The sequence below is a fragment of the Cynocephalus volans genome, chromosome 12 (assembly GCF_027409185.1).
Source record: "Cynocephalus volans isolate mCynVol1 chromosome 12, mCynVol1.pri, whole genome shotgun sequence".
Lineage (NCBI taxonomy): Eukaryota > Metazoa > Chordata > Mammalia > Dermoptera > Cynocephalidae > Cynocephalus > Cynocephalus volans.
In genome coordinates, this window is record NC_084471.1 from 55167075 (window position 1) to 55419716 (window position 252642).

The window sequence follows — 252642 nt, forward strand, 5'->3', positions numbered from 1 at the left end:
AGGGTTAAATGAGTTGACAGAGTTCTTAGGACAGTGCTGGGCACAAAGATGAGACCCACAAGGGTTAGTGATGACTAATATTATCCTTTTGCACTACTGATGGAAGCACAAATTGCCTCAACATTTCCAGAAAACAATATGGCAATGTGTATCAAGAACCTTAAGGCTGTTCTTACCATTTGACACAATGATTCTAATTTCTAGAAATCCACCCTAAGAAAATCATTGGAGATGCAGACACACACATAGGTACAAAGAAATTCATCACAGTGTTATTTATCATACTGGTCACAGCTTAGAGTCCAACACTATGGAACTTATTAAATAAACAGAAGTATATCAATTTGATAGACTATTTGTACAGTCACTAAATATCATGTTTTTAAAGAATATTCATTTAATGTCATGGGAAATGATTGGGGTTAACTAGAAAAAGGAAAAAGCATAATAAAACATAGTTACAATGACAGACCCTGGTTATAGCTGCAAAGCAAGGGCTATTGGCCAGATCTTTTTAGACAGAGTTATGCTAATGATCAGTGGCAGAATCCTTGAAAAATTACATATGAATATTCAGTCTAATGGACAAAACCACAGTCTGCAAACTACAGAGTTATCTGGAAACATCTGGAACATCCTGAGGATACAACTGGATGCATCAAAAACTACTGGCATTTTTGTTTTGGGGGTTTTTTTGGTTGTGATTTTTGTTGTTGTTGTTTATATGAAAACACTCAAAATGATGCAACCAAAAGGGAAGCAATAAAAATCAAACCACCTTCAGAAAAACCCCCCAAAACAAAAAACTGTGTGTATGGAGCCACAAGGAAACACAGATGACCACAAGAATCATACTGACACGTTCACTAGCCCAGGAGAGGTAACAAGTAACATGGTGTAGAGAGAGGGCTGATGGATTTTTTTCTTGCATGCACTACTCTAATCAAATGAGAATGGCTGCCTGGCATGATGTGCTCAAAGTGGCTCTTAGACTCTGTCCCTGCTCATGGGAAAACATGCTGGGATCAATTAGTAATGTCTGCCATGGACTCAGGAGGGTGTGCTGGCAGCATGTGCAACATATATTTGCCATCCCTGATGCTAGTGATAATGGTGACCAAGGAATCAAAGTAAGGTGAATTTATCCAAGAACGATTTCAAGGAAGTTTCTAGATTCTTCATCAAATTGGCCTAGAACCTTTAACCTGTAAATATCTAACATGTCACACTGAACATGAGCAGCAGGCAGCAAAGGATTGATTATATTAGGAAGAAAAGATGGAGAGCCACGTAGGTTAGACTGGAGAGAGAAAATGTATGTATAGAACAAACAATTCACTTCATTTGCTGGGAGGTCATGAAAAGCCAGGGTCTGAGGAAATCTTGGTCAGGACCAAGGAGAGTGCTGGTAGCAGAAGTCAAGGCAAGGACTATCAAACATTATCTCATTTAATCCTCCCAACTCCCTCCTATGGTAGGAACTGTCTGTGATCCCTATCGTACCAAGAAGAAAACTGAGGCTCTGTGATTTTAGGGTCACACTGCTAGAAGTTTGCATCACTCTTTAATCGCAGGTCTAATGCCAGCAACTATAGTTTTTTCTTAGCAATCTCTACCCGACCCATACACACCCCTCTGACAGTAGGCAAGATCCTCTACCATCTGGATTCCAGGAGGATTTTGCCATAAGGTAAAAACCAGAAGGAAACCAGAGATCTAAATATTCCCAGCTTGACTGTTTCTTTAATTTGCTCTCATACTATGTTTTCTTATCAATGTTATCTGATTTGGCTGAATCAATTAATAATCGATGATTTTCAAATAGCCACACACTGAGCTGCATAGTTATCTCACAGAATCTTCACAGCCATCCTAGACAGAATGCCTGGAAGCGTGTTGATGGTAAAGAACACTTTGTGAGGGTTTTGTCTTTCAGGGTGGAAGGTGAGGAATGTACTGAGAATGTCAGAGAGAGCCCTACATGCCCACGTGTACTAACCCAGCCAGGGATAGACCTGAGACCTGGCCTGGCTCCAGTTTTTCTCACCTTGGACTCAGCAACAGGGTTGCCAAAGGCCAAATCCAATTCAGTAAACACAGATTTCTATAAAGCAAGTGCTCTTGCTTTCGCTCAGTGACAGCATGTGCTTAAAAAGTTCTGCAGAGAGGCCAAGTGCAGAAATTTGTGCCTGAGATTCTCTACTTTTATAAGAATGACCATGTGGGGCACTCAGCCAAAGTTAACCTGGAATTCAAAGGCTGAGCCCAGGCTCCAAGGAGCCAGAACCAAGGTGGAAAGCTCCAGGCACTGGGAGGGCAGGGACAGGGTGGCTAGAGTAAAAGGCCACGTGTGGGAATGTTTATTGAAAAGAACGTGCTGGGGAGAACCCAGCCCTCACAGTTTGGGGATTTGGGAGCTGGCCGTCTGCAGTCGAGAGCCCTGCCAGATGAGTTCAGCCATTTCCACTTCATAAAGAGCAAAAATGAATGGCAAACCCAGCTGGGAATGTGATTTGTGAAAGCAGATTATTGAAAAAAAAAAAAAAATGGTTCTGCTTTTCCAAATCTCTATTCTGGTGGTCAGGAGGAGGGAAGAAGGAAGGAAAGTCCCGGGATACTTGCAGATTTCAGAAACTACTATGCTCTAAGTTCAGGACAAGAGAGCACCATATCTTACAAGACTTCTCACCAGAAGGAGGATCTGAGCCTAAGTGGACCCAAGAATCTGGATCTGCTTGCCAGGAGAGAGTGCAAGAATGGCAGGGACAGTAAAAGGAAAGAGTCATATATTTGTGACCCTGAAATAATATGACCCCAGATTGCCCCTTGGGTGACAAAACTTCAAGGCATACATTAGACAGGCAGCCTGAGGAAGAGACACAGTGATTACATATCTAATTTGCTGTCACTATCTTCACGACATCACATATGTCACTGTGGTTTTCCAGATTACACTTGACTCTGGATACGCAAATCTATTTTCCCCGATGACTCAGTTTGGATTTTTTTCTTGGCACGGGCTTCATATCCTGATTTCCTGTCAGCGTTGCTTTTTAGGTCTCTACTGGGGTTTTTGGCGCCTCCCAAACTCCCAATCTACAGGAGCTTTCTCTAGACTGCAGAGTCTTCTGACATTTTTCTCTCTTGATCATACAAAATGATATCAAACCTCACCAAATTGTCTGACATTGCTGCTTCTGGATATATATATATATCTCCATCCAGATTTCCCCCCTGATCTCTTCCTCTGTGTTCAGGGCTAGGGTAAAGTGAAGTCATCACAATTGCTCTTTCAAGCTAAAGGAATTTGATAAATGAAGTTGTGTGGGGTCGTGGCAGGCAATACACATGAGCAAAGTACAGTGACCATCTGTGGACCAGTTTCTTTCTTCCTTTATTACAGACACATATTCAAGTTCAAATTGCTTTGTTAAACATTTTTGTGTGTCTCTCTCTTTATATTTCAGCTTTATACAATTATTCCCAAATCTTCCCAATTGACAGTGAGGGAGAGTAATTTGAAAGGACTGCGTAAGTCCTTTGAAGATTTGCATCATTGCTGCATTTTTCCAATTTCCTGGCATCTACGCTGTTCTCCTGGACTTTTCAAATACGATTGTAAGTGGATGAATAAATATAATATCTGGTTCCATCAATATTTTCAAACCATCCTTTGGCCTTTCTGCTTTTGCACATTTTACATTTTAAAATTTATTTAGCATCTATCGATGTTTCCAAAAGAAGGACACAGACTCCATGTTTTTAAAGATCTCGTGGATCTAATTAAGAACATGGAACAGGCATTCATATGTTGTTTCTAAATATAGGAGGTAATTTCTGGAGGAAAGAAGAAAGGTGGTAAATTAATTGATTATCTTTATGATTTTAATTACACAATTGATTTTTGTCTACTTCATCAGCTTTGGAAATAAAATCAGATTGTGTACTTTTTAATTTCTTTAATAAAATGTCCTCTCTTGTCATGAAGAAAGCAACTTTTTTCTTTTTTCCTCCCTATAATCCTTCCCCTCTTGTAATAAATACAAGAACTAAAGATCAGTTCTGATCCTAATTGCCTCAATGAAATTTGGTTTAATCAGCAAAGGAGATTTCAGCTCTTACATTGTTGAAGGCATCTTACTGCCTCGTGTCATCACAGGCCAGCAGGATTTGCTGCCAAGAGTGCCATAAGCAAGCACTGACATCTCTGGCGGAACTGGAGCCAGGGTGTTTTCCTTTGAAAGAGGAGTTCACTACCTCCAAAAGCTGTGGGGACACAGATGCTGCTTTTATCAGCTAAAACCATTTCCCTCTGCCACCAGAACTGCTCCTTGTTTTGACTGGAATTTCCCTGAATTAACAGGTTAATTTGGGGAGAAACTTTTCATTGTTGAGTCTTTCCATCAAAGAACCTGATATGACTCAATTTATTCAGGATTTATAGCAGGTCCTTTAGTACAGTACTATTTTCTTCATATAGGTCTTACCCATTTATTGTTAGATTTGCTCCTATGTACTTTAAAGTTTTTCTTGCTTTTATGACTAGGGTCTTTCTTTCATTTATATTTTCTAACTGAGCATCACTATGCACCCAAGATAGCATATATCTCGCTATCTTGTTGAACTATTTTGCTAGTTCTAATGATTTTTTTACTTGAACTTCTTGGATATCTAGATAGATAATATTCTCTCTATTTTCAATCATTATACATTTATTTTTCTTATCTTGTTGTAATGGCTAGGACCTTCACCACAATATTGTATGATAGCAATGATAGCAGACATCATTGTGTTATATCTGCATTTAGGGGTCTGCTTTAGTACTTCACCAGTAACATAGTGTCTATTGTAGTATTTTGAGAACTACTCTTTATGCAGTTTTTAAAAAGAGTGAGACTTTCTATTACAAGTTTGTTAAGATTTCTTACCAGGAAATTTGTTTAATTTTATCGAATGCAAAACCTCACGAAACACAGGGTTTTCATATCAACTGTTGATAATTTACAATAAAGCTCATCTTACTAGTTTTTATGCTTTTGCAATCTTTCCAAAATAATCAATCTCATGGCAAAATATCTATAAATAAATGTACTTCTTGGGCAAAGTGGGCCTTTTCTTATCATGGTGAGACCCAATTTTTAGAGTTATGGGTGGGGCATGATCTATAAAGAATATGAATTATTGTTCAAGATGAAGTCTACAATAACAGAATAATATTTTAAAAATCATCAAATTGATGAGTACTAAAACTCAAATTATAGATGTCATTTTATGCTCTGATAAAAGAAGAAAACCTCAAATCCTACCTTTACAAATCTAAACAAGTTTCCTCATTCTAAGCCTTAAAATACCTTTTCTCTTTACAATATACACTGTCTCCCTCAATCTTCTAACTCTCCAGTCCCAGTCTTAGGAAAAGGAACAATGAGAAAGAAAATTGTGGTTCTCCTCCATACCCAAGAATCATACTTCACTTAAAACAAACAGTTGGTAAAACTCCAGACCCAACAGGGATGGAACACTCAACAGCTTTGCCTTTCATGTGCAGAAGAGGGAAATAGGCTGTTGTAGAATGGGGACCAATATTAGCTGATGTCTGGAAATGTCAAAACTATTAACATGAAATACTAAACTCATGTGAAATCAGTGCTCTAATGGTGTAACTCCTGAAGGCTTTCTGTACCAGATTGCACACCAGGATTAAGAAAACAGTCCTTGAATGTTTCACAATAGTGCCCTCTTCACAGCTGACCTCTTGTGCTTTCCAAAGTCCTCAATTCTGCCACTTTCAGCATCCCTGTCTCTGTGGATTTATGATGTGTCACCAATATTATTACTTTCCCTGTTTCCACCCCTTCCAACCCCAAACATCTCAGGCATTGTAAGTAACACATTTCCACATAAGGGTGCTGAAAAGTCGAGAGGCAGAATTTCTCAGCAAGAGCAGTTGTATGTAAAGGGGCTCCCCACACTGTCTAAGCTGGCACCCAGGAGGCTTCACACAGTATCAAGAAAGATGGAGTGGAGGGAACAAGGATATGCTGAGGAAGGGAAAAGATGCTTAAGTGGGGAGGCTGGCCTTCATTTCCCAATACAGTGAGTGCCAGCCAGCTCTGGAAGCAAGAGAGCTCTTGCCTTTTCAGGGGCACGCTCTATTCCCTTAACAAGCAACCTGATGCCCTTACTTCTGGGCCCGTGGGATACTCGGTAGCATGGAAAAGTTTTGTTCACATACCATCGCTATGAGAACCTGTACATCAGAGAACCAGCCAGTCCTTCTAGCCCACCATCACCTTTGTGAGAAGTAAAAATCAACTGATCCAATGACTTTTCATGACAAAGTTCCTCTGACCCTTTTGGGGAAAAACCGCTATTGCTACTGTTATGTCTCTCTGATTATACAAATGTGGGGCTCTTTTGTACTCTTGACTGACTGATTATTCTTTCCTTGCTGATAATGCAAAGTAAAAGTAGTTCCGATGACTGCTGGGGTAATACACTGCTCTCAGCTGTTAGATAAGCTTAGCCAGAAACCATTCCAATCCCTGCATCAGGTTGTGCCCTTCGTAGTGGTTACTAAGGTACCCCAGCCAGATCGCCGCCCCACTTCATGACCAAGACTGTCAGTCCCCCGGCTTCCAAGAGTGATGGCTACTGACCTCTCACAGCTGTGTCCCTCTCTAGGAATTGCCCTTGGCTGAAGGAAGCTGCCTTGCCCAAGGTTACAATGTTTCCTTGGGGCCAGCCACATCCAAGTCTGGTCAATGGGGTGGGTACAAAGGTCTGGCTCTCTTGACTCTATGGGGACAAGTCTGAGGGGCCAGCCTAGCACCTGTGCTCCCCATGGGATCTGCTGTGGCCTCTGGTGCAAAATGCGTTGCAATTCAACTTCTGCCTTTGCCTTGTTCTGTTTCCCTCACCTGTTTACAGGTGTTGGTCCTGTGACTGCACAAAAATTTCCACCTCAGAATCTGCCTTCCAGGGAACCAAGCATAAGCCCCTTCCTCTCCACGTTATTTGGTTTCTAATTTGCTGTCTGCTACTCCTTCTTCATTAAAGCAGATATCTCTATCTAACCATACATGTATAGATTGTGTGTGTATTGCACAGGTTTCAGGGGCATATAGATCCCTCTCACATTTTGTCTATATCCAGTTCAATCAGGGCCTATTTCAAATGACAAAAATCTGACCTGAGATGGCTTAAGCAAAAGGGGCTCACAGAAGGGGAAAGTTTAAGAAGTACAGTCATCTGGCTCTGGCAACAGCTTGCTCATGGGTTCAAATGATGTCACTAGGACCTATTTATTTCTCCTTCTATTTCTTAGCCCTGTCACTGCCGTGTTTGCTTCATTCTGAAAGAGCCTGTTTTAGTTAGCTACTGTCACAATGGCATTGCCTAACCAGCAACCATGAAATATCAGAGGCATTCCACAGTGAGCATTTCTTTCCCACATATCTGCCAGTCAGTTGATATCAACTGGGCTTACTGAACCCCTCTGGGTGGCTCTGCTTCAAGTGAGGCTTTTGCTAAACTTCACTCTTTGATGTAGGTTGGAAATTTATCTCAAGGTTGGGCTGAGAGGGCAGGGGCTACCCTGGGAGACTCTTCTCATAGCCACAGTAGAAGCACAACGAGCAAGCCCAACCACACAAGCACATTTCCAGCCTCTGCTTGTGTTACACCTGCTAACATCTCATTGGGCAAAGCAAGTTACATGGCCAAGCCTAAATTCAAGGGCTGCCCACTCTAAGGCAAGAATCATGGCCAAGCCCGATGGAAGCAGGTGGGGAAAGGAAGGTGAACACTTGCACAATCATCAAGTCTAACACAGAGTCCTTCCCCCATAATAGTCCAAACATAGATGCAATATCTTCAGGATTTACTTCTTGCCAACTCCAGGTACAAGGAGAAGAATGCTTGTCTCAAGTCCAGCCAAAGTCTTATCATTTCTCTCTGGCCCTGGTGCATCCTCAGCCATCCCTGTGCCAATCTCTGTGACAAACAGGATAACACGCACCTACTAGAGCTGTGGAGGTGGATCACCGTGTTCAAACTGCATGAATTAAATTCCACAGACAAAGATCAGGACTTCATTACAAAAACAAGAGTCAAAGCATCCTGGACTACAAGAAACCACATACATCCTCTGTAGGACCCCACGCCCATCGCCCTTCTGCTCTAATGTCATGGCTGTTTCTCTTTGGCTGGAACTCCTATTCCTCTCTTGGGTTCTACACATGAGAGGCTTGTTTGGTCTCTGGATGGCTGAGCTTGGTCTCCTTATGCTACTTTTTAGGTTGCCCTCTACAATGCTCTCAAAATTACTCTTTCTCTTAGGTTTCCTTCCATGGACAACCAACCCCAGGACACCTATTTCTCTATGGGTGCTCCTGGAGTCAAAGATCTCATTGGTGTCACCTTTCTCTTCCTGGAGCCATGATGACACAGACACCCTCGCTTCTACCCTGGCCAGGGGCTGCAACCCCCCAGCCATGCACTGGCCACCCTGACATCCAGGTTGCTGGACCTGACTGATCTCCTGCAGCACCCTGGGGCCTCTCTCAAGTCTGTTCTACACGAGAGAAGTTTATTTCCTCGATATTTTAGGGCAGGAAAAGACTTGCTTCCCAGAGGTGTGCCAAGAAAGAGGTCATCCACCCAGGAAACAAACAAGAATCTTTTCTCTACAGACTTTCCTACTTCATGTCAAACCCTCCCTGCTCTCCCTGAGTGAAAGGAAAGCTGTCAGGATCAAAGGCCCCTGTTTGTGATGAACTGCTGCTGGCTGGACCCAAACAGGAAGGACTGTCAGCACTTTAACCCCTTGTTGTCCACTGTGTGTTGGCTGCATTCATAAAACTTCTGAGGACACGATTGGGTAAGTGAAATGTCTTTTTATGAGCAGAGAGCCATACCAACTGGAAGGTTTGAAAGAATGATTAAGGACTCCAAAGGCAACAAAATCTGCCTTGGAGTATTTCTTGACCTCCTGAATTGCTTCATAATAGTTGCTTTAATATATTTGTCCCAGGAGAGTGAGCAGACTAAGAAGTAGGTTCTGGAGGCAGACAGGTTGTGATATTCTCTCTTCCACCTCTCCCTAGCTGGGGGACCTCAGATGAGCTACTAGCCTCTCTGAGCCTCTGTTTCCTCATCTGTAAGAGGATTATAGGGATCTCACGGTGGTATTGGGAGAAATAAATGAGACGAGGCATATCACATACTTACCCTTCATTAGCTTTCACTGTGATCGTCATCATTACTATTTTTGTTATTCCAAAAGAGCAATACCAGGTTCACTCCCTCTTTTTACTCTCTCCCTATAAAAGCAAGTGTTACAAGACTGCTCTGCATGATCAGAAATCACACAGGCTGAGAGTTTCTGGACCCTCAGGTTGTGTTAAATTAGCATGTGAGCAAATCTTTGCTATGCCTCCCAAGACAACAAAGTGTGATCACTTTCCAAAGGAAAATAAATTATAGCCTAGGAGTACTGAGCAACATACAGCAGAATCGGGAACAAGGCTACACCATGGGTCAGCCCTTAGATCTTTCATTCTCTTAAGTATCTTCTAGGCACTCTGGCTTCATGATATCACGGTTAACAAGAGGAGTTTGCAAACTAATGGGAGAAACAAATATACACATTGCTAAATATACTTCTATGGTGAGTACTACAAAAGCATAAGTGAACACTCTGGAACAATTTTGCAACTCTGTACTTGCTTAACTCCACACTAGCTTATGGACACTTTAAATTTTTCATTGTGGAACCCAATTTAGGTTTAACTTATGACAGAGTTAGGTAGTCAAGAAAGCATCCATTGATTTTGAAATTTTTGATTGTTCAATTGAATTATAAATAAGAATAGGCTGGGACTTTGCCTTGGAAATTTCCAAGACATTTCTCATCTTGTCAAATAAATTTTATTAATTTCCTTAGGTGGGGTTACAGCCATGCAACCTTTCTGATACCAACAACCCTCACCCAATCTGGGTCTGAAACCATTGTGAACCATAATGTCTCAAATGAGGATGGCCACAACATCTGAGGAAATCACAGTAAAAAAATGTGTCACTTGTGGTTTATTTTCCTAGAGCCAAATTAAGAAATGGAAAGGTTTCAAGTAAAAAACTGTTAACTTTATGGAGTGAAAAAAAATCTTAGTTTTAATTACAGTCTAGACTGTCAATCTTAGCAACCTTCTCACCTAACACAGTAATTAGTGGGATGTGGGGTTGGTCAGTAGGACAGCAATGAATGAGAGACAGCTTGTCTTAGCACCACATAGGAAACCCACTTCCTCTCCACTTGCTGAGCAAGCTAAGGAGATAGAATATTAATGAAGGGCAAAATACTGAGAGAAGACTCTTATCTAAAACTCCATCAGCAATAGCAATAATAGTACTTCCAGATTCTTAATTTATCCCTATGAAATTTATATCAAAGTGAGAACTTCCATCATTACTAGACTTAAAATACTGTCAACTGTCTGCACCATGCTCAGCCAGTGAGCCAACCAACCATCCCTATATGGGACCCGAACCCGTGGCCTTGGTGTTATCAGTACCGCACTCTTCCGAGTGAGCCACAGGCCAGCCCTTAAAATACCGTCAACTGGAATAATATTCTTTGTTGACTGCAAGGAAAGCACTGTACTTAAGACTGTCCAATTTTCTTTTATACAAATGAATTTCAACATGTTAGAGCATAAAGGGAGTTGATTTATTTAAAGAATTCTAGCAGAAAATCAGATTCAAAGAAAACTATGACAATTCAAATTTAAGGAAAACAGGCATTGATGAAAAGGGAAGAGGGGATTGAGAAGTAACACAGCTACCAGGGGCCTCTCTAAAACGAGGCAGAGAAGGAAATGAAAAACAAGAAGAAAGAGAGAAGGGGAGGGGAAAAGGAGGAGGACGAGGAAGACAAAAAAAGTAGAGAGGGCTTCCAATAGACTAATCAGTCACAAGACACCTTTTAAAAAATATATTTATTTGTTTAATTAACAAATAATAATTGTATACATTTATGAGGGACAATGTGATGTTTCATGTAGTATACCTTGTGGAAAGCTTAAATCAAGCTAATAAACAAATCTATCACCTCATCTTCTTAACATTTTGTGTGGTGAGAACGTTTAAACCTATTCTTTTAGCAATTTTGAAATATACAATACACTATTATTAACTGTGCAATAGATCTTTAAAACTGATTCCTCCTGTGTAACTGAAAAGTTGTATGCATTGACCAACATCTCGCCTCTCCCCATCTCTGATAACCCCAGTGTCTGGTAACCGCTCTTGTACTCTCTGTTTCTATGAGATCGACTTTTTTAGATTCCACATATAAGTGGAATCATACAGTATTTGTCCTTCTGTGACTGACTTATTTCACTTACTATAATGTCCTCTGTGTTCATCTATGTTGCTGCCTATGGCAGGATTTTCCTTTATTTTATGGCTGAATAATATTCCATTGTACATCTATAGAAATAATTTCTCTATTCATTCATCCATCAGTGAATTTCAGGTTGCTTTCATTTCTTGACTACTGTGAATAATACTGCAATAAACATGGAAGTTCAGATATCTCTTTTGAAATCCTGATTTCAATTCTTTTGGATTGAAATTCTTTGATTTCAATTCTTCTGGATATATATATCCAGAAGTGGGATTTCTGGATCATATGGTAGTTCTATTTTTAACTTTTTGAGGAACATCTGTACTGTTTTCTATTGTAGCTGCACCATTTTACATTCCTGCCAACAGTGTACAAGTGTTCCAATTTCTCCACATCCTCACCAACGCTGGTTATCTTTTATTGTTGTTGTTGTTGTTATGTTTTGTTTGTTAACAGCCATGCTGGCAAGTGTGAAATAATATCTCATCCTGGTTTTGATTTGCATTTCCCTGATGATGAGTGATGTTGAGCAACTTTTTGAAAATTTTAACTAATGCTTTTCTAAAAATAAAACTATTTCCAATTCTAATCAATACAATGTCGTTAATTGTCAATGTAAAGAATTAGTATTTTGCTTTGTGCATTTCAAATATATATAATATACACATATACATATGTACTTTATATGTATGCAAATTCCACAGTGATATGAGTTGTTTAATGTCACAAAATATTCCTCAGCCACCATGTGTAACTGTTGTGAATACACAATAATTCCTAAGTACCTCTGGAACCACATTTTAAAATACAAAATGGAGCAAGTAAATAAACCTCAGACTATGAAAATGACTTTTTAATGCAAAATCTACTGCATTCATGCAGAGAAAGGATTTGACAAGTTAGTAAAAATTGCATTTTCTCTTACCTAACTGCTTCTGCTGCCTCAACTTTGTCCTCACTCAGATGCAGTGCCATCTTCAACCTCAGCAGTAGAAGGAAACACAGACCTTCACAGCATTTGAACTGTCAGCCTTCGTTCACAATAAAGGGCAAAAATATGGAGAATCAGTTTCCTGGGTCCTAAACATTGTCTAAGTCATAAGAACAGAATTAGTTTGGGATGATAGTCTGTACTGTGCAAGCACTCAGTGTCAGATTCCAAGAGACTGAAGTGCATAGTTATTTGTGATACGTGGGAGACTTCCAAAGCCCCAAGCAGGACTGTCTTGCCTGGGTGTAAGGAGGGTATTGGTTGTGGTTCAACCTCAAAATAAAACAAAAGAAGTTTATGTTAGATTGTAAAATTGTACATGCTACATCTATTCTTTTGTAGTTCTTTATGCTTTGTTCTTATTTTGTGCATTTCCCCTACACATTTCTTACAGTGAATAGTTAATACATAAAATATGGCCAACTGGGATGGGACCTTGGGCCATTTTCGCTTGCTCCTTCCTTCCTTCCTTCCTTCCTTCCTTCCTTCCTTCCTTCCTTCCTTCCTTCCTTCTTCCTTCCTTCTTTCCTTCGGTTGGCCAGTATGGAGATCTAAACCCTTGTCCTTGGTATTATAATCCCTCTGCTTTCTTATCTATAAACTAAGGGAGGTGGCTATTAATTTCTGTCTTAACATTATTAGTTTTTAAGTTGCTATCTTCTTGCTTAAGGAGAAGGAGGTATTAGTATAGGAGAAAGAGCAAGAGCTCTGGAGTCAATGAGACATGGTTAGCTCTGTGACTTGGGGCAAGTTATTTAGTTTTTTTGGACCTCAGATATTATAAAGTTGAAATAATTATGACTACCTTAGAATGTGGTGTTCAGAATTAAATGAATCAGTACATATTTGTACCAAGCAGAGTGCTTTATATACCAGTAATGTATATAAAGAGACAAAACTCACATTTGGAAGAGAAAACAAGAAGAAACGTGTGTGTGTGTGTGTGTGTGTGTATGCATGTGTGGTATGTATGCATGCAAGCACGTGTGGTATTGTATGCATGCACATGTGTAGTATGTGTGTGCATGCATGTGTGTGGTGTGTGTATGCATACACATGTGTGGTATTGTATGCATGCACGTGTGGTATTGTGTGCATGCACATGTGTGGTGTGTGTGCGTGCACATGTGTGGTATTGTATGCATGCACATGTGTGGTGTGTGTGTGTCTGCACATACACATTTATTGAAAAAATTTAGGATGTACAGCATGGATGTGGGGTGGGGTAACAGGGAATGGGCTGGAACTCATGGAGCCAGATAAGAAATTACTGATTTCCAAATTGCATTTGGTAATTGGAGAAATTTTTCAAAGAAATTATAGAAGAAGCATCTACGTTTCAGAATAAACTTTTTATTGAAGTGTAACATGTACATAGAAAAGTTGATGACTCATAAGTGTCCACTTCAAAAATTTTCACAAAGTGAGCTCACCTATCTTGGTCCATTTTGTGTTGCTATAACAGAATACCACATACCTGGTAACATAATTAAAAAGCCATTATTGGGTAACAGTTCTGGGAAGTTCAAGATCGAGGGGCTGCATCTGGAGAGGACATTCTTGCTATGTCATTCCACGGTGGAAGGGCAGAGAGAGAGAGACTGAACTCGCCCTTTTATAACGAACCCATTCCTGCAATAATAAATCCAGTCCTGCAATAACAGAATTAATCTGTTCATAAGGGCAGAGGCCTCGTGGCCAAATCACACAGGACCCCACCTCCCAATACTGTTGCACTGGGGATTAAGTTTCCAACACATGACTTTTGAGGGACACGTTCAACTCATAGCAACACCTATGCAAGCAGCATCTAATCAAGAAATAGAATATTACCAGCACACACACAAGTTCGCCTCATGTCTCCTCCTACATATTTACTAACCACTGTGCCATACACACACACACACACCCTGTCAAAAGTAACCTCTTGTCTGATTTCTAGCTCAAAGATTATTTGGCTTATATTTGAACTTTATATAAGAAAAACTGTGTAGCACGTATCCTTTTACGTCTGGCTTGTTTCTCTCAATATTGTGTTTGTGAGGTTCGTCCATGTTGTTGTGTGCAGCTGTAAATGTAGTTCGCTCATTCTCAGTGCTGTATAGTATTTCAGTGTGTGAATATGTCTTTATTCATACCCCTCTTGCTGCTAGGAACACTCTAGCATATTCTAGTCTTTTGATGAACATTTCTGTTTGGGGTACACCTAAGAATGCAATAGTTGGGTTATAGGTTATGTGTGTGTTCGATTATTGTAGATCCTGCCAAAGAATTTTCCAAAATAGCCACCAATTTGCATCTCCACCAGCAGCATAGGAAAGTTCCTGCATCTAATTTTAATATTCTGACTAACGGATCTTATATCTTTGCTTCTTGTGGTGTAGGGTTGTGGTGATGAATTATAAATGACTTCTCTTCCAGTTTTCCACTCTGGCTCTCTGTGCCGTGTGAGGACACACAAGGCCCTCCCTATAAATCTTCCCTTGCCTCTAGCGCACTGATCACCATTAGGTGTATTTGATAGGTGCCTCGCCACTTTCCTGAAATTGAAAGTCCTTTCTGGTGGTCAGTGCAAGCTGGTGGTCCAAACTGACAGTTATGATTAAAGCACACAAGTACATACACAGGGTGGAAATGACTTTTAACAAAGGAAGTATTTAAGAAATACAAGTATACTTCAAAAAGTTCAGGAAAAATAGAATCGAAAGATAGTATGAATCTTTCCATGAACTTTTTGAAGTACTCTTGTATTTGCTGAATAAATGGAGGCATTTAAATGACAACTTCATACCAAGCACAATTTACTTTGCCAATGGAGAACGAATTTTTGGCCCAAAGTCTCCATTTCCCCTTCCTCAGATACAATTTCTCTGTTAATGTACATTGTTTTGGCCCTCACTGGGCTCACGCATGACCTGCAAATCTGCTTCTTGTTGTGTGGGCAATGCTGAGACAAAGTAACCATCCCTCCCTCACCAGACTCTAGCTCCTGGGGAACTGGTGACGCCAAAGCACAAAGCTGACACTGTCTGACATTGTCTCTGAGCAGAAAGGTCTAAAAGGCCCCATTTGAATCTCTCACTTTCATGTGGGAATGGGAAAAGCAGGCCGTTTGCACATGACGGATAGAGTGCAAGACTCACTGCAAATGTTTATATTGCCTGGGGCAGATCAAATGACTTGAAGGATTAACATATCAGAATAAAAAGACTCAGATGCATGAGGAAAAGCCAGAAAACTCCACTCTCCTCAACACTGTGTCATTTTTTTGACAGGTTCAACTTGGCAAAAAAGTTATGCTGAGATGTAGTCCCTGTTCTCTTATAGGAGACTTTGTTTGGAAGCAAAATGTAAAAAGTCAACTCTTACATAAAACCATTAGACCCCAAATCCAATTTTCTTCCTTGGTCCACTCTTTCAGGAATCTCTAAGCCAGGGAAGCTCTACAGACAGAACCTGTGCCCATAAGTCTGACCTTTTCTTGGCCCATTTCTTTTCTTCTTACATTCTCCAGAAATAGACATGGAGCTAATATTAGGTCATGTTAATAATCAACAGCACATGCACTGATGAGATCATTGTTGAGCCACTTCACATTCCTGCCATTACCCCATCTACAGATAACTGCTTGGAGAACGTGAGAGCCATCTGGATGGTCGTTTCTGGAGAGCCATCCTTCCCCCAATACACCATGTTTGTCTGCCATATGCCAGCAGTCAGTCAGTCTCAGGACCAGTATTTAGGTTCACTTTCAATCCCTGTGTCAAATTACAAGTAGCACTACATTCCTACTGCTGCCTTTTGGGGTGGGGGTTATAGTATTTTTCTAGCACTGTTTATTTTAAATTTCAAGGTATTATTGTTATTTCTTCTTGGTGGTTAAAAATCCAGTTGGAAGGATTTTCCACAAGGCTGAACATTCCTGAGAAACCCTGACAATATTCAGCATTCATGATTACCTAGGCAGACATATTTTATGAAAATTGCACTGCTTTTGAATGCCTTTCTATGAATGAGCTTGAATGTTGGGATTCTATTAGATTGGATTTCAGAACATATTTAACACATTTCCATCCAGCAACCTTGAGATGTCTCCTCAATAACAGAGATTATGAAAGGATTGTTATTTGGTATGAAAACATTTACTCGGGATAGACAGGCTTCCTGAAAAATGTTATACATCTTTATGGCTGACATTTTTGTTGTTTTGAATTAAGTGGGGTTTTTTTTCACCACGAATTTGAAATATTTCACTTATAAAACTCTTCCCATTCTACTTCAAACAAAACTGGCAATTTTCCCTCAGAAATTTAGGGACTCGAATAAAGTCAAATCCATGAAAATACTTTTATTAGTAGGAAAGCCAAAGTTTCCCACACTTGTATAAATACCAAATAATGCTTGTTTAGTTTCTCATTTCTTAAGCTGGTAACCCAAAGAGCTGAAAGCAGGTATACTTTTTAAATTTTAAGTTTTTAATGGTAGACTTCATGTTTAAAGGAAACTAATATTTTTTCTTTTAAGTCCCCAAAAGATTTCTTAAATAATTCGTGAGGGTTACGGCACTTAGAGATATCCAAATAAAACAGCATTAAGGATCCAATCTTTTTCACCTAGGGAAGAAGCATTGACGTGTGGAGGTAAAGCCAAATTCGAGAGTGGGACAAGAATCGAATGATGTAATATCCTGGAGAGAGATAGGAGCTCATAGAAGGCATCAAAAATCCATTCAGGGTAAATGTGAGTCTTTACTCACAGGTTTCATTAGGAATAAGAAAACCAACAGAAGTAAAGGTTGAGAAGACAGCAATTCTTGAATAATTTCCATTAAGAACAGATATCTGTTTTGGCTTCCTTCCTGAAGGCGGTGTCTCCATGAGTGAGTTAGAGGTGTTCAGTCTTGAACACCAGTCTGAATGTCTAAAATCTCATCTCATCCGAATATCTTCTCTTATTGGAGCAGTGATCCACCTCTCACTGGAAAGAATCTTAAAGTTGAAGAGGATTCTGTTAATAATATGAACTACTTGGGGGCTGCAGTAATTCTTTCAAGCTATGTGAGCAATCAAGTTTGAAGAGCTTTTAAGTTAAAGCACAGTTTTGAAGATGGCAGAGTAATGCACTTTCTACCTTCTCCTCTCAAAAATTACCCTAAAACGAAAAGAACAAGAAACATAAAAAGCACACATTTCATCTTTGATAAAACAAGAAAACATATGCAACCACAAACTGCAATATAGGAAGATTGAAAGTAGAGGAAGAAAGGTCAAATGATGCAGCAGAGTGGAGGAAGGTCAAACCTAAGGGCCTTTGGAAGAAGACACTGATCAAAGTTAGCCTGAGAGGAAAGGCAGAGTAATTGGAAGCTCCAGGTATGCCAGGTGAAATTTTTCTAACAGAGGTGGCTGGCAGGTGGCAGAGGGGGGACAATTAGGAGATTGGTGAAAAGGCTCAGTAGGAGGAGGCTTCTTCCAGAAGTACGGCAGATTTGATACACTGACATGTCCTCCTGCCAAAACGCAATTAGAGTGTGTATAAACTACAACAAAAATAATTTTAATGCATTTGGAAATTACTAGAAAGTAAAAGAAATTTCCAGTTTCCTTCCCTGCACCCTCACCTAAGGGAGAAAAATAAGAGCTAGCTAGCTGAAAACTGAGTGCAGAACCATAACAGTAAGTAAACTCCAATAAGTAAATTCCTGGGTTAGTTGCCCTGCGGTCATGAAAATAAACGTGTCAACACCTGAACTGATGTTGGAAGACTAATCATGGATGGTCCCAAAGCAAAACAGGAGAGGTAAACATGAAGCTTCCAATTAATCCAGGTCTGTGAAAGTACACACATGGCTCTAACAAACCACATGCAAATCCTCTCTGGAGGAAAGCATCCCAGAATTCCCAAAGATTAAGTTCTATAAAATATGAGCACATAATCCCAAATTACCAAAAACAAAAGGAAAGGGGCCATTTATAAGTGAGAGTGAACTGAAACAACAAACTCAGATCTAGATCCTAAGAACCTCAGATTTTGGAATTATCAAACAGTGAATATAAAATAACTAAGTATACAAAATTTAAAAGTTTGAATTTTTTAAAAAGCAAAAGACCATCAAAAATTGCTAAGCATGTTTGCAGGAATGAACAAAAGAACTCTTAGAAGTGAAATATATAATCATTGGCATTTTCAGACTTGAAGTTACCGGTTGAAGTAGGAAAAGGGGAAAGGCCTGGGGTGAGTGTACATAGGTAAAATGCAAAGGGATTAGTATTGCTCTAATTCTTAAGTTGGGTCATGGTTATAATGTTCATCGTAATATTATACTCCAAAACTTACACTATTCATATTAAATATTACCTTATCAATTATAATTTACACATATCTGTATAACAAAAAGTTAGACTCCCAAATCCTCCTCACCTGCTGTAGTCAGGCGACTTCTCTCACCCCCAGCTCCACCAATGTGAGCAATAGGAGGTATATTCTAGAGAAATTGTACCAGAAAGATTCTATACCTGGAGAGAGTAAAAGATTGGAGGACCTTCCTCCAAAAAAACTGCATCACCACACAGAAAAAAAATGCCAAATTATTTTCCAAAGTGGTTGTACCAATTTATACTTCTGTCTAAGTAAAAACAATCAGACATGTGGAGTCCCACAAGGAAAAAAAAAAAAAAAAAGAAGGACTACCCAGTCCTTCTACCACAAAACCCATCAGGCGCCAAACTTCCCTCAGGCACAGTCAGCAGTTCAAAGTTTCACACTTACCAGGCCTGGACAGCCAAGGACCAACAGGATCTTGAGGAAAACCTCCTCATAGAAGACGGGGGCCAAGACAAACAGCAAAGGAACTCAGAAAAATACAAAGCAGACTGCAGAAGGAAAACATTTTTAGATTATCATTGATTTTCTTAGAGAAATGAAAAAATATTGCTTTCTTAACAAGGAAAAGATGCTATAAAAATGGAACTACCCAAGAATAAGAGCTCTTGTAAATGACGGGGGAAATACACACACACACACACACAAAATAGGTGTAAAAAATTTCAGTAAAATGTAAAGTAATGTGAGAAAATTTTCTACAAGTAAGAACAAAAGAATGAAGTGATGGAAAATAGGAGAAAAATTAATTAATTAAGTCAATCTGGGAAGAACCAACATCTAACAGAAATCACAAAAGGAAAGGACAGAGAAAACAAAAGAAAAGAGCAAAGGAATAAGATGAGAAAATTTCTTTGAATGGAAGACATATGTTTCTAGATCGAAAAGACCCACCAAGTGCCCAGCAATATGAATGGGAAAAACCCTCACTGGGCATATCATCTTTTCAAAACGCTAGTGGCAAAAGAAATAGCTGATAGGCAAAGGATCAAATCTCCACTGGATATCTCAGCGGCAACCCTAGAATTAGAAGTCGATGGAGCAATGCCTCAAAATTTGAAGGGAAAATGATTTTCACCCTGGAACTCTATATTCTGCTAAAATATTAATTAAGTGTGAGAGCAGAAAAGAGTTATCTTCAAACATACTAAATCACAAAAGTTTAACTTTGCATGTGCCCTTTCATAGGGAAACAGAGAAGTTGTGCTCTCTGCAAATGAGGGTGTAAATGAAGGTATCCGGTAATAAAGAAAGGAGAAAGATAAAGAGAATCTTTAGGACAATGGCCACATAAGAATCCAGGGCATCAGCTATCCAGAAGATCTAAAAACCAACCAGTCCAAATAGGAGCAGGGAATTGTGTGTGTGTGTGTGTGTGTGTGTGTGTGTGTGTGTGTGTGCACGTGTATGTATGCAATGAACTCCAATATGAATATTTCTAGGAATAATATGTAACTAATATACTATCTAACATATTTGAGAAAGTAGAAAATTGTTTTGGAAGTTATTTTACAAAGCTGTCTGCTATGGTTTGAATGTTTGTGTCCCCTCCAGATTTCATGTTGAAACTTAATCCCCAGTGTAACAGTGTTAAGAGGTGGGCCCTTTAAGAGGTGATTAGGCCATGAGGGCTCTACCTTCATGGATGAGACTGGAGCCTTTAAAAAGGGCCTTTTTTTGCCCTTCTGCCCTTCCACCATGAGGACACAACATTAATCCCTTCTGGAGGATGCAGTAACAAGGCACCATCTTTGAAGAAGAGACTGGGCCCTCACCAGATACTGAACCTGCTGAGGCCTTGATCTCAGACTTCCACCCTCCAAAACTGTGAGAAATAAATTTCTGTTCTTTATAAATTACCCAGTCTCAGGTATTTTGTTATAGCAGCATGAACTAAGACAATGTCAGAAGATGTAGGTAGGCTTAACTAGAGAGTCAATGAAAAAAGTAAATAAATAAACAAGTGAAAAAAAAAAGATAATTACTAACTCCAAGGAAGACCAAAAGTTGTACAAAAAAAGGAAATGTAATAATAGCATGCTACTTGACTCAACAGTAAACAATTGGACTTCCAGTCAAGATGGTGGAATAGTCAGTCCCCAGCATCACTCTCTCCCACAAATCAACCAATTTACAACTATCAAAAAGCAATGACAGCCAAGCTGGGACTGCTAGAGCCCAGGCGAAGAGGATGAGAGACCTACAGAGTGCATGAAGGTGGGAGAAGCCATGATGAGGGAAAGAAAAAACTCCTTCAACTATTTTGAATCATGGCCATTTCCAGGCTGGAGCTGCTGAGCACACAGAGCAGGAGCTGTCAAAAAGCCCCAACTGTGCCTTTCAGATGAAATTGCTTGGAGGTGGCAGGGGAGAATAGGGTCTTGGTGGTCCCCAGGACAGCAATAACAATAATAGTGTTCCCATGGACCCACATAGGACCAAGTAGCCACACAACTAAAAAAAAGGAGCCACTCAGAGGCCAGTGAGTCACCACAAGGGACTGGAGCACGGCCTGTCCCATGGGAAGTGTTTGGAGCAGGGGCAGTAGGGGAGATGGGCCCACTGGGGGAACACTGGGGCACAGCAAATACAGCTGATCTGTCCCCCAATCAGCAAAGGACCACTCAGAGGAGACTGGTCAGAAATATAGAATTGCATGGGGTACAGTTTGATGAAAAGACTCAGTCCCAGACCAGTGTTTCTATACAACCCAGGTGCACCAGATTCCAGTAGAACTAGAAGCACCTATAAAGTCAACCATTAAAACCTGAGCTGCACAAAAAGCCTTCCCTAGGGAATCGGCAGCAAGGCAGCAATTTAGCTCAATCACAGAGCTCAAGTACTGGTCCCCACAGGAAGTTCCCCCATTTTAGAAATAAGCAAAGGAAAACGAATTAGTTCCAGTGCAGTTTAAGTGGTGAGAACAGCAAATAATCCAACACAGAGCTGAAAGAAAAAACAAAATACCCACAACCAGAGACAAAGTTTGATATTAACTAGTAAAGGTCTCATTTCACCAAAGAACACATATAACACCTAGAAGGACCTCAAGTTCCCTTAGCTACTAAACCAGAAAGGGGGGACTCAGCCATGCCCCCTGACACCCACAACCAGTCCTGAGGGTGGGGGCCTCAGGCCTCAACCACACCCCTCCCAACAAGCATGACCACCCCAGCAATGACCACTGGGCTGCCACAGGAAGTGCCCCCAGCTCTCCCAAGCCAGGGCAGTCAGGGGCCTCGGTCCTCTGTCATGCCCCTCCAACACGAGCAACCATCCCAGCAATGACTACCGAGCCATCACAGGAAGCATCCTGGGCTCTCCCAAGCCAGGGTGGTGTGGGACCTCAGGCCTCAGCCATGACCCCTACACCTGCAGCCAGCCCAGCTACAACTACCACCAAGCCGCAGCAAGAAGGGCTCCGGGTTCCCAAGCTGGGGAGGTGGGAGGCAAGGGCTTTTGCCACAACCCCTGACATCTGCACCCAGCCCGGCAATGACCAAGACACTGCTGGAAGCCCCTGTGGGAATGTGGGGCGTGCCACAGGCCTCTATCCTGCCCCTCCTCCTTTCTCTTTCTTCCATCACATTTCCTTCCCCTTTCTCCTCTCCCCCTCCCTCCCAACTACTCTGCAACAACGTCATAGAATGTAAAAACATAATATTAATAAAATAAAATAAAATAAACTGTAAACAATTACTTTTGTTGTTATGATAATGAAGACTTAAATGTGGTTACAACCAAAAACTGTGCTATAACTATGTCGGATGGATGATAATAGGGAAAAGAGGAATGTAAGAGAGTTAAAATAGTAAATCAATAGATGATGCCTAAAATTAATGAATTAATGATAGATATACGTAATATTGTTTCAAAATATGAATAAAATGTCAGAAAAAAACAACAAGAAGGATTAAAAGTAATTGCTGCTGGGGAATAAGATAGAATGGAAAGCAGGTCCAGAGGATCTTTTTGTTACAAGCCATTTAGCACTGTTTTGCTTTTAAAATTATATGCACATATTGCTTTAATTTAAATATTTAAAAATATGTCATAGGTTAAATCACAATGAGGTAATTGAGGTTCAGGGGTAGTAAGGAACTTTCTTAAGTAAGATGGTGACCTGGAAATAGGATGGCCAGGACTTGCTGTGTCCCCCCTGGGTATGACTGATTTCATTAACGCCTCTAATTTTTCATGTCTTTTTATATCCATCCCTCTTGTAGGGCCTGCCCACCCTAGGTCTAGATATGGTCATGTAACTTGCTTTTGCTAAAGGGACAGTGACAAATGACGCAAGTGGAGGCTTGGAAAAGCATTTGCACATTTCTGATTTATCTCCTAAACTCCTGTGACAGCCATGAGAACATGCTGAGACTAGCTGGTCAGAGGGATGTGAGAGATATATGGAGGAGAGCCACATTGTCCCAGAGGGACCATGTTAGGGTAGCCAGTCCCAGCCAGCCCTCCAACTTGTCATGGACACCTGAGCCAAGCCAAGATCAGCAAAGTCTGACTCAGACCCCCAGAACCTCCCAGACAATCCACAGACTCATGGGAACAATAAATAGTTGTCATTTTAAACCCAGAGTTTAAAATGGGCCAGATAGTAAATATTTTAAGCTTTGTGAGCCATACAACCTCTGTTGCAGCTACTCATATCTGCCATTGTGGTGCAAAAGCAGTCATAGATAATGCATAAATAAATGATTATGACTGTGTTCTAACAAGACTTTTATTTAAAAAAAAAAAAAAAAAAAAAACAGGCTCCAAGCCAGAGGGTCATAATTTGCTCACCTTTGTTTTAAACCATGAAGTTTTGGGGATATTTGTTACACAGCAATAACTAACCAAGATACTCAATAACAATTACCAGCTCATCAGCCGTGGGGGTCGTAGCTTGCCCATGAAAAGGGAGTTATATGGGAGCCAAGACTCAGTAGTTGGCATAAGGATGTTATCGAAAAGGCCCTGCCTAAATTCTCACAATATTTACTTATTAACCTATTAAAATGTAAATTAAATCTGAGAGTTATCATTGCCACCTGTTGTTAAACTCAATCAGTTCACATTGAGAGCCCAGGATAGCATAATTGCACATGATAGTATACTGGGATGTAGCGACAACTTTAGAACTAATTATAACAATTCTTATCTAAAATAAGAAAAAATAAATAAAATAAGCTTTGCCAGTATAGGCAGTCATCACTTTGAATGTTTCTGTTATGCACAAATGTTAGCTATCGTGATTTCATTAAACAATACCAGTCTACTAACAATACAGCTCAAATTTCAATTACCACAGCATATTAACTGTGAACAGTTTCATAAAATAGAAACAAATATGAAAGTACAGCCAAGAACTGAAAATGACGATGGTTTCTTTTTTTAAATCTTTATAACACTTAGCAAAGACATAGATAATAGCTATGAAAATATTTTATACTGTCGACTATTTCATGGAAAAGTTATCAATTGCAAAGGTGAGTTTTTTTCTAAAGTTCCAAATTTTCCAACAGGTAGAAAATAGAAGTGAAGTAGAATCAAACATAAATGCAGTTACAGAAGAAACAGCTGACCATGGGGATGTTGACACCACTGCTGTACGAGAAACTCTAGACATGCAGCCAGAACTTAGTGAAGGCAAACTTACTGACACAAATGAGGAAAGCGGAGGTGATGGAAAGGATAAAAATGTCTCAGACAAAGTGACACTGGCAAAAGCATCCCATGGAAGCAACTCTTGGCAATACTCACAACTCTGAAGAACAAAGGCTGAAGTGCTGGAGGCAGATCCAAAGGAAGAGAGGCACGCGACCACTCACCCAGCACAGAGAAGCTGCTCTCTCTGTGACCGTTTTTCCGATCAAAGTAACCAACGCAATTTGAAAATATGGTAACAAACTAAAATGTATTTGCTGAAAGTAAATGCTGTTGGAAGACACAGAGAAAACATGCTGAAGATGTGAAGACATGAGTAGTAGAACAAATTACACAGTGTAGAGGTTTATTTTGCAGTATCATTAAAGAGAAGTTTCTATCATGTCTTGGCTTATAGTATTTGCTTGATTTGTTTCAATAATGCACTACGTTTCTTGTGAGCCAATAAAGTAAAGATGGAAATAACTGATTTAATAAATATAATGTTTTATGGCAAACCCTGTTAAGTGTGACCACCAATGAAGTGGTTGCTTTGGCTGGAGTGTTGGGGAAAAGAGTGGATTCCGTGAGAAGGTTCCCGAAAGAGTACTGCCCATGTAAGTGATATTCTGCATTATTTATCTGTAGACAAGCCCTCTCAGCTAAGGGACGGAAGCCAGAAGAGCTACAGGGTAACATTAGTGTGGTTAGTTTTATAAAAACAAGTCATGGAAACATGGTCAAATCTTTATAACACTTAGCCATGAGATAAATAATAGCTATGAAAATATTTTATACTGTCGACTACTTCATGGAAAAGTTATCAATTGTAAAGATGAGCTTTTTAAAAGTTTCAGATTTTCCAACATTTTCTGTGATGACAAGCATTTGTTAGTATGCTGTTATCTTTTAAAAATATGCTCAATCAATTCCTTTCAGGTAAAAGTGACATCTCAACAATGAATAACTGCTTCCCCCCCCTCCCCATGACATTTAGGTTCAGAAGGGAACATTTGGAAAATGGATGTTTGGAACTGTTTCCATTGTTGTGTGATCTTTTACTATGGAAAAAAAATGTATGTGTCTTATCTTAAAGAATCTTTCACATCTGAATATTTTAAAAACTTTGGATCAGAATTTTAAAATGTTTTCAACCTCGTTCAATGGATTTTGTCATTTGTTAAGTATTTTTTTAAATACCTCTGAATAATTGGCAATACTTATTGACATCTGGAAATAAGAAGATAAACTAGCCAAAATTCCACAGAAACCATTGTACACCGGTAGTTGGGATTTTAAAATGAGTATCTTGATCCATAAGTGAGCTCATGATGCACCTTTCCATGTGCGATGTCACCGTGGAATGTAGTTTGCAATTATGTCAACCATTTTAACAAATATTAAAATAAATTGAACTTAGATCCAGAACTTTGAATACTGTTTCACAAACTCTTAAGCCCATATTTTTAAAAATAATGATGTATTCAAATGACATTGCTTTTACTAAAAATATTACTTAAAATCGTCATATTTCAGTAAGGGCAAATGTTTTACTAGAATGAAAAATAACATTAAAATTATTTTTAAATTTGTATTTTAAAAATTATCTTTTAAAATTTTTCATTTTCGTATACATTTTAGAATGTGCATACTATAGTACTATAGTTGTGAACATACGAGACTTTAAAGTAAATGTACGTGGTAGGTGTGCATGGTCAAGAATTTTTTATTTATAGAGATGCAGGTTTAAATGATTTGGAGAATTCTATTTAAGAGCATGAGCTTTGGAATCAAATGGCCCTGTCTTTGCCCTGACACTTTCTAGATATATAGTCATGGAAGTTATTTAACTTCCCTGTGCCTCAGTTTCCTCATTTGTAAAATAGGAATAATAACATTACCCTCCTCAGGGATCACAAACCAAATGCCAGCAGGAGATAGGTTAGCTTTAAAAAAAGAGTCCTGTAGTCTTCATAGTGCATCTCCCATTTTCCCACTTTGGTAGAAGCAGGGGTACAAAAATATTTGTCTATTGGAAGAAGCAATGAAATAACACACACGTGAAGATAAATGGGAGCCAGAGTGTGGCTGTGGCAAACTGGAAATATCATCCTCACCTCACATATGCAGCTGCTACTCACCACAACCTGAAAGCTACCCAGCATCGCCAGACTTTCCCTCTATTCAAAAGAATCTGGAAATTTGGACTTTTATGTGAGATCTCCTAATTTTTAGGTATTTGGAGGATAGATGTTTTTTAAAAGGTGTAGACAAAGAAAACTCATCTACAACTTCCAGTCTGCGACTTATCTTGCCCAGAAGATTAGATGGGATAACGAATTTTAACACTGGGTCTAGTCTCTAAAAAATGCTGGAGGTAGGTGGTAGTTGTTATCTATCAGATTAAGCTCCTAGAAAGATCACGAAGGGGAAAGATTTGTGACTTGAGGACATGGGCATCACCCATAGGTGGGGTGTTGTGAGAAAGGATGAGGCAAGGCAAAGAAAATGAGAGAGAAGCAGAGTGAGGATGAATTTCAGCACGTGTTTTGCTTAGAACTGAGTCTAACTGCCTTTTGTTCCAGGCATTGAAACTACTAAGATGATTTATTCAAAGCCTCTGTCCTCTGATAACACCAAGTTCAAGGGTTTGGATCCCTATACTGGCCAGTCACCAAACGAAACAAAAAATAAAAATAAATAAATAAAAGCAAGAGCAAGGTGCGTGTCCTCTAGAGGATTTCCAAATCTGGGAGAAAGACAATTACGAAAAATGATGAACTCTGGAATCGAGGCATAAACAAATGATACTGGGAATACATTTATGCTGGGGAGGAAAAGAAATCGGGAATGTACTTCATAAGAGAGATGCTGTTTGAGCCTGGAATTGAAGAATGACTCAAGTCTACAAATGAGAAAAGGCAAGAAGGACATTTCAGGCAGAACACCATGAGTGAAAGTAGATGCCATGTTTGGTGTGTGGTAAGAAATCTACAGCGAGAAAGGGACCGTGAGAGATGAGGCTGCAGAGGGCAGGTTGTAGTCAGATTGTGAAGGGTCTTGTGGGCCATCCTACAGTGTTTGTACCACTTCCTAAAGTGGATGCAGCCAGATGACCATACTTATACTTTCAGAAGATCCCTGGCTGCACTGTGGAGTCTGGAAGGAAGGGAGAGAGCCTGGAGACAGGACGCCAGTGTGGCAACTGTTGCAGTAGCCCAGATAAGCCCAGGATGGCTTGCCCTTGAAGGTGTGGTGGAACAGAGGTGGGAGCAGAAAGGGAAGACCTTGCAGAGGCTGCTTTTTCCTTACATGGTGGGACACAGAAAAGGCAGAAGCGACTGCTAGAGCCTCTCTCTAAGCTCCTGCTCCTCCTCTTCCATTTGGTTCTCTCTCTCTCTCTCTCTTTCTCTACCTCATCTTTCTCTGAGGATGAGTGTTTTAAAAAATGAGAAATGAGGCAAATGAAAAAACATGCTATGAGATGATCTTGGAAAACCACTACTTGTCAAAATAACCAGGAGTATATTTGAAAAAGTTACAGATCACACATTCCCCTAACTGTTTCTCTGGACCACTTCGTTTACATGAAAGGCTACATATTTTTCAAGACCCAACTTCTGTTGCATCTCTAAGTCTTCCTTGACATCCATCCTCCCTGCTACATCCCTTTCCTAGTGGAATAATTCATTCTTCTACCAAGTGAGTTCTCATTACATTTTGTTCACACGTCTGCAAAACTATGCAATATGCCACTACTACATGTAATTGACTGCATGTCTGTTTTCCCAGCTAATTGCATGCATCAAGTCTTACTCCGTTTTGAGTTTCCTGTGCCTAGTACAGTGCCTGGCACCCCACTAAGTGCTCAATAAATGTGCATAGAATGGATAAACCCCATGCAACGGGGATAAGCAGGAAACAGTAGAGATGGTAGTTTTGTTTGCAGGGGTTTGTTTAATTGCTGTTTGGTTTTGTTAGTAAGATAAAGTTGGTGATAGTGCGTAGTGAGGAAAAGACTTGGCATTTGTAAACTTTTGATATGATCTGCAATCCATATTAGAATTTTGGGATTTTTGTACTGAGGGGAAAAAAATGGGGGAGATTCAAAGAGGTCTCTAAGTTTCTTCCCTAAAGCTTCCTTGCCTTTTCCCTAAGGGAATAAATAGAAGCCTTGGGTATGCACAGAGAACCAGGAACCCCACTGGCCGTATGTGGGGAAAGGCACCTCCTGTGTAACTGGATATAAAAAAAGAAAATCTCTTTAAGACAGACACAAGGTTTTGGCTGAATTTCAGCCACATACCTATTCTAAGCTGAATTTGGGTATTGCCCTAATAATTACAGTTACTCTTTAGAGAAAGAGCCCAAGAGGTTTACCTGGAGATTTTTTCCAGATGTAAGCAGGTATGTGAAACGCGCAGTAATGAAGATGTAAACCGGATGAGGCCATTCTGTGCCCCATGGTCTTCTCTCCAATTGCTCCAATGCTAGGAGATGTTCCCCAGCAATCGTGAGGATGATGCAACACAGCCATCTAACAAACACCAGATGCCTGACTAGACTTACAAGCTATAGTGTTAAAGAGAAGGGGGGCAAACCCCAAGTTTGAATGCCTTTGCAGTTATCAATCTGTCATGAATTGTAATCAAACAGAAACAAACCTCTTTATTTCGTCAGTTCCTGGGATAGGTCTATCATATGCCCTGCAGACACGCTCTGGGTGTGGATAGAGACCTCAGGAATCTGTCCCCCTCCTTCACTCTCCCACTACAGTCTGACTTGGTGACATCAGTAAGGACACCCCACCCCCATTCCCACTACCTGGGCTCTATATCTTTTCAGATGAGGAAAGAATAACTGGATCAGCTGTGCCAGAAACCAAATATTTGGGTCAAATGCATCTTTAGTATCTTCTCTTTTCTTCCCTTCCTCTATTCTTCCCTTTTTCCATATGAATCCAGAATATGGCTTATTTTTCTTCCTGTGGTAGTTAGAATTATTAGTAGTATTAAAGTTAGCCCTTAGGAAAAGAAATTTTTTTAAAAAACTGTCATCAAAGTGTAAAAAAATTAAGGTTTACAAATGCATAATTAGCCCTCTCCGAAATAAAGCAGTCACATTGCAGAATATATTTTGGAAGGGCAAATTGCAATTAACTAAAAATAAATAACAAATAATATAAACATTTCTTCCAGGTAAAAACTCACCCACAACTGAACACTATCCAAATAGCTTAGTATCCTACATTGGAGGCAGTTTAGTGTGGAGTAGGGAGCACAGCCTTTGAAATCACATGAACTTGGAGTTCAACTGAGTTTGACCATGTACTTGCTATGTAACTTACCTTGACTGTTTTGAGCTTTAGCACCATCATCTGTAAAATGGGGATAAGACTACCTACCAAACATTAGAGATAATGGATCCAGTGCCTGACTTATAGAGGTTATTAAATATACAATATCATTAAGGTAAAAAGAAACCCCATGCTGAGATTGAAGGCCTTGGGACTAATGCTTTAGGCAACCTCCCCTTAACTCTTAGGACTCTCTCCTGGGCTAACACACGTAACCTCTCTTACTCTGCTTTCTTGATATTTAGACTTCTACGCCTTTGTGCCGAACTAAGCACTTAATTACTAATTTACTTGCCCTTCTGCTTATTCCTGAAAATCTATCGGGTCCCTCCTGAGCATGAATTATAATAAGGGCGAGTATGTGTTTGCTGGGTGGGGTGGTGTGGACACTGCAGGGAGGGGAGTTGAAACCTTGAAATAAGAATGAGGTTCCCTGGCATCCATAATCACACTAAACATGGGGAAAATCTCATGTGGGCTGAGGTGCTGATATGGCTCCCAAATCTTGGGTCACTATGATCTCTTCTCATGATGGTTCCTTAAAAGCTCCTTACTTGCATGACAGCCTTTCAGGTGTGGTGGTGAGGTGGGGGGATGATGGGGGGAGGGGCGGTCAGAGGCAGTGTCAGAGCCTGGCTTAGAGCCTGCAGTCATCTTCAGGCCAATCCCTCTCAGGTTAGCCCAGGACAAGACCAGCCTCTGGGAGCAAGTAGATGGGAAGAGTTCTTGCCAGAGTATTCTTTCATGGCATATGGCATTGATTCAGGCTTCACATTAAAACAGTGCAATTTCAAACAGTTGTGTGAGCACAATGAACTCTGGTTAAAAGTCAGTACAGGGTGCTTGTAAGCCTGTCCCAAGGACATTTTTTTTTTTTTAATTCAACCTTTCTCATATGCCAGCACCTTCTAGAAGTCTTTTTATTGTTAAAGTGTAGGTAATAACAGCAGTCTTCTGACAAAAAAAAGAGTCAAGATTCAGGTACATGACACCTTTGTAGAGATTTCTTGAAAGATTACAAAAATATGATGATGGTGAAAGGTACAGGTACAAAGAAATGGAAGAGATGGGAAAAGCCATATGAAAATTTATACACTGAGATGTGTTCTCTAATTCTTGGAATTACTGAGATGAGGCTGCTGTAGACATCCTGTGGTTCTAGACAGGCACTGGGAAGCACTACCAGGCAGTCCAGGTTCAACTCAGAAATGCAAATGGGGGTGGTGCTCGTGGATAAGGACAAGCTAGTCCTCCAGAAGGACATAAACGGGCAGTGAAGGACAACAATAGCTGAAAGGCATGAAACTTTGGGAAAACTGTTTCACTCATCCTGGGAAAACCAGTGATGACAAAACAGGCCATATTTGAGGGTCAGGTGTAAATGCTTTTCAAGTGAATACTAATTGAAGTTTTCTCACTAAAAGTTCTAAGGCAGTGGTTCTCAAACATGAACAAGCAGAAGAATCACACGGAGGGCTTGCTAAAACACAGATTGCTAAAGTTTCATTTCTTACTTATTTTTAGTTAGTTGCAATTCGCCCTTCCAAGATCAGAATTCTCATCAGAATTTCTGATTAAGTCAGTCCAGCATGAGGCCTGAAAACCTGTATTCATGGCAAGTTCCCAGGTGATGCTGATGCTTCAGTCTGAGGCCCACACTATGAGAAACATCGTTCTAAGATACACTACATGAAATTGCCAGCCTGTGACTTTTAGAATCCCAGGTATATGCCTTAAAGAATTGGTTGAAAAAAGAAAGTCCTCATCATCCCTCTTCTCCCTAAAATAAATAAACCAACAAAACAAAACAAATAAAAAATGAAACATTTCAACAACAGATAATACTACACCCAAAGTCATATATAGACACGATTTTTAAAGGTGAATTAATTTGTGAGCAGTGGGGAATTCCTAACTCGTATTTTCCTAGAGACCAACACCTGACAATAGTGTAAGTTTCCTGGCAAATTTTTTAACAGAAGCGTAGGCATCAGCATGGTATTGTTCCTACATTTTTATTCACAGACTTACCATGATGGAACTCCCCAAAGTCCATATTCTAAGTAAAAAAATGCACAAGCTGCTGAAGATTTTGTTGAGGTGAAGCGAAGGCTGAATAATTCTACAAATGTTTCCCTTTCCTCCAACCTTTTGGATCCCTGAAGGTCTTTCCCTGGGCCTCAGGTATAGAGAGTTGGACTTGACCCTACAGTCAGAGCCCCAACTTCCAAAGGCTCCATCAGTAAAAGGCCCTCTGTACAAATTACAGACATGCCAGCGAGCAAAGATGTAAACAGAGCAGTGCACTGCAAACTCCAGTGGACAATTATGTATCTGTGCTAAAAATAAGAGGAGTCTTTAGGAATCAGAGAAGAAAACATTTTTATAAAGAAATTTTATTGCATAATTTCTGTATACAATAAACATAGGAACAGAGTTTTTAATGAAAGTTTCACGTCATTTTTCAAAAGTTTTGAACTGTCTGGAGAAAAATTATTACAAAGCTATCTAAGGTAAAAATAATATTTGACCTTCAAAACAAACAATAATCCCCTTCGTCATTTGTTGTATTTAAAGCAAGACATTTTGAACACAATTAATGTGGAGAGGTTTTCAAATTGCTACATCGTTTTCACTAAGAATTTAAATGCATCTCAGAAGTGAAAAGTTTAGACACATAGAAATGTTCCCTAATACAGCAGACACTGCTGCTTTCTTCAGGTCCATTCCACATGACTTTATGGACAGACACACTGTGTGCACGCCAGCAGAATCCTGCGTCTTCTGATTCTACAATAAGAGCTGGAGTGCAGAGAGGGAAAGTCCCGTGCATTTCCTATGTTAAATGGCGTAACTCCACAGATCACATACACCTCACCATATTGACTCAGTTCATTGCACTCCATATCCTGCAAAAATAAATCTAGTGCTCGACAGCTGACATTATTGCTCACTGACGTTTTAGTAATATATTTCTTTAACATAAGACAGAAATATACTGAAATTTGATACCACTTAAACCCAAAAGCAATTTGGAATTAAACCACATGCATATACCCCACTTTTTTTTTTTTCATGGATGTTGCACTTTTCTTAAAGTTGGTGCTGGGAAATGTGGTAGAAGAAAAAGTAGCTTTCCTTAAAACAAAGACTAAGGATTAGAAAAGGAGGATTTTCAGAGGGAAATGTTAAATCTTACAATAAAAATGAAGGAACAAGGACAATCCAGTGTGTCTGGGTAGAGAAGCGCTTCATTTATCTTCCTCATCTACCCCAACGCTGTGGCTCATATCCAATGGACCCTGGAGGAGGCCAACACACATAGCTGGAGCAGTTGTGAAGTGCTGCATGTGCCTCTGAAGGATGGACTGTCGGCTGTGACAATGCCCTGAGAGACCCATTTCTTTAGCCACCCCCAAGTGGGATCCTTGGATCACTGGGAAATGTTGGGGTTCCCTCTGTGAGGTTGGAAAAGACTTCTGGGATGGTCTGGATGCTGATGGCCTTTCTGGTTTTCAGTTTTACACCTTATTTCTGAGGGGGGTGAAGCCTGTAAATTCCAGAGTGACCCCAGGGCCTAGGATAAATCTGGATGCTCAGAGAACTTCTTATCTGAGCATCCAGATAAGAGTGTGACTATCTCAAATTGTAAAGTTGCAGCATACATGACAATGAAAAGTTGCCAGGATGTCAGGGCCTCACTGGAGGTGCCTGTAGAGACACATAAGAATGTAGACATGGCACACTGACATTTTGATTTGTCAAAGTTCCGTTCTAATTTCTCATTGTTTCTTTAAAGTTGTCAAGTGTCCTCTTATTTTTGTCTTGGTGCTTACAAGAAAAGACGTCAGTATTAATAAGTTTTCAAAGATTTAACAAAATAATATTTTTTTAAACCACATTTCAGGATTACCATTCAAAGTTACAAACACAATATACATGAGTCACACACAGTACCTTCACACCTGGCTACAGCAATATCATCTTATATCACTATTGCTCATACTTGTGAAACATTATTGCGCAAAATGACATCCACTCCACCAGACTAAATGTTATAAAGCAACTGAGCACAGCTTCTCAAAGTAAAACCAGCCACATTGCTACAAAGGAAAATTTCTGGCTCTTGGCCCAACTGTTTCCATACCAATCAGCTAAGTTGAACTCTTCTCTGCTTCTTTCCATTTCAAATACCTGGGCTTCAGCCTTTGAGGCAATAAGAACCAGATCAGTTTAGTTTTACAACACTGATCTTAATTATATAGCAATATAGTAATTTTGCCCTGAGTGTCAATACATTTTACAAATATTATGAGTCCCAGTTTATACATGAAGAAATAGGCACAGAGAGGCTAAATGGCTTGTCCCTTGTCACACAGCAGATTAGTCAGGTGTGGAACTTGAGCTCCCAGCTATTTGTATTTTTATCCCCAACATCTTTCCAGAGGTCATGTGATGCTTTGTGCACAAGGTCCCCTGCTTCAGATTCTGTTACTTGTAGTATCCCATCAGCTTTTCTGCCCAGCACTGGAGTTTTTAGTACCGGAGACTTCATCCTTGGTCTTCTTTGCGCTCTCATTTCCACTGCTTTGATGAAGTGTGGTGTCCACAATATTTTATTTTACACAACGAACTTTACCAAAATTCCCATCCAGCTGCAGATGGTGTTAGGTGTGGAGAGAAGGACTTATATCTTTTTTGTGAACTTTGGACAAAATGGGGATCAACATTTTACAGTTGTCTTACTTTCCACTGTTTTCAATGGAAAATAAAATAAAGTAAAATAAAGGCCTAATCATGAGGTAATGTTTACTTCTCTGCCACAACACTTGGTGTGCTCCCTCAGATCTGGCAACAATTTAACATAAGGAAAGATTTTAGACCTTCACACCCTTTTAGTGAGAAAAAACGACCTTAGCTCAAACTTTCCATCAAGCTGAGAAGTCTCATAAGATATCACTCCACCTTTACTGTAGGTACAGTTGCCTTAAGGCCATATGTCTACCAGGTCTCGATGCTCTGCAATTCCAAGCCCTGGTGTCTAGATTGCATAGAAATCTCTATTTTCATGTTTGAAGACCAAGCAAGTGGGTAGAAACCACAAAAGAAGTTATGTGCTCAAAGAAAATAATGCCAAAGGGTACATAAGGGCTTGTGAAGGAGTTTCACAAAGCTATCTCCATTTGCTAAAGCTATAAAGAGTTCTGGAGCAAGTCAATGGCAAAATACATTGATGGCCAGAGCCTCTGTTTAAGCAAAAGAAGAAAAACATCAATAGCACAAAACTGCTCTTATAGTTTTTGAAAAAATATATCTATTAAGATAGACAATTTTAATTTTTTTAATAAGCTGTGCACTAAGTACACTTTGTTTCCTTCACTCTCCATTACTCTACAGCTCCGCTCTGTCTGCCTGGGCTGGGTTGCCGACCCCGCTACCTTCTTCAGTGCCGCTGCTATCTGCAGGTGTGAAAGACAAGGAAGCAGAATTTATGCAGTATCTTTTACCAGTTGGACGAGGTCCGTCATCAAAAATGTGCCCAAGGTGAGCACCACACTGAAAGAGAAGAACAAAATGTAAGGGAAAGTGTGGACAAACCAGGCCTTGAGAGGAACTCACATTAAGCAGTTTAAATGGATGACCAGCCTGTAGAGAAATGAGGGAAACCATCATGGATGATTTCTAATCCGCCTGTCAATAGCTGCAAAGATGGTTTCTGGCAGGCCTTACGCCACATGCAGAGGATAAAAAACACTAGAATTATGCATATCAGAAATCATTTAGGATCCACTTTATTTTTTGATCTGTGAAGTCTCTCAGCCAGCTGAAAAATGACTGCAATAATTTTATGAATTGAGTTGACCCTTGATCTCCCCTTGTAAGAAACATGGCAGAATAAAATCTCTCCCCTCAGTATTACTTTTGGTTTTGGATGGGTGGGTTTCAGATATGCAGAAGTCCACTGTAAAAGATACTGTTTAACTGGCCATGACGGAGGTGATGTTTGCTTTCATGGGCAGTAAAACTTAACATCAGACAAGCATTGGATGTTCTTGGAACCCAGCGGAGCAATGGCAAGGCTCAATTTATGTCACGGTCACCAGGGCTGCGAGTGTAGCAAATGGAAACATCTCTAGCCCACACAATCCTTTTCTCCTGGCTTCTAATAGGTGGAGTGTCATGATGGCTTCTTTACCCACATGAGCTATCATATGTGGAGAAGGGATAAGTTGTTTAGCTAAAATCAATGCTACTGAGTATCCAAAAAGCTGGAGGAGAAGAGTCCTAAAGTTCAGAAAGAAGCAGAAGGAGGAATGGTTGGTTATGATGGTGCTTAAGAGAAATCAAGCCCAGAGAAAGTTTCTCCAAAAAGGCTGCCTGACTGAATAAAGCCCTGCACTCCCTGCTTCAATGGTGGGTGTGGCTCCAGGAGATACCCAGCATATGTCACACTTACCTATCACCCACCCTTTCTCAACAGGGACAGGGGTGAAGGAGATGGAGACAGTGTACCACATTCAAACAGGCTATGAAAACACTTCATTCATCATGTAACATGGAAACCAAAGCCTAGGGTAAATGGCTTCTATTTATTCATTTGACAGATATTTATGGAGTGCCTGCTATATGACAGGCACTATCCTAGATCTGGAGATACAGGCCACATCCCTGGCCTCATAGAGCTTACATTCTAGTGGAAGAGACAGACAATACCCAGGAAAACAAGTGAACCATAAAGCATGGTAGATAGAAATCAGTGCTAAAGAGGAAAAAAACTGGGAGGAGGTGATATGAAATGTCAGGGTTGGGAGTTGACATTTTAAGTAGGGTGGTCAGGGGAGGCTCCCCTGGGGTGACTTTGGAATAAGGACCTGAAGGAAGTAAATATCTAGGGGAGAGCATTTCAAGGAGAGGGAAAAGTCAAGATTTAGGTAAGAACATGATAGAAAAAGCATACAGATGAATTATTAATTAATTCTTCACACTGTACTGGTTCTATATATGAAACAAATTTCAGAGGGAAAGAGAGTATGAATTGACAAGGAGCTGGGGCTAAGATATCAAATAGAGATGAAGAGAGAAATGAGGGAGGGTGCTCATTACAATGGGTAGAACTAGAATCTCAGTTTCCCAGTTGAAAGTGTTAAATTCAATTCTCAAGGATTCCCTAGTTATTAATAAATAGCACAAATAGCAACTTTGACTATATGGCACTTCCGTGTTAAAAGTGCATTCTTATTTTACTGCCAACATACTGTGAGAGCTTATTAAAGAACTAAAAATGAACCCTGAACTGATTTGATCTATTGCCTGGAAAATATGAAACAGGCCTAAAAAAACAAATCTTGCATTATTTTACCACATTCTATGCAGGTTTAGGTAATATCAAGGCTGACAGCTCAGATTGCTTTTCCTTTCTATAAACAACCAAGGCCAAATTTTCAGGCATCAGCAGCTAAGATGCACCAGTAAAAACACACATGTTTACCCAATAGACACAGGAAAATGCCCATTTCTGCCTGCCAAAACAGGATGCAGGCTAACAGAAACTTGTGCCCTCGGTGACCAGGGTGTGTGCACAATTATTGATCTCACATGCTGCCCTGGCAGGTTAATCACTTGGCATCTGAGAAGTGAAGTTTGCACATAAAAGCCTTAGATAGGAGTGTGTGTGTGTGTGTGTGTGTGTGTGTGTGTGTGTGTGTGTGAGTGTGTGTGTGTGTGTGTGTGTGTGTGTGTGTATGAGAGAACTATCTGGGCAAAATAAATATTACCCTTATTAATCACTTGGGCATATTTAGAAAACTGTTCTACCAACATTACTCCAAAAATAGAGCATAATAAGGATATACCTGAAGCATTTGGGATTAAGTTATACAGTCTTCATTTCCCCAAATAATTTTTTTAAAAATCCAGATTACAGGAATTTAATCTGTTGAACTGAGTTGGTTTTCAATCTGTAGTTTCATTTGCTAATCTGGAACTAGTCTTCTGGTTAAACAGAAAGGAAAACACAGATTCTAGATGTGTCTCTAATCCAGGCAAAATAAAATGGGAGAAGAGGAAGAGAACTGTAGTTAGGAAAAGGCAACAAAAATCATTTGGAAACAAATATATGGGTTTGGGATAGTGTGGGGAAAGCCTCTGAAAAGGTGTGAGTCCCCTAAAAATGATAGTGATGGATTTCATTATGCTTGCCACAAGGTGTTCTGGAAGATGCAACATTTCAAAACAGAAAGGTATTCATTTATATCGGGGCCACCACAAGCATGCCACCTCACTGCCTGCAAAACAGCAAGGCCATTTTTGAGTGAAGACTAACCCCACAGTGCTTAGTGCTTCCTCTCAGGTATGCCTCATCTCCCATAAATGACTTTTACTCAGTTTCTCTTAAAAGTGCATAGGCCCTGAAGGCTCCTCCCTGACGGGAACACACGTGGAGCCCATTCTTTCTAGCTTCTAGGCCTGGCTGAAAGCTGGGATGATGAGTGGAAGTTGTCAGTGATGCATTGTTTCTTTAGCTGCCTGCGAGCTCTGCCTGCCTGGCCCAAGCCAACTGGCACTGTGTTGGGATCTCTCAGCACACCTGGTTATAACTGAAACAAACTGATTTCCCAAAGAAGAAATCTCTGAAATCTGCTGTTAATGATTTATTTCAGAATAGAATCTTTGGTGTGCATTTTGAAAGTTGTTTTTAATGATAATGTATTTTATAAGTAAATGCAAACTATACCTGAATATTCTAGTCCTCCTTTTGAAGAAGTATGAGGTAATTGTTTAAAAGAAAAATTTTAAATTCCCACAGGAATCCTTTATCACCTAAGCCTCCCATTCAGAAAAGTTGGCAACTAAAGAACCTGCAGAGAACCAAGAGAAAGGACCCCCCTTAAAAAAAGTAATTGAACATCAAATTTAACATAATTCCTTAAAACCATAATTCCTGAATTTAAACTCCTGACAAAGTGTTGCTTAATGGGCTGGGGTTGGAGGATTAAGGAAAAGCCGTCAAACAATTATTCACAGTAGTCAGCTAAACTGGAATAGAAGCAATATATTTTATCACTAGCTGAAATATAAATTAAATAAAATTAAGGAAAAATTCTTTATAACTGAAAATTGTTAGGGAATGGCTGCAGCCAGAGGGAAGATACATGTGCCCACCAGAGCAGGCAAATTTAAGTTAAGTCTTCTTTGGAATAGATACTTGGAATGTAATTACTCAATTCAGTAGGTAGAATAGTGAAAGAAAGCAAATAAGATTGCCACAAAAACCAGAATGCAGCAGGGTAACCTATTTCATCCACAAGCAGCAACCATAATGAGGGTACCACCCTTGCTTATTTTCTGTGTTACAACTCAAAGACCAGGCAGCATGCTGGTTTCTTATACAACAATTCTTTTAGAAGAAACTGACTACAACACTTCTCAGGAAAGTGGCAAGAAGACTGAACTGATCTTAACTCTCTCAATAAAACTTTACTAAAAACATTATTACCTGAGAAGTCACTGGACACATGGAAAAACTACAGTGTACCATGTAGAGGGAGTAGATTACAATTTCTACACAAATATGAGGCCCAATTCATTGCATTCATGGTCTGATACCCACCACAATTAAAAGGGGGGGAAAAAAAAAAAGAATCCTAATTACTAAAGCAAGAATTAGGGACCAATAGACTAGTGAAATATTGCCATATTGCCAGGCAAGCGGGTTGAGTCTATTGGTTTTGTTCATGGAAGCTCAGTTTATTTGCAGAACTGGGCAGTAAAAGGGTCTTCATATTTAGATATTCCATCTTTACCACAAGGAAAGAAGTACTCCACATAATATATCCAACTGAAAATGTCTACGAGATAATAAATGTATCTAATAGATTCTTCGTAACACAAACCACATTGATATAATTCAGTCCAGAGAAAAGAAAGACAAGCCATGTGAATTCAAAATACAAAAATTTTAGAAAGAGGAAAAGCAAACTAGAAAGGTTTCCCAGAACATCTCACCATTAAAAACAAGCAATCCTAAAAAAAAAAAAGAAGGGAGAAATTGTGAGAAGAGACTACATAAACTGAAAAAATATAAGGTAAAGAAGATAAACTGATAATGAAAAATAGTGATAAGAATGAGATATTAGGGAGTAAAGCACAAGTGATTGCTCTAGTATGGCATCCACTAAATCAGTTATTTTTGTTGAAGTCAAGGTAAAAAGGATGCCTGATAAAAAGGAAAAGAAAAAACTAAAGAAAATTATAAAACAAAAGGAAAATAAGCATATATGTAAAATACACAAATGAAATGACAAAGAAACTGAAATGAAAGATACCCAGCACACTTTAATTTAGTGTGCTAGTGTCATACTTAAGTGGCAGACATCCCCCGCTCTGGCTACATGGTAGAACAGTCCAGCATATGTATCACTGTGGAACCTGATTATCTCCTACACAGAACTTACTTTGCAAAGCATGTATTTTAATCCATGTCTTAGTGGAACAAATTTCTCTCCCTCTTCTCTTTAAATTTAAGATGTTTATTTAAGAAAGGGTCAAAGGGTTTCTAAATATGAGAAGTGAAGGTGGTGGGAAAAGAAGCCAAAATGGAACAGGTCGGTGTTAGTTCTTCACACAACTGTTAGCAAAAGACCCAAAGAGTGGTAATAGTTAGTCACCTTGTCCAAAGGGCCAAGAGCTATGCTTGGTTTAGCTTGACATCTTTTATGAATATTGTCTAATTTTGGCATCATTTATGGGTTTCATTTCTCTTTGGTCACTGTAGGGCACTTTCATAATGATCTTTACTTGAGTTCTGATGTTATCTCTCTGGCTGGCATAAAGAAAGGAGGAAGTTTATTCCAACTGTTAATTATAAGAATTAGTCACAGAGAAATCAGAGAGTTGGGCTTTAAGAAAAGTTGGTATCTAATGTCTCACTTTATGCCTCACTTTTTCTGTGCCTTTTAAATTTAGTTTTCATAGGACTCAATGTTTGAAAATGGATGATAAGTGAAAAGGAGAGTAGCAGTCATATAGTAGCCTTTAAGGCAGCTTAAAAAAGAAAAAAAAAAAATACTAGCCTTAATAGAGATAAGTACTATGTCTCTTAATTATAAATTACTGTGTACCATCCTACCAATAGTTACCTTCTTGTCAAATACTTTAGATTCTTGCGTAGATAGTCTTAATTTCTTTTTGTGATAATTATAAAATTGTCAATTTAAATTTGATTGAATTGAAAACTGAATTGCATTAAACCAACTGCTGGGGTATCATGGGATTTTTAAAAATTTTAATATGACTCCAGTCTGTCCGTCTGTCTGTCTACCTACCTACCCAAGCACCATAAGGAGCTCTGGAGCAAGATGACCCAAATTCAAGTCTCAGTTCTGCCACTAAAATCCACATAAATTTACCCAAGTTTAATTGTCCTCTTTGTGCCTCAGTTTCCTCAAATGTAAAATAAGGGAGAAGAATAGTACCTACTTCATAAGGTTATTGTGAGCATTAATCAGGACAGCTTTTAAAAATGCTGCTGTTCAAACTGCACCCAGTCCAATTAAATTAAAATCTCGAATGGTGAAACCCAGCATCAGAAAGTTCCACTATCATGCCCAGAGACTCATTTCTAAGAAACAAGAGTGAACTGAAAATGTGACTTGATAAAATATGAAGTCTGCTTGTCAAGGGAGAGAGTCATTCTCACACCTAGATGACAGTAAACTTGACAGCCTTATTTAAAAAAAAAAGAAAAGAAAAGAAAAATTCATCAGAGGCTTATGTTCAAACCAATCTTTCTCCTTACTTGGTAGTAAATATGCCACCTACTCCCTAAAAATCTTGTGCGTGATGAAGAGGGTTAAAGAAAAATGGAAAAAGGGCAGGCAGAAGAATGCTGAGGGTGGCCCATATGACAATCACTTTGCTATTACAGCTGCTTGATTGTGCCCCTTTACCTTATATGCGCAATAGACACCCCTCAACAAAATACTCTGTAGTATCAATGAATTTCGATGCCATAGTACTCAGACTCTACATTTAACTTAATTAAAGCAGATTAGAACAGGACTACCTACTACAGAATACGTAGTTGCTCTTATTCTGTGTACAAGGAGGTTCTAGCTATGTCTCTGGGTTTAAGCACAAGATACCCACAAGTTCAAGTCTCTTGATTGAGGTTGACAGATTAACTATTTTTTCCTCCTCCTCAACACATGCTCATTTTCTTCCTCAGAGCCAGCATTAATTTCGTTAGAGCAGAATGGGCAGAACTAATTAGAACATCCTTGGAAATGAGGTATACTAGGAGAAGCAGAGGAGGAACGACCTCAACTCACATTCTCACTCTGTCCTCATATAGCCCACCACCACCTACAGCCTCTCTTTAACCTCCCTCCTCATACCCACCAAAGAAAAGCCTGGAGTTTTCATTGATGGTGTTTACATCACTGCCATTAGAGTTAGAGGCATTATGACTGAATAGTGGGTGCACAGAATTGAAAGGAGAGGGGGATTATCAAAACACCAGGCTGTGTAAGATCACACAATGAAATCTTCATATGCCCCAACAATAGCGCACTCCCCACTATAAGGAGTCAATTAAAGATTTTTTTTCTATAAATGATTTTATTTAATAGTGCTGAAGCCAAAGACTTATATATCATTAAACTTACTAAACACCTGAAGACTGAGATACCATTCAGACTTTTATCTAGACTTCACTGTGCTTGTCTGTTCCTCTTCTGACCAGTCACTTGGACTTAGTGGCTATATTTAGCATAATCAGGAGTCTTGAAAGGCTTTGCAATGCAAAGTGAGCCGCATATTGGGTTTTCAGGTGGGGTTAACTGACCTGAGAGCAGCTTGTTTCCACCCTGTGCATCCCGTAGGAAAAGTCATCTGTAAATGTGATTGCCTCAGAACTGATCACATCATGGAATGAAGGCCAACCTGGGGCAGAGCAGGCACAGGAACCAGAACAGAGGAGAGATACATAGCCTTGAGTTAGAATGCAGTTTTAAAGAAATACTAAGCAAATAATGTAAATCCTTACTATATGCATAACTTTTCAACCTGAAAAAACAAAAAAGGTCAAAAGCTGAAGGATAATATATTTTGCAAGAGTACAATTTTTTAAAAGAATAACCCTTTCCTCACATCCACATTATAGTTGCATTAGGGTTTTGTGTTTCATGAGACATTCTTAGACCATCCAGTAGTTTTCTAGGGCATCCCCAAACTTAGAAAGCTCTCTCTCTCACCACTTTTTCTCTTGTCTTCAGAGTCACTGGGCATGGCCCTGAAGCACTTTAAATCTTCCATTACAATGTTTTCCAAAACACAATCAATTAGTCTGGTTGTTAACTTTTCAACATTTCCATGCCTCTTTAGAAAGCATGCTTTTTCAGAACTTAGTTTAAATGATTAAAATAAAAAATGAATATCCTGTTGTCTCCATCTTAATCTAATTTCCTGGGATGGAGGTATCTGGAAATCATAGCTTCTATCTGTTTTATGGGCAAGAGGTTTGTTCACTTCATAGGAGAAATTCATACAGCAGCATTCCTCAGGCATCTCTAGATAGCACCTTCTCTCAAAGAGTATCTCATTCCAGCTTTCAATTTATTCTAATGATTTTTAAAATATATGCACATTTTAAGACACTCAATGGTAACCTTCTAGACTATATGATTGTACAACTGTTTTGAGTGTACAGTCAAGTTTTATATTTAATACTTAGGGGTATGTTTCTACATATGAAAATATGTCTGGAGTTTCTAAACTGAAGCCTGCATCCCCCAAATGATGAAATAGATGTGATGTTGCTGAATCGCTGGTGTGATTTTTATTCTTTTTCACAAGCCAAATTTATTCCTGCAGAAAGGAGGAAGCCCTTTCAAAACACTGTGCTTTGTATTAATACACCTATTGAAAGAAAACAGAATGCAAGCTTCAACAATATGATTTCCAGTTTCAGACAAAACAAATTACTGCAGGCCGAGTTTTTATAAGAAACTTCCCCAAGCTCCTTCATCCCCCAAGTAAGAGTGTAGCTTTCATAGCCAGTGCTAGATTTAACACCAGGAGTTTAAACACTTTCCAATTCTTTGATTTAAGCTAAAGATTGCTGCAAATCATCAGGAAAACCTTAACCTTCTAGACTATAAAATTTCACAGAAATTAATTATGCTGAGACACACTAGCATTCTTAAAAAAACTCATCCCTCCATATTTTCTAAATTCTAAAGATAAATATATTCTAGGCTGTAGTATTTAGTTTACAATGATTACTTGACACATTTAGCTGTTCTTCTTTGTTAAATGACAGAAATGTCAACTGCTAGTAAAGACAGGTTTAATGGAGATATTTGAGGGCATTGAAAAATAAAGTCATTTATCCATGAAAAGAGAAAACATTCTGTATTTTATTTTTAACCTTCGATGGCATAACTCATTTGACTGCAGTTTAAGGCAACTAATATTATGAGAGGACATACTTGGTTCAGTAGTAAACAGGTAAAGAGATTTAGGAGGATTTTTGTTGTTCTTTTAAAATTTACCATAAAGCTACCTTCCTTCCAACACACACACATTTTCCTATTTCTATTTCCAAATAAGTATGGAGAAATATATATGTGTGTGTATATATTTTTTTCTATGCTACCTCTGCATCTTATATATACTTATCTTGCTCTGTTTATCACACTGCATTTGTTATTTATTTGTTTTCATGCTTTCCTCCCTGACTAGGTGGTAAGCATCTTGAAGCCACAGTCTAAAATCGCTGAGTATTCATTCTCACTGCCTATGGTATCCAGCACAAAGACACAGTTCAAATGTGTTTATTAAACTGGTTTACAGTTAGTCTTAAATAAGCAAGTGGGATGAATAATTACAACTCATCAGAGTCCTACAGGAAAGAGAAAAAATATAATCATACTCCTTTTTTTATATACTAGATAAGAAATATCAATGTTAATTTCTGACTGTAGTATCCAACTTGGCTCAATCACTATAATTCTGTAATTGAGCCTATGCAGGTGGAAAAGTAGCCTTATTACATATTTAGGATGGTAGAAACATGAAGATCATCTAGATCACTTATTTACAGGGTTTTGGGGGGAAAAAGCAGAAGGATATGTTACCTGCCAAGGTTAAACAGGCAATAAGTAGCAGAGTCAAACCTAGATTCTGGGTATTTTGACATTAGGACTCTCTTATGTTCCACTTTCTTCCTCAATAAGAGTAGAGGCCTTTCATTTGAACACTCTAGCAGGAAGGAGGTTGCAGGTTTTAGGAAACACGTTGGCTGTCCTGTCTGGGTTAGTTGAGAGTTGCATTGTTGCATTTAGGGGCCTCTGGCCGGAAGCAGACAATGAATGTATCCTGAACAATAATGATTCTCTTACCTTCTAATGACTACTGTGGGTTGATTGAATTGTGTTCTCCAAAGTCCATATATTAGAAGCTTCATTCCCACTGTAACTGTTGAGGGTGGGAAATTCTATTATGGTAATTGAAAGGTGGGGCCTTGAAGAGGTGATTAGATTGTGGAACCATGCAATAGAAAATGGATTAAAAATGGTGGTTATGGGCGTGGTTAGGAGGGCTTTAAAAGGAGAGTGAATGAGGAGGTTAGTCTCTCTCTGCTCCACCATTTTCACAATGTGATACTCTGCTGTCACTGTCACCACCACCAAGCCTCTCATCAGATGTGTTCCCTGGACTTTGGACCTCCCAGCCTCAGAAATTGTGAGCAATAAATTTTGTTTTCGTTATAAATCACCTAGTTTCAAGTATTTTGTTGTAAGCAACAGAAACGGGCTAATACAAAGACCAAACTGTTCAAAAGGAATGTCCAAGAGTAATAATGTAAATGATGTAATCTACTTTGAGACATATATAATTTTTTAAGTTCATTTATCTAAAACAATCAAAAGACTTAGAAACTTAACCTTAGGTAGTAACATTGAGAAAATTGTCAATTATATTTGAAGTTTCTTAATTCTAATTCTTTCCTGAGAATTGTGAATCATCGCCTGCTAAAGATTTGGCAGGGAGTGGAGGGCTGCTTTCAAATGAGCTGTTGAATCATACAACTATACATTTCTACCAGAATTAAATATTTACAGAATTTCCAGAAGACTATATTCAAGAATAGAGCAGGATGAGGTGAGGTAAAATGGGGTGGAGGTTCTCAAAAGATTTCAATGTTTCTGGGAAACTGTTGACACTTTCATAGTTTGTTGTTTGCCATGACATTACATAAACATTGGAAGAGACAACTAAAAAAATTAAAAATCAATAAAGACATTTCAAAACTCCCCAAAACTTAAAGTGTCCCTTTGCACTGCAGAAGAAATTCAGTTTTCAAAATTAGATATGTCACCCTATCTTGATTAATGGAGAGAAACCATGTTGAAGACTATAACCCCGTGTGACAAAACAAATTTCAAAAGAGAATCATGGCTAACTTCACCCATAAGGTTAACATAGGAGAATGCTGAATTTCTTTGTTAGATCTCTCAGAAAAACTGAACTCTTTAGAAAGAAAGTCCATCAGAAAAGGTAATGAGTCCTTAATGACAATCAAACTAAGAAGGACCTTCACCCCAGAAATAAATTGTCTTGGTAGAGAAGCCACAGCGACGACAGTGCTTTGAAAACAGAATTCCCTCATCATGTGAAAGTATTTAAAGGAGGAACTATTCACTGCTATAGAAATCCTCAAAAGAAATTCTGCCCCCCTCTCCTAATAATAAGGAAAATACTTCAAAGGGTGATAGGCAAAGACTGAAGCAATCTGCGTCTTGTTGGGAAAATTATCTTAAGCAAAAGGGTAGGGGAAGGGGAATGTGTTTATGTCAGTTTTGACATTAAAGAAAGATCATCTATCCTCCTTTCTCTAGGATTTTCCTTTTGGTCTTCTCATCTAACAAAACATTATTTGTTTTGAATGCATTCCATGCACTTTTTAAAAGAAAAGTCATGTGAAACCTGTATAACAGAGTTGGCTTACCTCACCCCCAATACATTCCTTTGTTTTTGTTTGATGAGGTTGGATTTAGGCCTATCATCATTCCATTTCAAATAATATGAATTTTGCTTTTTAGGTATTAGCCTATTATTATCAAGAATACCTTATTTTTAGTGAATAGGTTAGCCCCTCAAAGAATTCTTGACTCCAGATAGCAAATAAATACAGGTATTACAACTAAAGCAGACAAGCTGAAATATAGCAGTTCTCAATTTTATTTAACCATCAGCCCACACTAATATGCAGATATAACTTAATACTTCTCATATAATGTGAAGTAAATCCAGAATATGCTCATTTACATTTCGAATATATGAGCAAATGTCCAGATTATTACTACTAGCTCCTTGGTACTTGCTACCATCTACACTAGAAATGGATTTTTTTAGATTACAGTAAAAAGAATTATTTCCCCCCAACCCATAATGTAGCTTAATAAAGCTACCTCTACTTGCACTCATAAATGAATAGTCACACAGCTTTCCACAAGTAGTATTCTGTTGACAAACTTTAAATGTTTTACTCCAACTGCCTCCTGAGAAAAACTTTCTCAGTTCTTTATCCCAACCTCTACCTCTCTTCAGAAATCTTTGAAACAAATTGTTAAAATTAGCACCATATTACAAACAATTTGAAGCCAATTCCATCTGTATCATGTCTAGAAAGTTTGGTCCTCATTCCTCTTCTGTTTTTTTAACAAGCATTGCTATACAGCTCCCATTTCCCCTAATCCTCCCTTGACCCCCAAATACAAATTAGAAACACCTTGGTAAATTAACTACGTGACTCATCAGAAGAACATAGCATAAACTACCCATGAACAAGAATTTATTGAATTAAAAGGTAATTACAAATACTTTGTTATCTTCAAATGTAAAATAAGTTTGAGCATAATTAATCCCAGTTGGGCTTGGGTGATGGTTTAATAATGATGATATACGAGTATATTTGACCGCAGTTTTGGTGGGACACATTGGAGATGCAGATCCATATTTTTGTGTGTATACTAGTTCTCATACCTCTAGAATTCTAATGCCACATTTCAAAATCTGTTCTTTTTGGTTTTCTAGCCAGAATCTGTTAACCTCACTGACCACAATTTACCTCAAGACAAATAATAAAACTCTTTACGAAGACCTCCTGCTAACAAGAATCGTTTGAAGCTAAGAGCCCCAATTCTTGCCAAATCATTCACTTGAATTCAAACTTCAAGTATAACTTTTATCTCATTTTTAAAATAATTTTCTATTCCCTCTCAAAAACCCATTTGGTTTCCATATAGTCTTCCAAAAGTTTTAGTAATCAACCAAATATATGCATTTAGTAGAAAATCAAACAGTATAAGATGCCTCATAATGAAATACTCCCTTTCAATCTGCTCCCCACCCCAGCCAACCACAATTAATAGGTTTTCTGTTTAATTCTAAAACTATATATTTATGCTATCTCTTGATTCCTTCATTTTGAACCTGTGCTGTCCAATACAGTAATTACCAGCCTGTCACAATTTAAATTTAAATTAACTAAAACTAAATAAAATCACAGTTCCTCAGTCACACTAGCCATATTTAAAGTTTTCAACAATCACATGTAGCCTACCACACTGGTTAACACAGATGTATATACAGAACAAGTCCACCATGACTTCCACAGATACAGAACGTTTACATCATTGGACAATGCTGTTTTAAACATTATGAACTTATTTCTTCTTATGAAATATGAAGATTTAGTATTCAGGCCTACACTAATATCTCCTCCTTCCCCTTTCCAATTCATGATCATTATATTATTTTTAACTCTTTTAAAACCTCATTTGGTAATGTGTGCCTCTTGTTCTAGAATGTAAGTTCAATAAAAGCAGGAAGTTTTTGTTCACCAAGGTATTGCCAACCAACTAAAATAGTGCCTGCTACATAAAAGGTGTTCCAGAGAACTAACTGATGAATTAACAAATGAATGCATGAACATCCTTTAACTTAATGTCATTTGACTCCCCACTCTGTAAGGCGGCTTTAGCACCCTCCTCCTACCTGTACCTATCCTTTCCCCCATTCCAATGACCAACCAGAATTGTCTTTTGTGCTTTTCTATATATTCTAAGAGTTGAAAAATAATAAACAACATTTATATTATTATACTATATATATGTTGCTTACTGCAGAGCAAGTGTGCTAGGATTGTATTTCCTTAAGTCGAAAAAGTCAAATAGATTTTCCTTTTTTTTACACTGCATCACTTGGTAAAAAGCAAGCCACATCTCCTTTTATTTTTTGTTTGGATGACTTTATTACACAATTGTATAAAATTTCTCTGTAACTCAAAATTTTAATTTTTGAATTTTTAATTAGAAATATTGTAAGCATATGCAAAAGCATACAGAATAATATAATGGGCATCCATGATTTAAACTATATTAATTACCCAGACTTAACAGATAATAATGTTGTTTTCTATATCTGCTTCAAATTTCTCTCCCTCTCTTTCTCTAACAAGGTCAAATATTTCAATTACTATACAGCTAGATTTACCTCCAACCTTCTCCCCTACTCCTATACCTCCTGGTTCCCCAAAGATAATTACTTAAGTAGTATTCCCACACTTGTGTTGATTCATTTCTACATATGTCTGTAGCCATAAACAACATACAATGTTTTAAATGTTTAATATTTTATATAAATGGCATTGCATTTTAGGTATCTTTTGGCAACTTATTTTTTCACATTATTCTTGGTTTTTCATTTTTTTTTAACAACACCATCTTCTTATTTTATAAATAAAATATTTTTTCAAATATCTCCGAGAATGTGAATTAAAGGATTTTGTTTTGTTTTGGTTTGTTTGGTTTTTTTGTTTTAAAATTTATTATTATTATTATTTTTTTTTTTTTTAACATTCTATGATGTTGTGAAGCAGCTGTAGGGGAGGAGGAGAGAGGAAAGGGGAAGAAAATAGGGTAGAAGAAGGAGGAAGGAAGAGGGGCAGAGTTGAGGCCTGTGGCATCCCCCTCATTCCTGCATGGGAGACCAGGGGGCTTCCAGCAGTGGCCCAGTTTGCAGATGTCATAGGGGTGTGGCTGAAGCCCTCCACCCCCCAACACCCCGGGAACCCAGGGCGCTTCCTGCAGCAGCTCGGTGGTAATTGCTGGGCTGGTTGTGGGTGTTGGAGGGCTGTGGCTGAGGCCTGAGGCTCCCCATGAGCCTATATTTTTATTTCTTTCTTTTTTTGCTTTATTTGTCTTTATTATTTATTTATTTATTTATATTTTTTTATTAATATTTTTTCTTCTACATTCTATGATGTTGTGGAGCAGTTGGGAGGGAGGGAGAGAGGGGAAAGGGGAAGGAAATGGAATGGAAAAGCAAGGAAGGGTGAGGAGCAGGATTGAGGCCTGTGGCACCCCTCTTTGTTCCCACAGGGGAGACCTGGGGGCTTCCAGTGGTGGTTTAGTCATCAGAGGGCTGGGTACAGATGTCATGGGGGTGTGGCAAAAGCCCTTGCCCCCCACCACCCCAGCTCAGGAACCCAGGGCCCTTCTTGCTGCAGCTCAGTGGTCATTGCTGGGTTGGCTGCAGGTGCCGGGGGGGCATGGCCGAGATTCTTGGCCCCCCACCTCCCCAGCTGTGGCAGCTTGGTGGTCATCACTGGGCTGGTTGTGCATGTTGGGGGGTGTGGCCAAGACCCAAGGCCCCCACCCTCAGGACTGGTTGTGGGTGTTGGGGGGCATGGCTGAGACCCCCGACCCTCCCCCCTTTCTGGTTTGGTAGCCCAGGGGACTTCTGGTCCTTCTAAGTGTTACAGGTGTTCTTTGGTGAAATGAGACCTTTAGTAGTTAATATCAAACTTTGTCTCTGGTTGTGGGTACTCTGTTTTTTCTTTCAGTTCTGTGTTGGATTATTTGCTGTTCCCACCACTTAAACTCTGCACTGGAACTCATTTGTTGTTCTTTGCTTACTTCTAAAATGGGGAAACTTCCTGTGGGGACCAGTACTTGAGCTCTGTGGTTGAACTAAATTGCTGCTTTGCTGCTGGTTCCCTAGGGAAGGCTTATTGTGCAGCTCACGTTTTAATGGTTGACTTTATAGGTACTTCCAGCTCTTGTGAGATCTGGTATACCTGGGTTGTGTAGAAACTCTGGTCTGGGCCTGAGTCTTTTCAGCAAACTGCACCCCCTACAGTTCAATATTCCTAACCAGTCTCCTCTGAGTGGCCCTACAATGATTGGGGGGCAGATCAGCTGTCCTTGCTGTGCCCCAGTGTTTCCCCAGTGGACCCATCTCCCCCATCACCCCTGCTCCAAACACTTCCCATGGGACAGGCCATGCTCCAGTCCCTTGCGATGACTCACCAGCCTCTAAGTGGCTCTTTTTTTTCAGTTGTTGTGGCTCCTTGATCCTGTGTGGGTCCTGGGGGCCACCAAGGCCCTCTTCTCCCCTGCCACCTCCAAGCAACTTCATCCGAAGGGCACAGCTGCAGCTTTTGCCAGCTCCTGCTCCATGTGCTCAGCAGCTCCAGCCTGGAAGTAGCTGGGACTCGAAATGATTGGAGCAGTTCTTTCTTTCTCTCATTGTGGCTTCTCCCACCTTCATGCACTCCATAGGTCTCTCCTCTTCCCATGGGCTCTAGCAGCCCCAGCTTGGCTGTCGTGCTTTTTTATAGTTGTAAATTGGTTGATTTGTGGGAGAGAGTGATGCTGGGAACCGTCTATTCTGCTATCTTGACTGGAAGTCCTGGTTTTTCTATTATTTTCTAAAATATCTCTGCTTTTTCTGAGGCAGTTGTTCTTATTTTGGTTTTTTCTTTTAGCTTTTGATTTCCTTCTTATGTCTCTGGTGATCCTTGATCAACAGTTCTTATTTAAGAATGGAGGCTTGAGTCAGTTATCCTAAGATTCTGATGTAGGTTTCCTCTGCTATCAGGTATAGTATAGTTTCCTCAGTAGATCTTACCTCTGAATAGAAAAGTTGCCTGGGAGCTCTGGAAACATTGTCATCATTCACTGACAGACAAGGGTTTGTCCTGGGGTTCCCTGAATACTTGAATGAGGAATTGTAGTAGCCCCAGTTCTCCCAGACAGGCTGTTTAATGTCTTGAGAGCACTCTTCCAGGTTTTTTTTTTCCTATGTGTAACTGATGATCTGTCATTCTAAATATGAATGTGAGGAAGATGTAAAAGTGATCTAGCTGTTCTTAAACTTTCAATTAACAATTTCTTGTCAGCAACGCCCCCCCCCCGCCCCACACACACACACAATTTTGCTCTTGCCAATTCTGAGCTCTGAGCCTCTTTGTAATTCTGCAGGGAATCTGCAACAACTCTTGTAAATATTTTGGACTGCAGTTTTCTTTAATCAGTCATATCCATTAATGCATTTCCACCCATTTTTTTCCTTAAAAAAACTGTTTAAATGTCCTTGTCTGCTAAAGACCCCCTACCCCACTCCAGTTCTCTTTGCAATGGGTTTCGTCTCCTTTTACTACTTTTCTTCCAACTTCTCTTTCTTCTTTTTCTTACTCTCATTTTAAAGGATACTCTTGGGACAGAGATGAAACAAACATGAATGTTCAGTCTATCATCTTGAGCAAAAAGCCAAGATTTCTTTTTAATAAACTGCAGATTTTAGTCTCTCGATCTTATATTTTATGTGAAGAGTCAACAGATTTTAGGCATCATAATTTTCCACTAACCACATTACACTATTATTATTTTTTACCTTACTGATAAATATACCAAAGTCAATATAATGTTTAGCAGCTTAAATAGGCTCAGATTTAATTCTGTGGCTAAAAACTGATTATGGGCTAACCGTATGAGATTAACACTTAATTTTATGACATGTGCAATGCCATCTGAGTTAGAACTGGCAAGTCAGAAGTCTCCTCACTGACGGTTCAGAGGAAGAAATTTCTAAGACCACTTTTTAAGACTGTTTGATACAGTCTGAAAATTAATTGTACTTCAGCCCTCCTGCCATTGCAAATACAAGGACAAGTATCCCCCTATTTGCTGATGGCATGATTTCATTACTGCAAATAAGCAATAGTCTCAAGAGGCAAACTATTACAGTCAAGATAAAGGGGTTAACAGTAATTATGACAAAAAGGAAACCATTGGTTTTGGCAAACATTCTCTCATACTTCATTTAGCTTTAGGAAGCAGCACCTAAAATAAAAATAGTATTTAAAATACTTATCCTAAAAGCAGGAAGTTTAGAATACATATAAAATTAGAATAAATATATAGACCCTAAAATATTATGAAGATAAGAAATGCTCATAAAATTAAATGCAATGTATTATTCAGCATTAATTCTATATTGGTTACCAGTTACTTTGCTTTTTCATTTTCTTGTCAAATAAGCCAGTAGTTTTAAAAGGGGATGGCACTGCTGCCAGGGGCATTTTGGATAATATAGTGATTGGGGGCCACCTGCAGGCTTTTAAGCAGATCAGACTTGTGTTTTAGGAAGATGATTCTGGAAGCAGGCTGGAGGGTGAGAAATAAGAGGGAACATGAAAACAGGTATATCAGATGGAAGACTATATACTGGAGCAAGAACTGATGAAGCTCTAAATGAATACATGTGCAATTGGATTGGAGAGCAGGAGAGAGTATAGAGACAGTAAGAAAACAGAATTCACTGATTTTGGTGACTGTAATGCATGTGGGGAAATGAAGCAGAAGGACAGGATCAAATTATTACCAGGTTTCCAGCTTGTATGACTAGCTGGATCATGCTAGACATACATTATTGCAGGGAAAATAATAAAATCAGTTTCTTGTGGAACTTTTGTGTAAGCACAGGGATATGTGGGCTCAGAAGGAAGACCTCAGCTAAAGATACAGATGTGAAAGTCATTAGAATATAAAAGACAGTAAGGTCATGGATAAGCATATTTAGGAGGTGAACATAACAGCAGAGGAGAACCAGACAGGCATTTAAAAGTTGAGCTGAGGAATAAGAGTCAGTGAAGGAAATAAAAGAGAGCATGTCAAGAAATACGAAGAGGACAAGGGAACCAGGACAGAGTCCAATAAGGAGAAAAAACTGTTTAAGGTTGGAGGGCAGACAGCAGTGACATAATCTACAGAAAGGACAAATTAAATAAGATCTGAGAAGACACTGTTGAAGTCAACATTTAGTGTGAGGCTGAAAAGCACAGTGAAGTGGAGAGAGTGAGCAAAGACCACTCTTTTACAAAGTCTGGCAGGGAAGGAAGGTAAAATAGGTTGATGGGTACAGGGAGAACACAATGATGTTTGTGTTAAGAAATTTGGATTTTATGTTTCCCTCCCACTCATCCCACCTTTCTCTGTTTTTCAAAGTGTTTAAAATGTTACAATATTACTTTCCTAATGGAATTTTTGCAATAAAATTCTTGATATGAAAATATTTAGACATGCTAAAAAATCTTAAGCATCACTCAAATGCTCCTAAGGATATTGAACAGAAATCACTATATTTGAAGAAACACTAAAAGAATCTTTTTTATTTTTAGTTTATATTTAGGTTGTTTGTTGTTCCTAATATCTTGTGCTCCACCAAACTGAGAGTCATGGGTATAATGCCTTAAATGACCATTGTAATCTGTTTTGCTTTTTGACACAAAGTATGTGCTCAATAAACATGGTTAAAGAAATGAATCAAGAGCTTTAACTCTAGGTCAGGTTCTTATGTCAAACTTGTTCACAGCACCCACTACTTTCTCTTCAAACCATGTATCTTGGTTTGTAATTACTTATTTATATGGATATTTTAAAATTAATGTTTACTTCTTTCACTAAGCACCACGAAATCATGTTTGCTTTGTTTACTACTACATCTTCTACACCTAGCTTATGGGAATATCTCTTGAATGAATGAACGAATGAATTAAAGAAAACATCATAACATATTTCACTATTTACCAACAAAATTGGACTTAACTAAAAGAAAATAACTTTCTACTTAGAGTAGCCAAAATCAGAAACAAAAAGTAGAACAGTAGTTGCCAGGGGTTGGGGGGAGGAGGAATGGAGCATTATTATTTAGTGGATATAGAGTTTTGGTTTTACAAGATGAAAAAAGTTATGGAGTTAGAAGGTGATGATAGCTGCACAACAATGTGAATGTATTTCATACCACCAAACCGTAGATTTAAAAATGGTTAAGATGATGTTTTATGTTATATGTATTTCACCACAATAAAAAAAAAAATATGATGGTCATCTGCAAGCCAGGAAGAGAGTCCTCACCAGGAACCGTATCAGTTGGATCCTTGATCTAGAACTTAGATCAAGCCTCCAGAAATGTGAGAAATAAATTTATTTTGTTTAAGAAAAAAAAATAATAAAATAAAAATTTAGTTTGGATATGCCTATCATTGGGCCAACTGAAGAAATTTTTTTTTAAAATAGGCAAAAAATTTCCACTATTTTGCATTAGGCCAATTTTTTGCAAATATCTAATTTAACATATGTTTATTTTTCCTGCCTATCAAAAATAGTGCATTTCTTCAAAATTAATTATTAATAATTTCAAATGTAGAAACCATGTAGCCTTATCACCCATAATAACTTCAGGAATTTGAATCTATTTAAGGACAATATAACTAAAGACTGTCAAGAACACTGAGGTATCCTTTGGGCAGTGTGAACATCTGGTATCTATTCTCTTTGGAGATTAATAATGTAGTTGTAGTGAAGCATGCTTTATTAATTCCTTTGAGCCCTGCACAGCATTTTTAAATGGTTCCAAACACACAAGATCCCTAATTGGTACGGATTTCATCCACAGTTTTCTTGCAATCTCAAAATATCTCAGAAACTCCTAAGTAGGAATTGACAGAGGCCAGCTTCCCTATTTCCATTTGTAGAGGCAGCTATTAATAATATTTTTTCAGGTTCAATAAAATTACTGAACTCAAACCATTTCAACCAAAAAACTAGAGAGGGAGATTTTATTTTCCCTGGCCTGAACACTGTCTCTTGCTACTTTAAATCACAGTTAATGTTTTTAAAAATATATATCTTACACATAAGTCAATTGCAGACCTTTAGCATCAAAGGATCTGAGCAACATCACATGTAACAGCCTGACCTTTAGCCATAATTTCTAAATGCCATTAAAAAATGTCTCTCAAACTGGTTTTAAATTTAGTGTCGACCTAGTAACCTTGATCCAAAAACATTCAACTTTAGGTGATTATTTTATTTTGCTTCCAAAAGCTCTTCAGTCCAATGAGGCATCCATTAGGAAGCTTCACAAGAAGTTTGGAGATTATGTTAAAAATGTATTAGCTACATCAGGCAGGAAGACAGTGATTTGGATTGCTTGCTAAGTAACAGTTATTTACTGTGCTTAACTGACCTCAAGAATACCAGGAAAGAAGACATAGGATGGAGAAATTCAAAGAAACATACATTCTATTCTCAGCAACATGTACTCTGGACTAAAAATGAAATAATGTCTCATTCAACTGCAGTCCTAAATTAGGTGTATGCACTACAAAGCATCACTTGGAACTGTCAGACAAACTATTACTTATATTCTTTAGTTGGGTACCTATCAAAATTTTCAGAGTAATTCCTCTCCTATATATATGTACCTGATGGAAATGTAAGATTACTTCTTCTAAGAGGCAGTCAAGGAACTTCTGATCAAGATGGCAGAATAGACGATACCCATCCTCACCCTCTCCCACAATCAACCAATTTACAACTATTAAAAAGCAATGACTGCCAAGATGGTGCTGCTAGAGCTCACAGGAAGAGGAAGAGAAACCTACGGAAGTCATGAAGGCAGGAGAAGCCACGATGAGAGAAAGGAAGGACTACAACAGTTTCAAGACCTGACCACTTCAAGGCTGGCCCTGTTGAGTGCACAGAGCAAGAGCTAGCAAAAGTTGCAGCTGTGCCCTTCATATAAAGTTGTTTGGAGGTTGCAGGCAAGAAGAAGGCCTTGGTGGCCCCCAGGACAGCAAGGCCACTAACAGGATTCCAATGGACCCACAAAGGAGAGAGAGGCCACAAACAACTGAAAAAAGGAGCATCTCAAAGGCCAGTGAGTCATTGCAAGGACTGGCACATGGCCCATCCCATGGGCAGTATTTACAGTGTGGAAGGTAAGGGAGAAGGGTCCACCAGGGGAACACTGGGGCACAGCATGGACAGCTGATCTACCCTCCAATCAGCACAGGCCCACTCAGTGGAGACTGGTCAGGAATATAAAACTGCAGGCAGTACAGTTTGCTGAAAAGACTCAGACCCAAACCACCAGAGTTTCCACACAACCCAGGTGTACCAGACCTCACAAGACCCAGAAGTGCTTATAAGGTCAACAATTAAAACCTCAACTGCACAAAAAAGCCTTCCCCAGGGAATCAGCAGCAAAGCAGCAATTTAGCTCAACCACAGCACTCAAGTGCTGGCTCCCACAGGAAGCTCCCCCCATTTTAGAAGTAAGAAAAGGACAACAAATTAGTTTCAGTGCAGAGTGTAAGTGGTGGGGGTAGCTAATAATCGAACACAGAATTGAAAGACAACACAAAAAACCTACACATCAGAGACAAAGTTCTGATATTAACCAGTAAAGGTCTAACACCAAAGAAACCTAGAAATACCAGAAGTGCCCTGGGTTCCCGAGCCAGTGTGGCAGCATCCGTCCAACATCCACATCCAGCCCAGTGATGACCACTGAGCCACCACTGGAAGCACCTCAGACTCCAGAACTGGGGTGGTGGGGGCCAAAGGCCTCAGCCACACCTCCCGACATCTACATCCAGCCTAGTGATGACCACCAGACCACCACTGGAAGCACTCTGGGCTCCAAGCCAGGATGTGGGGTGCTGAGGGCCTCAGCCACGCCACCCCAACATCCACATACAGCCCAGTGACAACTACTGAGCCACCACTGGAAGTGCCCTGGACTCCCAAGCCAGGATGGTGTGGGGCTGAGGGCCTCAGTCACTCCCCCTGACATCTGCATCCAGCCCAGACACAACTGAGCCACTGCCGGAAGCCCCCTGGGCTCCCCTGCTGGAATGAGGGGGGTGCCATGGGCCTTGACCACACCCCCCCGCCCTTCTACACCTTTCACCCTATTCTCCTCCCCCTTCCCTTTCCCCCTCCCCTCAACTGCTCCACAAGAACATCTTAGAATGTTAAATAATAATAATAATAATAAATTTTTAAAAATACAAATTAGAAAAAAATAAGAGGCAGTTAAGTCTCCAAATTCTTTTACTTATCTAAATTTTCTCTTGACATTTTTCTCTAACTGAAATCTCTAAACTTCTGGATAGGCTTTAGATCTTTATTCAATTATATACTTTTAAGTACTACAATCTGAAATAAAATATTTCCTTGTTTTCATAAATCTTCTATGATCCTTCATTGGTCTACATCACCTTTTTGATGTATCAAAACTTAGTTCACCTACCACAATTTCAATTTCTGAAAACCCATCTTGAAAAAATATTTTGAAACAGAATGGATCGCTCAGAAAATCTATTAAGAAACAAATATTTCAGCACAAAATAATTGCTTAGCATTGTTTACATGACAAAAGATGTTCCGCCTTTGTAGCAGACACATGGCAAAGTTGAAGCAAAAAATCAAATACTGCACATTCCCTAACATATTAAAAATTTTAATAGATTACATCAAAAAGTCACGAACCAACCTACATCAAACCTGCATACTCTGATAACCATCCCTTCTTTTTTTAAATCCTTTAGGAAAATCTTTACCAACATCCAACCATCCACAACTCTGCTCTACTTTTTCATATATTTATCACTTTCTAATACATTACAACTGTGTATGTTTTTTGTCTCCTGTCTGCATTTTCCCAACTAGAATGTAAGCTCCACAAGGACATAGATCATTGCTTTGTTCCTAATGTATTCCAACCTCCTAGAAGGGTACCCAATATTCAATAAATTTTAGTTGAATAATTTTCTATATACACTCCTGTTACCTCACAAATCTGGAATTTAAGGATAATGCTTGCTTTGATTTTAAAATACACACATACAAGTTTTTGTAATAGAATTAGTTACAGAATCTCTGGGTCACTTATTAATATTTATTGAAGATTTTGGCACCTGATGACAGTCTTTGTCTCAGCCCCAAACTCTTGTCTACATTCTAGGGGACCTCAGTGAAGGTAACCCACTTAATACCCCTCATATCAACAGCTCTTTGAGTTGCCTCAGAAAGCTGAAACTAAGTCCATCGAGCCAAAGTCCTGCATCAAAACCCATGGGTTCATGTGGCCCTTGCAATTTGAAAGTTTCAATGACTTTGATTCTGACCACTGACAAGCATAATGCATTAAAAATTCAATGTCATCACATGAAAATATTTGAATTTCAGATGAATAAATTTGTCTGAAGTTCTACGGTAGTGCACATATATTTTAATGTGGCACTAAACCTCCATGACAAAAAAAAAAAGAAAAATTGGGTGAAATCCCATAATGGTCCAAGCACATCCATAATATATTCCATGATCTAGAGGTTAACATACCATTCTATCAGTTGCGCAGTTATATTTAAATCCTACCCCACTAAATTGTAAGTGATTAACAGCTGCAAGATGTGGTCACTTAGTACTGGGTAGGCACTAAATAAATACTTGTTGAATTAGTGAGCCAAACTGGGGCTGAAGAAAATATTAACAAAAATTGTGAAAATGATATTACCTTTGATAAAGATTACCTCTCAAGTATTTATTGTTCCTTATGTCACTAGACTAGAGTATAGCATGTCATGGATTACTATCTCTTGGTAGTTTGTTATGGGTAACTATGAAATTTCTCTGATCTATTCTGGTTTGAGTAGCAAAAAATTTTGGAAGCCTTGGTCAGCATCGATAAACATAAAGCACTTTAGCACTACTGCTGCAGTGTACGGTCTTTTGATATTTGGCTTCCTTTTAGTGTAAAAAAAATTACAAAAGTCTCAGCCATGTATTATTAAATAGTAACCAAAATTATGGTCTTAAATGTTAGGTAAAAATTAATTTTACGGGGGGCGGGGGGGAAAATTAATTTTAATTACATTTCCTATATTAGAAAACTCCTGTAGGGAAAATTTTTACCAAGGTGTAGTGACATATAAAAGATTTTTTTGAATCATCTACTTTGACTTTAGGTATAGACCAAGAGCCAGTATGATAGTCCTTTGATCTTTAACAGTTTTTATTTTTATGAATTTTCATTTGTAATGTCTCTCCCGCACAAATAATTTCCTCAATTAATCTCAAATTTTTGTTCAGTTTCTGGTATTGCCCTTGGTTTCTGGCCTCCAAGATATCCTAATGTTATTTCTTTTTAAATGCCTTCTTCCACAACTCTTGTTGCTTTTTTAAAATGTCATACATACATTCATTAACCATATATAAATACAAAAATGTGAATATATCATACATACTTTAAGTACAACCTTTTCTTTCCTTTTTTTTCTTGGTCCCTTTCCCCATCCCATAGAAAAACTGTTAACAACCTAGTAAGGGATCCACTACATTTTTGTGCATGTTCTTATAGCCATAAAGAATCATAAGTATCTACATACACATAAATGTAAATGTTCTAGTAGCTGCATAGTATTCCACTGTGCAACCCTCTGCCAAATGGCAGGAATAACTCTGTTTCCAGTTGTGTTTCCTCTATAAAATATACTGTAATAACATCCTTGCATATATGCTCTTACATCTGTTGGAGTTTTTCTTCCTATGGGATAGATTCATAGAAATAGGATTGATAGACTAAAGGATAAATGTATTTTTGCATTTAATAGATATTTCTAGATGGATTTCCAAAGCAAATACCCATACCTTCATCAACAACAGGTGTTGCAGCTTTTTTTTTTTTGTCTTTTTCGTGACCGGTACTCAGCCAGTGAGTGCACCGGCCATTCCTATATAGGATCCGAACCCGCAGCGAGAGCGTCGCTGTGCTCCCAGCGCCGCACTCTCCCGAGTGCGCCACGGGCTCGGCCCAGGTGTTGCAGCTTTTAAAAATTTCCAGTAATTTATTGCCAGTAGCTCATTTAAACAAAATTTGTATCTTATTGACTACCTGTAAGGTAGACAGCTCTGAATGTTTGTTGGCTATCTGAATTTGCTCTTCTGGAAATTGCATCTTCATATTCTTTGCCTTTTTTATTACTGGTTGTTGTAGTAGTTGTTGTTTTCCTCTCAACTGGTAACGGTTCATTGTACATTGTAGATATCAATTGTAGGTCTCTGCATTAAAATTACTTTTCTATATCTAGTCTATAAGAATATTCTACACAGAATTCTACAGCATTCTACAGAATTCTATATAAAAGAATACTCTTAAAAATTCATGGAAAAATAGAATTAAAAGAATATGAATCTTCACATGAACTTTTTGAAGTACCCTCATAGATTATTTTATATCTGTTGTTTCTATATTTGACCTTGTTTATGATTTTTCAGACAAATATGTCTATCCCTTTCCTTTGCAGTTTCTGGGTTACCAGCCTTGGGTAAGAAGAGCTCCCTGCTCTGCACTTAGATTTAATTCATCTCAGTCTTCCCTGGTTTTACTATCATAACTTTTCCTAGAATAAAATCATTTTTCATTATTCAACCTTTCTAAGTAGAATATATTAAGCAAAAAAAGCATAAAATTTAGAGTTTAATTTAAGCATGCACACATACAACTAGAATAGTTTGAAGAGAATTGGTATTAATTCCTCTTTAAAGATTTGGTAGAATTCAGCAGTAAAGCTATCTGGTCCTGGGCTTTTCTTTGTTGGAAGACTGCTAATTACTGGTCCAACCTCATTGCTTGTTATTGATCTGTTCAGGTTTTCTATGTCTTCATGGTTCAGTCTTGTTAATTTGCGTATGTCCAGAAATTTATCCATTTCCTCCAAATTTTCAAATTTATTGGCATATAGTTGTTTGTAATAGTCTCTAATGATTTTTTGTATTTCTGTGGTATCAGTTGTAATGTCTCCTCTTTCGTTTCTGATTTTTGTTATTCAGGTCTTCACTCTTCTTTTTTTAGTTAGCCTTGCTAATGGCTTGTCTATTTTGTTATTTTCTCAAAAAACCAACTTTTCATTTTGTTGATCTTTAGTATTGTTCTTTGGGTCTCTATTTCATTTAGTTCTGATCTTAATTATTTCTTTTTGTCTACTAATTTTGAGGTTGGATTGTTCTTGTTTTTCTAGTTTTTTGAGGTGTGGCATTAGGCTGTTTACTTAAAATCTTTTGAATAAGACCCCAAAAGCTCGGGCAACAAAAGAAAAAATAAACATATGAGATTATATCAAACTAAAAAGCTTCTGCACTGCGAAAGAAACAATTAACAGAGTGAAAAGACAACCTACAAAATGGGAGGAAAATATTTCCAAACTACACATCGAACAAGGGATTACTATCCAGAATATACAAAAAACTCAAACAATTCAACAGTAAGAAAACAAGTAGCCCCATTAAAAAATGGGCAAAGGAGCTGAATAGACATTTATCAAAGGGAAATACACAAATGGTCAACAGACACATGAAAAAATGCTCACCATTACTCGGTATAGGGAAATGCAAATCAAAACCACATGGAGATATCATCTCACCCCAGTTAGACTGGCTATTATCAAAAAGACAAAGAATAACAAATACTGGTGAGAATGTGGAGAAAGCAGAACCCTCCCACTGTTGGTGGGACTGTAAAGTAGTATAGCCATTATGGATAACAATATGGAGATTCCTCAAACAACTACAGATAGAACTGCCATATATGATCCAGCAATCCCATTGCTGGGTATATACCCAAAGGAATGGAAATCATCATGTCAAAGGCATACCTGCACTCCATGTTTACTGAAGCTCTATTTACAGTAGCCAAGAGTTAGAACCAACATAAATGTCCATCAACAGATGACTGGATAAGGAAAAATGTGGTAGATATACTCAATGGAATACTACTCTGCCATTAAAAAAAGAATGAAATTCTGCCATTCACAGCAACGTGGATGAACTTAGAGAAAATTATGTTAAGTGAAATAAGCCAGGCACAGAAAGAGAAATACCACATGTCCTCACTCATAAGTGGAAAGAGAGAGAGAGAGAGAGAGAGAGAGAGAGAGAGAAAGAAAGAAAGAAAGAAAGAAAGAAAGAAAGAAAGAAAGAAAGAAAGAAAGAAAGAAAGAAAGAAAGAAAGAAAGAACAGTCACAATAATACATTGAACTTTCAAAAAACAGAGAATAGACCTGTGGTTATTACGTGTGGGAAGGGGAAGGGGGACGGGGAAGGGGGTTAGTGAGAAATTAGTTAAGGGAAACAAAGATTGATTATATTTTGTAAACATGAATATACTAATTATCCTGATTTGATCACCACATTTTGTACACAAGTATTGATATTTAAATCTGTACCCGACAAATACATATAATTAATTATGTTTCAAGAAAAAAAATTCAAAGGTGTCCTTCAGGGTTAGTAAGTACAGAATGAAGAATGAGCATCACATATTATATACAGGTATTGATATTCAATGTGGCACCCCACAGATATGTACAATCAATTATGTTTCAATTTTTAAAAAAGGAAAAAAAATAAAGGAGGTCAAACTCAAACTTTAGTCACTGCAGCTAGAAAGGCCCCACCCAGCCTTGCTCTCCCCTCAGTTCTCCTAAACTGCTGAGGGGTTAATAATCCATGCTCCTCATGCTTATGTGTAAAAGGAGAGTAAAGCCCAGGTAGACAGGGAGAAGGTTCAAGGAGAAGCCACCTACCTCTATTTTTAGACAAACAAAAAACTTTAGAACTGCCTTTCAGAAATGAGTAAACTAAAAAAGAAAAAAAAAAAAAGTCTCCAATGAAAGAAGTCTAAGTTCTGTGCTCAAAAAATAAAGTTTTTTCTGAAAGTTTTATCCCAGAAAACCAAGAAAGAAATTAAACTGCCTCCCACACATGTGCGCCTAATCTCAGTTGGTCTGCCTAAGACTCCCAAGCGCCAACCTTAGTCCTCCACACGGCCCCTTTTCCACTCTAACAAGATGTAAGAAACTATCATGAACCAGGAAAAACTTGCCAAACTGCAGGCACAAGTGCACATTCGTGGGAAAGTTGCTGCTCCCAGACAGAAGGTAGATCACAGAACAGCTACAGCAGATGATAAAAAACCTCAGTTCTCCTTAAAGAAGTTAGAGGTAAACAATAGCTCTGGTATTGAAGAAGTAAATGTGTTTACAAACCAAGGAACACTGATCCACTTTACCAACCCTAAAGTTCAGGCATCTCTGGCACCAAACACTTTCACTGTTACAGTCCACACTGAGACAAAGCAGCTGACAGAAATGTTACCTAGCATCTCAAACCAGCTTGGTGCAGACAGTCTCACTAGTTTCAGGAGACTGGCTGAAGCTCTGCCCAAACAATCTGTGCACAGAAAAGCACCATTTGCTACTGGAGAAGACAATGACGATGAAGTTCCAGATCTTGCGGATAGTTTTGAGGAGTCTTCCAAGAATGAGGTAAATTGAATTGGGTGAACTTTGGAAGAAGCTAAAACTTGACGTTTCTGGGAGCTGCTATTTTATATTATAACTGCTTTTTAAAATTGTTTTGTTTAAGGATCTGATAAAATCTAGATCTCTAATATTTTTAAACCCAAGCCCTTGGACACTGCAGCTCTTTTCAGTTTTTGCTTATATGCAATTCATTCTTTGGAGCTAATTAAGCTGAAGAAGCCTGGGAATAAAGTTTGAAACAAAGGTAAATAAAGTTCTTTATCTAGTTAAAAAAAAAAAAGAAGAAGAAAAGAAACTAAACCACAAACACTTCACACTCTAAATGAAATCAGAGCGAATATGAACTCTATAATAAATTTTAACAGGAGATAAATGGACACAGAATGAAATAAAAAGTAGTTGGCAGAATCAAAGAAAAAAATAAGAAAAAAACCTATTATTTCAGAAAGATAGTAATTTCAAGTTTCAAAGAGCAGAATCAACCCAAAAGAGAACAGAATTTTTGATACACAAGAAATAGTTCAAGTAAACAATATGGAAAAAAATAAATGAAAAATTAGTTGCCACAAAAAAATAAATGATGTAATTGCAGTTCTGGTTGCTTATTTCATTCAAGGGTCATTCAAGAAGGTTTACTTTTTTATTTAGTGAAGGTAGAATTTTTGCTTCCATCTTATTATTAATTTATATTTTCCTATTTTTCACTCACAGACTGTGATCTGCACAATTTTTGTTTGGACTAATTTATTATGGTTTTATCAGTGTCTTACATTATAGGACCTATACTTTCTTAACTCTTCTTCCAATACTTTCTTCATGTATATCTTATTGTTGTTTCCTTTGCTGTTCTGTTTTTTCTGTTTTATTCCTGAGGGACACCAATGACCCAAATAGTTGAATCGTTGTTTTTACAGTCCACATCTATCATCTTTTTGCTGCTAATTTTCGAATCATTTTCCTTTTCATCTGTATTATAGAACAGTTTTTCAAGTAACCCTGAACTTGAAAAACTAATTATATATTTAGCAGGTTCAATTTGGTTCTTTACTTGCTTCTAATGAAGTTTCCAATTTGGATATAGAATTGTTAGCTTCTCTGCAGGATTTTCTTAATTCTGCCAGCTCTGTCTCTAATCACATTTCATCTTTTATCTCTTTTATAGAATTTTTGATCTTTTGAGTGCAAATATTTTTCAATAACAAATATTTTTACATGTGTTTTCGCCCACAGCTTTGTTATTTTCATTCACTTACACTGTAGAATCTTTTGTAGGTCCCATGTTTGCTCGTTTTCTTCTCCCCACATCAAGGGGAAGGAGTGTACTTAGGCCTGAGATAGGCCCCATTAAAATGAGCATATTCTTCTCATATATTTCACTGTCCACCTGCATACTGTTATAAGTACTAACATTTATATACTGTTATATGTCCACCTTTGTACTGTAGTTTGAAGAGCTGGAGGTTTGACTACTTTAACTTTATATTACTAGTTCAGTGTTCCAGTACACTGAGGGAAATAGTTGGGAGCAGGTCGTCCTCATTGGGGACATTTGTCTCTGTATACCTTTCACCGTGTTCGGCAAGAAAAGATCATTTTTCCACACCCAATTTACTCGTTGGCCTGACCTCCTTTCTGGGTACATGATGGGACTGTATCTGGTGTCTATTTGGTTGCTAGCCACCGTCTGGCTCAGCAGGAAAAGGCCCAAATACTTACTTCTTCCTATGTTGTATAATGGTAATTGCCTTTAGACCTTTTCACTCAGTTGCTTCTCAATGTAGTTGTTCCACAATGCTGAAAGAATTTCCAAAATGGAAAGTTTTCCCACCTGTTCCATGAACCAACCTGGCTTCTTGCTCTCAACTCTCCAACTTCAGAAATATTATTTGGGTTCTGACAGAATCACCCTAACTTAGAACTATACCACTTTCTTATGAAGGAGAATGATAAATCCTCTCATACTACCTTCCATTAATCATATCCTAGTCTACCTTATCTAGCATAAATTCTTATTTAAAAAACATTTTTTTCCTTTGATTATTTTAATTGGGATTTGGGGGCATAGGGAACAGATTTCTTTTCATCTTGCTGTTGTACCTCAAAGTCTAACTTCCCCCTCTTTAATCTCTGGTTTTAAGAAATTCTTTTATAGGACTTTTAAACATAACTACTATTAAATACAAATGAAGATAAATAACAGTAGATAATACATATAATATATTATGTATATCATTATTGTGATAAAACATGTAACATAAAATGTACCATTTTAGCCATTTTTAGGTATTCCAGTGGCATCAGTACATTCGCATTGCTGTGCAACCACTACCACCATCCATCTCTAGAACTTTTTCATCTTTTCAAACTGAAAATTGGTACCCATTAAATAACAACTCCCCAGTCCTCCCTTCCTCCAGTCCCTGGTAACCTCCATTCTAGTTTCTGTCTGTATGAATTTGACTATTCTACATACCTCATATAAGTGTGATTATACAATATTTGTCCTTGGTGTCTGGCTTAAAACCTGACACAATGTTTTCAAGGTTCATCTGTGTGGTGTCATGAGTCAGAATTTCATTCCTTTTTTTAAAAAATTGAAATATAACTGATCATACACATTTGTGTGGTACAGAGTTAATTATTAGTATTTGTGCATAAAATGTGATGATCACATCAGGATAGTTGGCATATTCATCATTACAAAACATATTATACTGAACATAATGTATATAACCATATTTTGTTTATCCATTAATCCATCAATGGACATCTGAGTTGTTTTCACTTTTTGGCTGTTATGAATAATGCTGCTATGAACAAATATGTGTTTGAGTCCCTGCTTTCTATTTTTTTGAGTATATATCTGTAAGTGGAATTGCTAGATCATATGGTAATTCTATGTTTAATTTTTTGAGGAACTGCCTTATTGTTTCCCACACTGGCTGAACCATTTTACATTCCCACCACTAGTCTACCAAGATAGATTCCAATTTCTCCATATCTTCTCCAACACTTATTATTTTCTGTTTTCTTGTTTCTTTGGGTTTTTTTTTTAAATAATAGCCATCCTAATGGACTCAGAATATATCTTTAATGAGTCATTCTCATATTCACAAATCCCTTTATCTCAAATTTATATAGGAAAGGGTGAGGGGAGCAATATTTGTCTAGACAAAGACCTTTTCCACTGTATGAAAATACTCATTCACATTAGCAATCAAACATGTGGTCCTAGCAAATGTTACATTAGTAGCATACTGCAATTAAGCCAACAGGCTTGAACCACGGCATAACTGACTGGTGCAGCTCTGCCTTTAACTGCTCTTAAGAACTAACTGCTCTATTAGGAAAAACAACTGTTAAAGAAGGGGTAAGTAAGGGGATGGTAGGGCTTGGGGGGGAGGCTGTAATGCCAGACACATCTTCGTTCCTATCTTCACCTGCTAAGAAGGTGAGTAAATTCATTTACATTAGTCAAGATTGGAAGAGCTAGAGGAGAATACAGACAAAGAAGGGAATTAACTGCTTTAAATGTCAGCTTGGATTAACATACACATCTTTAAACACCAATTTCAACTCTCTTATTTTACTGTGGAGCCATCAAGATTTTTTTCCCTTTTTTATTTTGGAATCCATTCATCTTTCCTTACCACAAAACTGTCCTGTGCCAGAATCTGGTTCTTTTCTCAAGGTTCTAACATTTCAGCTTGTTATAAACAGCATATGGATTTAGATTATGCAATGATAATGTGTGCTACTTTCCAAGGACTTATATTTTCTCTCTATATGTGAATAGAACATAATTATTACGTTGATTTATCTCTACTCTAAAAATAAATAATACTAATCAACCAACTAAAACACTAATTTGGTACATATATTCTTTTGTGGTTTACAAACATAGCCCCTTCTGTTGATTTAAAATTTTTAAAAAGTCCTGTACTGAAAAATGAGACAGTAGTCATAAAACAAAATTGTGTATAAGTACCTAGCTTTCGGGGTAAGATTTCAGATTTGTTCTTAAAGACCCCAAACATACTGAAGTCTAGTAAAAGATTTCCTAGTAATCAACTTCTGAATAATTTATTTGTTAGTGTCAATGTTCTACTAGCCTTACATTTTTTGTTTTGTCCCATGTTAGAAGAATCTTGCCAAATAGCATATCCAGACATAGACTTCATTCTCCTCTGTGCATGCTCAGCTGCCATTTATGATCACAGTTAGGCATTATCTTTCAAAACACACAAAGACATACGCATGCAGATGAAGCTCTCCACATACGCAAAGTGTGTATTACAATAATCTCTAAGAATTTCTTAAACTCACATGTCAAAAAGTATCATCTTCACTTCCCTGGACCTTTTAAATGGGAGCACACAAGGGTTCGGGCTTTCCACTATAACCTGACTTTCACCTTCTTCAAAAAGAACTTAAAAAAAAAGGAGGAAAAAGGATATCCAAAGGAATTTCTCATTAATTGCTAAATGGTCCAACATATTTGTAACTCTATCTCCTTTTCTTTTACACCAAGTCACTGATGAAAACCCGATGGCACAGAGGAACAACACACTAACATCAAATGACTGTGGTATATTTATAGAAATAGACAAAAACAGGCCTAAGTAGGCACAAAATGATTAATGCTTGGAACTGCATAGTCAAAAAATGAAAACATCTCTGTCATGAGAGAAAAAGGTTAAAAAGTTTAAGAAAATTTCTGAATAAAATTGCTAGAGCTAAGGCAGTGAAAGGGATTAATTTTTCGATTTTCTTGAAAAACAGGAGTCAACCCGTGACCCGGCTCCCCAGGTATTACATGCAGGCTTCAAGAATACAGTCATTTAGGAAGTAACTGCTTCAAGGAGTCCAGCTAAAACTACAAAGACGTGAAATTCCAGTCAGACACAGGAAATTCTTTGGGGAATAAAAGAATTTTATGACTCATAAGATGAAAATCTCCTGAATACTTAGTAATCTAATGAAGTATTGTCATCAGGAAAGGAGTTTGATGAATTTATGTGTTATGCAGGAAAATTTTAAGCAAAACAGGAAATTAAACCAACTTGAACTTGAATTCATTTGTAATTTTTCCTTTCAGGGTAAAACTAACTTCAAGGACACCAGACTTTCCCATACACATGGCATTCTATAGAATGTCACATTTTTAACTTCTAAAATTTTAAGCAAAATTTTATATTCATTAAAAAAAAATAGAACAGGTCAGCCCAGGAGTAGGCCTAGAATTCAAATGTTAGTCATTTTTAAGGCTCTTAGTCTTCAAATTTAATACAATTTGAAAAAAGCCATAAGAAGTGAAGGTAAAGGCTTGAGACAGATGATGATGTAAAGAGAAAAAGGAGGTCAAGTTTTTCCTGGGGAAATTGACAACAATAAAACACAGAGAAGACATTTTTTTCATTACTTTTAAAAAATGCTTAAACTTAGGAGAAAATCAACACTAAGGAAGCTACCCTGACCTTAAAACTTTTTCCACTTTTTTCTAACTTAATTCTAATTCAAAATTTTGCTTGTTCTACACGAAATTTTCTTCTGGTTACAGGTTGTAAAAATAAAGCAAGCAATGAAAGCCCTCTGTTTAATCTTTCCCAGGGACAAACATGGTGTAATGTATAATTTGTAACTGAGTTAAATTGCAAATTACTTTTATTTAATTTAGTCTAGTGCTTAGCTTCACCTCTGAAATATCAGTCTGCATCCTTCTATTTTAGTTTAATTCTATAGTCCACTTAAAACAGTAAATGTTTATATTAAAAGGACAAGAGAATGTGTGATGTGTTTTAACTGTCAAAAGTGTTGTGAACAGCAGCAGCTGGAAGAAGAATGTGTAGACCACTTCACTGTTATCCTGAAGCCTTTTAGATTCTTCAAATCAGCAGTTACGTCCTTCAGTGCTTGTATTAAAAGAGAGAGAGAGACAGAGAGAGAGAGAGAGACAGAGAGACAGAGAGAGACGGGGGGAGGAAAAAGGGAAGGAAGGAGACAAAGAAGGAAGGAAGGAAGAGAGGAAGAGGAAGAGAAAATTAAATTGCCATCTCTGAGAAAAAATGTACTGAAATTTTTAGAGTTCACCTGTAGTCTTTGCATTGCATTCTACACTAACTTTCTGCTGGTGCAGGGACTGAACTGGTCACCGGACACAGGACTTTTCTTTAACTTTTTAAGTCCCTGGATCATATGGAGACAAAATGAAAGTAGTTCCATCCTGGGCATTACTTGGAGATCTGTATGAACTGTGCTTAGTTCAGTTCCTCTGCGATGATCATTCACATCATCCTGAATTCATTATGATATGGCTATTGTTAAAGGCCTACTCAAAAACCAAATACTGAAAACAAATAGCTTCCTTTAAATGTTTCTAGATCTGGTGAAATTCCACTAATAAAACTGAAGAGAGAAATGTGCAACATTCTTACTGCAGGGATTTCAGGCTCAGTAGGAACATGGCTGGTGAGAAATGGAGCCTAAGGCTATGCTGGAGGACTAAGGATAATACATGCATAATGAGACTTCAGGTTTGACACATTCAATTCAAAAAATATTTGAAAGTGGATAAAAGCTGATGTGATCCAACTCCTGCCCACCTCTCCAAACACATTTCAAACCACTCTCCCCATTTGTGCTTCAATCACACTGGTCTTCTTTCTGTTTTTCCAAGGTGTTGAGTACAGTGGTCTCCCCTTATCCATGGTTTTGCTTTGTGCAGTTTCAGTTACTCATGGTCAACTGTGGTCTGGAAATATTAAATGGAAAATTCCAAAAATAAACAATTCATAAGTTTTAAATTGCATGCCATTCTGAGTAGCATGATGAAATCTCATGCCAACCCACTCCTTGTGCAAGACATGAATCATCACTTTGTCCTGTATATCCACACTATATATGCTACCTCCTTATTCATCATTGATATCATCTGCTCCTGCATCTAACCATCAACATAGTCAGGGTTCAATGATCCAGGATCACCTGAAGCAGATGGTCATAGCATATTGTCAGATGGTCAAAAGTAGCCCAGCACTACTTCAAAATCAAGGTAAAAGATCTGTACACTGAAAACTATAAAACATTTGTGAAAGAAATTAAAGACAAAAAATAGAAAGCTATCCCATGTTCATGGATTGGAAGAGTTAGTATTGTTAAAATATCCATATTATCCAAAGCCATCTACAGATTTAATACAATGCTCATCAAAATTCCACTGGGGCTAGGACAACTGGATATCTACATGCAGAAGAATGAAATAAGATCCTCATCTCACACCATATACAAAAATCAACTCAAAATGTATTAAAAACTTAAACATAAGACCTGAAACTGTAAAACTACTAGAACGAAAGGGGAAAAGCTCCATGACACTGTTCTGGACAATGATTTTTCTGGATATTACCACAAAAGCACAGGCAACAAAAGCAAAAATAGACAAATGTGACTGCATCAAACTAAAAAGCTTCTGCACAGCAAACGAAACAATCCACAAAGTAAAGACAACCTATGGATTGGGAGAAAATATTTACAAACTATACATTTGATAAGAGGTTAATATCCAAAATATATAAGGAACTCAAACAACTCAATAGCAAGAAAGCAAATAATCCAGTGTAAAAATAGAGAAAGCACCTGAATAGACATTTTTTAAAGGAAGACATACAAATGGCAAACAGGTATATGAAAAAAATGCTCAACATCACTAATCAACAGGGAAATGCAAATTAAAACCACAACGAGATATCATCTCACACCTGTTGGAATGTCTATCATCAAAAAGACAAAAGATAAGTATTGTTGAGGATGTGGAAAAAAGGAAATGCTTGTACAGTATTGGTGAGAATGCAAATTAGTACAGTCATTATGGAAAGCAGTATGGAGGTTCTTTAAAAAATTTAAAATAGAACTATCATATGATCCAGCAATCCCACTGCTGGATATATATCCAAAGGAATTGAAATCAATATGTTGAAGACATATCTGCACTCCCATGTTCACTGCAGCATTATTCACAATAACCAAGATATGGAATCAACCTGTGTCCATAAACAGATAGTTGGATAAGAAAAATATGGTACACAATAGAATATTATTCAGCCTTTAAAAAAAAAAAGAAATCCTGTCATTTGCTACAACATGGATGAAGCAAGAGGACACTATGTTAACTGAAACAAGCCAGGTACAGAAAGACAAATACTACATGTGGAATCTAAAAAAATTGAACCCATAGAAACAGAGGGTAGAATTGTGGTTATCAGTGTCTGGGGGTTGGAAGGGCTTGGGAAGATGATGGTCAAATGCACAAAATTTCATTTAGACATGAGAAGTAAGTTCAAGAGATCTTTTTCTTACACATCATGGTGACTACAGTTAATAACAATATATTGTATACTTGAAAATTGATAAAAGAGTAGATTTTAAGTGTTCTCACCAGAAAAAAATGATAAATATGAGAGGTAATACATATGTTAGATGGCTTGATTACACAGGAATATCTTGGATTTACTGTGGGTTATGATCCAGACCACCACAATAAAATGAATATCGCAATAAAGTGAGTGACACAAATTTTTTGGTTTCCTAGTGCATATAAAAGTTATGTTTAGGGAGGGAAAAAAAAGACACAACAATCACAATAATTCCTTGAACCTGTTAAGATAATTGAACAGATATGATGTTGATGGGGGGAGGGGAGAGAATGAGGGAGGAAAAGGGGGAATTGGTAAAAGGACACGAAAATCAACTACATTGTATATTGATTGATAAATTAAAATTTTTAAAAAGTTATGTTACATTATACTTTAGTCTATTAAGTGAGCAATAGCATTATGTGTAATAAAAAATGTACATACCTTAATTTAATTTATTGTTAAAAAAATGGTAACAATCAATTGAGCCTTACCATGTCATAATCTTTTTGCTGGTGGAGGGTCCTGCCTCAGTGTTGATGGCTGCTGACTGATTAGGGAGGGTGGTGGTTATTGAAGGCCGGGGTGGCTGTAGCAATTTTTTTAAACTAAGACACCAATGAAGTTTGTCACATCTATTGACTCTTCCTCTCATGAAAGATTTCTCTGTGACATGCAATGCTATTTGGTAGCATTTTATCCACAGTAGAACTTCTTTCAAAATTGGATTCAGTCCTCTCAACCCTGCTGCTGCTCTATTAACTAAATTAGTGTAATATTCTAAATCCTTTGTTGTCATTTAAACGGTGGTCACAGCATCTTCACCAGGAATAGATTCCATCTCAAGAAACCACTTTCTTTGCTCATCCATAAGAAGCAATCTCCTAATCTGTTAGTTTTATCATGAGATTGCAGCAATTCGGTCACATCTTCAGGCTCCACTTGTAATTCTAGTTGTCCTGCTATTTATACCACATCTGCAATTACTCCCTCCACTGAAGTCTTGAACCCCTCAAAGTCATCCATGAAGGTTGGAATAAACTTCTTCCAAATTCCTGTTAATGTTGACATTTTGACCTAATCTCATGAATCATGAATGTCCTTAATGGCATCTAGAATAGTGAACCCTGTCCAGAAGGTTTTCAATTTACTTTGCCCAGATCCATCAGAGGAATCACTATCCATGGCAGTTATAGCCTTACAAAATGTATTTCTTAAAATAATAAGACCTGAAATTATGCCTTGATCCATGGGGCTGCAGAATGGATGCTGTATTAGCAGGCATGAAAACAACAATATCCTTGTACATCTCCATCAGAGTTCTTGGGTGATCAGGTGCACTGTCAGTGAGCAGTACTTTTTGAAAGGAATGTTTTTTGTTTTTTCCTGAGCAGTAAGTCTCAACAGTGGGCTTAAAATATTCAGTAAACTAAACTCTAAACAGATGTGCTGTCATACAGGCTTTGTTGTTCCATTTTTATTGAGCACAGGCAGAGTATTAGCATAAGTACTTAGCATAATTCTTAAGGGCCCTAGGATTTTCAAAATGGTAAATGAGCACTGGCATCAACTTAAAGTCACCAGCTGCATTAGCCCCCACAAGGAGAGTCAGCCTGTCACTTGAAGCTTTGAAGCCAGGCATTGACTTGTCTCCAGCTATGAAAGTTCTAGACAGCATCTTCTTTCAGTATAAGGCTGTTTCACCTACATTGAAAATCTGTTGTTTAAAGTAGACACCTTCATCTATGATCTTAGCTAGATTACCTGGATAACTTGCTGCAGCTTCTACATCAGCACTCTCTGCTTCACCTTGCACTTTGATGTTATGGAGATGGCTTCTTTCCTTAAACCTCATGAAACAACCTCTGTTACCTTTAAACTTTTTTCCTGAAGCTTCCTCACTTCTCTCAGCCTTCACAGAATCGAAGAGAATTAGGGCCTTGATCTGCATTAGACTTTGGCTTAAGGAAATGTTGTGGCTGGTTTGATATTCTATCCAGACCACTAAAACTCTCTCCACATCAGTTTCATTCTCCTACATATGAATATCCAGTTTTCCCAGCACCATTTGCTGAAGAGGCAGTCTCTTCCCCAGTGTGTAGACTTGGTGCCTTTGTCAAAGATCAGATGGCTATAGGTGTATGGGTTCATTTCTGGGTTCCATATTCTATTCCATTGATCTGTGTGTCTGTTTTTATGCCAGTACCATGCTGTTTTGTTTATTATAGTTTTGTAGTATAGCTCATACCAAAGGGATACGTGTTCTCCCATGTTTATTGCAACACCATTTACAATATGCAAGAGTCCATCATCAGATAAGTGGATAAAGAAACTGTGGTATATCTACACAATGGAATATTACTCTGCTATAAAAAAAAGAATGAAATACTACCATTCACAACAACATAGATGGACTTAGAGAAAATTACATTAAGTGAAACAAGTCAGGCTCAGTAAGAGAAATACCACATGTTCTCACTTATTTGTGGGAGCTAAAAATAAATAAATATACAAACAAATAAAGTGTGGAGGTGGAAGAAGACACAACAATCACAACAATTCCTTGAACTTGTTAAGACAAGTGAACAGATATGATGTAATGTGGGTGGAGAAGAGAGTGAGTAGGGAAAGAGGAACAGGTAAAGGGACACAAAAATCAACTACAATGTATATTGAGAAGTTAAAATAAAAATAAATAAGTAAATAAGTAAGAAAGTAAATAAATAGATAAATAAATAAAAACTCTCCCCACATCAGCAATAAGACTATTTCACTTTCTAATCATTCATGTGTTCACTGGAGTAGCACTTTTAATTTAGTTCAAGAACTTTCCCTTTGCATTCACAACTTGGCTAATTGGTGCAAGAGGCCTCGCTTTCAGCCTATCTCAGCTTTCAACATGCCTTCCTCACTAAGCTTAATCATTTCTAGCTTTTGTTTTAAAGTGAGAGATGTGGGACTCTTCCCCTCACTTGAACATTTAGAGGCCATTGCAGGGTTATTAAATCACGTAATTTCAATATTGTTGTTTCTTGGAGAATAGGGGGAAAAGAGAAAGACGGGGGAACGGCCAGTCAGTGGAGCAGTCAGAACACAAATAACATTTATCAATCAAATTTGCCATCTTACATAGGCTTGGTTTGTGATGCCCCAGAACAATTACAATAGTAACATCAAAGATCACTGATCACAGATCACCATAACAGATATAATAATAAGAAGAAATACTGAAATATTACAAGAATTACCAAGGTGTGAAACCGAGACACAAAGTGAGCACATTTTGTTGGAAAAATGGCACCAACAGACTTGCTTGATGTAGGGTTGTCACAAACCTTCAATTTGTAAAAAACACAATATCTGTGAAGCACAATAAAGCAAAGCACAGTAAAACAAGGTATGCCTATATCAAAACATCATGTTGTATACCACAAATGTATACAACTTTTACTTGTCAATTAAAAAAGAAATTAAAAAAGAAAGAAAACAATTATAATCCATCATCTTTTATTTACACAGTTAAGGTTAAGAGGTAGAGTCCTCAAGGACTCTTTCTCATCTATGTGCCTTCTAATGCCATCAATTCCCTTAATAGGAGACAGACACCAATCAGGCTAAATATTAAAAGGCAAATATCTGAGGCAGAAGTAAAATACAGATTAGAATTTCAATTAAAAAAAGAGTGAATGAATAGATAAAGGGTGATCTGATATTTGAAGAAATGCACCTTGATTTGGAAGATAGTAAAGATGGTCTTCCAGAAACAGAAGATAAACTAGAATCTATAAGAGGATATAGTACTTTACATAGAGAAAGAGGTACATTGTGTCTACCTATTTTCCTGTCTGAGCAGAGGATGAAATGGATCATATCTGTGAGTTTACCAATATAAATCAAGATCTATTAAAACCCAAGTAGGGTCAGAATATAAAGAAAATCCAAGGCTAAACAATATCAAGCTGGCAAGGAGAGGGCTACTAGGCTTTCAGGTTTCCCAGCCAGTACATGCTCCTCTCATAAGTATCACAGAGGATAAAATAGTGGTACATTTGGGGCTACAGAGAGTTCTGCAACTCCTAAAGACAGATGTTTCTCAAATCCCAGGACTTTGCTTAGGATGAGGGATAGAATCACAACCAGGGTATGTCTTCCTGAGTCCCAACCGAATGGTAGAGAGAAGAGTACAGGCAAGAATGATATGGAGCTAGCAATTAACAAGAAAGGTTTCCCCAGGCGCTGGTTCAGAAAGCGGCAAGAAATAAATTCAAAGTTCTACCAAAGAATTGGATTCTTTTAAGATGTAAATGGGTTGAATGAGACAACAAGCAAACCATTTGTAAGATACTCCTAGTTGCCTTATTCTCTGTACTTGTTGACCCCTTTTGTAAACAAGGTGAACTTCGTCTATACCTACCCATCTTCCCTGGAGGCCCCACTTTCCCCAAACACACACAGTGCTAGATTTGATTTGGCACTGTTCTATGGACTTTGGGCTGGTGGCCAGGGATGCAGTCCTTAGGCATCAAGCTCAGAGTCTGCAAACCACAATCCAGCACTATAAGCCTGCTCTCCAGGGGCAGAAGTGAGAGTTAAATCTGTGAGACAATCTTCTTCAAAGGTCATGCAGAGTGGCTAACCGAGGATTGGGCTAGTAAGCCCCACCAGGGACTGCTCAGACTACATTTGTTTCAGTACAATTCTTGGGCCAGAAAACAGAAGAGAATCCCACCTTTGACACAATAGTAGATGCATATTGAGATATACAGCCTTCTCATATTTCACTAGTTCAACAAATACTTATTCCAGTTCCCTTAAATTCTCTTGTAAGACCAGCAGAAGTAGCAGAAGTATCAATCTTGTGCCTGAGGGCCTACACAGCCTGAAATGATGTTGATCATGATCGTGACCCCTCTTGAAAAACAAGCAACATTTCAGCAAAATCGTAATGACTTCACTTGGAAGCAGAGGGTTTTGGTCAAATTATAAAGCATCCCACACAAGGGAGTGGGCAGACAGTTTCTTTTACTTTTAGGCTACCACTCTCTTCTTGAGTTTTCTCCTATCTCATAGCTACTCCTTGCCCAGTTCCTCCACCTTTCCCAACTTCTAAATGTTGCAATGCCCCCAGGCTCAGCCCCTGATCTAGATCACAAGCTAAATACACTCCCTAATGATGAATAATGATGATCTTAGTCACTCTCATGACTTTTACTTTCTTTTATATCTAGTCTAACTTTCCCTTCTAAACTCCAACTAGCTTATTCAGCATTTCCACCTGGATGTCTCATAGACATCTCAAACTTAACATGTCCAAAACTGAACTAGGGATTTCCCCCATGTATTATTAGTCTGTTTCTGTTGCTTATAACAAAATATACAGAACTGGGTAATTTGCAAGAAAAAATTTATTGCTTACAGTTTCTGAGGCTGGTATGTCCAAAGACCAGGGAACATAGCTGGTGAAGGCCTTGGTGATGGCTACAGTGATGGTGGCATATCGCATTGTAGAAAATGGTGGAGCAGAGAGAGCAGAGAAGATAGCTCCTCATGCACTTTCCTTTTAAAGCCCTCAGAACCACACCCATGACCACCATTATTAATCCACTCACTACAGCACGGTCTTATAATCCAATCACCTCTTGAAGGCCTCACCTTTCAATAACCGTAATAGGATTTCCCATCTTCAACAGTTAACAGTGGGGATTAGGCCTCAATGAAGTTGGTGGGGGCATCTAGTCTACAACACCCCCAACTCTCCCACTCCCTTCAGAAATTTATTCTACCTGCAGTCTCCCTCATTTTAATTGATGTAACTTCATCCTTCTGGTTTCTCAGGCGAAAAACCTCGGAGTTTCCTTGACTCCTTTCTTACACAACTCATACCCTATCAGGAAATACTATTGGCTTCATGTTTAAATTACATCCAGAAACTGACCATATCACATCCCTACCACTGCTTACCTGATGTTAGCTACCATTCTTCTTAGCCTGTATTATTCTAAAAGTCTTCTAATTGTTCTCTCTGCTTTCACCCTTGGCTCCCTACAACTTATTCTCTATATAGCCGCCAAAGTGATCCTTTTAAAACAGAAGTCGTATCATGTCACCCCTCTGCTCCAAACCCTTCAGTGGCTTCCCATTTCACTCGGTAAAATCTAGTGTGTTTACAGTGGCCTAAAATGCCCTACATGATCTGGCCCCCATTACCTCTCTGACCTCCTGCTAAGCTCCCCCTCACTCACTCCACTAGACCCATATTGGCCTGCTTTTCTGTTCTTCTTAAAAGCCAGAGACACATTTATCTTAAGGCCTTTGTGCTGTTTTCCCCATGATATATACACTGTCAGCTCCCTTTTCTTCTGCAAATGTTTGCTTAGATGCCCCCCTCTCCCTGAGGCCTACCCTGACCTATTGAAACTATGACTGTTTCCCCCAGTACTCCCAATTCCCCTCACTGTATTTTTTATAGCAATTACTTTCTATTATAAAAATGTAGATACTTACTATGTATATTTTTTATTGTCTGTCTGTCCCCACTAGAATGTAAGATCCATGAGGGCAGAGACTTTTTTGTCTGTTTTGTTTACTAATGCATCCCAAGCAAGAGTGACTGGCACACAGTAAGTATTGAATAAATATTTAGGATTACTGAATGAGACATGGCATTAATCTATGAAGAGGGGCGAGAGTTCACAGAGCAAAAGAAGTCGTCATCAGAGAAATAAGCTAAAACAGAAACTACAACATTTCAAAGCTGAGGAACAGTAGAAAAAAATTATCCCAAGTTTGCTATTTTTTTACTGGGAGCTGTCGGGCAACAACTAATCAGTCATCTGCTTTTACCATAGAAGGTTAGGCAACCAGACAAAGAAGGATGCTGACCACAGGAGTACTTATGATAAAGCACCTACTATCTGCTAGATGTGCATGGAGTTGGTATAAATGAAGAAAGAAAATATATTGGCATTCCCACCTAAAAAACATATGCCACAAAACATTGGTAAGCTTAAGCCTGCCTTTCATCTCTCAGTCAGGAAGAATTCATCCTAACGCATTGTATGCATTTTGGCATTTTCCAATTTAGAGACATTGTAGAAACAGGGCAAGCACTATTTACTGAAGAGATCAGCATAGAATCTTTTAAGTGTTACTTACCACAGAGATTGCCAAACCGAATACTTCATAAGGAGGGGGGAAAGGAAATTAGTATGATTCAGGGCTACCATGATCAATGCAATTAGACAGAGCTAGCTGTACTTTTATTATATCATTTAATGAATAGACACAGACCTTGAAACATCATTTTCAGTCCTAAACTATTAAGCCCATCCAGTTAATTATGACAGTCTTGAGCTACTTAGAAACCTTGGAATACAGCACACAATTTCAAAGCGCACAACAAGCACAGTGTGTCATGACAACTCTTGTAGGGCACAGGTGAAGGCAAAATAAAATAACTACTTATTCTTTGACTAGGGCCTGAAGATGGGAATAAACGTAACTTATTGTAGGTACTGGGGAGGCTGTTTTTGAACATTTTCAGTGAAAGTAACCTTACTATTTTTTTCAGTAGCTTTTAGTGTGTCTCATGAGTCTATCGCCTAATAAGATGGCTCTGTTTAAAGGAAATCTGCCAAATTATTGAATAGGAAAATCTTGAATAGGCCTAGCCATGTAAAAAAATAACTGTGATATTAAAAACAAAGTTAAATTTTAGAAAAGGGTTTGGAATTGAGTGAAGATATGACTATAGTCATAGGTAGCCTGGTATCATGAACACAACCCTATCTATCTATATATATATATATATAAATAATACATAAATATATAACTATAAATTTATATTTAACATATATTAAATATAAAGATATATAAATATATAAACATATTATAAATCATCTAACTTACTTCTATATTAATAGATTATAGAGTAGCAATAAAACAATGATTCTTTCTTCCCTTTCATCAATAGCCCAATTTTTTTTTTTTTTTTTGCCTTTCTATAAAGCATATGTGATTGAATACCTGAAAACTGAAAACAACTTATAAAGGGAATTTCATAAGAATTTAAGGATTTGTTAATCTACTTATCAAAAAGATATGCTGATCACTACAAATTCTTCATAGTAAAGGAGTACAAATTTTACATTTATTTGTACATGTGGGGTTTTAATAAAGAGATCCAAGTACAATGGGTAGCATATGTACAAAAGTTGTCTACTGGTGGCCATAGAGAGGACATACGTTTTTTAACCACAGAAAAGACAGATACATAAAACTTATTTAAAAAGAAACAATGCAAGTAAGACTTCATGTTCCCAGTTCTTCAAGCTTTTGAGAGAAAAAAGTCACTAATCAAAAACAAAGTAAAGTCTCCACTGGCATATTCAGAGCTAGGAACATCCTTTTGCTCACTTGATACATCTTCTATTTGTAAAATTGTCATTATTATATAAGTAGGAAAAACAGACTTAATAAAGTATACACTGTATCTGAAAATAGTCCTCTATTTACTGAGCTTTATTTATTTGAAAGGTATACTTAATTGAAAACCTACACAGAGTAACCAACAAATTCCCAAATTGTTGAAACAATGAGAACCAGATTACATATCAAATATACTATCCCATAAAAGGGCAGAAGGTAGGGAGGTCCCTGGCAATACTTCTGATAGACAGGATCCAAATGCCATAGAGTAAAAACGTCTCCAGCAAAAGTTTCACCTTGAGGAAAGGCTAATTGGAAGAAGCCAGAGAGGGCAGCCAATGTAACTCATATACTCATTAATTCCACATCATTCCCTTTATCTCTACTTAGCTCATCTGTTAAAAAAGAACACAAATAGTAACAGCCAGAAATGACTGTTTACTAAATTATGACACAATATGGTAAGTCCTTTAAGTCATTTAATCTTCTCAACAACCACATGAAGTTGGCACCATTGTTTGATATCATTTTCAGCAGGAGCTAAAAGAGATCAAGCAATTTCCCAAGATTATACAATGAGCAAGTGGCTGAGCTGGGATTTGAATACAGAGTCCGTGCTCTTAACCATCTCCCTAGTGAAATCTCAACAGTTGTTGATCTGATGCCAAATAGAAAACAACATTGATAAATCTTTTCTAAAAATCAACTTGGTAAAATAAGATGATCTAATATGCTTAATATATAAAGAGATCTTTTACAAAGCAATTGACATAAACTGGCAATACATAAAAGAAAAAATGTTGAATAATTATATTTAAAAAGTTAAACTCATTAATCACCAAAGAATGCAATCAACACATTAATGACATACTAGGTTTCAGCTATGACACACCAGGTATTAAAAAGAATAAAAATACTCAGTATTGAAGAAAGAGAGCCTGGAGAAATGGAAACACCCATAAAATCCAGATGGAAGTTAAATCAGCACAAATTTTCTGGGAAGTAATTTGGCAATAACTACCAAAAGTGTTTATAACAAAACATGGAAACACTCAGAAAGTATGCCACTCCTGTTCTGATTCTAACCATTCCGTCTCTTAAAAATCAGAAAATATAAAGCTCAAGGTAGGGGAAACTTACTAAGAAGTAGCTATGATAAATAAAATCTATAAAAGTTATTTTAATTCTAAATCTACATAACTGCTGATAACATGGTTTTGAAGTATAACATAACATTTAGAAAGGATTTTATAAATGGATGAGGCATTTTGTTAAGAAAAAAATCACTAATAATCTGAAACCAAATTCCCAATTATTTTAAAGAACCTGAAAAGGTGAAAAAGAGGAAAAGGGAAAATTATATAAATATAACTGTACTCATTAGCAGTCACTCAGTCACTTCCTATTTTCTACCAAATCCCCAAGCCCTAGGCAACCACTAACCTATTCTCTCTCTATAGATTTGTCTGTTCTGGACATTTCATTTCAACTGAATCATGTAATATGTCCACTTTTATTACTCACTATTTATTACATAACAATGTTTCCAGGATTTATCTATGTTCTAGCATGAATTTGTACATCATTTGTTTTTATGGTTGAGTAATATTCCATTGAATGGATATACAACATTTTATTTATCCACTCATCATTTGACAGACATTTGGATTGTTTCCCTCTTCTGGCTATTATGAACGATGCTAATATTACTATTCATGTATATGTTTTAATGTGGACACGTTATCAGTTCTGTTGGTTACACACCTAGGAGGGGAATTGCTGGGCCGTGTAGTAACTTTATATTTACCATTTGAAGAACTACCAAACTTTTTTCCAAAGAGGCTACAACATTGTATACTCCCATCAGCAATGTATGAGGGTTTCAATTTCACATTTTCCCCAACATTTGTTATTATCTGTCTTTTTTATGATAGCCATTCTATTTGGTGAGAAATAGTATCTAACTGCTTTCGATGTGAGTTTTCCAAATGGCTAACATTGGTTTGCATTTTTTCAAAAGTGCATATTGGTCATTTGTATATCTTCTTTGGGGAAATATCTATCCAGATGCTCTGCCTATTGTTTAATTATGTTATTTGTCTTTTTATTATTGAGTTGTGAGAGTTCTTTATATAGAGAGAGAGAGTCTAGTCTCTTATCAAATATATGACTGCAAATATTTTCTCCCATTCTGTGGACTGCCTTTTCACTATTGTGATGGTATCCCCTTAAAGATAAAAGTGTTTAATTTTTAAGAGGTTCGATTTCTTTGTTTTTTCTCTTATTTGTGCATTTAGTGTCACATGTAAGAAGGCTTTGCCTAACCAATGATGACAAAGATTTACTCATATCTTCTTTTAACAGTTTTATAGTGTTGCTCTCGCATTTAGGTTTATGATCTGTTTCAAGTTAACTTTTGTATAGTGTGAGACATAGGGGTCCAACTTCATTCTTTTGTACATGGACATCCATTTGGGGTATCATTCCATATCCCATAGAATATCCTAGCACCATTTTTAAAAGACTATTCTTCTCTCATTGAATTATCTTGGTACCCTTTTTGAAAATCACTTGACCATAAATGTGAGAGTATATTTCTGGATTCTTGATTTCATTCCATTGATCTATATGCCCATAGTTTTGCCAGTACTACACTATTATTGTAGCTTTGTAGTAAGTTTTGAAATCAGGAAGTTTGAGTCCTTTGTTATTTCCAAGACTGTTTTGGCTACTCATGGGTCCATTTTTCTTTCTATGTGTGTGGCAGAATCAGCTTGTCAACTTCTGCAAAAAAGCCAGCATAAGGGCTTGCGTTGAATCTGTAAATAAATTTGGGAAGTACTGCCATGTTAACAACATTTAGTCTTCCAATCCATGAATATGGAATATCTTTCCATTTAGTTAGGTCTTCTTTAATTTCTTTCAACAGTGTTTTGTAGTTTTCAAAGTAGAAGTTTAGAACTTCTTTTTTTTTTTTTTTTTTTTTTTACTGGTAAGGGAATCGCAACCCTTGTCACAGTGTTGTCTGCACCACGCTCAGCCAGTGAGCACACCAGACATCCCTATATAGTATCCAAACCCGTGGCCTCGGTTTGGAGCACCGCACTCTCCCGGGTGAGCCACGGGGCAGCCCAGAACTTCTTTTGTTAAATTTATTCCTGAATATTTTATTCCTTTTGAAGCTATTATAAATTGAATTATTTTCTTAATTTTATTTTCATATTGTTCATTGCTAGTGTCTTGGTCCATTCAGGCTGCTGTGACAAAATACCATAAGCTAGGTAACTTTGCTTATAAACAACAGAAATTTGTTTTCCACTATTCTGGAGGCTGGGAGTATAAGATCAAGATGCTGGCAGATTTGGTGTCTGGTGAGTGTTTGTATCCTGGTTCACAAGTGGCACCTTCTTTGTGTCCTCACATGGTAGAAGGGGAAAACAAGCTTTTGAGCCTCTTTTACAAGGGCACTAATCCCATTCATGAGGGCTCCACACTCATGATCTAATCACTTCCCAAAGGCCCCAGCTCCTAATATCATTACCTTGGGGGTTAGGATTTCAACATATAAATTGGGGGGGGGGGGTGTGCAGAGACACACAAACATTCAGACCATAGCAAATAGTGTACAGAAATACAATCAAGGGGCATCCAGTTTTTGGTCCAGTGTAAGGAGCTTGGAAGTCATCACTCCCATCTTCACAACAAGAAAAAAGCTGAAAAAACTGGAAATCAATAGCTCTTTTTAGATCCAACAGAGAATTGAGGTCACAGGTTAAACTGCTATCCCCCAAACTGGAGAAACAGACAAGTGAATGCAGAGAATGACAGTTTATCTGAGCAGAAACCCAGGATCAGAAACCAATGCTGGAGCCATTAGAAGGGTAGGGAATGTAAACTGTAATTGACAAATTGCTGGAGGTTCAGTGTAGACAAGTTTAATAGTTAAAAACTCCAGGGAGGACCAGTTATGGGGAGGAGGGAACACTTTCATACGTTTTTCTAGGGGCCCTACCAGGTTGTCACAGTGAAGATCAGAGAAAAGTCCCCTTATATTTCCTGCAGGGGCAAGCGGAAAGCAGCCATTTTCGAATACATCCAGAACATTCTGTTCTATTTAGCAAGGCCTTCCCTGAAAGAAAATTATTTTACCAGAGCCTAACCAACTAGACATTTACCAGAGCCTAATCAACCTGGGAGAAAGGAAATATCCAACTCCAACCCACTCTAGCCTTCCATATTGGGGAAGGAAAATACTCAACTCCAGCTCCCTCTAGCCTTGTTGTCTCACCCAAGGGGGAAGGGAAAACTGAGAGGCACCTGTGAAATCACAGCTCAAGGACTCAGGTTCACTAAAAGACTGAGACCTAATTATAGGTTCATAAAATGTACCCCCAATCCCCACATCTTACCACCACATTAATAAGGCTCCTGTATAACAACAAGAGATTACAACTGAAAAAACTATTAAGTACCAAACTATGTTTAATAAGTCTCTGGCCACAGAAAATAGTAAACATAGTCTAATTCCTACCCAGATAAACATAAAACCTCACATTAAATGCCTATCTACCTCAGTTCCTTTCACCCAGTATATCATATCCAGCTTTTATTTAAAATAAATAAATAAATAAAGCATACTAAAAGACAAAAACACATTTTGAAGAGATAGAGCAAGCACCAAAACCAGACTAAGATATGGCAGAAATTTCAGAATTATCAGAATGGTAATTTAAGACAATTATGATGAAGATGCTAAGGGCTCTAATGGAAAAAAATGGGCAATGTGCAAGAACAGATGGATAATATAAGCAGAGCAATGCAAACTCTAAGAATGAATGAGAAATGCTAGAAATCAAAAGCACTACAACAGAAATGAAGAATTACCTTGATGGGCACATCCATGTACTGGACACATCTGAGAACAGAATCAATGAGATTAAAAGCAATGTTCCAAAGCAGAAATGCAAAAGGAAAAAAGAATAAAAGAGACAGAAAAGAATATCTAAGAATTGTGGGATAAGTTTAAAAGGGCATAACATTTGTTTAACGGGAATATCAGAAGGAGAAGAAAGAATGAAACAGATGAAATGCTTAAAGTAATAATGGCTGAAAATTTTCCAAGATTAATGACAGACACCAAACCATATATCTAGGAAGCTCAGAGAACACCTAGCAGGATAGGTATGAAAAATTTACACCTAGCCATATCATGTTCAAATTGCAGAAAATCAAAGAGAATTTTTTTTAAAAAAAAGCTGGAGGGAGGGAAAAAAACTTTACCTGCAAAAGAACAGGTATAAGGATTGTATCAAACTTCTCAGCATTCATACAAGAAAGAAGAGAGTAGAGTCATTTTAAAGCATTAGAGAAAGAAAACCCACCAGCCTACAATTCTGTAGGCTGCAAAATTGCAAATTAAGAAGGAAAAAAAAAAGTGTAGAAGTACTTTCTCAGACTAAAAAATATTGAGGTTTTATCAAAACCATTTATTGAAGAGATTGTCCTTTCCCCATTGTATGTTCTTGGCATTTTTGTCGAAAATGAATTGACTGTAAACACATGGATTTATTTATTAGACGAGTAATACACAAATATGTTCTCAATTCTAAAAGTTCAAGCACAAAATTTTTAAAAATAAAATAAAAATAAAAATTCAAGCATACGGAAGTATTTAATCTATATAAGAATATATATGCAAGCATATAGAGGCATCTAATATATGTCCATGCATATATGCAAACATATATGTTTTACATAAATGGTATCATATTCCAAGTAATTCTGCAATGATAGTCTTTCCACAAGTCTACATAATTCTTCTTAAAGTATAGGATAATTTATTTTATTTATTTATAAACACCTTGTATTAAAATGTATCTAAAAACCATAAAAAGATATTATAAACAAATATTTAGTGGCATGCAAAATGTTCATGATATCTCTCTGTTCAGTGGACAAAGTAGATTACAAAGCAGTATATTTATGATAATCTCATTTCTATTTAAAAATAAATAAAAAGAAGACACTGAAAGTATATATACCAACACACATCATAACTTAAGACTAAGTAATAGAATTTTGGGAGATTTATACTATCTTGTGATTTCTGTGATCTATGATATCTGTTTACATGTATATGTGTGTGTGTGTATGTATGTCTTTTATAAGCAGGTAAATACATCCATATATACAAAACAAGAATATCAAACAGAAACAATAAAATAAGATGGTATTTTTAAAAGTGTCTCCCTTATAATAAAAGTGAAAGATTTAAATTATCCCATTTAAAAATAAATATTCTCATATTGGGTAAAAAATAAAAAGCAAAAAGAACATTAAATATATGGAAATAGCAAAGATATACCAGGTAAATATAACATAAAGAAAGCAGGGATGACACAATTACTATCAGACAAAAAAAAAAAAAATCAATTCTAAAAACATTAACCAGGATAAAAGGGGATACTTTTAATAAAAAGTAATAATTCACAAAGATATAACATTGATGAACTTTTATGTACTATACAGCAATGAACTATATAAAACAAAAACTTTTCGAAATACAAAGAAACTTAGTAATCCTAAATTATTGTGAGAGCTGTTAATGCACATCTTTCAAAAAAAAAGATAAACAAAAAACAGGGAAGAAGAAATTATGTGAATAATATAATTAATCTGCTTTACGAATAAAAGAATTCTTTCTGTGCATTTACAAACTACAATTAGTCTCAGAGCCATAGGTCAACAAGAGTGAGTTTGAAATGGAAGAAACAGAGCACACTGATGAGGAAACTGTGAGAAAGTGGTACTAAGGAAGTCAAAATGTCAGCCAAAATTACAGGTCCTTTACCACAAATTATGATTATGGACATGCTGCCAGTATAGATCTGGCCATCACATCTTAGGCATGAGTGCTGACAATTTGCTTTGTACCCCATGAATATTCACAACCAATAAAAACAAAACAAAACATTTTTAAAAAAGATTCAAAAAAGCTCAACAAAGTAGATCTGATGTGTATATATTAAACTTTATATTTTGATAATAAAAAATGTACCTTTACAAAAAAATTACAGGCCCTCAGCTATTTGGCTGAGATTCAGGGGTAACATTCTGGGTCTTAGAAAGTGAGTCTGACTTGAGAGGATCACAGTTCTGGACAGGTTCCTGACAACAAGGACTAAGAAACAAACCAAGGGAGAAGACCTGAATTGGGGTACCAAGAGGGATTTTTTAGGAATCAGATGGAACACAAGTTGTCTGAATAAGACAAGATTAGAAAGAGACTAGCCACAAATATGCCCTGATTCTGAACTTTACTATGTGGGATTAGAGCTAATTAAATCCATTCCTCATTCCTTGATTCATTCTGTCATTCAAGCAAATATTCATTGAATTCCTTTTAATAGTCATGCACTATGTTGGATGCAGAGGTAAAATAGTGAATAAAACAGACACCCACTATTTCTACCTTCATTTAATTTACTTCTGACTAACCAACAGCTCACCCCTTCTTTTGCACATTAGAATCCCCTAGGGAGCTTTTAAAACCATGCCAATACCTGGGTTCCAACTCCAGAGATTTTGAGTTAATTGGTCTCGGATGGGCCCAGGTACCTATATTTTTTGAAAGTTCCTCGGGTAATTATTACATGTAGCTAGAATTGAGAAAAACTGCTCTAAATGAAATTGGACCTGGTAACGAGAGTTAGGGTTGGGCTTAAAGTGAGTATAAATAACCCCAGGTGCAGGTAACAGGACTACTGAAGCTGGAAAATCAGGCAGGCTCTACAGAGCTTCATCACTCAAGAAACTCTACTGCTGAGGTCTTCAGTTATCCTCTTCTCCCCTCCATCTGTAGACTCCTGGAATATTCTCCCATTTTCTTTTAGCACTTGGCTTATATTTGCTCTTTCTAATCCAACTTTTCATGATCCTCTGTAATAGTTTCAACAATCATGCTGATAACTCTTCCAGCACCCTGGCTTCATGGTTCCTCAATCTCCTCAACTCCAAAAACATTCATTTTTAAAAGTGTCTCCCTTATAATAAAAGTGAAAGATTTAAATTATCCCATTTAAAAATAAATATTCTCATATTGGGTAAAAAATAATAAGCTTAGAGCTGGGGGAATCCTTTACTTTTCTTTCTTTCTTTCTTTCTTTCTTTTCTTTTTTTTTTTTTTTTTTTTTTTTTTGACATAAAATAGGGGAATGAGAAGTTGATTATTGGTATTTCAACCTAAAATTCTGAATAAATTATTTACTGGAAACTATTATGTACTATCAAATACATTATAAGTTAAATATGTTTGATGAATTGGCCTTGAAATCTAACTTTTCTATTATGTTGTTTCTACTGTAAAATTCATTCTAAGTTCAGAACAATCATCCTACAAATGAATTTTTGAAAAACAACCTATTAACCTCTTTGAGAATGTTCTGTATATCACATACTGGCAGTGTCAGATATCACAGTATCACTTGTATGAATATGAATTACAAGCAAATCACATAGCCAGCGAACCCACGAAATAAGTTTTGGTCTACACTTACAAAGTCACAAATAAAACAACTACAGCTAGAACCATATATCCTGGATATCTCTATTTAAGCAACAGCTGCATCTTCCCTCTGAAGAGAAATACATTACTGCCACTAATCACTTTCTCTCATTTTCTGGGGAAGGAGTCAACCCATACTTACTTTCAACTAAATGATTTTTGGGATGTTAGTCTTAGTATTCAGTGAAATAATTATGAGACAATCCATCCAATGTTTTTGTTTTGTTTTGTTTTAACATTTACTTGTACATATCTGTGGGGTACAGTGTGTTGTTTCAATACATGCATATACTGCACAGTGATTCACTTAGTGTAGACAGCATAGTTTTGTACCAGTTAGTCTACCCCTATTACTTCCCCTCACCCCTCTCCCCTCCTGGCCTCTGGAAACCATTGTTCTACTCTATATTTCTATGAGAATCACTTCTTTTTTTAGATTCCACATATGAGTGAGAGCATGTGATATTTCTCTTTCTGTGCCTGACTTACTTCATTTAACATGATGGTTTCCAGTCCATCCATGCTGCTGCAAATGATAGCATATCATTTATTTTTATAGCTGAATAGTATTCCATCATGTATATATACCACAATTTTTTTATCTATTCATCCACTGCTGGGCATTTATGTTGATTCCATCTCATGGCTACTGTGAACAGTGTTGTGATGAACATGGGAGTGCAGGTGTCTTTTTGATATGTTGATTTCATTTCCTTTGGGTATATACCCCGTAGTGGGATAGCTGGGTCATAAGGTAGATCAATGTTGATCTCCCTCTTAGCTTGAGATGATCTGGATCCCTTATTTCCAGTCGGTTCTCTTTCTTCTTCTATAATTCTTCCACACATCATTCATTGGTGAGCTTTTCTCCTCCCTCCTCTAATATTCTGTACAGTTCAACAGGTTCCTATCATTGTCAAACACTTGATGGGAAACCTGAGCAAATCATATTCCCCCTCCTTTTCATCATGTACTCCAATGTTTCATAAAAGTAAACTAGGGAACAACTGAAACATACTGATAGCTTATGGACATATAAACATCTTTTTACAAAAATTCCTACTCTATTATTTACTCAGAGGCAGAGGTGGTGGGGGCAGGGGCGATTAGGAATTAATATTTATAACTTTTCCTTTTCTTTGTTTACAAATGCAATACATGTTCTTGTAAATTGAACTATAAAATTATAGGAGCTATAAGAAAGATAATAAAATTACCTGTAATCTTACTATACTGAAGTAATTACCATTAACATTTTGGACTTTTTTCTGTGTGGAGAGAGTATGGTAACCTGTCTGTATTATTGGTCATTTAGGCTGTTTAGGCTTTTTTTCCCCCCACTTGGATAAATATTGTTTTATGAACATTCTTTCATATTTATCTCTGAACATTTTCTTTATAAAACCTCCCAAAGTGAAATAGTTTAAGTAATTACCATATTGCTGTTCAGTAAGATTGCATTAATTCATATTCCCATGAGTAATATCTGAGAGTAAACATCTCCCCATACTACTGAAGCCCTAATTTTCTGGGTAAATGTTTTTATAGTTGACATAATTTGCATTTTTATGGTTAATAATAAGGTTGAACTTTTGCGAATGCTTTCTGGCCCTTTAGTAATTCTTCAATTCTCCTCTGTCCTTTTTTTATTAGGGTGTTCCTATGAATAAGAGAAAGTAGGAACAGTGTTGTGTACTGTTCCAATGGAAAGAAGAGATACAAGTGTTAGAAGACAACAAAGTCGAAGAAGTTGTGTTTTGGTTTTTGTTCGTGTTTTTTTTTTTTTTTTAAGAGCTTCAAAATTCAGAAATTAGAAAAAACTGATTTGGATCCCCATACTGGCACGCAGAAAGGAAGGAAGGAAGAAAGGAAGAAAGAAAGAAAGAACCGATGGAGTAACATCCTATAGGAGGGAATTGATGGGATTACTTTGGACTAGAAAAAAGATTTCTTCCTCCAAGCATGTAGGAAGCAGGTGGTAAGTGTAGGCATAGATGTTTGTAGTTTCAGGAGAGAAAAGCTCAAGCTTCAGAGCCTCAAATTTCTCTATGAAACAGGAGGCAAGATTATTGCTCAGAAAGAAAAAGGTGGTAGAAAAGGAGATGTGAGAAAAGTGATAAAGACATAAAAGGACTGCAAAATACTATCAACAGGCAATCTGAAATTGAAAACCGTAAGTCTTCAGTGGCAACTATCCAATAATTGTACTCTTCCTTCTAGCAGGGCCATGAAGCCTGGGTGAAGAAGCTACAACTGAAAGCAGATCGTTGGGCATTTTTCTGGGGAATTAAACATAAAACAAGTCAAGGACCCAGAGGGCACTGGCAAAAATGACAAGATGGTCACCATAGAATCTAGTATGAATAGGAAGGAAAGTAAAATGATGAGGTACATAATAGACTGGGAGAAAAGAAAGGGCCAGGACATGGAAGTTGAAGAAACATGGTTGTTGGTTGGACTATCCACATGGTCACTGAAACCATACATGAGGATGACAAGAGTTAGAGTAGAAGACTAAAATTCTCAATAAGTGAAGAGCATTATCAGGAAAGTGAGAAAGCACAGCAGTGATGAAAGGCAATAAGTGGTTGTACAAGATGGTAAACCTCAAAAGAGGAGTTCTTACATGAGAAAGGAAAAGTAAAGCCCTGAAGGAGATAATGCATAGTTATTACTGACACTGCCTATATGTGTGGGGAAAAACTGCAGTTGCAGGAGGGACATTGGGAAAGAGACAAGTCTCAATTAAAGCAAAAAATAAAGGAAATACTTTGTGAAGAGATTTGAGGATTAAAAATAATGTATGTACCATGGAAACAGAGCTCCAAGGAACACAGTAGAAATGGCTATAGAGTAATATAAGGGTAAGAGAGAACCACAGGATAGTTAAGTACAGTTGGAGGGTGAGACTTCTGCAGAGCACATTTACCAGAGACTCAACATAATACCAATCAATTTTCGTATAACAAGAAAAACATTCAACAAGACATGGTCCCAGATGTGTCATTAACATTCTTATTCACTAGGAGAAAGAAGGAAACCCTTAAGAGCATATGAATTAATACCCAAGGTAGAAGAATAGAGGACTGTATGATTGGTGCCAGGGCTCTCTTATTTTTTGCTCATAATACCCAAATAAAAAAACCTTTTCTTTTCTTTCATAAAAGTGCCTGCATCAAAGGCTGCTCAACTCATTAGAAATATGCAGTGGATTTAGATAATCTAATCATTAACTTCTCAAGTTATTTCAAGAGCCATTTTTGACAACACTGAAACACAGGACAATCTCATAAAGTGGTGCAACCTGGGCAGTACAAAAGGAACCTGGTAGAAGAGATAAGTGGGAGCTGAACTTCAGCTCCTGTTTCCCTCACTCTCAGACCTGTGTACTTGCCTCAACCCAAAGGATTCACTTAGCTGCAATGTGAATAATGGTGGTGGTGAGGACCCTTTTTCTAATTCATTGGCTCAAGGACATCATTTTCTAGTGGACACTAAGGCACTAAATTGAATAGCAGAGACCCTTCCTAAATATACAAATAATCCAGAGAGATGTAGTCTCAATGTCTTTAAAAAATGTTTTTTAAACTTGTTAATATGTAAACTAATATTTCTGAATTTTTTTAATAAGAGTAATTGCTAGTATTTTCCTAAAGAAACAAAAAGATCAAAGAATTATTAATTTACTTCCTTAGTCTGAGTCACTAAAATTAATGATTCCATTTACAACTCAGTTACATTAAAAATACTTCCCCTCATATTTTTATACTCTTGGGTGTGAAGAACAATTTTCTTACCATAAGAAAGTAATTACCATAAAAGAAAAAAAAAAAAGACTGACATACACTACTAACAAAAATCTTTTAATTCTTGTAGGGAAAAAAATCTTTAAGTTAAACATCAAGCAAACAACTGGGAAAAATATTTCAAGTTTTACCATTATTTTTTATGAGCAGCAGCAAAAGTATCACTAATGTGTACCAAGCACTTTGCTAAGTACTTTAATTATACATTATTTTATTTAATCCTTACAATATTGAAGTGGATATTATAAGTATTGTTTTACAAATGAGGAAACTAAAGATCAGAGAGATTATATTACCCAAATTACATAGTGCTTAAAAGATAGAGCCAGATCCAAGTGATGATCTGTCTGACTCAAGCCCTGCTCTTATTCCTAGCCTCACCAATAGTAATAATAATAATAATAATAATAAGCAACTCATAAAAGAATTATAAATAATATATGTAAGAAGAAAAACGTTCAACCTTCCTAGTCACTAAAAATGAAAATTAAAATAATGAGATTCTACTTTCCACCTATCAGATTGGCAAAGAAAATAAAAATAGAAATATTCAGAGTTGGAAAGAAAAAAGAGGATACTATACTCAGAGTTGGTCAGTATAGCCAGAAAAAAATACTATACACAGATGGTGAGAGTATAAATAGGCACAATTTTTCTGGAAGGCTATTTCACAGTAAAACTTAAAAGTCTTAAAAACATGCAGACCCTTTAACCTTATTTTAATTGACTTTATTTTTTATTTATTCATGTTGCTGAATTTTTCCCTTATTTCCCTTTGTTCATTGCTCTTCATTCTCAAAGTATATTCTTTGTTGTGTCAAACTTACTCCCTGAATGCTTTTAATATGAGATATTGCTGTTACACTGTAATCCTGTCATTCATTAGCTCTACAATAGCCTTACATAAATAAACTCAGAAGCTGAAACGAGATAACACCAAAAAAATCAAGAAATATAGTCTATGTTAAAGGTACATATATCTGTAAAACAGATAATTTTATTCCTTCACTTATGACAAAACTGACATGAAAGGTCTTTGCTACATTAATCTTTGTGAACTGGAAAAACAAAGCAGAATCCTGTCATCCCTTGAATTGCTCTAACATGCAATATTAATCTAACACATTAATTTAACTAAGTATCAAAAAATGGATGACATTTAAAAATTGGTACAACTACTCCAATTTGATCAGATAATATTTCTCAAATATTTAAGTTTCATGTATTTAATTTTGAAATACTCTTAAAGCAAAACTCAAGGATTATCAAGGTCAAACTTAAGTTGTAACATGAAAAATGAATATCATAATATATTGAACAAGATAGTGTATTTAATATGCTCCTTTTCAATACTGTTTATTTGTTGCACAGAAAGAATGCTTATTTAGTATTTGTTGAAGTACATATTTTTAACTGTATGATACCTAACAAATTCCTTTTTCTCTCTCTATTATTCAAAAGAAAAATAAAAAGTCTACCCTTAAAGGAAGCACATCAAAGATCCTAGAATCATGTAAGTTCTCTTCAACAACTACTCTTGAAGAATAAATGTGCAATAGTGTGTCTTCTGCCTTGAATCCTTTTTGATATTATGAGAGATGTGAATGAACAATCTATATATAAATAACTCAGTTTGCTATCTAGAACCATTTCTAAAAGAATATCCAAAGAAGTACTACAGTAAAATGGAAAACAAATGTAAGAAAGATAAAGACACAGGACACAAGAAACAGTAATAAATAAATGAAGAGGTAAAATTAAATAGTGAAGTCTAAATAGTTAACAATGTGGCTGTAATGCTTAACAGAGTTCTTATGAAATTGTTTTTAAGAAAGGAGAGTCAGCAAACAGAATACAGCAACACATACGAAAAATTATTCATCACGATCAAGTGGGATTCATCCCAGGGATGCAAGGTTGGTTCAACATACGCAAATCAATAAATGTGATACACCATATTAATAAACTCAAACACAAGGACCATATGATCATCTCTATAGATGCTGAAAAAGCATTTGATAAAGTTCAGCACTCATTCATGACAAAGACCCTCTATAAGTTAGGTATAGAGGGAAAGTATCTCAACATAATTAAAGCCATATATGCCAAACCCACAGCCAATATCATCCTGAATGCGGAAAAGCTGAAAGCTTTTCCTTTAAGAACAGGAACTAGACAAGGATGCCCACTCTCACCACTCCTATTCAACATAGTGTTGGAAGTACTAGCCAGAGCAATCAGAGAAGAGAAGGAAATAAAGGGCATCCAGATTGGAAAAGATGAAGTCAAACTGTCCCTGTTTGCAGATGACATGATCCTATATATCGAACAGCCTAAAACCTCTACAAAAAAACTCTTGGAATTGATAAATGATTTCAGCACAGTAGCAGGATACAAAATCAACACTCAAAAATCAGTAGCATTTCTTTTCTCCAATAGTGAACATGCAGAAAGAGAAATCAAGAAAGCCTGCCCATTTACAATAGCCACCAAAAAAATAAAATACTTAGGAATTGAGTTAACCAAGGATGTGAAAAATCTCTATAATGAGAACTACAAAACACTGCTGAGAGAAATTAGAGAGGATACAAGAAGATGGAAAGATATCCCATGCTCTTGGATTGGAAGAATCAACATAGTGAAAATGTCCATACTACCCAAAGTGATATACAAATTCAATGCAATCCCCATCAAAATTCCAAAGACATTTTTCTCAGAAATGGAAAAAACTATCCAGACATTTATATGGAACAATAAAAGACCACGCATAGCCAAAGCAATGCTGAGCAAAAAAAATAAAACTGGAGGCATAACACTACCTGACTTTAAGCTATACTACAAAGCTATAATAACCAAAACAGTATGGTACTGGCATAATAACAGACACACTGACCAATGGAATAGAATAGAGAATCCAGAAATCAACCCACACACTTACTGTCAGCTGATCTTTGACAAAGGCATCAAGCCTATTCAGTGGCGAAGGGACTGCCTCTTCAGCAAATGGTGCTGGGACAACTGGATATCCATATGCAGGAGAATGAAACTTGATCCATACCTCTCGCCGTATACTAAAATCAACTCAAAATGGATTAAGGATTTAAATATACACCCTGAAACAATAAAACTTCTTAAAGAAAACATAGGAGAAACACTTCAGGAAATAGGACTGGGCACAGACTTCATGAATACGTCCCCAAAAGCACGGGCAACCAAAGGAAAAATAAACAAATGGGATTATATCAAACTAAAAAGCTTCTGCACAGCAAAAGAAACAATTAAAAGAGTTAAAAGACAACCAACAGAGTGGGAGAAAATATTTGCAAAATATACATCTGACAAAGGATTAATATCCAGAATATATAAGGAACTCAAACAACTGTACAAGAAGAGAACAAGCAACCCAATTAAAAAATGGGCAAAAGAGCTAAGTAGGCATTTCTCTAAGGAAGATATACAAATGGCCAACAGACATATGAAAAAATGCTCAACATCACTCAGCATCCGGGAAATGCAAATCAAAACCACATTGAGATACCATCTAACCCCAGTTAGGATGGCTAAAATCCAAAAGACTCTGAACGATAAATGCTGGCGAGGCTGCGGAGAAAAAGGAACTCTCATACATTGTTGGTGGGACTGCAAAATGGTGCAGCCTCTATGGAAAATGGTATGGAGGTTCCTCAAACAATTGCAGATAGATCTACCATACGACCCAGCTATCCCACTGTTGGGAATATACCCAGAAGAATGGAAATCATCAAGTCGAAGGTATACCTGTTTCCCAATGTTCATCGCAGCCCTCTTTACAATAGCCAAGAGTTGGAACCAGCCCAAATGCCCATCATCAGATGAGTGGATACGGAAAATGTGGTACATCTACACAATGGAATACTACTCAGCTATAAAAACGAATGAAATACTGCCATTTGCAACAACATGGATGGACCTTGAGAGAATTATATTAAGTGAAACAAGTCAGGCACAGAAAGAGAAATACCACATGTTCTCACTTATTGGTGGGAGCTAAAAATTAATATATAAATTCACACACACACACACACACACACACACAGACACACACACACGCACACAAACCGGGGGGGGGGGGGGAAGAAGATATAACAACCACAATTATTTGAAGTTGATATGACAAGCAAACAGAAAGGACATTGTTGGGGGGGAGGGGGGAGGGAGAAGGGAGGGAGGTTTTGGTGATGGGGAGCAATAATCAGCTACAATGTATATCGACAAAATAAAATTTAAAAAAATTAAAAAAATAAAAAATAAAAAATAAAAAAATAAAAAAATAAAAATAATAAAAAAAGAAAGGAGAGTCATAATGGGAAACACTGCTGAAGTTCTTATATTGGGAGTAGAGGAAAAAGGTTATAGATACTAATTCCCAACATTAACAGAAAAATGCAAGGTCAAATATGTCTGTTAAAATTAAATGATAGAATAAATAGAAATAGTAAGCTTAATTTACAACTAGAAGTGTTTTTAAAAGGGCAAAACTTTAATTAATCCAACTAAAGGAAAGAAAAGGACCACAAGGAAGTACAGTAAACAGAACACAAGATGGCAGAAATGATACCAAATATATCAGTTTTCACAATAAATGTAAGTAATTAACAATTTATTGGACATTGACTTAAAAAATCATACTTATTGCTGGGAATAAATATAATAAATGAATTAAACAAGGCCTCTGTCCCCAAAGAGTTCACAGTATAGAAAGTTAAAGAAAGTTATTTTATTTAATTTTATGGGGTTTTAAAATTAGAAATATTTAAAAGAAAAGAAGGTAATATATTCTTTTTCTCATAGTGATTTATAAATTCATATACATGGCTTTCCAGAAAATTATACTATAAGATATGTGATTAAAGGTTAGCTTCAGATTTCTGTTAGAAATCAGTTTTCATAAAATGGTATGCCAGAAGTGGAAAGTAAGAAGTGCCAAGACCATGTAAGGGTGGGGGTAGAGTGATTTCCCTAAGAAGACACAATCAGAAAAGTGTATCCAATTTTTAAAGGGTTTAACACTAGTTCACATAATTTGCAACCCATTTTTGCTTTGATCTTACCCATCCTCCTCCTCTCACCAATAAAACCCATATCACTCTCCTTTCAAAGACAGGCTGATGTGTTTGTTTAAGATGAATGGTATCTTTAGACAAAACAGACTTCCTTCCATTTGCCATTTTATGTAGTATTTACACATAACCTCAGTGAAGGAGAAAAATGAGGGATTAAAAAGACTTCCTCTAGGTAAATATGACAGAGACTGAATACACATCATTATCTCTGGATAAAAAAAGACAGAACAACTAGAATCAATGGCAAAACTCCAACGTTAATAGTTATACTTGCCACCTATTATGTACATAAAAAGCATTTATAGTTAAACTTTCTAAAATGGCCTATTTTCCAATGATGAAGATCTTTGTAGTTGTAAAGATTTTTTTTTTTTTTTTTTTTTTTTTTGCGACCAGTAAGGTGATCGCAACCCTTGGCTCAGTGTGGTCTGCACCACGCTCAGCCAGTGAGCGCACCGGCCATCCCTACATAGGATCCGAACCCACAGCCTCGGAACTACCAGCGCTGCACTCTCCCAAGTGAGCCACGGGGCCGGCCCATAAAGATAAATTTTTAAAAATTACATACTCACTGAAGTGCTACTCTGTCTAATTGAAAACAATAATCTTAGATTTTTTATGTGAAACCTAATAAATATTAACACTTTAATGATTGTATTTAAGAATAGCACAAAAGCTATATTTTAGCTAAAATTTGTTTTTAATTCATGCTGTTTTGGCTAAAAGGCAGGCACAATTTGATAAGGTAAAACACAATTTCAAGTGGATTATGAATGATATATTTTTCCTGTATTATTTTACTAGTTATAAATTTTATAGTAGAAACTTAAGATAGTGGTCATTAAAAACAGAATGTGAAAATATTTTAATCTTCTTTAATCCTTAATCTTGTCATTTTTACCAGATTACCCTGCTAAATTATTTGAAACAGATTAAAACATTTTCTAAACTATAGCTTTCTTGTTTCTGATCATCCTATGTAAAACTATTCTATTGACTCTTAGTGACAAATGTAGATAACAGATAAATATAGAAGCTTTCACCTTTTTGTTACATAGACCCGTGACTTGTATGGTGACACATCATATATATCAACATTCACTTGAATTGGAAAAAATACCTTTAGGAAAAATCATGCCGAAAAGAAAAATTATAAAATCTAGCAGTAAGAGGAATAAAATAGAAAAGTAAGTCTCTACCAATCACTTTATAAAAAATAAGACATGATGTCCTTTGGATTTCTACAAAACAAATTAAAGTACATATTTTGAAAAATCATAAAAGAGTACATTCTTTAAAACTAGTTACAAAATAGAGATCAGAATTAACTACCTCTAAGAATATAATTAATCTGTGCTTTAAACACTTCCCCCAAATCAAAAGTCATGTATACTAAGCAATAAAGCTGGTTGTGATTGAGCTGCATATCTTTACATTTAAAATAATTTCACTAACAATTCATCATTGTTCATTTATATGATTTCCTACTTTAGGTAAAAATATTTTTATCCTTACTTTACTGTCACCCATACCACCAGTAAGTTTACAAATACTAAAATACTGTGAATAATATTGAATCAACAGTTAAATCAACTGCATAATTAAACAGACACTGGAATCTGTGATCTTTTTTCCTTAGGTATATATGCACACAAGCACAAAATAATTCAAAATCTCCCTTAGCCTTGTTAACTACAAAATAAACAGATAGGCAAGAGAGAGGTGATCTTCTTGTATGCTCATCAAAATCATGTGAAAATATCATATCAGTAGCATATTTCTACCCCGAGAGTTATTTCTACTAGATACCAAGTTATTCTAAAATAATTTACAATTAGCTTGCTCAAGGCAATGCACAAAGCTTGATCAGGGTGTGTGATCAGCAAACGTTTGTGGAACTGAACATGGGTAAATAAAACTTCCAGACTGGTAAAACAGCATTCATTTTGACATTAAAATTTCCTTTTAATTCATACGTTCATTCATTAAAATTTATATCATTTTAACAGAACATCATAATATGTAGTTCTATGAAGTTGCTTCCACATCTGACATGACTATATTTGCTAGTTTATAAAATTCTTAGGTTACATAAAATGCACACTAGTTTTACAAAGAATACTTCTGGAAAAAAATAGTTATATTTCATTATGAATAAATTTAACATAATTTTAACACTGTTTTCTGGGGGGAACTTTTTATTCTTTTACATATATAACATATATGCTGGAAACTATAGGCAATTCTTAGTTTTAGATATGTAGTATCTACAAACCTGAGAATAATATAAAATCACATAGCTAGAAAAATAAATACATTAGTATATTGCTTAGAACAACCCCCCTCCCAAATTTCCTAATAAACAAGTCAGTAAAAGTCACATATCTAGACAATATTTCAAGGAATATTTCTAACTAAAAAGCAGGTAATGATGAAAAATAAATTGAATAAATTCCTATTCATAATTGAAAAGAATAGAGCAAGCCAGAAAATACAATGAATTTAAACGAATTCCTACAAAGATAACTCCTATGTATTTATTACCTTTGAATGAATTTTAATTCCATTTCAATCATACAGTAAAAACATATTTTACTATTAGTATACAACAACACAGGGAAAAAATAGATTAATTTTAGTAGAATATTACAACATAGAAATAAATTTAAATCTAAAATGTTAGATTTTACAAATCAGATGTTGTAAATGTTAGATTTTACAAAGCCCAGACTCCATTTTTGATTGGCTAGGGAGACTGAGGCTTATTATTTTTGGTGGGAAAACTACTGATAGGCTATAAAACATGAATCTTTTCATTGTTGTTTTGTGTTGCTATGCTCTGCCACAAAATATTTCCATTGCTGTTGAATTTTTTTGTCCTTTAATCTCTCACCTTCTACATAAAGCTTTCCATCCATAATGCAAATGAGTTGGATACAAGGTAATCTATAAACACATTTTTTGAAGAAAAAATGATTTTTGTTAGTGGCAAGTATTCTACATTGTTTTGGAAATGGCAAAACACACTTCTTTGAAAAATTCAGCATCATTCCATTTGTCATTCATTCATTCATTACTTATTCAACAAACATTATCACATGCTATTGTGTGAAAATATAATGTCAATCATATATGTCTTTAATATAAATAAAAACAAAAGTACAAGTAGTATAGAAAATAACTAATTTGCAACATTTGAACATAATATAGGCCATCTGGCCACTTACATTCTTAATTAAGGAACAATATTTGAATCTTCAAAATATGTATGTTGAAAATTCACTAAGACTAGTGATCATCAAGCAAGAGCTTACTATAAATTTGTTAATCTTTGATTCCTATCTTGGGAAATTAGTGAAAAATCAAAATAACCTTTTGTAAAATGTTCTTTTTTATAACATAGTCCTATAATACAAAAGACAAAATGCAAAAATTATTGATATAAAAAGAACTAAAAAGTCATTGTCATTTTAAACTATCTTAATATTTTGATACTATAAGCAAATAATTGATAGCTTGCTACTACATTTGTACTTATTTCTTAATAGATAAAATATTTTCACACTGTAGCAAGATGTTAAAAATCTTAAGCCTGCAACCAAGTAAAGTTTATGGCAAAATTTTCTACACATTGCAGTTGAATGCAACTTGTATCTTATATCTGCCCAGGAATGAGCAAGATATACCAATTAACATAAATGGCCGAACAATTCATGTACTGTTCCCCAAAGAACATGATTGCCAATTCATTTCACTTGATGAATACCTCCCAACATAAGGAAAATACTTCCACTTCCTATTGAAACAACGGTGAACTATATTAGTTGAATTATATTAATTTTGAAGTATGTTAAAAATAAGGCACTGTTCCAAAACATAAATGATTATCAATCCTCCAGAACCAACTAATTCTTCCTCCACTGTTTCTTTACAATAAATCTTTCATGAATCTCTCTCTCAGCAAGTGATTTAATGCTAGGGGGATAATCTGCATGTAGAAATTAAAATTTTATATCATCTTCAAAATCCAATTCTCAACAGACTACTGAATCTGAGTAACTCTACTTTCTGGGGGAGAAAATGTCTACAGCCATGTGTGGACTGTGTGGGCAAGTATATCATGTGGGTGTATGGGATATGAGTAAAAATGTATAAAAAATTGTTTTCATCACATCAACTCATATTATAGATTTTTATATTTCATAATGGTTAAGACTATGGGCTCTGAAATCAGGCTACTTAGGATAAAATCCCAGTTCTGTTACATACTAGTTACAAAACCTTGAGCAAAATATTTAACCTTCCTGTGCCTTAGTCTACTCGTTTATAAAATGGGAATAATAATGTGCAGTCTGTACGAAGTAAATGAGACAGTAAATATCAAGCACTTAGTATAATGCCTGTCACATAGTAAGCATAAAATCAATGTTAGCAATTGTTTTTGTTGTTGTCGTTGTTATTATCTACAGAGTTAAGTCCAAATTCATTGGCCTGTAGTCTCTTATAGACTCCAAACTATACCAGGACCCCCTAACAAAAATCTTCCAGTTCTGACAAGTTCGTTTACTTACTGTTCCTCAAATGCATTTAGCAACTGTGACTCTGTGCCTGACCCTAAGTGGTTCTCTATTTTAAATGATCTCCCTCTTTATTTGTGTCTATCCAAATTCTACCCTTGAAGATCTCAGTTCTACCTCCAGCAAGAAACTGCCCCAATCAATCACCATACCCTAAAGTAATTCCTCTTCTTCTATTAGAACTCCAATATTGGAATCACTCATATTGCCCTGAAACTTTAAATAACATCTTTGTGTGTATATATCTCATCTCTTCAATTAGATGATAAGCTCCATGAAAGTAAGAATTATGTCATACTCATTCATATATCCTCCACCATGTCTTCAATAGAATGAGTGTTCCACATCCACATGCAAAATGAATGACTGATCAGGACTGATCATTGAGTTAAAGTAAAAATGTCTAGATACTGGTTCAATGCATTAACAACAGTATGCTGAGTCTGAGAATATTAAGAACAGAGACTTCTCAGTAAACTTAACTGCATCAATGGTAGCCAATTTGGACCAAAACATACACCCCAACTTATACTATTAAGCCATAACTACCAGTACTTACAAATAACATGAATAAACTTATACTATTAAGCCATAACTACTGATACTTACAAATAACATGCATAAATCTCAAAAACATAATACAGAACAAAACTACCACATGCAGTATATATACTGTATGATTATATTTTATACAAAGTTCAAGAATAGACAAATCTAATTTGTGGTGACTGAAGTCAGAATAGTATTTACCTCTGGAGAGTGGGTTTGACTGAAAAAAGATATGAGGGAACATTCTAGAATAAAGATGCTCTATATCTTGATCGATATATTGACCTTGTTCTATATCTTAATTTTAATATGCTGAAATGGTATGTTAAACCATTAAAATTGTAATATTTGTTTCAATAGCTAAGAAAGATTTATATTGTAAATTATCAGCTCTAAAGTTGCTACAAATGGTCTCCTGCTCTGAGAATTTGGAAACAAAGCCTTAGGTTATGGATTTGTAGTATGTTTTCCTGGCCCAATAGCAAGGCTATCTTTTATATGGATGGATAAGTGGATGGTGGAAGGGTGGATCGATGGATGTTTGGAAGGATGAATGAAGTTGTTGTCAATTAATTTTAAGTTATAAAAGATCTCACTGGCCAGGATAGACAATTCATGTTAACTCAAACTCATAAAACTAAACATTCAATTTGTTTCCCTTTGTTTTTGTTCTGTGCTCAACAGCAACCTTCTGGTTGATTTGACTTCTCATGTAGGTCTGATTTGACTTCTCATGTAGGTCTGCCTTTAGGGTGATACATTTTACAGTAAGGAAATTTCAGTCCCAACATGAATGATTTATTTCGGGAAACTGATCCAGTGAGTTCTTACTGTGAGTTTCTGTCTCATACAACTTGACTACTTACAGAAAAAGAAGACACTGATCATGCTGTAAGTATTCTGAGCCATATGAAAATTACACTTCTCATTATAAAATAACACATTGGCATTCTACCTTCATCCATCAGTCTTCTGGGTTTCACCATGTGAGTCCATCCCTAAGAGATTCTAAAACATATAGGTTTATGAGCCTGAAAGTTTAAGGCCAGATCCCAGAACACAGTAAATTCACCAAGGCAATTAATGCTACTTTTTGTGTATTGCCAGCAACCTTTTCAATGTGGCCTATTAACGACCACATTGCAACCATGTGTAAATCTGTACTACATTTTATATTTTCAAATTATATTTATAATCATATCATTATGCTTCATTTGAGAAATAAAAAATTAATTTTATAATTTATAGTGTACAGTAGTTGCTAAATATAGTAATTAGGTAAAAATAAAGAGCTAAAATACAAAAATGAAAATAAAAACAAAAGTTGTTCATTAAAATAACTGCAGTGTTATCTCATGTTCTAACAGGAAGGGCACAGTCTTTGCAACTTGGAAATCTGAAGTCCAATCCCAGACTGGCCATTTTCTAGCTATGTGGCCTTACGTAAGTCACTTAACCTTTCTGTATCTCAGTTCCTTTGCTGGTAAAAATGACCCCATGTATCTTAGAAGATTTTAGTGAGGCTCAAACTTGGTAAGATTTATGAAAGCATTTTTTTAAATGGCAAAGCATTATACAAATATTTTCATTATTATATATCCTTAGTATCACATCTAAAGTTAGGTTCCCAAATAATGAGATTATAAAAAAGGAACTGGATCCACTTCAAAAATATAATCTTTCTAATTTCATAAAAACTGATGTAATGATGTAAGTGATAACTGATAACATGATAACTGATGTAAGTATGTGATGTTCTAATGCATTAGATTAAATTATTGACTCCTATTCTTCTCCCTTCCTGTATCCATACCCTTTACCGTGTGATTTGGCTCTTCTTCCCAGTAGAGGGAAGAAAGAACACTTACACCTGCATGATCAGTGAGAAGAGCAAAGAGTTTTTTCCCACTCCTTTACTTTGAGCTTGTATGGAGGACCTGCTTAGCCAAAAGGAAGTTAGCAAATATGATACAAAAAGAGGCTTGTAATGTGCTTGTACAGTTGGGCTTACCCTCTTGTCTTCTATCATCAGGAGTAAGATGCATGAAGCAGACCTGGACCCAACCTGCAACCAGCCTATGCCAGCCAACTCCCAACCAATCCATATATATATGAGCATGAATAAATGATTGTTATTTAAGTCACTGGTCTTTGAGATGGCCTATTATGCTGCAGTATTGTGACAATTGCTGAAAGGCTTGATGAGTACATAAAACATAGTATTCTATTTTTGTGTGATCCTTACTTTAAAGGATCATCTTCAGGGTAGATAATGTAATCCCTAGCCATTCATCATTCATTCAACCATTTATCCAGCAAATATCTAATGATATTTGCCACTAGATAATAATTATAGGCAAATAATTACTTGCCAGGGAGGATTCTAGACACTGGGGTAGTCAGGGTAACTAAAACTAGCTGCTATAATAAATAATAGCAAAATCTCAGTGACATATCATAATAGAAGTTTATTTCCCACTACATCAAGTCCAGTGAATATATTCTTGGATGAATGGCTCTCCTGAGTGGATCTCCTCTAAGTATGATACAGGTATCCAGACTCTTTCCATATTGTGACATTGTCATGTTCAACATGTACCTCTGAAGTAACCTCAGAAGAGGAAGAGAAAAATGGGAAAAGCATACTGGAATCTTAACTCCCCCAGCCCAGAAATAACATTCCACTGTGAGAATTAGTCATATGTCTGTCTCCTCATAAATGCAAAAGGCCTGGAAATTGTAACTGCTGACCAAGTAGCCACTACCCAGCAACAACTCAACACTATGAAAGGGGAGAATGAATCTTTGTCATTAATTAAGCTTTTCTTAATTAATTGGAGAACAGAACAAAGATTCCCAACTTTAGAGAATTTTTATTTATTGAGTAATTATTTCATACCAGATACCAAGACTATAAAGATAATTGAGAGATGGTTCTTGCCTTCAAGAAACTCACAGACTTGGAGGGAAAAAAAAGAACCTCACAATTATAGCAGATGACAAATGCTATAAGAATTGTATGTACGAGATCCAGTTTTTGCACAGAGAAAGGGATCACTGACTGCTGGGAAGGTGTCAAGAAAGATTACATTTAACTGAAGCAGCAATCCTTGAGGTGAGCATTAAAAGATAAATAGAATTTTGCCAGACATATGAAGGAGTGGGGATCCTAAGTGGAGAAAACAAAGGTATTTATCATGTAAAGACTCAGAATACGACCCCAAAAGCACAGGCAACCAAAGGAAAAATAAACAAATGGGATTATATCAAACTAAAAAGCTTCTGCACAGCAAAAGAAACAATTAAAAGAGTTAAAAGACAACCAACAGAGTGGGAGAAAATATTTGCAAAATATACATCTGACAAAGGATTAATATCCAGAATATATAAGGAACTCAAACAACTTTACAAGAAGAAAACAAGCAACCCAATTAAAAAATGGGCAAAAGAGCTAAGTAGGCATTTCTCTAAGGAAGATATACAAATGGCCAACAGACATATGAAAAAATGCTCAACATCACTCAGCATCCGGGAAATGCAAATCAAAACCACACTGAGATACCATCTAACCCCAGTTAGGATGGCTAAAATCCAAAAGACTCTGAACGATAAATGCTGGCGAGGCTGCGGAGAAAAAGGAACTCTCATACATTGTTGGTGGGACTGCAAAATGGTGCAGCCTCTATGGAAAATGGTATGGAGGTTCCTCAAACAATTGCAGATAGATCTACCATACGACCCAGCTATCCCACTGTTGGGAATATACCCAGAGGAATGGAAATCATCAAGTCGAAGGTATACCTGTTCCCCAATGTTTATCGCAGCACTCTTTACAATAGCCAAGAGTTGGAACCAGCCCAAATGCCCATCATCGGATGAGTGGATACGGAAAATGTGGTACATCTACACAATGGAATACTACTCAGCTATAAAAACGAATGAAATACTGCCATTTGCAACAACATGGATGGACCTTGAGAGAATTATATTAAGTGCAACAAGTCAGGCACAGAAAGAGAAATACCACATGTTCTCACTTATTGGTGGGAGCTAAAAATTAATATATAAATTCACACACACACACACACAAAAAAAAAAAAACAGGGGGGGAGAAGATATAACAACCACAATTATTAGAAGTTGATATGACAAGCAAACAGAAAGGACATTGTTAGGGGGGAGGGGGGGAGGGAGAAGGGAGGGAGGTCTTGGTGATGGGGAGCAATAATCAGCTACAATGTATATCGACAAAATAAAATTAAAAAAAATAAAAATTAAAAAAAAATAAATAAAAGACTCAGAGCCTCTTTCCTTATAAGCTATGGGGTGGGGATGAGGTGTGAGAAAAGGGGGGAGCATTAGTATTTACAGATAATAAAACAACTTTTTGCTTCACATATGAATGTGGAATAACATAAGTTTCCTATTCAGAGCAGCCTTTATTTCCATAAACACTTCTTTAGAAAAATGTTTTCTATAAGGACACAAGTGCAATGCATAACCCAAGCAAGTTGGCTAGCACAGGAACATATGGACTATGTGGAACTGACAACACCGATGGTGATGTCTAAAGAGGCAGAATTCAAACAAACAAAAAAAAATCAAATGACTATCTATCCTTTCAAAGTCCTTGTCAGATAAAATAGAAGCCAAATAAATAAAGACACAAAGGATACATTATCATAAATCAGGTTGATCTAATAAATGTACATCAAGCACTTTACACTGCAGAGAATATGGTTTTCAGATCACCCACAGAAGAGTTACAACCATTAAATATATATTAGGCCAAAAAATAAAACTTGAATAAGTACCAAATAATAGACTTACTAAAAAGAAGTAAAGCCACACTATTTTTTTAAGGCCACATTCTTTGACCTTCAAGCAATGAAACTGAAAAATATTAACAAAAGTAGAAAGTAGAAAATTTGGAAATTTAAAAATACTTTCCTAAATAACACTCTTGGATTGGGAGAATTAACATTGTGAAAATGCCCATACTACCCAAAGTGATCTACAGATTCAACGCAATCCCCATCAAAATTCCAATGACATCTTTCTCAGAAATGGAAATAACTATCCTAACATTCATATGGAATAACAAAAGACCACAAATAGCCAAAGCTGTCCTGAGCAAAAAATAAATAAAGCTGGAGGCATAACACTACCTGACTTAAAACTATAGTACAAAGCCATAGTAACCAAAACAGCATGGTACTGGCATAAAAATAGACACATGGACCAATGGAACAAAGTAGAGAATCCAGAAATCAACCCACACACCTACAGTCATCTGATCTTTGACAAAGGCACCAAGACTATACACTGGGGAATAGACTGCCTCTTCAGTAAATGGTGCTGGGAAAACTGGATGTTCATATGTAGGAGAATGAAACTATACCCGTATTTCTCACCATATACCAAAATCAACTCAAAATAGATTAAAGAATTAATCATACATAAAACTCCTTAAAGAGTAGGGGAAACACTCCAGGAAATAGGAATGGGTACAGACTTCATGAATACAACCCCCAAAGCACAGGCAACCAAAGAAAAATAAACAAACAGGATTATATCAAACTAAAAATCTTCTGCACAGCAAAAGAAACAATTAACAGAGCAAAAAGACAGCCAACAGAGAAGTAGAAAATATTTGCAAAATATACATCTGACAAAGGATTTGTATCAGAATATACAAGGAACTCAAACAACTTAACAGTAAAAAGCAAGTAACCCAATTTAAAAATGGGCAAAGGAGCTGAATAGGCATTTCTCAAAGGAAGATAGACAAATGGCCAACAGACACATGAAAAAATGCTCAGCATCACTCAGCATTCAGGAAATGCAAATCAAAACCACTTTGAGATAACATCTCACTCCAGTTAGGATGGCTAATATACAAAAGACTGAAAATGATAAATGCTGACAAGGTTACAGAGAAAAAGGAACTCTCATACACTGTTGGTGGGACTATGAAATGGTGCAGCCATTATGGAAAATGGTATGGAGGTTCTTCAAACAATCACAGATAGACCTACCTACCATATGACCTAGCTATTCCACTGCTGGGTATATACACAGAGGAATGGAAATCATCATGTCATAAGGATACCTGTATTCCCTTGTTCATTGCAGTGCTATTTAAAATAGCCAGGAGTTGGAACCAGCCCAAATGTCCATCATCAGATGAGTGGACAAGGGAATTGTGGTATATCTACACAATGGAATACTACTCTGCTATAGAAAATGAAATACTACCATTTGCAGCAACATGGATGGACTTAGAGAAAATTATATTAAGTGAAACAAGTCAGGCACAGAAAGAGAAATACTACATGTTCTCACTTATTTGTGGGAGCTAAAAATAAAGAAATAAATATAAATAAACAAATAAATGGGAGGGGCAGGGAAGAAGACACAGCAATCACAATTCCTTGAACTTGTTAAGACAAGTGAACAGATGATGTTGATGGGGGCAGGGGGAAGGGGGAAAGGAGGAATTGGTAAAGGGACATGAAAATCAACTACATTGTATATTGATAAAGTAAAATAAATAAATAAATAAATAAATTTTTAGAAAAGTAGATAATTTGAAAATTTAAAAATACTTTGCTAAATAATTATTGTGCCAAAAGAAAATCAAAACTGCAACTATTCAAAATAGAATACAAAAACCTTTAGTATTCAGATAAAGCTTCAATGAAGGAATTTCATAGCTTTAAATGCTCTAATTCTAAATGAGAAAAAAAGAAAGCACAAAATTTAAGTATGTGGCATAATGGTACATATGAAATCCAAAAAAAAAGCGAAGAAGAGAATAGTATTCACAAACGTTTGGCATTGTTCTCTTCTAAGTTAATCTCTTTTAATGATAAGCAAATGTGAATGTCACTCCTCATTAAAAGCCATAGAAAAACTATAAACTAACATTAGCATTATTAAAAGTCACAAGTGAAAAACAAAGTGATATGTTTTGAATAAAGAAAGGTGAATTTGTCTCAACCTAAAATATGTATATCAGCTTATGTTTAAATATCAAGAGTTCTTTAAGTCACTATCTGGATATAAGTTTAGCCTTATTAGGCCTCCTCAGTTAAATATGGAGTGAAATCCATGTGAATTCATATAATGGACCAACTAATGTAAGATTCCTTGAGAGAAGGAATTGTATTCACTCCATTCACAGCTACAGCCTCAATATCTGGCATATAGTATGCCCAATAAATAAATATATGTTGAATGAGTGAATACATGAATAGTCAATATTTTTCTTATTTCTACTAATGAATGATAATTAAATATAGATTTCAATATTCTCATACACAGATTTATATTTTATTTCCTTATTCTCCATTGTTATGAGACCTTTGAAAATAAGAAATTTTAAATGATGGAAGTTGAATTGTATAGCCTAAAAGTACTGTCAACATATTCTCACACTTACAAGAACTGAAAATATTTCTGTATTAATATTTCTTGAGAAAAGCTTACTATGTTAAACAAATTGTCTCACTGGTTAATAATCTTTCAAAACTCTAGTTCTACTACATTCCAATTCCTCATTTTCCTTCAACTTAGTGACTACCGTGACAGCCCACTCTATTTTTCAATGCCCTTATGTTTTTGCCTCAAGCTTTATGTGATTATATTCTTTGATTTCCTTACCATGGTGTAGATTCCTTTTTAACTACAGAGCCTATAAGCGACACTAGCTGTTTTTTGTTCCCTGGAGGTTTTTTTTCCCCCCTTCAGGATAATTATATTCTGTTGTGCCTTTTATTATCGTGTCTTTCAGGATCTCCTAACATTCTACACTCTTGGGCTTTATTTAAGAGTGAGCTCCCTCCTCAACTCTCCACACTAAACCATGCTCATTAGGTTTCTTAATCCTCCATAATTTGCTTTCGTGAAATCTTATATCTTTCAGTTGCTGTGTTCTATGAGCCCATTTCCTTAGTATAGCTATTCCAAACAGCCCACAATCAACAAGCACTAAACATAAGCTTATTCACTTTCTTGGCCAACATAGACTCTACAGAAAAAAAAATCTTTGTTTTGAATGTTTATGGACCATGAAACTATACCGTCTAACTTGGTATTTCATTTTCTCACCCAAACACTGCCTAAGAAGGTTAGGACCACAGAATTAAAGTATGGGCAATCCTTAACATACAGTTATTAACTTACAAGCTTCAGGTTCTTCTTGATCAGAAAGCTATTCTATTTTAATAGAACAGAAATAATATCCTGGTGTTATACTAAATGACTAGCAAATTCCAACCATACCTTTACATTATACTCAAAATTCAAGAGAAGAGAAAAATATCTTTTTTCAGTTATTCTGTAAGAGCTCTTCTTTTCCAAATGAGTTGTTTTTGAAAGACGTGCATATTCTTGAAATTTGACTACACAGCCAACTCTGGGTCTTTTTATCAGCTCATCCTCTGCTTTTTCTTCCATTCTACTCATTACTAGCACCTTTGCTGACAGGTATGTGCAGAAGGGCAAAAACAGCATATATTTTGGATTTTTTTTTTCTAACTTTGTAGGTACCCTGGTTAAAAAAAAAAAAAATCTTGGTAGTGGACTGAAAGAGTTAATGAAGTTTCCAAAGGTGCCTAGCTTATTCAAGCAAAGTTTACACTTCAACCCTGTGCATGTTAACTTGTGATCCTCCCCATCCAGATGATAGAAAGCAAAGCCAGTCAGTTCTTTACTTAATTGGTTTGCATCCACACATTGACCTCCAGGGCTCTGTTTATATAGCCCATCATGCAATATGCTCCACAGTTCTCTGCCTCTTTCAAAAGCATGTTTCTCCTGAGATTTGATATATGGCTTTCATGTTTAATCACTACATTAAACTCAATGCTCTGCTTCCTCCAGCATCAACTAACTTCCCTTCTTGGGAGGAGGATGAAGAGCATAACTTCTTGACACTTCTGAACATAAAAGGAAGTCTGTTCTACTATATTAATAAAATTGCCAACTCCATGCTATCCTAGGCAAGCAACATTAGTTTATCAACTAGGAAATGGTGTTAAAATGGGAACCTTAAAATTCTTTTAGGTAGGCTGACTACCAATCTCAATTGGTAAAGCCAAAAACTTTAGGTGATTGAGTTATAAATCAACAGAACAGGTTTTCAATCAGATTATAACTTGGTACATAGAGACAACAGCTAAACAGAAGCAAAAGTTTAAACCAAAATAATTTTGAAGACAACATTCCTGGGGTTCTAAGATCAGACTTAATTCAGCACCTCTGTTTTCTGGTTGAAGGTTTTCTTCCACATGATTCACCATAAATAGAACTTTTAAAGTCTCTTTAACCGAATGTGAACATGGAAATGCCATAGTCTTGTTCATAATAATTTGTGTGTGGCGCAAATTTCTAAGATAAATGAAACCTGAAAAAATTGAACCCTTTCAATAAGTTAAGACAATCTATAATTTTCAAATTTTAAAAATCACAATGAAATATATGTATTTTACTTTAAACTATTTCAAGCAAAAAAGGAAGGTTAAAAAACATGGCAAATTATTAGCAATAATAAAATTTAGATGATGGGTGCTCATTATACTATACTTTAAATACAATTGAAATTTTTCGTTATAAAATTTTTTTTAACTTTAAAAAAGCACAAAGAGGTTATGGATTTGCTTTTGTAGAAAATAAAATGATACAATTCTAATAAGAAAGAAGTAAAATCACTTTCTAGGTTGACCATTTGGTATATATTCAATTACTGACATTTTTTGCCATGTACAGGCAATGATAACTTTCCTTTCTTACTGCTGAATCTCACTCTGCAGCCTGAAACTCATTTACACAAACTACAAATATTGTGCAGTAAGTTATGCATAAGTTGGGTACTTTTTTTGAAAAAAGTGTATATACACATACATACACACACACATATATGTGCACACACACGCACGCGCACACACACACACACACACACATATATAATTTGACTTTGAAATACTTTCCTTTATGGCTAGTCATTGACCATAGCATTTATTTTTCAAGGGTTTTTTTCTTAGTAAGATTGGCATCTTCTTTTATTTAAAAATCTTACTTTGTCATAGGTATATACAACATTAAACAGAGCTAGTTTACTTTCTGTATTTGATGAACAAATAGCAAATCTGAACCTATTAAAGTTATACACTTAATTGTTACAATATGTTACCTTATTTCTAACCAAAATTTGCATGATATAGAATGCCAAAGAATAAATTTCTAGCTTCCTTTGTCATGAACAAAGAAAGAAACTTATAAGAAAAAATAATTACCTGTTTCTTAATTTGAAACCTCTGAATTCTTTCCACAACATATTTAAATTCAAAATTAAAAGAATAAATAAACTTTTGATCAGTATTCCCCATAAGACTTTCAGAATACAGAACTTTGTAGTTTTCAAACACATACAGATGTTGCCCACGATAGACATTTGTTTTAAAAAAATTAGGACTTAAAAAAAAAATAAGAGTCATGGACAAAATCTTTGGTCACAAGAGTGAAAGATGTGTGCCTGTACAGATGTTATAACTATTTTCATAATAAATACTAACCTCAGTACAGGAATTTAGCAGCACACTTTAATATGGATTTTAAAATTTAACATAAATTATCTGACTCTGACAACACTTGCCTAATATTTCAGTTTTGTACACTATTTCCAGGTTTTACCTTCAAAATGAACCTAGAGAGCTTTTTTATTTTTAAAAGCTATATTCCAGATCCTGTTCCCTAAAACCAGTTTTTAACTTGATGTTGAGGGAATAAAGTCAGAACATAATAAAATGGGTTCTTAAATATTTGGTGATTTACTGGCAGAGATAAAAAAGAACATTTAATTTTTATGTAAAAATTCATTCTCCATTAATTTTATTTATTTTATCCACTTATTTTTTACTATAAAGATTTTAACTATTATAAAACAAAACTTTTCACTCTATTTTGTGCCACCTTCTATGAATCAATAAAAGAGTCAAATAATTGATACAATGCCATCCCACCTTTAATCTCCATACAGTCAATATTGTTATTTAAAAATGCTTATCTTATACTTTCACTGCTACATGTGATTCAAAACCCCAGAACATACAGAAAAGAAAGACCTCTGGAATCATTGGTTCTCAAATTAGGTTAATTTGTTAACTGAAATGTACGAACTTCATAGTTAAAGAGTCTCACCAAATTGAAGAAATTCATAAAGCTATACAATAAAAGAAAGATAAAGTTTATAAAGAAGAAAAGCATGTTGGCTCCTTGACACCACTATCAAAAAATATATATTAAAGGAACACCTGACTTGTACCACAGACCAAATGGACCTTACAGACATTTATAGAACATTCCATCCAACAACTATAGAATACATATTCTTCTCAACTGCACATGGAACATTCTCCAGGATAGAGCATATATTAGACCATAAAACAAGTCTACACAAATTTTGAAGACAGAGATCATGTCAAGCATCTTTTCTGACCATAATGGTATAAAACTGGGACAAACAAGAAAAACTTCAGAAAATTTACAAACACAGAGATTAAACACTATGCTCCTAAATAACCAATGGGTTAATGAAAAATTAAAATGGAAACCTAAAAATTCCTTGAGACAAACAAGAATGGGAACACATCACAACAAATTGTATGGGATATGGGAAAAGCAGGTCTAAGAGGAAAGTTTATAGCAATAAATGCCTATATCAATAAAGAAAAAAGATTTCTAATAAACAGCTAACAATACACCTAAAGGAACTAGAAAACAACAACAAACTAAACACAAAATTGGCAGAAGGAAAGATATAACAAAGCTCAGAGCAAAATAAATGAAAATGAAACTAAAAAAAAAAAAAATTAAAAGCCCAGTTAAATGAAAGTTGGTTTTTTTAAAAGATAAACAAAATTGACAAACCTTTAGCTAGACTAAGAAAAATATAACACTCAGATAAGTAAAATCAGAAATGAAAGAAGAGACATAACTGATACCACAAAAATACAAAGGATCGTAAGAGACTATTATAAACAACTATATGCCAATGAATTTGACAACATAGAAGAAATAGATAAATTCCTGGACACATACAATTTACCAAGATTAAATAATGAAGAAACAGAAAATCTGAACAAACCAATAATAAGTGAGGAATTTTAATCAGTAATACAAAGTCTTCTATCAAAGAAAAGCCCAGGATCTGATGGCTTCACTGCTGAATTCTACCAAACATTTAAAGAAGAACTAATACCAATTCTACTTAGATTATGTCATAAAATTGAAGAGGAGGGAATACTAATGTACTAGTCAGGGTTCTCCAGAGAGACAGAATCAATAGGATATGTTATAAATATATGAGAGGGATTTACTAGGGGAATTAGCTCATGCTATAGTGAAGAAAAGTTCCATAATAGGCCGTCTGTAAACTGAATGCTCGTAGTGTAGCTCAGTCCAAGTCCAAAGGCCTCAAAACCAGGGAAGCTGATGGTGTCCTTGGTGTAATTCCTGGAACCCGAAAGCTGAAGAGGCTCGAGCTCTGATGTCCACAGACAGAAGAGCGTATCCCAGCTCCAGCGGACAGAGAGAGAGATTCACCTTTTTCCTCTTTCTTTTGTTCTCTCTGGACCCCCAGTGGATTGGATGGTTCCCACCCACATTGAGAGTGGATCTTTCCCACCCAGTCCACTCAGACTCTCATACTAATCTCTGCTGGAAACACCCTCATGGACACAACTAAAAAGATAGCTTTACCAGGTTTCTCAGCATTCCTTCATCTAACCAAGTTGACACCTAGAATTAACCTTCACAACTCCCCAATTTGATTTATGAGGCCAGCATTAGCATTACTCATTCAAGAACTAGACAAGGACACACACACACACACAAAAGAAAATTACAGGCCAATATCCCTGATGAACACAGATGCAAAAATTCTCAATAAGATACTAACAAACTAAATCCAATAGCACATTCACTATGATCAAATGGGTTTATCCCAGGGATACACAGATGGTTTAACATACTGAAATTAATAAGTGTGACACATTAACAAAAGAAAGACAAAAACTATATGATCATTTCCATTGACATAGAAAAGGCATTTGACAAAATTCAACATTCCTTCATGATAAAAACTAACAAACTAGGTATAGACGGTGTATACCTCAACACAATAAAAGCCATACATGACAAACCCACAGTTAACATCATACTGAATGGGGAAAAGCTGAAAGCTTTTTCTCTTAGATCAGGAACAAGACAAGGATGCCCACTTTCACCACTTCTATAGTACTGGAAGTCCTAGCCAGAGAAATTAGACAAGAGAAAGAAATAAAAGGCATCCAAATTGGAAAAGAGGAAGTCAATCTATCCCTGTTTGTAGATGGCATGATCTTTATATATAGAAAACCCTAAAGACTCCATCAAAACACTGTTAGAACTAATAATTGAATTTAATCAAGTTACAGGTACAAATCAACATACAACAGTCAGTAACATTTCTATATAATAATAGCAAACTATCTGAAAAAGAAATCAAGAAAACAATTCCTTTAAAAATAACCACAAAAAGATATGATACGTAGGAATAAACTTAACCAAGGAGGTGAAAGACCTTTATACTGAAAACTATAAAACCTTCAAGAAAGAAATTGAAGAGGGCACACATAAATGGAAAGATATCCTGGGTTCATGGATTGGAAGAATTAATATTTTCATAATGGCCCGTCTTCCCAAAGTAATCTACAGGTTTAATGTAATCCCTATCAAAATACCAATGACATTCTTCACAGAAATAGAAATAACAATCCTAAAATTCATACGGAACAAAACAAGACCCCAAATAACCAAAGGAATCCTGAGAAAAACAAGGCTGGAGGCATCACACTACCTGACTTCAAATTATACTACAAAGCTATAGTAACCAAAACAACATGGTACTAGCATAAAAACAGACACATAGATGAATGGAATAGAATAAAGAGCCCAGGAATAAATTCATGCACCTACAGCCAACAACTCTTTGACAAAAGTGCCAAGAATATATATTGGGGAAAAGACAGTCTCTTCAGTAAATGGTGCTGGGAAAACTGGATATCCACATGCAGAATGAGATTAGACCCATATGTCACACCATATACAAAAATCAAATACAAATGGATTAAAGATTTAAATATAATAACAAAACTATGAAACTACTAGAAGAAAACATAGTGGAAATAATCCACAACATGGGACTGGGCAAGGATTTTTAAAATAAGATTTCAAAAGCACAAGCAATAAAAGCAAAAATAGATAAGTGGGATTATATCAAACTGAAAACCTTTTGCACATCAAAGGAAACTGTTAATGGAGTAAAGATATAACCTACAGAATGGGAGAAAATATTTGCAAGCTACACATCTGACAAGAGGTTAATATCAAGAATATATAAAGAACTTAAACAACTGAACAGCATAAAACCAAATAATCCAAGTAAAAATGGGCAAAGGATCTTAATAGACATTTCTCAAAAGAAGACATACAAACGGCCAACAGCTACATTAAAAAATGTTCAACATCACTAATCATCAGGGAAATCAAAACAACAATGAGATACCACCTCATTCCAGTTACAATGGCTGTTATCTAAAAGACAAAAGAAAACAAGTGCTGGCAAGGATGTAGAGAAAAGAGAACACTTGCACATCTTTAGTGGGAGTGTTAACTAATACAGCCATATGGAAAAAAATATGGAAGTTTCACAAAAATTAAAAATAGAACTATCATATGATCCAGCAATCCCACTACTGGATATATAACCAAACAAAATGAAATCAGTTTGTCAAAGAGATATCTGCGCTCCCATATTTACTGCAGTACTATTTAAAATAGCCAAGATATGACTGCCATTTGCAACAACATGGATGGACCTTGAGAGAATTATATTAAGTGAAACAAGTCAGGCACAGAAAGAGAAATACCACATGTTCTCACTTATTGGTGGGAGCTAAAAATTAATATATAAATTCACACACACACACACACACACACACACACACACACCAGGGGGGGGGAAGAAGATATAACAACCACAATTATTTGAAGTTGATACAACAACCAAACAGAAAGGACATTGTTGGGGGGGAGGGGGGGAGGGAGAAGGGAGGGAGGTTTTGGTGATGGGGAGCAATAATCAGCCACAATGTATATCGACAAAATAAAATTTAAAAAAATAAATAAATAAATAAATTAAATTAAATAAAATAGCCAAGATATGGAATCAACCTACGTGTTCAACAATGTATAAATGGGTTAAAAATCATGTGGTGTGTGTGTGTGTGTGTGTGTGTGTGTATGTACACACACACACATATATATATAAAAGTTTGTACTACTCAGCGATAAAAAAAGAGAATGCAATCCTGTCAATGTGGCAAAAGAGATGGACCTGGTGGTCATTAAGTGAAGCGGCCATGTACAGAAAGACGAATACCACATGATCTCACTCATTTGTGGAATCTAAAAAAAAAGTTAATATTATAAGAGTAGAGTAGAATATTGCTTACCAGACACTGGAGTTAGGGGGGGCAGGGATAGCAGGGAACAGGGAGACGTTGGCCAACAGGTACAAAATTATAATTAGATAGGAGTAAGTTCCTGTATTCTATTGCACAGTAGGGTGACTATGGTTAACAGTTTAAGTTTTGTATATCACATAATAGCTAGAGAAGAGGTTTTTGAATATTTTCGTCACAAAGAAATGATACCTGCATGAGGTGATTACTTTAACTATCCTGACTGGATCATTATAAAACATATGTGATGTATCAAAACATCAGATTGTACCCCATAAGCATGTATAATTATGTGTCAATTAAAATATATTTTTTTAAAAAAAGAATATATCGCACTTGGTTCCTTTGTAAACATAGGCAAAAACATTTTTCAACTTAAAATACAGTAGAACTCAAACCAGAGTTCAAATTCTGCAAATTATTCTCTCCTAGAATTAAAAACTAATGTTTATTTATCTATTAGTCCACTAAAGGGCATAATTCCTTTGTAGTAAACATGAGGCAATTTTTGTTCTTCAATTGTAAACTCCATCAAAAATTCTGAAGCACGTAAGTCTCAGCAAGTGACACAAAGACATAATCAAACTTGAGGATTATATGGCTACATTCATGCTTAATGAAAAGAAAACATCTAATGAGGCTGTTATGTCGCTGTTTGTGAGGATGTAAATTCTATCTTAATAGATACAAAATAATGGCTTAAGATGACCTAAATTTTCCATCACCCCCATAGAACATTTTTTTAAAAACAAACTAATAAGTCATAGACAAATTTCTATTTTTATTGGTTGAAACTCTTTATAGTCTACTGGATTAAATGACTCCTTCACCCACATTTCATGACAAATCACTTGCAGAGAATCTTCAAATTATTCAAGATGCTTTATCCACTGAGAAAATAACATTCCGTTTTTGAGCAATGAGTATGTACAACACTCACCTCTGCTTTAAAAATGAAATTCTGCAGATATAGAGCATTTAATGCTTATTGCAGAACTATGAAAAATCCCAAAGTGAACATCTCAAGTAATGATTTGAAGCAGCCAATAGCCCTGCTTTGAGGTGGGGCTCATGTTTTGAAAAGAGACTGCCCAGTCTGTTTAAAATCAAAATGGTTCTTGATCTTATGAATTACTCCTAAGAGAATAATGTAAATAAAATATATTCAGAATAGCATTATTAATGTATACATACCTGAACCAGAGTCAAATTTGGTTTCTGACCTGCAAAGCAAAAGAAATTTTTACAATATAAAAATTGTTTGTAAAGGAATAACAGTTATCTTATTGGGGGGTGGAAATGTAACAGTTATAGACTTCAGTTATTGGTCAAGAAGTAAAATGGCTTTCTAAAATGTAAATATATATTTATCTTAACTGTTTTAAATGCATGCATTACCCTAGGTCCCCTAAACATGCACATGTCAATACAGATAGCACAATATGAAAAAGATATTAACTTTTTAGCTTGTTTCTGAGAAAAAGAGGATAAATCATGTTTTAAGTAAAGCACCCAATCTTACAGATTAATTTGTTTTGGCAATATAATACAGCAATTAAAAAACAAATTTATAATTATTCTCTTTACTATATTGTTAAAGATTTTCAGTTATTCAACACCAAGTAATTTTTCACTAAGTTCTTAGCATACAGCAAATAAACTTAGTAGCCCCATACATTTAACAAGAAGGAGAAAAAAATCTGAGCCCTTGTGGGAACATTGTGTTTCCAGATATAGGTTAATACTGGCTGTAAATTCAGAAACCTTTGAAGCTCTCAGTTCGGCTGTGGGAAAACTTCTGTTGGGTAATTACTCTCAAGATGCTGCTGATGTGCTGTCAAGCAGAATTAACCCTATGACTAGGCCTATCTACACAAGCTACTATAAGACAGCATTGTCTATATCTAGCTCTCAACCCAATTAGTGGGCATGCTCCAGTCAGATTTATATAACACATTAACAATCAATAGTATATATGTTCACAGCTGCCACAGCAAGATACAAGAACTGGCCAGCAGGAGTCCTGTTAAAGGATGTTACATTGACAGAGAAGAATTTTTTTTTCCTTGGGGAAATGTAGTTAACTAAGTGGGAAAGGAGATTTCTTTGAAATTATGCCAGGGTATACCAAAGCACTTTTGGAAGCGGTGGCTTTCTTTACCTAAATTAGCTTCAAGAAAAGTCATCAAAAGAGGCGGTGCGGGGGAAGATAAGCAATAAGAAGCTTCCTTGGTCATAAAAATTCATTTGCAAATACTTCCAAATAAAGATTTACCTGATACTTAAACAAAGTTAATAATTGCTTTTAAATATATATATAAATATATTTATATATATATATAAATATATATATATATATATTTATATATATATATAAATATATATATATATATTTAAATGATTGCAACCATGGATATAAATAGCCACCAGTGTAATCTAGGTCTACATTTTCCCCAACCCCTGCTCAATCTTTCTCTTACATGTCCCTGCCTTCTGTTCAGGTATGAACCCATTTTCACTTTTTGTCTTCTCTCTGATTCTGGAAAGTTTTGCCTCATGCCCTCCTCTGTGTTACCACCATCCTTGAGCATAACTCTAACAACACAAGTTTTCCTACTGGTTTCCCTATCCATCTCCCCACTAGACCACAGCCATGCCTTATTATTAACCTCTGTAGTCACAGCACCTAAATAGTGCCTGGTGCTTGTGTTCAAATGTCTGTTAAGGGAAACTTCAGCATCTACACACATCCTTTCTACTTCTTACTTATATGAATACCAGAGGTGTTCTTCCTTCTATCTAAGGTTCCCTCCATCTGTGTCCTAAAATGTATTTGCTCATCTACCCTGAAACCAGGCTGCATCAGTTACTCCTTCTCTCTGCCATATCATCAATATCTGGCTGTCCACAGGTTTCCCTTCCCTTCAGTATGTAAGTGCTCCAGACTTTTTTCCTTCAAATCTGTGCCTGACTTTGCTATCCCTCTTTCTTCCAGCTTTACTATCAAGTTTACTGAAGGAACAGACTATATCCTATATTGTCTATCTTCCCCTCCTGATCTCCCATCATATTCATTTTCTGAGCCACTGTACAATCTGCCCTTGCTAAGGTTTATAGGTAGCTTCCTAATGTTAAACACAAACGCCCTGTTACAGTCCTTACTTTACTGAACCTTTCTCCTTCATTGGGCATGATGGCCATTTCTTTCCAGTGTCCATTTGTCACTTCCCTTAAGTGTTGGTAAGCCCCAGAATTCAATCCACAGGTCACTTAGCCACTCTTCCCACTCTCTAGGGTCTAAATGTGGCTCACAATCACCTCAGGAGCTTGCTAACATGCAGATTCCTACTACTCATCCCAGTGATTCTTTATCAGTGGGGTCCAGAAATTTGCATTTTAACAAATCATCCAAATGATTAGAATTTAAATGGTTCTCTTAGCAACCGCACATGAAAAATATTTCTTTAGCCATCTGTTGGCCTGTATGTCCAACTAACAAACAATATTACCTCAATGTCACAGTGCTACCTCAAATGCCACACATACTAAGCTGAATTCATTCTCTTTTCCCCAAAATATAATGGCATTATTCTAGATTTCTTCTGCACCCTCAATATCTAATTAGTCATCCAGACCTATTGATTCTACTTCTTTCACTTCCTTTCTATCCTCACTATTGTCTTTAGGCCTATTTTGGGCTAAATAACCTCATAACCAGTATCCTCCCTCTCTTGGGGTCTACTAATGGGTCAACAAGAAGTCTCTGCTCTGGTCTTCTGTGTGCTGCACTCTCTTCTCCACCAGGCAAGGAGTCTCCTCTTCCATCTGGAGCTTTGAGTATCAGGATCCCCAGCATTCTCTACCCAAATGTCCCTGAGCTGCTTCTCTGGACTATGCGGACCCCTTCTTCAGGCCTGTTGGTGCTACTAGTGTGTATGTACCTCCAGCCCAAGGGGTGGCTAGGTTAAATCCCGTTAGTTTCACAGCATCAATCACTCCTTCCTTGTACTCATCAGGGTTGCAATTCTACATTTGTTCGTATGGTTATTGATCATATGTATTAAAATAGTTCATAATAGTTACAGACATTATTAATTCCCTATCTAACAGCCAATCTCCCTTTTCCTCTATAACAGAATTCCAGTTTTTGGAGGTACTAAAAATATGCCTACCCCAATGCTGAATCATGACTAATCAAGTCGGCAATCCAATTCTCTGTCAGAGATTGGTTCAAGGATAAGCACTTAACCCTGTTATAAGCAGTGAGAGGTAAGGTGAAGTCTGCTGGTGATACATCTTGGAAAGCATTTTCTTCATGAAAAGGAGAGAGATGATTTAGGGAGAAGGCTCTTCTATCACTCTCCCCCTCTTTTCTGCCTTTGATATTCCCATGTAAGAATATGCCACTTAGAACTGCTGTAGCAATCTTCTAACTCAGAGGGGAAGGCCAAATTCAGAAATGCCACCCCAGAACCTTGATATCATTCCAATTCCAGACCAGGCTTTCTCTAGAGTTCTTGCTGAGTTAGGTAGTCAGATCTGGCACTGTCAAGCCACTTCTACTTGGGTATTTCTGTTCTTTTAACCCAGCATATTCTAAATGATGTTGTTATAGCACTAGGAGGTTATGAACTATCTACTTACTGTGTTTAAAACTTAGGCCTCGAGACACTGCCATGACCCTTGTTAGAAAAGCATAATTGTTGGGGGATCCTAAGATGGCGGTGGCTGCGGCGGTTGGCACTGAGTAGCTGAGGTGGAAAAGGCGGCCACTGGGCCTTAGGCAGCCGGGAAACTTGTGGACCTTCCTCTTGCCGTCTCTTAAGGGAGGACCGCTGCGGGTGGCCGGTCATGGGGGCTGACCGCCACTTTGCCCTTGGCAGGAGAGGCTGCCTCGTTTACAGGCAACAGCTTTGAAGTGTGGAGCAGGAAAAGAACTGTTTCTTAGCTGCAGCGGACAGCTGCCCTATTCAGGATTCGAGGTTTCAGGCCAGCATAAAAGAAGATTCCTGGGAGCACCCGAGCTGTGTCGCAGGACCGAGTGAGCAGCCTGAGGCAGTGGCAGATGAGGACGGGACAGCAACGACGCGGAGGCAGAGAGAGAGCCGCCCGGCCTGGCCCAGCCCCGTGAGTGACCCCCGGCCCGGCCCTGCTCGGGGGGGACGGACACCCATCCAGCTTCTGCCAGCCCCACCAGGCCACTCACTGGCCCCAGGGCTGCCTCCATTTTCTCAGGTGGTGGTCATTCCGGCCCGGCTTGGCCAGGCCTGTCCTCCTTGCCCGGCTTGGCTCCTCATTGAGCCTTCCCACTTACTTGCCCCGGTGCGGGGCTTCCCAGGGCCTGCGGGCCAGCCTCCTCTCCCACTCCCTCTGTGGTTCTCTGGTGGGGCTGGTGGTATGGGGCGTCCCCGGCCAGTGTCGGGAGGGCAAGGAAGTACGGACCGGGCCGACTGTCACTCCACCGCACCCTGGGCTCCGGCCCCCGGTAAACTTCCTGTTACCGGGAGGCAGATACCATCTCTGTGGCCACCAGTTCAGAAAAGCGCCTAACCAATTTCTGGTTAGGAATAGTGTAGGCAGAGCATTCCCGAGTGCGCTTGAACCTGCCAGAGAGCTGACTGTGGGCGGGCGCCGGAGTCGGTCCACGCTGGGGGGATTCAAAGGGGAACCGTGTGCTGCGGGCTCCTCCCACTAGGAGCTCACGCTCTGGTGTGGGAGATAAGACAAGTACACAAATAACCGCAATACCAGGAGTAAGGTGATAAGTCCCGAGAAAGATCTACACAGTGCTACAAAGGCACCCAGAGCGACTGGTCGTCTGCGCCTAGCAGAAACCGGGTAGACTTCCTGGGCGAGGTGGTGCCGAGCAGGGTCTTGAAGGCCTGGCTTATAGACGAGGGCTGCAGAAGACACGTCCCAGCCCAGCCCACTGTGCACATAGGGGGGAAACGTCCAGCTAGGGAGGCGGAGACTCAGCAGAAACCACACACCCAGTGGGGCCGCCACTGCGTGATCCAGCAGCCTGGGCCAAAGCGCACAGAACAGGGAGAAGTCCTGCACGGGAACTGGAACTCAGCAGAGACCACACACACTGAGGTACCGCCCAGTGATCCAGCAGCCCAGCAGAGTCCAAGCTGACCAGAGAGGTGGCCCCATGGAGAGGCCCAAGACCTGAGGCATCCACACACACAAGGCACTAGAGGCCACCTGAGCAGTCACGGAGATAACCATACCAAATTGGCAACCACAGAAACATCTTAGTTATTAGTCAATAGTCTCAAACTGGTGGACTGTGAAACCCCCTGCCACAATGAATAAACACCAAAAAAAAGATACCAGAAATACAAAAAATCAAGAAAGTACACCACCAAAAGTTAATAAATCTCAAACTCTAGATCCTATAGAACAAGAAGCCCTTGAAATGACTGACAAGGAATTGAGGGATAACTCTAAGGAAACTGAATGAGATACAAGAAAACTCAGCTAGACATCATGATGAAATGAGGAAAAGTATACAGGATCTGAAAGAGGAAATGTACAAGGAAATCAATGTCCTGAAAAAAATTGTAGCAGAACTTGCTGAACTGAAGAAGTTATTCAGCGAAATAAAAAACACAATGGAGAGTTTAACCAGCAGGCTTGTCGAAGTTGAAGAGAGAACCTCTGAACTTGAAGATAGGCTGTTTGAAATAACACAAGCAGACAAAAAAAAAACAAAGAAAAAAGAATCAAAGACATTGAAGAAAATCTAAGAGAGATATCAGAAAACCTTAAGCGGTCAAATATCCAAGTCATGGGTATTCCAGAAGAGGAGGAAAACGGAGATTGCATTGAAAACATATTCAACAAAATAGTGGCAGAAAACTTCCCACGTATAGGAAAAATCACAGATCTTCAGATCCAGGAAGCTCAATGATCTCCAAACATATTCAACCCAAAAAGGCCTTCTCCAAGACATGTTATAGTCAAATTGACAAAACTCAGAGACAAAGAGAGAATCTTAAAAGCTGCAAGAGAGAAGCATCAAATCACCTATAAGGGAGCCCCAATCAGGCTAACATCAGACTTTTCATCACAAACCCTAAAAGCTAGAAAGGAATGGGATGATATATTCAAAATACTAAAAGACAAAGATTGTAAGCCAAGAATACTCTACCCTGCAAGGCTATCCTTCCAAAATGAAGGGCAAATAGTATATTTCTCAGACAAACAAAAACTGCAGGAGTTCACTACCACACGACCACCCTTACAAGAAATCCTCAAGGGAGTACTGGGTTTGGTTCCTGAAAAATAACTACCACTGCCATAAAAACCCAAGAAAAATCTAAACCCACTAGTATAATAAAAACGGCATTCATGAAGAGAAAACAAACAAACAAAAACACTATCTACAACCTAAGGAACCAACAAACACAGAAACCAAACAGTAAATCAGAAAGCAAGGAACAAAAGACACCTAAGACAACCAAACAACCAATAAAATGCTAGGAATAAATCAACACCTTTCAATAACAACTCTTAATATAAAAGGCGTAAATTCCCTAATCAAAAGTCACAGACTGGCTGACTGGATTAAAAAGGAGGACCCAACTATATGCTGCCTACAAGAGACCCACCTCACCCATAAAGATTCACATAGACTAAGAGTGAAAGGATGGAAAAAGATTTACCATGCAAACAGAAAAGAAAAACGAGCTGGAGTAGCTATTCTTATATCTGACAAAATAGACTTTAAACTAAAACCATAAAAAGAGACAATGAGGGACACTACTTAATGATAAAAGGACTGATGCATCAAGAAGACATAACAATCATAAATATGTACGCACCCAATGTTGGAGCAGCCAGATTTATAAAACAAACTCTATTAGACCTAAAGAAGGAAATAGACACTAACACCATAATAGCAGGGGACCTGAACACCCCACTGTCAATATTAGACAGATCATCTAGGCAAAGAATCAATAGAGAAACACAAGATCTAAACAATACTCTAGACCAATTGGACTTGGCAGATATCTAAAGAACATTCCATCCAACAACCTCAGAATATTCATTCTTCTCATCAGCACATGAATCATTCTCCAGGATAGATCACATGTTAGGTCACAAATCAAGTCTCAATAAATTCAAAAAAATTGGAATTATCCCATGTATTTTCTCAGACAACAATGGATTAAAACTAGAAATTAATAACAAACAAAACTCTGGAAACTATACAAACACATAGAATTAAACAGCATTCTATTTAATGACATATGAGTCCAAGAAGAAATCAAGCAGGAAATCAAAAAACTTATTGAAACTAATGAAAACAATGATACATCATACCAAAACCTGTGGGATACTGCAAAAGCAGTATTAACGAGGAAATTTATTGCATTAAATGCTTACCTCAGAAGGATGGAAAGATGGCAAGTGAACAACCTAACACTTCACCTTAAAGAACTAGAAAAACAAGAACAATCCAAACCTAAAGTTAGCAGATGGAAAGAAATCATTAAGATCAGAGCAGAACTGAATGAAATTGAAACCCAAAAAACAATACAAAAGATCAATGAATCAAAAAGTTGGTTTTTTGAAAAGATAAATAAAATTGACAAACCATTAGCATGGCTAACAAAAAAAAGAAGAGAGAAGATTCAAATAACCAAAATTAGAAATGAAAAAGGCGATATTACAACTGATTCATCTGAAATACAAGGAGTCATTCGAGACTACTATAAACAACTATACGCCAACAAATTTGAAAATCTGGAGGAAATGGATAAATTTCTGGACACACACAAGATCCCAAAACTGAACCATGAAGATGTAGAAAATTTGAACAGACCAATAACAATAAAGGAGATTGAAGCTGTTATCAGAAGGCTCCCAACAAAGAAAAGCCCAGGACCAGATGGATTCACAGCAGAATTTTACCTTATATTCAAACAGAAATTGACACCGATTCTTTACAAACTATTCCAAAAGACTGAAACAGACGCAAATCTCCCAAACTCATTCTATGAAGCAAACATCATCCTGATACCAAAACCAGGTAAAGATATAACCAAAAAAGAAAACTACAGGCCGATATCCTTGATGAATATAGATGCAAAAATCCTCACTAAAATACTAGCTAACAGAATACAGCAACACATATGTAAAATTATTCACCACGATCAAGTGGGATTCATCTCAGGGATGCAAGCATGGTTCAACATACGCAAATCAATCAATGTGATACACCATATTAATAAACTCAAACACAAGGACCATATGATCATCTCTATAGATGCTGAAAAAGCATTTGATAAAATTCAGCACTCATTCATGACAAAGACCCTTTATAAGTTAGGTACAGACGGAAAGCATCCCAACATAATTAAAGCCATATATGCCAAACCCACTGCCAATATCATCCTGAATGGGGAAAAGCTGAAAGCTTTTCCTTTAAGAACAGGAACTAGACAAGGATGCCCACTCTCACCACTCCTATTCAACACAGTGTTGGAAGTACTAGCCAGAGCAATCAGAAAAGAGAAGGAAATAAAGGGCATCCAGATTGGAAAAGATGAAGTCCAACTGTCCCTGTTTGCAGATGACATGATCCTATATATCGAACAGCCTAAAACCTCTACAAAAAAACTGTTGGAATTGATAAATGATTTCAGCACAGTAGCAGGATACAAAATCAACACACAAAAATCAGTAGCATTTCTTTTCTCCAATAGTGAACATGCAGAACGAGAAATCAAGAAAGCCTGCCCATTTACAATAGCCACCAAAAAGATAAAATACTTAGGAATTGAGTTAACCAAGGAGGTGAAAAATCTCTATAATGAGAACTACAAACCACTGCTGAGAGAAATTAGAGAGGATACAAGATGATGGAAAGATATCCCATGCTCTTGGATTGGAAGAATCAACATAGTGAAAATGTCCATACTACCCAAAGTGATATACAAATTCAATGCAATCCCCATCAAAATTCCAAAGACATTTTTCTCAGAAATGGAAAGAACTATCCAGACATTTATATGGAACAATAAAAGACCACGCATAGCCAAAGCAATGCTGAGCAAAAAAAATAAAGCTGGAGGCATAACACTACCTGACTTTAAGCTATACTACAAAGCTATAATAACCAAAACAGTATGGTACTGGCATAAAAACAGACACACTGATCAATGGAATAGAATAGAGAATCCAGAAATCAACCCACACACTTACTTCCATCTGATCTTTGACAAAGGCACCAAACCTATTCACTGGGGAAGGGACTGCCTCTTCAGCAAATGGTGCTGGGATAACTGGATATCCATATGCAGGAGAATGAAACTAGACCCATACCTCTCACCATATACTAAAATCAACTCAAAATTGATTAAGGATTTAAATATACAACATGAAACAATAAAACTTCTTAAAGAAAACATAGGAGAAACACTTCAGGAAATAGGACTGGACACAGACTTCATGAATACGACCCCAAAAGCATGGGCAACCAAAGGAAAAATAAACAAATGGGATTATATCAAACTAAAAAGCTTCTGCACAGCAAAAGAAACAATTAACAGTTAAAAGACAACCAACAGAGTGGGAGAAAGTATTTGCAAAATATGCATCTGACAAAGGATTAATATCCAGAATATATAAGGAACTCAAACAACTTTACAAGAAGAAAACAAGCAACCCAATTAAAAAATGGGCAAAAGAGCTAAGTAGGCATTTCTCTAAGGAAGATGGCCAACAGACACATGAAAAAATGCTCAACATCACTCAGCATCCGGGAAATGCAAATCAAAACCACACTGAGATACCATCTAACCCCAGTTAGGATGGCTAAAATCCAAAAGACTCTGAATGATAAATGCTGGCGAGGTTATGGAGAATAAGGAACTCTCATACATTGTTGGTGGGACTGCAAAATGGTGCAGCCTCTATGGAAAATGGTATGGAGGTTCCTCAAACAATTGCAGATAGATCTACCATATGACCCAGCTATCCCGCTGTTGGGAATATACCCAGAGGAATGGAAATCATCAAGTCGAAGGTATACCTGTTTCCCAATGTTCATCGCAGCCCTCTTTACAATAGCCAAGAGTTGGAACCAGCCCAAATGCCCATCATCGGATGAGTGGATACGGAAAATGTGGTACATCTACACAATGGAATACTACTCAGCTATAAAAAGGAATGAAATACCGCCATTTGCAACAACATGGATGGACCTTGAGAGAATCATATTAAGTGAAACAAGTCAGGCACAGAAAGAGAAATACCACATGTTCTCACTTATTGGTGGGAGCTAAAAATTAATATATAAATTCACACACACACACACACACACAAAAAAAAAAAACTGGGAGCGGGGGGTGAAGAAGATATAACAACTACAATTACTTGAAGTTGATACGACAAGCAAACAGAAAGGACATTGTTGGGGGGGGAGGGAGGAGAGGAAGGAGGGAGGTTTTGGTAAGGGCAACAATAATTAACCACAATGTATATTGACAAAATTAAATTTAAAAAAACAAAAAACTTAGGCCTCTATGTTATATTTTTTAATGATGCTATAAATATAAAAGACAAAAAACACATAGAAAGAAAACATGATTTTAATTATTTAAAAACACATTAGCTACCACAACTAAAAACTGAGAAAAAGCTACAAATAAAAAGTGCCCATTATAGTTAATTTTTTAAAGTTGAAAAATATAAATCAAAAAACCTCAGAAATTTAAAAATCAGAATAATCATGAGCAAAAGAACAGCAAGAATTCAGCCAAGACACTTTGAAAACATGATACAATTACAACTACTATGACAAATTATGTGGTTTAACAAAATATTGTATTATATGACTTTTCACTTTCGTGTGAAAATCAGATTTATGGTTGCTTAGTTAAGAATTACTACTAAATTAAAATATGCCAAAGTCTTAAAATGTGCCAATATTAAAAGAAATAAATCATTTTCAAAGGAGAAGTCTAAATTCATTACAGAATGTTAGTAACTGGAAGAAAAAATTGAGACATAAAAAAATTATTCAAAAAAACTAAAATGCAAAAGCTCTATAAAAATATATTTAGAAGCCATGTGTCATATTCCTTTTTCTACAAATATTTACTGAGCTCTTAAGAGCTAGGTTCTATGTTAGGCAGTGGAAGTATACATGGTAAGGAAATAGATATATTCATTGTCTGTATTGAGGTAACAATCACGGAAAAGGCAGCCAATATACACAGCCCAGAGCCAAGTCCCAGCTCTTCTACTTCCTATGCCATATGACTTTAGAGAAGTTAATTACCACTCTAAGTCTCAATTTCACTATCTATAGAATGGGGTAGTACATTTACCTTTTAATGCTTTGGTGTAGATGAAATGAGATTATACTATAAAATGCCTAGGTCAGGTCCTGGCACATATTAGAAGTTGAGTAAATGGTAGGTTTTATCTAAGCAATGATACTAAAGAAAGTTTACCTATGGCTGCATGTATAAGTACAATTAGTAATATTTTAACTAAGTTAAAAAAACAGCATTATATTATAGAAAGAAAGAACCAATACTCTGGTTGAGATCTTACCTAGGGTGCAACTTTAATAGGGGTACCAAATGATGTAGAAAAAATAAGAGCAGATAGTAATAAAAATAAATGAAGAAATTGGAAATGTTTAAGATAGAAGCCTAGTGGAAAAATAACATAAATGACCTGATTACACAATATGAAAAGAGAATCTTATTTATTCTTAAAATACAAATAAAACATTCTCCAACCAAAACAGTGACACTATGCCCTCAAGAGCATATTGGAGTAAGCATCACAAAACCTGAATTCTACTTCAGAAACATAGACAAATCATTTAATTTGTGATCCCCATTACCATTAGTAAAATGAGATTATTGAAGTAAATCAATGTTCCCCCATACAAATGAGCTCATGGAGAGGTAAGGTATTTAGTTTAGTTTTGTTTTGTTTTTAGTTTCTCTGCAGATTCCAACAAAGAAGAAAAGGAGAAACAGAGGAAAAAGTGAGTGTGAGGTGATAAAAATTTGCATGTGTAGAACTTGAACCTACAGATGGATAATGCTGAAAAAATAAATAATTCTTAAGGCCATTTTCGGCTTCCAGGTTCTAAAGTTCTTCTCTAGACCATGTTGATATCTGCCTCCTCTGAATTTCAATATCATTTCCTGTTTCTTTTAAAACAATTTAATTGTTTCTTGTGCACATTTATAACTCCAGAGAGAAAAAGGCTTTTAAAGTCAAGACCCTTTATTTATTGAGAATAAATTTTAAAATGCTAAAGAAAACAATATTAAAGAGAATATTCCCTTCATGTTATGGGCTAAATTGTGTTCCCGCAAAATTCATATGTGGACGTTCTAACCCCTAGTATCTCAGAATGTAACTGTATTTGTGACTGTATTTGGAAATAGGGTTTTTAAAATGTAGTCTAGTTAAAATGAGGTCATTCAGGTGGGCCCTAATCCAATATGACTGGTGTCCTTATATGAACAGAAATTTAGGACAAAGACAACACATATAGGAAAGATCATGTGAAGACACAGGGAGAAGACAGCCATCTACAAGCCGAGGAGAGAGACCTCAGAAGATATCAGACCAGCTGACATCTTGATTTTGGACTTCTAGCCTCCAAAACTATGAGAGAATAAAATTCTAAGTCTCCCAGTCTGTGGTACTTTACTATGACTGTCTTAGCAAACTAACACATTTCATTTCTTCTATAGTCAGACATTTAGCAACTTCAAGCCTCCAATAAAAGTTAAAAACCTAGAAATTAACTAGAAATAAAAACATCCACAGCTCTTACACAGTTTAACCTATTTTAGGTAAAAAAACATGTTTGACTTCCCTATTCTTTGTCACTATTTTCAACCATATTCTGCCAAAGTGCTTTACCTACATTTTGGCCATTGGGCAGCTGCTTCTGTGAATTCCTAGAGACTACCAGTAGACATGCCATAAGATTCTGATCAATGGGCTCTTTGTCTCTTCATATCACTTTTTCTTTTTGGCCTGGTCCTTCAAAACTGGTGCTGTGTACACACTTGTCATGTGCTGCTCTCTGAGGGATATAGTAGACTTGGGAGGTGGTAAAATTTACATTATTTTCACACATAATATTTGTTTTCTTATTTTCCATGGAAATTTTCATTTCTACCCTGGATTGTAATCAGAAATAGAACAACAGAAGTTGTGGCTAGCAGGTTAATTCTAGACACAATTATTGCCATGTTCTACAAGTCTTGAGAGACAACAAAAGGAACTCAAACAAGAGCAATACAGAACAATACTAGTGCACTGGACACCTTGATAGCCTCTGAGGACTTCAAAGTGGATGAGAAGATAAAGAAGGGTCACCCTATATACTTTACAGAACACTGTAGAAATTATTTAGAGGGCAAGGAGAGTTCTATGCAGTTCATTAGGACCTAATTATACCACTGTTTTAAAATACAGTTTAATAACATATTCATAATAATATCTATGTCATAAAATTAATCACTAAATTATGCTTTTTAGTAAGACAGGTAATATTGTTTAGACCAAACTACATAGAAAAATCATTAGTCAATACTTTTAGGGTTAAAACAGATGTTTTGTTTTGTCTAGAGAACGCGTTTATCCAAAGCCCTTCATTTCCTGGATATCACCATATATAAACTGAAGACGTGACACAAAATTAAGAAGAGAAAAAAATAAAGAGGGCATGGAAAAAAATATCAGATTTCCAGTCTTAAGTCTACTCCCTGTTTCTACAAAGCCCTGAAAAAGTCATTTATGCCTTAAAAGTAAATTGTGTTTTTTATTTGCAAAGTAAGTTAATAATACCTGCTATTTCATATGGCTATTTTGAGAACAAAGCGAATAATGGTTGAAGCACAGGAAAATATTATAAATTGTCCTTCAGAATCTTGGGATTACACAATTCAATAATTAAATTGAATACAGGAACTAATTTTCATGAGAATCTTAAATCCATTAATTATTTTACTTAAAATTGTAGCATTTCCAGTTGGAACAATTAAAACCCAGCCTAAGGCAAACTTTCAAAGGCAAAATGGATGAAAGAATCATTGATTCTTTTCCCATTCATCCATTCAACATATATATTGAGCATGGACCCTGTACAGGTACTAAGCTCCGGAACACAACAGAGACTAAGATAGATGAGGTTTCTGTTCTTAAAGAGCTCCCATAACAGTAAGGAGAATCAAAAAGTAAACAATCGCATAAATTAGATAGAAACTGAAATAGAGTATCTGCTGTGAATAAAATCTAGAGGAGTAATGGGATAGAGTTCTGGGGGTGGGGGAAAAGAAGCTATTTTAAATAAAATGATCAAGGATATGCTTTTGGAGGAGATGAGATATCAGGTGATAGCCAAGGAAATCTGAATAAAGCATGAATTTTAGTTAATACTAATATATCAATATTAGTTCATAAATTGTGACATATATTTCACACGTAAGATGTTAATAATAGGGGAAACTGTTTGCTTTATATACTTAAATGCTCCAGTGTTAGTTGCATATATATTTACAATTGTTGTATACTCTTGATGAACTGTCTCCTTTATCATTATGTAATAACCTTTGTCTTTTTTAGCGTCAGACCTAAGTCTATTTTATCTGAAATAAGTATAACTACCCTTGCTCTCCTTTGCATGGAATACATTTTTTCCATCTCTTCACCATCAGTCTAAGAGTTTCTTTTAAGGTGAAGTGAATTTCTTGCAAGCAGCATATAGTTGAGTCTTTTTTAATCCATTCAGCCACTGTATGCTGTATGGTTGGAGAATTTAATTTGCTTACATTTAAAGTAAATTATTGATAGGTGAGGAAGGAATGATCTGTGCACTGAAAACTATAAAACATAGATATAAGAAATTAAATATGACACAAGTTGAAAGACATCCCATGTTCATAGATTGAAAGAATATTGTTAATATGTCCATACTGCCCAAAGTGTCTACAGATTCAATGTAATCCCCACTGAAATTCTACTGTCACTCTTCACAGAAATGGAAAAAAAATCCTAAGATTAGTACAGAACCTCAAAAGATCTCAAATAGCCAAAACAATCTTGACTGAAAAGAACAAAGCTGGAAGCATCATGCTACTGAATTTCAAAATATATTACAAAGCTACAGTAATCAAAACAGCATGGTACTGGGATAAAAACAGACACATCAACAAATAGTATAAGATAGAGAGCCCAGAAGTAAATCTCCACATCTAGGATCAACTGATTTTTGACAGAGTTGCCAAGAACACACATTGGGTAACGAACGTTCTCTTCAATAAATTGTGCTGGAAAAACTGGATATACACATACAGTACAATGAAAATGGATTCATCTCACCCTTTATAAAAGAATCGACCCAAAATTTATTAAAGACATAAACATAAGGCCTGAAACTATAAAACTACTAGAAGAAAACAGACAAGAAAAGCTCCATGACATTGGTCTGGGCAGAGAGATTTCTTGGATATGACTCCCAAAGTATAAGCAACAAAAGCAAAAACAGACAAATGGGATTGCATCAACCAAAAAAGCTTCTGCAGAGCAAAAATAAAACAAAACAAAACAAAAAACAATTAATAGATGAAGAGACAACCCAGGGATTTGGAGAAAATATTTGCAAAACAGACATAAGGGGCTATCACAAGGAACTCAAACTATCCAATAGCAAAAAAACAAATAACCCTATTAAAAAACGGGCATTGTGATATTGTGAAATATATACTTGGTCTGTGTCCCCATTTCCTGGCATATAACTCCTAAAATCTTCTGAATCTCCAAAGTGATGTCTTTTTTATGCTAATGAGTTGACTGATAGCTGGCAGCCTCTAGGTCACTTCAGGATGGAAGCTAGTCATCAGACAAATTAAGGCAGGACTAGAGGGTAGGGACTTTCAGCCTCACCCCCCCAACCTTGGGGAGGGGAGAGGGGCTGAAGGTTAAGCTGATCACCAATGACCAGTGATCTAGTCAATCATACCTATATAATGAAGCCTCCATAAAAACCCAAAAGGAATGAGTTCAGAGAGCTTCTAGATAGCTGAACATCTGGAAGTTCCTGAAGGGTGGTGCACCAAGAAAGGGCATAGAAGCTCCATGCCTCTTGCCCCATAACCCACTGTATGCATCTCTTCATCTATATCCTTTGTAATATCCTTTATAATAAATAGGTGAATGTAAGTAAGTGTTTCCCTGAGTTCAGTGAGCCACTCTAACAAATTAACTGATTCCAAAGAGAGAGTTGTGGGGATCCCAACTAGAAGCTGGTCAGTCAGAAGTTCTGGAGACCCAGACTTGAGACTGGGATCTGAAGTGGGACCAGTCTTGTGGCACTGAGCCCTCAACCCGTAGGATCTAACAGACAGTAGAGAGTGTCAGAATTTAACTGAATTAGAGAATACCCAGCTGTTGTCCACTGCAGATTTGCTTGGTGTCTAGGGAAAATCCCCATACATTTGGTCACAGAAATCTGTGTTGATTTTTGCCAAGTAAGAGCACAGGAAAAACAATTTGTATTTTTTTCTACTGATTTGAATAGACATTTCTCAAAAGAATACATACAAATGGCCAACAGATATATGAAAAAATGCTCAACATCACTAATCATCAGGGAAACGCAAATTAAAACTACAGTGAGATATCACTTCACATCTGTTAGATTGGCATTGTCAAAAAGATGAAAGATGCTGACAAGAATGTGAAGAAAAGGGAACCTTTCTACACTGCTATTGGTATTATAAATTAGTACAGCCATTTTATAAAACAGCATGGAGGCTCCTCAAAAAACTAAAATTAGAACCACCATATGATTCAGCAATCCCACTACTGGGTATATAACCAAAGGAAATGAAATCACTATGTTGGAAAGATATATGCACTCTCATGCTTGTTTCAGCACTATTCACAATAGGCAAGATACGGAAACAACCTAAGTGTCCATCAAAAAATAAATGGATTTTGAAGATTCCTGGGAGCGCCCGAGCGGCGCAGCGACTGAACAGCCCGAGGCGGCAGCAGCTGAGAATGGGAAAGGTGACAAACCAGAAGCAGAGAGTGAGCACCCGACCTGGCACAGCCCTGTGAGTGACCCCTGGCCCAGCTCTGTGCGGGGGGCTGACGCCCTCCTGGCTCCCGCCTGCACCACCAGGCCACTCACCGCCCGGGGGCTGCCTCCATTTTCCCAGGTGCTGGCAGCTCCGCCCAGCTCAGCCGTCACTGAGCCTTCCCACTTGCATGGCCCGGCGCGGGGCTTTCCGGAGCCTGCGGGCTGGCCTCCGCTCCCACTCCCTCCACAGTTCTCTGGCAGGGCTGGTGGCGTGGGGTGTCCCCGGCCAGTGTCAGGAGGGCAAGGAAGTACGGGCGGGCCGACTGTCACTCCACCACACCCTGGACTCCGGCCCCCGGTAAACTTCCTGTTACTGGGAGGCAGATACCATCTCTGCGGCCACCAGTTCGGAAAAAAGCCTAACCAATTTCTGGTTGGGAATAGTGTGGTAGGAGAGTTCCCACGTCCACTTGAACCTGACGGAGAGCAGACTGCAGGCGGGCACTAGATTCGGTCTATGCCGGGGGGATACAAAGGTGAACAAGACCCAAGAAAGATCTACACAGTGCTACAAAGGCACCCAGAGCGACCGGTTGTCTGTGCCTAGCAGAAACCTGGTAGACTTCCTGGGCGAGGCGGTGCCGAGCAGGGTCTTGAAGGTCCAGCTGATAGACGAGGGGTGCAGAAGACACGCCCCAACCCAGCCCAGTGCGCACAGAGTGGGGAGACGTGCGGCCAGGGAGGCGGAGACTCAACAGAAACAACACACCCGGTAGGGTCGCCACTGCACGATCCAACAGCCTGGGCCAGAGCACATGGAACAGGGAGAAGTCCTGCACAGGAAGTGAAAGCTCAACAGAGATCACACACCCTGTGGTACGTGATCCACCAGCCCAGCAGAGTCCAAGCTGACCAGAAAAGTGGCTCCCCGGAGAAGCCCAAGACCCGAGGCAACCACACACAGAAGGCACTAGAGGCCAACTGAGCAGTCACGGAGGGAGCCATACGAAATTGGCAACCACAGCAACATACTAGTTAGTCATTAGTCTCAAACCGGTGGACTGTGAAACCCCCTGCCACAATGAATAAACACCAAAAAAAAGACACCAGAAATACAAAAAATCAAGAAAGTACACCACCAAAAGTTAATAAATCTCAAACTCTAGATCCTATAGAACAAGAAGCCCTTGAAATAACTGACATGGAATTTCGAGTGATAATTCTAAGGAAACTGAATGAGATACAAGAAAACTCAGCTAGACATCATGATGAAATGAGGAAAAGTATACAGGATCTGAAAGAGGAAATGTACAAGAAAATCAATGTCCTGAAAAAAAATGTAGCAGAACTTGCTGAACTGAAGAAGTTATTCAGCGAAATAAAAAACACAACGGAGAGTTTAACCAGCAGGCTTGTCGAAGTTGAAGAGAGAACCTCTGAACTTCAAGATGGGCTGTTTGAAATAACACAAGCAGACAAAAACAAAGAAAAAAGAATCAAGGACATTGAAGAAAATCTGAGACAGATATCAGACAACCTTAAGTGCTCAAATATCCGAGTCATGGGTATTCCAGAAGAGGAGGAAAATGGAGATTCCATAGGAAACATATTCAACAAAATAGTGGCAGAAAACTTCCCAGGTACAGGAAAAATCACAGATCGTCAGATCCAGGAAGCTCAATGATCTCCAAACGTATTCAACCCAAAAAGGCCTTCTCCAAAACATGTCATAGTCAAATTGGCAAAACTCAGAGACAAAGAGAGAATCTTAAAAGCTGCATGAGAGAAGCGTCAAATCACCTATGAGGGAGCCCCAATCAGGTTAACATCAGACTTTTCATCACAAACCCTAAAAGCCAGAAAGGAATGGGATGATATTTTCAAAATACTAAAAGACAAAGATTGACAGCCAAGAATACTCTACCCTGCAACGCTATCCTTCCGAAATGAAGGGCAAATAGTATATTTCTCAGACAAACAAAAACTGCGGGAGTTCACTACCACACGACCACCCTTACAAGAAATCCTCAAGGGAGTACTCGGTTTGGTTCCTGAAAAATAACTTGCACTGCCATAAAAACCCAAGAAAAATCTAAACCCACTAGTATAATAAAAATGGCATTTATGAAGAGAAAACAAGCAAAAAAAAACGCTATCTACAACCTAAGGAACCAACAAACACAGAAACCAAACAGTAAATCAGAAAGCAAGGAACAAAAGACACCTAAGACAACCAAACAACCAATAAAATGCTAGGAATAAATCAACACCTTTCAATAACAACTCTTATTGTAAAAGGCTTAAATTCCCCAATCAAAAGACACAGACTGGCTGACTGGATTAAAAAAGGAGGACCCAACTATATGCTGCCTACAAGAGACCCCCCTCACCCATAAAGATTTACACAGACTAAGAGTGAAAGGATTGAAAAAGATTTACCATGCAAACAGAAATGAAAAACGAGCTGGAGTAGCTAATCTTATAACGGACAAAATAGACTTTAAACTAAAACCATAAAAAGAGACAATGAGGGACACTACTTAATGATAAAAGGACTGATGCATCAAGAAGACATAACAATCATAAATATGTACGCACCCAATGTTGGAGCAGCCAGATTTGTAAAACAAACTCTATTAGACCTAAAGAAGGAAATAGACACTAATACCATAATAGCAGGGGACCTGAACACCCCACTGTCAATATTAGACAGATCATCTAGGCAAAGAATCAGTAGAGAAACACAAGATCTAAACAATACTCTAGACCAATTGGACTTGGCAGATATCTACAGAACATTCCACCCAACAACCTCAGAATATTCATTCTTCTCAGCAGCACATGGATCATTCTCCAGGATAGATCACATATTAGGTCACAAATCAGGTCTCAATAAATTCAAAAAAATTGGAATTATCCCATGTATCTTCTCAGACCACAATGGATTAAAACTAGAAATTAATAACAAACGAAACTCTGGAAACTATACAAACACATGGAAATTAAACAGTATTCTACTTAATGACATATGGGTCCAAGAAGAAATCAAGCAGGAAATCAAAAAATTTATTGAAACTAATGAAAACAATGATACATCATACCAAAACCTGTGGGATACTGCAAAAGCAGTATTGAGGGGAAAATTTATTGCATTAAATGCTCACTTCAGAAGAATAGAAAGATGGCAAGTGAACAACCTAACACTTCACCTTAAAGAACTAGAAAAACAAGAACAATCCAAACCTTAAGTTAGCAGACGGAAAGAAATCATTAAGATCAGAGCAGAACTGAATGAAATTGAAAACCAAAAAACAATTCAAAAGATCAATGAATCAAAAAGTTGGATTTTTGAAAAGATAAATAAAATCGACAAACCATTAGCATGGCTAACAAAAAAAAGAAGAGAGAAGACTCAAATAACCAAAATTAGAAATGAAAACGGTGATATTACAACTGATTCATCTGAAATACAAGGAATCAATCGAGACTACTATAAACAACTATACACCAACAAATTTGAAAATCTGGAGGAAATGGATAAATTTCTGGACACACACAAGCTCCCAAAACTGAACCATGAAGACGTAGAAAATTTGAACAGACCAATAACAATAAAGGAGATTGAAGCTGTTATCAGAAGGCTCCCAACAAAGAAAAGCCCAGGACCAGATGGATTCACAGCAGAATTTTACCAAACATTCAAAGAGGAATTGACACCGATTCTTTACAAACTATTCCAAAAGATTGAAATGGACGCAAATCTCCCAAACTCATTCTATGAAGCAAACATCATCCTTATACCAAAACCAGGTAAAGATATAACCAAAAAAGAAAACTACAGGCCGATATCCTTGATGAATATAGATGCAAAAATCCTCACTAGAATACTAGCAAACAGAATACAGCAACACATATGTAAAATTATTCATCACGATCAAGTGGGATTCATCCCAGGGATGCAAGGTTGGTTCAACATACGCAAATCAATAAATGTGACACACCATATTAATGAACTCAAACACAAGGGCCATATGATCATCTCTATAGATGCTGAAAAAGCATTTGATAAAGTTCAGCACTCATTGATGACAAAGAACCTCTATAAGTTAGGTATAGAGGGAAAGTATCTAAAAAATAATTAAAGCCATATATGCCAAACCCACTGCCAATATCATCCTGAATGGGGAAAAGCTGAAAGCTTTTCCTTTAAGAACAGGAACTGGACAAGGATGCCCACTCTCACCACTCCAATTCAACATAGTGTTGAAAGTACTAGCCAGAGCAATCAGAGAAGAGAAGGAAATAAAGGGCATCCAGATTGGAAAAAATGACGTCAAACTGTCCCTGTTTGCATATGACATGATCCTATATATCGAACAGCCTAAAACCTCTACAAAAAAACTCTTGGAATTGATAAATGATTTCAGCACAGTAGCAGGATACAAAATCAACACACAAAAATCAGTAGCATTTCTTTTCTCCAATAGTGAACATGCAGAAGGAGAAATCAAGAAAGCCTGCCCATTTACAATAGCCACCAAAAAAATAAAATACTTAGGAATTGAGTTAACCAAGGATGTGAAAAATCTCTATAATGAGAACTACAAACCACTGCTGAGAGAAATTAGAGAGGATACAAGAAGATGGAAAGATATCCCATGCTCTTGGATTGGAAAAATCAACATAGTGAAAATGTCCATACTACCCAAAGTGATATACAAATTCAATGCAATCCCCATCAAAATTCCAAAGACATTTTTCTCAGAAATGGAAAGAACTATCCAGACATTTATATGGAACAATAAAAGACCACGCATAGCCAAAGCAATGCTGAGCAAAAAAAATAAAGCTGGAGGCATAACACTACCTGACTTTAAGCTATACTACAAAGCTATAATAACCAAAACAGTATGGTACTGGCATAAAAACAGACACACTGATCAATGGAATAGAATAGAGAATCCAGAAATCAACCCACACACTTACTTCCATCTGATCTTTGACAAAGGCACCAAACCTATTCACTGGGGAAGGGACTGCCTCTTCAGCAAATGGTGCTGGGATAACTGGATATCCATATGCAGGAGAATGAAACTAGACCCATACCTCTCACCATATACTAAAATCAACTCAAAATTGATTAAGGATTTAAATATACAACATGAAACAATAAAACTTCTTAAAGAAAACATAGGAGAAACACTTCAGGAAATAGGACTGGACACAGACTTCATGAATACGACCCCAAAAGCATGGGCAACCAAAGGAAAAATAAACAAATGGGATTATATCAAACTAAAAAGCTTCTGCACAGCAAAAAAAACAATTAACAGTTAAAAGACAACCAACAGAGTGGGAGAAAATATTTGCAAAATATACATCTGACAAAGGATTAATATCCAGAATATATAAGGAACTCAAACAACTTTACAAGAAGAAAACAAGCAACCCAATTAAAAAATGGGCAAAAGAGCTAAGTAGGCATTTCTCTAAGGAAGATATACAAATGGCCAACAGACATAAGAAAAAATGCTCAACACCACTCAGCATCCGGGAAATGCAAGTCAAAACCACATTGAGATACCATCTAACCCCAGTTAGGATGGCTAAAATCCAAAAGACTCTGAATGATAAATGCTGGCGAGGTTGCGGAGAAAAAGGAACTCTCATACATTGTTGGTGGGACTGCAAAATGGTGCAGCCTCTATGGAAAATGGTATGGAAGTTCCTCAAACAATTGCAGATAGATCTACCTTATGACCCAGCTATCCCACTGTTGGGAATATACCCAGAGGAATGGAAATCATCAAGTCGAAGGTATACCTGTTCCCCAATGTTTATCGCAGCACTCTTTACAATAGCCAAGAGTTAGAACCAGCCCAAATGCCCATCATCAGATGAGTGGATACGGAAAATGTGGTACATCTACACAATGGAATACTACTCAGCTATAAAAACGAATGAAATACTGCAATTTGCAACAACATGGATGGACCTTGAGAGAATTATATTAAGTGCAACAAGTCAGGCACAGAAAGAGAAATACCACATGTTCTCACTTATTGGTGGGAGCTAAATATTAATATATAAATTCACACACACACACACACACACACACAAAAAAAACGGGGGGGAAGAAGATATAACAACCACAATTACTTGAATTTGATACGACAAGCAAACAGAAAGGACATTGTTGGGGGGGAGGGGGGAAGGGAGAAGGGAGGGTGGTTTTGGTGATGGGGAGCAATAATCAGCCACAATGTATATCGACAAAATAAAATTAAAAAATAAATAAATAAATGGATTTTTTAAATTTGTGATATACACAATAGAATGATATACGGCCAGAACAAAACCCAGGAAATTCTGTCATTTGCAACAACTTGAATGAAACTAGAAGGCATTGTGTTAAGTACAATAAGCCAGGCACAGAAAGATAACTACTGTATATTCTCACTTATACACAGAACCTAAAAAAGACAAACTCATAAAAGTAGAGAGAATGGTGGTTACCAGAGGCTGGGTGTGTGCATGGAGTGGGTAAGGAAAGAAGAGTATTTTAAATATTCTCCCCATGAAGAAATGATAAATATTTGAGGTCATGGACATGCTAATTACTTTGCTTTGATCATTCCACAATGCATACATGTACTGAAATATCACTCTGTACCCCGTAAATATAATTATTATTTGTATGTATTTAAATAAAATAATTAAAAATAACATAGGGCTGGCTGGTTAGCTCAGTTGGTTAGAGTGTAGTGTTGTAACACCAAGGTCAAGAGTTCAGACCTCCAAACCAGCCAACTGTCAAAAATAAATAAAATAAAACAGAACTTAAAAAAATAATAAAGGGGAAATTCGGTGAGGGAGTATATGTGAATTCTCTGACTTATGTCATCAATTTTCTGTAAATCTAAAACTGTTCTAAAAAATAAAGTCTATGAAAAAAAAAAAAAAAAGCCAAAGCAGACAGACTGTCACAGCAGTTCAGGTCAAAGACGATAAAAATAACGGTGGATTAGACTAGAGCAGTAGAAATGGACATGGTCAAATTCAGAATATATTTTGAAGGTACACAGAGCAAAATGTACTGGTAGATTAGATATAGAAGTTGAGGAAAAGAATAATTAAGGATTGAGTCTTGGTTTTTTGCTTAAGTAACTGGGTGGGTAACAAATAGTATCTTTATTTAGTATATGGGGGGGTGAGGGAAGAGTAGATTTTGTTACTTCAGAGTCATTTGTCATCTGTATTTGCTGCTAAATCCTGATTTTTTCTTGCAAGTTGGTTGATCAATAAGAAAACTTCAAACTGTATGGTCCCACAGAGTCTCAAATTAGTATAATTTTCTTATTTTGTTTTGTTTTTTTAAAAATAAAGATACTAAAAGTCTATTTTATAATAGAAAAGTATATAATTGCCTTGAAAAGAGGTGGTGTGATATATTTCTAGACCTAATTTTGAGACAAAAAATTAGTAGTAAATCACTGATTCCCTAGGCCCAAATCAATGATTCTAGAAGATGGATAATTATCTGAATTACATCAAGCTTTTAAAAAGCACAGATTAAAGAGTTTGGAGATCTATATTTTTAAATTCTCCCAATAATCCTGAGACCCACTGACCTGCATGGCATTCCTTTAAGGGAAAGAAAACCTTTCGTATTTAAAATAACAAAGCATCCCATCTTTCTAATTATTCCAATTAATTTATATTAGTAATTTCCAAATAACTTTTTGCCCAATGCAGAAGTAAAAAATTTCCTCTCACATTGTATAAGTTTACGCACTGAAAAGTTTTTAAGCATTACTGTTATAAAGTTATCTTTGTGGGAAGCACCAAGCTAAGCACCAAACAAGTGAAAATCCGTGAGGAAACACCCAGGCCCAGGGCAAAAAATAATACATTTACCACTTTCTTGGTGAACTTATTAAAACTATTGTTTTATTTTACAGCTATTGTGCCTCAGCACATGAATCAAATCATAAAACCATGAATTACTCAGACTGGGCCAGCAAACCATCTAAAAAGATTTATCACCAAAAAGATGAATTTCATGTGGTCAGTAAAATTACACTTCATTAAACCCCCAAACAAAACTAATATGATAGAGAAAGATTCAATATCAAGAAGCCTTCCCTCAAATCTGGAAACCATGAAAAGAAGTTGACTGGAATCTCTAAACATTCATTCAGTCATAACACTTATGTCAAGTGCATTCAAGAGCATTTATGGAGTGCTCACTATGTGCAAAGCACTCTATTTGAAGGAAGAAGTCTTGTTTAAAGTAGCCATAATTCAGCCCATAAAGCCCTTTATAGTTTAAGATCAATAGTTTGAACCTCAATCAAGAGCAAATGGGTAGCTGGTCCATACTGAAGGATGCAGGTGTAATTGGTCAGTCATTATTGCTCGGTTTCTTAAGTTGAATAAATTCCACCTGTCTGTGTAAATGCCACCTTCTGGGTGGTCTTCCAAAGTAATCTCAAAGAGGGCACACCACAGAGGTACTAGAGTTAATTTATGCTTATGTCGACTATGAGTCATGCGACTGCCCGTTAACACTGTATACTTAAGTGAGTACATAGAAATAAAATGTGCAAATCTCCAGGAGCATAAAGCTAACTTTTCTTAGGGCAGAAAAACTGCAACTAGAATGACCACTGAAAAACAAAATCAAGACATGAATTAACAAAAGTGTAGTTTGTTCCAGGTACAATGCAAGATAATAAAGATAATAAAAATAAATAGCAGAAGGAATCATGGACTACGCTAGCTAATTCATGAACGTGAAACATAGAATTGATAAAGCAAATAGAGTTACCTGGTTTGACATTCATTGACTCTCATTTCCTCTGTCTACCCACTAGTGCTAGTGCAAAATAGTAAAATGTTCAAACAATGGAAACAACAGCAACACTAACAAGAGCTGCCACGTAGTGAACGCCTACTCCACAGCAAGCATTTGAGGGGACTTAAGAAAGCTCGTGGAAAAATAGAATTAAAAGATAATATGAATCTTCCCATGAACGTTTTGAAGACCCCTCATACATGACACAAGAGGAAAGAAACTAGTTAGTCCAAAAAATTGAATATTAAAAACTCATCTCATAGATGAACATTAATCCAAAAATTTGTCTATTACCTATCTCCCAGAAGCAGAAAAATCAATCCACTTTTCTAAAGCATATTCTACCTGCTCTTTAAATCTCTTTCCCTCATTTCTAGCACCTGAAATGCATCCATCTTTATGTCTTTATTCTGATAATCGAAAAAAGTAAAATTTTTCCTTGGGTCTGCTTTCTCTCCCATTATAAGGGGTTATCCTCACCACTCCTACCTTAACTATAATAACTTAATTATGATGACTGTATTTTCTGTGATAATTCCAATTTTAAATATTTTACAACATTATCTCCACTTCAGCTGGTGGTTTGAGATTGTATCCTAACATCTTCACGATCTTACTTTCACTACTGCTTCTACTGAAATTGTTTTCCAATATTGCCAAATGACAATGGTTTGTTATTCAAATGACTGGTTGTTATTCCTTTGAGTCACTGCAGCATTTCATAGCCTTCCTTGTTTGTCCCTTCCATGATATCTAACTTCGGCCTTTGCACTAAATTTAAATATCTTCTGTATCTACTTTAGCGTATTCCTGTATGTGTTATAAGAAACATTATCCTGTATTATAAGGAACATTATCCTTACAATATGCTCTTCAATTAAAAAAACATTCTGTGGGGTGGGGGGGGAAATATTTTGTGGACAAAAATTTTTGAAAACGCTACATACGAGCATTGTATTCTACTCCTGGAGCTCTACAATGAATGTTAGTGTCTTGTAGCCTCCATGAATGTTATGATAAGGCAACCATTTGATTTATTTTAACTCAGTGTTTCCCAATAAGCAATCCATTCTTTTTCTAGTCCATGGCACTTTTTTTTTTTCACAGAACACATTTTAATATGTAATGGAACTAGCATTATGTAGGAGTAATGTTCTGATAAAATAAATATACAGTAGAACACACTTTAGAGAACAGTGATATGCCAAAAATTTTAGGTTAAAACCTCAAGTATATCAGGCTTCCAAAACTGAATTCATCATCTTTCCACCCAAGCGAGGTTTTAAACATCAAATTAATCTTTAGTAACAGCTTTTTCACCATCTCACATTCAGACAGTTGATAAATCTTTTCAACTCTGCCTGTTGGTTGTGGTGTTTGTTACATGGCTATTGACAGCACCCTTACACAGATCTTCCATAAGCTTCATCTAGACTCATAGTAACCAAGCATAAAGAATTGTGAGGAAGCTTAAAAAGAAAGATTCTGGGCTCCACAACAATCTTGCTAATCGGAACTTTGGGAGAAGGGGCTCAGAATTTATGGTTCTAATGAATAGCTACATGTACAGACTACTGAAGTACAACATGCTGGCTCCACGACTTTTCCCCTTGAGTTAGGCATTTTCTGTTCTTTTCCAACATCTTTTCAAGGTGACATGATTTGGATTTCTAACCATCAGTTGCTCTTCTCTGAATGTGGTCCATTGTGTCTACAAATCTTTCAAATGGAGGGTCTCATACTGAACCACAGAGTATTCTGGACATAGGCTGGTCAATTTGTGATAGATTAGGGATATCAATTATCTATTGTCTCCTAGGTGTCTCTAGGTCTCTTTTTATGCTGGACAAGCAAAATCACTCACTTCCTCATCCCATCCCCTGTAGCAAATTACTACTAGTTATCATCAACACCAATCTGCAAAACCACCAGAAAATGAACCACCTAGCAAATGGACAAAACTTCCAAGAATTTCAAAGCAGTACTTAATTCATTGATCTCTGGTCTATATTCTAAATAAGCAGCATGCCTCTCTTTTGCTGATGAACTTTAGTTCTGAAAGCTATTTATTCCAATCCTTACACTGTTTTATTATCAACGCTTCACATTTACAGTGTTTTTTCCCACTTACAAAATATTTCAACATTATTTACTTAATCCTCTTAAAAGTTGTTGTGGCACAGGTATTATCCTCATCTTACAAATGAGGAAATTAAGACTCATAGAGGTTAAGTAGCTTATTCAAAGTCACACACAGTAAAGTGGGGAAAGTTGTGACTTCAACCTCACATGTATTGCACCTTAATCACAGCTTTCTCCACTTTAAAATCCAAATGTAGTCACTTGGTCATCATCCGAAAATTAGCACCAATTAACACCAGAGAGTGTGATAGCTACCAGATGGTGAATTACTTAGCAGAAAGAATAATCAGCCAGAATACAGGGAGGCATTATAACATAATAAAGGAGCTGGAGAAGGGGTGCCTTAGGGGCCAGACAGATCTGAATTTGTGTCCTAGCTCCATCTCTTTCCAACCAGTGTTACATTAAGTAAATTACATGCCCTTTGTGAGACTTGATTTTCTATTTAAATTATGAAGAATAAAGGAGATAATTTTCTTTAAAGTGCTTAGCATAATGCCTGGTACATGGTAAGCCTTCAATCAACGGTTGCTTCAAAATATCTCCAATTCAATCATGATAAACAGTTTATAAAATAAGTCTGTTTGGAAATAAGTGCAAATCTCTGATCTTGATTTCCCATCCTTCATCAATTACCTCCAGGTTTCTGAGAACAGGACCATGTGAGTACTATAGGAAGACAGAAGACCGTCGTGAGGAGGGAGAAAATTTGAAATGGTGCTTGAAATGGAGGGCAAGAGAAGGTAAGTAAATAGAAAGTTTGAGCAGTCTAGGCTCCCAGGATAGATTTTGGCCCTCAAAAATAAATTTGAAATTACATTCCATTTCATTCTTCCAAATTATCACTGGGAAAAGATAAATTTGGGGGTAGAAAGATGATGTTCTCAAAGTAAGTTTTTAAAATGAATGTTCAATGTAACACACTGAGTAATATTAAAATAATATTAATACCATTCTTATTACCTAAAAAATACATGCTCGTTTTAGAAAAATTTAAAAGTATAGATTAAAGAAAAATCACCTACAATTCTACCATCCAGAGATAACTACTGTTAATATTTGGTTCATAACCTTCTAAACTGTTTTCTATGCATATATTTATAGATATGGATATTTTAAAAACATGGGATCATACATTAATACTGTTTTTTAAACTTTAAAATTTAAATTTTTTTATTTTTTATTATTGTTTTTGGCTTTACATTTATTTTATCTTATTTTTTAATTTTATTTTATTTTGTCAGTATACAATGTAGCTGACTATTGTGGCCCATTTCCAAAACCTCCCTCCGTCCTCCCTTCCCCTCTCCCTCCCAACAACCTCATATCTGTTCGCTTGTATCAACTTAAAGGAATTGTAATTGTTGAGTCTTCTTCCCTCCCCCTCCAGTTTATTTGTGTATTCATTTATTTATTTTTAGCTCCCACAAATAAGTGAGAACATGTGATATTTCTCTTTCTGTGCCTGACTCGTTTCACTTAATGTAATTCTCTCTAGGCCCATCCATGTCGTTGCAAATGGCAGTATTTCATTCTTTTTTATAGCACATTCTTTTTTATAGCAGAGTAGTATTCCATTGTGTAGATATACAACAGTTTCCTTATGCACTCATCTGATGATGGACATTTGGGCTGGTTCCAACTCTCAGCTATTGTAAATAGTATTTTTTAGTTTAGTTTACACTGTTTTACTATGATTTATGTTTTTTTCTCCCCCCAAAAAGAACAAAATTATATGTATAAAAATTCAGGTATCAGAAAGGCTCAAAAGGCTGTTTTTCACTTTGTTCAAGTTTTGTTTCCAGGCATTAAGTGTGTCAGACGGTTGTTGCCACTGCGGTTTCCCAATGTCCAATGCGAGCTATGACTGACAACTACTTTTCTCTGGGTCTGATCAATTTTGCAGTAGACCATTTTAGTTCTTACTGCATCAATAACAAATGCTTCAACATCATCAGCTCCAACCTGAAGTTCTTGCTGCATTGTATCAAAAGAAATTTCTTACTTTCCACTGCCATTCCCATAAAAGTAAGTAGTCTCATTTTTGCCATATTCTGTTCATGTAATAGGTCAAGTGAATCAAGGAAGTCTTTATTATTCTGATAAAACTTGACATGATGCCTGTTTAGCACTCACAAAAATGGTTAAAAGATCATGAATAAACTCGCCTTCCAAAAACTTGACTGTTTTTAAAGTAAGAAGATGGTCAAAAAGAAATGCATTTGGATCTTTCAATGCTCATACAATACACCTGTGGGCATCAACTCGAATCTAGAAAGCATTGTTCTCTGTAATTTCCGAGCAATTCCACCACGACTTTTGAAGCAGCATCATTTTTCTTACAACGCACAAGTGCTTTATAAAGTAGTCTTAAAAGAGTGTGGTTTTTTTTCTCAGCGGTGAGCCTCCAGTCAGAAATCCATTTTCTAACTTGATCCAGCTCAGAGGGAATGTACTGGATGGCCCCACAAGATGCTGCCACTTTAATGAGGCTGCAATACACTGTGTATCTTACTGGTGTACTCTTATCCATCCCATGTAAAAGCTGCTTAGCAACTGCAGTCTCAGAGATGGTCATTCATCTTCCCGAAATTTGACCAACTTTTCACGTAGGTTTTCTATCAAAGTTTCTTGTTTGGTTCCAGGATCAGGAGGAGGGATACCAAACTGTGTATCACACTCTCAACATCTTTATCAACTTCCTTCAGACACACATCACAGGCTTCAATAATTTGAGCTAAGTCCACATGAAGTCCAACTTCTGAGTTCTCTTCTGAGATCTCAGCTCCTTTAGATTTCAAGTAAGCAGGAAGCTCAGCAGCCCGGTCTTCCTCACTGATGTCGAGGAAGGCTGGGACACTCACAGCGAAGGCCCGGGAAAAGCGGATGCTCCCCTCACAAACCATGCGACCGGAAAAGAGTATTTTAAATTTCTTATCTGATAAGTACATATTCTTTTGCATTCTTATTTAAAATGCCAAATATATTTTCACAACATAGTTCATTTAGCTAGGCCTTTACTTTGGACATTTAAATTATTTTTTGCCATCATAAAAAGAGTGATTAAGAACATTCTTATAGCTATATCTTTATGCATAAAAGTGATTTTTAGCATAAATCCCTAGAATTGTAATTTCTAGATCAATGGCATGAAGAATGCTAAGACTTTCATATAGCTTATTAAATTGCTCTCTACCCAGCAGTATTTGAAAGTGTTAATTTCCCATACTCTGATCAACAATGGATTTGATGATATTGGAAATCTTCCCTAATTTGGTAGATAAAAAATTATTCCTCCTTTTACCTCATTTTTTTATTACTAATAAGTGAAAGATTTTTTCCTATGTTTATTGATCATACATATTTATTTCTTACTTTGAAAACTACCTATTTAAATCTTCTGCCCATTTTTCTGATGTTTGTCTTTCTTAATTGGTTTGAATATTAATCTTTTGTCTGTCACCTGGTTTGTAAATATTTCTCCCAGTTTGTTTGACTCTGAGGTTTTACACACACATGCACACACAGTGTTTTTGAGCCATAGAAATGTAAAATAATTAGGTAGTCCAATCCAATATTTTTCCTTTTGATTTCTGCTTCAGGAATCTTGTTTAGGAAGGCGTACTTCGCCCCACTGTTATACAAATTTCCCACTTATATTTTCCTCTAGCATTTGCATGGTTTTACGGTTAATATTTTAAATTTTTATTTAACTTAGACTTTATTGGGATATAGGATACTGGGGAATAAAATATTAAGGGTGGGATATAAATTTACTTTTTTAATATTTAGCTAGTTGTCCCAACACTATTTACAGAATTTCATTGATTCTACTGATTCTATTGAGCACTTTTTATTAACACCTTAAATCTCTGAAAACTAGATGTGTCTTATGATTAATGAGCAGCATTTCACAACTTGGAAGTTTTTTTCTTTCTTAGTATTACACACAGTAATAATAAATCTTTCAATCAATGATGTTATATTGTGAAATATATATTTGGTCTTAGTCCCTATTTCTTGACGTACAATCCCTAAAACCCTTGGAGTCTTGAGAGTGATAAGAGTATCTTTTTATACACTAGTGAGATAACCAGTAGCTGGCATACCCTGGGTAGCTTCAACAAGAGGACTGGTTACAGGAAAGACCAAGGCATGATTAGAGGTTTGGGACTTTCATCTCAGCCCCCTCAACCTCTGGGGTGGGAAGAGAGGCTGAGGGTTAAGCTGATCACCAATGGCTAATGATTTAATAGATCATGCCTACTTAAAAAAGCTTCCATAAAAACCCAAAAGGACTGGGTCCAGGAGCTACCAGATAACTGAACACATGTAGGTTCCTGCAGGGTGGTGTGCACAAAAAAGGTCTGGAAGCTCCCCACCCTTCCCCACATATCGTGCCCCTATGCATCTTTTCTATCTGGCTGTTCACCTGGATCCTTTGTAATACCTTTTATAATAAACTCGTAAACAACAGTAAAGTGTTTTCCTGAGTTCTATGAACTGATCTAGCAAATAATTTGAACCTAAGGAGGGGGTCATAGGAACCCCAATTTATAGCCAATTGGTGAAACAAGCTGGGGTTTGTGATTGGCACTAGAAGGGGGGTGTCATCTTGTGGGACTAGGTCCTCAACCTGTGGGATCTGATGCTATTTCCAGGTAGACAGTATCAGAACTGAATTAAATTAGTGGATACCCAGCTGGTGTCCACTAGAGAACTGCTTGCTTGGTGTGTGGGGAAACCTCGTCCCCCTGCTCCCACCCACACACATCAGTAACAGAAGCATTCTGTGTTGTGTGTTGTCTTGAGTGTATGAGAATAGGAAAGACCATTTTGGTTTGGTTTTTCCTATATCCTTACATTAGGTATTTTAAGTGTTGTGCTACCTTTTATTGAGTGGTGAGAAAGAATAGGAAAAACACTTTGCTTTTTTCTCTATCCTTACAAATGGCTTCTTAGATTTGATAAAACACAGTATTTACTCTTACTAATTCATTAAGAATTTTTTTAAAATCAAAGAATGCATTTTGAAATTTTATAAAATCTCTTCTGGGCATATATTAAAATGATCATATTTTTTTAAGCTGCTCCAGTTCGAACCATTTGTACATTCCTGAAATTTACCCCACCTTGACATGCCATGTTACTCATTCAACATGTTACTATATTCCTTTAACTAATATTTTATTAAGATTCTTACATCTATTTTCATAAATCAGATTGGTCTAGTTTTTCTTTGGTTGTATTATTTTTTGTCAAGTCTTGATTTTAAGAATATTTTACATTTCTCAAAGCAGTTGATAATCTATCATCTATTTTCTATAACTGACAGTTTGTAATAGCATAGTAATAATTTGTTTTTGTGATAACTCAGTTTCTTCCAGGGTTACTAGTCTATTCAGGTGTTGTAACTCTTCTTGAGTCAAATTTTGTATTTTATTTTATATTTAGAAAATTATCCATTTCACTGAGATTTTTAATTTATTACAATAGGGTTAGTATATTATTCTCTTACATTAAAATAATTTTGTCCATAATTTTGGTTTAATCCTATTTTTATTCCTAGTGTTTTGAACCTTATGTTCTTTTCTTCCTCCTTTTCTTCTTGATTAGACTTATCAGAAATGGTCAACTTTCTTGGTCTTTTCTGAAATCAACCTCTTGGATTTATTTAACAGTTCTACATTATTTATTTTTCAAGTTAATTTATCTGGGTGCTTTTCAGATTTTTCCCCTTAATCATCATGTCGAAGGGATACCTGCACTCCCATGTTTATCGCAGCTCTATTTATAATAGCCAAGAGTTGGAACCAACCTTAATGTCCATCATCGGATGACTAGAAAAAGAAAACGTGGTATATTTACACAATGGAATACTACTCTGCCATTAAAAAAAAAAAAAAAATGAAATCCTGCCATTTGCAGCAACATGGATGAACTTAGAGAAAATTATGTTAAGTGAAATAGTCTAGGCACAGAAAGAAATACTGCATGTCCTCACTCGTAAGTGGGAGCTAAAAAATAAACAAATAAATTTTAAAAGAAAGAAAGATACAAAAATCACAATAATGCATTGAACTTTTGAAAGGAGAGAACAGAACTGAGGCTACCAGAGATGGGAAAGGGGATGGGGGAGGAGGGTGATAAGAGAGGAATTAGTAAAGGACCACAAAAAACAATTACATTGTATGTTGAGTACACTAATAATCCTGATATATATATATATATATATATATATAATCCAGCTAATATATATATTAGCTCTCTTAGCTTCAGTTAGATATTTTCTACTGACCTGTTTTTCTGTTCACTAATTCCACCTTCTTCTATGTCCAATATGCTGTTAAGTTTATCTCATGTTTATAATTTGTTATTGAATTTTTTAAAAAATAAATCCCACTTCTCAAGATGAAATTCTACATCCTGTAATCTATTTTCTTGGATATATTAATCACAGTTATTTTAAAGTCTGTCTGATAACTTAAATATCTGGATATCTGAGCCATCCACAGAACTGTTTCTTTTGTCAATTTATTACACTTGATCCTTTACTTTGGTATGCCTGGTAATTTTTTATGACTGCTATATATTATGTATAAAAACTTGCACTCCAGAGGATGTAGTCATCTTTCAGGGAGGGTTCATTCTATCCTTTGACAGGCAGCTACAGTGGGGAATGGATCCAATTACGGACTGAGTTGATCTGAGGCTGGGTCCAAGTTTTGGTAAGTTTGGTCTACTCTTAGTTTGCCCCTATTACAGTAGTGTGCCAAAGCTTGAGAGAACCTATTGTTAACATTTTAGGAACTTTTTCAGATAGTTGCTAAACATAGCAGCTACTAAAAATAAATTATATAACTTACAATTAAATAAATTATATTAAAACCAAAGGAAATAAATACTCAAAACTCACCACTTCCCAATTATTTAACTAAATTTAATTGCTATATATGTTATTTACAACAGTTGTTATCTATATAATAGAAATACTACATAATGGTGTTACTACATATCTCTAACCAATTCCACAGTGATGTCACATTTGTACTTGAAATAGCACATGGTGGATGTATTTACACCACAGAAATCAGCAAACTTTACAAACCCGAGCTTCATATATTGTTCTAGATCAGTTGTTCTCAACTGAAGACGATTTTGCCCCCAGGGGCAAAATGTCTGGAAGAATTTTTGTTTGTCACGACTGAGAAGGTCGGGGGAGGATATTACTGGCATCTAGTGGAAGGTCAGAGATGCTACTAAACTTCCTACAACGTATAGGGCAGCTCCCTACAACGAGGAATTATTCAGCCCAGAATGTCAACAGTGCTGAGCTTGAGAAACCCTTGTCTGCTGTTATCTCTGCTTCTCAGTAGTTGGTTATCCCGGAATGTCTGGAATCCTTACCTTTCTTCCCATACCTAGAATTGGGAGATGCCTGGAGGGAAAAGGTGGGCATTTTATCCTAGTTTATTTGGTTTTTTGTTGCTCTTTTTCTAACATTTTGAGTTATTTAGGGGGTTTTTTTGGTTTTTGGTTTTTGGTTTTTGTCTTTTTGTTTTGTTTTGTTTTTGCTCTACCAACTGAAACAGACAGGCTAGTTCAATTATTTATAATCTTTTTAATATTTAATAATAACTGTTAGACTATAAAATTTCTTAATATAGCTTTTGTTAGCTGATTCTATTTTTTGTGACTTCTTGCTCTAGTCAATGTTTCCTTGTAAAAGGTCCTAGCCATAGACATTGTCATCTCTCCCTTAGCTGGGATAGGTACACCTTTGCAGTTGTAAGCAATGTTATTGTTGAAATAACCATCCGCTGAAAGTAAGTTCCATGAACAGTTTACAGAAAACACTTTGGAAAATGTGTTAGAGGATAATAATTAAACGTGATAGAAGATAATAATAACCAAGTATTTATTTCTACTTTTACCATTCTAGTGTCAACTTGAATCATTTAATTCTGCTATTATTCTTAACTTATAATAATTAAACTATTTAACAAATAGTTAAGTACCTAGGATATGCAAATTCCCATGCCCCTGCACAGGGTGAGGGTAGGGGACTGAGGGTTACAAAAATCCTAAGTCATGACCTATTCTTTCAAGAAGTTTGTAGTTTTGTTATTCAGAAAGATTTGCAAATGACTAGTGTTTTAAAACTCTCAATTACTCATCTAAGTCATTGTATTTGGAGAATTTAGAATCTACACTAAAATATTTTTAATTATTCAACACAAACTGAAAATATTTTGGATGAGATGGATCTCTGGGTCAAATAATATATTATAAAACATGCAGTAATGTGGGAAGCAAAAGCACACTATATTAACAGTGTTGAGAACTTTAGATTTGCATGCTGTTTATGGTTTATTACGTAAATTGATTTAAAGTTCGTTTTTATAAACCTTACTTTATACTTAAATCTCTGTATCTTTTATGGCATGTTTCTGTAATTCTTTCATTTGATACAGTAGTGCTATGAATTAGAAGGTGATGTTATTCTCACCATTTTACAAATGAGAAAAAGAAACAGAATATTTACATAACTTGCTTATGGTTATTCAGCAAATCTGTGCTGGAGCTGTACAACACTACACTTCCAATTGGTGCTCTGGGTGGCTTCTGCATCTTTCTTTGGCAATGTTATGTGATTGGGTTGTTTGTCCGTGTGTAAGACACGCTGTAGACATGTATCTGAATTAAAATTTACGCAATTCTTATTAACCACTTTCTGAAAAAAGAATTATTCATTTAAAAGAAGAGCAGCTTTGTGGGTCACCCCAGAAGTACTTGTTAAAACTTGTATATTATTCTTTATAAACTGCCTTTAAGTAATTTCAAAGTCTAAACTGGAATGATAAATATTAATTAACTTTCTGATTCATATTTACTCAAACAAGATAAATTTACATGAATTATAGTTAAAACTTTTGCGTATTCTATTTCCCAGTTTATTTTGTCTATTCTAATCCACTGGAAAAAAATCTAATCCATTTCTGTCTACATTTGGAACATTAACTAAGAACTAAGATTGTGATTTAGGTAATTCAAAGCAAGATTGCTCTTCCCCTATTTTTGTCTCCCCAAAACACACACACACACATATACAAGTATACACACACACTCATACACACACCTTCAGGTATCCAGGATTTTATGTGTAAGTATGGCTTTAATTCGTTTTTGTATGTGTATATAACTTTTTAAAAGAAAAATGCAATTATAATTATCTTTGTATATTGTTACATTTTGAATCACATCTTGCTATAGTTTTCTATTTTCTCAAACGGAGTTGTTCTTTCCTTTTCTGATGCAATGCTTTTATGCTTTTTATACTTTCTTCTCTTTTTTTATTTTTCCTGCTGCTTTAATAAGTCAGGCATTAATCATGTTTTTACTCCCTATCTTTGACAATAGCTCAAGAAAGTCTTTTTCTTACAATCCAGCTGTGGTCTTGCCCTGAGCTTTCAGATGAGATGAAAATAGAAAAGTAACTCCTTCAATAAAAATACCTTTTCCTGTAAATCACTGTATGTGGGGACAAGACAAGAAGGGTCAATGGGATGAGAGAAGCCAATTTTAAATTCTCTTCAAAATAGTATGTGACTTATTTAGGTATAACAACAGTTTAAGTAAGACACCACTGAGAAATCTAGTTCATTTCAAAGCAGTCTCACTATACTGGAAAGCTTCCTTTGTTAAAGATTTAAAATGAGGTGAAGAAAAAATAAATAAATAAATTATAAAATAAAATGAGGTGAAGAACAATTCAAATCTTTTAAAATCCAAGGTAAATGCACTTTCTTAAATATTAAGGACACTTGTTGGAATTATGAACAATTTCTAGTCAGAGTTCCATAAAAAGAAAGTTTGAAGATAAGTTCATGTTACTCTCCCTAGCAGAATTCCATAGTGACTGAAATGGTTTATTAGTAAATATTGTATGGACAGCATTTAAATGCGTTGAGAGGATAGGATTTGAGTAGAGAGGAAGAATGGAAAACTCTGTCTTCTTACCCTGATCTTTCACCCTCCCCACCACACACACACAAAATTGTATCAGAAGGGAAAAAGTTCATGTTGAAAGTCTCCTTTAGTGGTGAATGGAATGGTACATATGGAGTAGCATAGTTGAGTAAATTGTGTGGGACATTGGACTGGAAAGTGAAAAGGCTTATTTTCTTAAAGAGCTGAAAAACATCTTAAATTTTCTGGTAGCCTAGAATAAAATTGCACAGGAGGCACATGTAAAATGCAGCATGTGTGAATAGTTTCGCAGCAGAGTTATGTTTGAAATGTAACAACACAGCTGGAGCAGTGACTCATCACACTAATACCTACTGTTAACAAACAGATTCTCTCTAATAAAGGCTTTACTTTCTCACATTTTAAGGAGTTATTTTAGGTTGTTGGATGGTATGATATGTTCCCAAAACTCGGTCAGGCCACTTGTATTTAACATTTGTTGAATACCTGGCATATACTAAGCATTCTTTTGCATTTATTTATTTTTTTATTTTATTTTAATTTCTCAATATACATTGTAGTTGATTTTCGTGTCCCTTTTACCCATTCCTCTTTCCCCACTCCCTCTCCCTTCCCCCCAATACATCACATCTATTTACTTGTCTTAACGAGTTAAAGGAATTGTGATTTTTGCATCCTCTTCCCACCCCCCCATTTATTTGTTTGTATATTTATTTATTTATTTTTAGGTCCCACAAATAAGTGAGAACATGTGGTATTTCTCTTTCTGTGCCTGACTTGTTTCACTTAGTATACTTTTCTCTAAGCCCATCCATATTGTTGCGAATGGTAGTATTTCCTTCTTTTTTATAGCAGAGTAGTACTCCATTGTGTAGATATACCACAGTTTCCTTATCCAATCCTCTGAAGATGGACATTTGGGCTGGTTCCAACTCTTGGCTATTTTAAATAGCGCTGCAATAAACATGGGAGTACAGGTATCCCTTCAACATGATGATTTCCATTCCTCTGGGTATATTCCCAGCCGTGGAATAGTGGGTCATATGGTAGATCTATCTATAATTGTTTAAGGAACCTCCAAACCATTTTACATAAAGGCTGTACCATTTTGCAGTCCCAACAGTGTTTGAGGGTTCCTTTTTCTCTTCAACTTCATCAGCATTTCTTATTCTCAGTCTTTTAGGTATTAGCCATCCTAACTGAACTGAGATAGTATCTCAGTGTCATTTTCATTTGCATTTCTGAAATTCTGAGTGATGTTGAGCATTTTTTCATGTGTCTGTTAGCCATTCGTATATCTTTCTTTGAGAAATGCCTATTCAGCTCCTTTGCCCATTTTTTAATTGGGTTACTTGCTTTTTCGCTGTAGAGTTGTTTGAGTTCCTTGTACATTCTGGATATTAATCCTTTGTCAGATGTATACTTTGCAAATATTTTCTGCCACTCAGTTGTTGTCTTTTCACTCTGTAAATTGTCTTTTTGCTGTGCAGAAGCTTTTTAGTATGATATAATACCATTTGTTTATTTTTCCTTTGGTTGCCTGTGCTTTTGGGGTCATATTCATGAAGTCTGTACCCAATACTACTTCCTGGAGTGTTCCCCTATGTTTTCTTAAATAAATTTTTCTTATTTCAGGGTGTACATTTAATTCTTTAATCCATTTTGTGTTGATTTTGATATATGGTGTGAGGTAAGGGTCTAGTTTCATTCTCCTACATATGAATATCCAATTTCCCCAGCACCATTTGCTGAAGAGGTAGTTTCTTCCCCAGTGTGTAGACTTGGTGCCTTTGTCAAAGATCTGATGGCTGTAGGTATATGGGTTGATTTCTGGATTCTCTATTCTATTCCATTGATTCATGTCTGTTTTTATGCCAGTACCATGCTGTTTTGATTATTATAGCTTTGTAGTGTAGTTTAAAGTCAGGAGGTGTTATGCAGACAGACGTATCCTTTTTGCTCAGGATTGCTTTAGCTATGTGTGGTCTTTTGTTATTCCATATAAATGTCTGGATAGTTTTTTCCATTTCGCAGAAAAATGTCACTGGAATTTTAAAGGGGGTTGCATTGAATCTGTAGCTCACTTTGGGTAGTTGGGACATTTTCACAATGTTAATTCTTCCAATTCAAGAGCATGGAATATCTTTCCATTTTTCTGTGTCCTCTTTAATTTCTCTCAACAGTGGTTTGTAGTTCTCACTGTAGAGATTTTTCAAATCCTTGGTTAACTTTATTCCTAAATATTTTATTTTTTTGATGGCTACTGTAAATGGGATAGCTTTCTTGATTTCTTTTTCTGCATGTTCACTGGAGTATAGGAATTCTACTGATTTTTGTGTGTTGATTTTGTATCTTACAACTTTGCTGAAATCATTTATCAACTCTAAGAGTTTTTCTGTAGAGGCTTTAGGTTGTTCAATATATAGGATCATGTCATCTGCAAACAGGGACAGTTTGATTTCATCTTTTCTAATCTGGAGGGCCTTTATTTCCTTCTCTTCTCTGATTTCTCTGGCTTTTACATCCAAAACAATGTTGAATAGGAGTGGTGAGAGTGGGCATCCTTGTCTAATTCCTGTTCTTAAGGGAAAGGCTTTAAATTTTTCTCCATTCAGAATGATACTGGCAGTGGGTTTGTCCTATATGGCTTTAATTGTGTTGAGATACTTTCCTTCTATACCCAGTTTTTGGGTCTTTATCGTGAACAAATGTTGAATTTTGTTAAATGCTTTTTCAGCATCTGCAGAGATGATCATATGGTCTTTGTCTTTGATTTATTGATGTGGTGTATCACATTGATTGATTTGTGTATGTTGAACCAACCTTGCATCCCTGGGATGAATCCCACTTGATCATGGTGTATAATTTTATGTATGTGTTGCTGTATTCTATTAGCTAGTATTTTATTAAAGATTTTTGCATCTATATTCATCAAGGATATTGGCCTGTAGTTTTCTTTTTTTATTGTATCTTTGTCTGGTTTAGGTATCAAGGTGATGTTTGCCTCATAGAATGAATTTGGGAGAATGGTCTCTGTTTCAATCTTTTGGAATAGTTTGTAGAGAATTGTTATCAATTCCTCTTTGAAGGTTTGGTAGAATTCTGCAGTGAACCCATCTGGTCCTGGGCTTTTCTTTGTTGGGAGCCTTCTGATAACAGCTTCAATCTCTTTTATTGTTATTGGTCTGTTCAGATTTTCTACATCATCTTGGCTCAGTTTTGGTAGTTTGTGTGTGTCCAGAAATTAATCCATTTCCTCCAGATTTTCAAATTTGTTGGCATATAGTTGCTTATAGTAGTCTCTAATGATTCGTTGTATTTCAGAGGTATCCATTGTAATATCTCCTTTTTCATTTCTAATTTTTGTTATTTGGTTCTTCTCTCTTCCTTTTTTAGTTAACCTTGCTAAAGGTTTGTCATTTTATTTATCTTTTCAAAGATAAATTCATTGATCGTTTGTAATTGATTCATTGATCTTTTGTATCATTTTTTTGGTTTCTATTTCATTAAGTTCTGCTCTGATCTTAATTATTTATTTCCATCTGCTAATTTGGGTTTGGATTGTTCTTGTTTTTCTAGTTCTTTAAGGTAAAGTGTGAGGTTGTTCGCTTGCCATCTTTCCATTCTTCTGAAGTAAGCATTTAATGCGATGAATTTCCCCCTTAGTACTGCTTTTGCAGTATCCCACAGGTTTTGGTATGATGTGTCATTATTTTAATTAGTTTCAAGAAATTTTTTGATTTTCTATTTAATTTCTTCCTGGACCCACCCATCATTAAGTAGAATGCTGTTTAATTTCCATGTGTTTGTATAGTTTCCAGAGTTTCATTTGTTATTGATTTCTAATTTTAATCCATTGTAATCCGAAAAAATACATGGAAGAATTCCAATTTTTTTGAATTTGTTGAGACTTGATTTGTGACCTAACATGTGGTCTATCCTGGACAATGTTCCATGTGCTGATGAGAAGAATGAATATTCTGAGGTTCGTGGATGGAATGTTCTGTAGATATCTGCCAAATCTAATTGGTCTAAAATGTTGTCTAGATCTTGTGTTTCTCTGCTGATTCTTTGCCTAAATTATCTGTCCAATATTAAGAGTGGGGTGTTCAGGCCCCCTGCTATTATGGTATTAGTGTCTATCTCATTCTTTAGGTCTAATAGTGTTTGCTTTATAAATCTGGCTGCTCCAACATTGGGTGCATATATATTTTTGATTGTTATGTTTTCTTGATGGATTAATCCTTTTATCATTATATAGTGGCCTTATTTATCTCTTTTTATGGTTTTTGGTGTAAAGTCTATTTCATCTGATATAAGAATAGCTACTCTAGCTAGTTTTTTGTTTCTATTTCATGGTATATCTTTTTCCATCCTTTCACTCTTAGTCTATGTGTGTCTTTATAGGTGAGGTGAGTGTCTTGAAGGCAGCATAGAGTTGGGTCCACCTTTTTAAGCCAGTCAGTCTGTCTGTGTCTTTTGAGTGGGGTATTTAATCCTTTTACATTAAGAGTTGTTATTGAAAGGTGCTGACTTACTGCTAGCATTTTATTGATTTTTGTTTGGATGTCTTAAGTATCTTTTGTTCCTTTCTTTCTGATTTACTTTTCATCTTCTGTATTTGTTGGTTTCCTGGACTGGTAGATAAACTTTTTTTTCTCTTTTTTGTTAGCATTTTTATTTCACTAGTGGGTTTTGTTCTTTCTTGAGTATTTATGGCATATATACTACTTGTCCTTCACTTCAGAAGGATAGCCTTGCTGTGTAAAGCATTCTTGGCTGGCAATCTTTGTCTTTTAGTATTTTGAGTATAACATCCCATGCTCTTCTGGCTTTTAGCGTTTCTGATGAAAAGTCTGGTGTTAATCTGATTGGGGCTCCCTTAGAGGTGACTTGATGCTTCTCTCTTGCAGCTTTAAAGATTCTCTCTGTCTTTGAGTTTTGCCAATTTGACTATAACATTTCTTGGAGAGGACTTTTTTGGGTTGAATATGTTTGGGGATCTTTGAGCCTCCCAAATCTGAAGATCTGTGTCTTTTCCTGTACCTGGGAAGTTTTCTGCCATTATTTCATTGAATAAGTGTTCAATACCATTTCCTTTTTCCTCCCCTCTGGAAAACCCATGATTCGGATATTTGAGTGCTTAAGGTTGTCTGTTATCTCTCTTAGATTTTCTTCAAGTTTTTAATTCTTTTTTCTTTTTTTTTTTTTAATCCGCCTGTGTTATTTCAAACAGCCCATCTTCAAGATCAGAAATTCTTCTGTTTGTTCTAGCCTGCTGGTTAAACTTTCTGTTGTGTTTATTTTGTTGAATGAATTCTTCAGCTCCACAAGCTCTGCTACATTCTTTTTCAGGGCATTTATTTCTTTGTACATTTCTTCCTTCAGGTCCTGTATACTTTTTCTCATTTCATTGTGCGGTCTAGCTGAGTTTTCTTGTATCTCATTTAGTTTCCTTAGAATTTTTGCTCTAAATTCCTTGTCAGTCATTTGAAGGACTTCCTGTTCTATAGGATCTAGAGCTTAAGAGTTATTATTATTCTTTGGTGGTGGTTTACTTCCTTGATTTTTCGTATTTCTGGTAGCTTTCCTTTGGTGTTTAGTCATTTTGGCAGGGGATTTCACAGTCTACTCGTTAAACCCTAGTGTCTGGCTAGGATCCTGCAGGGATGGCCAATTTGGCACAGCTGCCTCGGTGCCTGTGGGCCAGAGGCTTGGGCCTCTTTGGTCATGGGGACTGGTCTGGGCTGGGAGTCACACAGCAGCATCTACCCACTCCAGTGCTGGTGGCTCAGGGCCCTGTGGGCCCAGCAGCTCTCGGGCCTGTGTGGGCGACGCACACTGGCCTGGGTTGGGAGTCCCACAGCGGTGCCTACCTGCTCTGGTGCGGGTGGCTCAGGGCACGTGGGCCTGGTGGCTCTCAGGCCTCTCTGGGTGGCACAGACAGGCCTGGGTTGGGAGTCCCACAGCGGCGCCTACCTGTTCCAGCATGGGTGGCTCAAGGCCCTGTGGGCCTGGCAGCTCTTGGGCCTCTGTCAGTGTTGAATCTGTTGTGTTTTTCTTATTATGCCAACAAAACCATAAGTAACTTGAGAAAAAAGTATTACATTAATTTATTTTATTTGTTTCACAACACCTAGCAAAGTGTCAGCCAAAGCAAATATAGTGGTCAAAAATACTTTCTGAATTAAATTATTTTACCAATGCCTTCTCTGGTTTATCTGATGTGCAATAAATTTACTTTATGAAATTTTAAAAGTTCAAATAACCAGAGGAGAGAACATTCTTGCTTCTGTCAGTTAATTTACTAACTGAAAGTCAGTAGTACTATATGAGAAATAAACTAGCTTGGTAAAATTTGTGAATGTGAAGAAAATATGAACCATGGAATAAATTACACATTTGCTTTATAAGCCTGTGAATAAGGTTCTTGTATTTGGTAAGCAGAAAGAAAGCAGAGTATTGTTCAGAGAGGGAATGTATTTAGAGCAGAGCACAAATTTGAAAATGAAATGAGAATAATCGAATACACTTTTTTGTAAGCAACTATAATACACACACATCAGTCAAATAAATGAAGAGGATTATGAACATATGTGTATGCATGTGCACAGACACTACTATAAGTGTGAATAATACAACAGAAATGAAGGTTGGGAAAACAACCTTTTCATGCCATTAATGACTAGACATTTTCAAATTCAGAGCTTCTTTCCTTATTTCTTCTTTCTTGTCTGTTTCCCTCCCACCATTACTTCTCATACTGTTCCTTTATTTAGTCTTTTCTGCCGAATTTTCCTCCCTCAATCCCTTCTAACAAACTCTACACACTTTCACACACACACCCACACACAACCCCATATCCACCAACTGTTTCCTACACTGTGTTCAAAGAATGAAACCAACTATCTAGAGGGTCCTTGATAGTCCAACTGATTCACTAATGAGTAATTTTCAAACTTTTGCTCATAAACCCCTACAAGAATTTTGAAAAAAAATAGAGACTTTGTGTCAGTTATTAATTTGCTGCCTCTCACCTCTAAGTCCATTTTCCTTGCCTGCTCTGCTAAAATGGAGCTAGGCCCTTTAAATATTTTTTTTTTCCTTGTCAGTTAGCATGATGTTAAACTTTGCCAATAGAGAGCACAGGAGAAAGACTGCAGAAGGAAAAGGTCTTTCCTTCCCGGTTTCAGTGTCCTTGCTCAACACACTCCTCCATTGCATGTGCCATCTCTCACATCCGGATCCTGCAGCACATGCAGCTTCTCTTTCCAGGCTCCTGTAGGGTAAATGGCTTCTCTTCTACCCATCTCCTTCAGAATACACAGCTTCTCCAGCACCTGGTTTCTGCAAAGCAAACAGGTTCTCCTGCATCCAGCCTTTGTAGCATACATTGTTTGTTCCCAAGTGCCCAGCAGCATGAGCAGCTTCTCTAGTGCCAGGCTCCTATAGCACCAGGTGCAGCTTTCAGTGCACAATCATCAGTAGCACCCAGCAGCCAGCAGCTTCTCCTGGCACTCCTCTCAGGTGTTTTGGTAGTACAGTGCCTCCACTGAGACACCTCTGTGCAAACAGCTTTTCCCAGCACCTCAGAAGGTAGATTTACAGCAAATTCCATAAGGCAGATTTCCAAAAAGTTCCAGAGGCCAGATTTCCAGCAAGTTGCAGCATTATGGAATCAAAATGACTTTTCTGACATTTAGTAGCTATAGCCATGCTCTCTCTAGAAAGGTGTAGGTCTCGGCCCTGAGGAAAGGAAAGTATGCAGCAGGGGAGGCTTTTCCTTGGGCTCTCTGTCTCAGCCTCAAGGGTTATCATTGCTTCTTATATCTGTTATTCCCGTATTCTTTAGAATTTCTCTTTACTTCCCACTAACCAATCCTTTACTACCACAATCTTCTATTACAGTTAATAATTCTTTATATTTTCTTGTTCACATCACTGTGTGGTTTCTGTATCCTGATTTGGTGCTGATTGGTACATACTCCCCCATATATTTTAAATTAACAGCTAAAATTACTTACAGTAATTTAAATAATTGCAGAATTTCTGGTAGTGTGTATACTATATACAAGCTTAAAATATATTTTGTCAAAACCTCAGAACTATATATTTAGATCATTTAATGAATGGAGAAGTCCACCATATAAAGTAATTTACAAAGCCAATTCTCACGGTCAAATCAATCAACTGAATCAAACTTATTCTCGGTCCAAAAAATACTTCCATCTCTTTAATTTGTTTTCATTTGAATAAACATGTTGATACATGTTCTCATGGCAACCCTCTCACTTAAGTAGGCTGGTAGAAAGTGGATGGACAGAGAGCAGATGGAGACATAAGCAAGGAGGTAGACTGAGACATGCCAGGAGCTTTGCCTAGATAAAATATTATTTCAGTTTTTTCTTACTAATGCTTTTTTGCCTTGCTTTCATGGACCATGAGAGGTAATACATTTCTGAACTGTCAGTCTGCCCTGGAGATTACACCCTGGAGCAATAAATCATAGTAAAATTTGGGCTGAGTGAAAGGTGTGACATCTTTTTTGAAGTGGGAGAAGGGCGATCATGATAGAGGAGCTGGCAAGGAAGAAGTGACAGACTACAGACTCTCAGAAGCATCAGTTTCAAGAAAATGTACATTCAGAAGTTGAAGATCAAAAGATTGATTTGCTCTAAACTGTCCGTGTCCTGTGGCCCCTACAAAGTCTTTCTGGAAACCCAGCGCACACATTGTCCAGCATGAAGACAGCTGCACTAGACCAATAAGCTACTACATTATCCAGTGAAGGATAGAGCAGGGAATTTTTCCCAAAATAGATAAGAAACTAAATAAGAGAAGCAAACCATTAAAAAAGTAAAAATTAGAGTAAAAATATTAAATCATATTCCATAAAAATATAGAAAATAAAAGCTTTCTTTAGAAGAATGCTAAAGGAAATAGAGGCAATATGATTTCAAATGTGAAACCTGACTCCTACCAGTACCTATGTTTGGATAAGGGTCTTGCTTTAGGATTTGTGACTCAAAATCTCACATGGGTTAAATCCTTCATTTACAGCAGTTCTGTTTCTTATTTAAAACAGTAAGTTTTCCTTAGATCCAGTACTTTAGCAAATCACATGACAGAGAAAGAGATGGAGAATCTTAAACTAAAAGCAAAGGGGATGTGGCCAATTTTTACCATTTGGGATATTAACAAGTTTAACATGGCTCAGCAACTATCTTAACTGTTATATCAACTATTATGACACAAGCTAAAAGTGTTGAAATATAAGGACGTATGTTTTCTGAGAGGAAATGGGTGACAATTTGAAGGGTCAGATTTTTAATATGAAGAATAAATACATAAGAATTCAGAACAGATTCTCAACCAACACTAATGTGCAATAAGGTCTGTGCAATTTAAGAAAAGTTTTAAACTGCTAAAAAAATTTTCAAGGAAACTACTGTTTCCTGTTATTTCTGGAAAATCTGTAAATGCTAGTATTTTAAGAGAAACATTTATGGGGAGATATTGTGTTTTATGTGCTACATGTATCAGATTCTTGTTTATTCATTCTCCCTAAGAAACTTTGTAATTTTGTTATAAATAAATGACATTTACTCTCAGTTAAGGTTTCTGTCTTTTTATTCCCCCAAATCAGCAACCCATGTGAAGTACAGGGTTCCTAGGATTTTCTCCACCTAGATAAATAAACTTTTGGTAAAGATTTTCTTTTCTTAAATAGAATCCATAATCTCCAAAATATACTTTCTGAATTAACTATTTTGGTCAAAAAGACTATGTGCTGCCTGTTTTACGGTAAACTGCTGGGATCTTTAATAAAGATTTTGGATCTATGTAAAAACTGTTAACCTCATATTACATAATTTGCTTACCTATGTATAAATACCTGTTATAACTCCCTTGTTACTTTCAGTACAAATATTTCCCTTCACTGCAAAAGCATGAATAGTCCACTTGGCGCATATTATTCAATCTGAAGGATATACATGAAAAACTTTTTGTTATGGTCCAATAAATACATTTAGGGCCAACACCTGAAGATAGAAAAGTCAATAAATACATAAATATTTCTACGCTTGCCAAAATCTCTTTCATACCTCTGCTAAGCACTATGGTTATTAAGATGAACAAGTTAATGTTGGGTATTTTAAAGATTCAAGTAGTACAAAATCAACAGTATCACACTGGTAATTCATGAAAACCAATAATTACTTCTTTGGAGGGGGGACGTGGAGGGGTGGGGTAAAGAGAAATAGGAAAAAAAAATACAAAATTCAGTTATAGAAAAATTCTAAGGTGAACAAGCAATAATTTGTTGCCCTTTGTGATATAACCATACTTACAGGTTTTCAACATACTTACTTGAACAATGGAGTTCCACAAACAACACATTTATATATTCCAGGATCTTTGTGATGTGTGTATTCTCCTTCAAAGGCACTGATAAAAAATAAACAGATCATTAAAAAAGTTAAATTTAGCATTATTTCTTATAGAATGTATTTGCTTAAAATATATTTCTCTAATAAATCTTTCAAGGGCATTTTGTCCTAAAATGAGAACAGACCAAACATATGGAAACCTGAACATTACTACTCTATTTCAAATCTAAATAATAAAATGTGTATATAACTACTCCAAAATAGTGCAGGTTAAATAAAAAAAAAAAATCAAGCCATCTAGTTATGTAATGCTTAGAAAACAATTTTTTCTATAAAAAAAATCTGTAGATTCATAGAAAGAACATTATTACATAAGATTTCTGCTACTCTACAGTGTCCAAGAGTGTGTACCAGAAAACGCAGAAGGATCCAAGACTTCAAGTAGAAGGAGTCTTATTTTTTGGTTTAAAAAGGAATATTGCAGCTTTAAGGGAATATTTTTCTAAGTTAACAATCTTAAAGGCTAGGAGGTCATTCAGCTAATACAAATCAGCTGTGCTAGCCCAACAAAAAGTCTATGTGCTCTGCAGCTTGTTTTTATTATCCTTTCACCCTCTTTATGAGGTCCAATTTTTTTATAAACAGAATTTTTAAGAATGACCTAATCTCTGCTTGTTTGTGTGCATTAAATCATTTTGTTAGTCATGTACACAACAGGACGGGTAGAAGTCCTAAGCTGAGACTGAAGTCAACTGCTAGCTCATTGCATGGTGAGGGTGGACTTTGTCAGAGATTCAACATTTGGTAAATTTAGTAAACAGTAGATACTGTGACAGGAAGAGAATATTGCCAATTAACAAGGATCCCATGTGTAGTTAAGCACTCTTTCAGTTCATGAATGAAAACTAGAACTTACATCATTAATAAATTTGGATCAGAGGTAAGCTACGGCCTTATGCCAAGCTCCATGGTATAAATTAGACAACAAAATCGTTGGACCTTGGCAAGTTACCTTTGAGCTGAAATCAGCTGAGAGAAACTTTATTCACTAAAAACAGTCTTGGAAGTGAACAAACTCTTTTTTTCAGGATTTAGGGCGAACTTCCAAGGACTAAAGCCATGTGAGGGCAGTTATTGAAAATTTTTGACATTCCAACCACAAATGAGCCAATAAATACTTTCTCCACATGTGCTTCAAAAAGAAATTGGAGTGGGGTAGAAAGGAACTAAATTATGCTACCTTCTTTTTGCAGCCAAAACGTCTATACTTACAATGGCCACCTTCAAAATTTCAGCATCCTGGCATAGTGCCATGTCCCTCATGGTTCTGCTTACTGTGATGTCTTCCCCAAAAATGTACCTAAATCGCTATTACTTCCACACATTTTGCAGTAAACTAAAAACAGGCCCTTCACAAAAGCTCTGTGACTTTACATAAGATAGAGTGTTCATTAAACAGAGGAAAGAACAAATAAAACTTAGTCTTAACCTAAACAATACATTTTCAACCTTTCAGGGATAATTTGTAGACTTTAGCAAATAAGTGTAGAATTCTTTAAATTAATTGGCAAAAAAGAAGATTCAAAGGGGAGAGAAGGTGAAAACTAGCTCTTGCTTAGTGACTTTCTGTTACAGCTCATCTTACCTTTCGGTCCCTTTCTCCTGAGTGACATGGTACTGCAGGGGTGTTAGCCGCTTCCTCAGTTCCTGCTGGGAAAAGACCACCTTACAGTTCTTTTTATCCCTACATGACCCTGGAAAGAGAGAGGATATGAGAGAAAGAAGCTTTTTAGCTTGAATCCTAAATAATTGTTTTGGCTGGCCGCCACAGCACAGCTTCTGCAGTCACTTATCAACGACCAGACCAGTCCCTAATGCACTAGAAAAACTTACCTAAACTAAAGCTGATTATTTCTCTAAGTTTAGAATGTTTCTTAAGATCCAGGTGATTCCACGGCAGCAGTGACAATGTGCTATAGCCAAAGCTTCTAGGATGACACTAAAAACTCACTGAACATTAAGATAGTGATACATCCTTCATGTCTGCCAATACCATGAAAGTTTTTAAGTGAATTCAAAAGCATAAATCTATTTATAAGCATTTATACTGTATATATAAGATGATGGGCATTTTAGTTAAACCATAACTCTCCATTCAATAATTATGCAACTTGGTGGAATAGCTTGAAACCATCATCACTCGATTTCCACTTTGGATGATTTAACTACCATCCCATTCATTTTTCTTTGAAACCTAAAGACGTATTCTATGACTAGGAATTGCCGTTCTCTGTGATTCCATCAGATACTTCACTAGGTTCTGTGGTGTCCTTAAAAAATAAATGTCTCTTTATTTTTTTTTTTCCCCCTCCTCTTTATTTTTTATTTTTATTTTTAAAAATGTTTTTTCTTTTATTGCTTTTCCATTTTATTTTTTATTTATTTATTTTTTTTAATTTTTTTTTAAATTTTATTTTGTCGATATACATTGTAGCTGATTATTGCTCCCCATCACCAAAACCTCCCTCCCTTCTCCCTCCCCCCTCCCCCCCAACAATGTCCTTTCTGTTTGCTTGTTGTATCAACTTCAAATAATTGTGGTTGTTATATCTTCTTCCCCCCCCCCCCCCGGTTTGTGTGTGTATGTGTGTATGTGTGTATGTGAATTTATATATTAATTTTTAGCTCCCTCCAATAAGTGAGAACATGTGGTATTTCTCTTTCTGTGCCTGACTTGTTTCACTTAATATAATTCTCTCAAGGTCCATCCATGTTGTTGCAAATGGCAGTATTTCATTCGTTTTTATAGCTGAGTAGTATTCCATTGTGTAGATGTACCACATTTTCTGTATCCACTCATCTGATGATGGGCATTTGGGCTGGTTCCAACTCTTGGCTATTGTAAAGAGTGCTGCGATGAACATCACTCAGCATCCGGGAAATGCAAATCAAAACCACATTGAGATACCATCTAACCCCAGTTAGGATGGCTAAAATCCAAAAGACTATTAACGATAAATGCTGGCGAGGCTGTGGAGAAAAAGGAACTCTCATACATTGTTGGTGGGACTGCAAAATGGTGCAGCCTCTATGGAAAATGGTATGGAGGTTCCTTAAACAATTGCAAATAGATCTACCATACGACCCAGCCATCCCACTGTTGGGAATATACCCAGAGGAATGGAAATCATCAAGTCGAAGGTAAATGTCTCTTTAAAGAACTGTATCTTTCCATGTTAAATAGGCAACAAGAAAGTTTCAACAGACTACAGAAGGCATTTACACTAATGCAGATTCAAGAAGTTCCAAAGAATGAGTGAAAAAAACAGGGAGGGAAAAAGATAAAGAAAAAAAGAGAAGTGAATGTGATTTTATTTAGAGACCTGCATTTTCTTTTTGCAAAGTATATCTAGGAAGACTTCACCAATTAAGTGTATTTGAGTGGTGAAATAATTTTAATGTGATTCGAATAACAATGGCAGCTTTTATTTCAACCTATACAGACTACAGTAAAATGTTCACACAACACCTGTTTATATGCAGTATTTTATTTTACCTGCACAAAAGATTGAAAAGAAATATAACTCCAGGACAGGGCAGCCATTACTCACTGCAGTAAAATTGCTTTTCTTTGCCATCCATCACTGTGGAAAAGAAGTTTGCAGATAGACCTTACCATGTTTTGAAGTTACTAAAAGAAAGCTTGCTTAGTTTCCCAAATATTAAACTTAACTTCTTTTGAAATATAAAGAAATATGACTGAGTAGTAGAAATGCTTTCTACTTCTTTTACTTTCAAGGTACCTAATCTTTGTGAGATCACAGAAATTAATTAGGAAAATATTAACTAATCAGTTACCCCCACTGTGGGACTGAAGAAGGACATCAGCTTCCAGAATCAGGGCCACCAGTACAGAGTGGTTGATTCTCTATAAGAAAATATGGAGGCAGGGAAAGAGCAAACCAGAGCCAAACAAAAAGGTACACCTTGGAGAGGCCTGCAGGTTGTCAACAGTCCCTCTGCTGACCTGTCACAAAGTACCTTTGCCCTTTCCTGTCCCAGAAATATCCATAGGAACAGCAGGCATGTCACTAACAGCATTTGAACTCTCATTTCACTGGAACCCATATTATAGTAGGTTTTATCTACTTATATTTTTGTCATTTTCTAAAGGGTGGATAGAAATGTTTCCCTGAGAAACGTTCATCCTGTCAAAACAAAGCCTCTCAACAGCTTAAATGTAGAACAGCTCTTTCTTAAATCAGTTGGCTGTGATAGGTAAGTTTCTGCTCAATTTACTGTAGACTTCCTAAAAGTTATCATTTTGTTTTTATTTGTTTATTTGCTGGAAGAGCTGTATCTTTGTTAATTTTGTCAAAAAAACTCAACTGCAAACTTAACATGACAAAATATCTTAGTTAAAATTATTCTTTCCAATGGCATAGATAATTAAAATCTGTACAATGAGAATTAAACAATTCTGTCAAAAATACTTTTGTTAATATATGTTCATTCATACAAAAAGACCAATTGTGTTCCCAAAGCTGAGAGAGCTAAGCTACCCATCTGTATGTCATTTAGTACAAGAGAAGCAACTGCAGGTTTAAATTACATGGTATTGGATTGCAATTTCCTAACATTGGATGCTTTTCTGCTTTTTTACCTTGAGTCATTTACTAAGGAGTGTTCATAAAAAGTAGCTTAAAGCACAGATGCTTGCAAATCATTTAGGCAAAGATGTTTCTCTCTTTTTCATTCTCCCTCTCTCAAAAATCTCTCTTTTCTGAAGAAAAAGAATAAAACTGTTGGTCAGTATTGATGAACCATGTCAAGTATTTGTACAAGGAAGAAAGGTAAAATTGAAAACATCTGATTGAAGTAAATAATACAAACATAAAAGCTTTACTGGTGAATGAAGGGTATTGAAGAGACTTTATTTCATAGATTAGAAATTACTTTTGATCTAAACATTCTTAAAAACAGATTGTTTTCCACTATGAACCATCTCATTAACTGTGCTACAGAGACCTCATTTTAATGGCAAGCTTTGAAAGAGTGCTGCTGTACTCCTTTGTTAGTCTTTGTCTTATTTGGGAGGGGAATAAAGATTTCATTCCAGCTTTCTTTGTCTTTCAAGAACCACTAAAGCAGTATTCACACAAATTTTGTAGGAATGTGCCCTATGTCATAGCCTACAAATTATTTGGTTTTGGTGCACTTAAAGGTCATCTTCCAAATTAGCAAAATTTTCCTACATCCTGGCTTTTCAACCTTAAATATAAATATTGTTTCCTAACTGTAAGTGAGGTTTGTTCTTTAGGAAATGCTAGTGATTATTTACAGTTGTCAAACTTTGTACATTTTTATTCTTTGGTCATACTATGCTCTCAAAATAATTGGGCTTTTAAAGTATACCTAATAGCAAAAGGAAGTACACGTAGACTAGAAACAACTATTGTGATTTTATATTAAACAACTCAGTGAGAAGTTAGTCAAATTTTAATAAATGTCTTGCCACATAGTTTAATAATAATATACTTCCTGGACAATTAAAAGCTATGCTATTATATTAGCTGTTCTAGCATCATAACCAAAAATTGGCATATATAAACACAGAAAAGCTTCACTTTTGTCTCTGATTTCCCTTCTCCCTATCAGACTCACTTTTCTGGAGTCATACAGTGCCATCGTTAATTTTGAAGAAATCATTTCATTTTGAAATTCTAGAGTAATTCATTGGATGGTTTCCCTTTACTATCTTCATTTAGGTACTGTAATTTTCTTATTACACGGGGTTATTTAACATGAGTATCATAGGACATCTATTCAATGACCTCTAAATTGGCTTAGAAGTATGTTAGGAAAAGATTTTTTTCCTTTATTTAAATGTTTAATAGTGTATTTTGAAGGTAGAAGTGAGTGTGTGTATATACAAATGAATACAAGTATATTTGAGAGAATAATATTGCCTCTTTTGTATCTATTTATAACATCATTCCCTACAGAGTAACTTTGGTATAGATCAGATTCATCTTGAACCTAATCCAAGGGTATTTATTTACTAAAATAAGTCCAAAGTCTCTTTTTATATTGAGGCTTGTTCCATGTTGTTGTCTCAGGCAAGAACTGTTTTGAAGCTCCAACGTGAAGCTCTTGCTGTAAGTAGAAATAAACTTACAGCAAGAGATCGCTTTCTGGCTCTGTCTGCTTCCCAGCCATGTGACTTAAGTAAGTTAACTTCTCTGACCATGTGCTGCCACCCTCGCAGATCTGCTGTAAGGATCACAACAATTAGCACTTATCAAACACTGTCTGAATAAATGCAATACAACACTATTATTCTGATACAGTGAATTTTGAAGTTAAAACTACTTTTTAAAAGGTAGCCAGGTCAGGTATTTAAGTGTGCTGCAATATTTTATTGGTAATTATTTTTCTTAATAATTTCCTCAGAACAGTATTTTCCTCACGAGTTATCTTCAAAAAATGATTAAAATAGGAAATGAAGAAATAAAATTAAAATTTGAGTCTTACTATGTGCTAGTCACTTTCACATAGCCATATTTAATCCTCTCAATAATTCTAGGAGGTAGCTGTCAGGCCAGTTTTATAGATACAGAAACTGAGGCTCACAGAGGTTATAATATAACTTACTAAGGACAAGTAGCAAATAGATGTATCAACTCAAACCCAGGTCTGTTTACTGCAAAGCTCATAGTCATTATATTTTCTGTCAGAAAAAAATTATGCTACAACTTTCTTTCATCCCCTCAAATTATGCAGTAACTTTCAGCTTAAAAACTATCACTAACAAGGATAATAAAGGGGAAAAAGTAATAATCATCACAGCACATTTAGAAGAGTAAAAACACTGTCTATTAGCCAATGTCTGTTTTCCCTGTATTCATTCCCTCAACATAGATTCAATGACAAGATTCACATGGGATTCTTACAAAGTCTATAAAATGTTGAAAGGCTTTTAAACTTCCTGTTAAGAAGTAAATCAGATTTGTTACCTAAATCTTATAGCACTTTTAAGTCATAAATTTTATATTTCAGAGTGAAAAATCAAAACAAAACAAAACCTAAAGATCCCATAACTTTAACTTTGATTCTAGGATCAGAAAAAATGAAACTATTAAACATTTTCCTAAGATAAAAAAATGAATAAGAATATCTTGTTTTGCTTTGAGATTACTAGGTTAAAACACTAAAGTTCATGTTGAAATATATTTAAAGGTGGTATACTATGATAAGCAAACAGAAAGGACATTGTTGGGTTGGAGGGAGGAGATGGAGGAGGGAGGGAGGTTTCGGTAATGGGCCACAATAATCAACCACATTGTATGTCGACAAAATAAAATTGAAAAAAAAAAAAAAGATTGTGGAAAAATAGAAATAAATAAATAAATTAAAAGGTGGTATACTTTAATTTTCACTATAAATTTTAATTTTCAGTTGGTTATTAGTCTGTCATATTGGAAAACCGAACAAATTTTTATTCAAGGCATGGTAGTGTTAGAATTTCTAAATAAGTGGGCTTTTATAAAAGCTAAATCTAGTCCATTTTTAGAATAAAATATAAAATATATACCACGAATCATTATTTCTGTGGGCTTTTCTGCATTCTATTAATTCAATAAAGGCTTTAAGAAAAAAACTGCAGAGCACAGGGGGGAGAAAAGTTCCATGCTTATTGAAGTATATCCAAGTCTTCTCATTGTCCTCTCAAAGGAGACATATACAGAAAAAAACATTTGAGATTAACATACAATCTAAAATGTAAGGATATTTTTGCTTCAGTCCTCTGGTTTCCACGAAACTAGGGCTGCAGGGCTAACTCTGAGAACCACTGATCAAGAATTTTTTCTTACTATTTTTTAAGTCATTAAAAATGTTAAGTGTTTACAGAGTGCCAGATACTATGTTAAGTAAAATATATTCATTCTTTCATTCATTCACTAATTATTTGAGTACCTACTATATGTTGACATTATTCTAAGAACTTAGTGAAAAAAATGAAGATCCTACTTTCATGAAGCTCCCATTTCAGCAGGGGCAAAAATACAATGAAAATAAGCAAGTAAATTATACAGTCTCTAAGAAGGTAGTATGTATACAGGAAGTAAAAAAGCAAAACAAGAACAGGGCAACAAGGATTGGGAGTGCTAGAAGTAAGGGTTGTAATCTTAAATAGAATGCTCAAGATAGGCCTTTCTGAGATGGTGACATTAGAGCAAAGCCCTGAATGAGGAGAGGAAGTTGGCTGTGCTGATATCTGGAGGAAAAGCTTTCCGAAGACACAGAGGAAATAGCCAGTGCAGGAGATGAAAACACTAAGAAGTTCAGTTCATACTCCAGTGGAAGAGATAGAGACAGGTAACTTCAATGCAAGAGTTAAAACTTCATTATGAATGGAATAAGCAACAATTTAAACATGCAAAGAACATGCCTCTAAAACAGGAAATTGACGAGTACATATTTTAATACATACACTGTCTAGCATTACCCTTTTTACTTTCAAAAGAAGTCTTCGTGAATATCCTTTTAACAAAGGGCTATACTCAAAATAGCTCTCAGAAAGTATTTATCTAGCTGAACTTTGAATGTGTAATCGGAGTGCAGGCTATGATAATTTGCTTTGACTACTTAATGTTATGCCCTTTAGACTATGGACCACCATCCCCAACCTAGAGACATGTGTAAGAGGATACTCAATTGACATTTTTGGTGATGAATTCTGGATATGCCTAGAGAACAAAACTCTTTGGTCAAGTAATGCTTTTACCCTTCTGAAACACTTCAATAACTCTACCCTTCAGAGTAATCCTGTAGGCAACGGCAGGAAACATTCATAATTAAAGAAAGTTTAAAATGAAAACTTCTACTGAGTTTCCATTTTTTAAAACATTCTTAATTTTTATATTCAGGTTCAGTTTCATTTCATCTGTCTTCCAAGCCCTAAATATAACACAAAGAAAATAGAACTACAAGTTTTAGGAGTCAGAAAGCAGACAATTGTTTCTTTTTAAGGTAAAAAATTTGTTCTTTCTATATGTGAGAAAAATCATATCTTTATTTGTCATAATAATAATCACATTTCATGACTTCTTGCACTTTTTCTATCCCTTCACATAAGACAATTCCACAGATCAGTTTCATTTATATTCTACTGATGCATGCACAGAGTTCTAATTAACATCAATTGACATTACAAGCATGCCAAGGCAACATACCAATTTAAATTTCTTGAATTAAACAATACCATACGTTTTAGTGATGCATAGTTCAATGATAAAATTAGTCTTTTGGTTTCCATAGTGAAGGTTTGAATAGATAAACTCAGAAGATGTTTTCAAGCAAGTTGAACCCTTATAAGTTCAACCCCACTATTATCCATAATACTAATGTATTTACTCTGCAAGGTTCTATTTACATAGGCAAATATAGTATTGTGCAATTATTCTCAAACATCTTCAGTTGTTTCTGCTTTATTTTCCCAAACACATTGTAAATTCTTTAAGACATAAACTGTTGGGACTAATATTAATTCATATTTTCTACGACTATTAAACTTCCATAGTGAATCAAGAACTGTGATGAACACTGGAAAGTTAAAAATAAATAAGTTAAGGTTCCTACCCTAGGAGAATAAATATGATAGCAAGAAAGATAAGACAATCAATACAATGTGCAGTCTTATAGTTAAAGGTATGTGCAAAATGTTGTATAAAGAGAGTTATTTTGCCCACCTAGCTTGACCACGTCCAGTTATAACTGGAGTATAGAAAATTCAAATGATTTCTAGAAATAACATCTACAGGGTCAGAGTGCCAAAGAAGATCCAAATAGGGAAGACACCTCCATCTAGATAAGCTGTTAGATGTAGTGTGATCAAATGTGTACGAGTCAAGGTGGTAAGTATCCTATCCTGGTGAAAGGTACACAAAGAGAGTTTAATGTAAGCTGTATCAGCTAATTTAACAAAGCAAAAACAACCAGAATGAAATGTAGATCCAGATTTGAAACACAAAAAATTGGGGGAGCAGAGAAATAAGGTAGTTTTAAAATTAAAGAGAAAAATGTGCAGACGTTTTCTCACTGTAAATCAGTGGGAGTAAATGCATTCCTCAGAATATCTAAAGCTTATTACTATGATCTAAAATTCTAGTCTTAACAGTAAAATTTCACTTGTGAATTTGCATGATTTTCTTTTTTTTTAAAAAGATGACTGGTAAGGGGATCTTAACCCTTGACTTGGTGTTGTCAGCATCATGCTCTCCTAAGTGAGCCACTGGCCAGCCCTTGAATCTGTATGATTTTCTTGAGAGGAGACAACAGAGTGATTTACCGCTACATTCATACTGATGAAACATTCATTAATCATTCACCTGACTGACTGTAAGATAGAAGCCACATTTTGCATTTCTATCTTTTACTCGTATGTTAAAAATTTTTAATTGTTGAATTCATAAGTAGTAATCATTTTATCAGCATTGTTTAAATACCAAAAAGAATTAAAGAGTACTTTATCAGCTCATCAAAATTCAATGCAAATACTGAGAGCAATGTTGTCCTGTAAATGTGGACCATAAAGCATAAAGTGTAGGGAAATACTTAAAACATGTTTTCAGCCAAAAAGCATTTTCTTGCTTGCAACGCATATGAATAAGAAGAGAATTTTTAAAGGGACTGCCATCATCAAGTGACAGTTGTGGAAGAGAAAGTCACTTAACTTCAATTCTATCTGATTGCATGTGAAAGTCTGACAAAGTTAGAGTTCCCTGTTTTTAATTTTTTTTTTTTTTACAATATGGGTCTTCACTAGAACATCACAGCCCATACAGAAAAAAAAAAAAATTAAAAACAGACAGGCTCATTTTCATCCTACATTTCACATGCAATCAAAAAATAGTTCACTCTCCCATTTTCCCTCTCCCCCTTAGGGAGCACAGACTGCGTAGGGAAATGAGAGGTTACCACCCAGAAAAAGGAAGGAAAGAGCCCTCCCTTAGATTATTATGCAGAATTTTATTCAAATGTAACACTGCATATACTTCATTAGAAATAAAATAAAATTTATATTGTCTAAAACCTGAGTTTTGCAAATTTCCACTCATATCAAACTTCAAATCTAAATTAATTAAGCACAATGAATAGAAAACAAGTCTGCAATTGTAGACTAAATGAACAGCTAAATCTGAGTCTATGGGTTCTAGAAAAATCTGAGAGACTCTGGGGGAAAAAAATAGTCAAAAATTTTACATTTTTCTTTTTCATCCAGATAACTCAAGAAGAGGCAAAAGCCTTCCCCTGAGTTATTCAATAACTACTTCAGGGACAGTGCTCATATATATATTTTGGTCATCTTTGCATCAGTAGCACCTCGCAATGTGCCCAGGATAGAGGAAGAACTAAATAAATATATATTGTATTTATATACTTATTCAACTCTCCATTTCAATTATTGCTATTTAAATCTCATTCCTAAAAAAATTTTTTCTAAATGATGTCTTTGGCTTTGTTTCTTAGAACTTAGTTTTAAAAATGCAACAATACCATTTGCTTGATACATAAGTGAAATTTTTTTTAAAAGAATGAATAATGATAGAATAAAACTTTTTTTTTCCTTATTACTACTCTGAAAATTTTATTACCTCTCTAGAGTTCCACATTCAAATTTTTTGTTATGACTAATATTCCATTTATTTCCTGGATGAGATTACCCCCTAACATTCCCCAAAAAGTACTGTGTAAAACACTGGGCTCTGAAGATAATGCTAACAGGCTGTTCCTCTTGGGGAGTAAGAATCAGAAGTTTCCATAGTTAGATTAGGAAAATCTAGGTTATATGGGTTTCTACATAAAGACCTTCTCAAAGACTTTCTTATGCTAATATGTTATTAAATATGTGGTATTTTTGACATGTAATTATTTTATACTCCACTAGAAAAGGAGGGGAAAAGTTGCAAAACTGTGATACATTCTTACCACAATGATTTTTAAGCTGCATCCATATTACCAAAATGTTTAAATAGTGCATCTAAGAATTTATGAAATATGGTAGTATGCACAGACTTCTCAATTTGATGATTAGCTCCACTTTACAGGGTAATTAGTAGAACTAATTCCTCAGATTATAATTTTGGAAATGAAAACCTTCTAGTCCAAAGCCCTCAATAGGAAATCAAGACCCAAAGAAGTTACTGACATGGTCACTCAACTGGTTAATGAGAGCCAGGCTCTCTTGTCTGTAGCTTTCCTCCTCTAATTTATTAATTCATTACATTTCTCTCTTGAACACATATTTTGTTGCACTTTAATATGCCCATCCATTGCTAACCTCTCTGCCCATAGTCCATTCCCAAATCCATCCTCCCATCTCCCACTCCTACCACCTCCTGCTAATTACATCTATGCATTCCTTCAATATCCTTTAGAAGAACTGTCATTGCTTGAAATTCTATTTCAAGAAACCAGTCTGCCATTCTGGGCAGAAAGAATCTCACAACGCTTCTCACTTCTGCTCCATAGTAAAACAAAAGAGGAAGTATGTATATAGAATCATAAAACCATCATGTATTTAACTCTCTTCATCCTATAGATAATAAAATTTGGATTCAAAGTGGCCACCTTTCTCACCAGAATGTACATTCCTTAAAAACAATTATTTTATTATTTGATGTGGCATTATTTTGATTCAAAAGATGATGCTACTTATTCACAACTATTAATTCAACAAATATTTATTGAACATCTACTATGTGACAGACCCAATTCTAGTTGCTGAGATGTAGTAGTGAACTAAACAGACAAAACTCTCTGCTTTTCCAGAGCTTACTTTGCAGGAACCAAGAATTTTCCATAATAGAAACAGATTTTGCCTGATCAAACCCATTACCTTTCCCAAACTTATTTAATGTCCTTCCCCCAGCACCCCCACACACACTTCTTACAGCTGTATCATTCTGAGCCAACATGCATTTCTGCAACAAAACAAAATCTTACAAAACTACAGTTATAGAATTTTGAGTTTCCTATGCTTGCTTGAAATTCAAATAATCTAATGATTTAAATTAACATTCCATTCTTTGTTTGCAATTATGTTGCTGGATATAATAAATATATCTAATGTTGAAGGATATGCTTATCATAAAAAGTTATTGAATAATTTATAAATGTACAGTTCTTATTAACATCTAAATAACTGATATCTTCACCATTTCATAGTATATTTTTTATAACATGCATTTTTATATGACTAATATAAGTGCAAAGATTCTAAATGTAAAAAAAAGAGAAAAAACTAGGGAATTAAAATAAATGAAATGGGAATTTTAAAATTTCAAATAGATAGTTGATTTCAAATATAAAGGAACAAAACAACTCAATAAAATCTATTTTGAAGAATTTAAAATTAAAATACATCTAGAAAAAGCAGTCATGAGAAATTCAATCTTTAAATAAAATGTTTAGGATAAAGCTGGAAACTAGGAAAGAATGATAATAAAAATTCATCAAGTATTTATCCTCAATTTTAGTGAGTCTTTGTGAACTGTCATTCATGGCTCTTTCCTTCACTAAACTTGTATTTGTTGAGAGCAAGAGACAGCTGATTTTAATAAATCTTTCTAAGATCTGTTAGGTAACATTATTATGAACATGTTTAGATAAACATCTAATTACCTATATGATTTCCCCTAAGTCCATATGTCTAGATAGTCTAACACTACAGAATTATCATTTTTCAGAATTTGTAATATGTTTTATATTCTTTACAGTCATTGTTAATTAACTAATGAATTTCTAAAACAAAACTAAGATTTGTTTAATTTTTTGTTCGAGCCCATTTTACCTCTGTTGCTACTAGATGTTGCTATGTATTTTATGTACAATATGAAAATTTCATTCCATATTTAACAAAATATTTTAAAAATCCATATTTAACAAACCATATTGCCCAACACCTTATTCATACAGATATTATTCTATAACTATTTAGCCTTGACTAATATGCATTGTCCACAAATAATTTTTAAAACTCATCTGGTAATTAGATGCTGCGCAACAACTTTCCAACATTAACTAAAACTTTATTATATCATAGAGCTACTAAAACGTTTTGCTTTAGAAAAAAACACAGTTGCATCACAGTACTCATTAATCAACATTTTAAATATAATTTTTCTTAGTTTCCTAAAATATTTTCATTCACGCAAAAAACTATTCATGCTTTAACAGTCAACATGTTAAACTAATAACATTTTCAAGATTCTATGAAAATTCAAAACATAGCAAAACAAAATGTGAAATTTTCTTTAATTCTTGGGTGGTCTGCTGAAGAAAATTTAGCTGCATATAAAACTATAAATTACTTTTAAATCAGCTATGTGGGTACAAGATAAGTTAATTTATGAAAACTTGTTTTAGTTTATAGAAAGTCTATACATGAAAGACAATTCTGGTGAGATGTCCAAGCATAAGGGAGTTGGAATCCTATTGAAAATGGAAAAAGGTTTTGCACTCTACAAATACTGTTTGAACATAATATAAGCAAAAAAATTTGTAGTTTGTAAATCCATATGTTCTTAGCTGGATATTCTTTACATACTTTTGTTTAAGTTTTCACAATGTACCTATGTGCTAACGATATCAGTACTCTCATGCTGTGAAAGAATGTAAAACCAGTGCCATCTACTGGAAAATGTGTATACCATTCAATCAACTAATTGCAAATTATTTTGGGAATTACGAGAGCTGAAATTTGTATGTAAATTTTTTTTTAACTATTTGGTTTTTTTAAAAATCTTTCCCAAGGCATTTTTGATAGAATCAAAGAAATTAAAATGAACATGTAAGAATAGAGAAATTGGAGAACTGAGGACATTAACCTGAACACATGGGAAAGAATTCCACTGGTGACACCAATACAGAAATCAAAAATACTGTATTCTGATCAGAGTTTTATATTGGTTTTGTGTGTATCTTTTAGATAGAGGTTCTAAACATGTGGTCAAAGAGCCCTCTCTGAAGAGTTTCAGAAGATCTAACAAAAAAACTTTTGGAAATTATATGAAAAATTGTGCGTAGGTGCATATAAGTCTTTTCTGGAGACAAAGGTCATAACTTTTATCAAAGATCTATGAAGATGATCCATATTTTCATGACCCAAACAGTTTTTTTTTAAAGTAATATAGAAAATCAATCTATACAGTCAGTGAACAACACACTGCTGACTTTGATTATCTTGTTTAAAAAGCTAAATATTACATCATTGCTATTAATGAACCACTGCCAGCTCAAACTTGAATAATGAGTACTTCTTATTTATGGAAGTTGCCTAGATGCATATCTGTAGTATTTCCTCTTACAAATGGAGAATTTAAAGCACAACAGACAATATTAATTTTCCCCAAAGAAATGATCAAAAGAGCTAGAGTTCTTAATTCTCATTGTAAGTATAATATGCACTTATTCACTTGCTCAATTTTTGGTGGTTATCTATCACCAAAACTCAAATTGTTTGAGAGAAAAAATAAAAGCAATTCTGGATAATATACACTGAATAAATGTTATATATATGTTAACATTATTTGTTTAACTTCAATGTGATTTATACTAAAGACATCCATTATATTGCACTCATACAAAAGAGAAATTGCTTTTTGAAAATAAATTCAAAAGCCAACCAAACTATGAACTTTACTTTCAATCTTCCCATATAAAGAAGTCTCAAATGAATTTAGACTCTCTGTTATAGCTATAAATTTTCTTCCATATAAATGTTTCAAATGTTTATTTATTCATTTAACAAATATTTATTAAGTGCCAGGCACTGTGCTAAACTCCAGAGCCATAAGCCCCTACTTCATAGAAAGTTCTAGTTATACTGTAGATATTCTATGATTTTCAAACATCATTTGCAAAATATCTCTTTTCTAATTTCTACATTAGAATATTATGGTAAGACATCTTTATAAGCTATATAATAACCATGTGACTCTTCAATTCACAGAGACCGTTAATACGCCATGAAGTCAAATAAGAATCACAAGCATATTATGTGCATGATGTTAAAGAAAAGTATAATTTATCACTGCAGTTAGTATTATTTAGACGAACATCCTCACTTGGCTGAAAGCTACCATGATATCTAGTGTAAGTTACAGTCACACTGAATTGTCATCTAGCATTAAAACTGTGTATAAAATTGTGCTTCCTCATCCCTCCTCACTCAGATAATGCTTCAGTCTTGATTTAGAAGCCAATGATTCTAACGTTCGAACATGGAAAATATTTCTGTCCTCCCACCACAACCTAGCAGACTTTTCTGTAAGTTCCCAGAATTAATTAGTACTGAGTTTTAAGTTTTAACCCAAAGCCAAAAGTAAAAGCAAATGATAGTTAATAAAATCATAGAATTTCATGGCTGCTGAGGCTTAGCCAAAAAAAAAAAAAAAAAAAATCATAGCATCTAATTTGAATTCGTTGTTTTAAAGATGAAAAGACTGAAGTCTGGAGGGGCTTACTGATTTGTTCAAGGTCACACAAGTTAATAACAGAGCTATGGTTAAAGTTTTCTGACTCCTATTCCAGTGCTCTTTTTAATAAATAAAAGAAACTGTGATAGGAAATTAAGAAATTCTGAAAGAGAAAAATTACCTTTAATTACAAACATGAGTGAACCATAACTCAGATGCACTTAATAAGCTCTAAGTTAAAATTATGCTTATTAAGAAATAAGAAGGAAGTCAAACCTGAAAAAATGATAGATCACTCTTCTGTGATATGGCCTTCACGCAGGATATACTAGCTATAATCAACTTTAAGAGCCTATTCCAATTATTTTTAGTTCTGGAATTATTTCATATTGAATAATATTCAAAATTAGTAGGATACTGGCTAGGGAACAGAAATCTTTTTGATTTACAGAGATTTCTTTGTAATGGGTTTTGTCTAGGAAACTAAATTAAAGCAAACTTTCATCTTAATTTCCTATATCTCTAATTTTGGCCTCTTCTCTCCTACCTGTACAAAGTAATGAGGACTAGAATTCCCATTTCAATTTCATTCTTATTTGTCAAAATTTAAATAGTTTATTTCATTATTGTTGAACTTAATGATTTCTTCAACATTACTATACATCTAAGAGTAAAATCCTGTTAGAGAAATCGATAATAGAGATTTTGCTAATATTCAAGTTATGAAATATGTAGACACTGGAAGACTAACTTTTATAACACTTTAAAAAATAAGTAGTACTTGAATGACTTAGGAATTGAAGAACTCTGTTCTAGCAAATTCATTCATCAAATTAAAATGGGTTTACAAGCCCTAGGTAAGAAAGATAGAGAGTTTTTCTGTGCTTCCACTAGTAGTGGGTAGTAAGAATAAAAGAAATGCGTAGTATGTTTATAGGTCTTGAATTGTGGTTCAGCAAGACGTACAAGTAAAATAAAGAGATCAAAACAACAGATTTAGATGGTTATTTCTCAAACATAAAGTGGATTTGTAATTCCTACTAAAAAAGTTATATGGGAAAAAGATAAAGTAAAAATATAGTTAAATGAAAGATGAAACATATTTGAATGTTTTTTTAAAGTCTATTATATTGGAAAAATATAAGTCTATACTGATATAGATACACGGATTTCTAACACACAGAGAAGGCATATGTTATGCTTATTATATGCCAGACACTGTTTTAAGCACTTTTCATATCCCAATCTATCTCATTCTCACAGCAACATTTTCAGGTGGGTACTATTATTATCCCTATTTTACGAACAAGTAAGCTAAGGCACACAGTAAATGGCAAAGCTAGATGTCAAACCCAGTCAGTCTGACCCCAGAATTTGTGTGCTTAGGCACTGTACTATAATGGTTACTTCTTCAAAATTACCACCTTTGTAGACTTTCAGTCATTTTGTTATCAAAATGTAAAGATACATTTCAATTAAACAATTTCATTATAAAACCCTTTAATTCTATGACTCAAATTTTGAAGAATACACTGTTAATTAATAAGTTGTTTCTGGAAACACTTAGCCTTCTCTGTGTATAGCAAGCTCATGTTACAAGAACTATGCTAGATGCTTTCACACACTGGGTTTTTTTTCAGTAGAAAACATGGTTATGTATAAACTAATTTTTATAGTCCTATTGTTATATGTAATACATAGTATACTGATGCAAAAAGATCTACATGGCACAGAGACTACAGTGGTTGAGGTTCTACTTCAAATTCATAGACAATTCAACAGATAAACCTTGTCATTTCTACAGCCTGAATCTCTCCCTAATCCATCCCCTTTCTTTTCAAACCTACTGACCACTGTTAAGACTCTCAGCACTTCACGACTCCCTCCAGCTCAAACTCCTCCAATATACTCTACGGTGGCAGTGCAGAGGAATGCAGGGCCAGGGGGGATGTTGAGAACAGTGGTTGGGGACTCCATGCACTAAGCTTCATTAGCCCCTCAAGTCACACAAATACACATAAAATCTACTTTTTATAAAAGTGTATTTGGTATTCAAACACAGCTTGCCTTCCCAGCCCCTCTCATAGAAATATCTGGAAAAGCAGCACTGACCCTCCATCATACTAAAACAATAATCATTATAAAATGCAAATTAAGTCATGTTATTCCTCTTCACCTCTTCCCCAAGATTTAAATTCCTTAGAACATCCATAAGTCACTTTATGAACTGGCTACCTTTCTTTCCTCACTTCTTCTTCTTGCCCTCACCTACCCAAGATAGCCATATTAAATAACTTGCATTTCTCTGAACATCCTTGCTCCTTCAGGCCTTCATGTTTTGCCCATTCTACACTCTATGTTAGAAATGTTCTTCCCCCTTCCTGACACCAGGCTAACTGCTGCTTCTGGTTTGGGATTCAGCTCAAACCCATATCCTCCACTGAGCCCTCCTTAAACTTCAGAGACCTTGCCTCCCTTCCAGAATTTCTTCCCCTAAAGAAAAGAGCTAGGAGCATCTTCCTCTCGATTTCCCTAGTCATATCATCATATGGTTCAATGGTCCTCACACAGTTTCATCTCCACCTGGTACTTACTGAAAAAAATCAACTTTACCTTGTTTATCGTTGTTTCCTCACTTCTTAACACAATGCCTGGCACTCATATTTAATATTTAATACATGTGTAATGAGTTGGAATTAAATTATCTATACAATATAGTAATAATAGAGATGTGTACATTAATTGAAAATGGAAATAATATTGATAATCATGTTCACAGAAATAAAACTTTGACCATTGTGGGTTTTATAATAAAATTAAAACATTAAACTCACAATATAGGCACATAATGAAATTTTGGACTTTCATGCCTCACTTGTTTAAATTACATTTTTTAAATTACATTTTCAAAAATTATAGAGGTTCTAATTTAAGATCCGGTTGACACATGCTATATTAGTTGTTTATTTGATCATCAAGTAAAATGGCTTTTATTTTTTAAATACAATACATAAGTAACTTAATTATGCTAAAGTTGTTCATTTTAATTTTCTTGTTTCTGAAAGAAATGGCCACGTCAAATAGAAAGCATTTTCATTATCCTTTAACAAGATGAATGTCTTATTTTGTATAATTTGGGGCAGTTTCTTACTAAGACTGCCAGCCCCTTATGAACATTATGATTTGCAGATGTGTAGTGTACATTAAAGAACAAAAAGATATCACGAAATATTAGTGACAATTATATATTGGGCAAGGAAACTGGACAGTGTTTCCTAGGGTTGTAAGGATTGTGGAAATGAATATTACTCAAAGTAGAGTGATGATTTATAACCAATTTCCGTCTTCAAATTAAGGCCCAAGTAAGAGAAAATGAAATTTAGCAAAGTATGATGGTGTATCATTTCCTGCAGCAGAAACACCCACTCGGACCAGTGCCCTCACTATGTACAGTACAACAAGCAGCAACCTGAGGGAAGCCCACAGGCTCGCAGGGCTACTGGCTGGCTCTTTGTCACCAAATGCAGCAGGTTGAAGGCAGACATCACTGTGATATCTTCACCAACAAAACGAGAGTCAAAGAACAGGGGCAAGAGCTGAGTAGGAGAAAAAAAAAAAAAAAAGCAAATTAAAACATCATAAATGTTAAACACATTCATTGCACAATTGATGATTATGGTTTTATGTGGAATTGAACATATATACAATGTTAATAAATTTAAAATTCCTATTTTTCAGACAGTAAGCTTACTTTCAACCCAGACTTATTTATATCTTATCAATAAAATACACACTATATAACAGCAGTGTATCTCGTGAACACATTTTGCAAGAGATTGAGGAAAGAGATGAAGTTTAAAACAGTTGAAAGGAATTAGCATTTACTGAGTTCATACCATGTGACAGGAACTGTCTGGGGCCTAATATACACATTTTATCATTTAATTCTTAGAGTAAACCTAGGAAATTTTATCCCCCAATACACATGTAAGGAAACCAAGGCTCAAAGGTCCAAGGGCACAAAAGCAAATAAGCAGTGGAAAAAAGATTAGAAAACACTGCTGTATCGACTGCAAAGCCATGCTCTTTCCTTAGACCATGCTGCCTTCTTCCAGCCATTATTTACAAATTTCCTTCCTGGAGAAGACTCTAAAATATTGTAAGATTCGGAGATTTCTTTTGTTAGAGTTTCTTTTTTTTTTAGTAGAGACCCAAAAGGGACAACTAAGAGACTTTACTTTAGAAAGAGTGTCAAGTTTGAATAAAGCATGGTGAATATGAATTCTCATTCATTTTTATGATTTATAATTTCTAGATCAATTCTGTGAATAATATTCACGGCCCACCATTAAAAAGAGTACAAATATTTTTTTGCAGTCTTTGGAAATGAATCACGTGGAAGAAACTCAAAAGTGTGTGAATACTAAACTTTAGAGAAAAGTTCAGTTCTTAGGTTTTTGTTAAATGTTTTGTACAATACTTCAATTGGTAAAGATTAATTTCAAATGAAAATGGAAAATACTAAATTAATATCAACTTCTTATATTTTATTGAAAATTAGCATTTTACATGGCTTTAACCAAATGTCCAAAAATGGATGTAAAATTAACGTCGTGTTCTTTTCCTGACCACCACCCTCACCTCCCCCCCACCAGAGTACTGTTCCTGTACTCTTCTGACCTCCTTAAAGACAAATATATAATAAACAATAATATATTTTACCAAATCACTCTGGAGTATATCTGACAGAAATCTGCTTGTATTAACATGCCTGAACTCTGACTTCTCCAAACTAAACTCACTACAAAACTAAAACATTTTTGTGTTACTAACTAGAGACAAAGGAGAGGAAGAGGGAAGGTAAGTATCACAATGCACAGCCTGAAAGAACCATTAAACATAAATAAACATGTCATTTTCACGAATGACTGCAGAGCAGGGAAAAGAGAGCATTCCTTTGGAGCAGACTACTGACTAATAAAAGATCAAAGGTCCATACCTCACAACACTATAAATAAAAATGTATATTTTTCCCTGTGACCTTTCTCTGTGAGGAATAAAGTGTGCACAGTGAATGTAATTACTTAGCAAAGCTGCAGCCTCATTGTGCTCCTGAAGCTGATCATAAAACGTCTTCCTATTCTGTTTCATCAACTGCTGTACCAGGCAGATTGGGCGCCTACCGATCACTGTGGCCATCTGGATTGTGTCAAAGCCAGCGCACAGGAAGAAAGGCAGTGATGTCACTCTGCAGGTCAGACAAAGAACAAAGATGCAGTCTACAATTAAAAGCTAAGGGCCGCAAATACCGGGGGCCCTCCAGCATGATATGACTGCATGATTTAATATTCTGCCTGTGTTGCCTTTATTTCTACCCAAATAGCCAGGGCTCCATCTAGTGGCAAATTAGTTTTGCCCAGTTTTTTTGTTTGTTTCAAATAGAGGACCCAGAAAGTGCTACATTAGTACCAACAAAGTGGAGCAACTAAAATGATTACTTTTAGAGCAGTCTAGTCTTTTATACTAAAGAATATAAAAAGCACAATTTTACATGTGCTCTCCATTTTTAAATTCTATAAAGAAAGCATTTCATAAGTTAGGATTTGATATAACCTAATTATATTAATGCTTGCAAGGATAGTAGAAAAAAGCAACCAAGTTTGCAAACTGCATGCAAAGTGGCATTCTCACGCAATGCCCTGAAACTATACAGCTGAGATGTAAAGTGAAAAGCAGTTCTAAAGAATGAATGCATGCACCTGGACCAGTTGGTTAAATTAAATTCATAATCTTATACTTCCACAGAACAAAAGAATCATAATCAACATGGCTCTAACATGTGACATTAGGAGTAACTCTTCACCAGAACAAAAAAAACAGTAACAAAATTATTTTTTAGCTAATGTTTTCCACCTGATTTTTGTTTGCACTAAATGAAATAAAACACTTTGAAAAACAGATCAAAAATACATAATACATTTGCATGAAAGATAGGATATCACAATGGATGTGTGAGCTATAGAACCAGATTGCCTGGTTTGAATCCTAACCATGCCGATAACCAACTGTGTGACCTTGGACAAGTTGCGTACCCTCTCAGTGCCATAGTTTCCTCAACTTTAAAATAACGATTAAATAAGTTAACTGGTAAAAAGCACATGGAACCAACTCCTGGCACGTAGTACAGGCTCAAGAAATGTTAGCTACTATTATTATCTAAATACGCCAAATATTTGCTATATTTTTTAATTGTATGAATTATAAAATACTAACAGTCCATTTATATCCAATTCTAGTTAGAGTTAGCAGGCCATTCTCCAAAAAAAAAAAAAAAAAGATCCTATTTAGGCAGAAAACTTACTAGCCTTTGATGGATTTCCACAGTGGATTATCTTAAAGAAAACAGTAAGATAAAGAAATCCTAAAGATAACAGTTGACCTAGCACTAGCATGTGCCAGGCACTATTCTAAGCACCTCACATTAATTAGCTCTTCTTAATCCTCATAACCTTATAAGGTACATACTATCATTTTCCCATTTTTAGATGTAGAGACATGAGGAGGTTAAGTAATTTGCCTAAGGTTTTACAGTTAGTAAGGGGCAGGGACCCTAAGTGGGTAATCTAATTCATACATCTGAACCCGGGCCATCTAGCTCCAAGACCAGTGATCTCAACCACTACACAACTGGCAATGAAAAGCTGTAGGTTGCACAAACCCACTCTAGACACACTGATTCTATGTTTCCCTACTAGTTAGAATGGCTGAGAATAAACATGTAATAAGGAAACTTAATTCAAGAAGATTATTTAAAAATTCTCTCCCTTAACACTAAGAAAAAGGTACAGAGTTAAGTGAAAAATCTGAGATATTCTCAGATTTCTAGCTTTGACCTTTCTATTCCACCAGATGCAACTTCAAATTCCCTTTTACCATCAAAATTGTTCTCTAAATTTCTGGGATATTCCTTTAGGATATATCCCAAAGATCCACAGAACTGACTCCACTTTAATCTACCAAAACTTGAATATGTTGAAGATATGGTACTTTTGGAGACCAAATAAACCAACAGCTACCTCCTCCCACTCCCCACAAAAATTTGTTTCAATTTGACAACTTTCTTCCTATTGTGCTTCCCTGAACTGCCTGGGTGAGGACCCTAGCCAGAAACAATCCTGGTTCAAAAATGAGCAAAAGAAGCACTTGCTTCTGAGTAGTTATAATCTATGGGGAAAGAATTAACACTAAACACCCTGTAGAAATAAGCAATGAGCAAGGACCACCAGAAAATCCATAATTCTCCAAGTTTATCCTCAACTTCCTCATTTTTGTATTGCTTTTGACTCAAATAATTGCACAAATGAATAACATTTACAGATAAGCAAAGTGTTATTTTTTTTCAAAGCCAGACTAGATGTCTCATTCATCTTTCTAATCTTCCAGAATATCTAGTACATAATTTTGAAAATAGTGGGTGCTAAAAAATACTGGTTGAACAACACCTAATAAGCAGTATCACACTCGCGTGTTGAGAACAGAATTTAGATTACATAATTATCTACAATTTCCTGCTTAAAACTTTTCCCATTACATATTGCAGAGTTTCCCAGACTGTGTTCTGGGAAACACAAGTAGCCCTTCAAACAAGTTTAGTAATCAAACAGTGATGAAAATGCTACATAATATAATATAAAGGCCTTCAGTAAATATACCTGCTTAACTTTGTCTCTATTGGTGCCTCTGAAATGTTTATGACTATACAAAACCCCTTTCTGTCCTATCACCATCCCACAGAACACATTCTGGTATATCCTTTGGGTAAAGTCCAAATTTCTAAACAAAGCACCTTAAGTTCTACATCTAGCTGCTGCTTAACTCTTCACCCTTTTCTTTCGCCACACCTCTACATCCCACTCCACCCCACCCTCCTGCCATACCAACATGCTCATAATTTCCCCTAACAGGTTCACTGTTTTCTACTTCCACCTCCATGCCTTCATTCCGTATCCTTATTCTTTTTGCTACCACTCCCAACTCACACCACTCCGAACCTCTCCAATTCTACTCGTAGTCCCCACGATAGTGTAGTGTAGCTATCACATCCTCTACAACAATTTGCAGGACACTGACCTGCTTATATCTCTCCCTCTTCTAGATTATAAACCTTTTAAGGACAAGAACAGCGTCTTTTTCATTTTTGTATGCCAGTAACCTGGCACAAAACAGCCATTCATTTATTGAGTGAAAGACTGTTGTTCAGGATCATAATTTCCAGTACTGCTATCTCTGCCTCCCAACTGCTAATAGTTTTTAAAGGGAATAATTTGAATTAAAATATGTTGGTTATATAACTATGAGAAGTTCCTATGAAGAGGTAGGAAGTTGAAAATGCAACCTGATTTGAAACCCTAAGATAATTCAAATGTCCTATTTTGATTAAAAAAAAATTCTATTTCTCTACTTTCCCCCTATAATTCTAGCATCCAAAGATTTGACTAATTTGCTAGTATTTTAGAATGGGTTTCTTTTTTTCTTTTTACTTTTTCACCTGCAGTTGAATAATAAACTGCCAAAGAGAGAGGGTATAAACAAGGAATCCAGAGAACTCACAAAGTTTACAATTAGCTCCAGAATAAATGAGCTGATTGTGCCAGTGGATTTAAAGTGTCAAACCTAAAGGTCAAATCCTTTTCCAATAAATGCCAAAAGAATGTCTACATCAGTGGTTTTCCACAAGCTGGTAAAATGTCCCCCCCCCCCAAAAACTGCAGGAGCCAACAGAGTTGACAAATTTGGATTCAGTCAAGTAAGGACAATAAAAAGAAAAACAAACGCTTAAAATCCAAATTTCACCATAATATCAGAAATATTATATCAGAAAAGATTATATTAACACCAAGAACCAAGAAATCAATCTCAACATAAAGAACATTCTTTTAAGTAGAATATATTTAGTTTTGGGGGGGGGGATGTTTCATTGTTGCTACTTTTCTCATTTCATTATGAATAGAAGAAACTTCATCATGGGCCAGCATCTGGGAATCACTAATCTGTCTGCTATAAAGCTCTATAAAAATACTGTTGTTCTTATGAGCACAGTGCCTTGTACCCAGTTTATGCTCAACTGATGTTTAAATGAATTGATCAATCAATCATTTACTGCTTAAAATCAATAGCCCACTGGCTAGAATTTGGCATCCCTTTAGTTAAACAGAGATCCCTTTGTGATTGTATTTGTTTTAAGAACCAACAGAATCCTGGCTATTCAGAGTCCTTACTGAAGTCAATCTTCCAAACTACTTACAGTTAAATGATTTTAAGATATGGAATTTTAAAGTGACTTAATTTACCTATATAAATTTCTACTACATGGAAAACAATGTATCAGGTGCTGATGAATATGCAAAGATGTAAGATAAAGTCTGTGCTGTCAAAAAACATATTAGCCTAGATGGGAACATAAGATGTGCTATAATGGCTCAACAGGGTAGAAATAAAGTGCTACGGAATTTCAGAGGAAGGAGAACTGCTTCCAGCTTTAGAAGAGAGAGTAGCAGGAATATATGGGGGTTTGGAACCAAAAAAAAGATGTATGAAGGAGAACTGTTTTTATTTTTATTCTTTCATTTTTCTATCTCTAGGATTACCCATTCTCAAAGTGTTTGATCTCAGGATCCGTTATAGTCCTAAAAATTACCAAAGATTCCAAATACCTTTTGTTTATATGGTTATACCTCTCAGTATTTACTATATTAGAAATTACAACTGAAAATTTTTTTAATATTTGCTTATTGCATTAAAAAAAACAACATAAAGTTAGTTAGATAGGAGGAATTAATTTCAGTGTTCCACTACACAGTGGGATGATTATGGTTAACAATAATGTTTTATATTTCAAAATAGCAAGAAGAGAGGATTTTGAAAGTTCTGCCACTTACATTTATTGAAATGCCACACTGCACCCCATGAATATGTACAGTTATGTATCAATTTTTAAATTCTTGTAAAAAATAATAAATAATAATTAATAAAAATAGCAAAATTTTATTTTTTAACCTGAAAGCTCAAATAAACAATACATTTACAAAAATAACATTCTTAATAAAAAAGAACTATATTATCCAAAACAAAATATATATATATATAATAGGAAGAGTTTTACAGTTTTGCAAGTATCTTTAATATCTGGCTTAACAGAAAGCAACCGGATTCTCATTTCTGCTTCTGCAATCAATCTTTTGTAATGGTATTTTGCCTGAAGTACATATGTGAATAAAATCTAGCCTCACACAGATAAGTAGTTGGAAAAGGAAGGAGTATTTTAATAACCTTTTCAGATAATGATATTCTTTCTTATCCCACCAAAGATCAACAAATGGTAGTCTGAAACCATGTCAATGAACTTTCATGCTGTTAAATTAAAACCCATTGGTCTTATCTTGCACTGTGAATGGATCTTCTAACCTTGCATGATTTTGTGACATAATACCCTGTTCACTGGAAAATATTGGTTCACTGGGTTATAGAAATCTTTCATATGGTGTCACACTTCATTACATGGTATCAAAAAATCATATTCATTAATTATCATCACTGATATCATCAGAAAAGTTTCTATGTATTGACAAACTGTCAAGCTCACAGTAGGATATACAAGTTTTCCAAATTTTTATTTTTTAACCTGAAAGTTCAAATTTTATCATTGGCAACAAATACTGTCAGTGGTTTCCTTGAAGTGAGAGAATCATTTTGTTCATTTTTGAGAAAATGTCTGCCAAATACCCAATCTAAATAACCACAGTTTGTCTGTCAGTCATTCTCTCAAGTAAAATGGTGTCTCAAACCACTGCACAAGTGTTTTTCCTGGAGACAACCACTATGCTTTGGTACGCAGAAGCACTTTATAAATGTCTACTTCCCATTTCTTCACATAGAATGTCAATCATCAAGATTTAACAAAATATAAATTTTGCTATTCCATCAATGCCATTTTTAAGTGAAACTGTCTTTTTTCTCCTATGTGTATGTTGGTGAAAAATAGAATGACTTCTAATAAAGTTTATTGCCTTGATTCACACTAAGACACCAGCTATTTTACCCACATTTGCTTTTGCAATATCAGTGCAAGTGTCAACACAGTGAAAAAGGCAAATAGTGTTAGTATGAAAATAGTTTTGATTTTGTAAATCCCTTGAAAGGGGCTCAGAGTCTCCAGGGATCCAGAGGCCACACTTTGAGAACTGCTGGTCTGGTGTATTGCTTGGCACATAGTAAGCACATTAAATATTTCACAAATATTTGTTGAATAAATGAACAATGAACAAAGGAATACATTTCTAATTTACCCTGTAATGTTTCAGAAACAACAAACGGTTAGAAGATAGTATCAGTAGTCTCTAGAAGTCTTACCACTTCTAGAAGCAATTAGTACACTTCCCATTTCATCTCGTCTGTGGACAAATGCAAAATTTTGTGTTATTTTACCAAAATGAGGGAAACTAGTTAAGACAGATTTCTGAAAATAATGATCAGAACACTCCAAACCCAATCTTCTCAGCACCACTTTTTAAAATTTACAAACGCTTATTCCTGCTAAGGAATAAGACAAATTCTGAATTAGTGGCATATCCATAAAAGAATAATGATTTCATTGATATTGATTCAATATCAGTATCAATATTTATTGAACCCATATCATGTACATGATACTATTAATTCATGTAATGCCTACCAATGAAAACCTGCAAGTAGAATAACCAGGAAATTAGAAATGCTTAAGAAGAACAGAACCACAGTTTGAGCATCCTAATCCAAAAATCCAAAATTGAAACACTCCAAAATCCAAAACTTTCTGAGAGCTGATATGACATCACAAGTGGAAAATTCTACACCTGACTTCACGTAATGGGTCGCAGTTAAAACACATTACGCTTATTGAAGGACTAGAGCAATGTGCATCCATAACAGAACGAGAAATCATGTCAGTTTATAAAATCAAAGAGAGACTTCTAAGTCAAAAAATGTTGCTAATGAGGCAGATAACTGTGGAGGAAACATTATAAAATGTTCTGCATCCAGCAGAATGCCTCCTCATTTCTAGAGGACCTTAAACTGCTTTATAAAAGCTGCCAATACACTAGACAAGGATGCCCACTCTCACCACTCCTATTCAACATAGTGTTGGAAGTACTAGCCAGAGCAATCAGAGAAGAGAAGGAAATAAAGGGCATCCAGATTGGAAAAGATGAAGTCAAACTGTCCCTGTTTGCAGATGACATGATCCTATATATCGAACAGCCTAAAACCTCTACAAAAAAACTGTTGGAATTGATAAATGATTTCAGCACAGTAGCAGGATACAAAATCAACACACAAAAATCAGTAGCATTTCTTTTCTCCAATAGTGAACATGCAGAACGAGAAATCAAGAAAGCCTGCCCATTTACAATAGCCACCAAAAAAATAAAATACTTAGGAATTGAGTTAACCAAGGAGGTGAAAAATCTCTATAATGAGAACTACAAACCACTGCTGAGAGAAATTAGAGAGGATACAAGAAGATGGAAAGATATCCCATGCTCTTGGATTGGAAGAATCAACATAGTGAAAATGTCCATACTACCCAAAGTGATATACAAATTCAATGCAATCCCCATCAAAATTCCAAAGACATTTTTCTCAGAAATGGAAAAAACTATTCAGACATTTATATGGAACAATAAAAGACCACGAATAGCCAAAGCAATGCTCAGCAAAAAAAATAAAGCTGGAGGCATAACACTACCTGACTTTAAGCTATACTACAAAGCTATAATAACCAAAACAGTATGGTACTGGCATAAAAACAGACACACTGACCAATGGAATAGAATAGAGAATCCAGAAATCAACCCTCACACTTACTGCCATCTGATCTTTGACAAAGGCACCAAGCCTATTCACTGGGGAAGGGACTGCCTCTTCAGCAAGTGGTGCTGGGATAACTGGATATCGTTATGCAGGAGAATGAAACTAGATCCATACCTCTCACCATATACTAAAATCAACTCAAAATGGATTAAGGATTTAAATATACACCCTGAGACAATAAAACTTCTTAAAGAAAACATAGGGGAAACACTTCAGGAAATAGGACTGGGCACAGACTTCATGAATACGACCCCAAAAGCACGGGCAACCAAAGGAAAAATAAACAAATGGGATTATATCAAACTAAAAAGCTTCTGCACAGCAAAAGAAACAATTAAAAGAGTTAAAAGACAACCAACAGAGTGGGAGAAAATATTTGCAAAATATACATCTGACAAAGGATTAATATCCAGAATATATAAGGAACTCAAACAACTTTACAAGAAGAAAACAAGCAACCCAATTAAAAAATGGGCAAAAGAGCTAAGTAGGCATTTCTCTAAGGAAGATATCCAAATGGCCAACAGACATATGAAAAAATGCTCAACATCACTCAGCATCCGGGAAATGCAAATCAAAACCACATTGAGATACCATCTAACCCCAGTTAGGATGGCTAAAATCCAAAAGACTATGAACGATAAATGCTGGCAAGGCTGCGGAGAAAAAGGAACTCTCATACATTGTTGGTGGGACTGCAAAATGGTGCAGCCTCTATGGAAAATGGTATGGAGGTTCCTTAAACAATTGCAAATAGATCTACCATACGACCCAGCCATCCCACTGTTGGGAATATACCCAGAGGAATGGAAATCATCAAGTCGAAGGTATACCTGTTTCCCAATGTTCATCGCAGCACTCTTTACAATAGCCAAGAGTTGGAACCAGCCCAAATGCCCATCATCAGATGAGTGGATACGGAAAATGTGGTACATCTACACAATGGAATACTACTCAGCTATAAAAACGAATGAAATACTGCCATTTGCAACAACATGGATGGACCTCGAGAGAATTATATTAAGTGAAACAAGTCAGGCACAGAAAGAGAAATACCACATGTTCTCACTTATTGGTGGGAGCTAAAAATTAATATATAAATTCACACACACACATACACACATACACACACAAACCGGGGGGGGGGGGGGAAGAAGATATAACAACCACAATTATTTGAAGTTGATACAACAAACAAACAGAAAGGACATTGTTGGGGGGAGGGGGGGAGGGAGAAGGGAGGGAGGTTTTGGTGATGGGGAGCATTAATCAGCTACAATGTATATCGACAAAATAAAATTAAAAAAAAATAAAAAATAAAAAATAAAAAAATAAAAGCTGCCAATATAAAACATAAGGACGTCCTGGTCCTTAAACTGCGTCTGATGTTTCTTCTCACCTAAAAAAAATAATGCACTGTAACCTTTTAATCAAAACACAGCATCACGGGTGGAGACTGAAAGCTTGCTGTTGTTTGTTGTTGCTGTTGTTTAACAGCTGATACAGGTATTCCGGTGTTGCTACTGTTGTGCTTAGTTACCTGAACACATGATTTTTTTCACTGTATTAATGGTATGTCATATTTTTTACTGTTAAGTACTCATGTGTGAATAAGTATAAGAAAATGATTGCTTATTGGTGGCATATAAATTCAGATTCAAGAATGCTGGTGATGCCAAACAACCACAGATTATCCAAATGGGTGTCTGAGATAGTAACACCTTTACTTTCTGATGGTTGAATGTACACAAACTTTGTTTCATGCACAAAATTATTTAAAATATTGTATAAAATTGCCTTCAGGCTATGTGTATAAGGTATATATGAAATAAAAATGAATTTCGTGTTTAGACTTGGGTCCCATCCCCAAGATATCTCATTGTGTATATGCAAATATTTCAAAATATGAAACAATCCAATATCTCAAACAGTTCTGGTCCCAAGCACTTCCGATAAGGGATACTTAACATGTACATCATTAAATAAGTTTAGAAATGGAAAAAACCTTGGAGAATACCTAGTACATCAGAAGTCACCAACTACTAGTGGAAGAATAATAGTTGTGAGGTGTCTTGTTAAAAATTGTCACTAGATGCCAAAGTTTGAAAATAAGGATTTAAAAAAACAACTAGATAACTTTAAAGTTATCTCTTTAATAATCATTTCTGGCATGTTATCTTCAGTGGAAGATAAAAGAATAGCGTTAGATCTAGCACCAGAAACTGAATATAATGTGCAGCCTATACCATTTATTCAACAGCCTATAATCATAATCTGCATATGACTATGTGAGTATGGTGCTCATGAAATGTCATCCATCAACTGTATCTCGGTGGGGAAAAAAGTGGGAGGAGCAATGAATTGGTCCAAACCTCTCATTTTAAAAATAGCAAAACAGCCAGCTGGAGAAAGTATTAGGCTAAAACCCCTACGTCTACATGTCAGCATCTACATTTTCTTTATTATTAAGTTCACATAAAAAGTAAATAAAAAGGATGTAAAGAAGTGTACCTAATATTGACAATACACAGATTACACTATGTCCATCAAGAAGGTACACCAATGAGTAATTAATATAGAATTATGGACAAAAGTTCATCTTCGTCTGATGCCATTACAACTCTATTAAATGCTATACTTTTTTCAGGATACCTATTTTGTAAAGCATTTAACCAAATACAGAGATTTAGTAATTCTCTCATTAATATTTTAAAACTTTCTAATGCCAATATAAAACATAAACATATCTTTCTTTTAAAATGTATATTGATTTCACAGTTCATACCTTCTACATTTATATACGTATTTCATCTAAAAAGTTTGTCTTAATATTTAAAAAGTGCCAACGAGAAAGCAAAACCCACACAGACAAATCATTTTGATTATTATAAAACATGACTGGGTTTTGGGGGTTTTGATTGTTTCATTTTGATGCTTTATATAGTAGAGTTTGGTTTTGCTTTTTTAGTTCTTGAGTTCAAATTCAAAGTCTTTCACTCATTAGTTAGGTTTCACTTGACAAGCTTTACTCTGAGCTTTGAGCCTCATCTGTAAAAATGGAGTTTATAATAGCTTACACACAAAATTGCTATTAGAGGAGCACCTGGCACATAGATACCTCTAAATTAATACTATTATTCCTTCCTAAGTAACATTCCCTATTGATTATTTGTTCACATCCCATAAAACTCATAGTACTGAAGTTCAATGCCTCTTAGTGACATTTTGTATGACTGATATTGCTTACTGAAAACATTCTTCCTTTGACTTTTCTATGGTACTATACTGTATCATTTTCTTCCTCCCTTCCCAGAAATCACTTCTCCGTCTCTCATGATATTTTTTTCTGACTTCCAAACTGCAATTATGCTGCAGAGCTATCCCTTCAGCAACCTCTGTATTTCTGACTGTTTAATCTTTTTCTTTCACGTTTCACGTACTCTTAGAACTTCAACCATCATTTCTTGAAAAATAACTACAAAGATCTAGCTCCAACCTTGAACCAAGATCTAATGCTATATCTTTGAATATTTATTAGATAATAATAATACCAACTTGTATTTGCACAGTACATTATTATTTATAAGGCACTTTCATATAATTATGATATAGTCTTATAACCTTATAATAGTCTTTAGTTCCACTTTACATTGTTATTTAAATATTTGCATGTGTATATCTTACTGTGATATTAATAATAATCATTTTTGAGCACCTGTACTAGGTAAGTATGTTTGTGTATATGTAACCTCACCTAATCCTCACATCAAACCTGAGATAGGTACTCCTACATGTGGTAGTCATTATTGCTATTCACCCAGTATTTCTGGCTCTCCATTTTCCAGGCACTTCCTAACCTTCCTAACCAACCCTTGTGGTTGGGTGGGACCATCTAACTAATTCTGGACAATAAATGGTGAGCAGAAATTATGATATGTGTCACTTCCAAGCCAGAGCTCTTAATTGTTGGTGAGAGACTCTCTGGAGCTTTCCTTCTCTCTGCAACAGGGAACTGCAATGTTCTATAATTAGATGGTGGCTGCTCCACTAACTGTGATCCTAGAGTAAGGAGACATGGAGCAGGTCTCCCATCTGGCCCAAAATGAACACGTAGTACGAATAAGAAATAAACCTTCAGTATTTCAAACCTTGGGATTTGGGGATCATTTGTTCTAGCAGAAACTGAGGTTCATAGAATAACCCGCTTGAGGATATATGGCCAGTAAACAATGAAGTCAGAATTTGAACTAAAGTTTAATCTCTTCTACTACATTAAAAATTCCTCAGTGGCAGGAGTCTTTATGCCCCAGATTGTTGTCCTTATTTAAGAAAACAACAGAGTCTGGAAGGATGAGAAGTCCAATGTCAAGGACAGTGAGACAATCTTGAAAAGCCCATAGTTTCTTCCCCATTATTCATCCCTTCTATTCCTAAATATCCCAAAGAGATTCTTACTTTGGTCAGAAGATATGGCTCTCCTTTCATATTCAGACATTAAAGGCTAGGAGAGAGCTACTCTACTTTACCTTGATCACCTAGAGCTCAGAAATTGGTCCCAACCCTTCAAAAACTAAAGATTTCACTCAGCTGTAAAACTGACTGATTAGCTCTTGATCACAATAAAATGAATGAATGAATGTGAAGATCTTATTTCCTAAAATGATTGCAAGCTCGCTGGGCACTATCCATATTCACTGCAGCTTTCTTACTAATCTAACAAATCAGTGCCTAGATCCAGACATTACAGATACAATGCTCTGATTTGTGTCAATCAGTAAATATAAGAAAAATCAATCCATTTGCCATGATGCTAGGAAAATGCATGTTCCTTCCAGTGGCCCAGAGACCATGATGCTGGACCTAAGGAGAAGAAACTGTAGTAATAGCTCACTTTTTTGACTCAGAAGTAATCAATATGAACACAGTCATAACAATATAAGCTTTTAGAGATAACCAATGGACAAAGATTTGGCTGTGGTTTCAGAACAGACTTTAATGCTCTTATCACAAAGAAATGATAAATTTTTATGATGATGAATATGCTAATTGGCCTGACTTGATCATCACACATTATATACATGTATTAAAAAATAACTCTGTACTCCATAAATATGTACAATTAACACATGTCAATGAATATTTTTTAAAAACATTAGCAACTTCACATTGTAAAATAAAAGCTACATGGCAACACAATGTAAAGAAGGCCAGAAAGAATGGTGGAGGAAAGGGTAAGAGTGTCATAATCCTCATTTTACAGACAGTTAGGAGATACTAACTAGACTGGAAAATGCTAATTGACCTCTGTTGTGGATTGAATCATGTTCCACAAAACTCACTGAAGCTTGAATTGCATTTCCCAAGTTTTATGTATTTATTAGAAACTTGGCCCCCACTGTGACTGTCAAGAGTGGGAAATCCTATTATGGTAATTGAAAGGTGGGACCTTGAAGAGATGATTAGATTATAGGATCATGTATAGTGAAAGGATTAAAAATGGTGGTCATGGCCATGGTTCTGAGGGCTTTAAAAGCAAAGCATGAAGAGTCTGTCTCTCTGCTTCCACCATCTTGCAATGTGAGACCACCGGGTCACTGTCATCACCACCAGATGGACTTTGGACTTCCCAGGCTCAGAAACTGTAAGGAATAAATTTCATTTTCTTTCTAAATTACCCAGTTCTGGGTATTTTATTATAAGCAACAGAAACGGATTAAAACAACCCCTAGAATCCATTCTCCCTTCTTTATGTTACTAACAGAATCCCCTGAAATTTTACCTGAACATACAGCCACATTTCTCAGCCTCCCTTGCAGCTAAATGTGAACATGGTACTAAGTTTTGGGAAATGAAATGTAAGTCATTATGACGTGTGATCTTTCAGGTCATCTCCTTTAAAGACCAAGTCACTTGCTTTGAATTTCCTCTTCCCTTCTGGGAAATGGCAACAACTGTATCAGCACACTTGGACCCTGAGATGGAAGCTACTTGATGAGGAAGACGTAACAGTCACGAAGCACAGCTATTCATTACATAGGTCACTCACTTATAATCGCTTTGTCATAGCAGTTTAGACTGTAGTCTATCAAAAGTTGATGAGCAAATATTTAATGTTATAAAAGTGAACAATAGGGTAATTAAAACATCAACAGGACAATAAACAATGGTAGACAAAATGGAGAAGAGATAGCAGATAAATCCTTATCTTTCATTACTGGATAGTATCTGACATTGACCAACAATAAATAGTGCTAAAACTATATTAACTAAAATTACGGAAGTAACTACCAGAAGAATAGTTACTAAAAAAAAAGTTACTTCAGAGGAGTGAGACAGAGATAGGGAAGGGTGAAGTTGGGGGCTATTGCTTCTCCTCTATACCAAGAACAATGTGCAGGTTTTTGACAAACATAAAGCTTTTACATGCAAAAAAAGTTGCAGTGCCTCAACAGACCATTTCATCTAAAGAAAAAACTTGCCATGGTTGGGGGGGAGGGGGGAGGGAGAAGGGAGGGAGGTTTTGGTGATGGGGAGCATTAATCAGCTACAATGTATATCGACAAAATAAAATTTAAAAAAATAAAAAAATAAAAAAATAAAAAAATAAAATAAAGAAAAAACTTGCTAATGCAGGCTGACTGAATCCTATACCTGGGACTATAAACTGCAGTACTTATATCTATCACTAAGAGACTACTTTTAATGAGTTAAATATAAACCCTAAAAATACATATTCTTAAATCATATCCCAAATATTTCAAGTCAGAATTTTGCCACATTCCATGAATAGAAAGTTTTACCACTGGAAACTGTATGTAAATATTTGCTCTTGTATCAGAATTTTAGCATCCCTCCCCTTGAGTTTACTTTCTAGTGCAGAAAATTATAAAATAAAGTTCTAATGATGGTATGCTTTGTGGCTTGCATCTGATATAATGAAGAAAAGAGAAGGTTTATGAAAATTGATTCTTATTCCACTGAAAAGTAAATCTTAGCAGCCTCCATCAACTATCCTTTGACACTGTGTTGGGTTTGGGAGGGAGAAGTTGTCCTGAATGAAGTCATAAAGTGAAAGTAATAAAATATTTTGAAAAATGTTCTACTTTGTCCTACACTGGCTTTCTTTATTAATTTTAGGTGATTAAAATATGTTTTACGCTGGCCAGTTAGGTCACTTGGTTAGAGCACAGTGCTGATAACACCAAGGTCAAGGGTTTGGATCCCTGTACCAGCCAGCTGCCAAAAAACAAAAACATGTTTTAGAAATAATTTAGGTACTTCAAACTGTTTATTATATTCAAGATTCAATTCATTTCTTTCTTTCCTTCTTCACTAATTTAACATTCTTTCTGTATTCCTGATCCTGTTAAAAAGTACTTCCATTCGGATCTCCGTTCCAGCTAACCACAAAATAAATAAATAAATAAAAGTACGTCCATCTATTCTGCCACTAAAACCACAAACCTGAGAATAACCCTCAATTCTTTTCTATTTTAACCATTCATATCCAAACAGCACTAAGTGTTGTCCATTTTATTTCCAAAATATTGCTAAAATACATCCTTTTCTTCTCATCTCATCTAGAATGATTAATGGCCTCTTACTGGTCTTCCTCTAATCTGATTCCCTTTACATCCACCTTCCACACTGCTGCAAAAGCGTTGTGTACTAGCTCTGATCATGCCATAACCCTGCTTAACATGCTTCCATGGCTCATTAGCACCTACAGGGGAAAATCCAACCCATCTATCTTGGCATTCAAGACCTACCAGGCTCTTTTCTTTTCCTACTCATATAACTTCAATCCTCAGCACCACCTGGTACACTACAAGCTCTATAAACTATCTTGTCCTTTACTTTATGTCTAGTACCTCACACAATGCCTAACTCTTAGCAGACATTCAATAAATATTTGTTGAATAAATACATAAATATCATGTTCTGATGATAGCCAACTATTTATAATTTCCCACACACCTTTCCTACCCTCACTATACCAGCCATATCCTCCATACTATATACAGATTGGGGTCTTCTTTCTTAACTTTCAAACCTAGTTTAGACATCATCTCCTCTGGGCAGAATATGATTTATATATCATTTATATACAGGATATATTTAGACATCCTTTCCTTCACAGCTGTCCCCCACTACCTTCTCCACATCTCTTTCATTAGAAAATGAATCAATTATTTTTCTGCGCTAATTCCTACTTCAGTACCTCTATTATTATACCTATCATTACAGTTAGAATTTTAGGTTTATAAATCTTCCTCTCTTATAAACTCCTTGAAAGTAGTCAGTGGTCTCTCACCTCTGTAAAATAAATGTTCAATAAATGTTTGAATATAACTGAACTCAAATGTCACTTCCTCTGTTTTCCCCCATCTTTGTGTATAATGTCCTTGTTCCCATAGGACTAGAGTCCTATATTGCAGTCTAGGCAGTATTGTATATAGCAAAGAGTCAAAACTGGGTTTAAATTTTGACTCTATCACTTAACCAGCTGATGAATCTTAAGCAAATTAGTTACTCTCTAAGATCTTCAATTTCCTGAGGATCTCTGTAGAGCCTCAATTTCCTTACCTGCATAATATAGATCATAGCATTTACTTCACTAAGTTTTGGAAGTATTAAATGAGATAATGTTATTAAAAGTATCTAGCAGAGTGCTCAGATAATTTAATTACCTTACCAAGAAGAAAAACTAAGAGGAGGCTTGAGAAAGAGAGAATGTACATATGCACGTGTGCGTGTGAGCATGTGTGCATGTGTGTGTGTTTTGGAGGGTTTAACTATTAACTAATTTAGTTTAGACGGGAAAAAAATGATGTGATTGTCTAACAGACAACTCAACTAAGATTATTTTCTTCATTTCAGCCATTATGTTTTAGTGACTGTCAGAAAAATTATTATCTTTGACAAAAAAAGAAAAATTTCAAATTTCCTATCAACTGTTTCAATCATATAGAGTAATCTAACTTTATGCATGCATGAGGCAAAGGCATTAATAAAACAGGAATTTGACAAAGTAAATTTTTGGTCAACTCCAATTTGAACAACCCAATAGGGGTTATAAAATATAGTTGCAATTAAACTAAAACTGCCAGTATCATTCACTCTCATTCAAAGAAAATAACTGTTGAAGGACTTGTAACTAATTTTGCAACATAAGAATTATCTACCACATTAAAGGTCTTGAATTCCCAGCAATAACTTTGTGACCGAATGCCAGTAAATTCTATTGTTCCTAAGTTCTTCTTCTGTATAGAATGCTAGCAACTTTTTATATTCCATAATCACAGTATTATTGCTTTCAGATTATTCTATAGGAATTTTATAGCCTTCTAATTATGCTTTCTTGGAATCCTCTTATCAATTAAACGTTGTTTTGCAAGGGAGAGTTAACATGTTATATAAAAGTCTTTAATTCCCTCAGATAACAGAAGGGCTCAGGAAATAACATGCATATATCCTTCTCTACCAAAAAAAAAAAAAAAAGACATCAACTCAAGGATGGAATTTAGTCAAATGATGTATGAATCAAAATATCCTTAAAAATCATGAAGTTAAGATATAAAGGATATGGTGGTAATCGCTTAATGCAGTTGATGTATGGTTAAGTGAAAAAAGATAAAAAATAATGCTTAAAAGGGACAATGTATAACATAAAAATAAAAATAATTCAATAATCATTATGTGGATCTGCAGGCCCCACTTTAGCTAACAATGTCAGAGCAGGAAAAAATAAAAGAATTTTAAGTCCTTCCTGTAGAGAAGGAGTCAAATGCTGTTGCATTTTTTTTTTTTTTAGTTTAATAATTAGAGTAGGTAAGGCTCAATGATTCCTTGAAACACTGTTTCAAGGTCATAGAGCCTAAAATAATTCCTATGAAAGACAAAAGCAAATAAAACATAGAAACTATAGGCAAAATATTAAAAACTAAGGAAAAAAAATCACAAAAGACCATAAAACAACAGGACAAAAACTGTCATCAAATGTGACCATGACATAAAATATAAATGATTTAAATGTGCCTATTAAAAAATAATGACTCCCATATAGAGTTACAAGATGAAGAAAAGGCACAGAGGAATTAAAAAAGAGAATCAGAGGGAAAAAGAGACTGCTCAGGCATGTGTGTGCACACATGAAGACAAAGGTGACAATACAAATAAATACCTTTCAAAGGAGAACTCACTCATGTTCCTTGTCAGTCAGATTCACATCAGTTCTTATCAAAATAGTGAATAGAATATAAAAATAGAGAAAAACCTATATCAGCACTGGAAATCCCCAAAATAAATCCACTTTGAAAAACTGATGCTAGATAAAGTGCAGAGAGGATGTATTAAAGAAAAGGCCGGCTGCCAACTCATCTCACATGTGAGCACTGTTCCTGCAAGTTAGTGAAGGAGAATCCAGCAAATTCCCACTGGGATTCTTAATCATGGGAGGAAAGGCCAGAGAGCAGGTAGGCCAAAAGGTACAGATCGCTTAATAATTGGCACTGGGCACATCTAGATGCAACAGGTAACTATGGCAAACATTTCTGACACTGGAAGCCACCCAAAACAAGGGTTCTGTGGCCATGCTCATGCCTAGCTGACAAAGGATTTGGGCAGCACCGCCTTGCTGGCTTTTGAAAAAGACAGCCAAACCTGGGGAATACGAGGGGCACTGCCCTGGAAATTCTGGACAGCACTCCAAGCAGAGGAAAGAAACTTCAACCCAAGACAACATCTCTTTGCCAGAGCCTCCTCTCTACCTGGACCTCTACCTACAGTACACCTAAAACTTTTGTCGCCCTGAAAGGTTAAGACAAATGCACACCTAGAAGGCCTCTCATCCCCAAACTGGGCAAGCACATGCTGCACTCATTCCTTACTCTATCTAACAAGCAGATAGTAGAGACAAAGTGAGAAACAAGATGCCATGGTCCCTGCCACCACCATGAAGCTTACATATTAGTGAAAACAAAAGAAATTATTAACAAGTGCAATAAGCATCACATAGAGGCAGAGAGGGAATAAAGATCCTATATAACAGAGGGAAGTAATTCTAGTTTGGAGGGCATGAGAAAGCCTTCCTACGGGGAGTAACATTTAAACTAAGAATAAAGGATAAGACTGTTGCTCAGGTTAAGAGTGTGAAAGTTTTCCAGACAAAGAAAAAGATGAACAGTGGCCCCGAGATAAGAGTGAGTGTAGCTCATTGAAGATTATGCAAAAGGAGCAGTGAGGTTGTAAGATGTAAGGGGAGGGGGGAGAGGGGTGGAGATGACAAGGTTAACAGAAGCAAATCTTGGAAGCCATTACAAGAATTTGGAACATCATTCTAAAAAGACAGGTAACTAACTGAAGGAGAGTATAATGACAAGATCTGCTATAAAAAAAAAAAAAAATTAGCATGACCAAAAGGTGCAAAATGGATGGGAATGGCATAGAACCAGAGGCAGTGAAACTAATTAAAAAGTAATTGCAGAAATTTAGGCAAAGGATTGATGTAGGGCATAAAGTAGATTTTTAAAAATTAGGAGGACTCCAGTTCCAGCTTAAGCAACTAGGCAAATGGTAGTACCATTTACTAATAAGCTAGGGAACAAGGCAGGAGGCTTAAATCCAAGTGAACAAAGAAGTTTAGTTTTAAACATGTTTAAGGTGCCTAAGACACAGCCATCCAAGTGAAGATGACATAAAGACAAGTAGATATATGGGCTGTGGCTTAGGAAAAAGAACTGGGCTGATGGGTGGATTTAGGATGAGTTAACTGTATATAAATGGAACTGAAACCATGGAGTAAATAAGATTGACTAAGAAAATGTATTAAATGAGAAAAGAAAATGTCAGATCCCTGAGGAACTTCAACACTTAGAGGTGAGCTGGAGGAGAAGTAACTAACAAAGACGACCAAGATAAAACAGTGGCCAGAGAAGGTAGAGGTCAAATAAATTATTGTCCCAGAATGACAATGACGATGACGATGACGATGATGATGATGATGATGATGCTAGTTAACATTTACTGTGAATTAACTCTGTGGAAGACAATGTGCTAAGTAATTAATATATATTCTCTCATTTAATGATTACAACAACCTATATGGTAGGTACAATATTATCTACATTCTACAAGTGAAGAAACTCAGGTACAGACAATTTAATTAATTAGCCTAAGATCACATATCTAACAATAACATTTAGAAACCAAGAGAAAAGATTATTTCTAGAAGAAGGGAGTAGTCAGTGTATCAAATATGCTGATGTCTGGAAGATAGGGACCAAATTGAGTCCACTGGGTTTAATCACATGGACGCGATTCATGGCTTCAACCAAAGCAGTTTCAGTGTAATAGTGTGAACCTTATAACCTGTCCATCAGCAAACTCTCAGTTCTCCTACCAGAATGATGGTCCAAACCATTATCAACTCCTATCTGAACCACTGAAATAGCCCTAAAGGATTTACCTGCTTCCACTCTTGGCCCCTACAATCCATTCTCCACACAGCAGCCAGAATTATTATTTTTAAACAGAATTTAGCTCTTGTCACTGCATACCAAAAACCTCCTAGTAGTTTCCATCACACAGAATATCTAACCTCCCCATAATGATCTAAAAGCCCCACATTAAAAAAAAAAAAAAAACCATGATCTGGCCTTCCTCTTTTCCCTCAATTCTTTTAAAAAATTATTTATTTAATTGACACATTGTAATTGTACATATTTATGGGATACAATCTGAAGTTGTGATACATATATATGTTGAATAATGATCAGGTCAGAGAAGTTAGTGTATCCATCACCTCATGCTTTTATTATTTCTTTGAGGCAAGAACATTCAAAAGCCTCACCTCTAGCTATTATGTAATGTACAAAACTTAACTATTAACTATAGTCACACTACTGTGCAATACAACACCAGAACTTACTCCTCCAATCTAATTGTAATTTTGTACCCATTGGCCAAACTCTCTTTGTTTTCCCTCCTTTCCCCACCACCCCAGTCTCTGGTAACTACTATTCTACTCTGCCTTTATAACAGCAACTTTTTTTTTTTTTAGATTTCACATATCAGTGAGATCATGTGGTATTTCTCTTCCTGTGCCTGGGTTACTTAACTTAACGACCTACAGGTCCACTCATGTTGTTACAAATGACAGTATTCCATTTTGTTTATATATCTCATTAATTTTAATCCTTTCATCCATTGTTGGACACTAAGGTTGATTCCATATCTTGGCTATTGTAAACAGTGCTGCAATAAACATGGTAGTGCAGATATCTCTTTGACAACTGATTTCACTTTGTTTGGGTATACACCCAGTAGTGTGATCACCAGATCATATGGTAGTTATATTTTTAATTTTTTTAAGAACCTCCCTACTGTTTTTCATATGGCTGTACTAGTTTACAACAGATGTGCAAGTGTTCCCTTTACGCCACATCTTTGCCAATATTTGTTCTCTTTTGTCTTTTTCAGCACCACACTCTCCCGACTCTTTTGTCTTTTTGATAATGTTCATTGTAACTGGAGTGAGGTAGTATCTCATTGTTGTTTTGATTTCCCTGATTAGTGATGTTCAGCATTTTTTCATGTATCTGTTGGTCATTTGTATGTCTTCTTTTGAGAAATGTCTAATAAGATCCTTTGCCCATTTCTTACTTGGATTATTTGGTTTTTTGCTATTCAGTTGTTTAAGTTCTTTGTATATTCTTGATTATTAACCCCTTGTCAGATATATAGCTTGCAAATATTTTCTCCCATTCTGTAGGTTGTCTCTTCACTCAATTAACAGTTTTCTTGGATGTATAAAAGCCTTTTTAGTTTGACGTGACCCCACTTGTCTATTTTTGCTTTTATTGTTTGTGCTTTTGAAATCTTATTTTAAAAATCCTTGCCCAGTCCCATGTTGTGGATTGTTTACACTATGTTTTCTTCTAGTAGTTTCATAGTTTTGAATTTTACATTTAAATCTTTAATCCATTTTGGGTCAATATTTGTATATGGTGTGAGGTATGGATCTACTCTCATTTTTCTGCATGTGGATATCCAGTTTTCCCAGCACCATTTATTGAAGAGATGGTCTTTTCACCAATATGTATTCTTGGCACCTTTGTCAAAGAGTAGTTGGCTGTAGGTGCATGAATTTATTCCTGGGCTCTTTATTCTATTCCATTCATCTATGTGTCTGTTTTTATGCTAGTACCATGTTGTTTTGGTTACTATAGCTTTGTAGTATAATTTGAAGTCAGGTAGTGTGATGCCTCCAGCCTTGTTTTTCACAGGATTCCTTTGGTTATTCGAGGTCTTTTTTTGTTCCATATGAATTTTAGGATTGTTATTTCTATTTCTGTGAAGAATGTCATTGGTATTTTGATAGGGATTACATTAAACCTGTAGATCGCTTTGGAAAGAATGGCCATTATAAAAATATTAATTCTTCCAATCCATGAACCCAGGATTTCTATCCATTTATGTGTGCCCTCTTCAATTTCTTTCTTGAAGGTTTTATAGTTTTCAGTATAAAGGTCTTTCTCCTCCTTGGTTAAGTTTATTCCTACGTATCATATCTTTTTGTGGTTATTTTTAAAGGAATTGTTTTCTTGATTTCTTTTTCAGATAGTTTGCTATTATTATATAGAAATGCTACTGACTGTTGTATGTTGATTTTGGACCTGTAACTTGATTAAATTCAGTTATTAGTTCTAACAGTGTTTTGATGGAGTCTTTAGGGTTTTCTATATACAAAGATCATGCCATCTGCAAACAGGGACAGACTGACTTCCTCTTTTCCAATTTGGATGCCTTTTATTTCTTTCTCTTGTCTAATTTCTCTGGCTAGGACTTCCAGTACTATAGAAGTGGTGAAAGTGGGCATCCTTGTCTTGTTCCTAATCTAAGAGAAAAAGCTTTCATCTTTTCCCCATTCAGTATGATGTTAACTGTGGGTTTGTCATGTATGGCCTTTATTCTGTTGAGGTACACACCTTCTATACCTAGTTTGTTAGTTTTTATCATGAAGGAATGTTAAATTTTGTCAAATGCCTTTTCTGTGTCAATGGAAATGATCATATAGTTTTTGTCTTTCTTTCTGTTAATGTGCCACACTTATTAATTTCAGTATGTTAAACCATCCTTGTATCTCTGGGATAAGTCCCACTTGATCATAGTGAATGATTTTATTGATGTGCTGTTGGATTTGGTTTGCTAGTATCTTGTTGAAAATTTTTGTATCTATGTTCATCAGGGATAATGGCCTGTAATTTTCTTTTTTTCTTGTGTCCTTGTCTGGTTTTCAAATCAGAGAAATGCTGGCCTCATAAAATGAGTTGAGAAGCATTCCCACCTCTTCATTTTTATGAAATAACCTGAGTAGAATTGGTATTAGTTCTTCTTTAAATGTTTGGTAGAATTCAGCTGTAAAGATACAAACTTCTGGGCTTTTCTTTGATCGAAGAGTTTGTATTGCTGATTAAATTTCCCCACTCATTATTGATCTGTTCAGATTTTCTATTTCTCCATAATTTAATCTTGGTAGATTGTATGAGTGCAGGAATTTACCCATTTCTTCTATGTTATCAAGTTTGTTGGCATATAGTTATTCATAATAGTCCCTTATGATCCTTTGTATTTCTCTGTTATCAGTTGTAATATCTCCTTTATCATCTCTGATTGCCCTCAATTCTAATCATACTCTCCTCCTACCACAAAATAGTTTTCTTGCCCTTTCTACAACAGGCTGTGGAGGTTCCAAACTGAGAAGGAAAACCCCTGAAAGAAAGACACCTGTGTCTCTCTGGTCCACACTATATCCCCAGAGATTGGACAAGTTATTACGTGACATCTAAGAGGGATCAATACATATTTTTGGGTGGATGGCAGATAAAGAGAGACAGCAAGGATATAAACAACTTGTAAAATAACTTGATCATGGGTGAGGGAAGCAGGGTAGGTGGAGCAGACTTTTGGTTTCTTTTTTAAGATGAGAGAAATTTGAGCATGTTTAAATAAGGGATATTAGGAAATTATCCAAGAGCTTGGGAAAACTTGCAGACACCTGACTTCAACAAAATCATAGAATGTAAGAGAAAAAGATAATCAATTAGCTACTTTAGAAAAAAGTTAAAGCTGTACAAGCAAGTTATGGTGCAAAGGAATTTTATCACTTTATGCCACAGTTTTTCCTTCTGTAATTTGAGGAGTTTGGGTAAAATCAGTAGTTTCCAATCACTATCAAGAACTTTCTTTTATTTTATTATTTTCCCTTGTGCTCCCCCTTGGTTATTTTACACTAAAAGGAAGTTCTGATTAGCAATTATATATGTCTGATTAATAAAATGATTACTACTTACAGATGCAACATATTTGGGAAGTCCATGGCTCAGGAAGACTAAGTGATTCATCTAAGGTCATACAAATATTTTTTAAAGTGAATATCATTGTCCAAATATGAAGAAAGTGGTCCAAACTAGCACATAAAATCAATGGAATCAATTCCATACCACAGATGAAAAGTAAAAAACTTAAAGATTTCAGAAGGATAATGAAGAAGGCATATTTTTTCCTTCTAATTAGGAAAAAGAAAAGCAATAATGAATACTAGAGAATTAAAAAAAAAAAACATGTCTAATAAAATCATGGTCTAACCAAGAAGCAAATTAAACTGTAGCATAACTTTGAGCAATTGATGTTGTACAGGAGAACCCATCTGAACATCACACTAAGGCTGTTCTCTTTTGAATGTCATAGAAATGTCTTAATACCTTAAAATTTTAGATTGGGGTAAAAGCATAATTAAAAGAAAAGACTACATATGAATCAAAATAGTGTAATGATTAAGAATGTGAACCCTGGAGCTAGACTGCTTAGATTAAATCACAGTCATGCAACTGATTAAACACTTCTATGCCTCCAGTTCCTAATCTTAATGTATGACTTATCATGACAATATTGTACCTCCTTGACAAAACTGTCATGAGCATTAAATAAGTTAATACATGTAAAGAGTAAATACTCAGAACAATGCCTGGAACATAGATACATCTATATGTGAGTATTTGCTATTATTATCACTATTACCATCACTATTATTATTATTTCATATATAAATGACAAAGCTTGAAAACAGTAGGAGAAAACAAAAAGATTTGACTCCATAGGAAAACTCCATTCTCCATAAGAATCCTAATGGGTAATTGTGCAAGAACATAAATAAATAAAAAGTAGAAAAACATATGAGTAATAAAAGAAATGCTTATTTTTAAGGAGTTACATAACACCAATATAGATAGCATAAATAATGTTGGGGGGAAAAAGCAGCTCACAAAAGATACACAGTAGATGACACCGTTTATATAAAGTTCCAACATATGCAAAGCAAAACTGAACAATATAATATGTAGAGATATGTCTACAATAAAACTATAAAGAAAGTAAGAGTGTATCAGTTATCATTAGTGTTAAATGATAAGCACAAAATGCAGGACAGTGGGTACCTTTGAGCAGAGAGAAGATGTGAATGGCAAAGGTCACACAGGCATCTTTTTGGTTTTTTTTTTTAATTCAATTTTATTTATATTTATTTTTGTGGGGTACTGAAGTGTGTTGCTTCAATACATGCATATCCTGCACAATAGCATAGGATATAAGGGTAGATAGCATAGTTTTGTCCCCAGCAGTTCACCCCTAATGTTCCTGCCTCCCCCACCTCTCCCAGCCTCTGGTAACCCTTATTCTTTTTTTTTTTAAGAAAATGTAATTTTATTAATATTATTTTTTACATTCTAGAATGTTGGTGCAGAGCAGTTGGGAGGGAGGGGAAGAGGGGAAAGGAGAAGGAAATGGGATGGAAGAAAGAGGAAGGAGGAAGGGTGGGATTGAAGCCCAAAAAGGCATCTTTATCATTCCATTTCTGAAGCTGGGTGGTGGTACCCAGATTTTTAAAAAATTATTCTTCATGCCTTATATAGACATACATTCTTTTTGCATACATTATAATAACAAAGACAAAAATTACTAATAAATTCTGAGGGCAAGAAAAGATACTATTTTTTACCTGTCAAATTAGTGAATTTTTTTCTTCCTTTAAAGCTCATGGCAGAGATTTTCTTTTAAATGACAAGACCAACAATAACTAGTTTTAAGAATTAAATATATTTCTAGGATTGTCAGAGGCAAATTCCTCCAGTAGCGTATCCTGCTAAAAGAAGACTTTTCCCATCTGAGATACATTCTCAAGCATAAATAAGCAGTTCCTAGCTGCACATTTATAAAAACAGATGTAGTTTCTAGTGGTTAATGCCATTATTTCGAACGGGATATTCAATATGATGCTTCTACACATTGTAATCTATCCTTTAAATAAATATTAAATCTTTGAAAGTGTTATATAACTTTGTTTATGGATCTAATTATCGGGCACACTAGGCTACAAAGTTCAAACATAAGATCTTAGACATATAATAACATTTATAGTTAGTTACACAAAATAGCCAACTTGGACAAAATATAAGAGAAGATATAATTTTGTATAATTGATTAAACTTTGTAATTTTCTTTAAAGATTATGGAAGCTATCTGGAGACTTTTAGACAATCCACAAATTTAAAGAATCTTAAAACAAAAGCAACATCAGGTATTACCCAGTCTACTGCATTCATTTTGCAGATATGAAAACTGAGATACAAGAAACTTAAATGACTTAGGCAAGAACAGGATTAGGAAAACTCAGTCTTCCAATTCGCCAACCAACATTCTTTTCATAGCTGATTCCCTTGCTACATGAACATATATACACAAGATTGCAAATACGCAAATGAGCCTGCAATTTTTCAACTGGCTCTGCACACAGGTAAAAATCCTCTTACTCACAACTCATCCTCTTCCTGGCCCCCTAAGATGGTCTGAATAGAAGGCATAATCACATCTCAAGAAATCGGAAAAAGGACTATGGTGTACTTTTTATTTTTCACTCTCAATTACTGTCAGACCAGAGCTTCAAGACCACTTGTGGCCTCTCACCCACTGCCCTATCTAATCTCCTGGACTGGGTACAGGGAGATACACCCTACCTTTCCTTATTTACATACCACTAATCTAAGATAAAAGGAGTATCCATTTATAACAGGCACTATTGTTCTCCCCCAAACCCAACCAAACTCAGATTCTCTGACAACCAAACACAATAAAAACAAAACAGAAATGCAAGAACAAACAATAAAGTTTAGGGCTCTCTAATTCATACAAGGGCTGTCCTGATTTTTTTCATAGACTCTACCATGTGGCACAAGCCTATTTTCAATAATGCCATAAGTTTAACAGATGTACTGAAAAATTTTTCTTGTCTTTAAATTAAATGACTTACTCAAGAAACCATAAGGATTCATTGCATAATTTATAGTAACAAGACGTTATGTCATAGCCATTACTGAGACTGCTTGTGTACTTATATGCAAATCACCTACCAAATTTCACTTAAAATAGGACCATAGCCCTAAGAATGATACTGATATACCTGAAAATGCTCTTTTTAAGAAGTATCTATATACTGCATCTGACTTCTAATCCCCGAGACTGTTTAATAGCCCAGTTTTAGCATATAGCACATTGCCTAGCATGGAACAGGCAATTGCTATTGTAAAAGTATGTTAAGAAGTTTTCCTGTCATTTCAAAATTTCAGCTATGGCTCAAATTTTCAAACAAAAGTATCCCCCACATTCTGAAGTGAGACAACAATGAGCAGCTGAAAGTTGAGATCAAAACTTTCCTGAGAGTATCTACAAAGCAAGAAATCAAAGGCTGTCTATAAGACTCTATTCTATAAGTTAGGCTGGCTGGTTAGCTCAGTTGGTTAGAGCAGAGTATTATAATGCCAAAGTCAAGGGTTCAGATCCTCATACTGGCCAGCATCAAAAAAAAAAAGGAAAGAAAGAAAAAAAGAAAGACTCTGTAAGTCATAATTTCTTCATATGTCTATTTTCCAAACATATGAGAATTATTTTATATTTTAAAAACTCATTTCCAAGTTTTATAGTGGCTTTCTTTTATTACATATTTTCCCAGTCAACAGCTCCTAAAAGCACAACTACGCACAGGTGATAGGGTCCCCATTTTTTTTAAAGGGTTAGAAATTATTCTTAATACTGTATACTGCACGGCCCGTGTGCGGACTTGGCGGAAGATGGTTGCTATGCGGTTGCCAGAGCGAGTTGGGAAGGGCTAGAACGGGACCTAAGATTGGGGGAACACATCCAGATGTGGAATTACTGGGGAAAGTCACAGTGATGCTTTGAAAAGGACTCTGTCGTCTGTGCCTAGCAGACACCTGGCAGACTTCCTGGGCGAGGCGGTGCCGAGCAGGGTCTTGAAGGCCCAGCTGATAGAGGAGGGGTGCAGAAGACACGCCCCAGCCCAGCACAGTGCGCACAAAGGGGGGAGACATGCGGCCAGGGAGGCGGAGACTCGACAGAAACCACACACCCGGTGGGGTCGCCACTGCACGATCTAACAGCCTGGGCCAGAGCACACGGAAGGGGAGAAGTCCTGCACAGGAAGTGAAAGCTCAACAGAGATCACACACCCTGTGGTACATGATCCACCAGCCCAGCAGAGTACAAGCTGACCAGAAAGGTGAATCCCCGGAGAAGCCGAAGACCCGAGGCAACCACACACACAAGACACTAGAGGCCAACTGAGCAGTCACGGAGGGAGCCATACCAAATTGGCAACCACAGCAACATCCTAGTTAGTCATTAGTCTCAAACCGGTGGGCTGTGAAACCCCCTGCCACAATGAATAAACACCAAAAAAAGATACCAGAAATACAAAAAATCAAGAAAGTACACCACCAAAAGTTAATAAATCTCATACTCTAGATCCTATAGAACAAGAAGCCCTTGAAATAACTGACAAGGAATTTCGAGTGATAATTCTAAGGAAACTGAATGAGATACAAGAAAACTCAGCTAGACATCAGGATGAAATGAGGAAAAGTATACAGGATCTGAAAGAGGAAATGTACAAGGAAATCAATGTCCTGAAAAAAAATGTAGCAGAACTTGCTGAACTGAAGAAGTTATTCAGCGAAATAAAAAACACAATGGAGAGTTTAACCAGCAGGCTTGTCGAAGTTGAAGAGAAAACCTCTGAACTTGAAGATGGGCTGTTTGAAATAACACGAGCAGACAAAAAGAAAGAAAAAATAATCAAGGACATGGAAGAAAATCTGAGAGAGATATCAGACAACCTCAAGCGCTCAAATATCCGAGTCATGGGTATTCCAGAAGGGGAGGAAAATGGAGATTCCATTGAAAACATATTCAACAAAATAGTGGCAGAAAACTTCCCAGGTATAGGAAAAATCACAGATCTTCAGATCCAGGAAGCTCAACGATCTCCAAACGTATTCAACCCAAAAAGGCCTTCTCCAAGACATGTCATAGTCAAATTGGCAAAACTCAGAGACAAAGAGAGAATCTTAAAAGCTGCAAGAGAGAAGCGTCAAATCACCTATAAGGGAGCCCCAATCAGGTTAACATCAGACTTTTCATCACAAACCCTAAAAGCTAGAAAGGAATGGGATGATATTTTCAAAATACTAAAAGACAAAGGTTGCCCGCCACGAATACTCTACCCTGCAAGGCTATCCTTCCGAAATGAGGGGCAAAGAGTATATTTCTCAGACAAACAAAAACTGCAGGAGTTCACTACCACACGACCACCCTTACAAGAAATCCTCAAGGGAGTACTGGGTTTGGTTCCTGAAAAATAACTACCACTGCCATAAAAACCCAAGAAAAATCTAAACCCGCTACTACAATAAAAATGGCATTCATGAAGAGAAAACAAGCTAACAAAAACACTATCTACAACCTAAGGAACCAACAAACACAGAAACCAAACAGTAAATCAGAAAGCAAGGAACAAAAGACACCTAAGACAACCAAACAACCAATAAAATGCTAGGAATAAATCAACACCTTTCAATAACAACTCTTAATGTAAAAGGCTTAAATTCCCCAATTAAAAGACACAGACTGGCTGACTGGATCAAAAAGCAGGACCCAACTATATGCTGCCTACAAGAGACCCACCTCACCCATAACGATTCACACAGACTAAGAGTGAAAGGATGGAAAAAGATTTACCATGCAAACAGAAAAGAAAAATGAGCTGGAGTAGCTATTCTTATATCTGACAAAATAGACTTTAAACTAAAAACCATAAAAAGAGACAATGAGGGACACTACTTAATGATAAAAGGACTGATCCATCAAGAAGACATAACAATCATAAATATGTACGCACCCAATGTTGGAGCAGCCAGATTTATAAAACAAACTCTATTAGACCTAAAGAAGGAAATAGACACTAATACCATAATAGCAGGGGACCTGAACACCCCACTGTCAATATTAGACAGATCATCTAGGCAAAGAATCAGTAGAGAAACACAAGATCTAAACAAGACTCTAGACCAATTGGACTTGGCAGATATCTACAGAACATTCCACCCAACAACCTCAGAATATTCATTCTTCTCAGCAGCACATGGATCATTCTCCAGGATAGATCACATATTAGGTCACAAATCAGGTCTCAATAAATTCAAAAAAATTGGAATTATCCCATGTATCTTCTCAGACCACAATGGATTAAAACTAGAAATTAATAACAAATGAAACTCTGGAAACTACACAAACACATGGAAATTAAACAGCATTCTACTTAATGACATATGGGTCCAAGAAGAAATCAAGCAGGAAATCAAAAAGTTTATTGAAACTAATGAAAACAATGATACATCATACCAAAACCTGTGGGATACTGCAAAAGCAGTATTGAGGGGAAAATTTATTGCATTAAATGCTCACTTCAGAAGAATAGAAAGATGGCAAGTGAACAACCTAACACTTCACCTTAAAGAACTAGAAAAACAAGAACAATTCAAACCTACAGTTAGCAGACGGAAAGAAATCATTAAGATCAGAGCAGAACTGAATGAAATTGAAAACCAAAAAACAATTCAAAAGATCAACGAATCAAAAAGTTGGTTTTTTGAAAAGATAAATAAAATAGACAAACCATTAGCATGGCTAACAAAAAAAAGAAGAGAGAAGACTCAAATAACCAAAATTAGAAATGAAAAAGGCGATATTACAACTGATTCATCTGAAATACAAGGAATCATTCGAGACTACTATAAACAACTATACGCCAACAAATTTGAAAATCTGGAGGAAATGGATGAACTTCTGGACACACACAAGCTCCCAAAACTGAACCGTGAAGACGTAGAAAATTTGAACAGACCAATAACAACAAAGGAGATTGAAGCTGTTATCAGAAGGCTCCCAACAAAGAAAAGCCCAGGACCAGATGGATTCACAGCAGAATTTTACCAAACATTCAAACAGGAATTGACACCGATTCTTTACAAACTATTCCAAAAGATTGAAACGGACGCAAATCTCCCAAACTCATTCTATGAAGCAAACATCATCCTGATACCAAAACCAGGTAAAGATATAACCAAAAAAGAAAACTACAGGCCGATATCCTTGATGAATATAGATGCAAAAATCCTCACTAAATTACTAGCAAACAGAATACAGCAACACATACGAAAAATTATTCATCACAATCAAGTGGTATTCATCCCAGGGATGCAAGGTTGGTTCAACATACGCAAATCAATAAATGTGATACACCATATTAATAAACTCAAACACAAGGACCATATGATCATCTCTATAGATGCTGAAAAAGCATTTGATAAAGTTCAGCACTCATTCATGACAAAGACCCTCTATAAGTTAGGTATAGAGGGAAAGTATCTCAACATAATTAAAGCCATATATGACAAACCCACTGCCAATATCATCCTGAATGGGGAAAAGCTGAAAGCTTTTCCTTTAAGAACAGGAACTAGACAAGGATGCCCACTCTCACCACTCCTATTCAACATAGTGTTGGAAGTACTAGCCAGAGCAATCAGAGAAGAGAAGGAAATAAAGGGCATCCAGATTGGAAAAGATGAAGTCAAACTGTCCCTGTTTGCAGATGACATGATCCTATATATCGAACAGCCTAAAACCTCTACAAAAAAACTGTTGGAATTGATAAATGATTTCAGCACAGTAGCAGGATACAAAATCAACACACAAAAATCAGTAGCATTTCTTTTCTCCAATAGTGAACATGCAGAAGGAGAAATCAAGAAAGCCTGCCCATTTACAATAGCCACCAAAAAAATAAAATACTTAGGAATTGAGTTAACCAAGGATGTGAAAAATCTCTATAATGAGAACTACAAACCACTGCTGAGAGAAATTAGAGAGGATACAAGAAGATGGAAAGATATTCCATGCTCTTGGATTGGAAGAATCAACATAGTGAAAATGTCCATACTACCCAAAGTGATATACAAATTCAATGCAATCCCCATCAAAATTCCAAAGACATTTTTCTCAGAAATGGAAAAAACTATTCAGACATTTATATGGAACAATAAAAGACCACGCATAGCCAAAGCAATGCTGAGCAAAAAAAATAAACCTGGAGGCATAACACTACCTGACTTTAAGCTATACTACAAAGCTATAATAACCAAAACAGTATGGTACTGGCATAAAAACAGACACACTGATCAATGGAATAGAATAGAGAATCCAGAAATCAACCCACACACTTACTGCCATCTGATCTTTGACAAAGGCACCAAGCCTATTCACTGGGGAAGGGACTGCCTCTTCAGCAAATGGTGCTGGGATAACTGGATATCCATATGCAGGAGAATGAAACTAGATCCATACCTCTCACCGTATACTAAAATCAACTCAAAATGGATTAAGGATTTAAATATACACCCTGAAACAATAAAACTTCTTAAAGAAAACATAGGAGAAACACTTCAGGAAATAGGACTGGGCACAGACTTCATGAATACGACCCCAAAAGCACGGGCAACCAAAGGAAAAATAAACAAATAAGATTATATCAAACTAAAAAGCTTCTGCACAGCAAAAGAAACAATTAAAAGAGTTAAAAGACAACCAACAGAGTGGGAGAAAATATTTGCAAAATATACATCTGACAAAGGATTAATATCCAGAATATATAAGGAACTCAAACAACTGTACAAGAAGAAAACAAGCAACCCAATTAAAAAATGGGCAAAAGAGCTAAGTAGGCATTTCTCTAAGGAAGATATCCAAATGGCCAACAGACATATGAAAAAATGCTCAACATCACTCAGCATCCGGGAAATGCAAATCAAAACCACATTGAGATACCATCTAACCCCTGTTAGGATGGCTAAAATCCAAAAGACTATGAACGATAAATGCTGGTGAGGCTGCGGAGAAAAAGGAACTCTCATACATTGTTGGTGGGACTGCAAAATGGTGCAGCCTCTATGGAAAATGGTATGGAGGTTCCTCAAACAATTGCAAATAGATCTACCATACGACCCAGCTATCCCACTGTTGGGAATATACCCAGAGGAATGGAAATCATCAAGTCGAAGGTATACCTGTTCCCCAATGTTTATCGCAGCACTCTTTACAATAGCCAAGAGTTGGAACCAGCCCAAATGCCCATCATCAGATGAGTGGATACGGAAAATGTGGTACATCTACACAATGGAATACTACTCAGCTATAAAAACGAATGAAATACTGCCATTTGCAACAACATGGATGGACCTTGAGAGAATTATATTAAGTGAAACAATCAGGCACAGAAAGAGAAATACCACATGTTCTCACTTATTGGAGGGAGCTAAAAATTAATATATAAATTCACACACACACACACACACACACACACACACACACACACACACACACACACACAAACCAGGGGGGGGGGAAGAAGATATAACAACCACAATTATTTGAAGTTGATACGACAAGCAAACAGAAAGGACATTGTTGGGGGGGAGCGGGGGAGGGAGAAGGGAGGGAGGTTTTGGTGATGGGGAGCAATAATCAGCTACAATGTATATCGACAAAATAAAATTTAAAAAAATAAAATAAAATAAAAAATAACAAAAAAAATGAAATGTAAATTAAATGTCATATGACTAAGAATAAAAACTACTAATTTTGAAAAAAAAAAAAAAAGATTGGTCATTTTAGACAAATGTTATGAACAAGGTTTCTATTTTTAGAAACCTAGAATCAGGATATACTGTTGTTCTAGAAGCTAGACCCTAAGAATACACTTCTTATACCAATAGTCTTTCTCTGTTTCACCTGTAGTCATCTCCATGTTTTATAAACCTCTATAATCTGTGTTCATAAAGCCCTTTCATAAAATAAATTCCCTCAGTTTTCCTTCAGGAAGCCAGATATTAATAAATTGTCCTGAAGTTTCCAATATCAGATCATACAAATTACAGGTAACAATGCTGCTCCAGGCTACCATAGCCAAGTGTCAGAGCTCAGGGTATGATGGCCAGGGTAGCCAACTCAAGTTTATAGGTGACACTTGAAGAGATAAGGCAAGCAACACATTCTGTATAAAAAAAAAAGAGGGAGGAATGTGATTTATCACTAATTTTTAAATTTCAAATTAGGAAGTTGTCAGCAATTATTTTATGGATAAGAATCTGACCATGATAATAAAGAGTGCTCAGAAAGGACCAAAAAGAAAAGGACAAAATATACAAAATGTACTCCATCTGGTGGAAATCACATCTTGTTCACATTCTGTCCATTCTTGGGGAAGACGAAGGGAGGAGCAAGGAGGAGCATGAGACAGAATGTGTGTTCAAAGCTAACTGAACAACTTGGAAGCCCAGATGATGAATAAGGAGTTAGTTCTTTATCTTAATTAAGAAAGGTGAGAAGCCACTGAAAGAGGGTTAAGCAAGGCAGTAGCAGCAACAATTTTGCAGTTTAGGAAGGTCATTCTGAATGCAGTATCCTTTATTCAATGTTTCCCATGCATTATCTGTTGAGTTGGTAAATGTGATGTCCCCTAAACAAGGAAAGCTCATGAAAAGAATGCCATATACTGATTGGGCATCTGTTAAAGCCACATCACATTCTATCTTCTTTATGATGCTCTTCCTGTACCTGTCCTTTTACTCCAGCCAACAAATTCTCTCTTCTTCCCTTTATTTTTAACCCTCCTACCTCGTACACGTTTTACTTCCAGCCCTTATCTCTACCTGCAAGCTCCAATCTCGCACTTCTGATTCTACTACACATCTACACATGAATGTCCTACCAGCACCTCAAATGTAAGAGATATAAAACAAAACTTATTTTTACCCATAAAAATGCACTGAGTTTACAGTCTCTCAATTGCCCAGGCTACACATGTTATCATCACCTTTTATTCATCTCTTTCTTTCCCAATATCCAATGAACTGTTTATTTCCGTCCAATGTACTTCAGCAACACTTCTCCAATCCTATTGCTACCATCCTAGTTCAGGTCCTCATTCTTTAACAAAAACCCTTACAACACTTCTTTATTGCTCCTATCGTTTCTTTCCCAATTCAATTCATCCTTTGAACAATTAGATAATATAACCTATAACTCTGATTATGATACTTCAAGAATCAGAACACTTTAATCTCATAGCTTATTAACCCAGTCCTAATTACTTAGTGTAGCATTAAAAGTCTTCCATATTTTATGCCAAACCACCTAATTTTCCATCTTTATACTTTATCTTCCCACTATTTCCCTTTATATTTGCTCAATTTTTTTCTACACCTGCCCTCTATATCTGATCTGTGATAAATACTGGGCACTCAACAAAAGTTGATTCCCTTCCACATGAGTTTGCTATACTCTTCTTCTCCGTGCCATCTCAGTTTATAGGAAAACATCCTATCTTCTATATATTTGATCTTCACACAGGAAATTAGAATGTTCACGGAAAAGCCTGTAAAACCTAGAAAACAGACAAAGACTAAGAAAGAAGGGCAGTGTGATGGAGATCCAATGCCAAAAGAGAAAGGTAGTGGCAAGCAGGATACTATAAAAGCATCAGAATATTTGAAAAAGTCAAAATCATTATTCTTAAAACAACGGATGCTTGAAGCCTATCAGAATTCTTCTAGGTGATGCGCTGGTCTACTGGAATTTATACTCTAGTGAAGAAAATGAATACATATGGATTTAACTGTAATGCAAGATATTAAAAGTCACATTCCAATCAAGGTTCCAAAATGCCTTAGAAGCAGAAGGAAATTACAAACTCTATGAGATGAAGAAGACTTCACAAAAAACAACGCAGGCCTTAAAGACTTCAACCTGTTATGGGAGAAGAGTTCCAGGCAGCAGGAACAGCCTAAAGGAAAAATCAAGATAGAAAATTCTAGGCATGTGTGAAAAACAGGAAAAAAAACCTGATGAATTCTTTGTCCCTAAACTATTACTACTTTGAATGTCTCTATCATTTACACAGTTTTAATGAATTTATCCTAAAGACCTATTTGAGTTTAGCATTTTATTCAATGAATTCCTGAAAAACTACAGATCATTATCTGCAGAATGGATCATCATTAGACAGGATTTTTACAACTAAGTTGGATCCCAAGCATTATAATTTTTGAATGTGTTGCTACACTTAGTTTACTCCCCAAAGGATTCAACTTCAGCATTCTTGCAGCAGTATTATCAGTGCTAAGTAACATCCTAGAAGCCCACTGAGGGTGTCACATACTTCTATATACACATTACAATCAATAGAAAATTATTCATTTTAAGGACTAATAACCCTATAATATAAAATGTAAAAACACAAAATCAAACCATATAAGTGACTGTACTACATATTACAGATAACTCTAAAATTAGAAGAGACCTTAGGGAAAATTTAGATCAAGTATGGGACCCAAACTGTTCTATCAGGTTCTTCCTCTCAGGAACTTAGGATCAAGGCTCAATAATTTAATCTCTCCTTGTGCTTGGAACCAAGGGACACATAAGTACTCAGGAGCTGCTGAGCAGTCACATTCAACCATGGAAACCAAAAAGGAAAAAGAAAAAAGTGAGCAAAGAGAGAACATCGAAGCAAAGAAAGCGAAGACTAGAGACAGGGAATGTTCCAGGTTTCCACATCCCTGGTCCCAGTCCCTCAGAAGTTCTGTCTGCATTTGTCTTCCATTGATCTTCCAACAAATTGTTTTCTTTCTTTCTTTTTGCTAAAACTAGTTCAAGTTCATTTCTGTTACTTGTAACAGAAGCTTAAATGAGGCAATAAGCAAAATGTTCCATGAAGTCAATTTATAATTTATTACTGGGCTACCTTTTCTATACTTTCTTTTCTCTTTATTTGTATTTCCTTAAAAACCAAAAATATGACTTCAGTATGCCCATAGAGGTGAACATATGAACAGGGATCAGGGATCAGAGATCGTGCTGAACATTTTAAAAGGAAAATCCATAATGCCCAGGAAGGAGAAAATATAGAACATTGAAGGCAAAGCCTTAAGATATTTGTACGACAATAAGAAATGCTACCTAACGATTGGCAAATTAAATAGCTGATTACCCTCCTATCTAAAGCCAATTTGTCTGTGTAAATCAAATAGGTCGATCCCATGCAGTCTTCTCTGAGGCAGGATCAAAACTTGATAACCCCATAGAGAGCATTTCATCTGGAATTCTTCCAGATAACTAGCCACAGCCTACCCAACCACAGGAAGGTTTGGGTGCTCTCTGATGGTATCTCTAACTGGGACCCAAATAACAAAGCTGAGTATCAAACTGTCTTAGGGCCTGGCCTTATGTATCCCCAAAGAGCAGCTGGGCATTTAACCTATGACATAACCAGATCTTTCTGCTATTAGATGAGGGGAAGAAAGTAACAGAAGCTTAATATTATAGAACTCTGCCTAGGTAGGTATGCATCTGTGTGCATGTGCCAGGTATCAGGACAATCCTGAGGCAGATCTGAGCTCCTCAAAGCTAGATCCACACCCATCAGATCTGACTACAGGAAGACCAGTTTAACATGTGTGGCAAGTCAGAAGTTGACAATCAGAAGATTGAACTAAATGTAGTGGGTGCCTCTGCAGGGTTATATAAACAAAAACAATATTATAGGATCCTGGAGTTAGAAGGGACAAGGAAACTATATCCAACTTCATAATTTGACAGAAAAGGAAGCTAAATGTTGGAACCAAATTCGTCAACCAAATCCCTGACTATAATAAGTTATCCAGGTAAAGATAAAATCAAAGGGATTGTGACCAGATTATGACAGAGAACCAAAAAGCATTACTTCCTATAGTTGCTCTTTGATGGTTTAAAATCTATTTTAAATTAATAAATGATAAATATATTATAAAAATTGATGAATCCTACTGTTGGGATATTCTCTGGATATTCTTATTACTTGATCAAAGCAGCAAAGATTTATAATTTAATTGGTTGTTATTTTAGTTAAAATATTGAAACAAGCACCTGTAAAAGCAAAAAGCAGTGTGTTGATTCAAAATCTCTAATTGAGGTTGTATGATGCAACCATGGCAGCCAGGCAGTTTAGACACTGTGACAAAATTCTAAATAACAAAGAGCAACTTATTTTAATATAAAAAAATTCCAGACATTCACATAGGGCCCCAATAATAGTCACCAGAAATTAGATTGATATACCAACTGGGATCAAAATGAAAAGAATATATGTTTAAATGGTCCAAATACAAACTCAGTGTTCAAAATTACTGGCAAGGGGCCATAGAACAGTGGATTTCGGTCTTCAACGACTTTTTGTTTTTTAACCACAAGTATTAGGTAAGTCAACACATTACTCAAGCAAAAAAAAAAAATTGCATACATAGTCCTTGACAGTACAATCCACTCTTTATCATCCAGCACAGTATTTTTAGATGCCCACTGATAAAGTGTGAAATTAGAACCTGTTGTGTCTCCCAAGAAGTGCAATTAAAGTTACTCCTAAAATATGAATCTATAAAAAGGAGATCTTTTTGGAAAAACAATATTATTCAGAAACAAACATGAAACTATCATTGCTTAAATCAGTATTTATAAACTGCACATTTACTAAGGTTAAAAATTGTAAATACCCGCCATTAATCCGAATGGAGAATTTTATAAGTTATATAAACCTTGAAGATTTTTTTATAGACAAAAGTATCTTTTAAAATCTTTTTTGTCGCCAGTGCTGCAAATGAAAATATGAAGAGATAAACCAAAGGGTGCTGGATATAATCGATGCTTAACAGAGTCAGCTTCCAACTAATTTATAAGTTATAGTCAGCCATATCTTTTTATGACAGTTTAGTCTATCGGTGGCAAAAACAAAAGCAAACTAAAATCTTCTAAGAAATCTCAGCTCTGAGTAATTAGGGTTTCTGTCCTTCCACGCCAGATAAAATTAAGAACCAACAAGGTTTGATGACTAGTTACTCATCACAAATGCTAAAAGTTCATGCAATTTCACAATTTGCCTTAAACCCTACATTTGTACTTTCAAATAACTGCTTTTTATAATAGTCTTATATAAAAAATTTCTCCCTAATATTTTCCACATGATTCACAGGAAATTGTCTTTTACAATTTTACTGTTATTTAATTACCACGCTTCAGAATTACCACGCTCAATTGATAGCCCTAAACCAAATAAGGCAGGAATGGCGCTTTTCATTCATATAGTTTGACTTGAAATGGTCTAGTGCAAAACTTTAAAAATAGACTTGGCTGCCTTTTTCCGCTTAAAAACAAAACGAAACTGGTACCTGGCAAAATCGGGGTTCTGTTCGATTTTGGCCTGTGAGATGCCAGCCGGGCCCGCGGGAGCCTGGCCCGGCGCCGCGGGCGACATGGAGGGCGGGCAGGCGGCGGCTGCGCCCTCCTCACGCCCCGGCAGCCCACTCCCCTCGCAGACGCGCAGCGGGACGCGCGGGCCCGGCCGGCGGATTCCCACGCCCCGGGCCCGTTATCTGGGCGGCAACCTCGGCGGGGCCGACTGGCGCCGAGCAGGGGGCCCCGGGGTCTCCGCCTGCCGCGGGCCCCACGCCCTCCCGAGCTGGGGCCGACGCCCCCTCCCTGCCTCTCCCGGGCTGCCGGGCCAGACCCCTCCCTCGGGGGCCCGCGCCGGGCGAGAGGCTCCCGCGGGCTCAGGTTCGCTCCAGGGACAGGATAAGGTGTCAGCGAGGCGGCCAGACGCCTCCCGTCGGCGTGAGGGAAGGCAGCCTTGACCTCCTTCCACTCGGCCCCTCACCGCCGGCACCGGGCGCAACGCTTCAGCACCCGTCCTGGGCTCAGGAAGGGGGTGTCCCTCGGGAGGCTAAGGGGGGCGTAGCCGGCGCTCGGAGGGGGGCCGGGGTCGGGGTCACACCCTAACGTGGCAGGAGAGGCTGGGAGGGGTGAGGCGAGGTGGGGAGGGAGCCCGAACTTACCCGACCGCGTGGCTCCGGGCGCCGCGGCGGCGGCCAGGCAGAGGCAGAGGCAGAGTGAGAGGGGGCGCGGGAGGGTCTGCCGCCGGATCATGGAAAGGCCAGGGAGCCGCCGCCGCCGCCGCCGCTGTCCGAGCTCCTCTCCCTCCCTCCCACCCCTGCTCCGGGCGACGGACGGGGCGGCGGGAGGCATGACGGGAAATTCCTGGGCACGGGCAGCCGAGTCCAAATATGAGCATAGGAGACGAGCGAGGGACGACCGGGGAGCGCGCCGGCCGCGGACGGGGCCTGCTGCCCGGGCCTCGGCGGCCGCCAACTCCCTCCTCCTCCCCCTCCGCCTCCAAGGCCGCCCCGAGGCCGCTGACCGCCGAGCGCGACCGCGAGGTGGCCCTCTGCTAGGGGACATCCCTTTCCAAAGTTGGGGCCCGAGAGCAGAGCCGAACAGCCCCCTCGCGCCTTCCACCTGAGACCCTTGAAGGCGTAGGAAAGGGAGAAACTACCACGCAGAGAGCAGACAGCGAGCCACGGGCCTGTGGGAAGACGTGCCAGGGGGTGAGAGATTTCGTAGTGAGGGGATAAAAAGTTCTGGCAAGTACTTCTCCAAGGCTGGGAAAGTGGGTCAGGAGCAGCCCTGCCATTTATGCAGGTGAGCCATCCTATATATATATACCACACCAGCACTGTAGTACATAAAACCACCCGCCTGCGTTCCAGGTGAGAGAGAGAGAGAGAGACAGGGTGTGAGTGTGGGTGTGTGTGTGTGCGTTCTTGGCCAAAATTGCAAAACAGCCCTTCCCAAACTTATATTTGAACACCATATATGGAGTCGAGGCAGGCTGACTGAACAAGTTTTTCACGAAGCTAAATGCTGAAATTTACACGGGTCTTTCTCTCCACCTCCAACCTCTATTCATTTCCACCCCCCACCCCCACCCAACACACACACACACACACACACACACACACACACGCTACTTTTGTTTTATTGTAGATTGTCTAAATAGTGCAGTGTTGAAATTTTTTCCAAAGGTCCCACACCTCTGATGACCAACAATGTCAGTACCAGATGTTTAGTTACAGGCCCAAGCCTGGAGTTGCCTGACTTTTCTGGGGCACTTATAGCACCTCAGGTAATCAAGTCCAAATGACCGTTAGCATTTCAAGACAACATAATTATGTCTTAATTACTATATTTTTTACTTAAATTAATGGGACAGGACCTGGAGATGTAGGATGTTATGTAATTACTTATGAACATTTTAAGATACTACAGAAATGATTTATTGATGCAAAATACTTAAGGGGTAAATGTCAAACAGATTTCGAGTGTGGATTAATCTAACATGAACTAAAGTGATGGTAATTTGTACATCACACTATTTGTTTGAAAATGCTATATGTGAAAATCAGAAAACTTATTTCAAAACAAATTCAATTCTGGCAAAATATTAAGGCCTGTAAGCCAAAAAGCAGTCCATTCACAAAACATCTGGTTTTGAAAAACACCATATCCCATGAATTATGCCTGGCAAATGGGCAGATTTCACCCTTAATATGCTGGCAGTGATAAGGGACTTAGGGCAGATGACCTGGGTAAACTAATGGTAAATATATTGTAATTAGTAAATAAGGGATTTAAATGACACATACATAACATTATTATTCAATTCATTACCTAGAACTTGGGTAGTTTGAAGGAAATATCAGGAAACTCATGAGTATTCCCTCCCTTTCCTCTTTTTTGTATATTTAACCTTGTATTACATAAGCATCTTTTTCTTACTCCCCAACAACACCTAACATAGTTCTTTGCCCGTAGTCTAAATATTTGTTTAAAAACAAAAATAAAATGAGCCCAGCAATTTGTAGACTGAAATATAGGAGCTCCCTAAATGTAGAGAAAAGTAGGTCTCAAAGAGTGTAATAATTATGACTATATTTAAAATATCTTAGTTGAATGACGATTTACAAAAATGTAAAATTATAAAGAATGCAATGTCATTACAACCTAATTCATGTCACTGTAAGTGAAGAGTTAGTTAATTGTATTGACTTTGCAGACTTCACTGTCAGCAATACCAAAAGCTATTGTAAAGACTTGAATAAGTATTTTAAGGAAGGGAAAAAAGTACTAAAGTTACTGAGTGCATAGTAAGCGCCAGATACTGTGCTAGATGTTTACTCCTGGTATCTCATTTAATCCTTACAAATATCTCTGGTATCTCATTTAATCCTTACAAATATCTCTGAGCTTATTACTTCTATCCCTGTTTTACAACTAAGGAAACTGGGCCATAGATAAGTAATATGCTACCAGGAAAGGGTGAAGTAGTATTGGAACTCAAACCTCATTCCAAAGTGTGTGTATACTTTTGACCATTCTAGTCTGTCCTATTTACTCTATATTTTAAAAAAAAAAAAGCATTCAAAAACTGTATTCATTGGGCACTGGGCTCTTGCAGTTTTAAGTAACTGATATGCACTAAGGTTACCTCAAATAACCGAGGTAAAGAATACATGTGGAAATAAGACCAGAGGCTTAACTGGCTTGGCAGATCATCCTTTGTGGGCCTGGGAGTGGGGCTTGGGCCTTTGATTAACTGGGGGAACAGGAAGGGTACCACCCTCTGACCACATTCCTATGAATTTTGTTCTTTGACACTGATATTTTAATCATATATTTCACATAGCTTTCTCTAATGTCTTTTTTATTATAGCCTGAATAACAATCATGTTAACATTGTACTTTAAACATTGCTTGATTTTAAGGTAGAGGACCCAGAGGAGGTAATTGCTTCTGCTGCTTCTTATACTATCTCTTCCCCCAACTCAGTGGTATGCTGGTAAATGTTTAACAACCAGATCTGGAGCCAGGGGTGGGGATGGGGCGCACACACACCTGATCTGTAGAATTAACCAATTTATGTGGTGTAAATACTCCCACCAACTTGATGTCTCTGCAGGCAGAGCTGTGAGGAGATGCAAACAACCAGCTCTCAGGGCCAAAGAGCCAGCTTTTGCTCCAACTCCTCATGAAATGTCTTCAGAACACAGGACTAACTCAAGTTGCACAACCACAGTTCTTTGTCTCTCTACCTGTCTTTCCACTTCTGCTCCCACAACCAGTTGCCAGCTGTCTCCATATATCTCATAATCAAATGCCACAGGGGAGAGAATCTGATTCTATCCCCATCCTTGTATAAGTCTTTCTCAGAAGCCACTGAACAGCCAATAGATTGGCCACTCCTGAGCCAGGAGTCCACTCCTAGTTCTTCTCTTGTGGCTAAGATGGAAGGGTCACATGCTATAGAAGATGGCCACTTGTGCTTAAAAAAAAAAAAAAAAAAAAGGCTGTTTTGCTATCTTCTTACGGGGTGGTACTTGGGGCAGCCTCTTTCAAAAGGACCATGTAAACATGACAGGCAGCCAAGCTGTAACCTCTCTGACATGCTATTATTAGCTCTTTAATAAAATCCCCTCAGCTCCTGCACAAAGCTTTGGGACAGCTCCCACTCCACATACTCCAAGGAACATCTTGGGCAGATGCCAACAATTGCAAACATAGAATGGACACATTAGTACTAGATACTATTCGAAATGCCTTTAGCCAGGGCCAGAAACCCTAAGTTAGTACTTAAATTCAATGAACATTTATCATGTACCATTGTTCTAAATCAATTAATGCTTAATTGGACAGTAAGAGTAATACCTCTTAGGGGTATGTAACAGACTCTCCAGAGGAAGATTTTTCAAACTGCGCTCAATCCAAACTCCTAAAAACTCTGCTTTCTTATCCTGGAAGTAGGATTTTATCACTCACCCCTGCTAAGAACACTTTTCTACCAATGGAAGTGTGCCTCCTGCCTCAATGCGCTGCTGTGAGAATAGGATTGAGAAAAACTATTCTCAACATGAGGGACACAAAGTCAATACTTACTGGCTACTGGAGACACCTGAATTTTTCTCACAAATTCTGAAAAAGGATTTCACTGCCATGACATCTTTTCAGCCCCCAGTCACTAAACACACTAAAATAACAAGAACCCTCTACCCAGAAATCGGGTGTGACTCATAAGCATAGATAGAACACCAAATTAAAGTGAACATTTTCTTTCTTTTCATGGTAAAATGGTTTGCCTACATCTCAGATAGCATTTTTAAAATTTTACACAATTGAAGGCATCTTTTTTGTTGATTAATTCTGGAGAGATGTGAAATATATATTCCCATGACTGACATGCTACCTGATTCTACCAGCTTTGGCTTCGGATATGCTACACCAAGTAATAAAAATTTAACAGTATTTTCAATACTGTGGAGAATTAAGTAATCCTCTCTAGACCGGCAAAGCTGCTTGGCTTTTGGCAAGATTTTATAACATAAAGTGGTACATGCAAAATCAACTACATACACACACACAGAATCAGGGGAGGGGATGAGAATTAACTTTTTAAGTGGTACAGAAAAATTCTGATGGGAGACTTGATTCTGCTCTTCTTTCACTCAGTCTCTGTTCCTAAGTGCTTCCCATATTGAGAGCATCTCACTTCATGGTATCTGTGTCCAATGTCTAAAGGTATGTATTTTTCACACAATTTGTCCCTAACTGCAAATCAGATCTTCCATCCATTGTTCATCCAAAGTGGCTACAATCTGATTCAGTGGTAGAAGAAACTCTTACTGTACTGGGCATCCAGGAAAATGGGACATGTTCTCCAAAATAGTGCCTCCTTAAGAAATTTTCAGCAGTTTTACCTCTGCCTAACTTTCATTAAAAGACCAACAATTAAAACCTGAGCCACACAAAAAGCCTTCCCTAGAGAATCAGCAGCAAAGCAGCAATTTAGATCACAGGGCTGATCTCCACAGAAAGCTCCCCCAATTTTGGAATTGACCAAAGGACAATAAATTAGTTCCAGTGCAGAGTTTAAGTGGTGGTGGTGGATAATAATCCAACACAGAACTGAAAAACAGAAAGAAAAAAAAAAAAAAACCACACAGATCAGAGACAAAGCTCTGACATTAACCAGTAAAGGTCTAACACCACCAAAGAATACCTATAAAACCTAGAAGAGGTAGCAGTCTCCTCAAATGCCCAGGCATCAGCATAAAGATACAAAGATAAAGAACAGAGAAGTATGATACCATCAAAGGAAACAAACCAAACACCAGCAATAGACCCAGAAGAACAGTGGATTTATAAAATGCATGACAGAGAATTCAGAATAACCCTCTTAAGGATGTACAGGGGGTCACAAGAAAATACAGATAGAAAATTAAATATCTGGAAAACAGTCCAGGAGCAGAATGAGAAACTTGACAAAGGAATTGGATCAATTAAAAAAAAAAATAGAAATTCTAGAAATAAAGAATACACTATCTGAACTGAAAAATTTGATACAAAGCTCCAACAGCAGACTTAAACTGAGGAAAGAATCAGTGAGTTTGAAAATAAAACATATGAAATTATCAAACCAGAGGAGAAAATGAAAAAACAATAAGAAAAAAATGAAACAGAAGTACAGCAAATACGGGATTCTCTCAAGCAAAATAACTTCTGCGTAATTGGCATACCCAAAGGAGAAGAAAAGGAAGAGATGTAGAAAGCATATTCAAGGAAATAATTGCTAAAAATTTCCCAACTATGGAGAAAGAGGACAGCATCCAGGTACAGGAAGCTCAGAGGTTGCCAATCAATTTCAATCCAAGGAGGAACACCCCAAGAAACATCCATAATCAAAATTATCTAAAACCAAAGACAAAGAAAGGATACTAAAAGCAGCTAGAGAAAAGAAACACATAACATTCATCAGATCTCCAATACATCTCTCAGTGGATTTCTCAGTAGAAACCCAACAGGCCAGAAGAGAATGTGATGATAAATTCAGAGTGCTGAAGGAAAAAGACTGTCAGCCAAGAATTCTCTATCCATCAAAACCTTCAAATATGAAGGAGAAATAAAGTCTTTCCCAGACAAACAAAAGCTAAGAGAATTCACCAACACTAGACCTGCCTTACGAGAAATGCTAAAGGGAGTTCTTCAGTCTGAAACAACGTGATACTAATGAGCAGCAAGAAAACGTTTGAAGGTACATAACTCATTAGTAAAGTAAATTCACAGAAAATCTCAGAATACTCCAATGTCATAAGGGAGTTAAATAAACTGCTTACATCCTTAGTGTGAAGACTAAAGGACAAACCTAACAAAACAACATCAAATACAACCACCATATAAGAGACAGGCAATATTAGAAGATGTAACATGAAACAACAAAATGTCAAAAAGTAGGAGGGAATGACACCAAAGCATAGAGTTGGCTTTAGTTCTTTCTTTCTCCTTAGATATCAAAGTTAATAGTCTAAAATAATCTGTTATAACTATAACACATTTTTTGTAAGCCTCACAGTAACCGTAACACAAAAACTTATGAGACACACTAAAAATAAATAGCAAGAAATCAAAATAAGTCAAGCACAGAAAGATAAATACCCCATGGTCCCTCATAGAAGCAGAGAGTAGAATAATGGTTACCAGAGCCTGGGAGGAGAGGGGGTGGAGTGGGGAGGAGAAAGAGTGGACTAACAGATACAAAACTATGCTACCTATCCTAAGTGAACCATTGTGCAGTATATGAATGTATTGAAACAACACACTGTACCCCACAAATATAAATAAAATTGAAAAAATAAATAGATAAGTACAACATCTCAAAAAAAAAAAAAAAAGGAAACATGGATTGGAGGACACACAATTTGCCCATCATCCCCCACCTGTACACACGAGCACACACACTCAAATGTATGAGTGATCAAGCAGCAAAGTTTTTCCCCATGCAGCCCAAACCTGTGGCCTTACTTGATTGGACAATGTATGGTATGGGTGGGAAGGAGGAAAGGCTCAGACTGTAAGACCCCTTCAGTGGAGGAGTAGGGGCAGTTGAAAGATTCAAAGAAGGAGATCCATTTGAGGTGGTAACTCAAACCTGTGGGCAGGTCAAGCAGGAGAATTCAGGAAGGTGACTCTCACCATCTACAAGCTAAGTTTCCCTTGGAAACTTCCTCTGGGTGATGCAAAAGAAAATCAAAAGTAGAGCAGCAGAGCATTAACCCTTGTCTCTCCTACTTTGCAATTCTCTTTGATAGTGCTTTCACCAGGCCCTGGTGTCTCATTTTGAGGAGACTGAAAAGTCTAAGTAGCAAGAAGAAAGGGGTATGATTTCATCCCACTTCTCTTGTAAATACAGTGACAGACTATGATTCACAATTAATGATCAACAGTACCCAAGAATAGCCCACAGTGAAGCTAGAGGCCATAGAAGACCTACAGTCCACACCCCTGAGGAATATTTTGGAGAAGGGAGGTAGAAGAGAAAGTAAGGCTAACCTTCATGATTGCCTTGTGGTTTAGTGAAGGCTGCCCCTGAGCAAAAGTGAGTCTTGCAAATTCCTGGGTAATAGACATAGGTAGTAGAGATATGGGGGAAGACTTGGCCAGACTTGGATATTGACTGAATTTTCAGTACTAATAGAGAAATTTGAAAAGGAAACTAGAGTCTTTCTCCTTTTGTGACTGCTCAAAGTGTAATGGGGACTTCATAAGTACTGTTGACTGACCCTTTAAGTGGTGGTGGTGGTTGAGGGATGATTAAGGTAGAATTTATATATGTTTCAACTCTTATAGAGAAAACAGACCAAATGAAACTATAGCCACTTATCTTCCCATGATAGCATAAAATTTTTTAAAATTTTCTTCTAAAAACCATTATATTCTCCTGTCAGTGGTAACAGACAGTTACAACAAGAACTACAAGTAAAATTGGCTCATATTAATAAAAATATTGAACTATTGCAACCAAAGCTCTGAAAAACCCAAGATATTTAGTGGAAAGAAACTCTAAAGAGACATTTATTATAGTGTTTGAAGTAAAATCAAAGCATGAAAACAATAAAAACGTCTTCCAAGTGAATAAAATGGGGCTCAGCTAATTTCATGTCAATAGGGAAAAATACACTGGAAAATCTATTAAGCATTGATATTATTAACATGAATGAAAATAGCTCTGAACTATTTCCAACTTTGCCTCTAAAATTCCCTTGGCCTGATGGCATAACATATTATTTCCTTTTCTTGTACACTTGGAAGTAGCACACCCATTTCAATCTTTGTCACTTTTTTCCTGTATCAACATTCATGGGAAGAGTTACTTGGTGCTGCTCTGATAATCCTTCCTACGTTGATATCTCAGTCAGATCTAGATGCTATCTGGCAGTGGCTCCCAAACTTAAGAATCAGAATTACCTGGAGAGTTTGTTAATATCCTAGGATCTTTCCCAGATGCAGTGATTTTTAGCAGGTCTTATGAAGGATTCAGGAATCTGCATTTCTAACAAGTATCCCAAATGATTCTAAGATGGGAGGTCCACAGATCATTCGTCGAGAAAGTCTGGTTTAGATCAACTGGAGTAATTTTCATGTCTACTTTTCCGTCGGGGGAGGGGAGGAACAAGTTTTGACCTCTCTTTTCTATAATGCCCATAACAGGGGTGGGAAGAATTAATATGAAAATAGATGAGGATGTATATGACACAGCTTTCATGACCTTTCCAAAATATATAGCTTACTCAAAATCCAAATCAGAAAACTCAAATAACTAGAATTTTCACAGTTTTATCTTATAAGGTTTGTTTTTAAATGGGGCATTGCAAGATTCTGAGTTGCTTCCTCAGTCATAAATGATTAAATTAAGCTCCTCATAGTTTTAGTGTTGTGAATATTTTATTGTATTATTCGAAAAGTAGTTATGTTTTAATCTGGTTATAATAACTCTGAGGTAACTTGAATATTAAATTTATCAGGACATATCTTTAATAATTATTCCAGGTAAACAGGTATTTACTGTATCAATCTCTCTAACACCAGAATATGATATACTAAATATAGTTACAGTACATATTTTTTCTGAACATAATGAAAATAGTGTACTTTTCTAACCATTGTAATTACACAGGCAGTATTTTTTCCATCAATAGTCATATATGATAAGATTCTGTTTTATAACTAAGTAGTGTCTTAAGTATATTGAGCTGCCATTGAGGAAAACCAAAAAAAGCACTTTACATTTTTCCATGTTTTTAAAACAGGATGGAAAATGAAAATAGTAAATTTTTTATGTAATTTTTATTTAGATATGACACAATGTCATTTTTGAAAACATGCTTTTATTTAAAACTGATGTATTAAAACATGGCTTATTTAAGTGTGAAACAATGTAGAATTCATAATGGTGAATAAATTAACAGAATGAGCAGCCAATTAACAAGGCTCATTGCTAGCTCTGTGTATCTGAGAATAGGATTCAACAACCCACATGACCGCTTATAGAAACAGTTGCTCTTGCTCACTGTCTGCATTTTACTCATTTCTTTTGCTCCCTGTTATCTTCCAGAATGTCCGCTATACAACCAAGCCACATTGTTACAAGGTATATACATCATGTGAAATTTTTAAGACTCCTATGGTTAAAAGATTATACCAGTTTATAAGTTTACAGGGACATTAAAGAACACTTTAATATCACAGAATTGATTGTAGACAATTATTTTCAAGATTTAATGTCTTCCTTTGGAATGCACAACTGGTCCATTCCAGTCAGGCTGACGCCACTCTGACTGACACTACTTTAGTTCCAATGATGATAATTCTTGAACAATGTCATACTTGGGATCTGATCTCAACATCACTCACATTGAGAAAAATAAACTTACATTCTGATTTTTACCTTTTTGAAGCAGAAGCACTGAACATAAAAGTAAGTTTTGGATACAATAGTTGGGGAAATAGTTGGGAACTAACAATAAAATGAATAATTTAGGAGAGATGAAAGGTTAACAAGGTACACTGAAAGTCAAATGAAAAAGAATTCATTAGTTTCAAACAAAACTAGTTAATAGTGAAGAATAACAAGTTTTAGAAATAAAAGATGTCAAAACTGAAGGGCATTCAAAACTGCACCAAATAGGGATATACCAGAAAATTTACTGTTAATATGAAGTTTATTATAGGTTTTTAGTGAACATCTTTTATTAGATTTAGGAAGTTCCCTACTACTTCCTAGTTTGCGAAGAATTACTTCTTATAAAAAAAACTGAAAAATGTTGGATTTTATCAGATGCTTTTACTGCATCTATTTGAAATGATCATATAATTCATTTATTTTGTTAATATGACAAATTATGCTCATTTTCTAATGTGAGACTAATCCTGCATTCCCGAGATAAATCCAACTTGATCACTGTAAAGCTAGGGCTGGGGCTCACAGACCCCTCGAGCCCATTGTCCAGAATGGGTTACAAAACCCTCCACACGCAGGTCTGCGAGCTCAGTAATAGGAAAAGGTCCTGGGAGCCGTGGGTGAAAAATTAATAGGCTTTATTCAGAGCCAAGAACAGCCGCCCTTGTGGTTTTCCCAAGCGTCAGGAGAAGTGCCATCTATCAGAGCCATTAGTCCTTTATACTTAAGTCATAACCCAGAACACCTGGGTGCACATGTGCAATTACACCAGACAATAACAAGGAACACCTGGCGCACATGTATATTTACATCAGATGCTCCACAAGATTCTGAACATCCAAGGGGCCCTGACCATTTTTCTATATTTTCCCAACAATCCACCCCTTCAGGATCCCTTGCTGTACAATCTACATGTTCAGAATCTTCCCCCATGTTCTCTTAGCAAGGATAAATGACCCTTACATTTATATAACCTATTATCTATTCAATATGCCTTAAGGCTTGTTCCTGTAGTTCTGTCCTTTCAACTGTTAGCCGCACATGTCTGGTTAGTACTCATCATTGGTGTGATTTTCCATGGGAATCCTGTAGTCATTCTGATGGGTAGTTCAGTGCATATTCAGTAGGCTGACACATTGATCACACGAACGTATGTATGTATGTACTCAGTCGATTCTGGTGCCCACAGCCAGAACACTATGGGCGAAAAGACAGAAGGGTTATTGTACCAATAGGGGGAGTTCTCGCCCCTCTGGTAAGATACATGATGGTTTGACATCCTGAGAAAGGATGGTTGCAGGAATACATATCTTACCTGTTTTATGATACCATACTTTATCCACTAACACTGTTGAATCTGTAAGTTCTGCATGTAACAGTATAGGGGAACTCATAACTGGCCATAATGATAATATAAATGTGCCCTTTGGAATAGAGCACTTATCTGTTCCAGGCCATGTTACCTTCACTGGAGGAGGCCAGGTACTTGTCACCCAAGGTGAAATTTGCATGTCTTCTTCTAATCCTTTCCCCCAAGGCCCTATTAGGTCTACCCAGCGTATATGGGGGGCTTCTATTCTCCAAGGCCATTCCCATTGTACTGTCTGTCCCTGTTGCAGACAGGTTGGGGCTGGTAAGAATATTTCCATTCTTGGCATATCCTGGCTTCAAAAGCTTATCTTTAGTAGTAACTTGCAGTTGTATGGGTGCTGCAGCCCCATGCAACAGAGCTTTCACTACAGAGGGTCCACCCTTGCGTGGTCTCTCATTTAGGTTCCTGACTGTCGGCCATAACCACCGTGTCCACCCCTTCAAGGATGGGGGTTGGGCAGATAGCCTTAGTCCCTTTTTTAGAAGACCATTGTACCATTCATTCCTGCTGCCTGGGGATGATATGGCACATGTAACTTCCACTGAATAGACAACTGGGAAGCCCATTTCTGAACCTCATGTCCAGTAAAGTGAGTTCCATTGTCACTCTCTATGACTACAGGCCAGCCATACATGGCCATAAGGCTATTCAATGCCTTCACAGTGTTTACCTGGTCTAGGGCCTTACAAGGCCATACGAACAGAAGACCAGTAGCCATATCAACAGCTGTGAAGATGTATCTGGAATTCTCTGACCTTGGCAGTGTTCCAACAAAGTCCACTTGCCATTGAGTCAGGGGCACCCTCCATTGAGTTATTTGCCCATCTGCATGTGGCAATCTTTTCTCATTCTTTTCTCACTCTTTTCTTGGGTTTATACGGCCCCTGGCCAGCCACTGGGTTTAAGTGGCACCCTCCAAGCCATTTGCCTTCAGACAAATGTGACATGCATTTACTACATCATCTCCAAAGCATGTTATACCATTCACCCCTAGGTCCCGTAGCTGCAGTAGCCAGAGGCTCTCCTTGTTTCTGCCGCTTTACTGTTTCCCCAAGCTCACCAATTCGACCTGGGTATCAAGGACATAGGTAGTGAATTGGGTCACCTATGGGTTGCCTACCAGTCCATCTGATCCCATAGGCTGCTCGTGCTTCACTTTCTGATGAGCAGGTCATTCCAGGAGACACACAGTCTCACCCAGCTCACCATCAGGTTCATCATACTTCTTCGGTGTCAGAAGCAAGAGTGACCTATAGCTGTACTTCAGCCTCCAGGGCATGTATTGCATTTCCAACCTGTCTGCTTTGTGCTGCAAATCTTGAAACGGTGATGCTTCATGGGGTTTCTGGTCCATGTTGGCTCGCAGTACAGAACAACAACCAGACCCCAGTCAATAGGAAAGCAGCCACCAGGCACTACATACCTAAGGGTAGCCACATTTCCTCCCACTCGCAAGGGGCGTTCTGCTTCTTTACCTGGTTGGCATCCTACCCATGATACCAGTTGCCAGACTCTTTTACCTACCCGTAATCCTGCAATGACTACGCAAATTGCTGGGCTTTTTTTACCCGCCCCTAATCCTGCTTCAACTACGCCAATTGTAAAGCTAGGGCTGGGGCTCACAGACCCCTCGAGCCCATTGTCCAGAATGGGTCACAAACCCTCCACACGCAGGTCTACGAGCTTGGTAATAGGAAAAGGTCCTGGGAGCCGTGGGTGAAAAATTAATAGGCTTTATTCAGAGCCAAGAACAGCAGCCCTTGTGACTTCCCAAAGCATCCTGAGAAGCAGTCTCTCAGAGCCATTAGTCCTTTATACTTAAGTCATAACCTGAAACACCTGGGTGCACATGCGCAATTACACCAGACAATAACAAGTAACACCTGGGTACTTGTGCATATTTACATCAGATGCTCCGCAAGATTCTGAACATCTGAGGGGCCCTGACCATTTTTCTATATTTTCCCAATAATCATGATGTGTAATTCTTAACTATATGTTGCTGTATTTGGTTTGCTGACCAATTTGGTTTGTTTGAGATTTTTGCATCTCTGTTTAGTGAGACTGGCCTGTTGATTTTCCCTTTTTGTCTGGTATTTGCATCAAAGTTATGCTAGTCAGGAGTACACCCCTTTTTTCTATTTGCTGGAATAGATAATATGTCATTTAAAAAGTAAGCACTGAAGAGATGATACATTTTCAAAAGTCTCTCTTACGTGCTAGCATTGTTAAGGGGGACCACAATTAAGAACAGCAAAGGGATGTTAATGATAAATTATACTACCAATTAGTTGGTCTCACAGAGTTAAGAAATAGCAATACGATATTATATGGCAGGCATTTTACATTATTTCATTTAATTCTCTCCACAGCACAATTATTACTATTTTAAAAATGAAGAAACTGAGTCTTAGGCTATTTAAATGACTTGCCTAAAGGTCTCATAATCAGTGTATATCAAAGCTGAAACTCGAGCATGGTTGTGACTCCAGAGTCCAGAGACCTCTCTTAACCACTCCTCCCTCCTTCCCCCCCCCCCCCCCCCCCCCCCCCCCCCCCCCCCCCCCCCCCCCCCCCCCGCCCAATAATGATCTGGGGGCATTTTGAAAGACCTTTAGTACTCCTGCTGTCAGCAACGACCCATGGGTCTGCAGCCAATATAAACATAGCCCTTTTCCAAAGTGCTGAAATTGTAAAAACGCTAAGTCTGAGCTTCATTACCAAAGGTTGTCAGTGATTCAAAATACATTAGCAAAGGAGATCAAATTTTTAAGACAAAGTAAAGACAATTATGGGAATCCTAATTAAGGTAAACAAATATATGTAATAAATGTTCATAGAGAAATTTTGTAAAATACATATGTAATGCACTGCTAAATTTTGGAGTATTTACTTCCAATTTGTATGTATAGAAAACACTGCATTTATCCTAGATACACAATTGTTCATCTTTTAACAACTCTGATATATACAGAATTACATTTTATTATTTTATTTTTTAAAAAAGATGACCGGTAAGGGGATCTAATCCCTTGACTTGGTGTTGTCAGCACCACGCTCTCCCAAGTGAACCAACCAGCCATCCCTATATAGGGATCCGAACCCGTGGCCTTGGTGCCATCAGCACCACACTCTCCCAAGTGAGCCATGGGCCAGCCCTAGAATTACACTTTAGAATCAATGGTGTCTTAAAATCACTGTCAAAATTACAAAGAAAAAAAAAAAATTCTGTCTACTTGCATTAAGGTCCATTTTTGCCAGAGGACTGACAGTTTCTTTCTTCCTGGGGGAACTTCCATCTGTGAGCACTTTAAATTCTCTTTTTGCTTCATGCTCTTTGGATGATGCTGGTACAGGGAACTGAAACCACAATCGGAATGAGGACCAGCTGGTTTCTTTGCTAATCCCTCTAGAGACAGGTCTATTTCTCATTTACCCTGACTCTGAGGTTGTCCTAGCTTTGTGACAGGGTCTTGTATTAGAATCTACATCTTGAGTGTCATCTTAGTTGTTTACCTTCTTAGATGCCAGAGAATATGATGAACTGAGTGTCTTAAATGAAATATATTTGAGATAATGTATATGCAACTTAAGCAGTACATAGACACTATTTTCGACATTTTAGAATTTCTTCAAAGACATTATTTTAATTTCCCAGGATTCCATATGATATTCCATTATTTATTCCCATATGTGTAGATTTAGGTTGCTTCAAATTTTTACAATATAACTGTGATGAATAGAATTTTCATATATCTTCATGTCATCTCTGATGTCTTCAGAATAAATTTCTAAAAATTAAAACATAAGGTCAAAGGGTATGAATATTAAAACATTTTTTGTTATGTAATGCCAAATCGACCTGGAGAAATGCTCATCATATTATACAACAACCATTATTTAAGGAGCCTATTGTCTCTAGACAGAAGTCAAATATGTCAAAATTCATATGCAAAAATAGTTTCAATTGTTTACTAATTTGCATTTATTTCTGTAGCTGAATGTTTTGTTTATTGGCTATTTGCAGCTTTTTGTGGATCATTTCCTGATGTTATTTGACTTCTTCTATTGGGATGCTAGTCTTTTCATGTTACAATAAATTTTTTTAGAGTTTTATTGCAAATCATATAAGCTGCTAATATCTTTCCATATCCTTGTCTGTTGACTTGTTCTTAGAATTTTTGGACAGAATACTAATTTTTAATACAACTAAACATGTAACTTTTTTTATGGTTTCTGATGCAGTCCTATATCAAATGTTTTCCTCTGATTTTTCTTTTAGTTATTTTATGACTATTTCTCAACCCTTCATTTCTTCTGAAACTTATCTGGATATGTGTAGAAGAGTATTAACAAGTAAAAGTTGCCAAAGATTGATACTAATATAGATATCATATTGATGATATAAAGCCTAATATGAAAATAGAATTGGAGTGAATTCAGAGTCAGAAAAAAATCTAATCTGCCCCCTCATCCACTCTCTGCTGGTATCTGCTATTCTCTTCCCTAAACCAAATGACTCTGTTTGCATAATGACATTATTCATGTTCTCATTGTTCCCAGCTAAATGCTTAGAATAGTGCTTCGAATCTTTTTTTTAAAACTTCTTTGGCATTAAAAGAAAAGGATAATAATTGTACAGAGCACTGGTTAAATGGAGGAGGCTGTTTACAACCCTCTGGAGGCAACTAGGCCTTGAGCTCCACCACTGCAAGTCCTGCCATAATTCTAGAAGCTAATATTTTGGCATATCTGTAACCCATTCATGCCAAACCAGTTGGGGAGTTCTGTTCCAGGATAGCTCTGCTATCACGTTCCTCCACAGGTTCCCTGCCGATGTTAATAGGGTTCTATGGAGTCCAACTGTGATTGTCAAATGAAATGAGAGCCCTGAACAAAACAAACATCAAGAAACCATCATTCCACCCTTTGTCCTGTAGCTTGCCATGGTAAGGAGTGAAGACTGAACTTCAAGAAGACAACTGAACATTTGTTGTGTTACTGGGACACATAAAATCTTTGTGAAAGATATCCTCTCTCAGTCAAGTTTTTATGAGGAAAGTGAGTGACTCCCACAGTGTGGAAGTATCAGGTCATTAAGATCTTCTAAATTACTACAAGCCAAAAGGTCCGTACCTCTTCTAAGGGAACAGTTTCAGGAGCCATAGGCCCTGGCACTAGTAACATTAAGGCTCTAACTTTTTCTCAAACTTTTTTACTTTGATTGAATGATCCACTTTTCCCATCCATTTTATAAGCCACTTCATCGTATACTGCATTCTTATATACCAGAGTGTCCTCATAACTAAGTATTTATTAACCGTATAACCTCAGCTATGCTGTTGAATTATTATAACATAAAATATTCTCTTACAAAAGGGCTCTTTTAGAAAGCCAGTTGCTTCCTTGAATATCCTTCTCTGCTTCACAGTACCATCTATTCCTGTCCATTATGTCAATGTCTGGGTTTATCAGTGTCTTGCCGATTGACATTTAAGTGCCTTGGAAATCCACCACAAAGTGAACTAGTGAACCTCTCAAAATATGCAGGATTTCATGAAGTCAATAAAAACGACAGAAAACTGCTCAAATCACAAACTTTGCCAGAGAAATGTGTCAGGGTCAGTATAGTTAGCAATTAAGGGAAAGTTGGCAAGGACAAAGGACAATGACATAAGAAGTGCATAAAAGAATAATATGACTAGAGAGGGAATCTTACAAAAACAGATGAAATCTGGAATATTTTTGCAAAATGATTCTTTGATTATGGAGAATTCAAACAAAGTAAAAATTATTTCATACTTTCAAATAATTTTGTCAGGAAAGAAATGTCAAAAATTAATTCTAACAGTCAACATTTATAATCTAGCTTTTGTTATATATAAAATAATTTTCATAATTTTAGCAAAATACTTCAAGTTAAAGTTCTAGTAAAACTATGTATTATGAAAATTTGATCCCTGATTAAAATGGGTTGAATTTAAGTGACCTTCTAGTATTAGTTGTGCTAAGGAACTGTTTCAAGCGTTTCATGTCTCCCATTATTTGCCTATATATTTGAGTAATGGTGTAACAGATTTCATTTGCTTTCATATCTGACAGGGCCAGTCTTTCATTAATCATATTTTAATTTTAAAACTTTATTATTTTTGCTTATTCTTGCAGCTAATTCTAGAAGTTCATTTAAAATTCCTAGAAATTAATTTATATCTATTGAAACTTTTGTTGGAATTGCATTAAACCTCTTTACTAATTTAGAAAGAATTAGCCTATCTGCTACATTCAGTCTTTAAAAGAAAAAAGATATATCTCACTATCTGTTTTTCTTAATCTCTTTCAGGAAAGTTTTTCTCACACAGGTCTTACATACTTCTTGTTGAGTTTATTCACAAGTATTATCTGTGTACCTGTCAAATCACCATCTAAAACAGAGTGTCCCTATTGAACATTCAGGCACCAATCACCAAAAAATGGTATTATTTCTCTTATAAAGCATAAATAATTTCTGAAGATGGGGGCAAAATAAGTAATACTGTAACAGAACTTATTTCCAGCAATATAATGGAAAAAGACATCCTGAATAAGTGTCCCATTGTAAAGCATCTTTTATACTGGATTAAAATGCAAGACATCACAGCAAATTACTGATTTGTTAATAAAGTAAGGAAAATCCTCAGAGGGCAAAAATGAAACAGAAGCATAAAAGTAAAAATATAATCAGTGTGGAAGCCAGTGGTGGTCCCAAGAGCATCTGCTGCTCCCTGGTGACCTAGAATACACATTCTTCTCAAGTCCACATGGAATGTTCTTCAAAATAGACCATATGCTGTGCCATAAAACAAGCCTCAATAAACTTAAAAGGACTGAAATCATACAAAGCATGTTCTCCAATCACATGGAATAAAATTAAAAATCAATAACAGAGAAGTTCAGGAATTCACAAATATGTGAAAATGAAACAATACACTCTTAAGTAACCAGAGGATCACAAAAAGAAATCACAACAGAAATTAAAATACTTTGAAATGAATAAAAATGAAGATGTAATATACCAAAACTTATGGGATGCAGCTAAAGCAGTGCTTAGAGAGAAACTGGAGAATAGAAAAACAAACAAAATCAACAAAACCAAAAGCTGGTTATTTGAAAAGATCAACAAAATTGGCAAACTTGTAGCTAGACTGACGGGGGCGGGGGGGAGACAGAGCAGAGCAGAGAGGGGGGGAAGGGGAGAGGGGGAGAGAGACAGAGAGGGAGAGAGAGAGGAGAGAGAAGAGAGAGAGGAGGGAGGAGAGAGAGAAGAGAGAGGGGAGAGAGAGGGGAGAGGGGGAAAGAGAGGGGGGAGAGAGAGAGGTGAGAGAGAGGAGAGAAGAGAGATAGAGAGAGGGGAGAGAGGGGAGAGAGAAGAGAGGGGAGAGAGAGGAGAGAGAGGGGAGAGAGGAGAGAGAGGGGAGAGAGAGAGAGAGAAGAGAGAGAGAAGAGAGAGAGGGAGAGAAAGAGGGAGAGGGAGAAGACTCGATCAGGAATAAAAGATGGGACATTACTACTGACATTACAGAAATAAAAAGGATTATAAGGGAGCACTGTGAACAACTATAACTCAACAAATTATATAACATGAAATGTAAAAATCCCTAAAAGGACCCAACTACTGAAACTGACTCAAGAAGAAGCAGAAAATCTGAACAGACCAATAACAAGTAAAAAGGTTGATTTAGTAATCAAAAAACTACTCACAAAGACCCAGGCCCAGATGAATTCACTGGTGAATTCTACCAAACATTTAAATAATACCAATTCTTCACAAAGTGTTCCAAAAAATGGAAGGAAGGGACATTTGCTGACTCATTTTGAGAGGCATATTACCCTGACGACAAAACCAGACAAAGACCTCACAAGAAATTCCTCTGAAAGCAGATACAAAAATCCTCAACAAAATACTAGCAAACCAACTCCAGCAACATATAAAAAGGATTGCACACCATAACCATGACCTGAGATGTATCTCAGATAAGCAAGGCTGGTTTAGCTTTTGAAAGTAAATCCCCATCATCAATAGAACAAAGGAGAAAAATCACATGATCATTTCAGAGAAGAAGCATTTGACAAAGTTCAATACCCTTCATGATTAAAACAACCAACAAAACTAGAAATAGAAGGAAACTTCTTCAACCTGACAAAGGAGAATTAGAAAATATGTTGAAATGAATGAAAATACATCATACTTAAGACAGAAAGCTTTCCCCCTAAGATCAGGAAAAAATGACAAGGATGTCTACTCTCACCGCTTCTATTTAACACTGTATTAGAGGTTCTAATGAAGGCAATTAGGCAAGAAAAAAGTGGGAAGTGGAGCATCCAGATTGGAAAGAAATAAGTAAAACTGTCTCTATTTACAGATGACTTGCACTTAAATGTAGGAAATCCTAAGGAATCCACTAAAATCTCTGTGAACTAAGGAACAAGTTCACTGAGGAGGTAGGACACAAGATCAATATACAAAAATCAGTTGTATTTCTATACAATTGCAATGAATAATATGAAAATAAAACTAAAGAAACAATTCCATTTACAATAAGAATAAATTTAACCAAAGAAGTTAACAAAACTTATACTCTGACAACTACAAAACATTGTTGAACAAAATTAAAGACAACATTAAATACATAAAAAGACATCCCATTTTCATATATCACAACACTTGATATTGTTGAGATGGTAATATTCCTTGCTGTAGATTAGATGCTCTCGCACCTCACTGAGGCTTAATCCCCACTGTAACTGTTGAAGGTGGGAAATCCTATTATGGTAATTGAAAAGTGGAGCCTTAAAGAGATGATTAGATTGTAGCACCATGCTACAGTAAGTGGATTAATAATGGTGGTCAGAGGAGTGGTTCAGAGGGCATTAAAAGGAAAGAACATGAAGAGTTTCTTTATGCTCTACCATTTTGCAATGTGATACCCTGCCATCACTGTCACCACCACCAAGACCCTCACCAAATGTGTTCCCTGGACTTTGGACCTCGAACCTCCTAGCCTCTAAAACGGTAAGCAATAAATTTCGTTTACTTCATAAATAGCTCAGGTCCATGTATTTTGTTATAAGGAACAGAAACAGACTAATACACTCCCCATATAGCATATTGATATATATAGATTCAACCCAATCCTCATCAAACCCCAGCTGGCTTCTTTGCAATAACTGAAGTGGATCCTAAAATTATTAGAAAATTCAAGGGATCCAGAATAAACAACACAATCTTGAAAAGAAAAAAAGTTGAAGGACTCACACTTTCTGATCAACACTAGCTAGAAAGCTACAGGGATCAAGACAGTGTGGTACTAGCATAAGGATAGCCATATAAATCAATAGAATTGAGAGTCCAGAAATAGACCTTCACCTCAACAATCAAAAGATTTTCAACAAAGGTGACAAGATAATTCAATGATGGAAGGAATAGTTTTTACAACAGATGGTGCTAAAATATCTCATGGGATATCCCAAATGGAAATCCACATACAAAAAATGAATTTGGACCCCTACCTCACACAATATATAAAAATTAACTCAAAACGGATTGAAAACTTAACTGTAAGAGCAAAAACAATAAAACTCTTTTTAAAAAAAATGGGAGTAATCATTATAACCCTGGATTAGGCTACGGCTTCTTAGAAACCAAAACCAAGAGCAGGCAGCCCCTACTGCCTGGCAGAAGACAGAAGCATGCACGGCATCCTAGGAAGGAGCCTCTGGCAGCATCCCCTGCTGAGCAGAAGGTAGGAGCATGCATGGACTCCTAGACAGGAGCCATGGGCAGTGCCCCCACCCAGCAAAAGGCAGGAGCATGCCAAAAATACCACTTCCACGTGGGTGGTCCGCCATAGCCACCACCACAACTATGGCTGCCTCAAAAGTGGCTCACCACCACAGTAACAGCAATAGCCACCATGCAGGCAGCCCACCAGCTATAGGACTGCACTGGTATAAGAAGAGTTATCAGTGGAAACCAGAAAAAGAATAGGAAATATCCCTCCTCCAAGCCCACTCCAGAGTAACAGAAGAAGCAACTGCTCTACCAAATGACCAGACATCAATGTAGATACTAGAAATATGAAAACCCAAGAAAATATGAAACCACCAAAAGAATAACAGTAATTCTCAAATACCAGACCCTATAGAGCAGGAAAGCCTTGAAATGACTGAAAAGGAACTCCAAGCAACAATCTACAGATTCAATGCAATCCTTATCAAAATACCAATGACATTCTTCACAGAAATAGAAAAAACAATCCTAACATTCACGTGGAACAACAAAAGACCCCAAATAGCCAAAGCAATCCTGAGCAAAAAAGATAATGCCAGAGGCATTATATTACCTGACTTCAAATTATACTACAAAGCTATAGTAACACAAACAGCGGTATGAAATAGACATCAATAACCAGAGGAATTCCAAAATATTCACAAAATATGTGGAAATTAAAAGTCTCTTGAGACAAACAAAAATGGAAACAACATATCAAACTTTATGGGATTTAGCAAAAGCAGTTCTAAGAGAGAAGTTTATAGCAATAAATGCCTATATCAAAATAGAAGGATCATAAACGGCCTAACATTTCATCTTAAGGAAATAGGGGAAAAAACAACAACAACAACAACTAAGCCCAACAACAACTAAGCCCAAAGTCAGCAGAAGAGGGAAATAATAAAGATCTCAGCAGAAATAAATGAAATAGAGTAGAACAGCAATAGAAAAGATCAACAAAACTAGAAGTTGTTTTTTGAAAAGATAAAATCAACCAACCTTCAGCTACAGTAACTGAAAAAGAGAGAAGACTCAAGTAAAATCAGAAATGAAAGAGAAGGCATTAAAACTGATAACCAACAGAAATACAAAGGACTACTATGAAGAATTATATGCCAACAAATTGGATAACCTAGAGA

At 36.5% G+C, this 252642-nt stretch overlaps 1 protein-coding gene and 2 pseudogenes across 2 annotated transcripts; 1 reads left to right on the forward strand and 2 right to left on the reverse strand.

Annotated features, from left to right (window-relative positions):
* Positions 1-32206: 32206 nt before the first annotated feature.
* On the reverse strand, positions 32207-230694 carry MSRB3 (methionine sulfoxide reductase B3). 2 transcript variants are annotated; one of them, XM_063075719.1, is made up of 7 exons: positions 230536-230694; positions 188709-188835; positions 170404-170512; positions 168739-168816; positions 120491-120519; positions 42620-42717; positions 32207-35234 (listed from the first exon to the last, which is right to left on the reverse strand). In XM_063075719.1, the coding sequence occupies exons 2-7, from the start codon at positions 188782-188784 to the stop codon at positions 35067-35069; spliced, it is 558 nt and encodes a 185-aa protein (XP_062931789.1). In that variant the 5' UTR covers positions 188785-188835; positions 230536-230694; the 3' UTR covers positions 32207-35066. The 2 variants fall into 2 exon arrangements, with proteins under 2 accessions (XP_062931789.1, XP_062931790.1); XM_063075720.1 differs by having other exon boundaries at positions 35080-35331.
* LOC134361130 (transcription factor BTF3-like) lies at positions 63822-64307 on the forward strand (annotated as a pseudogene).
* LOC134360931 (eukaryotic translation initiation factor 3 subunit M-like) lies at positions 150125-151283 on the reverse strand (annotated as a pseudogene).
* Positions 230695-252642: the final 21948 nt, after the last annotated feature.

Excerpts from the sequence above, each read along its gene's own strand:
- MSRB3 (XM_063075719.1), bottom strand. The coding sequence starts at position 188,784 with ATGTCTGCCTTCAACCTGCTGCATTTGGTGACAAAGAGCCAGCCAGTA. Across the intron at positions 42,718-120,490 it reads CAAATTTGACTCTGGTTCAG|GTTGGCCTTCATTCCATGAT; the intron begins GTATGTATACAT and ends GCTCTGCCCCAG. Across the intron at positions 35,235-42,619 it reads TGGAAACAAGCTGCTCTCAG|ATAGCAGCGGCACTGAAGAA; the intron begins GTCAGTTAACCC and ends TCACACCTGCAG.